Source organism: Prionailurus bengalensis, chromosome E4 (genome assembly GCF_016509475.1).
Source record: "Prionailurus bengalensis isolate Pbe53 chromosome E4, Fcat_Pben_1.1_paternal_pri, whole genome shotgun sequence".
In the NCBI taxonomy this organism is placed as follows: Eukaryota; Metazoa; Chordata; class Mammalia; order Carnivora; family Felidae; genus Prionailurus; species Prionailurus bengalensis.
Genome location: NC_057360.1, coordinates 39,465,354 through 39,745,335, shown reverse-complemented (window position 1 = coordinate 39,745,335; position 279,982 = coordinate 39,465,354). Strand labels below are relative to the sequence as shown.

General features: G+C 53.2%; 5 protein-coding genes and 2 long non-coding RNA genes across 15 annotated transcripts; 4 read left to right on the top strand and 3 right to left on the bottom strand.

Annotated features, from left to right (window-relative positions):
• Positions 1 to 21,040: 21,040 nt before the first annotated feature.
• Positions 21,041 to 53,824, bottom strand: IGFN1 (immunoglobulin like and fibronectin type III domain containing 1). The gene is made up of 25 exons (XM_043567526.1): positions 53,714 to 53,824; positions 51,378 to 51,427; positions 50,777 to 50,899; positions 49,327 to 49,466; positions 48,295 to 48,394; positions 46,859 to 46,903; positions 46,549 to 46,594; positions 45,841 to 46,015; positions 44,858 to 44,971; positions 43,175 to 43,343; positions 41,713 to 41,985; positions 40,924 to 40,973; positions 34,389 to 34,506; positions 33,745 to 33,869; positions 33,473 to 33,614; positions 32,822 to 33,124; positions 32,006 to 32,305; positions 31,357 to 31,530; positions 30,198 to 30,326; positions 27,857 to 28,159; positions 26,784 to 26,872; positions 24,601 to 24,796; positions 23,577 to 23,876; positions 22,485 to 22,811; positions 21,041 to 21,590 (listed from the first exon to the last, which is right to left on the bottom strand). Exons 2-25 carry the CDS (start codon positions 51,382 to 51,384, stop codon positions 21,577 to 21,579), a joined length of 3,762 nt encoding a protein of 1,253 aa, XP_043423461.1. The 5' UTR covers positions 51,385 to 51,427; positions 53,714 to 53,824; the 3' UTR covers positions 21,041 to 21,576.
• A 33,664-nt stretch (positions 53,825 to 87,488) lies between these two features.
• On the top strand, positions 87,489 to 107,368 carry TMEM9 (transmembrane protein 9). 3 transcript variants are annotated; one of them, XM_043569198.1, is made up of 6 exons: positions 87,489 to 87,550; positions 88,048 to 88,158; positions 89,499 to 89,590; positions 95,067 to 95,175; positions 97,488 to 97,619; positions 106,328 to 107,368. In XM_043569198.1, the coding sequence occupies exons 2-6, from the start codon at positions 88,084 to 88,086 to the stop codon at positions 106,478 to 106,480; spliced, it is 561 nt and encodes a 186-aa protein (XP_043425133.1). In that variant the 5' UTR covers positions 87,489 to 87,550; positions 88,048 to 88,083; the 3' UTR covers positions 106,481 to 107,368. The 3 variants fall into 3 exon arrangements, with proteins under 3 accessions (XP_043425133.1, XP_043425135.1, XP_043425134.1); XM_043569200.1 differs by having other exon boundaries at positions 87,491 to 87,550; positions 88,048 to 88,149; XM_043569199.1 differs by lacking the exon at positions 87,489 to 87,550 and adding an exon at positions 87,589 to 87,634.
• Positions 107,369 to 125,482: 18,114 nt separating this feature from the next.
• On the top strand, positions 125,483 to 127,619 carry ASCL5 (achaete-scute family bHLH transcription factor 5). Its single transcript, XM_043567679.1, has one exon. It carries the CDS (start codon positions 126,379 to 126,381, stop codon positions 126,949 to 126,951), a length of 573 nt encoding a protein of 190 aa, XP_043423614.1. The 5' UTR covers positions 125,483 to 126,378; the 3' UTR covers positions 126,952 to 127,619.
• An 829-nt stretch (positions 127,620 to 128,448) lies between these two features.
• Positions 128,449 to 194,845, top strand: CACNA1S (calcium voltage-gated channel subunit alpha1 S). 3 transcript variants are annotated; one of them, XM_043569401.1, is made up of 44 exons: positions 128,449 to 128,716; positions 130,467 to 130,572; positions 144,696 to 144,835; positions 147,545 to 147,687; positions 147,859 to 148,011; positions 150,261 to 150,466; positions 152,054 to 152,157; positions 154,036 to 154,181; positions 154,605 to 154,686; positions 156,878 to 157,038; positions 158,608 to 158,833; positions 158,932 to 159,139; positions 159,913 to 160,033; positions 160,881 to 160,995; positions 161,984 to 162,077; positions 162,736 to 162,805; positions 165,592 to 165,724; positions 166,308 to 166,437; positions 166,748 to 166,807; positions 168,373 to 168,479; positions 168,928 to 169,015; positions 169,252 to 169,359; positions 171,710 to 171,762; positions 172,020 to 172,166; positions 172,640 to 172,841; positions 173,321 to 173,479; positions 174,822 to 174,932; positions 175,648 to 175,731; positions 181,651 to 181,707; positions 182,550 to 182,678; positions 182,878 to 182,943; positions 183,540 to 183,631; positions 184,800 to 184,959; positions 185,960 to 186,087; positions 187,097 to 187,193; positions 187,547 to 187,649; positions 188,585 to 188,686; positions 188,984 to 189,108; positions 190,296 to 190,424; positions 191,214 to 191,464; positions 192,850 to 192,935; positions 193,682 to 193,773; positions 193,979 to 194,116; positions 194,264 to 194,845. In XM_043569401.1, exons 1-44 carry the CDS (start codon positions 128,565 to 128,567, stop codon positions 194,513 to 194,515), a joined length of 5,616 nt encoding a protein of 1,871 aa, XP_043425336.1. In that variant the 5' UTR covers positions 128,449 to 128,564; the 3' UTR covers positions 194,516 to 194,845. The 3 variants fall into 3 exon arrangements, with proteins under 3 accessions (XP_043425336.1, XP_043425338.1, XP_043425337.1); XM_043569402.1 differs by lacking the exon at positions 181,651 to 181,707 and having other exon boundaries at positions 128,469 to 128,716; XM_043569403.1 differs by lacking the exons at positions 188,585 to 188,686; positions 188,984 to 189,108; positions 190,296 to 190,424; ... (3 more) ...; positions 193,979 to 194,116; positions 194,264 to 194,845 and having other exon boundaries at positions 128,468 to 128,716; positions 187,474 to 187,568.
• Positions 194,846 to 207,548: 12,703 nt separating this feature from the next.
• Positions 207,549 to 257,714, top strand: KIF21B (kinesin family member 21B). Of its 4 annotated transcripts, XM_043569112.1 has the most exons (37): positions 207,629 to 207,938; positions 221,223 to 221,445; positions 221,774 to 221,956; positions 224,292 to 224,441; positions 224,525 to 224,659; positions 225,058 to 225,225; positions 225,565 to 225,680; positions 226,196 to 226,391; positions 227,521 to 227,710; positions 228,720 to 228,783; positions 228,890 to 229,108; positions 229,446 to 229,527; positions 229,978 to 230,095; positions 230,946 to 231,137; positions 232,910 to 233,109; positions 236,273 to 236,380; positions 236,846 to 236,914; positions 237,315 to 237,547; positions 237,917 to 238,064; positions 238,310 to 238,504; positions 238,608 to 238,709; positions 239,948 to 240,113; positions 240,323 to 240,374; positions 240,560 to 240,617; positions 241,384 to 241,589; positions 241,668 to 241,742; positions 243,507 to 243,620; positions 245,353 to 245,391; positions 247,362 to 247,498; positions 248,437 to 248,617; positions 249,804 to 249,968; positions 250,304 to 250,421; positions 251,508 to 251,678; positions 252,219 to 252,418; positions 252,941 to 253,124; positions 253,560 to 256,004; positions 256,268 to 257,714. In XM_043569112.1, exons 1-35 carry the CDS (start codon positions 207,898 to 207,900, stop codon positions 253,038 to 253,040), a joined length of 4,914 nt encoding a protein of 1,637 aa, XP_043425047.1. In that variant the 5' UTR covers positions 207,629 to 207,897; the 3' UTR covers positions 253,041 to 253,124; positions 253,560 to 256,004; positions 256,268 to 257,714. The 4 variants fall into 4 exon arrangements, with proteins under 4 accessions (XP_043425049.1, XP_043425047.1, XP_043425048.1 ...); XM_043569114.1 differs by lacking the exon at positions 252,941 to 253,124 and having other exon boundaries at positions 207,549 to 207,938; XM_043569113.1 differs by lacking the exon at positions 245,353 to 245,391.
• On the bottom strand, positions 215,126 to 217,863 carry LOC122476455. 2 transcript variants are annotated; one of them, XR_006295495.1, is made up of 2 exons: positions 217,424 to 217,863; positions 215,126 to 215,687 (listed from the first exon to the last, which is right to left on the bottom strand). It is a non-coding gene; the product is annotated as an uncharacterized LOC122476455 (long non-coding RNA). The 2 variants fall into 2 exon arrangements; XR_006295496.1 differs by lacking the exon at positions 217,424 to 217,863 and adding an exon at positions 216,296 to 216,620.
• A 3,586-nt stretch (positions 257,715 to 261,300) lies between the features above and the next one.
• On the bottom strand, positions 261,301 to 263,047 carry LOC122476454. Its single transcript, XR_006295494.1, has 2 exons — positions 262,932 to 263,047; positions 261,301 to 261,584 (listed from the first exon to the last, which is right to left on the bottom strand). It is a non-coding gene; the product is annotated as an uncharacterized LOC122476454 (long non-coding RNA).
• Positions 263,048 to 279,982: the final 16,935 nt, after the last annotated feature.

Below are 279,982 nucleotides of genomic sequence, written 5' to 3'. Positions count from 1 at the left end.
CAGAGTGGAGAGGGGGCTGGCCACCCCGAGCAGTATTGGAACTCGAGCCTAAGCTGTCCAGACTCCCAGAATGGGCAGGCCCTTCAGCTCCCCCAGTCCCCACCTCCCCAGATGCTGTGAGCCCAGGCAGGCACCACACCAGGAGTGAGGGGCCCCTCGAGCTATGGACAGAGCTCAGAGGCAGGGAGCAAAGACACCACGGTATGTGGATTGAGCCTAGACCCTGTGAGCTCAGTGGGGCTGTCTCAAGCTGGTCTGGACACAACCAGGAGACCCAGAGACCTCCTTTTCTAAGGAGAGAGTGTGAGTGGTCCCGGTGTCCAGGGGAGAGGAGTCAGTGTAGAAAAAGCTTTCCACGTACGAACCAGTAGCTGGTGCCAGGTACAGGAGGGACGCAAAGATGGTCACGACACAGGCTCCGCCCACAGGCTACTGTTCAGTGAGAAACTCTCAGGGGGGCTGGAGATGTGCTATATCTGGAATGTATACATTTGTCAAAACTCATCAAAATGTACACTCGAGGCCCGTGCATTTGACTGTGTCTGAAACATTATCTCCATGGCTAAAAAAAGGCTTGGAAAGAGACAGACTCAGAGGGAGGGAAGTAACGAATCGGGGCTAGCAGACGGGCACATGCCTCCTTTATTTAGGGATTCTGAGACAGGACAGCATGGGAAGATGGGTGTGGTTCCCTGCTGGAGCAAAGGCCCTGGGAGTGATGAGAAGGAGTCTCTGTCCAGAAGGCAAGGCCAGACACACCCATCTCTGTGTGCACATTTTTCCCAGAATCTGCTCTGCTCAGGCCCCACTCTAGTTCGGAGGCCACACCAAGACCTACACCCCAGCCTGGTCCAGCCTAACTCACTCGTGGTCCCTTTCCGGTCCCTGGCCCAACCCTCAAGGCTTGGTTGGGGGAATTAGTGGGAGCTATAAAAGGGGGATCCAGCTCCATTTCCCTATAGTCCATGGCTGGTCTCCCTCCCCCAGAGGGCCAGGGTCCCAGGTCTACCGCCCAGGGAGAGGGGCTGTGGGAGCACTCGGGGATTCGCGGCCTCCCCAGACCACAGGGTGCGAGCTGCCAGAAGCTTGGGGAGGCAGGCTGGGAGCCATGTCTCATCGCTTGGGAAGCCGGGTGCAAGCGCGGACACCTCCCCTGACGCAGGCGGCGGGTAGGGGTGGGAGTGGGGGGGGCGGGCAGGTGCTGCTGCCAGGGGAGCAGCCGGCTTTCCCCAGGGCTGCTGGGCCAGCCCCCACCCTGGCGAGCTTCCCCAGACCTGGGGCGGGGGAAGGCCCCCAGTGAGCGTTTCATGTGCCCAGTGCACGTTAGCAGGGGTTCCAGAGCCTACACCCGGGCCTGGACTCCTAGCGGGGCAGGGGTAGCCCTTCCTGGCTCTGGGGTAGGAGGGCGGGCTCCTGAGTGACAGCTCCTGGGCGAGGCCAGGTCTGGGGGGAGGGGGTGTCTACTAGCTGCAGCCTCCAGGAAACAACAAAGTCACGCCTCTCTCACCTGCAGCAGGTGGGAGTCCCCCCACCTCTTCCCCGGGCCAAGCCCCTCCCTTGCCCTCTTCTCTGACCTCTTGTAACTGCCATTATGTGGCCTGACCAGCACCTGCCATCTGGTAATGTAGCAAGGCCAGCGGCCCCAGTTCAAGGAGGGAGACCAGCTTGGTCCCATCGGAGAAGGAACGGAGGGGCCCCAGGCAGCCCCCAGCTCCAGGGGCTCCTTAGAGAGCTTGGCAGTGCCTGTGGTGCTGCCAGGATGAGCCAGTGCGGGCCAACTCCCTGATCATTAAAAAACAAAACACCTCTCAGGAAGGAGTTTGAAAACGGTGAGCTCAGCAGAACCGGGGGCCTTTGCTCTCCCCAGCAAGCTAAGAGGCGGAGGGAGGGGCTCGCCGGGGCCTCCAGGAGCCATCTTAGTGCGGCCCCCCCCACCCTACCTGCGGCGGCCCGGTCTTCATCCAGTTCTGCCAAAGCCTCCTCTGCTCGGGGCGTGCTGCTTCTAGGCCGAGCACACTCATTTAGTCCAGCTTTTGGACCCAGAATGGGTTGTCCTGTCGCCAGTGGGGATGGGATAGGACAGCAGAGTGGTGGTGGGCATGGAGGGCCAGCTGGAGGCTCCCCGAGCCCACTGTCCTGTGGATGTGAGAACAGCTTCTCGGCCAGGATCCCAGTCGGCTCTCAGAGCGAGGCACAGCTAGAGGCGGGGTGGCCCCTGCCTTAACAGACTCTGATGCAACTCTTCCGTGGTCCAGCCATGAGCTGAGAGCGGGCCCATGAGCCCCCGAGCCTGGAGAATGGGCCTCTGGGTGTGAGCACTGTTCATGGGGTTGGGGAGAGGAGGTGAGGGAGACAGAGGGACAGGGCCGGGTTTCCTGGGGTGGGGTGGTCCATGCAAGGAGTAGAGCTCCAGAGAGAACTGTGAAGGGTGATGGACAGGCTGGCGGGGCTTCCAGCTGGTTGTGGGGTCTGGGGGAGGTTGGAGCCTGCAGCGTCGCCCAAGGTGGGCGGGAAGCTCACTTTGCACTGGGAAGACCCCGCCCCGCGCCCCAGCTAAATGCCAGGCCAGCCAGGCTGTTCCTACAGCATCGACTGCAGCAAAGGGCTGAGGACGAGCACCTGTCACTTTACCCTTGGGAACCCCACCCTCCCTGGGCCTGTGCCCAGACTATGCCCCACATCCTAGGCACCTCACCCAGGACACCATGTCCTCGGAGTGCAACAGAGCTGTCAGCAGCAAAGGCCGCGCCCTTGAGGTGCCTCCCTCCTGGGCTGCCAAGCACCTCCCAGCCGAAGTGGGCAAGGGTGGAGGGAAAGGGCCCCCCTCCATCGTCCAGGGAGGACACGTTGCCAGGCAGCAAGTGTCAGCTCTGGGTCTGAGCCCCTGGTTAGGCCCGGCATCACTTTCCTCTGCCACCAGCCCCATCCACCCTTTCTTGGCCGTGGCCATGCCCTGTCTTTGGCGGGACACTCTGCGGTCCCATCTGGGCCATCTGAGCCTGGGCCCCAGAGCTCTACTCTGGCCTTGCCCCCAGCACTGCTCTTTGACCCTCAGGGAGACCCCAGCTTTGGACGCAGGAAGAAAAGACGAGGGTCTGCTATGTGGGCCTAGCCTGTCTTCTCCGGGGTCCTGCAGGGGGGAGGGGGGAGGCAGTCTAGAATCCTACCCAGGATCCAGGAGGGAAAGTGCTAAAGAGAAGTGCACCTGGGGAGAGGTAAGAAGGCCAAGCAGGCCCAGGTGGCAGCGGGAGAGGGAGAATGGTGGCAGGCTGGGTCCCCACCCAGGATCCAGGCAGCCTCTTCTCACCTATAGGCCATCCAGGACATCCTGACCTCCAAGGGTCCTGCCTCCTGCCCTGAACTCGGAAGCTCTTCTCAGTGACACCCAGGGCCCTATCCCTGACCCCTAGAAGACCCCAGGCCGAGGGTCTGCTCAAGCTGAAGTTCTGGCCAGTTTGAGGACCATGGAGGGTGGCTAGGGGTGGGGGCTGGGGAAGGAGACATCTCTCACCCAGGCTCTGTACAGGGGTCTCGGGTCCAGCATGTTCTAGAGAGACCTGGGAGAGAACAGAGGGGGAGGGAGAACCTGCTGGTGCCCACTACCCCACCCCTGCTCCAGCTTCCCTTCCATCCTCCTCCCCTGCTCCCTTGCCTCAAGGCTGTCTCCGGATTTCTCAAAGGGCCCTTTCTCTTGGCCCCACCTGCTACCTCTCCAGTACTGCTGCAAAGCCTGTGGTGCCACCTGGTGGTCAAATGTGGGATGGCAGGCCATGTGACACCCAGGACTCTGAGGAACTGGCTGAGACCTCTCTGGTCCTCTCCCCACAACCTGTGATCTCCCAGAGCTCCAGGCCCTTCCGCTGCTGGACCCCACTGCTCTGGCTGCCTTCCGCCTGCTCCAGGCACTCGGTGTTGGAGAGCTGGGCCTGCACCCGAGGTGTGAGAGATTTAGAAATAACAGCACCCAGGGTGCGGGAGGGTCATCTGGGTGGCTCAGTCCTTAAGTGTCCGACTCTGATTTTGGCTCAGGTCATGATCTCGTGTAAGTTAGAGCCCTGCATGGAGCTCTGCTCTGGCAACGTGTAGCCTGCTTGGGATTCTCTCTCTCTCCCTCTCTCTCTCTCTGACCCTCCTCTTCCCCAAATAAATAAATAAACATTTTTTAAAAAGGAAAAACAGCACGGAATATGGAGTAACACTGGATTCTCGCAACGGCGTGCTGGAGGAGGTTCTGGGATGATCTCCATTGTACATACGAGGACCTGGGCTCAAGGGTATGAAATATGAAATGACCGGCCCAAGACCACACAACAAGTAAGTGATGGGGCTGGAACTGAACCCCCTGCCAGGACAGCCAGAGCCTCTCCGCTTTGCAGACAGCCTGTGAAATCTGCAGCCTCAGTCCCAGGACAAACTCAAGCCCTGAGGGAGAGAGTGTGGAAAGAACACTCAACCAGGAGTTTGATCTTAATCCCAGCCCTGCCACTAACTTGCTGTGTTACTCTGGGCGAGGCACTTTCCCTCTCTGGGTCTTATGCATCCCTTGAGGGAGTCAGATCAGACAATCCTCCAGGGGCTGGGGGAATCCGGGCTGCCCATCCAGGGCTGGGCTGGGGGTGGGGGTGGGCTGCAGTGCCCCTGGCTTTCACAGGTCACCAGATACCCAAAGGTGTTGAATGAGGTTCTGGGGTTCTGACGTGTGGTGTTTGAAGTAGGCCTCAAAGACCATAGGTCGAGTGTTCAGTATCACTGAACCTTCTTCCTGGCCCCCACTCTCCCCCTTCTGCCAAGCACTTGTGGCAAGTCTCAAAATCCTCAACTTCCCCTCATAATGTGCCCCTCAGAGCCCCTCTTTCACTCCCACAGACCATGGGCTCCAGCCACTGTGGGGTTTTATCTGGTGATCGGAAGGCACTTTCCCTGGCCTTCAAGAATACGCAGGCTCCTCTCCCCGCCAGAATGCTCTCCCTCACATCTTTGCCAAAAACATTCTGCCCTCCTGTCCTCACCCAGGTCAGCACGGGTCCCTGAGCCGTGTGGCCCCATAGCGCCCAGCACCACATGGAATATGGAACTGTTTGGCTGTGGGACCTCCAGTAAGCCTCAGGGAGCGGGAGCCTGATCGTAACTGTATTCGCAGGCATGCAGCAGACTCTTAAAAACCTTCAGAATGTCTGTACATGGCCTGACATGACTACTGCCCCCTACCATTGTTTACTCAGTAACGCAGCACCTGGCTGGCTATTTGCTTCTACCCATTTCCTGTCGCCAGCCCCTCCTGTCCATCTAAGGACAGGGACTATGCCTCCCCTCCTCACACAGGGCTTGAAGAGAGGCTGATGTTGGGTGTCTTCGAGTCTGACTCCAGCCTGACCTGCTGGCTCCCAAGAGTCCCTGTCACAGGTATCCTGGGGAAGGTGCCTGGAACGCTGTCTACACCCCTGGCCACCTAAGGCACGTTCTTCTCCCCTGGCAGGAGAGCACACACCTGGGGAGATGTACTCGGAAATGTGGGAGGGAGGGAGGCGCAGCCCCAGCACGGCGCCCCCCCCCCCCCCCCCCCCCCCCCCCCCCCCCCCCCCCCCCCCCCCCCCCGGCCCGAGAATATCAGAAATGCAGACAGAACAGGAAGGAACCCTGGGGGCACAGATAGGGGATGGGGCTTGCTCAAAGTCGCTCAGAGCTCGGTCAGTGGCCAGGTGCCCTGGCCCAGGGCTCTTCCACTGTCTGTGGTCTTGGGTGCTGCAAGAGGGATCTCCCGGGAAGTGGGAGGGTCCCTGACCCCCTTCCCAGCATGGTTGGGGCAGGGAGGCCAGAGGAGCAATCGGAGGGCTCCTGGAGGAGGAGACAGGAGCCGAGCCCCCTTCCCTGCTCTCGGGGCGATTTAGATTCCCAGCAACCTGGCAATGAAGCCTCTTATTATTGCCATGATGAATATTCATTGTGATGTATTCTAACATCAACTGAGCCCTTCCGCACACATTTCCTCATTTCATTCTAACGACCCTAAAACACAGGTATTATTACCCGCATTTGGCAGCTGGGGAACATGAGGTTTGCAGAGATGAAGCGGCGGGAGGTCAGATGCTGGCTGCTGTACCCTTCTCTGTGCTTCTCAGGCCTTTCCTGGCCTGGCTTCTGCCGCCCTCCCCTGGGCATCCAAGCAGTGCCCCCTCCCCAGGCCAGGAAGCCACAGTGAGCAGAGAGGTCTGCACGCCCTGTTGCCCTGGCCCTGTCGGGGCTGGTGATCCTCAGGCCACTGGCTTCTCAGCCCGCAGCTGCTGTCACAGGGACCTGGAGGCCGGGGGGTGGGCGGTGAGTGGGCCTCTCCCCTCTTGCCGGATGTCAGTCTGAAAACTGGGGACCTCGGGTTGGTCATCTGGGCTCCACTGTGCCTGTTCCAGAACCGCTTGCCTCATCCTGCCTGGGGCTGCTGGACTCACCCCCAAAGGGCCCCACCCCCTTCCCACCGGGCAGGTGTGGTCCCCCTGGTGCGATCTGAGGGGGTCCGGGAGGGGCTTCTCTCTGCTTCCTCTCCAAGTATCTCTTCTAAGAGGATGACGTTCCCCCTTAGGGTGCAGCTTAGGGAGAGTGGCGGGGGAGGACCGTCCCCTAGACAGTGCCAACTGCCCGTGGCCATCGTGACTTGGTCTGAACCTCCTGGCCTTGCTTATGTCATCTCATTCGTCCTCCCAAGGGTGAAGCAGGAGGGGGCATCCTGAGCTGTTCTACTGATTCCGACAGAGCAAGTGGCCAAGCCAGAACAGGAACCAGGTCGCTTCGGGTGAAAACATTTGGCTGGCTACCCAAAAGACAAACTGACCAAAGGACGTATGGCTGATCCCTTAGGGTGGCCCTCAAGGCCTCCTCCTCCTGCTGCCACCCAAGATTCATCCCCAGTGCTCCAAGGAAGCTGGGTCATCCTCTTCCATGCCCTGGTCCACGTTCTTCCTCCTCTGACCTCCACACATCCATTGAACTCCAGCTGAGATGTCACCTCCTCCATGAAGCCACCCCAGATATATCCCCAGTGCCCCAAGGATGCTGAGTCATGTTCTTCCTCCTCTGACCTCTCACTCATCCATTGAGCTCCAGCTAAAATATCACCTCCTCCATGAAGCCACCCCAGCACAAGTTGCTGTCCAGGCCATGCCCCTACTTAAGGTCATCCTTGCCAACATCTTTAACACTGTGACCAACAAGCTCTTGGCCAAACCTCGCCGTGGGTTTGGGGCGGCTGTCCTCATGCCTTCCTGCTCACCTCCTGCTCACCAGACAGTGCTTGCTGGGCCCCTCACCCCACAGGGGCTCCGTGAGGAAAGTCCAGAACCCCCTGCCCCCCCCCCCCCCCGCCAGCCCGTCTATAGCCCCCAGGCCCCACAAGGAGATGCCGGCCCTGGAAGGGCCTGTTCTCTGGAGCCCAGCCACGCCCCCAGGAGCCTTCTCAGGCTTGACCCTACTTGACCTCCCAGAGCATCTAGTCTCACAGATCCTCTCTCCTTAAGATCTACTGGCTTCCCTCCTACCTCCTTGGCTACTTCTGAGCCCTCGGTCTACCTCGGGGTCCACCCTGGCACCCTACCCCGGAGCTGCCGCATCCCCTCCCACATCCTCCTAACCAAAGGGACAGACACCTCTCAAATGCACATCTCCAACTCCGATCCCTTACCCGACTCCCTGCCAGCCTCACCACTGGGATGCACCACTCAACGTGTTGTGTGGCTTCTCAGGAAGTGGCTTCTCAGCCTCTCAGCTGACAGCTGAGATCCAGTCTTGAAGATTCCGCTGTAAAGACCCAAACTTAACTTCTTTTGCTCCCCAATGTGCCCACTGTTCACTGGCACCCCTGTCTCTGGAAACTCCTCCTTATGGCTCGGTCATTGCTAATTTGTCCTTTGGGACTCTGATCGGGCACCACTCTCTCCAGGAAATCTTCCTCGATTTCCCTAAGCCAGGTTAGGTGCCCAGCTAGGCACTCCCATGGCACCCGTGCTCACCTGTAAGCTCACCCTAACCCCACAGTAATGCAACTGCCTGGTCACTGGCGAGTGCATTCCTAGGCTAGGGGCCCCTGTAGGGAACAGACCATGTTTTATTCTCTTAGCATCCAGCTGGGGCCTGGTACATAATAAGCGGTCGGTTACAATTGGATGAGGGAATTGATAACTTAATGAGACTAATGCTTGGGAAACCCTGAGGCTTTGGATCTAGAGGAAAAACCCACAAGGGAAGAGGTGAGCCAGCCCACGCGGTCTTCTCTGCCCCAATAGTACTGCCACCAGGGGCCTGCCGCCATCAACTGTCATCGGCAGGGCGATGAAGGACACCCACTGGGGAACTAGTCAGAACATCACTGGGCATTATCAGTGCTGCTCAAAGTGCGTCCTTCCTCATGGCCGTGGGAAGCAGGCAGGACTGCAGTATCAGCCCCTTTGAGGAAAGTCTAAGACCCAAGGTGGTTCAGTGAGGTCCCCAAGGTCCCCAAGGAGGCAGTGGTAGCCTTCCGACTCTCAGCGCAATTTGTCTGGCCCACCCTGCTCTTACCAGCTGCTGGACCCTGGGGTGCCACTTAGCTCTGTCACACTCTCCTTCACCTTCTCCAGTTCCCACCGGCTCCTGTTCAGCTGCGGCTACAGAGCCTGAGAGAGCCAGGCCACCTGGCCCACGGCCCTCTCCTCCCCCCCAGCCTCCTCCCCAGTCTCTCTAGAGGGACATTGGCCGGTACCTGCTCAGCCAGCCCTGTGGCTTCTGGGAACTTCAGCCCCAGCTTGGCCTGCGCTCTCCAAAGCTTGGTAAGCTCTTAGCTCCAGGAACCTCAGGCTGTGGCTCTATAACCCAACACAGCAGTTATTCATTTTTTTTCTAAGCTTTATTACATTTCATTTTCTTTTTCTGCCGATTCCAGATGGATATTGGGTTGTTTCCAGTGTGTGGCTATCGTAGGAGCCACAGTCCTGCCATGAATGTTCTTCTACATGGGGCATGTATATAAAAGTTTCTCGTCTATACTATATACATAGGAGTGGGATTGCTGGGTCAAAAGGTGTAACTCCTATAATGGTTAATTTTATGTGCCAGCTTGGCTGGGATAAGGGATGCTCAGCTAGCTGGTAAAACACGGTTTCTGGGTGTGTCTGTGGGGGGGTTTCCAGGAGAGATCAGCATTTGACTCTGTAGACCGAGTACAGAAGGCGGTCCTCACCAATGCAGGTGGGTACCACATAATCCATTGAAAGCCTGAATAGAACAGAGAGGCAGAGACGGGCAGATTTGCACTCAGCGTAAAGCTTGACATCCGTCCGTCGTCTGCTTGTGGATACTGATGCTCCTGCAGACTCAGCCCAGGACTTATACCACTGTCTCCTCCAGTCCTCAGTTCTTGGGCCCTCAGTTTTGGACTAGAACTTCAGTACCAGCTTTCCTGGGCCTCCAGCTTGCAGACAGCAGACTGTGGGATGTATCAGCCTCCATGATCCCTCATGATAAATCTCTGGTTCTGTTTCTCCGGAGAGCCCTCACCAACACAATTGCCAAGGTCAACTTGATCGGGTAATGGCAGATTTTCCCTAATTTACAGCCTTCCCAGCAGGGGGTGAGAGTCCCCATGCTTCACAGTCTTACCAACATCTGAACAGACCGCTGACTTTTGCCAGTCTGATAGAGGTGAAGGGTTATACAGTTGTGTGTTTGACGTTACTATGTGTTTAATTGTGTGTTTATTTTTTAACTTAAAAAAATTTTTTTAATGTTTATTTATTCTTGAGAGAGAGAGAAAGAGAGAAAGGGAGAGAGACAGAGACAGAGCATGAGCAGGGAAGGGGCAGAGAGCGAGGGAGACACAGAATCCAAAGATCCAAAGCAGGCTCCAGGCTCTGAGCGGTCAGCACAGAGCCCGACTTGGGGCTCAAACTCATAAACAGTGAGATCATGACCTGAGCCGAAGTCGGACGCTTAACCGACCGAGCCACCCAGGTGCCCCTTTAATTGTGCGTTTAAATGTCATAAATTAGGGCCAAGAGTTTAGGGTTACAAACGAAACTGAACATTTTCCCTGTGTATTTATGAGCCAGTATTCATGCTACTTTTTTGAAGGGTCTAGTAGTTTCTTTTGCTCATTTTTCTCTTGAGATGTTTATCTTTTTCTCATCGATTTCAAGACACTGACACTAATTACGGGCAATAATTCTCTGACAGATATTTGTGCAGCAAATCTTTCTCCAGCTCTGTGGCTTATTCTTTCACACACTTTGTTGTCTTTGGGTGAAAACACGGCTCTAATTTTAATGTAGTCAAAATTTTTACTCTTTTCCTTTACGGCTTTGCTTTTGGCATCTTGTTTAAGAAACCCTTCCCTACCTCAAAGTAATATAGACATTTTCCTACCGTATCTTCTAAGATTTATAGTTTCACCACCCAGAATTCGTTTTTATGTGTAGGAGAAAGTAGCAATTTAACTTCACTTGGATAACCAGTTGTCCTGGAATAACGTATTAAAGAGTTGACTCTTTCCTGTTGATTTATAATGTCCACTGTGTCATAAATCAAGTTTCCAAATAGGCATGTGTCTGCTTGTTCTGTTATTTCTAGAAGTCTATTGATAACACAAAAAACACGCTGTTTTAATGTCTGTAGAGGTAATAAATCTTGATAACTGACAGGGCAAGTGTCTTTCTTTCTTTTTTTTATTCTTCCTCAGGAATGTTTTGACTTTTTTTTTTATTCTGTTCATCCACATAAATTTTAGAGTTGCTTTATTAGTTTGTATGAAAAAACCTGCTGGGATTTTTTATTGAAAATGCATTGAATCTATCGATGAATCTGGGAAAAACTGACATCTGGGTAATATTATCTTCTTATCCAGAAATTTAGTATGTCCATCTACCTATGCCTTTAACATTTTTTCGATAAAGTTTTATAATTTCTCCATCTGTGTTTTGCACATCTTCTCTTGGATCTATTCCCGGCTATTTCATATTTCCTATTCTAAAATGATATCTTTTTAAAGGTACATTTTCTAATTGTGTGTAAATGTTTTATGAAAATACAAATTATTTTTGTATATTATTTCTTTTATCCAGAGTTCTTGTTAAATTCTTTTCTTGATCTGTATGATTTGTAGATCATTTTGCATTTTGTATGTAGGCATTCCTGTTGTCTATAAGTAAATGCTAGCTTTGGTTCTTCCTCTCGAATTCTTGTACATTTATTTGTGGTTTTTTTGTTTGTTTGTTTTGTTTTTTGCACTGGCTAGGAGTCCCAGTGTAATGTTAAGTGTAAACAATGACAGTAAGCATTATGTCTTTCTTCAGCTTTAAAGAGAATGCTTTCAACATTTCAGCCGCAATTATGATATTTGCTGCAGGCTTTTGTAGGTGCCCTTTATGGACATTATGGATGTTTACTTCTTTTCCTAGTTTGCTAAGAGTTTTTAAAAATCACTAATATAACAGTAGCAAACGTGTATTACCACGTGCAAGGATTGTTCTAACTGCTTTACATATATAAATTATTTTAATCCTCACAACAAACCTATGAGGAAACTACTATTATTATCTTTATAGATAACAAGGAAATGGAAGCTCGGAGAGATTAAATAACTTGCCGAAGGTCACAAAGCTTCTTAATGATATAGTCAGCATTCAAAAGTAGGCAGCCTGGCTCCAGACTCCGTGTTTGTAACACTCTCTAGTACCTGTCATTAGATGTGGAATTTCACTGAACGTTTCTTGTACATCTCTTGAAATGCTTGCATGGCTTCCCTTTTATCTCATCAATGTGGTGAATTACGTTAATTGTTTTTCTAATATGAATCCAACATTGCAACTCTGATAGAAATCTATCTTGTTCATGGGATGTAAACATTTTTCCTCCTTACTGGATTCAGTTTGTGAATATTTGTTAAGGATTTTGCATCTAGGTTAATGAGTTAGGTTGGCCAATAGTGTTCCTCCTTTGCGCTGTCCTTGTGGGTCTGGCACCAGGGTTAGGCTAATCTCATTTACTAAGCTGGAGAGTACCCCGTCTTTTTCTATTCTCTGGAGAAGTGTTTAAAAATTGTAAATGTTCCTCAAACACATGGAAGAACATTTCACCCAATCAGACGACTGGGCTATGTTTTCTTTGTGGGAAAAGTGCTTAGCTACCAAATGAATTTCTTCAATGATATAGGACTATTTAGGTTTTCCATCTCTTCTTTGAGTCTGTTTTGATGAATGGCTTTTTTCTACAAATTCACACATTTCATTAAAATTTTTGAATGTATTAACATATAGTTTTAAATAATGTTCCTTTTTCTGCTGAACCTGTAGTGCATCCATTTTCACTCTTAGTGTTTATTTTTGCCATTTCCTTTCCCCCATGATCAATCATAACAAAAGTTTGTCAATTTTATTAACCATTGCAAAAAGATAACCTTCGAATTTAATTATCCCCTCTATGAAGTGTTTTATTTCATTAATTTTTGCACTTCATTATTTTCCTCTAAATTTTTAAGTACCATTCTGTGGTTTTTTTTTTTTTCAGTTTTAAAAAGTTATTTGCTGTATTAGTGAGGATGGGCTGCCATAACAAACTCCAAACCTCAGTAGCCTAATATGATACAGTTAAGTGGAGAGGCATGGATGAACTTGCTCTATCTGAAGTCGTTTAGGAGGTTAAGTTCCTTTCATCGGTTGGCTGCACCGTATTGTAGAGCTAGGGAGTCCCACAAAGGATTCTTTGCATCTAGAAAGTGGATGCTTGCAAAGGAAGTTTTAAGGGTTAGACCTGGGAGCTACTCACATTATGTCTGGGCATCCGCCATTGGCCCATTGATATGGGCACACATGATCATGTCAATGGTGGGAGGCTGGATGACTGTCTCTGATATGAATCCTTCTCTCATTGATTTTGAGCCTTTTTTCTTTTTTTAGAGTTATCATATAAGCTATAAATTTCCTTCTACATTTGATTTTCACTGAAGTCTATAAGGTTTTACACATAGTTTTATTAATTTTTATTATTTATTTCTAAATATTTTTTTCTTTTCCATTGTGCTCTTTGTGGCTGTTGTTTGAATCATTAATTGTTTAAAGTGTATTTTTAAATTTCCAATTGTGTGAGATTCCTTTCTATCTGTCTTTCATTATTGATTTCCAACTTAACTGCATTGTGGTCGATGTGGTCTACATGATACCAATCATTTAAAGTTTGTTCAAGCTAGCTTCATGACCTAGTACATAGCAACTTTCATAAACTTTTTATGCGTGCTTTAAAAGAATGCTGTTCTCCATTTGTTGGTCACAATGGTCTATGTGTATCTATTACAACAAGCTCATTAATAGAGTTGTTCACATCTTCTATATCCTTATTACTTTTTGTCTGTTTGATACATTAACTGCTGACAGAAGCGTGGTACAATAGCATGATGATTAGTTATTTTTTCTTGTAGTTCTATCAATTTCTGCTTTAGAATTTTTGACACTATATTCAAAATATATCTGGGGGTTCTATGTTTAGGTGCATACCAGTTCAGAATTATCTTTGTAAATAACGCTAATTATTCCAGTTTTTATTTGTTCAAATAAAGTCTTTCTCCCCATCCCCATGGAATTAGCTACATGGCCTCAGTCCAGTATGACTGGAGGTTGCATTTAAATCAAGCCTTTACCTCCATTTCTGTACGTCTGCCTCATTGCCCCTCTTCTTTCATTTTTATCAGTTGAGTCAGGAGAGGAGAAGATATGTGTGTGGTTGAGTCTTTGTATGTGGGTCTATTGAGAAATTGGAAGAGACATTAACATGTTGAAGAATAATCAATAGATATCCATCATCAAGAGGAATAATCAATAGATATTTGAGCTCACTATATACCAGGAACTAAGCAAGAAGAGGAGGGTCCAAGAATGAATAAGGGCCAGTCCCCACTTTCACGGAGTCAATATCCTAGTTGGAGAGGAAACAGACACATACCTGCGCAGGAACAAAGATAAGAATGATGGCAGACTTCTCAACACAACTGAAAGTCAAAAGATAATGGAGTGACATCTTTGGAGAATGGAAATGAAAACAAAGAATGACTTAGGATTCTAAACTCCCCCAATTTTTTTTTCCAAAACTAAGGACTGGGATAATGCAATGTTGGCTTAAGCTGAATCTCCTATGGCACGTGTGGAAAACAGGGTCATTTCTAGATGCACCCCGGCTCCATGGTGAAATCTATACTCTTATTTTTTATTAAGGTTTATTTTTGACACACACACACACACACACACACACACACAAGAAACAACAAAAAAAGTCAGTGGAATCTTCAAGATTTCTGAAGTAAAATAGTTACATTTTAGATTTTTTCCTTTTTGAAATGTAATGGGAGCTGTTATATTACATAGTCATTTTGAGTCTTATTACATTCAAAACTAGAATTATTGTTTTAATTTTGATAAGTAATAACATTAAATGTATGAATATTGCATTTGGAATTAAGCACTTGAATTTACTCATTACTTCAGTAACTATTTATTGAGCCTTAGTACGTGCCTGGATTCTATCTACATCCTGGGGATAAGTAATAAACTAAGTTCCTGCTCTCATGCAGAGTTATAATCAACAAATTAACATTTAATTCATTTTATCGGCTCATTTCCCTGAATATAACACCCTGACTTCATCAAGTTTTCTGAGATTCTGATCTAATGAATTGCTATCCTAAATAGCACAAATCATTTGAAAGAAAGAGTGGTCAGTGACGTATTTTGTCTTTTTACAAAATTTTTTTAACTTTATTTATTTTGAGAGAGAGAGAGTGTGTGTGTGTGTGTGTGAGAGAGAGAGAGAGAGAGAGAGAGTGCAGGGCAGGGGCAGAGAGAGTATAGAAAGACAATCCCAAGTAGCCCCCTTGCTGTCAGTGTGGATCCCCAGGGTGGGGCTTGAACTCACTGACTGTGAGATCATGACCTGAGCTGAGACTACGAGTTGGAAGCTTAATCAACTGAGCCACCAGGTGTCCCCGTATTTTCTCTTTTATAGCTAAAATAACTGTAAAAAAAGAGGAGGGCAGTTCTGAGGGTAAAGATAACAGGTGTTCCAACCTTCTTGCTAGATTGCAGATGGAGTCTCTCCTTTTCTTTTTTTAAACTTCGTTTTGAGAAAGAGAGAGAGAGCATGAGCAGGGAAGGGGCAGAGAGAGAGGAAGAGAGAGAGGGAGGAAAAGAATCCCAAGCAAGGTCCATACTGTCGGCACATAGCCCGATGTGTGGTTCAATGCGGGGCTTGATGCAAGGGCTCGGTGCAGGGCTCGATGCCATCAACTGTGAAATCATGGCCTGAGCGGAAATCAAGAGTCAGACGCTTAACCAACTGAGCCGCCCAGGCGTCCCTGGCGTCTCCTTCTAAATGATGCCGTTTACACCTTGTGAAACTTCTCTAGACATTCCCCAGAACAGGACCCTTTGGGACTGTAGATTTAGTTACCGTCTCATGCTTTTGATGGCACTTGGCAGCCCCCTCGTGGCCAAATACTATAACTAAAAAAATCTTTTGCTATGCTGAGATGCTCAGATGTGAAGTGTACTCATGTTTGAAACTCGCTTTGAGATGTGTAAAAAAATAATAGGATGGATTAATGGATGAATAGAGAGACGCACAGATGGTTAGGTACGTGATGCAGCAGATACAGCAATGCTAATTGTAGAATCCAGGTGATGGGCATATGGATCACAGTATAATTCAGCTTTTCTGTGAACATTTATATGCTAATATATTGAATAAAAGCCTCTTTGGTAGGCTCTGGAAAAAACAAAGGATAAATAAAGACTTTTTTGGATGACTAGTAGCTGAAAAACTACATTGTCAAGAGACCTGCAATACGAGACACATTCAAACAAGTTCTTTCGGCAGAAGCAAAATGATACCACATGGAAACCTGAACTACACAAAGGAGTGAAGAACACTGAAAATAGTAAATATAAATGGTTTTTCCTCATTAAAAATATCTTTAAAAGACAATTAAGGTTTTTTTTTTTAAAAAGTTTATTTATTTATTGTGAGGGGGAAGAGGTAGAGACAGAGAGAGAGGAAGAGAGAATCTCAACTAGGTTCTGCACTGTCAGCACAGAGCCCAATGGGGGTCTCGATCTCATGAACTGTGAGATGATGACCTGAGCCAAAATCACGAGTTGGGTGCTTAACTGACTGAGCCACCCAGGTGCCCTGACAATTGAGTTTTTAAAGCAGAAATAATAATGTATTTGGTGGGAATGCAAACTGGTGCAGCTGCTCTGGAAAGCAGTGTGGAGGTTCCTCAAAAAATTAAAAGTAGAACCACCCTATGACCCAGCAATAGCACTGCTAGGAATTTACCCAAGGGATACAGGAGTGCTGATGCATAGGGGCACGTGCACCCCAATGTTTATAGCAGCACTTTCAACAATAGCCAAATTATGGAAAGAGCCTAACTGTCCATCAACTGACGAATGGACAAAGAAGATGTGGTTTATATATGCAATGAGACACTACTTGGCAATGAGAAAGAATGAAATCATGCCATTTGCAGCAACATGGATGGAACTGGAGGGTATTATGTTAAGTGAAATAAGTCAGTCAGAGACAGGCAGATATCATATGTTTTCACTCATATGTGGACCTTGAGAAACTTAACAGAAGACCATGGGGGAAGGGAAGGGGAAAAAAATAGTTACAGACAGAGAGGGAGGGAGGCAAACCATAAGAGACTCTTAAATACAGAGAAAAAAACCGAGGGTTGATTGGGGGGTGGGGGAGAGGGGTAAGTGGGTGATGGGCATCGAGGAGACCACTTGTTGGGATGAGCACTGGGTGTTGCACGGAAGCCAATTTGACAATAAATTATATAAAAAATAATTAAAAAATAAAAATTCACTGAAAAAAAATAACGTATTTGGGGTTTGTAACTTATGTAGAAGTAAAAAGCCATGACAAAACAGCCCAGAAGATGGAAAGAGGAGAAGAGAGTAAGCACGCTATGGTGAGGTTCTTACTCTGTATTTGAAGAGGCATATTCTTTGAATGTAAACTGTGATAAATTAAAGATACGTATTATACCCTAGACAAGTCCAGAATTTTGTTGGCTATGTCAACACTCCTTTCTCAGGAACTGAGAGAGAAAATGGCAAGAAAATCAATAAGAATATGGCAGATTTATAACACCATCAACCAACTTCACCTAATCGATATTTGCATAACACTCCCTGAAACAAAGGCAGAATGCATCTCCTTTCAAGTGCACAGGGAATATTTAACAAGATGGGCCATGAAACAAGTTTCATTAGGTTTTTTAAAAATGTTTATTTATTTTTGAGAGACAGAGCACGAGCAGGGGAGGGGCAGAGAGAAAAGGGGACAGAGGATCTGAAGCAGGCTCTGTGCTGACAGCAGAGAGCCCTATGTGGAGCTCAAGTTCATGAACCGTGAGACCATGACCTGAGCCGAAGTTGGATAGTCAACCAACTGAGCCATTCAGGTGTCCCCCATTAGGTTTTGAACACGTTGAATGACAGGGTACCTGGGTGGCTCAGTTGGTTAAGTATCCGACTTCTCGATTTCTTCTCAGGTCATAATCTCACTGTCGTGGGATCAAGCCCCGTGGCAGTCTCTGCCCTGGGCATGGAGGCTGCTCAGGAGTATCTCTCTCTCCCTCTCCCTCTGGCCCTTCCCTTAGCACACACACTCTCTCTCTCTCTCTCAAAAAAAGAATGAAGTAAACAATAAATAAATAAATAGGTAGGTAGGTAGAATCATAAAAGTGTACTATCTAATTGAAATGGAATTAAGATAGAGATCAAGAAGGGATAGGTCGAAAATCTCACCTATTTCAAAATCAAACAACACACTTGTAAATAATCCACGGGTAAATAAAAAAGTCATAAGGTAAATTAGAAAATATCTTGAACTGAAAGAACATGAATACGCATATCAAAACGCGTGGTTTTATAAACCACATAGCTCAAACAGCATTTCAAAGAAAAGAGCACGTTAAATCCAAAGTGAGCCAAAGAAAGGAAATAACAAAGATAAGGGCAGAAATCAATGAAATTGAAAACAGAAAAATAACAGAAAATCAATGAAACCAAAAACTGGCTCTTTGTAAGGATCAATAAAATGAATAAACCTACAGCCAAACTGATTAAGAACAAAAAGGAGAAGACACATATTATCAATATTAAGAATGAAAGAGGGGGCGCCTCTGTGGCTCAGTTGAGAGTCTGACTTCAGCTCAGGTCATGATCTCACAGTTCGTGGGTTCGACCCCACATTAGGCTCTGTGCTGACAGCTCAGAGCCTGGAGCCTGCTTCGCATTCTATGTCTCTGTCTCTCTCTGCCCCTCCCCCACTCATGCTCTGTCTCTCAAAAATAAATAAAACATTAAAAAATTAAAAAAAGAAGAATGAAAGAGAAGATATCACTAGAGATCTTACAGTAAGTGAATATTACAGACAACTTTATGCTGATAAATTCAATAATCTGGATGAAACGGATAAGTTCTTTGAAAGTCATAAATTACCAAACATTCAAGATGACACTGATAGCCTGGATAGCCCTATACGCCTATTAAAGAAATTAAATTTGTGGTTAAATCCTTCCCCTAGAGAGAACTCTAGGTCCGGTGGCTTCATTGGTAAGTTCTGCCAAAAACTTAAAGAAGATACTGTATCAATTCTATACAAACTTTCCCAGAAAACAGAAAAGAAGTAGGTAAGACAGATTCCAAAAACAGACCTACACATATACGGTCAATTGATTTTCAGTGAAGGTTCCGGCTAATTCAATGGGGGGAAAGGATAATCTCTTTTTAAAAATGGTGCTGGGCCAACTGGATAATGAAAAAAGAAAGCAAGCAAGTTTTGGCTATTACCTCACACCACATAGAAAACTCAACTCAAAAGGGATAGATCTAAAAGTGAGAATTAAAACCCTAAAACTTCGAGAAGAAAACAGGAGAAAATCCTTGGGGCCTTGGGTTAGGAATTATTGTTCTTCATTTACAAGTGAGGAAGCGGGCAAAGACAGGATAAGGAACTGCTGAGGCCACATAACTAGTTAGGTGGGAGAACTAGTCTTCAAACCCTAACATTCATGCTCACATGGAATGTACTTGACTGGCAAGGGCTTGGGGGCTTTGTGCGGAAATGAATGAAAATGTCCATGATCTTTCCCTTCTCCTTCACGTTCTGTCCTGGTCACAGAAGTGTGCAACTCCCTCCCAGGCACACGTGGCGTCACTTGCCCTGGACGTGAGCACTGGTGTCCACCGTCAAAACAGACCCCTGCTTTCCACGGTCCTGGGCTGAGTTGTTCACACTGAACCGCCTGCAGTCCTTGAACCCAGCCTGTGCTTTCCCACCTCCAAGCCTGCGCTAATCACGTTCTCATCTCTGCAAGCCCACTTCCTGCTTATCTGCCGAGAAGGTTTCCACCTCCTTCAGGAAGCCCTCCTTGATGCTCTCAGCCTGCAGCTCTCCCCTCCTCTGAGCTCCTCAGGACTTTCTTGGTGCCTTTGTTAGTCTTCTCTCCCTTCCAGAAGGTAGGTGTCTTGAGGGCGGGTCCCATGTCTGAGTCACCTTTGTACCTCCCCGCACAGCACCTGCTCTGGGCCGTCAAATGGATGAATGTATCTTGAGAAGATATCACAAGTTGGGGTCTTTTGTTTTTGTATCTCCTTGGAAGGTCAGGCCCCAGCTCCACCCTTAGGAATGCGGAAAGGGCTCTTCTTCCATCCTTGCTTCCATCCTTTGTTCAGAGCCAGGCAGGCCGCGGGCACTGGGTCATCCCTTCTGTGGGAACCCCCCTCTTCTCCCTATTGCTGACACTGCGGTCTGAGCTGAAGCCCTGCCCTCCCCACACTGCAGCCTAAAAAGCACTCAGGCGAACAGTTCATACAGGCTGAAGTGTTCAGCCACTGCCTCGTAGTTTCCAAGAACTTCTTTCTTTGCCCGTGGCCCCAGGTTGGCCTGCCGTGGTAGCAAGGCAAAGACGGCAAGAGAAAACCCAAGGAAAACGGCTCTTGTGGGTTTCCCTGGTGGGGGCAGGAGTGAACCACGGCTTATACAAAGTCATCTAGTCCATCCCCCTGCTTCTGGGGGCCTCTATTGGGCTATTTGGGGTGGACAATTATTTCTCGAATCCAGAAAGCTTTCCCCGGGTCACATATTCCCACATCTCGGAAAGGAGTTTTTGACATCCACCCTCTCTCATCCCTCCGTGGGGCTTGTGCGCCTTCCTTCCTGCATCTGACTGCAGTTGGGTGTGAGGGGAGGCCAGGAAGATGGAAGCCTGGAACCGGGCAGAGGGAGTGAAGAGCAGACTATGTCAGGCCACTGGCCGGGCCTCGGAGCTGGCACCCTGGGACAGAGTGGGGCTCAGCCTTCCCGGGGCCCCCTCCTTCCTTCTCGTCCCTGGGAACCCTGGAGTATTTCATGGAAGCCCAGGAGGCGCAGAGGCCACGCCTTGGGGACGGAGGGGCACCTTCCGGTGGGAGGTCACATAGAGGTCCTTCCCTGGAAAGGGAGGCGTCCCAGCCTGTCTGTGACACAGGGACTGTGGAGAAGGCGAGGAGGGGCCCACACAGCCCTGGATGAGAGCCAAATCCCCATGCACTTGACGGTCTCTCTCAGCACCTTCTCACGGGGCCCACAGGTCACAACCTGGCGTAGAATTTTCCCCAACCCTGACTCTTTCCGGTGCCGGGGAGGGACAGGCAAAGGGCAGTCCTGGGTAACACTGGCTCCGTGACCCCTACACTATAACACCCAGGAAAGCCCTTGCTCTGCCGCTCACAGGAGTTTTGCCAAACAGAGGAGCGTGGGAGGTCTCTCTACTATGCAGACCCAACAAGTCTTCTCCGCTTTCCTGCCCCGGGAAGCCACTGCTCACAGGCCTGGGCTGCAGAAGGAGGCCAGTCCTCACCCAGTTTTTCCCTTGAGCCAGAACCCACCCGTCCTCCCAGCTGGAGCCTGGAATGAAGGCTCTGCATTGGGAACCTTTCCTCCACCACACCACCCCCAAGTTAACTTGCAAATGATAGGCTTGTATTAGCTTAATGTTTTAATGATGAAAGGCACAGAAGGCACTCCCTCCACACATGCCCTGGACGCCCTGGCCCTCACCCAGGTCCTCTGACCTCCTCATTCTTCCCTCTGGTGTCCACAGCAGGCCCAGCTCTTCCTGCTCTCCCTCTAGGAACCCAGCTCGGGAAAACAAGGACTTGGCCTCCATGTTGCAGACAGGTTCTCTCTGGATTCCCCCAAAGTAGAAAAGAAAGAAGCCCACGTAATGAGGGCGGAGGAGGTTCCCTGTCATCTGTTCAGGCACTTGGCTTGGGGTTGAGAGGCTGGATGCCCCCGCTTCTTCTCTTTCTTCCCCAAGGACTCCATGCCCTTCTGGTGGAACATCCCCAGGAAGCCCCTCACTCTGTCTCCCTGGGGCTCTGGGCACTACCAGTGTGCTCCATCCTTTAGGACTGGCTCTCTGGGCCAGTGTGGGCGTCAAGAGGGAAGTTTCAGGAATCTGTCACCATCCGATGGCTGTGGGGCCAGACAGGGCCATCCCAGGGCGAGGTGGGGCTAGGAGCTAGATTCTGCAAGACAAAGCACACCAGAATATTCTGGCTGGTCCCGAAGGAGTAGCTGCCACTTCCCCTCCCACCCCTCTTACATGGTGAAGGTCACACAGAACAGGGTCAGGCCCAGGGGCTCCGCCGTCAGGGGCCATGGGTTCAAATGCAGAGACACCGCATGCTCTCTGAGCTTGGGCAAACTCCCTCCCTGGCAACCATCTCCAAACACCTTTTTGAAAACAGTCGTCAGGACTAGGTGTGTGCACACGCTGGGGTGCTTTGAGAGTGGTTTCCCAAGGGCCTTGGCATAAATGCCACAGAGACAAAAGACACGTTGGTTCGGGGCTGAAAGGGGCATTTTTGCCCAAAGGTTGATTCTGAAGAGTGAAAAATGTGTAGGAGTTACTTCCCACCCCCCCCTTCTTCAAAATAGAAGATGTTTAAGTACTATTAAGGAAAAATGGTTTCTTATTAACATATATTATTTGCTTTACTGAAAAGGAGACTACTGATAAGGAAATCAGTGGGGCTTTTTGGACTTAACGTCTGTATCTGGGCAAATTTATGAAGGTGCAACACAGAAGGCAGAAGAAGCCTCTTTAGCTCTCAGCTTGAGATGTGTTGCAAGGCCATACTGGGAAGCTTGGGTGGGTGGCACATAGTCCCCTAAGCCAAGAGTTGGTTGTCAAGGATCTAAGTCAATACCTCATTTTGCAGATGGGCAAATCAAGGCCCTGGATGGCAAGAGATGGCCAGCTTAGGTAACAGAGATCCTGGAGAGCCAAGGCGGTTGGAAGAACCTGGTATCCTGACCTGCAGCCCACTCACTCTTGAGGCGACAGGGTGGGCTCCCTGCTCTGACTCTCCTTCCCTTCCCCTTGCCAGCTTGGCCTTCTGCCAGGGCGGGACGTTTACCTATGACAATGAGGGTGGCGGTGCTGACAGCCTGGCCCAGCGTGTTCTCAGCCACTGCCTTGTACTGGCCGCTGTCCTTGGGGGAGACACTGGGGATGATGAGGGAGCACACGCCCAGCACATCAGTGCTATATACTTCCGGGTTTCCTGCCAGGCTCTGGTCGTCCTTGAACCAGGTGACGCTGGGCCGGGGCCAGCCCTGCACGGCACAGCTCATGCAGCACTCACAGCCCTCAGGCAGCAGGTGGGTCCGCAGGCCCACCAGGAACCGGGGCTTCTGGCTCAGGTCAGGCTCCCGGTAGCTGGGAGCCTTCACCGTGAACCTGTCTGTGGCAGAAACCAGGGAGAGAGAGAGAGAGAGAGAGAGAGAGAGAGAGAGAGAGAGAGAAAGGTCAGCAAGCAAGGAAGGGCTGGCTGAGGCGTGAGTCACATGGAATGCAGGCATTTCCTCGGTCCTTCCGCCACATCTTACCTGCAAATTTGGCCCCCACGGCTTGACTCACTTTTTTATCTTTTTCTTAAAATACCTTTTGGATTTTTTTTTTCAACTACAAGCTAATACACATTCACTGTGGACAAACTAGAATGTATAGAAAGTCAAAAAGGGAAAGAATAAAAACCATGCATAATTTCACTGCCTATCAACGACCAGGGCTAACATTTTGGTGTGGAATCTTCCAGACATTTTTTGTGTGTGTGTGTTTTAGAAATATGGAATCATGCATTCGATTTCATAATCTGCTTTTTCTAGTAACTACTTTGAAGGCCCACATTTCGTTAACTCTAAAACATACTTGGTTTTCAGAGAAACATTAACCTCTCTTTGCTGTATTGCCTGCAGCTGATTTGTGACCCCGCCCAAAGGCTTCCTGGACACGTGGACACCCACGGCCCTCTGTTGTCTCTGGACCCACCCTGAGTCAAGGACACAGAGGCCCGTAGGCTGAGCGAGGTTCGGAGGTGGTGAGGCGGGGAGTGGGGGAGGCAGGGAGGCGGGGATGAGGGCGGGGCGGCCAGAGATACACTGAGCGGAGCTCGGCCACCACTGCCCGGGTTGCCCCCCAGTGGCAGCCCGCATCCCCAAGAGCTCACCTCGCTGCCGCTGGATGCACCAGGGCTGACTGGTGTCTGAGGGCTGGCTGGCCCCCAGCTCGTTCTTGGCCACCACCCGGAAGTGGTACTCGTGGCCGGGGAGCACACCCAGGAGGGTGAAGTGGTTGGTGTGCACGTGGTCGGCCACCTGGCGCCAGGGCCCGTGCGCCGAGGAGCGTGTCAGCACCTCGTAGTGCAGGGGGACATCCCCGGCCTCATCTGGAGAAGGTTCCCACTCAGCCGTCACTGTCCCAGGCACGTTCTCCTGCAGGCGGATGGGCCCGGGAGCCTTCGGGCATGCTGCTCAAGAAAGCAAAGGGAGCTGAGTTCCGGGGGTACTGAGCAGGGGTCCCCAGGGCTTCTGCACGGCCCTCCCGGAGGTCCCCAAGTCTTCCGAGGTCCTGGGAGTGCAGTCTTGCCATGCAGGCAGCTAGAGCCAGAGAGAGAGCTCAGCTGGGGGTCTGCAGCTATCCCTAGAGAGTAGAAAACCTTTCCAACAAGAATTATTTGAATTCACTCTGGTTTATAAGTCAAATGACACAGGACAGCGGAGGGGCTTCCACAAGACCAAGTTGCAGAGCCCCCATCATTAGCTGTAGGTCACTTCTGTGTTCTAGAAGCTTCTCCAGGGTGGGTGGGGGCTATGTGGGAGTCCCAGTGGGGAGGGCCACATTTATCGTGTACAAGGACCACAGACAATCCTTCCAAGGCTCATTCAGTTGAGGTAATGATGATGGCTATCTTTGCTCACTGACCCCAAATGAAGAATAACAAGTCCAGTGAAGGGCTGTGGCTTGACTGTCCCTAAGTTCCTGGGGCAGGACAACGGACCCGCACCCCGCACCCCACTCCAGACTCTCCTTCTGCCTTTTCTCCTTTCTTCAAGCTCTTAGGAATGGCTGGTGGTGTGGTCACCTTGGATTCCCTGGCATGGTAGACGAGCTGAGACTAGGCTAGATGGAGAGCTCCGTGCCTTGGGGAGTGGCAAGCCAGTGTCGGCAGACCCTGCCTAGGCCTGCCTCACCTGCCACCCTGAGGGGGAAGCTGTAGGTAGCCTCCTTGCCCTCCAAGCTCCTCAGCACCACAGTGTAGAGGCCACTGTCTGAGAGGCTGGCCACAGGAATCAGGAGCTGGGTGAGGCCATCCTTGGTGAAGGTCACATTTCTTTTAGGCAAGGGCAAGCCATCCTTCAGCCAGGTCACCTCAGGCATGGGGGCAGCCTGGGAAATGAGAGGAAAGAAAAGTAAGCAGGGGAGGTTTTGTGGGGGTGATGGTATTTAAGCTGGGCCTAAGGGGAGAAGAGCATTCTCGGAGGGGAAATGTCTGGGCAGAATCACAGAGGTGGGAAGTGCCTCTTTAGGGAGGGGCTGGTCGAGAGGGAATGATACAGGATGGCATGGTAGGGGGCGGTGGGATAGTGAGGAAGCAGGACAGGGAGAGTAAGGCAAACCCCCAGCTCCTCGCGAGATCCTCTGGTATTGTACTCACTGGGCATCAGAGTCAAATGGGCATTCCAACAGTAATGAACCTCACGGGATTGTTCTGAGGATTGGAGAAGTTAGTAACACGTGGAAAGCATAGAGAAGAGGGCCAAGGAACACTCAGTGTTAAACACTCAGTGTGTGTTAGGTATTTTTGTCACCACCGTTGTCCTTATTATGGTCTAATTGTTAAGGACATGTAATTAAAATTTTTTTTTAATGTTTTGTTTATTTTTGAGACAGAGAGAGACAGAGCATGAGCAGGGGAGGGGCAGAGAGAGAGGGAGACACAGAATCCGAAGCAGGCTCCAGGCTCCGAGCGGTCAGCACAGAGCCTGACACGGGGCTCGAACTCACGAATCGTGAGATCATGACCTGAGCCGAAGTCGGACGCTTAACTGACTGAGCCACCCAGGTGCCCCAAGGACATGTAATTTAGAGTTATGTCTGGGTTTGAGTCTGGCTCTGCCGCCTATGAGTTCCCGCACAGATGATGTTGGTGACAATGATGATTCTTTCTGAAGGTTTTTAAAATTTATTTATTTTTTTTTTAATTTTTTTTTTCAACGTTTATTTATTTTTGGGACAGAGAGAGACAGAGCATGAATGGGGGAGGGGCAGAGAGAGAGGGAGACACAGAATCGGAAACAGGCTCCAGGCTCCGAGCCATCAGCCTAGAGCCCGACATGGGGCTCGAACTCACGGACGGTGAGATCGTGACCTGGCTGAAGTCGGACGCTTAACCGACTGCGCCACCCAGGCGCCCCTGAAGGTTTTTAAAATTTAATTAGAGAGAGAGAGAGAGTGCAAGTGGGAGAGGGAGAGAGAAGGGGGGAGGGGCCAGGGGAGAGAGAGAGAGAGAGAGAGAGAGAGAGAGAGAGAGAGAGAATCCCAAGTAGGCTCCACACTAACAGTGTGGAGCCCAACGCAGGGCTAGAACGCATGAACCAAAAGATCATGACCTGAGTCGATATTGGATGCTTAACCGACTGAGCCACCCAGGCGCCCCGACAATGATGATCTTAATAGTAATCATCATCATCATCGTAATTACTGATGGATAACAAACACTGGGCACTTGCTATATGCCAGGTACTGCACATGCTTTCCATGTATTAATTCCTTGAATCCTCAGAAAAATCCTTTGAGATAAGTTACTATTTATCCCCATTTGACAGATGAGGAATTTGGAACACAGAGAGGGTAAGATATTTGTCCAAAGTCAAACGGCTAGTGAGTAATGATGCTAGAACCTGACCCCAGGCAATCTGGGCTTCCAGCCCCCACACATTACTGCTACATTACACATACAGAGACAGGTGGAGTTGGTTGGGGATCATCCCGAGTCAAATGCAGGTCATGTGCTTGTGCAATACTCATTCTAAGGTCAAAAGGGATTATCCATCCTGCAGGCCCCTGAATTCCCAGGCTAAGTAAGGAGAGGTGGAGGAAAGTGGGCACCATAGCTTAGAGGTGCAGTGACAGAAGCTACCACTAGAGGGACTTGTAGACAAGAGCAGAGTGGCCACCCAGTGGCCAGGTGAGGGGCTCTGCCTTCAGGGAGGACCCTCTTCTTTCCTCACTTCTGGCCTGATTTCCAGCACAAGCCCTAACCACTGGCTGGGGACCAAAAAGGAGGGCGGTGGGGAAGAACCACAGGGCTGAATCCGGCTCTCTTGGCTGCTCTGGGCTCCCTTCTTCCCCACTCCCCATTAGATATACTCACTTCAAAGGAAACAGGCACACGAATGGTGTCCCCAGCTCTGACCATCAGCAGGTCCTCTGTGCTGGAATCCATGAGGAACTTGGGACAGACTGGAACACACAATATGGCTCGTCACCTCCCTCCACACTTGGGCCCCAGCTCCAGGTCTCCAACAAGGCGGAGCTGGAGGGGGAAGTCTGGGCCCGACTAATTGGTGCAGAGATCCATGGTGGCAGGGGAGGCTCTGGAGGAAATGGATAGGGAGCTGGGAGGAGGATCCTGGGGGCAGGGGGAGCCGCAGGAGGTGGTGGGGAGCTGAGAAAGGGAAGCCATCGGGGAGAGGGTGAGGGTTAGGCCGGAACAGAGGGGGACAGTGAAAAGTAATCCAACTCTTATTTTGCAGAGGAGATAGATGAACACTGATCTGAGCTAGGAAGTGATAGGCTTGGGACCACACCAAGCCGGAGGCGGAACCAGGACAAGGTTCCAGGATTCTGGACTCCGGGTACATGTGCTATTCATTGTACTTGTCTTCCTTATGGTTACTATGACAACTAGGGCCTGCTGGGATGGCCCAGGTCAGCTTGGGTCAAAGACAAGTCAGCTGTTTCCAGGGGTTAAATCCAAAGGAAAAGATCCACATTTGGGTAACAGGGAGCTGTGTGTCTTCTACTCTGAGCACGAACTGGGGGTGCTTAGTAGCACTTGAGTAGCACTTATGCCTTCTTAGGTCATGCTTGGGAAGCAGCAAAGAATCCTGGAGAGAGCCTGGACTTTGGAGTCAGAGTCACCTGGTTTAAATCCTGGCCATGCCACATACCAGTGGTATGACCCAGGGCCAAGGGCCTCTGACCTCAGGTTCCCTATCTGTAAATTGGGGGCAAAAATACGAACCCTATAGGATTTTTATGAGTTGTAATGAGAAAACATTTCTGGACGGGCCTGCCTGGTCCAGTGCCGGGCTCATAATAGGTGCTTGATAAATGGCCCTTCACGAAACTGGGGAAGGGGATCTTGGCTCGGCAAGTGCACGGACGCTGCTCAGAGGCCCTCTCAGGAAGGGGGCACAGGAAGAGCAAGGAGGTGGCACTCACCGGTAACAGGCATGGCTTGCACTAATGCATCCAGGGCAGTGGGCTGGCCGTGGCCCCCGTCGTTAACTGCTGTCACCCTCATGAAGTAGCCCTCTTGGGGCCGAAGCCCTTTGACTGTGAAGGTGGTGACCAGCACGGTGCCCGTATGGCATGGGCTCCATTGCAGACTGTCTGAGCCACGCAGCTCCACCACATATCCCTGGGCTTCGTCCCCATCCTGAGCATCCGGCTGGGCCCAGCTCAAGGTGATGCTGGTGTTCGACGTATCTGTGACTTGGAGGTCCCTCACGGGCCCTGGGGGTCCTGGCCAGGTACCACGGGAATGTCAGGAACGGCATCACCCTCTCTTGAGGGAGGCCACTCAGTGTGGATATTCATTAGTTTTCATGGGGGAGGGTGGGTATCTCTTTCACTTAAGGATTCTGCCCCTAGACTTCCCTAGAGCAGGTACCTGGAACCACACCCTTACTCTATCCTATACTCTGCCTCAGCTACGCACCACAGATCCCAGGTCACCTGATCCAGAAAGCTTTCCCCACCTCAGTCCACTCATTCAGCCACCTGCCAACCCACTTCCCCTAACTGCCCTTCTGTATTTCCTGGAATGGGGTATTTTCATTGATGACCTCTTGGGCTCCAAGATCCCCGAAGGCTAGAATTCTATCTTTTGGTTCTGAGCTCTAAGTTAGTCAAGACCGCCTTTTGGGCACTCAGTCCATACTTACTCTTCACCTGTTAAATGGGAAGGATAATAACAGGCCCTATGCACCCACAGGGGTTGTGAAGTGTGTAAAGAAAGAGCTCTGAATTGCACAGCAGTCTCTCAGGCCTGGTTGCCCACTGGAATCATGTAGGGGGAGCCTTACAAACACTGATGCCTAGATCCCACCCCCAGAAACGTGCATTTCATTAGTCTGGGGTGCAGCCCAGGCAGCAGGATTTTTAAGAGCTGTCCACGTGTTTCTAAATCTGGGCTAGGGCAGTGCTTCTCAAACTTGAATTTGTTTACAAACTGCCTGGGGATTTGGTTAAGACGACAGATCCTAATTCGGCAGCCTGGGTGAGGGCTGAGATTCTGCATTCCTAGCAAGTCCCCAGGTAATGCTGCTGGTCCATGGACCATGCTTAGTAGCAAGGGTCTAGGACAGGTAGGGACTGGGGTGGCTAATGTGGGGCGCTGCTTACGCTGCTTGCTGTCTCCATTCCCTATTAGCGATGAGAGAGGGAGAGAGATTGATAAACTAGGACGGGGTTGGTCCACTTGCAAGGGATAAAATCTTCCCCCTCTCATCCCCTCCACTCCACACTCTGCCCTTTCTAGGACTAAAACTTAGATGCCACTGGGTCCATTCAACTTGTACAACGTTCTGTTCCTGCTGGGTTCGTTTCAACAGACCTGACACCTACCGTGTGTGCCCTGTGGGGATACAAAAGGACTCTCAAGGTGTGGACCACCTGGCCGACCCAGGAGGTGCCAGAAATGTGCCGCTCCCTCCATGGCTTGTCATTAGCAGACTCATAAGGGGATAAGAGGCTCATAAGAGGTATACAGAGGAGCATCTTCCAAGTTGTATGTCTTGGGGTGAGGTTTTGGATAGGTGTTTTGTGGAAAAGGTATTCTCTCCTCAAATTTGGGAAATCTGGCTCAAACTAGAACAGGACCCTTTCCTGTAGGACTTGGAAATATCAGAGGCTAGATGTTATAAATATCTGTTGTTGTTGTTGTTGTTATGCACATCTTTGATCACAGAACTTTTTGGCTGTCTGTGTTGTTCTCAACATCATGATGCTCTGACATCTCTCTGTGCATGGAGGTCTGAAATCACAGACAGGGAAATGCTGTTCGAGGCTGAATGTTTCTCAAGGGCAGAGACCAGGATTTATTTACCTAGTTGCGGGCACAGTGTTAGCCACCTTGAAGGGCAAATATCTGCTGTTTGGAGAGTCAATGGTGAGGTTCCACTGTGACCTCCCACCTGCCCCACAGAGATGATGACCCTTCACTGGGGTGGGTGGACAGTTATAGGACTGGAATGAGTCCTTGAGAGCTGACCTGCTCAGAACCTGAAGAGTGAGCAAAGTGATCTTAGGAAGGGCTTCTTCTAATCCCCACTGCCTGGCCCCTGGGCCTGTCTGATCTCAACTTGGGGGCTTATGTCTCCCCCAGGCCCCTAAAATATGCCTCACCCCAGAGGCCTTCCGACCTTTGTCTTCCAGCCTTCCTGACCATTTCCTTCAGGACTGGCCCTGACCTACGGTCCCAGTCCTGTCCCACGGGCTTCAGAGCTGTCCCCTGCGCCTCACCACCACCACCCCCAACCTGGGTTGGTGTTCTACTTACTCATGGGGTCCCGAGCAAAGACAGCATCTGATGGGGGTCCAGGCTCTCCGGGGCCAGAGGGAGCCACAGCCGTGACCCGGAACTGATATTGACAGCCCTGCCGCATGTCCACCACGGTCCACTTCCTGCCTGTGAGAAGCCAACCCCACATTAGTCCCACCATGACAGGACCAGGTGATGGGGACACAGATGGCGCCACCAAGCTCTGGAAAAGACCAAACCTAGGGTGCTAACACCTTCCTCCTCTCCAGGCAGCCAGCTACCGGTGACTCGGTTCTCTCCAAGGTGAAAACAACACTGCTCAGGATGTCAGAGGCCCTAATCCTTGTCTGGTTCTGTCACTAACCTGCTGGTGGTCTCGGACAAGTGCCTTAATCTCTCTGGTTCTCTCTGCTTTACAGAGTTATAAGAGTTGTTATAAATATATATATTTATAAATAAGACAGAATGACTAAATAGGGAAGTTGGAAGAATGCCCTTAGTTCCAAACCCTTTTTCCAGAGATGAGGAAACTAAGGCCCTGAGAGGCCTCTGCTCCTAAGTGGCACAGCCCTGGCTAGAAACCTGGTCTCCGGACAACCCGCCTCGAACCTGGTCTTTCTCCTGCAAACTTGGCTTGGACTTTTCTGAGTTCTTTCCGATCTCAGAAAGCAGTTTCTTGGAAACCGCAGGGAAGTTAATGGGATAGGGGACACTTCTCCCCATCTTATGGATGAGGAAGGTAATATCTAGAGAAAAGAGTGCATTGCCCAAGGTCCAGGCCCGAAGGAAAGGGGTTAATGCTAGCAGCTCCATCTCTGGCTTCCATCCTGAAACTTCTGGAACCCTCTCCAGGGTTTCCTAACCTTGGCACTATTGGCATTTGTAGCCAAATAGTTCTTTGGGGGCGTGGGGATGGGGACAGGGGCGTGGCCCTGTGTATCGTAGGATGTTTAGCAGCGTCTCTGGCCTCTACCCCCCACCTTCCCATGCTTCAGTTATGACAACCCCAAATTGCCAGACAATTGCCAAATGCCCGCAGGGGGCGAGACCACCCCAAGTGAGACCCACTGTACTAACGGGATCGGGCACCATGGTGCCACAGGACCCTGGAGCCCGGAGGTCACGTAGGGAAGCTTTGGGCCAGGATAACTCAGAGCGCCCATTCTGGCCCACTCACCAGGCACGGGCTGCGCATTTACTGCTGTCCAGGTGTTACTCCCCTTCTTGCGCTTCTCGATCAGGTAGCCCAGGATGTGGGCACTGCCGGGGCCCCTAGGTGCCGTCCATGTCAGTGTGATGCCCTGGCTGGAGGCCGACTGGATGGCTGGGGTGGAAGGGGGCCCGGGGAGAGCTGGGGGCAGAGAAGGTGCCGATCAGCCCAGCGGCTGAGGAAAGGTGCCAGCTCACAGTGAGGTCCTGGGGGCCACACTCTGCTCTTTCCTAGGGAGCATCAGGGGGCTGAGCCAGCCTGCCCTAGGACACTGTTCTGGCTGTGGCCTGGGAGCCTAGAGGCTGCCCTGAGGCCCCTCAGCTTCCAGTTCCCTCCAGATGGAGGGCATCTGCTGGAGAATGGCGCTTGCCCCACCCACGCTCCTGAGAACGCAGGCTCTGCTTGTCTACCCCTACTCCCAGAGAGCCAGGGCCACGAGAAGACCCCATAAATCTTGCTTCCTGATCGCCCGCCAGATCCCCAAGGAAGCTGACGTAAGGAGTCTCCACAGGGCTCTAGAAGGGCCCCAAGACCCCCGGTGTCCCTCAGTGTCTGGGGCAGCCCCGCCTACTCTCTGGGCACAGCGGAGAGCCCGGGAGTGTTAGAGCCCTCTTACCCTCGGGAGCCACCAGCACCTCTGTGGACTCCAGGGCCTCCCCGGGCCCCTCAGAGGTCACAGCCCGCACTCGGAAGGTGTATTTCTTGCCCTGCTCCACGTGGGTATCGGTGAAGGTGGTGGTGCCTGCGGGGGGCTCGCCCACCTTCAGCCAAGTGCTTCTGCCAGCCTGCCGCCTCTCCACCACGTAGTGCTCCAAGGCCCGGCCCCCGTCGTCCTGGGGGGGCCGCCAGTGGAGGCAGACACCAGCCCCCTGGCAGTCCTGTGCCTCCAGGGGACCTTGTGGGGGCTGGGGCTTGTCTGGGGTCCCACCGAGGGGAGCAGAAGAGAAGGGGGGGTCAAAGAAGCTGGAGGGGAGTGGCGCTAGACTGCCCCCCTCATCAGCGGATAAGCCTGCAGTGGGGTAGAATGTCCAGAGGGCCTTGGGCATTACCTGGAGGTGTCCCCGGCCTCCACCCCCAACACACACACACAGACCCACAGGGGTGACGTGGAACGTGCCACCATGGCTGCCCCTGCTCCGCGCTAACTTGCTGCCACCACTCAAGGCCGGGTGCATTAGCTCCCGGGGCCGGGTGCATTCTCCCGGAGAAGCACAACCAGAGGGAGCCCAGCCCTGTATTTATCTAAACTGCTTCTTCCTGACCAGTCTGAGAGGGGGAGAAAGGACAAGGTGGAGAAGGTCTGGATCTTAAACAGCATGCAAATGAGGATCTGAGCCCGGGGACCGCACTCTGGGCATGCTCCTCCTGGCAGGGAGGTTCCAGAAGCCCAGGACCCTCAGGCCTTGGCTGGGGAGAAGGCTGGGGCTGGCACCTATAACTTGCAGGGTGAGCTCGGCCTGGACGGAGCCTCCCTCGCTCCTCAGCGTCACGCTGTACTGGCCACGGTCCTTCCTGCCGGCGCTAGGGAGGCACAGCCGAGTGAAGCCGTCCCCCAGGGCCACCTGGACCCCCCGGCTGCTGCCGCTGCCCACCAGCTCAGCTCCGTCCTTCTTCCAGGCAGCCTGAACTGGGAGGTGGCTCTGGAAGGGGATCTTCACTGTCACCGGCTTCCCAGCCTTGACCACCAGGGGCTCTCTCAGTTTCTCTGTCACATCTGGAGCGATGACGGGGCGATCTAGAGACACAACGGGGCAAGGGCGTCAAACGGCAGCCTGGGCACCGCGCACCTGGGGGGTGGGGACACAAGGACCCGGAGAAGGAAATGTGGCCGAGAGTAAAGACCCCTCCCCAAGAGGACTAACAAGGGGATGAATGGGCTTCATCTGCTTCAGGAGGGACTAGGATTAGACCTCTCTTCCTGACAGAGGGTAGGGAGAGTGTGGGTCGGCTTTTTAAAATCACCTTCTCAGACTGAGGATGACATTCGTCACTGGCTACAGACTAGCACACAGTCAGGTGTCTAAAGGGGGAGCATACCACCTGGTGCAAAGGGGCTGCTGAGCAGGGCAGGGCGGAGCCTCACCATGGACACTCAGGGTGGCCTCGCTCCGCTGGTTGCCGGCTACAAAGGTGTACCTCCCAGCCTGGCGCCCCTGCACGTGGGCAATGAGGAGCCTGTGCACGAGACCATCTTGCTCAAAAGTGACTCCATCCTGGGCGCTGAGCTGGAAACAAGGGCCACAGAAGAGCCTGTCATCCCCACCCCTGCCCAGCTCCTCCAGCCCCCCCCGCCGCCCGGGGTAAGCAGAGGCCCCTCCCACAAACTGGCTGGAAAAGCACGGGGGCAGGCCGTACCTCGACTCCATCTTTAAACCAGGCACCGGGGCCCAAGTCACGGGTGAGGGTACAGGAGAGGACAGCGGCCTCTCCCTGCTGTACTTCCAGGTCAGCCAGGCTCTTGGAGAAGTAGCTCATGGGGCCTGGAGATACACAGAGGGAGTTGGGGGGGGGGGGGGCTAGCCACCCAAGGATTCCCCCCAAGGCCCAGCCTCCCAGACCACGGCCTACACTGTGCCCTGGGAGGCCACCACATCCTGCCAGCTGGGCTCAGCAAAGCCAAACCTTCCATTTCTTCTCAGCAGGACCTAGGCTTGTATGGGAGACCTGGGATGCAAGGTAGATGAAGGGGCCCCTTGAGTCACATGGGTGGGAAGTCTGAGGTCTGAGTGGCTCACACAGAGCATTTCAACAGCTCTAGTTCTTTGGACATAGGATGTTAAGACAGAGACCCAGAGACCTCTGGGCCCCACGCAGCCTGGATCCCACCTGCACAAGGAAGAAGAGGCTGCTTCCTAGATGGGAAGAGATCCCTAAAAATGGGGGGAGGGGCGCCAGCAGGGACAAACTCCTGGGGCTGGAGACAGAATTGAGACCGACCCAGTCATTCCAGTTGCCCTTGGCTCTACCCCACTGGAGCCATTCCCCTGAGAAATACTTACCTTGGGCCTCCTTGGAGAAAGCGTCAGTGCCACGCTTGGATCTGGATCTGGTACTCGGGGTGGCATCCCTCCCCTGGCCATAGATGTCTGACCTGCCGTCCTTGCCACCTCTCCTGCTGCCAAGATGACTTGGGGGCTCCTGGCTCCAGTCTTCGTGTAGAGTCACCCCTCCGCTCCCTCTGCTGTCTCCTCCCAGTGGCTGCCCCAAGCCTCTGCCCTCCTCTGCTCCCCTTCTCTTTGCTGTTCCAGCCTCCACCCCTGACTGTCTCAGGGACCTGCTTCTGAGCTGGCCAGGCCTTCTGTCTGAGCCGCCGCACTCTTCTGCTCCCCATCCCTCATATTCCTTTTGGGCACCTGGACCCTGGGCCTTGTCATTCTCAGCCTCCAGGGACCCTCTTTCTCCTCTATGTCCTTTGTCTAGCTGAAAGCCCATGCCCTGGATGCCCCCTGATCTGTCCACAGAGTCTTTTCTGCCAAAGGGCCCATCTAGGCTATTCCAGGCTCCCTGAGGCCCTAAATCCCCAGGTTTTTGGGTGAAGCCATTCTCCCTATAAGTGGAATTCTCTTCCTCCAGGACACCTGAGTCCCCTGGGCCAATAGACCTGCCCCTTCCAGGACCTGACCCTTTGCTATCCAGGAACCATGGGCCTTGACGCCCACCAGCTCCTTCTTGGCCTGGAGCACCCTTCCTGCTCCTGGAGCCATCATGGGTCCCACTGAAAGTGGGATCTTTCTCCTGCAGAGATCTGGAAGCTCTGGAACCTGGGGACTGATTCCCAGCACCTGTGCTACCTTGGCCAAATCCCTGGTCTTCCCTGTCTAGGGCCCCAGTGTGGCTTACACCTTGTCCATCAGCAGAACCTGATGCTGATTTATTCCTTTCCCCAGGCATCCGGTTGCTGTCCAGAACCTGGCCTGTACCCACTGAACTCCTCCATGTAGCTCCCATCCTTCTGCCTTCCACCTGTGAGTCCCCACCTCCCCGAGGTGCAAATCCCCCAAGGCCAGCTGCTCTACCCCTGTCTGATGTTCCTGGGCCTGCTTTCCAGAAGTCCTGCTCATGTCCACATTCCAGAGCAGCCACATCTGCCCACGTCTCACCCTCCATTGCGCCCTGACCATCAGGAAACCCAGAAGCCCCCATACCCCCTGCTTGATCTGCAGACCCACCCTCCCTACTGGGAGGTTCTCTGCCCCCAGGAGACCCTGGGATCCCAGCAGCATCTTGCCACTCTCTGACACCTGATTTTCCCATAGAGCCAACAGCCCCCGGTGCCTCAGGGACCCCTGAGGTTCCAGGGCCCCTGAGACCCTTCTTGGAGTCCTGCCCATCTGAAAGACTCTGTGACCCTCCTTGAATCCCCAACACCCCTGCGCCCGAAGGGTCGTCCCTGCATGCTGCACCATCTGTAGTTGCTGGCACCCCAGTCGTCCTAGAGCCCAGTCCTGGACGTGCCCCTTTCAAAAGCCTCCTTCCTCTGCCCCTCTCCGAGCCATCTTTGGAGTTTGTGCCACCATCAGCCCCTTCTGATGCTGTCCAGTATCTTGACCCTTGCCCTATGGCTTCTTGGTCTCTGGGTGCACCCTCATATCCCACTCCAGCCTGTGTGCCTGTTACTCTGAAACTCCCTGAACCATCTCTGTAGCCCACCTCACCTTCTGACCCCATTTTTTCAGATACCCCTGAGCCTCTCCTATAATCTGCCTCATTTCCTGACCCCAGTCCCTCAGTACCCCCCAAATCACCCCTATGGCCTGCTTCACCCCCTGACCAGATTCTGCCAGAACCTCCCAAGACATCCTTATAACCTGCCTCATCTCCTAACCCGATTCTCCCAGAACCCCCCAGACCATCCCTATAATCTGCCTCACCCCCTGATTTGATTCTCCCAGAAACCCCCAAACCATCCTTATAACCGGTCTCATCTCCTGACCCCATTCTCCCAGGACCCCCCAAGACATCCCCATAGCCTGCCTTACCCCCTGACCCCATTCTCCCAGAATCCTCCAAGCCATCCCCATAGCCTGCCTTACCCCCTGACCCCATTCTCCCAGAACCCTCCAAGCCATCCCCATAGCCTGCCTTACCCCCTGACCCTATTCTCCCAGAACCCTCCAAGCCATCCCCATAGCCTGCCTTACCCCCTGACCCCGTTCTCCCAGAACCCTCCAAGCCATCCCCATAGCCTGCCTTACCCCCTGACCCTATTCTCCCAGAACCCTCCAAGCCATCCCCATAGCCTGCCTTACCCCCTGACCCCATTCTCCCAGAACCCCCCAAGCCATCCCCATAGCCTGCCTTACCCCCTGACCCCATTCTCCCAGAACCCTCCAAGCCATCCCCATAGCCTGCCTTACCCCCTGAACCCATTCTCCCAGAATCCTCCAAGCCATCCCCATCCCCATAGCCTGCCTTACCCCCTGACCCCATTCTCCCAGAACCCTCCAAGCCATCCCCATAGCCTGCCTTACCCCCTGACCCCATTCTCCCAGAACCCTCCAAGCCATCCCCATAGCCTGCCTTACCCCCTGACCCCATTCTCCCAGAACCCTCCAAGCCATCCCCATAGCCTGCCTTACCCCCTGACCCCATTCTCCCAGAACCCTCCAAGCCATCCCCATAGCCTGCCTTACCCCCTGACCCCATTCTCCCAGAACCCTCCAAGCCATCCCCATAGCCTGCCTTACCCCCTGACCCCATTCTCCCAGAACCCTCCAAGCCATCCCCATAGCCTGCCTTACCCCCTGACCCCATTCTCCCAGAACCCCCCAAGCCATCCCCATAGCCTGCCTTACCCCCTGACCCCATTCTCCCAGAACCCTCCAAGCCATCCCCATAGCCTGCCTTACCCCCTGACCCCATTCTCCCAGAACCCTCCAAGCCATCCCCATAGCCTGCCTTACCCCCTGACCCTATTATCCCAGAACCCTCCAAGCCATCCCCATAGCCTGCCTTACCCCTTGACCCCATTCCCCCAGAATCCTCCAAGCCATCATCATAACCTGACCCGATTCTCCCAGAACCCTCCAAGCCACCCTTATAACCTGCCCCACCCCCCATCCTCATTCTCCCAGAACCCCCCAAGCCATCCCCATAACTTGCCTCACCCCCTGACCCCATTTTCCCAGAGCCCCCCAGACCATCCCTATAACCTATCTCACCCCCTGACCCCATTCTCCCAGAACCCCCCAGACCATCCCTATAACCTATCTCACCCCCTGACCCCATTCTCCCAGAACCCCCTAAGCCATCCCCATAACCTGCCTCACCCCCTGACCCCATTTTCCCAGAACCCCCCAGACCATCCCTATAACCTATTTCACCCTCTGACCCAATTCTCCCAGAACCCCCCAAACCATCCTTATAACCTTCCCCACCCCCCATTCCCATTCTCCCAGAACCCTCCAAGCCATCCCCATAACCTGTATCACCCTGTGACCCCATTCTCCCAGAACTCCCCAAACCATCCTTATAACCTGCCTCACCCCCCATCCTCATTCTCCCAGGATCCCTGAAGCCATCCCCATAACCTGCCTCACCCCCTGACCCCATTTTCCCAGAACCTCCCAGACCATCTCTATAACCTATCTCACCCCCTGATCTGATTTTCCCAGAACCCCCTAAACCATCCTTATAACCTGCCCCACCCTCCATCCCCATTCTCTCAGAACTCCCCAAGCCATCCCCATAACCTGCCTCACCTCCTGACCCCATTTTCCCAGAACCCCCCAGACCATCCCTATAACCTATCTCACCCCCTGACCCCATTCTCCCAGAACCCCCTAAGCCATCCCCATAACCTGCCTCACCCCCTGACCCCATTTTCCCAGAACCCCCCAGACCATCCCTATAACCTATCTCACCCCCTGACCCCATTCTCCCAGAACCCTCCAAACCATCCCTATGATCTGCCTTACCCACTGAACCCATTCCCTCAGGAGCTCCCAAATCTTTCCTATAGCCTACCTCATCTACAAGCCCTATTCCCCCAGAGGACCCAATACCATCCTTATAACCTTCCTCACCTCCTGGCCCGATCCCGCCAGGCCCAAGACCCCCTGACCTTTCTCCATAAGCTGTTCTCCTTCCAATTTGCTGAGGCCCTCGAATTCCTGATCCACCCCCATAACCCGGCACATCACCAGAGCCATAAGCCCCCTGGCTCTTGGAACTGGCCCCAGTATGAGGAGCTAGTGCCTCAGGGAACCTGGTATCATCCCAATGACCAGCTCCAGCTCCAGAGGCCCTAGCACCAAGGTCCCTGATCCTACCCCCGTCATTCACTTTACCTCCTGCCTTCAGATACCCTGGCTCCATGGCTCCTGCTCCCCCAGAGCCATCTTCATGGCCTCCTTCTCCAAAGGCCCCCAGAGACCCTGAGGCTCTGAAGTCCCCATAGTCTCCAGTCTGACCCCAGGGTCTTATTCTTCCAGAGACCCCTGGTTCTGCTTCCGCATGTCCCTCCCCAACAGACTCCACTGTTGTAGAGGCCCCGTGGCCACCTCTACCTACAGACCCCACTGTCCCAGGACTCCCTAGGCCACCATGAGAATGATGCCTTCCCCCAGGGCCAGTATCCCCTTGGCCTCTGGATGCATCCCTGGCCTCTGGATGAATCCTGGCTTCATCCATGGGCCCTCTTTCAGGGCTACCTGAGCCACTCTTGAGACTAGCAAGTTTCCCAGACCCCCTTATTGTAGGACCAGAACCATCTTTGTTTCCAGACCACATTTCCCCAGGTACCCCTGAGCCATGCCTATAACCACCCCCTTCCTCAGACTCTGTTCCCCCAGGTGTCCCAGAGGCAACTCTACAACCAGTGCCATAACCAGATCCCATTTCTCCTGACGTCACTGAGCCATCACTATAACCAGCCGCATTTTCAAGACCTAGTTCCCTGGCATACCCTGAGCCACCACCATACCTACATCCTATTCTCCTTGCACTTCCTAAGCCATCCTCATGGCCTGTCTCACCTCTGGGTCTTTGTCCTCTGGAGTCCCCTGACCCATTCCAGAAGTCTGGTTCAGAACCTGTTGTCCCTGGACCTCTTAACCCATCAGGGTCTCCTAGTGTCCTCCCAGACCCCTGAGCACCCAGGCTTAGAGACCCAATTAGCCTGTGGCTTCTGGTATCCACCCCCTGACCAGATCTCATCAGTCCAGCCCCTTGGGCACCACCCACACCACCATCCCCTACACTAGACCCCAACATTCCAGGCCCACGGTGAGCCCCAGTTTTGCTGAGGCTGGACCCTGTGTCATCCCAAGGACCTGTGCTCTCAGACTCTATTCTGCCACTACCTTCTGCTCCCCACTGCCCTGCTGTCCAGCTTTGTGAATACTGGAGGCTTCCGGAGTCATGCCCTGCCTCACCCAAGCCCCCTGCTGTCTCCTGGCCCTCCCTTCCCCGGAGTCCCTGTAGGCCCTTTTCCCAGCCCCCAGGACCTCCTGGGCCTCCAGGGCTAGTTTTGTAGCCCTTTCCCCCACCCACAGACTTCCCTGGGCCATGATCATCTGCCTGTAGTGAACCCTCAGCTTTGTCCTCAGGCCCCTCTCGTCCCAGGAGGAATTTTCTGCTACCAGATATTGATGATTCCTGGAAGTTCTTTCCTAGAGATTCCTTTGGCCCCCAGAAACCCCTTGCTTCCCCATTATGAGCATCTCTACCTCCCTGAGAGCCCCAGGACTCAGGGCCTATGCCTGCCTTGGAGCTAGAAGCTCTTTCTCCAGAGTACTCCTGGGCCCCAGGACCACCTGCCCTATGACTGTCTCTGGCTTCCCCCAGGTCAGTCCCACTACCCCACACTGCCCTTGTTGCTCCTTTCTGCCTTTCCCTGCTCCGATCACCCCCTCCCTCCACCTCACCCAGGCTTCCCTCCTGCAAAATCTCCATCATTTCCTCTTCTGACCAAGAGCCCACAGGACCAGACTGGGATCCCCTCAGAGCTGTCTTTCCCCTCCCAGGTCCCAGATGAGCACTGCAGAGTTGTTCCTGGCTACTCCTGTCCAGGGGACTCTGATGATCTTCTCTGTATTCCTTTCCTTCCCCACCGCTTCCCAGGCCTCCCACCTGAGAGTGCCTGGACTTAGCCTCCCAGCCTCCTGCTGTCCTACCACATCTGTCCCCATCACTGTCCCTGCCATGATCTTGCTGTTGACCTTCCGTGAGGCCCAAACCTGATTCCAGGCCTTCTCCCTGTGGATAGGGGCTCCCTGGAAGGCTTCTGTCCCAGCCTCCCTCCCTGTGCAGCTGATTTTCCCCAGGGGGAGTGACTGTGTATCCCTCTGCTTCCCCAAAGCCCTTTCTTGCCTGTCCAGGGCCCCAGGCTGAGCCAGCTGCCCCATCACCCTCCATCAAGGAATAGCCATGCCCACCAAGGCCACCTGTCTCTGAGCCAGCTGTGAGCTGTAGCTCAGAAGCAGGCCTGGCCCCATTAAGGGAGCCCTCCAGGGGGCCCTGTTCTCTGGGTTTCCCTCCCTTGCCACCGACGCTCCTGGAATCTTCTGCTTCTGAAGTCTGGGCTCCTTGTGCTTGCAGCTGGTGGTAATCACTCGTGGTCATAAGGCCTTTATCCTTCCCAGCTTTGGTGAGAGGTCAATGGCCCCACAGAGAGACGAAAGAAAAGACCCGTTAAATCAGGCCAAGGCACCTGTCTGACCCCAACTGCTTTGACTGACCTTCAGGTTCCCCAGTAGAGAAAAAGCTGACCATCTCAGAAGCCAGGGTGTGCCAGCTCACTGATAGATGAATCCTATCACCACCTCCCCCAGCCCTCAAGCCACAGACCATCCCGCTGCTGCTATGTGTTTCATGAGGATTTTTGGAGAAAACACATAACCCCAAACTCATCTCCTTATCAAACTGCCACGAGCAGTTGCATGGTTTTTAAAAGATCTATTTGCCCCACCATCTGCCTTACAAATGCCCAGTTTAGTTTCCTGAGATCACCTTGAGCCCACATCCCTAGGGGGATTTAAGGGTGTTCTTTGGCCTAACCCAGGGACTTCTCACCCATACTGAACTTGGGCCAAGCGCTGGCCAGGACCCTCAGGCCATCTTGGATCTGCACCCCCAGAGTAATTCCAGAGGCCTCGTGGAGGAGATATAGCTGAGGTCGACCCGGCTGGCAGTGAAGGGCCTACATCACAACAGCTCAGGAATAGATCTCGGGAGCCTTCCTCATTCTCTGACAGGGAAGGAATCCTCAAAAGCAAATGACTGACCAAAGGGAGCCCCTACTCCTGACCTTCTTCATGCCCTCCTCGGCCCTGAGGCTTGCCTTGGTAGAGGCAGGGAAAGACAGAGGTGTGAACCACTCACCTTCAACCACCAGCCAGGCGCTAGAGCTGTGGAACCCAGTGCCAAGCGAGTAGAGGCCCATGTCTGAGAAATGGGCCCCCCTTACCACCAGACGGTGGGTCAGCCCATCAGGAGACACAGACACTTCATATTTGTTGCTGAGTTGGAGTGGCCGGTGCCGGAAATTCCAGGTGGCATTGGGGCAGGGGTTGGAGAGAACACATTCGAAGACGGCGTCACCCTGCTCTTCACAGTGGGCCTCAGCCAGCGGGACCACCACTCTGGCAGGGATGGCTGTCCGGGGGGTAGGAATGGGGGTGTCAGCTTGGCAACATGACACAGTGTGACCTGACACAGTGGGGCTGCTTGGTCAGAAGCCCAGGTTCAGACCAGCTCAGCCACAAACCCCCTGTGTCATCTTGGGCAGGTCACCTCCTTACCCCAGGTGACGGTCCCCCCCCCTATAAAATGAGGGATTATAATTAGGTTATGAATAGTAAGACTGTTTTCAGCTCTGGAATTCTGTAATTCTAAATCCGGAAATTGTATCTCGGGGTAAGATGGGTACATGAAGAAAACCTATATGCTGACTGCCAGTGCTTTATATATGTTATCTTATGTATTCTTGTGACCACTTCCAAGGTAGGTATTATTATTTCCTTTTTATAGGAAAGGAAACAGAGGCTTCAGAAGTTCAACGATTTGCCCCAGTTTCACCCAACCAAGAGGCAACCCGGTCAGAATTCACACCCAGGTCTGGCTGATTCCAAAGCCCCTGCCCCTCTCCCCTATACCAGGCATATGCCCAGGCATACCAGAGATCTCATGCCCTCTTTTTTCTCAACCTTGATTTAGAACCATGTTCTTTACACTCTATCTGCCCAAAGCTTTCTTCTCCAGTCTCTCCTCCTCCCAGGAAGCCTCTGGAACTGTCAAGTGCTTCGGTGGAAGGGGGCGGGGGGGGGGTGTGGAGACTGCATACACAGCTACTTGTGGGATGGGGCAGAGTTTGATGAGGGAGGAAGGGACGGTTCCCAGGTGAGGTGTGGGCACTAGAGGCAGGGAAGGAAGAGGTCTGTATGGGGCACAAGTGTGCCTAACCTGGGTAGAGCTTCTTGCTGGGGGGGGGGGGTCTGGGAAGTGAGAGTCTGCATCAGAAAGGAGTGACGAGGAGGAGTGGTATTAATTTGGACCTAATCTGGAAATAATTGGTTGCTGCAGAAGGTCTGTGAGCAGGGGTATGGCATGGATGTTGTATGTCTGTGGCTGGAACTCAGCACCAAGAGAACATAGACCTTGGACCAAGACTTTTGGAAAGCAGAGATCACTTCAATTTAACATCTGGGTGTATCTTCCTCTTCTGAACAGTCTTTGCAAGGCAGGGGTAGGGGGCACATCACATTTCTCTTCCCCCCAACCATGGCATGAGCCCCCCTCCTTACGGATCTCCCCCATTCGAACTTCTGAGGGGAAGAGCACCCACCGCTAGCATCCAGTTCCGTGGAGAAGATTTCCACATCCTCCACCTTGACCTGGTAAATGCCAGCATCCTCAGGATGCAGGTCCCGGATCTGAAAGTGGTAGCGTTTCCCCAGCTGCCGCAGACAGTGCTTGATCTGGTTGTCGAAGCCGTAGGGGATCATCTCACCATCCTGAGGCAAAGAAAGGAAGAGGAGGGTTCAGGGCCTCAGCGGGTCCCCAGGACCTCCTGCCCCAACCCCATTCTGACAGCTTTCTCCCACTGGCCCAGGCAGCAGACAACATATTGTTGGAACCACACGGGGGATGGGAGGGGGACAGGGGCAGGGGGTGGAGAGCGGGGCTCAGAGGCCTTGAGAACAGGGAATGCGAGGTGAAGGGGAATAAATGTCCTAGGAGTGTCCTTGACTCTCACCGTGGAGTAAGTAATCTGTAAGTGTTACCCAAGAGGCACCTGAGAGTGAGAGATCTCAGCTGAGATTGAGTAGAGCAACTACCAAGCAGCCTAAGGGGGTTAGCAGGGGGCAGGGAGGCACCACCAGGAGCCCAGGGAGGGGAGGGGGGGGGAGATGCAGCACATTCATTCCCAGAGGGGCGCGAGAGAGTTCTATCAGATACTCTCAGGGCTCTACAAAACCTAGTACTCTATACCCACGCCCACTTTAGCTAAAGCCTGGATAGATTTGCTATGTGCCAGATACTAATAATAGCTCATCTTCGGTTGTCTACTGTGTGCCAGGCACTGTTTTAGGTACTTGGGGCGCATCAGTGAATACAACAAAGATTCCTGCCCCCAGGGAGCTAAAATTCTGCGAGGGACGCAGACACACAACCAATATCATAAGCAGGCAATATAACGTATATTAGAAAGAGATAGAACTAGGGAAAAAAAGAAAAGAGAGAGGAGGGTACAGATTCAGGAAGGCAGGATGGGGTTGGGGGGGCACAACAGTGTCACACAAGGTGGCCAGGGGAAGCCTGGCTGCGGGGAAGACCATAGACGTGACAGGCAGCAGGACCAGTTGGAGCAGGGAAACCGAGGCGAGCCCAGGGGAGGGGGGAGGGGGCAGGAGGAGAACAGAGCTAAGAAAAGTGGTAAATCATATATAATCTCATTCATCTTCTAATTGTGCCATGAGATAGGTCCTACATGACCCTCACTTTACATGTGAGGACCCCGAGGCACAGGGACGGTAAGCATCTTGCCTGGGGTCCCACAGCCAGTAAGTGGTGGAGCCAGGATGAGTCTGACCATAGAACTAGAATTGCTGTGCTCTGTTTCCTCCCCCAACACACACATCTGCCCCAGTTCCCACTTTGTTGACAGGCAGTTACTATTGGAGCCCATGCAAGGATGTGTCAGATCTCTGGAGAGAGAGCTAGATGGATGGGGGTGCAGAACTGGATGGGGGATTTCTCAGAATTCTCTTTTAACCCCCGCCGCCGCCTGTCCCCGTGCCCTGGCTGGAGAACCTGGCTGCGTAATGAGAGGTAAGAACACTCTGCGAACTGTCCACACCGAAGTTTGACCTCACCCGAACCAGGAATTCCATACGATGCAGGACTCACCATCTGTGGACCTGAATTGCTCCCAGAGGAGAACCCGCGGGCCCCTATTTCCTCCCCGCCCAGGACCTGCAGCATCCCTGCCAGATCCCTCCCCCTTCAATGGCTCCTCCAGCCTCACCTTATACAGGTAAATCTTGCTCCCAGAATACTTGAGGTCCAGCTCCAGGTCAAACGTTGCGACCCCCTCCTTGCTGACCTTGATGTGTCTCAGGTTGGAGATGGCGTTGACATACTAGGGAAGACAAACCCGCCCGGGGAGCTGTCTGAGCTCTCTAATCAGGGCACTCCAAACCCGCAGACCCCAGCCCCCCAGGGCCCCACTGGAGCATGCATTTGCCCATTTTACAGGTGGGAAGAAATTTTCCAAGGTGAGACATCAGGTCAGCAAGGAAAGCGAGAAAGGACCCCAGGTGTCCAAGTGCTCTGAGAACCTGGGAGGGCTTTTCTGTTCATCTGTTATTCCGTCCAATAAAAATTTAGTTGAGCTCCCACTGTGTGCAAAGCCCTGTGATAAGGTCAGTGAGAAAGCCTGGAGGACAGAAACTGAGTCCCAGGATGTTTGATGAACCACCTTCAAAAATGATAAAATACTATTTTCAGGATGATGGAAACTAGTTGTTTTGCATTTCCAGAAGACAAAATCAGACTGATGCTATAGTTAGGTTAAACCCAGGGCAGAAGTTCCTGCAGTTTATAGGACACTGTGGAATTCCCTCCACTGGAAGCGTTTAGAAATAAGACAGGTATCCAAGGTCTGGGGAGGCTGACAGCTGACCGGAAGCCCTTGCAGCACCCGGCTGGGTGCCTTAAGGACCTTCCCTCGTTGATCCTCTCACTAAGCCTAAGAGGCAGGTATGTCTAGAACACCCATTTTACAAATAAGGAAACCAAGACACGGAGGCCCTAACTTTCCCAAAGCCCCAGATTTTAGTAAGTATCAGAGCCAGATTTTAAAGCCAAGTCGTGGACTTTGAGGCCTGGGTCCTCGGCCAGACACCGGGGTTGGGCAGGGACGGTGCGGACGAGGGCGGGTCCTCCACCAAGCCCAGCTCCAGGAGGGGGCGCCCGCGAGGCACCGGGCTGCGGCCCAGGAGAGGGTACCTGGGCCATCTTGTCCTCGTGTTCCTTGCGCATCTCCCGCAGCTTGCGCAGCATGCCGCGGTAGTCCACGATGCCGTACTTCAGGCAGATCCGCTCGTAGTCCTTGCGGTCGGCCGTCATCAGCAGCTGCCACACCTGCTCCAGGTTCGGCTTTTTCTTGGTGGGAGGCGGGGCCCTGGGGAGCAGGGTGGGCGGGTCAGAGGCCGGAGGAGCCCTGGGGGAGCCCCAGGAGCTGGTCTCCCGGGCCTGGCCCCCCCCGAGGGGCCCATGGGGAGCTGCCCTCTCTGCCCTGGAAGAAAGGGACAGGGAAGCTGGGCTCTGGGACTGACCACTGTCAGGACACGATGGACCCAGAGATGGGTGCGTCCGCCTTCTCCCCACAGTGCAAACTCGCTCGCAGGAGAAACACCACTCCTGACAACTTTTTTTCTGTATTTCTAGGAAAGATGCGCAGGGCGGGGGGAAGGGGGAGAGTGCAGATTATTCTGTTACTTTAACACTTAAAGGAGTAAATCAGGACCCAGACAGGAGAGATGATTAAGGACATAGAGCTTAAAGGCGGCGGAGCTCCCAGGTCAGTCCTCCACCTCCTCCCATTGGCCACCTGCAGTCTAGCTTCCTAGCCGGTGGAGTGGAGAGCTGAGCCTGGCTTGCCCATGGAAGTAGCAGGGAGCCTTCACCTCTGCCCCTGGAAGGGCCCAGACCCACCTCTTTTTCAGGAGATTTCGGTAGTCCATCAACTCCTTCCTGAGGTCTAGAAAAGGAGCAGGAATGAGGCCCCAAGCCCAGGATGGGATGCCCAGGGGCTAACACGGGGCTATTCCGTAGCAATGGGGGTAGGGTGGGGTGGGCAGTCTGAGGACCTGTGGTCCATGGCTGACAGCCAAGCTTTTGAACAGGCTCTCCTGGGGACTGGTTATGCTCCATAAGGTAAGGGTTTGGCCAGGTAGGGAGCACCGGACAAGGAGTAGCCCATTCCCCCAATCCCAAGGAGATTTCTGGCCACCCTTCCACCTACCCTCCTGGGGTTCCTTGTGCCTCTTCCGATTCTTCCGAAAGCCAACTGGACCATCAGGAGGAGAGGAGGGAGTTAATGTGGACAGATGGGGAGAGAAACAAGACACATTGGTGGTCTTCCTGAGAGCCAGCTGAGTGCCAGGGCCCTGCCCTCTCCACTGACCTCCAAGTCACAGCAAGGGCTCAGCAAGAGGGCTCAATAGGGCGGATGGTCTGTCTGTCATAAGCTTTGGTACCCCAGAGCCTTAGCATGATGGAGGTGGAACTCACCTGATTATCATCGCATGCAGGGGAGGCCCACTGACATGGCTGCAGGGACAGGGAGGTGGCAGAAGTGAGTGAGGTGACCGTGGGTGACGGCACACTGAACTGTCTCTGGAGGGGCTCTTCCGGCACCTGGGAGCTGCCGTTTCGGGGTATAGGCCAATGTTGCCAAAGAAGTCAGACACTGCCTTTTGGCTGACCCTGCAGCCATTCCCAATCCTCGTCCTCATCACCTATCCACTCCCACCAGTAGGAAGGAGGCCGGAAAAGCTAAATACTGGCTTCCCTTGCAACTAAGAGTGGCCGTGTGAGTGACACGGTTCTGGCCAATGAGATATAAACAGAAGTCTCCGAGGACTTTCTGAGAATGCTTTGGCTTTCTTGATAAGAGGGCCAGATGTACCCGGTACATCTGTCTGTGGATTCAGTGTGGGTCTGCAGCAGTTGTCTTATGACTCTGAGGAGATAAACCAGCCTCTTCGGGTAGCAGAGCAGCGAGACAGGAAGAGTCCGGCTGTCCCGTGACAGCCCTGAGCTGTGGTTTGATCCCTGGACTCTGACCTCAGGACTTCTTATCATGTGACATGCTCAAGTGTCTTTATTTCTTGGGCTATTCGTAGTAGGGTTTTCTGTTACTTGTATACAGTATAGCCAATTGAAAGACTATATCTGCTTTCTCAAGAGACATGTACCTTCCCATTGTTACCCGTGGACAAGTAACTTAAAATTTGGAAACATTGTGCAAGCCAAAGCAAACAAACCGACCCCACATATCTGACTGTCACCTCGGACATAAGCCTGTACAAAGGATCCTTTGTACAGTGGAGAACTGAGGCCCAGAGAAGAAAATGAAGCCCATTGAAGGAGTGAGCAGAAGGTTCAGGACCAGACACCAACCTCCAGCTCCTGCCCTCATTCCAAGGGTTTAAGAGAATATCATCCAGAGCCTCTGCCATGGGGCATCTGCTGAGTGTGCGCCTTTTAAACCAGATGCAGAGTTAGCGCGGAAGTGGGTAAAGCCAAGGGCTCTGGCACCAGATGGGGCAGCAGCCTTGGTGCCCCTCTCTCCTTTTACCCCACCAGCTGCACAGCCTCTGAGGTCTCTGAGGGGAAAAGCAGGGCCAACATCCAAGCACTGACGAGACAGGAAGAGGGGGAGGGGGACAGGCCCACCTTCGATGACCATGAGCCTGGTGGAGCACGTGGCTTCTCCGTACATGTTCACTGCTGTGCACCGGTACATGTCTGTGTCCTCACCCGTCAGCTTGTTGATCTGCAGAGAGGCCAAGGCCAGGGGAACAGGGCTAGCACCTCCCTTTCCTCCACTTACTGGACATGGCTATAAGTGTATAAAGATGAACAAGACACAGCCCTTTCCTTGCGGAGCCCCCAGCCTTCATCAAGAAAGTCAGACCCCAAAACAAAGAGCTGGGTCATGACAGAGAGCAGATGTACCAACTCTCTGCCATTAGAGGCAACGTGGCATAGCAGAAAAAGCGCGCGTGTTTTTTTGTTTTTTGTTTTTTGGATCGGATGGATCTGGGACTGAATATCATCTCTGTCATATATTATGGGCTATGGCACCTTGGGTATATTGCTTCACCTCTTTGAACCTTTGTTTCTTAGAAGGTGAGGATACCATCTCAAAAAGTAGTGAATGGTCAGGATTGAGTTATATAATCTATGTCAAATGTGTAGCCCAAGGCCCAGCGCATAGTAGGTGTTCCATGACTGGTAGCTGTAATTATTACTCATATTGGCCGGCACGGACAGAGCGCTCCCTGGAGGCCAGGACTGAGTAGACACTTTACATCAACCTTTTGTATTCATAACAACACCATAAAGTAAGTACCGTTATCACCCCCATGTTACAGGTGAGGAAACAGGTACAGAAACAGAGAACTAAGTAACTTTCCAAGGCCAAGGTGGTGGGCCTGGGATTGGAAGCCGGGCTGTCACACTCCAGAGCTGGAATTCTTAAGCTCCAGCCTCCGCCATCTGCCAGGTTATCAGCAGAGGTACCCGCAAGGCAGCCAGATCCACATCTGGCTCAGGCGACCTGGAGCCACAGGATGGAGCTGATTGGACTCATCCCCAACTGGGACCATCTCCTACTCCTCTGGGGATTGGAGGCCACCAGGGAGACCTTCGAGGGGACAGGAAGAAATGAGTAGACCTGGGTCAGGGGGAGAACTCAGATCTTACCTGTAGCACGTGCTCCTTGCTGCCAGGGGCAGAGGAGATCTCGTACTTGCTGGAGTTACTGAGGTTACCTTTGGTGCACTGCCAATGCACTTTGGGTCTGGGCTCCCCACAGACCACGGCCCGAAAGATGGCATTTTTCCCTGGGGCAGGAAAAGTGGTCAAAAGATTGGCAGGTTAGGGGAGGGGTGACAGTGTACTTTTATTGAGATTTTCATTTATGTTACTTTCACTGCTTTAGGCATTTCAACTGCCCAATCCAAAAAGGGTGTCAGGCCTTGGTGCCCTTGACTCCAAGGCTCTTATGATGCCAGGCGGAGAGCAGGAATTTCCAGACAATGCCTGCTTGGCTTCTGTATCACAGAGTGTGGCTAGACTGTCCATGTGGAAGGGGAAGCAAGCAGGCTTGGGGCAGAAGGGGGTATTTCTTTGCAAGTGGTTAAGGAAAGGAGTCTGAAGGATTCTCCCAAGACTGGGAAGGGGATGAGTCTTTTGTAGGTTCCATGTCCACTCTCGAGGTGGGATGGTCCCGAGACACAGGGTTCCAGCCTCAGAAAAGCGCCCGAGTTCCATGTTTGGCCTGAAAGGCTGGGCGCTGCGTACCCTCAAGGAATCCCTTGGGCTCCTGCCAGGAACATCTCAGTAGAGATCAGTGAGGAGTGAAGACCCAAGGGCCCTCCCCAGTGATGAAAGACAATTTCTCATGACTTCGTTGAGTGTGACTTAAAGTCAGATTTAGAAAAATAAAGTGCCATTCTTTTTCTTATACTGGAATGTTGTAAACTCAAGGTATTGCAGGAAGCTGTGTTGGGAAAAGAACACCAATTCTCATCCCTTCCCCTTAAAGCCTTTGCTGCCATCACTTTCCTGGGCACTTTTCTCACACGGCTCAAATTAACTTATTTTATTTTATTTTATTTTATTTTATTTTATTTTATTAAGAGAGAGAGTGCAAGCGGGAGACGGGCAGGAGAGAGGGAGAGAGAGAATCCCAAGCAGGCTCTGTGCTTGGCTCAGAGCCCAACATGGGGCTTGATTTCACCACCATATCACAGCCTGAGCTGAAGTCAAGAGCCAGGTGCTAACCAACTGAACCACCCAGGAGCCCCTTAACTCCTTTTTATAGTGTCTACAGTAGCTGCTCGGAGGCAGGGAGAGGGGAGGGCACTAAGAAACACCACCACCGTTCCCGCTCCACGGTTAGCATCCCCCAATCTTATTCCCAAATATTTCTTGTTTCAGCATACCGTAGTATGTCTTCACTCCCTTTCTTCGTTCGGCTCCTCAGGTCCCTTGCCTTTCGGGGGACCCAGGCAGGCAGGCATCGCACAAGTATAAGGAAACACGGCGTGGCCTGGTGCTGGACTTGGGGGCTGGGAGGCAGGCTGGGAAGGACAGCGCCCAAGCCCCCTCCACTGCACACACCCTCAGCAGCTCCCCTCCCAGGTCTCACCTTCCTGCAGCGCCATGGGGACGGGCTTCTGCTGGAAGTCTGGGGTGCTGAAGCCTTCGGGGATATCCTCCACCAGCTGCCGGATGCTCACCCCATGAAGGCGGGATTTCTTGAGGGGCTTCCCTGGGAAAGGTGGGGGAAAGGGAGATGAGCCCTTCCTACTCTTCCTCGTGGGTGGCCCTTCGACACAATGGAGCACCCACCCAGGCACCCAAGGACCATGAACCCCTCCTCACTATCCTACCAGGGGCAGGACTATCTCCCAGAGCTCCTGCCTGTGAGCAGGGCATTTGAATTTTCTAGTGGAATCTGACAGTCCTCCAGCAGTGTGAATGGAGCCCCTGGGAAGTGGGCAGGGAGCACCCAGGGAAGACCCTGGGAGCGTCATGGGGGTAAAGCTGGAGAAGGGAGAATGCGAAGGGGTTCCCCATGGGGGGCTTTATTCAGGAAAACAAGTTAAAACCCAAAGCCGAGACTAAAAAGAGCCAAGAGACAGGTGAAGTCCCAAAGACCTCTGAGCCCTATCCTTCCCTCCTCTTCACCCAGTGAGAAGCCCAGATGAGGGGCAGGGCAGGGGAGGGGAGGTCAGCTTTTCTCTCACCTGCCATAGTTTGGGTGCCTCTTTGGTTACCGAGGGTGGCAGCTGATCTCCTGAGAACAGAAGACAGAATTGTTTATGAGAGGTGCAGGCTGGTCTTACCCCATCTCTCCCACACCATCGGGGCATCAGTCGCTCTCTGGCATGGGAGCTGGGTAGAGTTGTTGTCCCTGAGAGCTTCTCTAACCCCACCTAATGACACTGATTTGTGTCCTGCAATTCCCTGCCCAGAGACGGGGAGAGGGCAGGTTGGTGCTTGGTTGTACCTTTCCCAGGTAATGGAGACCACAGGGCTGAGCCTGTAACTGGTGAGCTTGTAACAGCCTGAGCTGGTGGCTTGGCCTTTGAGTGCGTCCCCAGGCCTGATGGCCACTCAGAGGGTGAGACATAACCTCCTCGATGCTCAGGGAAAACAAATTCCTGGCGTTTGGGATTCCTTTAGCTATTTAGTGGACCGCCCCCTCTTGATTTTGGAATGTCAGTTTTCCAGGGATATTCTCTGGGACTCCTGGCTCCTCCCCTAACTCTGAGATTTTCTAGCAAGACGCAGCAGCCTTCTGCCTCCCACCCTCAACCAATCTGGAATCCTACTGATGACCAGATCTGCAGGGGGGAATCCCTTAGTTGTCTGTTCTTCAGCTCTTTTTGACCCAGGCTGACAGGATCCTCATAAATCCATCTGGCCCCCCTCTGAAGCCAGTGAGTTATAGTGTCAGGTGACCAAAATGTTCTCCAGCCTTTCGCAACCACCATTACCACTATCTCCCCCTGATTTCTTCACAATTGCCCCCTTCCATTATGGCTGATGGGGAGTGCCACCCAGGAGAGAGAGGGGACTTGGCCCTGGGCTGGGATGAGAGCCTTGATGAGAGCCATGAATTGAAGGGCAGTGGTGGGGGGATGTCTTGAAAGAATTCTCCAGCAGTCCCACCCCCTGTGCGCTTGGCCCGTGGCTGAGGGGTTCCATTTTGAAGATGCCGTTCCCTTCCCCAAGAGCTTTGTGTTCAGGATAGAATCACACATGACAGAGCAAATTCTTCCCTCCAACTGACACTTCCATTTCACAACTGTCCACTTCTGGCCTCAAGGTGTCCCCTCTACAGCCCAGCGGCTGCCCCCCAGCGCGCTGGAATGCCATGGCGCGCCAACTGCGTTCTGGAGCGGTCACAGGGCCACAGCCGCTGCGCAGCAGGGAGTCATGAGGGAGGGCGAGGGATGATGGAGAGCAGCCGCCAATGGAGGAGGACGCAGCCGACCATGAGTGGCGGGAGCTGCAGGGGCCTGTGTCCCACCCGTTCCCCGGTCCCATGCCCTGGCACCTGTCTACGACCCCCACCCTGGAGTAGTCAGCGTTCAACAGGGACACCTTCGTTGTCATCTTCATTTTCATCACCCCCCGCCCCCATCACCCTCGCCACCAGCTCTCAGTCCCTTACTCCGCTGTTTGTCACACATGAAGTGTAATGCTAACCGCTGCTCTCCCTCTGGCCTCCTGCCTTCAGGTCCCAGCTGAGAAGGGAGAGAGAAGCAGAACCCCTACAGGAACTTAAGGGTCCGAGATTCAGCCACCTTGCCCTCTGCACCCCCATTCTCTCCAGGAAGCCAGATTTGGGACAAGGTTAGTGATAAACGGGCAAGAGATCTGCTTGGTTGGAGACTAGAGGGGTATGGTCTCAATCAGAGGGGAGGAGGAAGGAAATGAATTCTCTTCCCATGAATTCTCTTTGCCCTTTTGAGAAGAAATCCCAATTTTTCTCAGCACCAAAGAGCAGCCGTGTCATGCCCAGCCCATCATGACTCTCAGCCCTGGAGCCCAGGGCAGTGTCTCCTGGTCTGTCCCGGAACAATAGCCCTCAACACTGCTCACCCCTGCCCCTACCTGCCTTCATCTTGCGTCTCTAGGTAGCTGCTGCCTCTACCTTCCAAACTGGTAGAATTGAGGCAGGAAGAGTCAAATGGGGTTTGTCTCAACTGCTTTGACCATGTTGTTAATCAAGATGTAACAAGCCCCAGACCTGAAGTCGTTATTCTAGACAGCTAGTCAGATTTTTAACCTGATCATCATTTCACACTCTAAGCCAAACAGTGCCTGGAAAATCAGAGCCAGGACAGAACTGCTCAGACAAGACTCACTGAGATTCTCTCTTCCAAATATCCTGGAGTCCTCTAGAAGGGATTGTACAGGCACCCCAGGGTGGAATCAGCCAGCCAGCAAACGTGCCCCAGGCTGATCCCATGCCCACTGCCTGCCCCTTCCTGAGTAGAAAAGTTAGAGAGCATTCCAGCATCCCCATCTCTGCCCTGCTCTGCCATGGGTGGGCATCCAGGTACCCACTTACCTGGGCGCACCGCTGACCTCCAGCCTCCTGTCTGCTCCCTCCTCCCTGTTTCCAGCTGCTGCACACTGCTAAAGGCTCTGAATGGACTGCTGGTGGACAGACAGTGCCGGGAGCAGATGTAGGTCACTGCGGACGCCCCAGGCTCTCTCTGCCCCTCCCACTCACCCCGCCTCCCTCCTCCGGCTCCAGCTCAGGCTTGGCAGGGCAGCCCCCCTCCCCCAGGGTTAATGCCCTAGCCTCTGAGGAGGTCAGAGATGGAAGGGTCCTGTGACATCAGTTCATCCACCTCCTCGGTTTGCAGACCTGTAAACTCTTAACCAGATTGGCTTGGTTAAGTTTGTTCCATTTGCCTCATTCAGATAACCCCTTTTGGCGGGGTGGGGTGCCTCATCCAAAGCCCTAATTTTTCAGCTAGGCTGATCCCTTGAGACCCTTGACACCATAAGTCACACTAATACATAAAGCCACTGCCCTCTTGGGAATCACAACCCAAAGTGGCACCAAATAGACAACAGACTTCGGGAACTAGACAAAAGGGCATGATCCCAAATGCTGCACCGTGGAGGTGCACTTCAGTGACAGTGTGGGGCGGGGGGAGACCCTGGGAGTCCTACAGCCAGGAGGCTTGCTGGGAGAAGGTAAGTTTTCTTGGGATAGAAGGCGTGACCCAGCCAGCTGGGCTGGGGGCTGAAGGTGGCAGGCAGATGGTTGGGTTTTTGAGGATGTGTGGACAGAAAATGGGAATTGGGGCTAGGATGGCTGGTAACATTTTCTTTACAAAAGTTTTTTTTTAACGTTTATTTATTTTTGAGGGAGAGAGAGAGAGAGACAGAGCATGAGCAGGAGAGGGGCAGAGAGAGAGGGAGACACACAACCCGAAGCAGGCTCCAGGCTCCAAGCTGTCAGCACAGAGCCCAGCGCAGGGCTGGAACTCACAAGCTGTGAGATCATGACCTGAGCCGAAGTCGGACGCTCAACCGACTGAGCCACCCAGGTGCCCCTAACGTATTTTCTTAAGGAGAGTGGAGGGGAAGCGAGGCCCAGAAGGAGATAAGATGAGAAGCCCACCTGGTCTGCTTTGGAAGAGCCACCTGCTGTCTCCTTGAGGACAGAGAACTGGTTTGCTGCCACCAATAAGCAATGATTGATCAAGAATTCAAGTGAGGTAGAAGGGAAATGGGGCTAATGTGTCCTTCGAGGGGAGGGCATTGGATATTTACATGTACTCATTAACACACTGCCAAGTCTATAGGAGCTACCTCTGCATATGTTCTTAGAAGGGAGATGTTTGACTTCTTCCACTCCAGTGTGTGTGCGTGTGGACACGCGCACATGCAGATGTATTTGTCGCTCTCTGTGTTCCTAACGCTAGGTGTCAGAGGCTGGTGTTTCATTTATTCAAGAAGTATGTGTTGAACACCTGCCCTATGTCAGGTCCCAGGTCTGGCCCTGTGTGAGGCATTGGGAATACAAAAGTAAGCAAATGACAGGGCCTTTCCCTCGTGGGGCTTACAGTCTAACGGGGCAGACACATGATAAATAGCCAATTACGAACTGCAGCGTGTGCTCTGAAGGAACTGATAGAGGGCCGGGGGAGCTGGAGCTCAGAGACCTGGGGCAAGAGCCACACGAGCTGAGCTTGGACAGGTGGGCTTGAGGAACCAATGAAGAATTGATCTCTGTCCTAAGGGCTGTTGAGGCTTATTTAAGCTGGAAGGGTGACAGGACCCAGTTTGCATTTATTATTTTATTTTTTTATTTTTTAATGTTTATTCTTGAGAGAGAGAGAGAGAACAAATGGGGGAGGAGGGGCAGAGAGAGAGAGGGAGACACAGAATCCGAAGCTGGCTCCAGACTCTGAGCTGTGAGCACAGAGCTCAATGTGGGGCTCGAACCCACAAACCACAGGATCATGACTGGAGCCGGAGTTGGATGCTTAACCAACTGAGCCACCCAGGCGCCCTTCCAGTTTGCATTTTTAGAAACTCACTCTGGTGCAGAGCGGAAAAGGAACTGAGGAGGGTAGAAGTGAGAGGGAGGAGTCCAGGTCCCAGGAGGGTGGTCCAATAAACCCAAGATGTTCTTTCTGAAAGTGGAGCCCTGGGCTCCAGGGGACCTTCTGCACTGCAATGCTTCATTGTCCCAGGAGGGGAAGAAGGAGGCCCAATACAGAGCCCTTCAGCATTGTAGGTGCCTCCATTGGCCCCCAAGTAGCTGGTAGGCTCTTCCCTGAGGCCTGGGAATGGCCCAAATACTACCATAGGCATGCCTCTCTGCTCTACACTGTCCCATACTTGGATCCTTCTCATTGCAGTAAGATGGAAATTTCAGGACTCCATGGAACTAAAATGGGTCAAATACTTTTCACCCATCCCTCAACTTCTGTTTTTATCCTTTATCCTTTATCAAATGGAATGCCCAGTAATATTTAGCTATGCTATGTCTAGTATGTTCAGCCATCTGCCTGAAGGTGAGACTCTTCAATGGTATGAAAGCTCCTGGGCCAGAAGCTCATGTTGTTCCTTGTAACTGGCAGTAGATAACAAAGGGGGGGTGAAATGGGGGTTCTCAGCCCCTTTAAGGGATTTCCTGGCTGTCTACCACCCAGGCCAATGATTGGGTGTTCTGACAATTCCCCAATGAACATTCCCAGTGCCCAGATTTTATCCAGTGGTGAAATTTTCACACCGCCTCTCTCCATAACATAACCTCATTACACCTCCTGATAGATTTTTTTTTTCCTTTGGGAGATAAAGGAATAATTTTGGCCTACATTATTAGGGGAATGTCCATGTCAGAAGAGCTCTAGGCAGGATTTGTGTGTATTCATTCTTTCACAGTGTCTTATGGGAAGGGCTCAGTGACTTTGGGTAGTGAAATGATCATAATTTATTATTGTTCCCCTGTCCCCACAACAGGGAAGGGCATTATTATATGGCAGGTGCCAAAAGGCTCAGGCCCCCTACAAGCCTCCCTCTGGGAACCATTTTAATCCTCATGGCATGGGTTGGGTGGGATGATCTCTGAGATCCTGGCCAACCTGAATCTTCTAGAGTCCTGTGATTTGCTGAGTGGGTTCCATGGGCAAGGCCTTGTGGATTTGGAAAGCAGGGCTATTTCATGTGACTCAGGAGAGAATTTGAATTCATTTGCGGGCTGCTACTGCCTCTATGTCTTAGTGTGAAAAATGGCTCTGCTGTAGCTGGGCAAAGCCCTGAAGACATTTTCCATGAGTCCTCTTGTTCCCATTGAGGTCCAGGTAGATGGGATGGGAGGGCATCGTTCTAATCAAAGACATGTATGTACCTGTGCACATATGTGCGCGTATGCACACACACACACACACACACACACACACACACATGTCACCAACTGGACTTTCCAGAAAGATAGAAGGCCGCATGCTGTCCTGTGGGGATGGCTTCAGGGATTTGGGCCCATTTCTGGGCTTAGGGCTAGGGAACAGGACTCTATTCCCACCAGTTCTTACCCAGGAAGACGGGGTGGGGGCAGACAGCACCCTTCCTGGTGCTTCACCAGCCTCCCTGGGACACTGTCAGGGCTGTCCTTCCGTCGGCCATTCTCAAACCATCCACACCCCCCTCCACAGCTGCCCACCTGGCAGTATGCCTTCCCATCTCCAGCCCAGCCCACGGGTCAGCCTTAGTTCATGTCTTTCTCACCCACCTGCAAGTAATGAATGTAGCCTTTTGTAAATGAAGATCTTGGAGACCCCAAGGGCAATTTCATGCTTGCAAAGCCAGCTTTCATCATCAGAAAGATGTGTGTCAGGAGCTCATGCTTTCATCTGAAAGGGTCTAGCCCTGTAGGTCCTGCTGACCTGAGGGCCACAGAAAGGGATCTTTGGACCCCCCCCCCCCCCCAGGGAGCAGAGGGCGAGAGGATTCCTTGCTCCAGTTTCTAGGAGGGGTTAGGCCACAATGGGCATCAGTCCACTGGGTCAGTACAGAACGTTCCAGAAGATCAGAGCTGGACAGAACCTTTGTTAGCATTAACAATATCAACACAATGACAATAATAATACTTAACTCTTACAGAGCTCTTGCTACATGTCAAACATTCTTCTAAGTCTTTAGATACATTAACTGTTAAATCTGACTCTCAACAACTGGTAATCTGTGGATCTAATCTGACTCCTTCCTTTCTAGAGATGGGCTCTGTTCAAGCCTCAGCGCCCCTCTCTGCAAAGGAAAGAGGCAGAGTAGATCCACGGATCACTGGTCATTAATGGAGACGAGAGTGACCTGTCAAAAGGCCGTGGGCTGGGGCGAAGCACCAATTGGTAAGTCATCCCAGAAAGCCGCTCCCTTGAGGTGTCAGTCAGATGGTAAGGAAGTGAGGAAGTAACTCTCGCTCAAGGATGCGAGCCTGCTCTGCTCTCTAAGGTTGCGTTTTCGTATGGCTGGCTATCTCATGAGATCCCTGTTTGTTCTCATCTAATCACAGTAAAGTTCAGCACTTCCTGGGTCCAGAGAGGCTGCGTGACGTCGTTACATGAGCTGTTCTGTTTAGCCGTGTAACAACCTAATGAAGTAGACACTTACTATGGTCCACTTTACAGAGAAAAAAGCTGAAGCTGAGAATGGTTAAATACCCACCTCCTGCTTACACAACTAGTAAAAGACTGAGTAGGAACGCTGGGGCATCTGGGTGGTTCAGTTGGTTAAGCGTTCGATTCTCGGTTTGGGTTCGGGTTGTGATCGCCTGGTTTGTGGGTTCAAGCCCTGTGTCAGGCTCCACGCTGTCTTCGTGGGGTCTTCTTGGGATTCTCTCTCTCTCCCTCTCTACCCCTCTCCCTCTCTATCTCTCTTTGTCAAAAAAAAAAAAAAAAGACTGAGTAGGAATGTCAAGCAGGCACTCTAACTCCATTACACTTGCCTCCTGGCCCGGCTCTTCAGAACTTTAAGAATTAGATATAGGGGCGCCTGGGTGGCGCAGTCGGTTAAGCGTCCGACTTCAGCCAGGTCACGATCTCGCGGTCCGTGAGTTCGAGCCCCGCGTCAGGCTCTGGGCTGATGGCTCAGAGCCTGGAGCCTGTTTCCGATTCTGTGTCTCCCTCTCTCTCTGCCCCTCCCCCGTTCATGCTCTGTCTCTCTCTGTCCCAAAAAATAAATAAACGTTGAAAAAAAAAAAAAAAAATTTAAAAAAAAAAAAAAAAAAAAAAAGAATTAGATATAATCTAACATTTTGCAGCCTTCATGGCTGGATTCTTTTGACCATAAGCCTTATCCTCAAAAGATCTACCAAGGCCTATCAGAAGTTGAGAAGGGTCCAGCCACTTGCAATTTTTGAGCCTTCTGGCATTTTTTAAGGAAAAAATAATAAAAAGGGTTAAAATATGAGTAGTGTACTTTAAATATTTGCATTTAGCCACTTTACACTTTTAACACCTAGACACAAAGTACCGTGCTATGTAATCATGCACTTTACAGTTATTACAGGGCTGATAAAATGGCTAATTCTTGGTGTTCTGCCAGTAGCACGATCTGGGAATGAACAGTTTGTGCTTAAAAAAATTAAAAGGACTGTCCCTTTCTTTCATTCCTGTGGGTGTTTCTCCTATGACCGTGTGGAAAGATCATTGGGCGATAATGTTGAACTCTTCAAGAAACACCCTGCCGTCACTGGTTACAGGCTCTGCTGGGGCAGGAGCCGGAAGGGGAGGGAAATCCATGGGGTTCAGAGAACACTCTTTGTCACCCCTTCTCCAGTCCCCCCACCTCTCGGAAAGTTGTCCCAGCTCAATGTCCTTAGCAGCCCCACCCGATGACGGGCAATGCAGGACGGGTTTGCAGGTGGCAAACCGATTGGGGAGAAGACGCCCTCCTGGCATCTCTCCAGAGAACTCTCATGGCATCCAGGCCATGTGCCCCTGACAACCACAGGCCTCACAGCAAGAGGCTTTATGCTGGCAGAAGAGGGGACACGGAGGGCAGGAGACCCCACCTGGGCACTCCTCTGGAGTCCTGACCTAGCTGTCTGTCAGATTGCTACCCTGAGCAGAACTCAACTCCCCTTTCTCAGGTAGAGAAACTGAGTCCAGAAGGCAGTGGGGAGCTGGGAAAGCAGCAGCGAAGCAGTCTGGAAGAGGAGCCAGCCACCTTGAGCTGGGACAGGAGGCAGACTGGGGTAGGGGGAGCTGGGAGCCTCAAGTCCTGGAACTGCCCATGGAAGCCCCACAGGGCAACCTGACTCAGACTCTTGTATTAGAAGCAGGCTCCATCAGGGGTAGGCCCTAGTGGAACCTCCATGCTGTGCAAGGATTCTGCTTGTACCAAATCTAAGCTGCTCGTGGCGTTCAAGGCTTTTCCACCAACCAACGCCCTTCCCAGCTGACCTCCTGGCTTATTCTCTCCAACTCAGACACGCTGGCCCTTGTCCTTCAATTCATTCTCCCCCACACCCCAACCTCATCTAGAATGATGACTTTCTTGCCCTCCTGTGACACCCATATTAAGTGACATGTCCGTGTGACCACATTAATTCACCTCAGCTTTTATGTCTCAGGCCTGTCCTGGGGATACGTTCTGTCTCCGAGTCCCTGGAATTTCCTAAATGCCAGTGTGTCTTTCCTTTCCCCACACCCACTGTGTCCCAGGATGGGGCTCTGCTCCCGGCAGCTTTATCACAGGGCAGTGTCTCCTGAACCTGTAGCCTCAGGGGTTAGGAGACGGTCAGAAGCTCTCTCTTCATGGTCCCCGTCTCACCCTGCAAAGAAACATTCCCTTTAAGCAGAAAAGAGTTCTGGCTAAACCTGAGTTTAGCACACCCTTGAAGGAGCCTTTAGGCAGGTCAAATTCCTTGACAGGGCAGGAAAGAGCCCTTCAGTAAAACTCCCACCTACCCTGAAGGCTTCATACCCAGGGAGGTTGTAAAGTGCTTTTTGTGCCTTGCAGTGGAGTTTGGTCTTTATTTGGGAGTGGATGAGGAGCCATGAGGTTTTTAGGCAGAGAAATAATAGATTTGTCTTTTCGAAAGAGCTTTTGGGTATTGTTTATTGGTTAGATTGGAGTGGGAAAAAATTCAAAGCCAGAACCTATCTACCCCCTCCCCCCTTAGACTGATATTTTTGAGAGTAGGGCTGTGTCTCCAACATCAGACCAGGGGCTTCCAAGGTCAGGGACAGGGACTTCCAATCCCTGCACCTAAGCCTGGATACATACCCAGGGAAAGCTCAGTCTTGTGGACTGGTTTGCAAAAGGTGGAAATCGAGGCCCAGATGAGGTATGACTTGTCCCTAGGAACCTCCACTCCCCTAGCCAGCTGAGATGAGTACCATGGGGATGAGACCCTATGACACACCCCCCCGGCCTCAGGTTCCAAGGGTAGTATGGCTCCTTCCCTGACATCAGCTGGCCTTTCTCTGGCATCAACTTTCTGAGTTCCCAGCAGCCTGACCACATGCAGCTGGTGGTAAAGTTCAGGCTGAAACCCCATCCCTGACCAGTGGCTTGGCCCTGGGGTACCATGCCAAAACACCACTGCCAGGGGCCTGGCCGAGGGCTGGGCAGGGAGCGAGGCTGGGGCCTGCGGGGCACTTCAAGTCCTTGTGAGATCCAGCCATGGGGAAGGAAGGTACCTGTCAGTCTCCTGCTTAAGAAAACCTGAGGTCAGGACCTCCCCTGGGGACTGGAGAGGAAACCAGTCCTGCCCTCAGGGGGCTTGCTCTCTGATGGGGAGACAGCCCCTGCCTTCTACACATGGTGGCAGAGGAACAGCCCCAATCCTCAGAGACTCTCGTCTGATTGGGAAGACGTAATCTCCACCATCAGGGTCACCAATAAATGGTGTCTGTCATTGTGGTTGGCTCTGACAGTTCTCCATGACAGAGATGGAAACTAGCGCGTTTGAAGCATCCACAATGGGCGACTGGGCTAGGCACTTGGAATCATTATGTCGTTTAATTGTCTCATTTCCTCTTACAGTTTCCACTGTGGCTTGCAGGGAGGTGTTTGTGCACGCTGTTGCCTCTGCCTGGCTGGCTCTTGTCACTGGTTGGAACTCCTTCTCTGATGATCCAATGCAAAGTAGCTAGAATTTATTGATACAGAACTGATCCAATCCATGCCTTTGTTTGTTGGCTGTGTCCCCAGTTTGAAATAGAAACCCCATGAGAGAGATTCTGTTTTGTTTACTGAGTTGAGAACAGTGCTTGGCATTCATTTGTTGAATGAAGGGCTCCCAGCCAGAAAATCTACAAATTATTTACCTGACTCTAACTGGGGGGAGTGACAAGCAAGCCCCCACCACTATTTGATTTTAGGTGGGCCCGTTTGGAGACCCCAGTGTAACTGAGATGATTAAAAGACAGGAAGAAGATACCTCTCACGGCTCTGTGTAATGGAACCGGAAGATGGGGAAGGGAGAGGTCCCAACAAAAGGCAACAATGAGACTCAAAACAGGGATGGGACTCATTGGGAATTACACAGCCATTTAGGTGCAGGTTGTGAGAAGCATGGTTGATCATAGCCTCAAAGTTAGGGGCTGACAGATGAGGGTCAGGATGTAGGATTAACAGAGTGACAGGCCCTTGACTCAACCCTAACCACAGCATTACCAAACTCTTACAGTCATCCAAGCCATCCTCCTGAGCAATTCTGGACAGAGATGGAGAATCGGTTAATGTTTGAAGACACAAAGGAGCCACAGTCAACAGTCAAAACTAACTCCTCTTTATTGGCTTTGGTTCAGAAAGATCAGGGGCTCACCTGCCCAATCAGAATTTGAGATGCGAAGTGTTAAAACTCAAATAATTAAATATTCTCAACGAGTAGAACAGCAACAGGAAATAACCATTGAGTAGAGGAGGACTTTAACCCCTATAAAGTAAGATCGAGAATCCATAGCTTATGTGTCTCCATGCAGTGTGGCAAAGCCAACCCTGTGAGATCTTATTGTTTGAGATAAACATCAACTCTTTGACCTCCTCCAAATGTTTTCCCCACAATTGATCCCCACCCATTTAATTTCTCAAACACGGCTCCAAATGAAAGTTTTATTTCTTTTTCCAAAGACTAAATTCAATGTTCCAGGAGGTATGAGCTGCTGTCAGAGGCCAGTGAATGATGGAGTAACCAGGTGGACTTGAAGACCTTCACCAAGGGCCTTGACTTAGTGGCAGACCCCATCCTTGGCTCTTACACCTATGGACACCTTTAATTCCACAATTAAATTATCCTCATTTTACAGAGAGGGGACCTGAGACATTGAGAGGTGAAGTAAGTTTAGGTCACAGAGTGAGCCTTAACTGAGAGCTGGGAATAGAGCTGGGAATAGAGCCAGGCAGACAAACCTCTGTGTCCCTCGAAACTTGGGCTTCTCCATTTATAAAACAAGAGAGGTTCAGGTCTGCATGACTGCAACCCTGTCCGATACCACTCTGGAAGTTCCTCCTCGAGAACCGGAAAAGACAAAAAGAAAGAAAGAGAGGGCAGGAGAGAGGGAGGGAGGAAGACAGAGAAGACAGAGAAAGAAAGCACTCCCATCCCCCTCAAAAAAGAAACATAGAAAAAGAGAATTCCGCCACAGGAATTCTATTAGTTCCAGTCACAAGGAAAGGTGACAAACCCCTTTGGTTTGTTTAGCTCAGTGACACATTTTCGTGCTGTTCCTTCCAAAAGCCCAGCCTGCATCAAGAGACTGCGGGACCCCCACCTATGTTCCCACTTTCCTTTTCCTAAAGCTCTCATGCCTCCCACCCTCCCTGCAGTTAATTCTGGGAAATGCCCTGGACAGTTCCTGGGCTCCCTTATAGACTATATCCCAGGGGGCCACCTGTCAGCCTAGGTTGTTAGATGTTTGCTCTTGGGAGATTGACAGGAGGCGGCTGGATCTCATTAATGCCCAGGACAGAAGAGGGATTTACTGCCTGGTGGCTGACTTGTGCCCCTGGAGGAACTCAATCAGGAACCACTTGACAGAGTGCCAGCATGATGGCTACATAGAACCAGGAACCTGCAGATCCCGGGTCCCTACTTGGTCTAGTCTTGTGTCCATGCTGGAGACGGTAACACCAGTGTTCATCTCTATTCTGGAGAAAGTTCTCCAGGACCCTCTTGCCCATTTCATCTCTTTGCCTGGTTCTGATCTAACCCACATGAAGGAGATAATGGTGCCCTGAGCCTCTTGGTTCTCTCCAGGGTTACAATGTCTGATGGGCTTTCCTCTGTTCCCCCACAATGATTCCACTGACTCTACAGTGAAGGATTTCACTGGCTTCTCCTGAAGCCAGCTTCTCCTCTCTGAAGGAGGCTCTGAAGCAGAAGATGTGATTTCAGACTTCCTGGATGCCACTCTCAGCTTTATTTACAAAAATCATGGGGATCGGGGTGCCTGGGTGGCTCAGTCGGTTAAGCGGCCGACTTCGGCTCAGGTCACGATCTCGCGGTCCGTGAGTTCGAGCCCCGCGTCGGGCTCTGTGCTGACAGCTCAGATCCTGAAGCCTGTTTCAGATTCTGTGTCTCCCTCTCTCTCTGACCCTCCCCTGTTCATGCTCTGTCTCTCTCTGTCTCAAAAATAAATAAAACATTTAAAAAAAATCATGGGGATAAAAAATTACCTTTACATTGAGGGTAGCATGAGAATTTAAGGAAGAAAACTTTTCATTTCCTGGCTGACTTTCTGAGATCAGTTTGAAATGACCTTAGGCTTAAAGGATCAAGATCACAGCTCCCTAGAAATGAAAATCAAGGGAAATTTTGTATGGTGGAAGTCACTTGAGTTGCCAATGATATTATTTCCTGGTCTACACTGGTGGACACTTATGATCTTCTAGAAGAAGTGGTAGGGGGTCTATCCTGGATTTGCAATTATGCAGGTAACTGCAGATATAATTTGCAAAGATAGTCACATTTCTTAATCATGTGACTCTAGCCTCATCTTAAACTTATTGACCATCTGTCTCCTTGTTTGTAGAAAGGGGATGATAATATTCTTAGTGGAGGGGGCATGGACTCTTGAATCAGACAAACCCAGGTTTAAATACCACTTTTGCTATCCGGAGGCTTTCAGCCTGGAGGGCTTGAGCAGAGGAAAAGTGGGAGGAAATATGTCACAGAGGCAAGCGGTCAGCAATCACACTGGGCCACTGGCCGTGATAATGACTTGCCTTTTACTCTAAGATGGCTGTTCTCAGCAGAGGGATCACAAGATTTGGCTTATGTGATGAAAGGACCACTCTGGCTGCAGGGTTGGAAATAGACTGCAGGGAAACAAGAGTGGAAGAGGGAGAGCAGACAAGCAGCACCTGCAATAATCTAGTGATAGATGAAGATGCCTTGGGGCATCTTATAGCAGTGGGGCTATGGGCAGTGGTCAGATTCTAAATGCATCTGCAGGTAGAAACAGCAGGATCTGCTGACTTGTCATTATTTATCATTATATATTTGAGCAAGTGTTTTTAAGCATTTGTTCCACTAGACTGAAAGCTCTATGGAGCACGAATCACACGTGTATTTTATTCCTTGATGGATTTCCCATGTTGAGCCCAGTTCAGCAGTATTTGAGGGAGGAATGGAGGAAACCCGGGCATCTTCTTGATAACCTGTGCCTGTTGTGCCCCTGAGCAGGTGACCTCTTGCCCAAGCTCCCTTCTCTTGCCATAAGTTCTCTGGTGCCACAGCGAAAGGGCAGGGTGGGCTGGGACGGAGGCTGGAGTTGCACCAGTGGAGGAGATGATGCGGGCAGCGGGAAGGGACGGTGGGGGGGGGGGGGGGGGGGAGAAGGATGCACTCATCCAGAAGCCTGAAGAATCACATGGCCAAAGAGAGGGAACTGCGATGGGAGAATGAGTCAGGGGGAAGGAGGAGAGAGACGGACCTTTCTAGTAGAGTTGCATGGCCACACACGTGCTCCCCTGAGATCAGTCCACCGGCGCATGGGGTCACGGGCATGGTGGGGATGGACTTCACAGCAGGAACCCCGCAGCCGTGGAACTGGGGGTTGTGCTCCTCCCTGGGCACCAAGGTCAAAGGTCTGCCCCTTCGGTAGCCCGGTGGCTCTGGGGCAGGGTAGAGGTGGTTGCAGGTGGATGGAGATTCCGAGGGGCAAAGGTGAGGGAGGAGGAAGGGGCATGCGGAGGCGCAAGGAGAACCACGGAGGGAGCCAAGGCGGGAATCTGAAGGAGAAAGCAGGAAAGAGGGGTTCACTGGGAAGGGGACCCAGAGGAACAGCACTGCCCCTCTTCTGCCTGACATCCCATACTGTCTTAAATTAGCGATCCTTCCGCATGGTGTCAGGGTCATTACTTCTGATCGCTGTCCTCCGGGGCCGTTCACACGAGCTCACGGGCTCACTCTCACCTCAGTGTTCACACGCAGCTCGCCCTGGTACCTGCAGCACACACATGCCACGTGACTTGCTTCTTCCACCGCCCAAACCACAGAAGAACCTATACATCGGAGTGTCCAAAGTGCGCGCATGCGTGCGCGTGCACACCCACCCACAGACACACCCACACCCACACCCACACAAGTACCAGGACAACAGGCGCCAGGCAACATAGTCTTACTATCTCTATGTCTGTCCCTGAGATACAAAGCCTTTCTGGCCCCCTCATTTTTCTCTAGGTCTGATCTAGAGAGGGAAAAATTTCATGGTACTGTAATTTTATCCTAAAGCCTCTGCCTCCAAGGACTTTATTCTAGTCCTTCCATTCAAAGGTCCCCTCCGCTGCCTCTGAGCCTTGTTTCTAGGTCACTTAATCTGCCCTGAACCTGGATCTCTGCCTTTCTGTCAAGCATTGTTCAAAGCTTGTTGAAGGCCGTTCTCTGCCAGAAACCTTCCCTGCCCTCCTTTCTCTCCTGCCCTCCCCTGCCGTCTGCTGCCATTCCAGCATCACACAGATGCAAGGAAGTTTGCCAAGGACGGAGCCCGTGTGTCTTTTTTACACCCCCTTCTCTCCCTCCGCATATCTGCACACAATCTCTGTGAACTCCCCAAGGAGAGGATGATGTCTCCTTCTCCCTCTGTTTATCCTTGTACCACCCGATCCTGGGTTCTGCCCAGGAATTACTCAGCCTTGGGTGTTCTGCCAGGAGATGGGATCCTTAAAGCAGAGACCTGAGCAGGCTAAGCATATCACGTGTTCGCAAGTGACTGCATGGGGCATGGGGGCGGGGGTGCAGGGTAGAGGGGGCAGGATGCTAAAAGGGTGGCTCCTTCAGGACTGTAGGTGCTGGGGTTAAGCTCCCCACCCAGCAAGGCCAATCTCAGCACTTGAAACAGATCTTTCCTATTGAACGACCTACAGGCGGTTGCCCTTGACTGGTTGGAGAAAATTTAGCACCTCTCAGCTCTAGTATTTAATGAGCTGCCCAGGCTGTTAATTGCTTTGTCAGCTTTCCTGCCAGAGGCGCTCTCTGGTGAGGAGAGAAGGTGAGAAGAACCTGGGACAACCTGGAATAGGGAGGGCAGGTGTCCTGTGGCAAGGAGCTGGGGACGCAAAGGGAATCTGGGCAAATCAAATCTAACGCCCCCCCCCCCCCAGGTATGAGAGCAGAGGCAAAGGGCCAAAATAGAAAGAGAATGAGATATTGGTTTGCAATCTATTTTTAATATCCCGTCAACATGCCTTGCTTGTAAGCAAGTCCTGGCTAAGCTGCCAGGCAGGCTCATTCCAGTTGGCCCCCCAAGAATACCTCAGAAGTTATCCCATCAAAGGCACAAAACCCTGAAACGAAGAGACGTAGCAGCTCCCGAGGCACAGGCCTGGCAGGGCCCAAGGGCTGGGACTGTGGCCATTCACAGCTAGCTCTAAAGCAAAGGGTGAAAGATCAGAACAGGTTTTCCAAAAAGTTGGGGGGAGATGAGCATCGGGATGAGAAAACCATCAGGTTGGAAACCGCCCTCTCTGCCTCCTCTCCCCAGTGCTCCTGTCTGACTCCCCCACCACATGGAGCTGCAGCGAAGTGAGTCTGGCTGGGCACCCACCGGCCCGGCGCCTGCACCACCCTGCACAGCCACAAACCCTCCACAGCCACAACGGGAGGAGTGGGGGCGGTGGGAAGGAAGGGTGGGCTGCAATTTGGATTCAAATTCTCATTGACTTTCTGACCTGATTTCCTTTAGCCTGTGTCCCGGTTTCCCTGGCTTTCCAACACCCATCTCTGTCTCTTCCCTCCCTTTGGGGGGAAATTGGGAAGGCTGGAATGGTGATATCTGGCAAGTTCTTGCTCTTTGGGAGACAGTGGCTGGGCCCCAGGGGTATTATCAGAACCCTAGACTGCAAGCCTGGCCCATGTTGCCCCAGCTGGTCGGGAGGGGAGGGGTCGCGGTTAATTTTCAGCGGTGTGACTGTCCGGATCGCTGTTATAATTGGAGTTTTCTGAAGACAGTGTGAGCTCAGAAACTCGCCTTTCAAAAGAAAACCCCTCAAACTGCTCCAGAGGTAAATATTCACTCTCTCAAGGGTTCCTTCACTCATTCACCCCTCCCCCCCACGAACATGGCACCTGCCTATTGGAAGTCCCCCTTCCAGACAGAGTCCAGGAAAATATTCCTCCTATCAACTTCCCTCCCCAAACAAAGGTCTCTTAAGACAAGATATCTGCCTCTGTTCAAACAACTCTTGGAACATGTGATGCACATGTGTTTGGCCTTAATTAACAGAAACAGGCGCTGAAGGGCAATGGCTGGTTCTATGACCACGGGAAAGGACCTTTGCTCCCTGAAACCTCGGGAAGTTTATAGAGAACGTGACACATGTATTCATGGACACATGTATTCATTCCCACAAGAGTTAAGGGAGAGCTCTGCCCAGTGACAGGTGAGATAAATTCATCCTTTTGATACATATTTAATTGATCAGCTACTGTATAAACATTTATTGAGCAGCAGATCGTATGCCAAGTGCTGGGGTCCCTGCCTTCACAGAGTTTTCGGTCTAACCCCCTCCTAGCAGAGGATTCAGGCAAGCAAGCGGTTACAACGAAGCACAATAAAGCTACAGTAGGGGACTGCTGGGGTTTAACAGGAGCACATGTGGCAGGCCCAGCCCAGACGCGGGAGACAGGAGCAATCTGAGGAGGCTTCCTGAGGAAGCGGACAGGATGGGCAAGGTAAGTGAAGAAGATGGAGGAAGAGTGTTCCGGGTAGAGAGAACAGCACATGTAGTGGCATATAGAGGTGGAAAAGAGAGGGGTGCCCGGGAGGAAGTGAAATGATTCTGTCACATCTGGGATGATTCCTCGCAAGGCTCGTCCCCATCAAGGTCGTCCCAAAGGCCCCGGACAGGAAGCATGTCACCAGCTGTACTCAGCTCAATGAGGATGTGCTTTGGGTGTTCTCCTAAGTGCATCGGCCTTGGGCTGCTATGGCTCCAGCAGCAGAATACATGGGTGTTAGTCAGTGACAAGGCCTGTGGAGACTGCCCCCTTAGGAAGAAAGCTGTCTCTGCACAGGTGCTAGAGAAGGCTGAATACAGTGGTCAAAAAGCCTGGGGAACTCCTCACTCTTAAGACAGCATCCCAGTGCCCCATTCTAGGCTGCTTCGAAGACAGCAATCCTGACCCTCAGTCAGTGCTCTCCCTGGGCCTCTGTCCACTCATGACCTCTGGGGGGGTGGGAGAGGTAGGCATCCCTGCTTGTGTAGGTCCAGGGTGGGAAGTATGACATAGAACCTGCCCGCTGCTGCCTTTTATCAGGGATCAGCAAACTACGGCCGATGGCCTGTTTTTGTAAATAAAGTTTTATTGGAAACAGCCAGACTTACTACTCATTTACTTGTCCTCTCGAGGTACTTTGGCGTGACGACAGCACAATCGAGTAGCTGCAACGGAACTTGTGCGTCCTGAATAAAATATTCACTGCCTGGCCCTTTGCAGACCCCTAGCCTAGATGAATGGAATACTTTAAATCTGTGTGTGTACCTGCAACATTTCTGGAGGCCTGCCCCCAGAAATTCCATCTCAGCAAATGCCCTGGCCTCAGGGCAGTACAAAGAACATGAAGAATTTCCTCCCATGGAGATTTTTGAGACGAGCTCTCAGGTGGGCATGGAGGAGGGAATATCCTGCAGAGAAGCAGGAAGTACACTTCTTAACCTTCTAGCCCTTTCTGCGAGCTGAGGCTGGATGACAGAGGGATAGCTTTGAGGGTCTGACAAAAAATTAATGAAAACCGCAGCTGCGAGAGAAGGGGGGATGGCAGCCAGAAGGGCTGGGTCACAGGGAGGCCAGGGCAGCCAGAGGGGCAGGAAGAGGGCTCCACACTCAGCCCTTGTGACTAGTGAAATAGAGAGGCCTGTCAAGTGATGCTGTTTTCTGATGGCTGCCTCATCAGCATCCCTAATCCTGCAGGGGTTTGCACACTCCTCTCCTGGTCCCACAGCGACAGCTGAACTCAATCAGGAGCCCCAGATCAGCCTGTTGGACCGGACAGAAAGAGAAGCAAGTGAAGTCCAGAAGGGAAGAATTCTCCAGGGAGAGTTTGAGTCTCCTTGTCTGCAAGGGCCTTCAGAGGTCATCTCGCTCTCCCCGCTTCTCCAGAGCGGGCTGCACACACCAGGCTGGAGGGGCAGTCTTGCAGGTGGGTGACATCTGAGTCTGACAACCACACTCCTAGAAGGTTCTTCCCAGGCCCATCCTTTCTAGGTGGTTAAGAGCATAGGCCCTGGAGCCCAATAGCCTGGGTGTGAAAGCCAGCTTGGCCACTCCCTTGCTCTGTGACATTGGTTACATAATTTAATCTCTCAGCACCTCTGTTTCCACACTTGCAAAATGGGCATAAAATAATATCTGCTTCACGGGGTTGTTGGGAGTTCTAAGTGAGGTAATATTTGAATAATATGTAAAAGAGTGCCTGGCATAGGGTAAGTTCAAAATACACAGCAGCTCCTAGACTCAATCAAGTTATTAAATCTTTTCCCTCACTTATATTCACTTGCTCTTGTAGGCTCAAGCATTAAAAAAAGTAGTTGGCAAAAGACAACAGATACTTCCTCTGATTCAGACCTCAAGGGGCCTAATAGTATGTTGGGTCCTGTTGATTCAGTGTTTGGCTCCAGGGCACAATCTAAAACTGGGATAGAACATTCCAGAATGTGATAGCTGGCCTTCCTACCTCCTCAGCGCTGAGCACCTAGAACTCTGTTAGGAAGCCTGCCAAGAAGGCTAGTCTACCAGAATTCTGGCCCTGAGTAAATCCAAAAGAGTCTCCAGTTAGAGATGTTATGGATGTGAAGACTCAGAGCAGTGTGGGCCCCACGAGAGGCCACAGAAAGAGAAGCAAGCTCTGCGACATGAAGCTAACATCTTGAGCCCACTGCCCCCTTGCAAGGAAAACGCTGTCCCTGAGCTACCTACCCAGTGGCAGCTTCTATCACCCTGGAGACGAATCACAGCAGGTTTCTGCCACCCAGATGACAGTTGAAACCACCATAACTTCTCCCTCCCTCTCTCCTGATGCTTTGGGGCCAGTCCTCCCAAACACCAGACTCTTTAAAAGTACTCAGTAAGTACCTGATGTGTGCCAGACACTGTGTTAGGCATTTTACTCAAGTTCAGACATTTGGGGAACTTGCTGGAAAGAGTGAGTCACCAATCATATGTGCCCATGGCGCCATGTTGGGAGCACTTACTCCACTGCCTCCTTCTTGGGACTGATTTCTGGGTCTTGGGGGTAACTGAAGGAGGCCCTTCCCGGTGTACTCCTGCCTGCCCCGCCCAAGGATGGTGAGCCATCCCTGTCCCAGGCGGAGCCAGCTGCAGTTGGCTGTGATTAATGGCCTCTATTAACAGCAAGCTGTAAACTGATCGAGTGCACGGTGTCTGTGAACATCTCACCCCTGCTGAATTCCACACCAGAGACTACTCTTTAACCCCTGGAACCTCCTGCCTCCCCCAGTTTGAGAGACATAGGATCAGAAAATGGCTCGGGGGGGAGGGGGGGGCAGTTCAAAATGCTTCGGAATCAGGAAGCAACCCTAGGAAATGCTTTGGAATCAGGAAGCTAACCCTTTGGGGGAAAGGTCCAAACCCTAAAACCTGAAGGTAGGGGGAGGCAAGACTGATGTCTGGGTCAGGGGAGCCAGTTTCAACAAGCCGCAAAGAAATTCCAGAGCTGACTCTGGCCAACACCTGGGTGACCGTGGGCAAGCCACTTCCCCTTGTCTGGACCTCAGTTTCTTTATCTGTAAAATGAGGGGGCCACCTGCTCTCAATCAGCCAACTCAACAACACCGGCTGTGATCACAGGAACGGTTACAGAAGTCACAGGTCAGGCTTTCCCCTCATTCCTTTATTCCCTGAGAGAATTCCTGCACATAAGCAGTCCCTCCCACACCATTGCCCCCCACCCACCTCTGACCCTCATCTGACCTAGCCATGAGGTTGATTTCCTTCAAGTCAATTACACTTTTTAAAAGAAAACAAAAGATCAAATTGGCTTTCCTTGGTGAGCAAACACACGTGCCAGAGAGGCCAGTGAAATTCATTGACTTCCATCCCATTTTAACTTTCAAACACTCTTTGGATTCTCTTTTTTGTTCTTAAAAGGAGGTAAGATGTGCCAGGTTTAGTTTAACCCATTGACCAGGTACGAAAACTGAGGTCCGGGGAGATGCTGTGGTTCAGAGTGAGTGGCAACTCAGGGATCAGAGTCAGGGCCCCTGGTCCCTCCCTGGGAAGCTCTGCCCCCAAAGGCCCCTGAGAACACGAGCTGAAAGCCTCTAAAACCACCAGTCCTTCCAGCTATGAGTGCAATTTGAGGTACAGGTACTTAATCTCTGCCGTCTGAAGTGATTACGTGTAAAAACTGCGGATTAGTGTCTCCCGTGCTGCTGTGCCTCCTGGGATCCGCTGGATCGAGCCTCCCCACCCGCCGCCACCCGCGTCCCCCGCCCCAGGAGGCTGGCGAGGACGCAGAGCGGTCACCTCGGGGCTGCTGGCACCGTGAGCCCAGTAGCCAGCACACCCCCTGCTGTGGTCCAGGCTCACTTTCTCTGACCTTAGCCTCGTGCTTCTAGCTCGCCGCCTGGTCGCGGCACCCGAGTCTGGAGCCCCAGACGTCCCCCACGGGATTTGTGTCAAGTCCTCCCACCCGCACCTCCTCGAGAAAGGGAGGGGACGCCCCCACCACTTGATTTCTTCCTGAAACCTTCTAGGCTCAGGCCCTGTCTGGGAAAGGCCCGAGCGGAGCGAGTGAGCGGCAGGCTGGAGGGCGGTTGCCCCAGGGATTTGTCACATTTTTTTCCCCGGGGTTAATTACCTAGCGGAGGGAATCTGAGCTGTGCCTGTCTCGGGTACAACAAGCCTTGTCGCCGGTGGGGGGATCTTAATCTTTCTCAGGTGACAGCTGCTGGCCGGGATAGAAATGTCCTCATCCTGGGGGCGTCACCTCCTCCAGAGGGCTGCAAAGGCCCAAGACCGGCTAGACCTGGGTGGGGTGATCAGCGGTTGGACAGCTGGAGCGTGAGGTCACTTGTGGGTGGGGCTAGGGCGGCCACATTAGGGCCGGAAGGCCCTGGCCTGTAAGGTAACCCTGCTTGGCCAGCCCCAGGCTGTTTAGCTCCAATGCATTGCACTTGCCCTTTGCATCTACGGGGCAAATATTTAACCTTTCCATTTTTGCACTGGCTTAATGAGTCTTGGTGTCTAGTATAGGGCTTGACACATAGAACGCATCTGATACCTGTTTGTTGATGTACACGCCTATCAGCTTGTCTGTCTCCCCGGGGGGTGTCGTGGTCTCAGGCCTGCTGGCTTGTCACCACACAGTGAAGGCATGTGTCACATGTGCTACTAGTAAAAATGTAAGCCTCCAGAGGGATGCATTTTTCCCTTTCAATGATAAATTAGAATCGGTTGAAGATTGTTTTTATCATAATAGATCAAATGCTCTCTAGAGCTCTGTTGTGCTGTCCTGAGTAGGAGAGAAAAGGGTGAAGTATGCAAACACTTGTTTGCCCTTTCTGACAATAGTTTCTGATTTCATCTTGGGAGATGACCTTGGGCTGACAATCAACGTGTCCTGAATTTTCTTGCCAGGGGGCAACTGTAAGACCCAGTTAGGTCCATGGCACCACTCCCTCTTCTGGACTTTGAAGACTGAGTAGCAAGCTCAGGATGGGAGTGGAGGCATCATCTACCGCCATTTCACCCCAGTGGCAAAGATGTGAGAGGATGCACTAATTTTTCCCCTCTTCATGCCTTATTTTTCAGCCATCTCTTAGATTATATAATATTATATGGATTTTCCTCTTCTTTCCAACAAGCTCCCCTTTTCCTTAGGCAAGTCAGTCAGTTTCTGTTGCTTACAACCAAAGCACCCTAACAGCTGGAGTTGCTGTGGGACTCCACATAACTCACCACCTGGCCCCTGTGGGAAGCCGCTCACAATGAACTGGCTTTGGTGTTGAAGAATCCTTAACTCACCCTCTGTTTTACAGATAAAGAATGGAGGTTCCAGGAAATCCAAAGTCACACAGCCAGACTCGGGGGATCTCAGAGTTAAAAGGGAACCTAGAGTCATTTGTCAAACTTGTCATCGTTGTGAGGGATGAAGTTCCCTCTGAGGTAGCTTCAGGAAGTAGCTGACCTAAAGATATGTGAACACTCCCGGTAATAGCAAAACGGGCTCTCTGGGCAATATATTTCTTCTTTGGACATCCTTGGTAAACATCCTTCCTGACACCAAACTGAAAGTTTTCTCTGTTAGTGTTGACCTTTTGGAGTCATGCACTATAAATTCTATTCCTCTTCCACATGACTTTCCCTCAGATGGCCAAAGACAGCTATCATACCGCTGAGGTGTCTCTTTCCCAGAACAATGTCCCATTTCCTCCAGCTGTTCCTCGTGTGGTGGGGTTTCAAAGCCTCCAGCCTGCTGGCCACTGTGTGCTCTGAATGCATTGTGTCTGTGCTCCTCATAGCATATATCTCTAAAACGGAAGAGCCCAGAAGTGGGCTTCTGGTACAGAGCAGAGCAAACATAAAATGTTCTGTTCTGATAAGAAGGACTCCTTTGGTCTTAACTTCTGCTAATTCAGCCTGAGTCAAATGAGTTTGTCAGTCACTTCACACTGTATTAGTGTAAAGCACTAACATATCTTGTGTTACATTACGTATCTCTCTCATCCTGTATTTGTGTAAGCGGGGAAACAGATCCAGCCTTCATTACAGTGTTACAAGATATTTTGGACCCTGACTCTATCCTCCAAAACATTGCCTTTTCTGGGACCGTCCTCCCCACTCCAGCTCTACACACACACACACACACACACACACACACACAGAGCTTTGTGGTCTCTGCAATTTGCTCAGGATGTGGTCTCTCTTCATCCAAATTCTTTACCCAAATGTGTCCCTACTAAAATCCTCCCTCTAAGGGCGTGTTTACCAGGACACTAAAAACTCCCTTTTGAGTCAGAAAATCCCTGCAAGAATCTGAAAAGGTTTGAGATCATCTTTATCTACCCCACCACCAATGCACCTTCTTATATTCATACAAGATTTGACATAATAACACTGAGTGTTGGCAACAGTGTGGGTCACCTAAAATCCTCATACACTGATGGAATGGACATTGGTACATCCAGTTTGGAAAACTGGTAGTATATACAAAAGCTGAACATATGAGTACTCTATTACTCAGCAATTCCGCTCCCGGGAACATACCCAAGAGAGATGAGTGCATATATCCCCCCAAAGACATTTATGGTATAGCAGCTTTGTTCACAATAGCCCCAAACTGGAAATAATCCAAATGCCCGCCTTCAGTGGAACAGATACATAAGCTGTGGTACATTCGTGCAATGGAATACTGTTTGGCAATGCACGTGAATGACCTTCCACTACCTGCAGCAACGGGGGTCATTTTCACAAACATAGTGATGAGAAAAACAGCCAGGCAGAGATGAAAAGTAGATGCTGTGTGATTTAACTACATGAAGTTCAAGAACACCCAAAACCAGTTCATATTGATGGATCTCAGAGAGCTGGATGCGTCGGAGGCAAGGAAATGCATACTAACTGGGCTGGTGCACAAAGAACTTTCTGAATAACTAAAAATGGTTTCTATGTATTGTATGTTGTATACCTAGATAAACATTCATTGAACTGTTCAATTAAAATTTGTGCATTTTATTGTATGCGAAGTATAGCTCTATATGGAAGTTTAAAAAAAGAAACTACATACCTATCAAAGCAAAAAACTACTCTAGAATCATCTTGCATATACACAGCACACTTTGTGGAATAATAATCTAGTTTAATACTCTTGCCTTATAGTTGGGGCAACTGAAATTCAAGGGGAGAGACGTGCCCCTTCAGTCATGCAGAGATTTAACGGCAGAGCTGAGGACAGAACCAGGACTCCTGACTCCCAGGCCTGAGTCTTGCATACGAAAAAAAAATTGACTGAGCTGTACACTTTATGTACTTTCCTATAGATTTGTTACGTCTCCATTAAAAGAAAGTTATAGAAAAAAACAAAACCTTTGGCGGGACGAGGTTTTTCTTTTCTCCCTTTGGACTGCTAGTGGAAGGAGAGTCCCTAATAAGAGAGTAGAGTCAGAGACCTTATTACGACATAATAAACCGAAAAATTATTCTTCTTCTGACAATACAAATTGTACTTTTACAACTTGTGCTATCATCCCACGGTTGTCTAAACAAACAAATAACTTTCTACTATGCTGATCATTCACCACGAGCATTAGACCCTGGGACCCAAACAGCAGGCCCATCCCTTCCTCCACCTCTAAGTCACAAACATAGCTTTGTAAAAGAGCCCTTTTGAGTATTCTTAGAATTTTTGGCAGACTTCATCCTAGACTTTACTTTTTTGTAAATATCACGCTGGGAGTAATGAATATATACATTTTCTCCCCAAAAGTGATACCATGTGACCCATGCTCATTAAAGAAAAGTGAACAGGGAAATTTACTTTTGAAGTAAAATAAATTACTCATAGTCCTTCCCTTACCCCCCTATGAGAAACAAACAATAAAGAGAATTGTGTATATTTGTTATTTCTTTCCCGTCCATCCATCCATCCACCCATCCACTTAGGTAGAAGAGTAGACATCTGTCATTTTGCCTTCTTGGTATTCTCCTGGTCCTGATAGGAGTTAATCACAGGGCTTCCCCTTCCCACAGAGGTGGGCATCTGAACCAGGCTGGACAGAGTCACTCACCACTGTGGCCCAAATGATTGGTTGATGGATCAACTTGTGACCCAAGCAAATCCAATTAGAATCTTCCCTAAAATCTGCCACATTTATGCTGTGAAGAGAGGGTCACTTTTGCTTTGATGTCTACAGTCATGAAGATGTAGGCCTAGGGTCATTAGCAGCATCTTTCCAACCGTGTGCAGTGATCCTGAGAATAAAGCCAATTCACAGAGGAAAGCAGAGTCAGAGACGAAGAGAGTGACAGAGCTGTAAGGATGTCATTTGATTTATTGAATCCAACTGTGCCTGAGCTGGTTCAACACATGACCTTCCCACTTACGTGAACTAATACATTCCTGTTGTAGTCAGTTGACTGATATGAAATCGTCATTTATAAGTCAAAACCAGTCAAATATTAGCAATATAACATAGTTTAGCTTATAATTCAAGCAAATTCAAGTTAGATTTCCTTAAAGTTTGTTTTATTTATTTTGAGAGAGAGAGTGCACACATGAGTGGGGGAGGAGCAGAGAGAGGCGATCCCAAGCAGGCTCTGTGCTGTCAGCACAGAGCCTGATGCAGGGCTCAATCCCATGAATTGCAAGATCAGGACCTGAGCCAAAATCCAGAGTCGGACGCTTAACTGACAGAGCCACACAGGTGCCCCTTGAGTTAGATTTCTAACAGAGTTAGCATCTTGACTAATTCAGATAATTAAAAAAAAATTAAACTTTCTACTTAGAGATAATTGTAGATTCACAGGTAGTTAAAGAAGTAATACACAAAGATCACCTATACTCATTACCCAGTTCCCCCCCTTGGTAGCATCTTACCAAACAATAGTGCAATATCACAATCAGGATATTAACATTGATACAGTCAAGACACAGAACATTTCCATCACCACAGGGATCCCTCATGTTGCCTTTATGGAGTCATATTCACCTGCCTCCCAACAACACTCTCTCCTTAATATCCAGAAACCACTAATTCTCCATTTCTATAATTTTGCCATTTCAAGGATGTTATATAAATGGACTTATAAAGTATGTAACCTTTTGGGATTGGCTTTCTTTTTTAATTTTTTTTTTTTTTTTTGAGACAGAGACAGACAGATTGCAAGCTGAGGAGGAGCAGAGAGAGAGGGAGACATAGAATCCAAAGCAGGCTCCAGGCTCTGAGCTGTCAGCACAGAGCCCAACGCGGGGCTCGAACTCAGACTGTGAGATCATGACCTGAGCTGAAGTCGGACGCTCAACCGACTGAGCCACCCAGGCGCCCCTGGCTTTCTAAATTCAACATAATTCTCTGAGATTCATCCAGGTTGTTCCAGGAATCAATAGTTCATTCCTTTTTATTGCTGAGTAGTAGTCCATGGTATGGATGCACCAACTAGGTTAACAATTCACCCATTGAAAAACATCTGGGCTGCTCCCAATTTAGGGCTATTTTTAATAAACCTTCTGTAAACATCTACATAGGTTTTTGTGAACATAAGTCTTCATTTCTCTAGGTTAAATGTCCGAGAGTATAGTTGTCTAGAGTTGCACTGGAGATCCATATTTAGTTTTATTTTTTAATTTTTTTTTAACGTTTATTTTTATTTTTGAGACAGAGAGAGACAGAGCATGAAGGGGGGAGGGGCAGAGAGAGAAGGAGACACAGAATCGGAAGCAGGCTCCAGGCTCTGAGCCATCAGCCCAGAGCCTGACGCGGGGCTCGAACTCAGGGACCGCGAGATCGTGACCTGAGCTGAAGTCGGACGCTTAACCGACTGCGCCACCCAGGCGCCCCCATATTTAGTTTTAAAAGAAACCACCAGACTGTTTCCCAGGGACCTGTACCATTTTACCTATACCATTCTCACCAGCACCCAATTTATTCACATCCTCACCAGCATTTGGTGTTGTCACTGTTTTTTCCTTAACTTAGTCATTCTTACAGGTATATAGAGATACTGCATTGTGGTTTTAATTTGCATTTCCCAAATGGCTAGTGATGCCGAAAATTTTTTTATGTTTTTATTTGCCTTCTGTATGTTGCTTTCAGTTGAAAGGTCTATCCGTGTCTTTTGCCCACTTTCTAATACTGAGTTTTGAAAGTTCTTTATGTACTCTAAATCCTAATCCTTTGTCAGATAAGTGATTTCCAAATATTTTCTCTTCATCCTCTTAACAGAGTCTTTAGCAGAGCCAATGTTTTCTAATTTTTATGAAGTCAGACTTATCATTTTTTTCCTTGTATGGATTGTGCTTTCTGTCCAAGTGTAAAAATGCTTTTCTAGCCCTACATTTTAATAATTCTCTCTTATGACTTTTTTCTAAAAATTTTATAGTTTTAGGTTTTACATTTAAGTCCATGATTCATTTTTTTTAAGTCGTTTCTATACCCAGCGTGGGGCTCAAACTCATGACCCCAAGATCAAGAGTCAGATGCTCTACTGACTGAACCAGCCAGGCACCCCAATTTGTGATTCATTTCGAGTAGTTTTTTAATAAGGTGTGAGACTTTAGTCCAGATTCATTGTTGTGCTGCTGGGTGTCCAACTGTTTCAGCATCACTTGTTGAACGTTATCTTTCTTCCACTGAATTGCTTTTGAACTTCTGACAAAAATCAGTTGGGAATATTTGTGTGGGTCTATTCCTGGGTTCTCTGTTCTGTTCTATTGATCTGTGTGTCTATCCCCTCCGCCAATACCACACAGTCTTGATTATTGTGTTTTTAAACAGGTTGCTGGTCAGGGTGCCTGGGTGGCTTAGTCTGTTAAGCATCAGACTCTTGATCTCAGCTCAGGTTTTGATCTCAGGGTCGTGAGTTCAAGCCCCATGCTGGGCTCTGGAACCTACTTAAAAAAAAAAAACAAAGATTGCTGGCATGTAATAGATGTTCAAGAAATGTTATTAGTCATCCACTCAATAAATATATATATATGTGTATATATATGTATATATATGTAATGTATATGTATATGTATATGTATATATATATGTGTATATATATATATGTAATGCTAATATTCTTCCTATTTAATTTTCAGCAATTTGTCTAAAGGCAAAATATTTAGCAACCTGAGGTTCTCTTAGTCCTAGAAATGACTACCATAAAATCTCTGCATTAAAAGAACTAAAAAGTATACATGCAGAATTTTATGTAGAGAAAAATGCATTCCAAATGATAGAATCGGATCTGTTAATACTCAGGAAAAGTACCCAGGAGTCACTAAAGCAGCATTTCCCAAACAATGTTCCTTGTTACAATGGTCTTTAAAGAGTCTTCTCAAAAAAAGAGTTTCTGGCTAAAATTATGAGGAAACCTTATCCACGGTAGTATTTTTTAAAGAGATTCGTTTTGGGATGAGCACTGGGTGTTGTATGGAAACTAATTTGACAATAAATTTCATATAATAAAAAATAAAAAAATAAGCCGTTAGAAAATAAATAAAAATAAAAAAATTAAAGAGATTCATAACATGTATTATCACATCAAAGCTTCTAAAAAGTTCTGCAGTAGATACATCTACATAATTTAAACTAGGGCTTCTCAAACTAATTTATTCATAGAAACTGCATTTCCCCATGTTCAGTAACATCCCATGAAATTATTCCCGGGAGTGTAAATTCTGAAACATTTCGAAAAACACTACCATGGAGTATTCTCAGAAAGACCACAGAATGTCAGATCTGGTAGAAATGTTTTGGCCTTCTCAGCCAGCGGTTTTCAAAGCGTGGTCTGGGGACCGTGTGGGTCTCCAAAACCCTTTTAGCGCAATCATAAGGTCTGCTGATTTTCCTAGCGATGCTAAGATGTTATTCGCCTTTTCAATCTCATTTTCCTCCAGGCATACAGGGGGGTTTTCGGGAAGCAGATGACACATGATAACACGTAATTCACAAGGAACTGAATGCAGAAGCAGATGTGAGGATCCAGCTGTCTTCTATTAAACCAGACATTAGGGAGATTTAGCAGAAAAACAGGTAAAATGATACCACCTTTCTCGCTCCATTTTTTCTTTTGGAAAATACAGGTTGTTTTTCACCAAAAGATGTTTATGCACACAACGTGTTTGTTATTGCTATTTTAAAACAAATTTTTTAAAGCTTCCTAGCTTTAATTTTAATACTGTAAGTATTGATGGATAGGATCACCTAAAGCTCTTTGGGGTCCTCAGTAATTGTTGGGTGTAAAGGGGACATGAAAATAGGGAAAAACTGCTCCCCCTTCTCCGCTCACACTCACATATCAACACCTCTGACGTCAGATGCGTAGGTTTTCCCCACGTCAAGCAATTCTGTGACATCAGCTGGGTGTCCTACAGTTCCATCTCATTCTGACACTAATCAAATGCATGCAGACCTCACAGGTTGGGGATTCAGTCCCACAAGCCTGCTCCCTTTCCCCTACTTCAGATGCCCATTGTGAGTCACCTGCTTTCGCCTATGCGTCTGACCGGCCAGCTGTAAATCGAGGATCCCACGACCCTCTCCTCAGGTTCAATAATTTGCTTCCAGAACTCAGGAAAGCGCTTTCATTATGAGAGTACCAGTTTATTTTAAAAGGACACAACCCGGGAACAGCCAGATGGAAGAGACGCAGCGGGCAAGGTACGTTTCCAGGCCTTTCCAGGCACACCGCCCTCCCAGTACCTCTATGTGTTCGGGAATTCAGAAGCTCTCGGAACCTCATACTTTGAGATTTTTATGGAAGCTTCATCACGCAGGCATGATCGATTGTTAGCTCATTTTCCAGCCCGTCTTCCCTCTGCAGAGGATTGGGGATGAGGCTGAAAGTTTCAAGCTTCTAATCCTGGCTTGTTCTTTCTAGGTGACCAGCCTCCACCCAGGAGCCCACCGAGAGTCACTTCATTAGAACAAAAGATGCTCCTATCAGCCAAGAATTCCCAAGGGTTTAAGAGTACGTGCCAGCTGTGGCTGTCATGCAGGAAAGAAAAGATTTTAGGAGTTTTGTGTCAGGACCCATGGCAGAGACAAACATATAGATTTCTTATTATTTCACAGGACGTGAGACCAAAAAGATTTAGAGCTGCTCTTTCGAACAAATCCTTTGAGGGAGAAACTGAGGCCCCAGTGGGCTAGTTTCAAAATAAAACCCAGATCTTGTGATTTCTGAGCCCGGGGACTCACCCAGCCCCCATCCTGCCTCATGTACTTTTGTGAGCTGAGCTAACAGAATCCAAGATACTTGATGTGGTTAAGACAATTGAAACCCCAAAGTGAACTGTTGTTCTATACTTCTGCAGTGCCCTCAAGCCTGCACCAAAGAGGATGTGCAGCAAAAGAAGCTGAGCCAAGAAAGATAGGAGAGGAGCCACTCAGTGTAAGATCACACACGTAATTGTGCCCAATTAATAATTGCTGGTAGAATGACTGGAATAAAGTGGGTCCAGAACTTAAATTTAAATGTGTGTGTGTGTGTGTGTGTGTGGACTACATATGTATGTATATATGTGTGTGTATGTGCGTGTGTGTATGTATGTGTATGTATATGTCTACGTATATTAGATTGGGTGCAGTTTATGTCATGTAATACACTTTAGATAGAATAATGCTTTCATTCAGAGTTCTTCTCAGTTAAATATAATTGTTCTTTGACTAAGTGCTGTCTTAGCTGGTTTTGGGGAGCGCAGCGTGTGTGTGAAAAGGCAACTTTGGGGGCCCAGGCAAAAAAAAAGAGTACACATATTCAGGCGGATGTCAAGCCAGGGGAGTATGCTCTCAGCTCTGTGCCCCCTGATGCCTGAGAAATCCTGCTGTGGTCAGAGAGAGCAGACACCCTCAGGGCATCTGGCGATGGTGTTCACTCTGTCTCAAGGACGTCCCTGGGCCCCTGACCTGCCATCTATGGGTGGAGTGATGACTTCCTATTAGAGGTGGATCAAGGGCTTCTCTGTACTCCAAACTACTGCCCCCTTAGAGCCTGTTACAAGCTTCCGAATTCTAGCCCTTGAACTTCATTCTCTCTTTGGCTTGGATGACACTTTATTCTCTGTTTAGGTTGGATGATGCTTCAGTGTAGCTATTCCCTGGTGGGGCTAAAGCGTGGGCGCTGTTGTACAGATTAGGAAGTTAATCATCTTATAGGAGCTTGAGGGTCCAAGGCACTGGACAGATAGATAAGCTTTGCTGGGAGTAGAGGAAGAGCAGGGGCACATAGCTGATGCCGGGGAGAGTAGGCACCGTTTGGAGGTGATGACAGCAGTCCAGTCCCTCTCCAGGAGAACCAAGAGTGGGGACAAGGAGTGAGGACGAACCCAGACTTTCAGCTCTGGCACAGATGCCAAGATCTGGTCTTTTCAGGCCAACGGATATTAGGGTTGTCGGGGTAAAAGCAGGTCCCCGAGAGGGACCTGTGGTCTAAGTCCCAGAGCTCCAAATCTGGGAGTAGGGAGCAAGGTGCAGGATGAAGACCAGTAGTCCCACGAGGAAGCAGCAGGAAGCTCACGGCTTCCTTCAGCCTCCTCTGCTGGAGGCAGCACATTCCCGAAGTTGCCTGGTCCTAACCCTGCCCTTGAACCCTGAGCCAGGGGCCCGGGCTCATTCGCTGGCTCACATCGACTCTCTGCTGTCATGAAGTTCTGGCCTTGGCTTACCCTCTGCCCTCCCTTCCCATTCACCTGCCCTGGGTTTGGGCCAAACCGAATTGTTTGCTCTTGCCCTATGTGCATGTTCCCAGGGCCATCTCTTTGCTCTTCCTACACCCCCTCTATGTGGATGTCCTTCCCCATAATCACCCTGTTCCTGAATTCTGTTCCAAATTTTGCCCACCCTCCTGGCTATATTAGGTTTCTATTGCTGCTGTAATGAATTACCACGAATTTAGTGGCTTAAAACATCACAAATTTATTATCTTACAGTTCTGTAGGTCAGAAGTCTGACACAGGTGTCACCGAATTAAAATGAAGGTGTCAGCAGGGCTGTGTTCCTTCTGGAGACTCTAGGGGAGAATCTGATCCTCGCCCTTCTCAGCTTCGAGAGGTTATACCCTCATTCCTTGGCTCATGGCCCCTTCCATCTTCAATCTCTCTCACCCTGCTTCCATTGTCACATCTCTTTCTCTGATCGCAGCCAGGAAAGGTTTCCCTTTTTTAAGGACTCACCTGATTAGATTTGGCTTGTCTCGATAATCCAGGCTACTCTCCCCATCCCAATGACCTTCATTTAACTACAGCTGCAAAATCCCTCTTGCCATGGAAGGTCACATAATCACAGATTCCAGGGATTATGATGTGGGGGGCTACTCTTCTGCCTATCACACTGGCCCAACTCAAGTAGCCCCCCACTACCTTCAAAGCCTCCTCTCTACCATTCTGGGCTCCTCTGGCCTTTGGTCTCGGTTTCTCACCAGCCTCTGTAGGTCTTCCCCACCATAGCTCTTACCACCCAAAATTGTGATTACTTGTTGATCTGTCATTTTCCTGCAATAAACTTCAAGGTCCACGAGAGCAGGGACAGGGTAGGTTTTGTTTATTGATATATCCCCAGCAACTAGCATGCTGCCTGGAACATAGTGCTCAAAAATATTTTCAGGGAGAAAACTCTTCTATGACATATCACTTGATTTTTTAAAAAATTTATGTTAATTTTTGAGAGAGACAGAGACAGAGAGAGACATACACACACATAGAGACAGAGCATGAGTGGGGGAGGGGAAGAGAGAGAGGGAGACACAGAATCTGAAACAGGCTGCAGGCTCTGAGCTGTCAGCACAGAGCCCGACATGGGGCTCGAACTCATGAACCGCGAGATCATGACCTGAGCCAAGTCAGACGCTTAACTAACTGAGCCACCCAGACGCCCCAGATCACTTTCTATTTTAAGTTACTTCCCGGCCATATGATTACTCCCGTACAAGACTACACACTTCTTGAAAGCAGGGTTCCCATGTGGCTTGTCTGTGGTACCTGCTGGGATGTCTTGACAGTGCTTAGTCAATGTTTGTGGGATTGAATTGAATAAATAAGTTCAGACTCATCTCAATGGCCTGGCACTTAAACTCAGGGCACATGGAGGATGTGTGGGAATGAGGGGCCCTGGGTCAGCTAGGGTGACCGGGGAAGAGTTCCTGGAAGAGAAGTGCTTGGGGTAGAGGTTTGAAAGAGACGCAGGATAAGGATTGGCAGGGCTGAGGGGCTGAGAACATCCTATGGAAGGACTGGTGTGAACAAAGTCAAATATAGGAGATAACTGGTGGGTTGTAACCAGAGATGAGATATGGTGGGTAAGGGCAGAAATGGTGGCCAGGGCTTGGATGCCAGGTGGAACTGTCTGAACTTGATGTGATAGGATCCTACCAGGGATTACTGAGCAATGAGCGATGTACTGAAAGCAGGGTTGGAGGACAGAGGAAGGGAGTGTATTTCAGGAAGCAGAGTGCTGGCTGCAGGGTTTGCAGACAGGGGGATGATAGCCCCTCCACAGAGACACGTAGATAGACTAGATGGAGACAGGAGATAGCAGAGACAAGGATAATTTTTTTTTAACGTTTATTTATTTTTGGGACAGGGGCGCCTGGGTGGCGCAGTCGGTTAAGTGTCCGACTTCAGCCAGGTCACGATCTCGCGGTCCGGGAGTTCGAGCCCCGCGTCGGGCTCTGTGCTGACAGCTCAGAGCCTGGAGCCTGTTTCAGATTCTGTGTCTCCCTCTCTCTCTGCCCCTCCCCCGTTCATGCTCTGTCTCTCTCTGTCCCAAAAATAAATAAACGTTGAAAAAAAATTTTTTTAATTTATTTTTGGGACAGAGAGAGACAGAGCATGAACGGGGGAGGGTCAGAGAGAGGGAGACACAGAATCTGAAACAGGCTCCAGGCTCTGAGCTGTCAGCACAGAGCCCGACGCGGGGCTCGAACTCTCGGACCGCGAGATCATGACCAGAGCCGAAGTCGGCCCCTTAACTGACTGAGCCACCCAGGCGCCCTGAGACAAGGATAATTTGACACCACAGTCTGGGGCCTGAGAAAAGCAGCAGGATGGAGGCCTGGCTTCCATCAGATGAACAAGATGGTGAATTCAGCATTGGGCACCTTTAGTGTTGGGTGTCAGAGGGGCATGCCTTGGAGGTGACTGGGACTCAGCCCAATTGCTTTTGTCCCTGTGAAGTTCCCCACCTCCATATAAGAGATGAATTGGGAGAAGAGGGTATTTTTCCCGTGCCTGAACTGTCCCTTCTGCCCCCATGTGGCAGGCATGCTTTCTCTGCCTCAGCTTACTCACCCAAGCAGCCATTCTGACCCCCAGAATGAGCTAACATCTCCATTTATAGATCCCTTCCCTGCTTTGTGCTAGCCTGCCCCTGGTGCTTTGCACATAAGGATCCATTATACTCTCACAATAACCCTGAAAAGTAGGTAATATTAGCCCCATTTTATGGATGTGGAAATCAAAGCTCTCCTAAAGGGTAAGCCAACCACCCAAACCCTCACATCTAGGACAGGAGGAACCAGGATTCCTTCCCTAGTCCCTGAACTATGATTTTGTGTCACACCATTGCGCCTCCTGCCTGCTGTCCAATGAGGTTTAATTGAATACTACCCAGTTCAGTTTAGCAAACCTTTCCTGAGCACCCACCAAGGGTAGGATAGTCTACAAGGTGGTGAGGACTTAAAAAGGCATAAGACATGAGTCCGGTAAAGAAACATAAACCCAACTACCTCCACACAAGGCCTCTAGTGTGCCTGTGAGGGGCTTAATTGTGCCCACACCCAGCCCATATGCTGATTCCAGCCACCAACATCAAGAGCGGGCCACATCAAGCCACTCCCTGAAATCCCCAAAATTTCAAAGCTGAAAGGGACCTTAGTATCCAACCAAATAAGTTTGCAGATAAAGACACTGAGGCTCGGAGAGAGGAGGTGGTTTTTCCCAGGGTAACATAGCTGCTTAGTGGCAAAGCCAGGGCCAGAGCCTTGGTGTCCTCACTCTGGGTCTGGTACCCCAGGCTCAGATGGCTTCTCTTTCCTTCACAGCTGGCAAGAAGTTCACTTCTGCCCCCCAGCAGCCCAGACTTCCCTCTCTCTTCCCCAACCCTCCACTCCCCACTCCCCATGCTGGCCTTGCACATCTTGCCCCAGTCTGCCAGGTCCAGAACCGGTACTCGGGGCAGTGAGACCAGGTAACCGGTGGCCAGGCACACGCCTCACAGGCCCAGTCCTCCACTTCATTGCCACCCCTGGTTTCCTCCTCCTCAGGGAGGAGGGTGGAGGGAAGAGTAGAGCCGGGGTCTGGCAAAGTCTTATGCAGCAAAGACATGGATCCCTAAATAACATTTCCAGATTGTGAGCGAGGACAAAGCCCTTTATTGGATTTTTAAGGTTATTGTTGTTACTAGCTTATTGTGTATAAAATGCTTTCCCTTCAAAACAACAAGGTGAAACAAGCTTAGTCCCTCTCCGATCCAACGCCTTTTATAATACAAGGAGGGGCCAAGCACTACAGTGGTAGTGTTACAGGCCCCACAAAGGCAAGACCCTTCCACGTTTCGGCCTGGAAGACTGACTGACGCTCCCTTTTCTTGTTCGGTGGGGTTTGAGAAATGCCTTCCTCTCCCTTGCGCCGGAGCCACTAAGCCCAGGCGAAGGTGGGTCTTGTTACCTTGGCGATAGCGAGGTTGGGCTGAGAGACTGCTCCGGCAGCCAATAGCGGCCGGGAGGGGGCGGGACCGGCTGGGTCTTCTGCAGCAGCGGCGGGGCTCGCAGGTTAGCGGACGGCGCGTTGGGGGAGGGGACAGGGGTCGTGGGGGCACCTGGGGATTCGGAGACCGCCCAAGACCCCTAGATTAGGTGGGCACTGGCCTTTGCGGTCGGATCAGGTTTTCCAGCCTCTGCACCCAAAGTTTTCGTCTGGCCTTGAGCGGGGAGGAGCTGCCGGGCGGGCGGAGGCAGAGATGGCGGAGGGCGGTGGAACGCAATGCGAGGGTCAGAGCACGGAGCGTGGCCTGCTCCTCGGGACTCGAGGCCCCCTGCGGCCGTGTCCCCGAGAGGCCTCTCTTCTGGGCGCTCCGGGTGGGCAGTCGAGAGCCGGAGACTTGGGGGAGAGGGAAGGCAGCATTTGGCTACAGGGTTTTAGGAGGCCCTGGAATGCTGAGCCCAACCCCCAACCCCATTCCCACGTCCCGGCTAGACGGCCAAGGGGCCGAGAGTGCTGACGGTGGTGTGGTCACCTTTCCTTGCCCGACTTCATATCTCTTATGCAGGTGTCCGGTCTGGTTGGCACCCCCAGCCTGCCAAGCATGAAGCTCCTATGTTTGGTGGCCGTGGTCGGGTGCTTGCTGGTGCCCCCAGCTCAAGCCAACAAGGTGAGGGAGGTGAGACAGCAGCACCTCTTGCACGACCACCCCCTCCCTGCGGACAGGGCTTCCCCAGGGGTAGCTGCTGTTCAGCCCTGCCCCTCTCGCTCGTTTATGGGCCATACTTTTGGGACTCGCAGGCGCAGAACTGCAGGCGTCGGGAAGGGTGGAGTGAGAGGAGTGGGGTGGTGCACAGAACATAGGTTCTGGACCAGATGGAAACCGAGGTAGGATTCCAGCAAGGGAGTTTGTGTTTGAAGGAATTATCTAAGTTCCCCATACCTTCCTTTGCTCCTGGGTTAAAATAACTATGGTTATAATATCCACTACTCTGCTGAAGGAGAATCAAGTAATACAGTGAGTAGAAATGCTCTTTAAGTGTGAAGTCCTACATAGTTGGGAGTTTCTGTTGCCAAGGGTGACCAGCCTAACCCACCCTAAGCACTGGGACTCTGGAGAAATTGCCATTTTTTTTTTTTAGGGGCATATTACCCGGAGCTGGGCAGCTCTGTGGTATTTGAAAATGTGAAGATCCCCAAGGCTTTTTTTTTTTTTAATTTTTTTTTTTTAATGTTTATTTACTTTTGAGACAGAGAGAGACAGAGCATGAAGCGGGGAGGGTCAGAGAGAGAGGGAGACACAGAATCTGAGACAGGCTCCAGGCTCCAAGCTGTCAGCACAGAGCCCGACGCGGGGCTCGAACTCATGGACTGCGAGATCATGACCTGAGCCGAAGTCGGATGCTTAACCGACTGAGCCACCCAGGCGCCCCAAAAGATCCCCAAGGCTTTAAGTAAGGTGGAGTCGGAGGTTTTTTGCTTGCAGACTCCCTGGGGAATTCCTGATTGGAATGAAAATATTTGTGGTGTTGTTTCTTACCCATTTCAGAGAGGAAGAACTTTCTGAGGGGTTGCTTGGGTATTCCCACAGAAATGACCCTCTTTCTCTTGTTTACTTCTGCCCTCATCCTAACCTGGGAAGTTGGAGATGGGATGATGGAGGGGTGGGGAGAAAGGATCTCACCATCAAGATTGCTGAACAGAGGTGCACACAGCGGATGTGGGATCCAGAGTAGAGGACTGTCACTTTGCTTGCCACACACATCCCTACTCCAAAGCACCCTACTAGGGAATGACAGCCCTAGGCAGCTCTCTGGGGGTCTCGTTTGCCACCTGGACAGTTGACGTCTTGAGGATCCTGTGATACTAGCATCCTTCCTGCAGAAGCCATTCCTTGCTGAACTTGGGGATGGGAAAGGTCAAGAGCATTCATATATAGAACAGGGAAATGAAAGCTGAAAGTCTTTGCTAGAACCTGAACCCATGGGCCCTGTCTACCTGATACGCTTTTTCTTCCAGAGCTCTGAAGATATCCGTTGCAAATGCATCTGTCCACCATATAGAAACATCAGTGGGCACATTTACAACCAGAATGTGTCACAGAAGGACTGGTAAGGCACTGTACAGGCTGGCTCATGGCTGCTTCAACTAGTTGAAGTTACAAGTGTTTCCTGGGATTCTTGGACCCCTGGAGGATAAGCTTGCTCTCTCATTCCTATGGACAGTGTACAAAGCACTGTTTTGTCCATGGTCACACAGCCAATTGGGAACAGGGCCTAGGTGCCTTGAATTCTAGCTGAGGGGTTCCTGGTCAGAGAAGTGGATGTTGTTATTTTGCTTTGGTTTGGGTGTTTATTCATATATGCAAAATGGTGGCAGAGAAATTGGGAGAGGTTGTTAGTATGCCCGCATACTGTGGGATCTTTTGTGTACTTTTGCAAAGCTCTGTTACGTGTGTTATTCTGTACCAGTGTCATTAACACCTTGTGAGGTAGGCGAGATAGGTAGTGTTCCCTTTTTATAACTGCAGAGTCTAAAATCCAAAGGGGAATTTTAAATTATACTCCTGGAGTCCTGAATTCATTTCTAGATGCTTCACGTTAAAAAAGAAATGAAGAAGCACAAATTCAGAGAGAGGAGACCAGCTTGACTAAAGGAAGTTTCAACACGTTGTCCTAGAAGGAGTGATTTAAGGGAGGCTCAACGAGGGGAGGGTTTGGGGACATCTGGTGACTGACAAAGACCAGGAGCAGGGCTGGCATGCTATGGGAGGTGGGGCGCCTGGGAATGGAATCCGTTATGTTCCATGTGGTTTTTTGGTGTAGAATTGGAGCCAATAGAAACAACTTTAAGGACAGCTTCAGGGAAACAGATTTAAGTGTGAGCTGAGGAAACATTTCTAATCCAGACTGTTTTAGGAGCTGGGAAGCCCCATCCTTGGAGGGATCTGAGCACAGATGGGGTGATTCTTTGCTAAGGGCACTGTTAGAAGGGATTCACTTCATGGGGAGGGGATGTCCAGGTCAGTGCGCCTGCTTGGTTGTACGGCAATATCATCAGGTGGGCTTTGAGAAAATACAGATTGCCAGCACCTTCTGCCCCCCAAGATTGTGGATTTTGTTGTTTTTTTTCTCCCCAGCTTTATTGAGATACGTTAGACGTAGAACTTTGTGTAAGTTTAAGGTGTATATCCTGATGATTTGATATACATATTATGAAATGATTGCCACAATAAGGTAAATTAACACCTCCGTCTCCTCACATAATTACCTTTTGTGTCTGTGGTCAGGACATTTAAGATCTACTCTCTCCACAGTTCCAAGTGTATAATACAGTATCGTTAACGATAGTCACCATGCCCTACATTAGATCTCCTCCCCCCTAAGATTTCGATTCCGTAAGTATTGGGAACAGGAAGGCAGGGGTAACATTTTCTTAAAGTTCTGTAGTTGATCGTGAGGCAGTTTGTTCGGAGAAGCATTTGGGAATTTTGAATTTACCCAGTTCTGAGATAGTCTGAGTGATTTTCTGAGAGGCTGTCTAGTTAGATGCACAGGCTGGGGATCTGGCTTGCCTTGCCCTCACTCTAGGTCTGCCATTTGCTCATTCTGTGACAAGTTACTTCCTCTCCAATGTACTTCAGTTTCCTCATCTGTAAGATGGGCGGCAGTACTTTGAGTATTAAATGTGTGTGTGTGTGTGGGCGTGTGTGTGTGGTATATGTGCTTGTACGTACCTGTGTAAGTAAAGCACTTAGACAATGCCTGGCACATAGTAAGTGCTGTGTAAATGTTAGCTAATATTAATATATATTATCATGCATTATTAGAGGCCACATAGATAATCGTCAGACTTATACCAAGCCCCAGAAAACTTGAGCTCCTCCCACAACATAGGTAGACTGTTTCCCTCTGGTTTTGCCTGTCCTGATGGAGTCACAAAGCCCTGAGACATGAAGTCCTGGGAGGAGCCCCTGTGACCTCCTTGTATGTTGGGGTTATAGCTCAAATAACATCAGGAAATGATCTGATAGACTGTCAGAGCCCCACAGCAGGTAATAAGACTACATCCCACAGGCAACAGCAGATTTTATTAGCAATGTCTCCGCCCTGGGGTTATACTATGGTCTGAAAACCCAAGTGTGGATGCCCACAGAGAAACGAGTCTTGTCTGGACCTCTCAGGCTATAGTTTATCTTCTCCTTAGAAATCAGAATTAAGGGACTGCCTAATGAACAATCTGAATGGAGAACTTCGAGACAGTTCCATTAGGGTGGTAGGTGGAAACTGAGGCTGGACAGATTCTAGGACCCAGCGACACTGGTGACACTCCCTTAGTAATGGGATGGGGCTTGACATGTGGCCTTAGGGTCTCCGTGCTAGGACCAGAGGAGTCCAGTTGTGTCTTCAAGTCTCTGCCACCTTGTCACTGTGCTGTCACATTGGTCCACAGCCGGGGCAATACTTGCACCCTCCTTTGTGGTGCAGAGTGAAGCCAGAACTGCCTGAGCCGCGGTCCTCACATTGAATGGCATTTATGTTCCTGCGGTGCCGGTATCCTGCCATCTAGTGCTGGTAGTTCATAACCACATGCCTGTAGAAGTGCAGAAACCCTAACAATGTTGCCCTGTTGGTGGGCCTGCCGAGGAGATAATGTATTAGAGGCCATCCCAGAGTAGGAAGGAACCAAACAGGTTGGCTAGTTCAGTGTCTTTCAGACTTATACAAACTGAACCTTTCTATCGACAGAATCTGTTTTGGAAACAATGTACAAAACAAAATCAGAACCGGTGCCGAGAGGGACCCATCCCTCAGCCCCTCCCTCAGCCCACCTCCTTGCACAGTGGTTCTTGAGTGGTTCTAAGAAAGCACAGCTTGAAAGACACCGAAGGAGTTCAGCCTCCACTTATAAATGAGGAAACCGAGACCCAGAAAGGGTAAATAAATTACCTGCCATCACAGAACACATAGAAGAGCAGAGAATTAAACCCAGCTTATCTTTGTAGACCTCTCCCCTTAATGTCCTCTGGCCAATCCTTGGAGTCTTTTGATAGCACTGATCCCCAAAAAGGTAAAGGAAAGCCTTAGAGAGCAGGATCATGTTTAGGGTTTCACTGACTCTCAGGAGGGCCAGAGCCAGCAGAAAGATTACAGCTTTTCGTTTACTGTTGCCCTAACCCTTCTAGAAACAGCCTGTTCCTGTAATAGCATTCTAATTTGAAGAACCTGGGTTGGCCCCTCCCAGCTCCCCCTGACACTCCACCTTGGCCTTGGGGGTAGTCCACATATCCTCCTGCAACACTGGCGTGACCTTCTAAACCACGACCCCGTGTGGCTCGGAAAGGAGGCATCTGGTCCTCAGGAGGCTTGTGGGGACTTCCTGGAAAAGAGAAGGTCCCAGCAGAGATGACCAAGTGTTGTGCGTGAACCTGGCCTTGTCCATCAGCCCCCAGAACTGGCAGTGTGCAGGGTCTGGAAATGATGCATTTAGTTACAGTAGAAGAGGACCCCTTCGTGCAGCTAGGAATGATGTGGTGAAGTTGCTACCCAGTGGTGAAACTGGAATCGTCAGAGGTTTAGATGAAATCACATATGCTGCGGGCCAGATTTTTAAGGGGATCAGAGGATTTTAGAGGACATCTCATTTTTATGTCAACACTTGATCTTCACGTCACACGTCTTTGATGCCTCTGCCAAAAACCCAGCCTGAGTCTAAAAGGACCCTGGATAGCTCAGAACAGGCCTGGTTGTTTTCAGAGAGCTATGCGTGACTCTTGCCGGCTTCCTGTTAGACCAGGAAGGGCCTTAAAGGTCATCTGGTACAACCCCTGCATCTCAGAGAGGAGAAAATAGGCCCAGGGCCCCAGACACTTAGTGGCGCAGCCAGGACAGCCCAGACCTGGCGATCCATGGCAGTGTGATGCCTGGCTCGCCTCCGTGAACCTCTGAGGGTGTGTTTGACCTTTCCTGGTGGTAGTGATAAAGGCGCATCCTCCAGGTCATTGGCTTACTGTGGTCTGTGAACCATACTTGTTGAAAACCTGCCGATCTGAAGGGCTGGGGCTGATCAAGAGACCCAGATAGAGCTGAGCACAGGCCCCACTGAAGCTGAGCGTCAGATGTAAAGATGAGCCAAGGATCAGGGTTTGGGTCCTGACCTCATCGTGGTGGAGATGCCACTTTGCCTTCCTGAACCCGCCGCCTTTTCAAATGGGCCTGTGATCTTTGGCTCACCTTCTGCGGGAGCCCTGTTAGGGAAAGGTGGGCTATGTGGGCATACTGTTAGAACATGGGATTCATTTGGCAGTCACTTGTTCACTGAGCGCAGCTCTGCCAGGGTGCTGGAGATGGCCTCTGTCCTCAAGGAACTCAACATCTCCTGGGGGCGACTGTACAAATAAAGGTGAGATCACAGTACAGTGTGGTCAGTGCTGTGATAGAAATGAGCAGAGGGAGAGGTCAGGTCTTTGAGCTGGATCTTCAAGGATGTGTAGGATTCAGAGCATGGAAAGGGAAGGTGGCAAAGCCATGTATTCCTGGCAGAGGGCGGGAGATGTATCAAGGAAGGGAGCGTGGCTCATTCAGAGAAGAGTCCAGAAGATCAGCATAGCTGGAGGAGGATGGAGAGCAGGTTGAGGGGAGGCGGGGGATGGAACTGGACAGGTAGGCGGCCCTGGAATCAGGTGGATCAGTAGGAAGCCGAGGGGCGACAGCTCAGTTCGTCCTCACCCTAGAGGCTGGGTGGAGACATTGCACCAGCTTTAGGCTTTAAGCTGGGGGTGACATGACCAGAATTTCATTTTGGTAACACCACTCGGCTGCCAGGTGCAGGTAGTATTGGCACAGGGCCAACAAGAGCAGGAGAGCAGTGGGGAGGCTGGGTCATTTGCCCGAAGCAAAAATGATGAGAACTTCATCTGAGACACAGCAGCGGGAGACAATAGAGAAGGTGGGTCTTAGAAATGTTTAAGGGGGTAAAATCACTGGCTTTTGGTGGATTCATAGGTGAGAGGAAAAGGCAGTGTCAAGGTGATTGCCAGGTTTTGACTTGGTCAGTGGAGTGGACAGTAGGGGTGCTTTCTGCCGTTTGTAACACAGACTCCGGGACTGGGGGGTTGGGGCAGAGGGGTGGAGGGGTGGACGTAGAGTTTGCGGACCCTGTGGGGTGCTCCTATGGTGAATCCAGTGGGCAGCTGCACGTAGGAGGGCCCCAGGGCGGTCCTGACTAAGAGATTCTAGCCTAAGATACCAGTCCAGGCCTCACCAGCTCGGAGTTGAAAATCTTTGGAATGGATAAGCCCCAGCAGGGGAACCATAGCAGGAGACACGAGGGCAGCTAAGGGTAGAAGTTTGGGGAATGTTAGCGTTTTTCGTGCCGGCCCTGTAGGCACACTTTGGAGAGCTGGTTCGGATGGCCAGTGGCCAGGTGCTGTGAGGCTCTGAGTTGGGGAAGGGGGCTGGCGCCAGCCTGACCCTTTATAAACTCCATACTCCCTGGGAACACCCTCACCTTTGCCCAGCCCCTCCCCTCCCAGGCTGCCCGCTTCCTGTGGCCCTGCTCCCACCGCCCTGTCTGTCTCCGTTGCAGCAACTGCCTGCACGTGGTGGAGCCCATGCCAGTGCCCGGCCACGACGTGGAGGCCTACTGTCTGCTGTGCGAGTGCAAGTATGAGGAACGCAGCACCACCACCATCAAGGTAGCCCGGCTCTCGGGGGCTCCCCTCCAATCCCCGGCTGCCCGGCACTCACTGGCTCTGGCTGTATTCTGAGCATCCCAAGCGGCTGTGGGACCGGCTTCTGGGTTAGCCTGGTCACAGATGCAGGGGCCCGCTCCCCACACCTTCTTGGAGCCAGCTTTCTCCTCTGACCTCTGTCCAGTGGTTCCCAATACACGGGGGCGCCGGGAACCTGGGAGAGGTGTTCAGTGTCACTCTTTTCTTTCCAGTCTTTCCCTTCCTCTCTCTCCCATTCCTTCAGGGAGCCTCCTTCAGGTGCCTTTTATGTTCCGGGCACCGTGTAGGATGCTGCTAATAGAGCAATAAGCCCGCCCTCCTGGAACATCCAGTCTACCGAACTCCTCAGAGTCCTGAAAAACTCCCAAGAGCTGTGGACAAGGGTGAGGTGTCTGCATGGGGCAGCTGGGCAGGAGGGGCTTCAGCCCTGACCCTTGTTCTCCTAGGCTGTTGGGTGAATTCAGGAGAGAAGTGGTAGACACGACCACTCCCTTAGCGAGTGAGGACGGGGGCCTTGTTCTTTCCTCTGCCTGAGGCGGATGCAACAGGACCACGGCTCACGCTAGCAGGGTCTCGTCCACCCACAGCCCCCCTGGGACTCCTAGTCTGTGTTCCAACACCTGAGCCAGACCCCGTCTACCGATTTCTAACTTAAGCCCTTCCTGGCCAGGTTCTGTGGAGAACCTGGTTCTGTGGAGAGTCTAGAAATAGCCTTGAGAAAGGAATTTGGGAATTTAACGACACTGCCTCGTCCAGGTTTCTCCTTTTGAGGCTCAGGAGGGGAGGCGATGCTCACTGCTGTCCTCCCAGACCAGGGAGCTGGCAGCACCTTCCCTGCCCTGCAGTCCTCTGTGTTCTCGCCTTTCTCATGGAAAGCAGCTGCCTATCCCCCACGCCCGGGACTCCTTTTATCCTCCCACCTGAACCAGCCACTCCTGGAGCATCTTTCTCCTGCTCTGAATGTGCTCTGGGGCCCCACCCTCTGGGGACCAAGTGGCTGAGACTGAATTCTGAGCCAAGTGTCCCCTGTCCCTGTTTGGCAGAAAGGGACTTCCCGATATGGGGACCTCATCAGACACACTTCCTAATCCCTCAAATTTCCCTCCAGTCCTCCTCCCAAGGAGCCTCCCCCTCCCCCCAGCTTTAGCCTATTAGAGACTCAGTCTCCACTCCCCTTCCCCTTCCTGGGGTACAGGCAAGAGGTCTGATCATTTGCCCTGTTTAAAGAGGCATGAACGCTGATGCCCCAGTCAGGGAGGAAGTTGGTCCAGTTGAACTTGACCTTTGAGCTGAGCTTTGACTTGAAAGTCCCAAGGTTTCTTTCTTCCTTTTATCCCTCCTCACAGTCCATTTCGGGTCAAGGCCGGGTTCAGAGGCCAGTGATGGCCAGGCATTGTGGAAGTAGGAAAGCATTTGAGACAGTCAGTAAATCTGAGTTCAAGTTACATCTCTCCCACTTGCTAGCCTTGGCACCTAGGCTGAGCGGTTTAGCCTCACAGTTCTCAGGTGATGGCAGCCGCCCAGGGGGCATTTGGACACAAGCAAAGGTGCTTCTGTAGTCCCAGTAACTGAGGTGTATTAGTAATGCCATTACAGGGACTGAAGCTGCTAAGTGTCTTGGAGAATCCTGTCTTAAATGCCCAGAGTATCACACTGGAAACCTTGAATTGGCCTCACTGAATCTATCTTCTGTAAAACAGAAATTACAGAAATTACTCCCGGGGTAACCGCCGGGAGGGGGAGATGTAGCCTCCAGCCTCCAGTGCACACCTTGCCGGTCTGTCCCCCTCCACCTGTTGGCGTGCCCTCTCAGGACCGCAGCTTCGCACCTGTCCATCCCGTTGGCGGGGGGAGTGAGCCCTCGTGCCCAGGTGCTCGGCCTCTGCCTTCAGGCCTCTTCACTAGCCGGTTCTTCCTTGCTCTTAGTGTCCAATTGCTTTCCACCCTTTCTTAGAGATATCCCGGTAGCCCTGTTTCCCCGATCCCCACCCCTGGGAGCATCTTGGGGTGTCAGAATCCAGATGTCTTCCTTCATTATCTGTTGTTTTTATGTCCGCCATTCTTGGGGGGTCCCCTCAGTTTTAGGGCAGAGCTGGTACACATGTGGAATAGGGCACATTCCCTTCCCTCTTGCCCTCCAAGCCCCCAGTGTCCTCGCCCTTCCCCAGTGCGGAAGTTGAGGCAGCTGCGCCATCAGATATGCACAGCACGGGAATGGACACGATTTGCCCTCCTGGCCCAGGATGCTCACAGGACAAGCTGGCTCTTTCCCTCAGGTTACCATTGTCATCTACCTGTCAGTGGTGGGGGCCCTCTTGCTCTACATGGCCTTCCTGATGCTGGTGGATCCTCTCATTCGAAAGCCGGATGCATACACCGAGCAGCTGCACAATGAGGAGGAGAACGAGGTAACTGGGGTTCTGGGCGCCAGGGCCCTGCCAGTACCTCTGCCCACACGTGGGGTCCCGGGCCCCTGGCATGCGAGTCCCCGGGGCAGAACCAGAATAGTATTACAGAGGCCTCGTTGAGGATCCGTGTCCCCCACCCCCCGTACTCCAGTTCGCTCTTCTGTTCAGTGTCCCACATGTCACCCAGACTCTAGAGTTTTCCTTGGCAGGGGACTGCCCTTTGCACTTCCAGGTGAAGCGGGAGGTGGCCCTACACTTCTCCCGATGTCTGGCATCAGGCAGCCTCAGGGCATCGGCGGGGGGAGCCATATGTTCCTGTTACCCTGCCTTTCTAGGCCGAGGGGGAGTGGGCCAGCCAGGGCCGGTCACACGTGAACACAACACGTGACACCGGTTGCTCAGACACTGGTGTCAAGCTGTTGGCAGACTTGGAGGTAGCAGGTTTGTCCTTTAGTCATTCTGTAGTCCTCTGCGGAGCACCTGCTCGATGCAAAACACAACCTGGGCGCCTCGAGAGGAAAGTAGGATTTTGAGAGCCAGTGAGGAGTAAAGTAGGTAGCGGTGCTGAGGTGGGAAATCCCTGTGTGTGCTTGAGGAATTTGGAGCGTCCCGAGGGTAAGGTAGGCAGGAGGAATAGTGGCAAATAGAGCTGGCCAGTAGGTTTAGGCCAGAGTATTGTTGGCCTCAAATATCAGGCTCAGGAGTTTCAACGTCATTAGATAAAGGAGTTGGGGGACCACTGGCACCAGGCAGCCTGCAGACCCCTCAGGTCAGGCCCGGCATAGCTAGCAGCCACTCTTGCCCTCCTGTATCTGTCCCCATGCTGAGGGGTTAGGGGCGCCCTGCAGAGGAAGCCCTGTGCAGGGCAGAGGACGGCTGCAGGAAAAAAAAAAAGGTGAGAAGTGGTGCATGTGTAGGCGGCCTGGGCAGGGGTGTGATGAGCCGGCACGCCGCCCGAGGGAGGCTCCTCGCCCCCCACGCCCGGAGCTCCCCCTCTATGGGATCACACAGCCACCACAACAGCCTCAGGGCAGTGGCATCCAAAGGCAGGGCAGGTCTCACTGCCACTCTCTACCCTGAGGGACGCGCTCTGAGAAGTTGTGGGAAGCACAGACCGGTCCTTTAGCTCTGTCCTTGGTGGCTCCGGCTGCTGGAAGATACTGTTTATCCCCAGAGTGAGAGAAGGAGTGAGTGAACCAGCGCATGCACAAAGGGGCTTCTAGGGGTGAAGCATCTCAGCCATGTCCTGGGAGGGTAAGTTGAAGAAACCGGGAGATGTTTAGCTTAAAAAAAAAACCAAACAAGCCAAACTCAAGGAGATACGTGACAGCGGCCTTCGGATAGCACGTCTTCAGAAGAGGGCTTTGCTTCGCCCAGGTAAAGCCAGGGGTACGAGGACCCACAGTTGGGAGTCACGAGAGGGAGATTTCACGAGATCTAAGAAGGAATCTTCTTGCAGATGACACCGCTGATAATGTGTCGGGTGGGCTGCCTTGTAAGCGAGTGCGTTTGGAGTCACGAGAAATCACCAGGCATCGGCTAAACTGCCACCAGGCAGTCAGAATTTAGAACATTTCAGGCACTGGATCGGAGGTGGGCAAGGGCGGGTCCCCCACCAAGAGGGTCCAGGGCTCAGACCTCAGTGTGCAGCCATTGTGGGTCTGAGCCAGCACGAGCAGGAAGACGAGGCCAGGAAAGGAGGGAGGCCTGGCCATCCCATGGGCCCTGTTGCTTCTCTTGGGTGTGTGCCTGGACCATCCCCAGTGTGCCCCCAGCCTCCTGCCGACATGCGTTTGGCCAAAGGGGGAACAGAGAGGCTGAGCCTCACCCCTTGAAGCTGGGGCCTGGGAGCTGGTGGCACTGGCGGCTGGGTGGTCTGTGTTCAAGAGGAAACCTTGTGTGCCTACCCGGTTATTAATGTGCAGTAATAGCAGCTCTGATGGGGAGGAGCGTTGCTAATAAACACTCGGTGATTAGGGGTAATGTGGTAATTGCAGTCCTGGCTGGGGGAGTAATTGAGAGATGCAGCCCCGTGATTACCCAGTCCGCACCGCGATTTCTCTGGAATGTGTGGCTCTCGGGCATGGCCTTGTTGTGTCTCCTGCCATCCTGGATGTGGTGCCAGAGGGGAGGGCAGCCTGCCATCCCTGGGTCTGGGCGCAGGCCCCTCTCCCCCAGGAGACCTGGGACGCTCCCCACTTGGAGTCTTAAGTCACAGCTGCCTCTGTTTGTATGAGGGGGCTTTAGGGAGAGTGGAGGGGTTAGATTTGGTCATCCAGTTCCTGAGAGCAGATCCTGAATCCACTGGAGCAGATCCAGAATCCAAGGGAAGACGTCCCCTGGGTGCAGATTTTGGCTGAGTAGGAAGGAGGATTGGCCTGCGAGGGGGTGCTGTCCAGCCATGTATCGTGGGTGCCTGCAAGGGCAGTGGGGTGCCTTAGGCAGCCCTCAAGCGGAAGCCGGTGAGCCCAGACTCCACACCATGGAGGGGATTTCTGCCTTGGTAGAGAGAGGTGGGATGACACCCTCACCTCCTACCCCAAGGTTCTAGAAGGTAATAAAAGGTGTTCAGTCTCTGATACCGTGACCCAGCCAGCTCTGCACAGATGTGGAGGGTGGGGCAGGGTGCAGCTCCTGGGTGCAGCTCCGGAGGGTGGTTAAAGGAACACCTTCAGGCAGCCGTGAGTGGGGTCTGTCCCCCCGTTGTAGCACTCTTAGCATGGATTGTCCCCTAGTCCCAGTACTCGGCCTGGCTCCCCATCCCCTCACCTTGTGATGCTGTATGGTGTCCCCAACTTAAGTGTTCCTAGGTCATCCCTCCTGGGGGTTCAGCAGCACCATTTTTCTCCCATGGACATGGCGTCTCTTCTTTCCTCTGGACTCAAGAATCCTGCAGGTGGCGCTGTGTAGATTTGTAGACCTCATGTCTGCCCTCAGGGGTTTATGTCTCAAGACCGAGCCCCAACCACAGGAATGAGCAGGGACCACGAAGGCAGTTGGTGAGATCAGGTTTTAGGAGATGGGTAGTCAGAAAGGTGGGTGCTCTGGGAAGCCCTTTATTAGACTGGGGGCTGGGCAGTTACCCTTTTTTTCCTGTTGGTCTGGGAAGGATGGCTTCCTGGCAGGGGGCTCTTCAGAGCCAGCTCAGAGGATGGATGGGACACTGATAGCTCAGCTGCTGTAGGGACACTGCTGTAGGGACACTGTAGTGCCCAAAGGTTTCATCTCTCCAGAGACCCAGTGCCCCTAGTCTCAGATGTTGAGGGATACTGTGCTGACCCACCTCTCTCAGTGCACTTGGGGAAAGGGGGGTGAGGTGGGGTTGGGGGCAAGGAGAGCAGGCCCCAAGGCCACCTGGCTGAGCAGCAGCAGAGCCAGGGCTGAGGCTGTGTCTCTGGGTTCATTGATGGTCTGGAGAATGTTCCCCTTAAGGAAGCGAGAAGGACGGGGTCTCCCCTGGGGTAAAGGATTTAGCTTTCACCCTGTAAGGAAGAAAGTTGGAATAGGACCTCTCAGTTCTTTGAAAGTTCTCCTGGGCCCGTACAACTCAGTGACCTTGAGGAGGAAACTGTCCAGGCTCTGGTGCCCCCACCCCACCTCCCACCTTGAGTCTGGGACCCAGTCAGAGATGGGTCTAGGGATTGGATCACTTCCCAGGTTTGGGGGCCCTTGTCCCCATTCCCCCAACTCCTGTGGCCAGGAGCTCTCCTGCCCTGGGGCGAGAGGTCTGTAGGGGAGAAGGGAAGCCTCCCCCACAGCCGCAGCCCCAGCGCCTGAGGAGGGAGATGAAAGCCTGGCGTGTTCCCTTTGAAAGTGCTGGCAGGCCTCGGTGGGCCCTGATTGCTTAGCGCTGCCTCCCCTGGGATTCCGGCAGCATTAGGCTTAATCCCCAGGCTCAGACACCCTTTGAAAGGAGGAAGCAAGCATGTTTGCTGGGACAGAAACAGCAAACAGAGCTGTTTTAGATGTACAGGTTTGGCCCTCTTTGAAGAGAGAAATAAGGGTTTCCATGAGGCTCTGGGTGTCTCTGCTTCTTGTAGCATGGGCCCCTGAGCTCTGCGGGGTCCTCAGAGATCTCACCCCACTGGGGCTGGGTGCAGCTCCAGGCCCCCCGTGTGAGAGGGGTGTGTGGGGAAGCAAAGAATGGTGGTGACGACGAGGGCAGCAGCTGGGGGCACGAAGGAACCGGGGTGGCGAGAAGGCTCAGGGCCACTGGGATGGCCTCTCTTTCTGTCCACGGATAGGCGGGCCACATGTGTGCTCAGGGCTCTCCCTCCAGGGAAGCTGACAGACTTGGAGATACACGCTGATGGGGACAGTCCTCCCACCTCCTCTGGGGACAGACAGAAAAGTATGTGATTCTAGAGCATCCGTTAGAGGACTCCCAGCACTGTCGTTGGGAGCAGGGCTTTGGAGCCACAGCTCGGGGTTAGAGTCGGACTCTGCCACTTAGTAGCCACGACACCGGAACTCTTAGTGTGGTTTCCTCAGTCTGGATTGGGTGCGATGTAATCAGGATCATGTGTGTTCCAGTTTGACAAATGTTTGTGCATCCTTAAGAATGAGGGGCCGCTGCCTACACCGGTGTGGCTGCAGGGCTGGGGGACACAGGGGAGGTGAGGCCGGGAGTATGCGCCTCAGCCAGCTCAGGGGCCTTGAATGCCGTACCCACGAGTGTTTCATCTGTGAGGAGTCGAGTCAGCAGGCAGGGTTTTTGGGTGGGGGAATGGCATCATGCCATGTCCTAGGAAGGTGACTGGGAGCATGTGGGAGTCAGGGAGAGCTTTGCAGCAGAGAAGCAGTGGGATTAGGTGACAGCAGGAAGGATTTGGGCTAAACTGGGAAAACAGAGGGAGGCTGTGTGGTCACTTTTCTGAAGGGCTTTGCACCAGGGCCATTCTTAGCTGTGTGACTGGGTAAGTGACAAGAGTGCCGGTCCTGCCCCCACTCCCAGGGCTGGGGACAACGGTGGAGGGGCCGCAGCTCCAGGTGGGGGTTCTTTTTTCCTCCATCTTCTTGTCATCAGAGAGGCTTCGGCTCAGCCCAGTGTTGACTCAGAACCAGTGCTCCTGTGTGGGCTGGAGGGGCTTCATCTAGGCCACTTTGATGGTGGTCGTCAGCTCTGGCCTGTGTGCACCAGTATCTGGGGCCTGCCAGGCCTGGATGGGAGGGTGGCTTGAAGTGCCTGATTCTGGGTGCCTTTACAGGTGCTTTGTTCTTCCTCCAGTGTAGCGGAAAGATAGCAGCTTGTTTCTTTGGGTTTCCACATTGGCTCCCTCTTAGGAGAAACCAGCCAAAGAAGGACCCAGCAGAGTGCTGGGATAAGAGAATCGCAGACATGGTTCAAACCCCAACTCAGCCACCAAAATGGCTGTGTGACCTTGGGTAGCAAAATGATTCATCTCCCATAGCCTCAGTTTCCTCATCTGCAGATGGGAGTGATGTTTCCCATGTGCCAGTCTTGTAAGCCTGGGGAGAATCTACATAAAGTACTTAGCAGAACCCACGGCACTTAGTGATACTTGTCATCGTCGTGCTGGTCTGGTCCCACCGGGCATCTCCTGGTGTCCTATCAGTATCCAGTGCCTTCCTCCTCTCCTAGCTGCCCTCTGGCCTCCCTTAGTTCCCGGATACTCAGCCCCAGAGGAAAGGAGCTAGATCGGAGGAAAGGGGCTAGAAATGGTGCTGTTCTCCTCCTCCAGCTGCCATTCTGCCTGCAGAACGGGCAAGGGTAAGGCCCCGCTCTGGGCCGTCTCTAGAACAGATGTGGAGTCTTTAATACCTTTTAATCAGACTATTAGCAATGGAAACACGGAGGCTCTCAGCAGCAGCTTTCCCCCACTTAGGAGCTGTTTGTTAAGACTTTACATGAAGGGAAAACAAATGATACTGTGGTAATGCGGTGAATTTCAGCATGTTCCCTTAATGCTCTGCTCTTGGCTTCCTCTGGCTTCCTCTCCTCAAGACGTCCTCCCGAGATGCAGAGCAGTCGAGGAGAAGCAGGGCTGGAGCTGCCCCGTCCCTCCAAGCCTGCCTGGGTATCCCAGCCCACACCTTGGAGCTCGCACCTGGGCACTCCTTGTGGGACCCAGAAGGGACATGATTAGAGGTGGGGGCCTGAGGGGGGAGGGGAGAGAAGCCCCTGTGGCCCCTGAAGCCAGAACAGCGAGGTCCTGGTGGGCCAACAGCTTCCTCAGTGGGGCTTCAGTGCCCACGTCACCTATACTGCCACATGGAGCCCTGTCCTTGGCCCCCCGTAGCCCTCAGCTGGCACAGCTGAACGGGGAAGGAACAGCATTGAAAGGTGGTACAGGGCCATGGGGGTTTTTCAAAGGCAGCTCCCTCCGGCAGCAGGCTGCCAGCTTTCTCCTCCTCTCTCCCACCTAGTAGAGCAAGGGTCTGCCATGAGTAATTGGAGCGTTTGCTATCTGCCAGGCGCTGCTAAAGGCCTTACTTTCTTTGCCTCATCAAGAAGCCGCTCTTGCAGTCCTCACCTTATGGATGGGGAAATGGGTTCAGAGAATGAGCTGACTGGCCCAGGGTCATATTCCGATAGGTGTCAGAGCCAAGACTCACAGCCAAGTTGGTTTGATTCCGGAGTATTCTTAACCACTGAGCTGCGCAGTCCAGGAAGAAGGAAACTAAACATTTCCTGAGCTCCTACTCCGTGGTGGCCAGTACACTAAGAACTCTGGACATACTGTTTTCCTTAACCTTGCCATACCTGTCTCCTCATCCTAAACCGTGTTTTTCAAAGTATGGATCCCAACTGTTAGGCCACAAAATCAACGTACTGAGTCATGACCCGCATCTTAAAAAATGAAGCGGAGCAGAGCAGAGAGTATCCGAATGCCTCATACTAAGTGTCTTGTAAAAGTTTTAAATGTAATTCCTGCTGACAGTACAGTCAGAAAAGTCTGAAAAGACTGGCTTCGTTAAATTGAAGCTTGGAGAGGTAGTCACTTGTCCAGGGGCACAGAGCTGCTAGGTGGCTGAGGCCACCCCTCTGTCCCAGCTCCCACTGGGAGGCCTGTGAGATGGGCCCTAGGGGTCTGAGGCGGGGAGAAGGTGGCCCCTCGGAGCCCCGGCCTAGAACCCAGGAGTCCTGACTCCAGGCTCAATGCGCCCCCCCGCCTCATGCTGACAGCACCTGCGTCCTTGATGTCACCGTGATCCTCAGCTAACCAGGCTGAGGAGGCCTTCCTCAGGACTGTGGACTGGGGCTCCCAGAGGGCAGTGTTCCTCATGAGACAGCGACTCAGAGCTCTGCGGCGACGGCGAATTACCTCCCAGCCTCACCCCTGGCCAGCCACCTCTCTGCAACTGCCAGCTCTCTGTGCCTCCCCTACCCTTGCCTAACCACCCCTCCCTTCTCCCCAGCCTGGCAGCTGTGGAGCGACAGAAGCCGTGCCAGCTCGGGGCATTAGAAGCAAAGTTGCATTTACTGGGCGGCTCTGGGCTTAGAGAGGTGTGCTAATCCCTTAAGAGATGTGTGGCAGCAGATGAGAGGCAGGGAGAGCGAGGGAGGAAATCCCCACAGGGGTGTGGGCCTGGCCCTCGGCTCTAATTCCCCCCAAAGATCAGGTTGGGGTCCTGCAGGAAATGCATGGGCTCCGGAGCTTCAGAGGCAGAGGTGGTAATTAGGGGAGCCACTGCCTTTGACAACAGAGCAGTTCCGAGAGCAGAGGGGAAGGGGATCAGTAGGGCACCCAGGGGAGCTGAGCCGTCCTGACCTGACCTGTCAAAGGGGAGTGGGCCAGAGCAGGCTCTGGAATGGGAGTGCTGGGGTCCAACTCCAAATCCCCATCCCTGCCAGACTCCCTGAGTGAGGGGCAACCCCTCTTTCCCAGGGGGAGTAAGCTGGGTGTCCGGCGCCTGGCAGAGCAGCTCCCGTGCAGATGCCTCGGTGGGCCCGTCCTCCCCACTGGAGCACACATGCTGCCATGTCAAGGCAGCTAGGCCCTAAGCCCTGGGCCTTCCCGCTGTCCCTGGGCCGTGGCTGGCAGGGCGGAGGAGTCCTGTAGCCTTGTACCCGCCACGGGGCACACCGATACATATCCACAAACAGCAGACGGCATCAGGGCCTCTGCTGACCAAATGAGGTGAACAGTCCAGGAAGAAGTATTCCTCTTGAAGGTTAGAAATAGGCCAGTGTGGGGGCGCTTGGTGGCTCCGTTGGTTGAGCAGCCAACTCATGATTTCTGCTCAGGTCATGCTCCCAGGATTGTGGGATCGAGCCCCTCATCAGGCTCCACGCTACACATGGAGCCTGCTTGAGATGCTGTCTCCCTCTACCCCTCTCCCTGCCCCCCCCCTCTGAAAAATAAACAAGTAAATAAAATAAAGTAAAAGAAATAGGCCAGTGGGATGCAGCCGAGGACTCAAGCTATAGCTGTGTGGTGACTGGGGCCTCAGATCATTTTCCTCCTGGAGTGCCCCCTTTCCCAGGCCCTACCTTACACATTCTACAAACACCAAGCCTGCAGCTGGGCTGTGGTGCTGTGCTAGGCCCCATGGACCACCAGGCAAGGCCCTCAAGCCACCCCCAGCCATTGGGGAGGTCCAGCCTCCCGGTCTGCGGGGAGCTCAACCTTTGGAATTGCTCTAAGGGCATTTTTTTTCTGTGTCAGGCTTTCGAAACCACCCCCCCCCCCCAACCCCTGCCACCAGCTCACAGTGCCAAATCTCTCCCTTTTCTTCCACTACAGGATGCTCGCTCTGTGGCAGCCGCCACTGCCTCCCTTGGGGGCCCTCGAGCAAACACAGTCCTAGAGCGTGTGGAAGGCGCCCAGCAGCGGTGGAAGCTGCAGGTGCAGGAGCAGCGGAAGACCGTCTTCGATCGGCACAAGATGCTCAGCTAGATGGGCTGACGAGGTTGGGTCAAGGACCAGAGGCCACGGCCACCAGCTTCTGGGGCTGGATGGAGCCAGATGCCCCCTCCCCCCACTCGGTGCCACCCTTCCCAGGTTTTCTCTTTAGAAGCCCGTGGCCATTTTCCCTCTCCTCTCTCTTTTTAGGAAAGTCCTAGTCAGCTGATTGAATCTGGGAAGAGTGATGGGGTCCCTGATCTCTGGTTTGCCTGCTCACATCTTGGGCTTAAGGGGAGGGGGTGGTGGCCAGAGCAGAGCAGAGACACCTCAGGTGGCCTCAGGATTGGAACGGTCTGTACCTCCTTACTTCACCCTGGCCACCCTTCCAGCCCCAGATCTCGGAATGTTCTTACCCTTTGCAGGATGGAGCTGGGCCATCGAGGACTCAGTGTGTGGGAGGAAGGCAGTCAGCATGTTCTCCTTTCTGCTGTGGTTCTTATGGCCACCTTCCTCCCAGCTCCAATACCTCAGTCCCGCTCAGCCTGGTTCCAGCCCTCAGGATGGTTCTGATGGGGCAGCTGATGCCACTGAGCCGCACTGTGTCTTCAGGGCACACCTACCCGCTTGCCCCCGCCCCCACTCTCCCGCACTCTTTCCCCAAGGCACGGTGGTGCTGATGCACCTTGCTCACTCTGCCACCTGGGCCCTCGCCCCCACCTCAGGAGGCCGGGCTGTCCCCCCATCTCCCCATGTCTGCACTGAGCCAGTTGGTGGGACCACGTGACCATGGGCTGAGCAGCGGCTCTAAATGCTATAGCTCCTGTCCCTGGATTTCCACTCGTCTCTGAATTTCATTGTACCAGTGCATGGAGAGAAACGTTTGTCCTTCTGTTGTCTGTACATCAAGGAAGCCATCATTAAATTGTCTTCTTTCTCTCACTTCCTGGATTTCAAGAGATCTAGAGAGCTAAGAGTGTTTCACAAGTGATGTGATAAGCACTGTGTCCCAGAGAAGGGACAGAGAACATTGTCCTTTAATAGGTCCAGGGAGAGAAGCAGAGCCTGGAAAGTCCTGGTCGGTGTGGCAGGGTCCACGGGGTCCGGGCAGAGCCCCAGGGCTCGCCAGGAGTGCCGCTCACTTGATGGGTTGGAGACAGGCTCCTCACGAGCTCTATCACCTGGCCGTTGGGAATTACCTCGAAATTCTGTGTTTCCTCTTTGGGGGAGATTCCCCCTTCAACTCTGAACAGTCCTGACGTCAGTCAGTATCTTACAGACCAGTAAAAAGTGCTCCCTTCGAAACTCGTGTGTTTTCCCTAGTGAAAACCCACAGCTCTTCAGAGAGGTGTGGGGCAGCAAGGAAAACAGAGCTGCCTGGGGGAAACAAATCTGAGCACCATCCAGGGGCCATCCCGCAGAGCCTGGCCCGGTGCCCTCCGTCCCATCCCAGAACATGCAGTGCGGGGTGTGTCCTAGACCCAGACAGAAACGGTCCACCTAGAGGGACCAGCTGGATCTGATTAAAGTTTCTGTCCTTGGGTTGGGCCAGCAAACTTGTATTGAGGAGCTTTGTGTGGAGCCCCCTGCTGGGTCCTTGGTGAAGTGCGAGCTAAGAGAACAATGAGGCGCGGATTTCAGTTTGCAAAGATTTGCCCAAGTTCAGAGTCCAATACTAGTATAAAGGGGATGGGGGGGGGTGGGGAGCGGTGACATACCGATTGGGCTTCTAGGAAGAGCAGAGACTTTGGAGTTGGCCTTGAAGCAAGCAAGGGATGCAGCGGAGAAGGGGCTGGAGTGATTGCGGGATCCTGAGCAAATGTGCTCAGCCAGCATGAAAGTTTGTGATGGCGTTGACAGGAGACACGCATGCCACGGGGAGGAAGGAGCATGGGTCCCAGTTCTGCCTTCTTCCTTTTCCTGGCACATACTTGGCACCTGCTGGGGCCACCGCTACTTTGGAAGGCTGGGGAATGGGGGCATTGTAACTCTTCCACAATGAGGATGCTCTTATTTCAAGAGGCAGGCAAAACTGGGTCTTTTCAAAGGTGGGCAGGTGCATGTGTTAACTTATCTAGAATAACCAATCCAGCAATTGGTGTCTAACGTTGCTGGGTCCCCACCAAACCACACCGCCTGGGAGAAACTTCGAGTACCATGTTTCTCGGAGTCTTGGTTAAATCCTACAGATGATCCAGCTAGTTGTTGGTAATTTTAAGTATTTAAAATGAAGCAAGCCACTATCACTAACTGTAAATAAGCCAAGTGTGTAAAAACAAATTAGTATAAAAAATTAGGATGACTGTTCACTTTACATAAGGATTCAGCCAGTAGCCAAACATCTAGATATGCTTCACCTTACACACACACAAAATTGATTCTTAGGCAACTCTTCCAGAGTGTACCTCCTCTTTCTATGAACGATGAAAGAACGGGGAGCCCAGCAGAGGGAGAGTTTACTGCTCTGCAAGTCATCTGGAACAGGATTATGATCCCTACAGTTAATTACAGAAAAGATCAGAAGTGACACTCTATCCCATCTCATGTAGTACGGCATGAATTTTAGTGTCGTGCTCGGGAATCCTGTGTCTCCTATCAAACCCACGAGATCCGCTGTTCAGCAAGGCTCAGGCCCACCGGGAAGACAAGGGTTTGGCCCTGGGGACTAGGGTCTTAGAATTGGTCCCCACGGTGTGAGGCCGGAACACTTCCTGGTGGTCTCTCTGCATTTCTCACTCAGACCCACTCTGCCTTGTCCCCTTGCATCTACCGTACTCCACCAGCAAAATTCCAAGTGTGGATCTACAACCCAGCCTGTCTTCTCTGTTCCTCCCTGGGCAGTTCAGCTCTGCCTATGAGAGACTGAGTGGGGCCCCTGAGGGCTGGTGGTTACCACCCCCCCCCCACCTGCTCTCTGCCTTTGTGGGGGCCATTAATCCCTTGGCATTAGTCCTGTCTTGTGGCTCACTCTTTGTGGAGGTCACTAGGCAACTTTCCTAGTGGAGAAAAGTTTTTTTTTTATTTCCCTTTCTCCCTACCCTAGAAAATCTTACCTTGTTACTTCAAGAAAATCAAGGCCAGTAGGTATGATCTCTCAACTTCCTTACTCCCATCTGAAACTTTTTCTTCGTACTTACCTTACTGCCTTTGCTGTGGTCTTGGGGGTAGCATGTCGCTCCTGTTCAAAGCCAACCCACCCATCCCCTTCTCCCAAGGACCTCTACCTCACCCTATTTCCTGGTCCTTCTCAGCCTATTAACATGTCCAGTCCTCCTGCCCTCCGAAGAAATTTCCACAGGCCCCATGTCCACCTCTGACTACCATGGAGTCTACTACCTGAGCCCATGCCCTCCACCTTCCCTTTCAGTCCTTCACCCCGAGCCCTCTGTAGGCAAGGTCGTTGATGACCGTAATTGTCAGACCCAGAGGATAGCCTTGGTTCTTATCTTTCTGCCCGACCCCCCCCCCCCCCCCAATACATTTGATGCCCTGATCCTTCTTCCTTCATGAAATTCTTCACTTGGCTTCAGGGACCTTGCATCTTCGGTCCTCCTTGCCCTTTCTCACCATCCCTTCACTTCTTCCTAAAGATTGACATTTCTCAGGCTTCCATTTCCAGCCTCCATGGCTCAATCTAAAGTTTAATGTCCAAGTACTCTTCCTGAAAGTCTATTCTCCTTTGTGATTTTCTGATATTAACTCTAGAATCTCTCTCTCTAGCCCAGACCCGACCCTTGAGCTTCAGGGTTGTCTACCCAGCTCTCAGATGGACTCTCCCACAGGGTGCCTCAAGCCTGTCAAAATACACACGTCCAAGATTAAGCTCTTTAACTGACATTTATATCCGTTATCGTTCAAGCCAGAAACCTGGAGGTCACTCAATTCTTGATATTTCCTTTGTCCGCAGTTCCTGTGCCCAATCACTCAAAAGTCCCACCAACTTGACCGCCAAGCAGAGCTGACTCTTGAATAAGTTTGAACTGCACAGGTTCACCTATATGTGGATTTTTTTTACAGCACAGTATTGTAAATGTGTTTTCTCTGTCTTATGATTTTCTTAATAGCAGTTTCTTTTCTCTAGCTTACTTGATTGTAAGAATACAGTATATACTACATATAACATGCTAAATATGTGTTAATCGACTGTTCATGTTATCGGTAAGGCTTCAAATCAACAGTAGGCTATTGGTAGTTAAGTTTTGGGGGAGTCAAAAGTTATATGTGGATTTTCAACTGCGCAGGGTGTGGGCCCCCATAACCCCCCCACACACACACCTATTGTTCAAGGGTCAACTGTTCAGGAATCTGTCCCCTTCCTCCACCCCTACCACCGCTCCCCATTTCATGCTTTCATTTCTCTTGGGATCTTGTTGCTTCCCTCCCTCAGAACCATAAAGGGCTCCCCATTTCCTAAGTCTTGAGTTCTTTATTGAGGCCTATTAGGCCTTGAGGTCATGTTTTACCTGTATCACAGCATTGAGCCCCAGAACAAATTGGCAGAGTTACTGGGTGGGGCCCTTGCTAGGGAGGAATTGATGGGCCCTCCACCCAGGCCATCCCCTAGGTGGGCGCAGGCGTAGCTACCACGGACTTGGCTCTTCCCAAGCTGCCTCTGAGGCTCCGCCGTCTGGGGCAGAAGGCACTGTCAGAAGCTGACTCGGGCTTCTCACCAGCTTCCACTGTCCACCCACTTGCCCTAGGGGGCTGAGGAGGAAGCAGGGCTTTAAGACATGACCGCAGGTGTGGAGGAGAAGGCCGAGTCTTTCCCTCCTAGCTCCTCCTGAGCCTCCGCTTTCCAAGTGCAGGCAACTTCCACAGGTTCCAGGCAGCCAGCAGGGTGGGTGGCTGGGTGGAGCTCAGAGCCTAGAAGCTGGGATGAATAGACCCGGCGTCTTCGGACAGCCCTTCCACCCCTCTGAGCCAATCCCCTCATCTGTAGTGATACCTTGGCCTGGGGTCTAGCCCGTGGTTAAGTGCTTATCTGGTGATGGCTGTCATTAGGAGGGGCTGGACCGAAATCTCCCCATAAGATCAGCCCTCCATTTAGTAAAGCAAGTGGGGCACTGAAAAGCGTGAACCCTGAGCCAGTAGCCTGGGTACAAATGCGAACTCTGCCCCTTACTGTCTTGGCAACTTTGAGTAGATCTTGAAGCCATGCCTGTTTCCTCACTGTGGAAGGGGAGTAATTACCTACCTCATTGGGTTGCTGTAAGGAATAAATTATTAACGTGTATAAAACACCTAGAACAATCCTAGCACCTAAATAAGCACTTAGTGCTGGTTATTCTTACTTCACTGTTATTACTGTTACAGCATAAACTCCTACCCATCAGGTCAAGGTTGCATAGATTGAACAGAGAATTCCTACTTAGTGCGATCGGGGGCCCTAGGGCCCCAGGAAACCCTGACCCCTCAGCTAAATCCCTTTGTTGTTGAAGTTCTTCTCAGAGCCCCCTGGGGGTGATTAGTTGGTGGCCCCTAGCCCTTAGCTACTCCCTTAGCCCCCGATCTCCCTGCTCCCCAGCCATGGACTTGAGCTCAGAGCCAAGGCTGGAGGCAGGCAGGCCCTGAGAGCACTGGGCTTCTCTGATTACTGCGTCAGGGTGGACACAGAGGGTGAGGCTCCAGGCTGGGAGTCGGGAGCCCTGGTCCTGTCCTGGCTCTGTCACTCGCTGCCTGACCTCAAACAGCAGGCCTCCTGACTGAGCCTGAAGTTCTCGAGGTAGAGAGTGAGGACGTTACACCAGCCCATTGTTTCCCGAAGTGTGGTTCACCTGAGCGTGATTTTAGGGGGGGTACCCCGAAGAATACTTTTTATTCTAGTAGTTCTATGATTATTTTAATGAGTATTAGAAAAAAAAAAAACCCACCATCAGCACATAAACTTGGTGATTTCAAGGGAAATGAGTGCTAAGGACGAGAAAAAAGCGGGGAAGTGAGTACATACCAAGGAAATCGTAGCAAAACCGTTCAAACGGTGCTCGGAAATGGCAGAAATTTTGCAAGAAGCTGGGTGCTACTGCCGCTGGTTGGGGACCCCGGAGGTGGTTGACATCTAAGGTACCTTCGGAACTGACATCTGTAAACTACTTAATCTCTCTGGATGCCAGTGTCCCACTGGCCGAACGGGGGTAAACGAGTACCGAGAGAGGGTCTTCTCTAGCTTCTGCTGGTGTGACGGAGCCGGGGGAGCCCAGAGCAGGCACCAAGTGGATCCACGCCCGGAAACCCCGGACCTGGCCCAGACCAAAGGACACTGTAGCGAAGAGGCCAGGTGGGTAGGCCCCAGAGCCAGTCTGCCTGGGTCCTAATCCCAGCGCTGACTCTTCTGAGCTGGGTGGATCTGGGCAAATTAATCCGTCTTCCTTTCCTCGGCAGAGAAGCGGGAATAGTGACTTATCTCATAGGGTGTCGGAAGGGGTCGATGGGCGTGTGTGAGTGTAACAGAGCCTGGCAGGTAGTAAGTGCTCAGTGGTGCAGTTTGTAACCATGTGAGGGAAAGGAGTGTCTCCCCCTCCTGCTGAGAGGGGTACCTTGGCCCCCCCCTCCAGGCTCTTTCTGAAAGGAAACAGTATTCAACGCAAAGGGGAGGGTGACAAGGCAGAGGCCAGCACGCAGGTCTCCTTGCTTCCACCTTGTCTAGGTCAGTAAGCTTTGCCAGAGCGGAGGTCTTGCTTTGCAGAAGGCTAAACTAGCTGGTTGCGTGTCTTGAACAAACCCTGCCCTCTCTGGGGGGGCAGTTTCTGTGGCCCGGGTGGCCTCCAAGGGCCCCTCCAGCTCTGGCATCAGGCAGTTTTGTGGAATAGCCCTCTGCTGCCCCGTAGTCCCCAGCGGGCACACGGCAGCCCCCAGCCCAACTGTGCGAGTACGTGTCCTGCCCCACCCTGGAACTGTGTCCTAGAGAGCCACCACAGCCCTCTTAGTCCCCCATCCTTCCCCAGGAGGGTCCAGGGACCACATCAGCTCCAAGCACCCAGACTGGTACCATAAAGTCACTCCAGAGACAGGGCTATCTTCCCCTAGCCAGAAGGACTGGCCCCATGAGAAGAGACCCCTTGTGTCCTCCCAGGTTTTGCACCAGCCACAGTCAAGAGGCATTTCCTAAGCTCGAGAGTCCCTCCTGCCGCACACACTTCCATCTTGGAGGCTCTCTGAGCTTCCCTGCCAGCTGGGCCGGTGTGCTGGCCCTCCGCTGGCCCTCAGGTGGGCAGCACCCTGGGGGGACAGCATCCCGGCTCACCCTTGGCTCCAGCCGGAGCCGCATTTGTCTTGCTTGGACTTGGGGCAGCCAATCACAGGAGGCCGAGAGTGGCCCTCTCTCCTCCTTGGGAGTGGATCCCAGATCAGAGGAGCCCCCCCGCCCCCCACCGCCCTCCTCCCTCCCCTTCTGGGTGTGTCGCCGCCGTTTGAAGCTTAATCAGGAAAGTGTACCTGGCTCCTGGTGCTGTGGCAGGGAAGCCGGGCCAGAGGCTGCCGAAGGCGCCGCAGGACAGACGGGCAGCACCGAGGTCCCTCTGTCCCCCTGAAGGCCCACGAGACACAGATCGCTGTGAGCGGCAGCCGCGGTGCTGGAGGAGCGATCCCCGCCCGAGGAGGTAACTGTGCAGAGGTGGGGGCTGAGGGATGTGTCTGAGTTTTGTCCTGAAATAGTGACGGCCCCACCCGGCTCGGAGGAGTGAGGTTGGGAACAGTTTACTCAGGGCTTAGTCACCCCCGATGGCTCTCCTACCCAAAGGAAAGGAAAGCGGAGCCGAGCCACCTGCTGGCTGGGGTTATGGCACCCATCTCTGAGGGGAGCAGGCGAGATTAGCTGTGCTGCCGAAGGCTTTGCCACCAACTGGGAATTTTCCCGTGGACTTGATCTTGGGACAGTCCACTGCCACTGCGTTTGGCCCAATGCCTGATGCCTGCCAGTGTCCGGAGACTAAAGCAGGGCTTTTCTGGGTGGAAATCAGCCGGGGTTAGCCCTCCTGGAAAGCAGCTACAATGTGAAGGGGTGTGCACGGGAGAGCTTGGTCCTGTGTTTGAATGTGGGAGCAGGCTTGAGGTGGCTCCGGGTGTGACCTCCGGAGCAGGCTGTCTGGATCAAGTCCCAGCTCTGTCACTTGGTGGCTGTGAGACCACAGGCCATTTGCTTATCTGCCCCTCAGTCCCATCACCTGGGAAGTGGGCCAGTAATACCTACCCCGTAGGACTGCTGTGAGGGTCATACGGTGGAAACGCGTAGACCAGCGCCTAGCACCGAGGAAGTTCTACAGAAATCTCCCTGTGGGGTTTGTAATCCTGCTATCTCCCAGAAACACGATCTCACTGAAGCTCACTGAAGCTCTCTGAGCCTCAGTTTCTCCATCTGCAGCACAGGGAAGAGAAGTTACCATGAGGGGATTAAATATGTTGCCAGCACATGGTAGGTGCCCGCTAGGTTGCAGCCCCCGTCCCCATGAAGTGAGCCGAGATTCCGTCCCTGTTAAAACCGTATTTCCTCCCGTTCGGCGCCTATGCTTTTTTATTCTGCTGCCACAGGAAGCAGGTTGGATGGAAAAGTTTTGTCTTCTCGGGCCCGGAATGTCGGCATCGCTGCGTCACCGCAGACACGAGAAACTAGATGCGGCTCGTGAGCTCCTGTGTCACCGCAGCGTTCTGTGGACCGGGTGGGTCACCCTCATGTGTGACCGCGTGTGCTTGGCCGCTGAATCGCCCCTGCACCTTTAGGGCACCTGAGGGACCCACCAGGGGCACCTCCTGGGCATCAGGAGCAGCGCCAGCCCTGCGGGATGCTGAGGCGCACGAGGCACGGCCCCGCCTTTCTCCGTGAGAGAGCAAGACGCAAACATGTGGCCAGGTCATCGGCCGGGCGAGAGGACAGCCCGAGAGAGAGCGTCCCCAAACCGATGATGGCTGATGAGGGACAACAACGCAAAGGCTCTAGGATTCAGGGGAGAGAGAAAAAGAATAGAACAGGAGGGGGCAGGGTGGTCTCCATGGCCATGGACAGACTCCATCTGGCTCCAGAGGACTTGAATTTGGACGGGTGGAAAGGCAGGGGCTGACACTCCAGGAGGGGAGTGACCGAGGCGTCGTGGGGAGAAGGCCGAGGCCGGTGTGGAGAAATGGGTCACAGTGGAGGCGAGGGCTGACTCGGCCAAGCGCCGAGAGGGAAGGTCGGAGAAGGAGGAGGTCGGCATGCCGCTGAGGGCCTTTGGTGCCAGGCAAGAGGGGATACGCTTTAAAGAGCTGTAAGTCGCCTATGGAGGAGGGGGCAACATAATCAAAATAAGGTTTTAGAGGATGAGTCTGGCTCTGCGCCTCTAGAGGGTCTGTGTGGGGCGGGATGGGAGCCCGACACCAGCTGCCGTCCCCAGTGGCAGCAGCTGCAGAGATGTGGACTGAGCGCTTGCACAAAAGAAGCTCGCGCCCGCGACCTCCTGCAACTACACGGTAACCCTAGGGAGGGAGTGTCACAGCCGTCCCCCACCACAGAAGAGAAAATCCAACAGGGTGGCTCACGCCACTGTAGCTGGGAAGTGTCAAAGCCAGGATCCCAAGCCACGGTTGGCCAGCCCCAGAGTCTCTGGTTGGATGCCAAGTCTTGACAAGATGCAGAGAGCACGAACTCTGTCTGAAACGTGGCTAAGTGCGTGAATGAGAGAGACAGATCGGAGAAGCCTGGGGATTGGACGTGGAGGGAGCCGTGAGGACCTCAGCCACCAGGAGAGGGACCTGGGGTGAGGAGGTGAGGAGACAGGGCCACTGTCTGATCTGGCCACACGGGCCCTGGCTTCCTCCTTGTGGAGTGGGACACTTCCTCACAGGGACACTCTGACGGCAGTGAGGTCCAACACCTGAAGCATCGGCAATGCAAACAACATTACCTCTCTTCCCCTCCGTCATCGCAGACCAAGGAGATGCCATGTTCCCGGGGCCCTGAAGCAGGGTCACTTCCCACCTACAAACTCTCTGATTCCGTGATTGGGAGGGGCCTCAGGAAACCTCAGACTTTTGCTCTGCGGCCCTCAGGGATTTTTTACCCAGGAAAATACCCATCGCCCCCAAGGGTGACTTTCTTTGTGGTGAAGGGGGTGAGAATCTCTTTTTCCTCTGTTCCCCTAGTCAGCAATGATACGGGCTCCAAAGACCAGTTCTCTGCCTGAGGTTGGTGCTAGGCCCACGGCAGGAGGCCCAGAGAGGAGACAGCCACACTAACGGCTGAGGGGGTGACTCGGGAGAGCCCTGGGGGGCGTCCTCGGTGGCGCCCCCTCAGCCCACATACCCAGCCTGTAGCCGACTGTTCCCCATCAAGGGAAGCTGGGCTCGGTTCGCAGTCTCCCGGTCAGAGCTCTTCTGCGCAATCGCCTGGTTTGCGCTCACCATGCCTCCACAGGGTGATTTTCCTTCCCCGGTTCTTGTCTCTGAAATTAGCATGGCTTCAGAAACACCCTTGAGCACTTAGTCTGTGCTGGCCACGATCGGAACAGGAATCAGAGTAACTTGCATTTGGAAGCAGTCAGTATTCTGTTAACCGAGAATCGGGTTATATACTGGGCTCCCAACAGAATTTTGGCGAGCGTCCCTTCCCTTGGCCTTTCATTCCCCAGCTGCCCTCCTGCGACCCTAACACCACCCTCCCCACCGACCCTCACCCCCACCATGAGGTTGTTGGACTCCTCTGAGCTGTTTCCCTGAAGGCTAGGGAAGGAGCAGCTTTATCTCTTGGTAAGATTTGCCCACTGAATCACATTAGCACTTACTGGTAGCTTTGGATCCAGATGAGTCTTAGATGTCCTGGCTTCTAGGCTGTGGCTTCTTTCCTCCCTGTTTTGGGTGTAACTGACAGCAGGGGGCAGGGAGAGGTGAGAGTGTGGGTAGAAAGAGAAATGACTAGAACAGTCTTTCTCTCTCTTGAATTTTAGTTTTTCCTCATTCTCTTAGACTGTTAAAAAAGACTCCTCCTTGGACAGAATGATGATGGCTAACCAGTCCCAAGGCGTATGCCAGTTTCTCTCAAATGCCAAGTTTAACATTTAATCAGCTGTGTGCCCTTAGGAAAGTTACTTGACCTCTCTGTGCTTCAGTTTCCTATCTGCAAAATAAGGATAATAACAGTTCCTGCCTTGTAGTGAGGATTCAGTCACTGGCCATATGTATGTGTGTGTGCATGTGTGTGTGCAAGCAAGCACACGTATCTGTGTCATTTACAACAGTGGCTGACCTGGAGGAAATCTCATGGACAAGTTAGCTGTTGTTCTCTGGTCCAGCCGTGCTCGGAATTCTAAGCTCTCAATGGCTCCTGAGGAGCAGTCACTGTTTCTGAAGGTCAATCTAGTGGGTCCCTTGGTGATGAATGCAAGAATGGGTTTTTCCCAAAGTTCATTGCAGGCTTGAAAGCATATTTGAGAAATCTTTCTGACCCCTTAGCTCTCACCCTTCCACCGTATACAGAGAGGTGGTACCTGATTGGTGGCTGCGTCTTTTATTTTTATTTATTTTTTTAAAAAATATGTATTTGGGGGGGGGGTGAGGGGTGGAGAGACAGAGAGAGAGGGAGAGAAAGAGAAAATCCCAAGCAGACTCCTCACTTTCAGCACACAGCCCAGCTTTAGACTCTCTCCCTCAACGCTGGCATCATGACCTGAGCCGAAATCAAGAGTCGGACGCTTAACTGACTGAGCCACCCAGGCGCCCCGGCGGCCACTTCTTTTAAAATGGCAGTCGCAAACCTAATGATTACAATCCTTTTACACTTGTCTGGAACTTTACAGTTTACAAAGTGATTTTACAAACTTACCCATTTGATCACCAAACAGACCAGGCAGACATTACTGTCCACACATCCCAGTTCCGGGAAGTCCGGAGCAAACCTGAGATGGTCTCATGGTGCGTTTTCCTTAACCTCATGCCGTGAGTCTTTATCTTCAACTCGCAACTCCTTTTGCTTTTCCCTTTCTGGTGGTATTTCTCCTTATGAGCACAACAGTGAGCGGGGCTTACTCAGGAGCCCAGATCCCTGGATGTGAGTCTCAACTCTGTCCTGTACCAGCTGTGTTACTTTGGGCAAGTGGCTTAACCTCTCTGAGCCTTGTCGTCCTCACCTGTAACCCAGGCTACTGTCAGTGCTGCCCTCCCAGGGCTGTATGAGAGCGCACCTAGAGACGGGTCCGGCACATAGGAAAGTGCTAGGTGTGCGATGGGCACTGTTGCTCACACGCAGTCCTTTTCCCCTGCCGCACTGGGGACAGCCGTTGTGGCTGTCCTGTGCTGAGCCCCAGCCCAGAGCAGGCTTCCTGGAAGGAGCTCAGAAGACGTTTGGTGGGTGAATTGACAGGCAGTAGGACACGCGCTAACTACATCCAGCTTCTGTAGAGAGTTATGTGAAGTCGGTTACCCTGTTCCTCCAAAGACTTGAGAAACAAAATCAAGCCCTGGGTACAGACTTTTCCTTCTGGGCTTCTATCAGGACAGATGCGACTGTGGGAAGCTGTTTGAGGTGGGCATCAGCGCTGTGTCCAGTCACGATGTTGGAGAACGGCACACGCTGTTTTGGGCCTTTTGCAGACGTATCCAGGGACCTTAGAGCTTCTAGAAGCTCTTCCCAAGGTCGCCCTGCCTTACTGACGATACCAGCTTCCGGTAATGCCATTCCTATTGGGTGCCACGTGACTAAGGCACATTACCTTTATCTCTACAGTAACCCCCGAGATAGATATTATTGCCCCCTTTCTCCAGATGCGGAAGCTGAGGCTTCTAGAAATCACTATCTGGCCTGAGGCTGCTCAACCGGTGAGTGTAGAGCCAGGATTCAGTCCAGGGTGAAAGTCTGTGCTCTCCCACGTGTCTGGCCACCTCTCTCGGGAACTCCTGGAGTTGGGGTGCTCTGGGGTTTTCCTCCCAGCAGGAGGCTGGGAGCCTGATACTCCTAGGAAGTCGAAGCAGGTGCCTCCAACAGCATCTTCCTGTGACCCCCCCAAGCAAATACCGGGTCACAGTCCAGGGAAGTAGGAAGGACCAAGCCCCTCACTTGACTCTGGCCCCCAGGAGATCCCATAATGATCGTCCTCCTCCAACAAAGTTGGGGACCCCTGCCTAGCCAAGAAGGTCCTCATGCATCAACCTGACCAGACCCCGGTAAGTTGCACGCAAGCTGTGCGCCACTGAGGCGCTCTCTTAGCCTCTCTGAGCCTCAGTTTCCTCTTCTGTAAATGGAAACAATAATACCTACCTCTTCTCTGGCATGAGGGTCACCCAAGACAGGGAGAGCAGACCAGCAGGCAAAGTATCAGACATCAGAAGGCACCTACCCCACATTAGGCTTCCCTTCTCCACTCCTTTCCTCTTCTTTGAGATTCTCAGCAGAGTGATGCCATGCTGGAGCACGGGGCTCCGTCAGCCCATGCCAAAGCTCTGCAGTGCTGTTCTATTTGCTGAAAGTGGTGCAGACAGTTTGCTCAGGGGCAAACAGAGCTTTCCAAAACGGGAGGCAGGAAGGATGGCATGGCGGGCAGTGTGAGGCTAGGCAGCTCTGGGGCTGAGGCCACCGTGGCCCTGCCTTGTCCAGTGCAGGCCGAGGGGCCAGAGGGGCTGAAATCAGCCTGCACGCACCCTGTATCTGCTTAGAGCATAAGGCACCAGAGTGTCTAACCCTCCGAAGGCACCATGTGGGCATGTGGTCACCGGCCTGGCTGTCCCCCTCCTCTTTGGTCAGACCCAGTGTGACAGCAGTGAGATACTGAAATGATTATGTATGTTACACATGTATTTGGGGGGTGTTGCATATGCATATGGTGGGAGTGGTGAGGTTATCTTTCTAGAATGAGTTACAGGCCAAGGGCACCTGGGTGGCTCAGTCGGTTAAGCGTCCGACTTCGGCTCAAGTCATGAACTCACAGTTCGAGCCCCACGTCAGGTTCTGTGCTGACAGCTCAGAGCCTGGAGCCTGCTTCAGATTCTGTGTCTCCCTCTCTCTCTGCGCCTCCCCCACTACTTCTCTCTCTCTCTCCCTCAAAAATAAATTAAAAAAAAAGAGTTACAGTCTATAAGACAGACTCCCAAGGGATATTATGAAATTTCTTATCCAAAAAGAAAAAAGTACATATTTATTCTGGAGATTTTATCGTTGAATTCCCTGAAATGAGGGAAAAAGTTCTCTGAGGTCATTTGGGAATTTCTGCGTTAACCAAAAATGGCTTTCTTTGCTGTAGGGCTTTCTCTGGGATGTCAATGCATCTTGAGAATCTCCAAGAAAGGGAATAAAGGGGGCTGCATTTCTGAAAGTATTTGACCACGGAGCCCTTTGGGGAAAAGTTTTAGTGACCACCTTGCTGACGGCCAGGAGATGTGCAAGATGACAGCACAAGGCCAAACAGTTCCGTCACTTAAAATGTGTTGTTGTTTTTTTTTAATTAACTAATCTCTATGCCCGACGTGGGGCTCGAACTCGCGACCCTGAGATTGAGAGTCACATGTTCCACCGACTGAGTCAGCCAGGTCCTCCCTCTGTCATTTTAAGTGCTTGGTTTCCTTATAAATTCTCCCAGGTTTTGGCCGCAGAGGGTGGCAGGCTCTGGAAGAAGTCTTGGCTCAGGGGCTCAAAGGCACCATGGTGGGTTTATCAACTGTAGGAATCTCTGAGAGTGGTAGAAGAAGCCGGGGACCGTGAACTCCCTGTCCCCAAAGCTGCCGCTGCAGCCATGGGTTCTACGCTCAGCCAATTTCTGACCTCCGACTCCCACCTCCGGCTCCACTCCCAGTGAAGACAGTGAGAGAAGCTGTTCTTTAACCGGTCTAAAAACTTCCAAAAGGAAGTTCACATCTCCCCTTGTTTGATAAATGATGGCTCGGCCCTCCCCGGGGATTCCCAGTGTCGATCAACAAACATTTGTTGAGCATATGCTATTGTCTTAAAAATGAAGTATAGGGGCGCCTGGGTGGCGCAGTCGGTTGAGCATCTGACTTCAGCTCAGGGCATGATCTCACAGTTCGTGAGTTCAAGCCCCGCATCGGGATCTCTGCTGTCAGCGCGGAGCCTGCATCGGGTCCTCTGTCCTCCTCGCTCTCTGCCCCTCCCCCACTCACACTCTCTCTCAAAAATAAACTTTTTTTTTTTTTTTAATGAAGTATAAGACAGGAGTTCCTCCACTTATAGTTTACAACCTGGTCAGGAGGTGGCGTCGGGATGTGCTCCAGGGAGAGAGCCCGCTGGCTGTCCGTGGGCCACCGAGAGTCCAGCATGAGGGAAAGTGGGAGAATGAGTAGCCACTAGACTCAGTGGCTTGGGAGGGGGCTGGGACAGGGGTCGGCAGGCGATGCTCATGAAGCCATCAGCAAGATGCTGTAACAATGTGTCATCCCTGGGACTTGTGACATTAGAGCCTCTGGAAGCACGTGACAACAAGGAGGTGCTACCGGAGGGGCAAACGCTGCACGCTGCACAATTGGAACAGCAAGACTTTGGGAGGGAAGCCCAGGACACCCCCACTGGCAACTTCTTCTACTGCAAGTTGGATTTGAGGGTTTGGAGTCCTGCTGGCCCTTAACAAAGCAGCCATGCAGGGTACAATGTGAACGTATCGTGGTCCTAAAGGGGGAAGCTCGGTATGCTCACGTCATGAGGTAAGCTTCATGGAAAAATATCAGGTACCTCTTGCCCTGCACATCTGCCCCGCTGTGCCGGGGTGAAAATAAACCAGAGTGGGGCAGAACTGTGAGGAGTGGGGGTGCCAGGGGCGAGGAGTGCCCTCAGTCCCAGACAGGAGCCAGCACCCCTTTGGAAAGTGGACAGCGTTGCCCACGGGTGCTGTTTTGTGGCTGCTTAAAGCAATCTATGGGTTGGTTGAAATTAACCCATCCAGTAGTCACCACTACAGCTAACATGGGGGGAGGGGCAGTGCCTCTACTGACTTCAGAACCACACTTCTATCTAGCGAGTTGTCTAATACTGACACAATGTGCAAGTTTCTGTTCAAAACAAATAACAAAATGTGTTTAATTAAAAAATTTTTTTAATGTTTTTATTTATTTTTGACACAGAGAGAGACAGAGAATGAGCAGGGGAGGGGCAGGGAAAGAGGAAGACACAGAATCCGAAGCGGGCTCCAGGCTCTGAGCTGTAAGCACAGAGCCCGATGCGGGGCTCGATATACATATTGTACATAACAGAAGTTTAAGTAATGTGAATTGATCCACAAACTCAGGAAGAGAATTTAGTATATCTTAACAGAAAACTGAGTGAGTCTTCATGGGGGTGGGGGTGGGGGGGTCTTCCCTCCTCCTTAAATTTCCCAAAGACCTGGAAACACAGTTCCCAGCGGAGACTTAGAGCAGGCAGTTAGTTAAAACGCTCAGGAGGTCCTGACCTGGAATTTCATCAATCAACCACTGCCATTGCTTCTCCTCGCCACACGGGGGCACTGTTAACACACGGTTCTGCCCCGCCGAGTGAACTCCGCGGAAGGGTTAGTTTCCTCCCCGCTGCTGACCGCATCCTGCCCAGGCTGCAGACCTTTGAGTGAGGACCATCCCACTATCCAGGTTGTCTAAGCTCAGGCAAGGGTCTTTATCAGGTTTCCTGGAGTACAGCTCCTGATGCTTGACTCAGCCTGATTACATCCCAATTCTTGCCTTCCCAACAGAGCTTCATGGCTACCCTTGGAGAATATCCTCAAGGGGGAGTTACCTTCCCAAGGTGACCTGCGGAACCTCTGTCACCAGAGCAGAAGTTCAGTCACAGCAGGATTATTCAAATCTGCAGTGGGACATCTCCTCCAACAGGAATCATAATTTAATAAGATACTCCGGATTGCCTGGATGGCTCAGTCGGTTCAGCGTCTGACTCTTGATCTCAGCTCAGGTCTTGGTCTCAGGGTCATGAGTTCAAGCCCCACGCTGGGCTCTGCACGGGGCGTGAAACCTACTTAAAAAAAAAAAAAAGACACTAGTGTTAGGTTAGAGCAAGCCCCTCTGAGATCTTTTGGTTCAAATGTGAAGCCACTGGGGGAAATCCTGGGGGAAGGAGTGAGGGAAGAAGCATGAAGAAGGGTATGGTCATTTAGCACTTGTTAGTTTATGAAATTACTCACTGTGGAAACTCGGGCAGTACCTTAACGTTTATGAGCCTCCATCCCCCCTCCCCCCCCCCCCCAATACTGGTCGATTCTAGCACCGACCTCATGAGAATGGTGTAGGAGTTAAAGGGGATGATTCATGGAAAGCGCCTAGCATGGTGCCTTGCACATCATAAATAATAAATACCAGGTAGAACTATCATTACCATTACGTCACTGCCGTGTTCACGTGTTCGCCGCCCTATCCCAGCGCCTAGAGCGGCCCCTAGCGTACACGAGGCCCTGGGTAAAGCGGCGCTGCCCGCATGAAGGTCTTGCCTCTCAGTGATACTTCTGTGTCCCAGTTTGCGGCGGGGGGGGGGGGGGGGGGGGGGGGGGGGGAGGGCGGAGTCCGATGGCAGAAGGGGTGGAGCACAGCGCACGTGCAGGCAGGCGTGTTCTCGCCCAGGCTCCCTCCCAGGCTCTCCGCTCTTTCCTCACGGTAAAGACAGAACTGGCTCCAGAACATCAAGCCGGGAGGTTTCTTGTTTGAGTCACTTCTCTGCAGAGTTTTACGAAGAACGTAAACAGTGTGTGAGGAAAGTAAGTTATCGGATATCGAGTCAACACAAATAGATACGAAGTTCTATTTACGGAAATTGTCATTCGAGGTACAGAAACTGACCTCTATCAAAATGAAACTTGAATGAATTAAATCAAATACGAAGAGACGGGGGTCACGTGGGAGAGTCTAGCCTGGATCCCATGGTTTTACCAAAAAAGGGCACCGCTAGCAACTGATTGTCAGCTCCGTTATGTACCCAACACTGGGCAAGAAGCTGTTGTATACGCTTTCATTATGTAAGAATGAAAGGCCAAGCCCTTGCCCTCTGCTGGCTTACAGTCTGCTTGAAGACTCAGAAGGCACAGCCCCGAAAGTCCGCGCTGGGGGCTGCTAAGCTCCGGCCGTCAGCAGGGGCAGGAGCTCCCTCAAAAGTACGGCGGGGATGGGGAAAATCAAGAAAGGTGTGAGATGGGTCCCAAGATCAGTCAGTAGAAGCCAAGGAGTGAGGTCAGGAATGAGCAGAGAGTGGTCCTGATAAAGCTGGGAGTCTGTTTGAGAGAGGTTTTCTAGAACAAAGGAGGGGGAAGCCCTGAAAGGCTGGTGGGCAGGGAAGGAATATGTGAATCTGTCCTGATGTCTGACACAGTTGCTTCCGCTTTTGAGAGCAGATGCAAGTCTCCATGGCGCTTGGAATCGCTGTTGAGTTTTCCTGGTTTTCATTCAGCATGGAGGGCAGAACTCACTGGGGACAGAGTTGGGACCTAATGAAGGACAAAGATGAGCAAGTGTGGGCCACCTGGGTGGCTCAGTCGGTTAAGCATCCGACTTCGGCTCAGGTCGTGATCTCACAGTCTGTGGGTTTAAGCCCCGTGTCGGGCTCTGTGCTGACAGCTCAGAGCCTGGAACCTGCTTTGGATTCTGTGTCTCCCTCTCTCTGCCCCTCCCCAGCTCATTCTCTGTCTCTCTCTCTCAAAAATAAATAAAAACATTAAAAATAAACAAATAAAAAAGTTTCTATTTAAATTCCAGTGAGTTAACATACTACACCCGGTGCTCATCACAAGTGCCCTCCTTAATCCCCATCACCTATTTCACCCATCCCCCAACCACCCCCCTGTGGTAACTGTCAGTTTTGTCTCTATAGCTAAGAGTCTCTTTCTTACTTTGCTCTTCTCTCTCTCTGTCCCTTTGTTTGTTTTGTTTCTTAAATTCCATACATGAGTGAAACCATATGGCATCTGTCTTTCTCTGACTGATCTCATGTAGCATTATACTCCCTAGATCCATCCATGTTGTTGCAAATGGCAAGATGTCGTTCTTTTTTGTGCCCGAGTAATATTCCAGTGTGTGTGTGTGTGTGTGTGTGTGTGTGTGTGTGTGTGTATCTTCTTTATCCATGCATCTATCAATGGACACTTGGGCTTTCCCCATAATTTGACTATTGTAGATAATACTGATATATATATCTGGTGCACCTATCCCTCTGAATTGTATTTTTGTGTTCTTTAGGTAAATACCTACTAGTGTGATTGCTGGATTGTAGGGTCATTGGACACTTTTTATAAGCCAGGCCCAGGGTTGTTTGTTTTGTGGGGTTTTTTGGTATATTTTTTCTCATTTGATTCCCCCATATTATTAACCTCCAGTGAGGGATATTTAAATTTCCACATGTGGAAACCATGACCCAGAGAGGCCCCCCCAACCATGAAGGGATGAACGCAGGGCTGAACCCTGCTCTCCGTATATCGTCTTCAGCAGCCACACTGCCTCCCCTCATAGTGCTTACATCCCCTTTGAGGATGGGGGTAACACAAAGAAGCCCATCATAGAAAGCCTTTCCTAACTGATGTGTTCACTCTCCTCTTCTTTAGAAACATGTCCCTGAGCTGAGCGGGCACACTCCTAACAGCAGCCGGCGGTTTGCAGCCCAGGCAGCCGGGGGATCCCCAAGGCCGTGAGGAACAAGAACCAGAATGGAGCCCCAGGGTTAGTGCCCGCGGGAGGTGCGCATGCTGGGCTCAGGAGGGGGCGGGGTGCAGAGGTCTGCCGTCCTGCCCTCATGGGCGCCCCGGAAGAGGGCAGGGGTCCCCAGAGTTGTGCAGCGCCACTACTGGACTGGAGAGGGTGCCTGCTGAGTCCCTGCGAGGAGCCCCGCTAGGCCGCAACGATGACTGGTGTTTGGGACACCTCGGAGGCCATCCCACAGGGCAAAGAGAAGCCCTAACCAATCCTCGTACCCCAGGGCCGTGGCTGGCGATGTGACTCGTCCCCGTGGTCAGGACGGTGCAGACCCCAGGCGGGGGCGATTCCCGGGGAGGGTCTCACTCTGGGTCCAGCTCCACGCGGGCACCATGAACAATAACTTCTGCCGGACCCTGGTGGACCGGCGGTCCCTGGCGCCCCCCAGCTGCATGCAGTTGGGCGTCGTGCCCCCTCCGCGCCGGGCGCCCCTGCCCCCCGCCGAGCCCCTGGGCAACGTGCCCTTGCTGCTGTACCCAGGCCCGGCCGAGCCGCAGTATTACGACGCCTACGCGGGCGTGTTCCCCTACGTGCCCTTCCCCGGTGCTTTCGGGGTGTACGATTACCCCTTCGAGCCCGCCTTCATCCAGAAGCGCAACGAGCGCGAGCGGCAGCGGGTCAAGTGCGTCAACGAGGGCTACGCGCGCCTCCGCGGCCACCTCCCGGGCGCCCTGGCGGAGAAGCGGCTCAGCAAGGTGGAGACCCTGCGCGCCGCCATCCGCTACATCAAGTACCTGCAGGAGCTGCTGAGCGCGGCCCCCGACGGCGCGCAGCCCGCGGGCTCCCCGTCCGACTGCCCGGGCGACGGCGAGGCCCGGGGGCCCGCCTCCCTGGTGCCCGAGTCGTCCGAGTCTTCCTGCTTCTCCTCCTCGCCTTTCTTTGAGTCGGAGGAATCCAGCCACTGATCTGGGATAGAGCGGGCACCACAGAGACCGGAGGAGCCCCGTCGGAGCAGTGAGGGCGCCGGGCCCAGGGAAGTTGCGGGTGCGCGCCGCGCCCGCTCCAGGCCTCAGGAGGGCAGCCCGGGACGGCCGTCCCTGGATGGGTCTCCGTCTCTGCTTCAGCCCGCGGCGGGGTGGTGCATAACCCGCCGTGGTGGCCCTGCCCCGTCCTCTGTCGCCACAGGCGCAACCCTGTGTCTACGACTCCCTAGGAGGCCAGCCGGTCTTTGGTTTGGATGAGCCGTGCCCTTGCCGTCCACGAGATGGCCTCAAACACTAGCGTCCACTTTGGGAGCTGGCTTGCCACCCCCGCCTCCCACCCCACCCCGAGAGGAACCCAGAGGCCACGGCGGAGGCCAGACTACTGCTTGCCGTCGGCCGAGATCGAGATCAGACTTGGGAAGAAGCCCAGAGGGGGCCTTGGTGGTGCCCTCTGGCTTCCCTGATGGAGGGCTAGGATCCACCCCCAGCCCTAACCTCCTGGTGTAGCCTTTTCATACTTCCCACCCCCCCCCCCCCTCCAGGTTGTGTGAGGACTGTGTTTTTTCCCTTCAGCCTGTATCCCTCTGTGGGCAGGGGGACCATATGGCACAGTGTTTGTACCAAGAGGCTAAATAAAAGATTTGTTGGGTTTTGTGATTCCAGCTCATTGTCTACCCCCACGTGCTTTGGTGCCCCTCTCGCATTCCCATTGGCAGCTCGGAGCACTTCCTGTGGGCGGTGTGGGGTGTTCTGTTAGCTCGTGCATTCAACTAACATTGACAGAGCTTTGTGTATACCAGGGACGGTATCTGGGCCGGGCCAGAGTCCCAGGCATGAGACACAACCCTTGTGCAGTTAGGCGCTGAGGGCTTGGGGGAGAAGCGGACGAGGTGCACAGTCTCTGCACAGTGCCGCAGGGGCTGTGCCTGAAGCGTTCATGTTCAAGGTTCTTCCGGGGAGCCTTCCACCCCAGTGTGGAGGCGTTAGCTTTCCCTGACATGGGGTGTGCATGGGGTGGGGGGGACTGACCTCTAGCTGCAGGGACTGAGATGGGAGGGGGTGCGGTGTAGTCGTGCCGAACTAGGCCACCCAGCACCTTTTCTGGACGGTGTCAAGGGGCTAGGGAGCGAGGTGGGGGGTGGGGTACTAATCTTGGCAGCAGGGAGCCAGTCTGAAGTTCGGGGCTCCCCATCATAGGCCATCCCCTTCTTGAACCCTCGATTGCCCCAGCCTCGAAGCCCTCCATCCTGTCGCCCGCCACCCCCATCCCAGGCCCGTGTGAAAGTTCCTTCCGCCACCCCCCTACCAACCTCCTCAGGGACGTATTGGGATGTCACTGGCTGGGCTGGGAAGGAATGACAGCTGCCTGGCCTCAGGAGCTCAGGCCAGGCAGCGGGGAGCCGAGCGGAGGCTAATTTTACTTGCTGGGAGCAGGGGGAGTAATCCTCCTGCCCACGCCCACGGCTGGCTCAGCAGGGCACGCTTGGCCCAGCAGGCTCAGCCGGTCCAGTCCCCAAGGCTGGGGCGCTGGGGACACAGGGAGGAGCGGGCAGCGGGGTGGGGGAACTGGAGACGGCGAGACTGCCAGGGGAGCCATGGAGCCATCCTCACCCCAGGATGAGGGCCTGAGGAAGAAACAGCCCAAGAAGCCCGTTCCTGAGATTCTGCCAAGGCCACCCCGGGCCTTGTTCTGCTTGACCCTCCAGAACCCCCTGAGGAAGGCCTGCATCAACATCGTGGAATGGAAGTATCCTTTAGGGTCCCCAGGGTATCAGGGAGAGCGTGTGTAATGTGGGAGAGGGAGACCGGGTATGGGCACAGATCACGAGATTGGGGGCCGGGGAGACTGGGGGCTTGGAGATGGGGCGGACTCCACAGAATGACATAAGGAGCCTTTGGGAAGGAAGCCTTCAGTTGAGGGGGAAGGGAGCGGCAGGGGGAAGGGAGGGGGAAGGGAGTGCACCACCCAAGGCCCAGTGACAGCCCTAGGACCATCTACAACAGGAGCCAGGGTTGGGGGAGGGGCGGTTCACAGGTGTGCCCAAGTCACATTGTCATGGGGCTCCCCTGCGGGGTTTGAAGCAACAGTCTCATTTTGATACAGGCTAGGAGAGAAAAAAGTGGCGGCCTCTGTAAGAAAATTCTCCCCCTTGGTGGGAGAGTGTGAAAGCAAAGAGATTGCTGGGTGAGGGGAGGCTGGTTGGGGCTGGAGTTGGGGGAGAAATGGCCTTGAACAAAGGGCTGCTGTGAGGGGCTCCCGGCAGTGGCTAAGAGGCCTGGCAGTTTTAGCTCAGACATACCAGCCTGGGGCCAGGGACTTGCGATCCCTTTCTATGTTTGCAGTAGCTCTGAGGGGAAGACCGGTGAAAATATCTGGGTTATTTGGGGAAGGGAGGAAGGTTGGGGGGAGGGGCTATGTCAAGTGCCTTCTCAGAGAGAGGTCAGGAATATTTGAAATATTTCTGTAGGGTTCTGGAAGACTAGGCTCCCACCAGCTGTTCCCTAGAAGAAAGGAGAATAAGGGATAATTGGAAAGATAAGAACAACATGGGGCCGGTTGGAATAGTTGGGGTCGGCGTCAGCTCTGCTCCCCACAGCTGCACCTGGTGACGCGGAACCTCTCGCTGCTTCTCCCTGTGGCCCGTCTCCCGTGAGATCGGGTTTCCCCGGGTGGGTTCTCTCTCCTCCAACCTCCGCTCCTCCACGCCTCCTCCTCTGCTGGCCTCTGCCCCTGTGGCCAGCCTCTTCTCAAACACTGGAGGGAAGAGAGTGGGGTTATCAGTCCAGACCTTCTCCACAAGCGTGCCTCCCACCCCGCAACCTGTCCCCGCCTCCACCACTGACCACGCCCCTCCTTCCCTTTCCCTCCTCTCCTTCCACACCCGCTTTCCAACGGCTCAGCCTATCCGGTTGGCTGTACGGCTCACCCCCAAGGAATGGGCGTGGGGTGCCCCCCGGAAAACGGCCCTGAGAAGCGGTGGGTGAGCCTGGAAGGGAGGGGTGAGTGAATGCGAGTATGAGCACGGCTGCCCAGGGGTGGGCTGCTGACTCAGTTGGGTTATCTAGTCCTTCCTCTGGCTGCAAGGCTCGGGTGCTATCTCGGCAGCCTCCCCTTTCCCTGTCCTGCCCTGTGGATACTCAGCCCCCAGCCTCCCTTGCCAGTTCTCCGAGTGGGCCCCCCAGGTTGTCTGGCCGGAATCTCAGAAGGTCATGGCTCCTCAGGAGCAGGGCAGGTAGGGTTGGGGGATGGGCAGGCGCTTACAGCAGAGCATTAAGACCCCAGCCAGGAACCAGAGCTTCGAGGTCCCAACAGGTCTAAATGGAAGTCACCTGTTCCGGAGGAGAACGTACAACCTGCAGGAGAGCAGGGAAGGAGCAACATGGGCCCGTCAGCCTGGCTTTACATTCCTAGTCCAGACGGACCTTCAGGGCTCTCGTCCCCTTGACTGCACCAATCCCACGCCTCACTCGAGGGCTCTCCTTAACCCTGGCACCAGACCCTTCGAGACAATCATCTTGCTCACCATCTTTGCCAACTGTGTGGCCCTGGCTGTGTACCTGCCCATGCCAGAAGATGACAACAACACTCTCAACCTTGGTCTGGTAAGACAGGTCTTCCCACCCCCCTCCTGTGGGCCTGCAGCCCCAGGCTCAGGGAGGCCCCCCTGGTGGACGGCATGCTGGTGGGTGATGCCAGAGCCTCAGTCTAGCTCCCAGCCACCTGCAGGGCTGGCTGAGTGACTCAAGAGCTTTGCAGGGTACACCTGCTAATTCTGGATTCTGTAATATTACCATCCAGCCCTGAGCAAGGGCCCAGGCACTGTGCTGGGCATCTGATGAGAGTAAGCCTCTAAAATCCTCCCGGCAACCCCATAAAGTAGTCCCATTTGACAGATGTGGAAACTGAGGCTTAGTAAGGTCAGCTCCTGAGCAATGGAGGCAGAAGACTAGTTTCCCTTTCCCGAATATAAGCCAGAAGAAACTTGCTTCCTGGGAGAGTGGGGTCTAGGAATCCCAAGAGACCACGTTTTAGACCTCTATACCACTTTTCTCCTCACCCCTTCACCAGTAACACGAACACAGAACCATAAAATGCCAGATCTAGGAGGGATTTGTCCTATCTTCTCCCTGCCTCACTGGTTTATGGATGAGAAAATGGAGCCCTAGGGAGTAAAAGGGCTGATTTTACTCAACAGCTAGATAATAGTAAGCATGGTTACCATTTGTCATGTGCTTACTGGATGCCAGGTTCTATGCTAAATATTTTACATTATTGTCTTACTAATCTGCAGAAGTATCCCTGTGAGGTCACAACATCAAAGCCATGTAAAAGACAAGGCAACTGAGGCAGAGAGTTTGGGTACCTTGCTCGGGACCACCCCACATGCAGGTCCTGCCCATAGGGTCTCAAACTCAGGCCTCTCTGACTTGAGGGCCTGCCTTTGTGACAGCTGTGTCGCTAATGTGGTAACAGCATGAAGACTTCTAGGGGAATCCCTCACAGAAACAGTGCTCTCAGGCCCACGAGGGGACAGGACAATGGACCCGCCATTTCAACAGGTTTTTTTCCTGCATTTATACCACGGGGGAGGTGGGGGGAGGGCAATTAACATGCATCCAGGGCCTGAAACAAAGGTATTTCTCTTTGCCTCTCCTTTATGCCGGTTTCCATGGGAATCTATCTTGAGCTGGCGAGAAGCTGGGATTTTAAGTGTGGGCTTGGCTATAAACAGAAAAAACTCTGAGCTCCTGCGTGTGGAAGGAAAGTGAGACAAAATGTGGGCAGGACTGCAACTGAGGCTGGGAGGGGCCTTCCACAAGGCAGGCCCAGTATTCAGTGTTCCTGAATCTAGGAGGGCTCTGGGTCCACCCCACTCTTCAGGACTTCATATCTGGGGGCCTTAGTTTTATTTCAACTCCTTAAGAAGTTGGTTACTTTCAAAAGAAATTGCCCTCTGGAGGTTATTAAATTACGCCTCACCGGGTCTGTCCTCTTCCATCTTGAAACAAAATGGCTGTCCTAAAAATTTCACGCAGTCCTGTGTGCTTTCCCTTTAGCTTGTGGGCTGGAGTGACAACGCCTCGGGTAAGGTCTAGAGTGCATAAACACAGGATGATAAATTACCTGGAAGAGGAAGAACTAACCAGAAACCTTTCCAAAGCAGTGAATACCCCTCAACTGTCAAAGTTGGACAGGCTATTAATAGTCAGTGAGGGATCCTGATCTGATCCCTTTGGGGTAAAGCCCAGAGAGGGTAGGTGATACTCAAAGTCACACAGCCAGCTTCTAGCGGTGGATTCCTCACTCCTACTTGTCAATTATATGTTCATCTCCACACAATCCAGCAGGAGGGAAATGAGAGGAGTTAGACCAGAAGGAAGGGAAATCAGACATTTATCTCTCTCTTACCCTATTGGCTGCTTTTGTAGGTATCTGAGAAAGGTTAGGGACTTCCCAGTCATCCAAAATAACCCATAGTTGTTTTTCTTTTTAATTTTTTCAACGTTTATTTATTTTTGGGACAGAGAGAGACAGAGCATGAACGGGGGAGGGGCAGACAGAGAGGGAGACACAGAATCCGAAACAGGCTCCAGGCTCTGAGCCATCAACCCAGAGCCCGACACGGGACTCGAACTCACGGACCGCGAGATCGTGACCTGGCTGAAGTCGGACGCTTAACCGACTGCGCCACCCAGGCACTCCTAACCCATAGTTTTTAAGAAGGGAGTCCCAAGGACCAATTCTTCATTAGCATTCTCACTCATTTTACAAATATTTATTTAGTGCCCATTATATCCCTGGTACATACTGGGGATAAGATTGGGAACCAAGTAGACCTAGTTTCTGTCTTCACAGGCCTTAATTAATTCAACCAATTAAAATGATGATACTTAAACCAGTTACACAAGTGTCTGAATTGAAAAGGGAAATCTATAAGGTTTGGGACACTATGATATTGCCCCGGAGGAAGACCTATTCCCTCCCAGAGGATGGGATGTTTTCCCTGAGATGTGAAGGTCGAGGACAGGGCCAACTTTCATGTGCATGTGACCTGTGCAGTCCCTCCGGGGCCTGCATTCAGAAGGGCCCCATGGTTGGGGTTTAATGATCCGTGGGTATAGCACTGAAAATGTAAATAATTTCATCTCTAAATCCATATTTTGTGAGCGAAGACCAGTGAGATCATGGTACGTGCACAAGTAGCTTGGAGCCACGTCTCACTCACATTTCGCCCTCTGCCACCTCCTATCACCTTCCCACCTCAAAAGACAGACACCGCTCATTCTCTCCCTGCTGGTGCCCTGGGCCAGGGTCAGGGTTGGATACATGCGGTCTGTCTTTGGTGTCTCAAGACAGGGCATGGCAATGGCTGTCCCCACCCTGGGCGGACGTTTCCACGGCCCATTCAGTGAATGATCGCCGGGTGGAGCCTGTGGCTGATCCCTCAACCACATCAACCACACAGACATCCCCTGTGTCTCTTGGAGCAGAGGTGGCCACATCCACCCTTGTGTGCTTCCTTCCTGTCCACCTTGGGTGGAGGCAGCAAGCCCGTGGGAAGGGAGATGCCTGTCTCCACTTCCCCACCTCTGGCCGAGACGCAGGATGTCTGGCTGCTGGATGGTGTGTGTGGGGGGGAACCTGGCGGCTGGTGGGCGGAGCCTGGAGGAGGTCATGGAGGAGGACGGGAGTGCCTGTGAGGGTTTGCCCTTGTGCCTTACAACATTAAATAGGCAATAAAAAACCAAAAACCAAAACCCACCATGACAGATTGAAAAAGAAACCATGGACGGAAGGAAAAAGCTTTGCATTTTGATACCTTCAATGGCATTTATTTCCGACTTTTTGGACAAAGGGCCCTACAGTTTTTCATTTCGTACACTGGGCCTGTCGATCACGTAGCTGGTCCTGGAGGAGAGGTCGGGGCAGCGGGGAGAGGTTATAGAAGCCTCAGCAGGGAAGCCCCATGAGCAAAGGGCTGGAGGCAAGAGATTGAGAGAGGAGTTTGGGACTTAGAAGAATCTCTCAAGCTACCGTGTAGAGGGTAGACTGGAGCGCGGTGCGATGCGGAAAGCAGGGAGAGGGAGGAAGAGGCCATGAAGTTGTCCAGGCAGGAAACAGGGGAGACTAGAATTGAGGCATGATGCATAAGAGGGTGACGTTGAGAGACAGGAGACGGCTCAGTGGGACCTGGTGACTGCTGGATGTAGGGCCGGACGCATGGGGGAGGGGAAGAAGACAAGGATGACACTTGGGTTTCAGAGTGGGTGCCAGAGCAGATGGCGATATCACTTACCAAGACAGGCAACACCGGGGGAGGAGCAGGCTGAGGTGGGAGGGAGGGCCACAGTGATTTTAATTTCCGACACGTGGAGATACAGGTGCCCACGTTCACCGGGCAATGGGCTTTGCAGGTCTGAGCATTTGATGGGTGAGAGGTGGGGGGCAGGGCTGGTCAGGGGGCAAGAAGGGCTTCCCATGGTTGACTTGGGTGCAAACAGAGTCGGGGGGCAGCTGGCACCCCCGATTGTGGGAAAGAAATCCTGACTCTTGTCTGTGAAGCAGGCTCCCGTGGAAGGTCTGGGTGCTTCTCCAGGAGCTTTCTCCTACTCTCCATCTCCTTCCCCCCTGCTTTCGCTGCAGGTGATGGACTGGTGCTGAGGTACCCCCCCCCCCCGGCTCTGCCTGTTCTGTGTCAGTGGGGAAACCTGGGTCCTCCCTGAACAGAAGGGGAAACTGAGGCCCTTGCCCAGAGAGGGCAGGGGAGTTCTGGGGAGACACAGTGGGTCAGAGGATGGCAAGAAGAAGATCCAGGATGCTCATGTCTTAGCCAGCTATGTAGCATCATGGCGGAGGGGGAAATGGTCTCTGAAATCAGCCAGGTTGGGGAAGCAGCGTGGTGGTTAAGAATGGGTCCTAGGGCTACAATGAATGTTTTCTTTTTTTTATAAAAAATTTTTTTTAATGTTTTTATTTATTTTTGAGACAGAGAGAGAGACAGAGCATGAGCAGGGGAGGGTCAGAGAGAGGGAGACACAGAATCCGAAGCAGGCTCCAGGCTCTGAGCTGTCAGCACAGAGCCCGACGCGGGGCTCTAACCCACGAACTGAGAGATCATGAGCTGAGCCGAAGTCGGACGCTTAACCGACTGAGCCACCCAGGAACCCCTACAATGTATGTTTTCTAGTCCAGAACCATTGATATACTAGCTGTGTGATCTTGGACATGTTATTTAACTTCTTTGCACCCTCGGTCCCCTCATTCGTAAGATGGGGATGACATCATACACTTCAGAGAAGTTACTAGATGAGGCACCACTGTGCCTCAGAGTGGGCTCCCCAGTCACCAAGCCCCGATCCCAGAGACCCTTGGGTTGTTCTAGGGTATGACCAAAGGAATATTTCAGATAAAAAAAAATTCCCCTTTCCTCCACCCACTGTCTGTCCCTGATGTCTCTTTAATGCTTCATTTTCACTCCTTGAAACATCCAGCTTATCTGAATGGCTTTCCTGGCCACCCCCAGGAAATCCTGCAGCAAACTGTCCTCCTCTTCCTCCTCCTCCTCTTCCTAGACAGCAGCATCTGGTATTTGTCGAACATTTGCATCGTACAGGTTCTGTTCTAATGCTTTATATGCATTATCTCATGTATTGCCCACAACAGCCCCACAAGGCAGGTAGTGTTACTTTTCTCCTTTATACAGAAGAATAAACTGAGGCACAGAGACTGGGTGCACATACCCACCCGGCTATCTGGGCGGGCCCGTACCCTTTGTGGGGCATCTTGATGTGGCCTTCTGGACAGCAGAGGACAGAGGACGATGACCATCCCTGCTCCCCTGGGGACTGGTACAGGAAGGCATCCCACGAGAGCAGCCCCCAGCCCCTCACTGTAAGTCTGCTTTCTCCTGATTGTGAAGCTGTTGCCTGCCCAGGCCAGAATGGACACACAGAGCATCCAGCCCGAGGCTCTACCTGGGCTGAACTCCTCTTGCCCAAGAGAGAAGCCTGCCTTAGGCTTGGGAAGCCTGTGTCTAACACAGCCCTGTCCCGGAATTCTCCCTGGAGAGTAAAAGCCTGGGGATGCGGGTCACAGAGGGGCACTGCTTGTCAGCGAAGCGGGAGGAGAGAAGAGACACAGAGTCACCACTGGGGCCAGCAAAAGGGCAGTGAGATGTCCAAGGGAAGTTGGAAGCCAAGACCAGAGTGCAGGACCCTAGACCCTGAACCCAAACCAAGACCTTCCAAAGCCAGCTCTGCCCCTTGAAGCCCCACTTGCTCCCTGAGGTCTGAAGGAACGCTGATCCTAGGAGGTCCCCCTGCCTGAGTTAAAGGGGACTTTGGGAGGGTCACCATTGACCGGCCTGAGGGGACCCACATGGAAAAGCAACAAGAGTCACAGTTACTAATTACTGGGCACAGACTGGAAACTGATTGCTCTCGCTACATTATCCCACTTCGTCCACAGAGCAATCCTGAGTCCAAGGAGACTTTTCAAACAGTGCAAACATGACTGATTACGATAAAGAAGGAACACACGTTAAAGATTAGTTCCCCTCAGAACAAACAGGAGGGTAAAGCTGATTCAAAGAGAGTTAGCGGAACAGAAGTATATGATAGTGGAGAAAGAAATGATGGAGTGAAATTGCCAGGTTGGTTATCAAACTAGCTGACGTCCACCAGGCAGTAAAATAGTAACCTACTGGGGTTATCTTTTCTAGCAGGCAGAAATCATTTGCAGCTCTACAGGACAGAACAGTGAGAGGGGAACCAGGTCAATGGTTTCCAAGGGCGAGGGAAAGGAGGGACAGTTTGGTGGGGACCGTGCCCACACTACTGGCATCTACTGGTGGAGGCCAGGGATGCTGCTAAGCATCCTGCAAAGCACAGGAGGGCCCCCTCCCACCAAAAAAGAGTTATCCAGCTTGAAATATGAATAAGGCTGGGGCTGATAAACTTTGTCCTAGATAATTAAATAATCCTTGGCCAGGCCTGTTATGAAATGCTCCAACATGGCGTTACAAGGACGCGGTGACCTCCCTTTGCCTGATTTCTAAGTTCTGGATGATTTTTGGTAGCACCAGTCGGGTAGGCCTTGGTGCTGCCCAGCACAGGGCCAGGCCAGCGGGATTCGGCCTTTCAGCCTGTCCCTGGCGTCGGCACCCCCGGCCTCCCTGTCCCTGGACCTTTGAGAGCACTGCGCCCACCCCGGCCACCCCTCCCGTGTCAGCAGACTCGGCCAGGCCCCTGGTACATTCCTGGGGTTCCGGTTGCCGTGCGGTCTTATGCACAAGGCTGCAGCCTAAGCCTCTGGCAAGCAGGGCAGTTGTTTTTTTATAGGGTTTGGAATGTGCCCGCCAACTCCCGCGGCCAACAGCCCACTCTACGCACCATCTGGGGAGGCTCCGGCCTCAGATGGACCCCGGCTCTGGCCTTGCCCTTCAGAGATCCGGGACCTGTTGGGCACCGGTGACCGAGCCTGGGTCACCGTACGAGGGTCTGGCAAAATACAATCAAAGCCTGCCTTTCAGCCTGACCTCGGAGCCTGCCCTGTCCCACTGCAGGGACTCTGCTTCCCTTCCGGGGCGTTAGCACTCCCCACCCCTCGTCTGCGCCCCTCACAGGAGGGCAGGGCTGAGGACGGGGAGGTAGTAGTGAACAACGGAAGCTTTGAAGGAAACGTGGGCACCCTATGGGGGAGTCATGGGGAACGTGAGGTTTCAAGTCAGACAGACCTGCCTCCACCCTGGACTTTGGCTGGCAGCTTCCTAAGCTCTCTGAGCCTCAGTCACCTCACCAGGGACCACGATGGGTCCTTTCAGAACTCTAACATTGATGAGGGCAAGGGCATCATGTCCCACACAACATGGGAGTTGCTCAGTTGTCATTCTTTTCCTTCCCTGCCTGACCAGCACTCCCAGACCACAGCCAAGGGGCAAGGGCAGACCTGGGCCGGGGCGGGGGAGGCAGGGGCAGGCAGGATCTGACAGACCAGCATGGCCTAGTGGTTGGGACCACTGACCCTGGAATTAACCTGTCTGGGTTCGCATTATGGCTCTGCCGCATAGCAGCTGTGTGACCCCAGAGAAACACATGACCTCTCTGTGCTTCAGTTTCCTTATCTGTAACATGAGGGTAGGAGTACCTCCCTTGCACGGTTCCCGTGAGATTGAAATGTATGTATGTGGCTAGGATATAGCCTGGCACATACATGGGTACTTAATAAACCTCAGCGAATAGCTAATATTATCGTGATTACCCGAGACAGTACTGGTCTCCCACCCTCTCGCATGGTGGGCTTTCCCTCGTCCCCCCTCCGTCACCTCCACTACAAGCGTGCGGCTCCTCCTGCTACCCTCAGCTCCACGGTCTTGCCAGGGTAGAAAGCCCTGGCATGTCTGACCCCCCTAGACCGGGGGGAGCCCGGTTCTCCCCTGTGGGAAGGGAGGGGGGAAGCATGGCAGGAGAGACCCACTCAGATCACATCTAGTTGGGTAAGACTCCATCGGCCTAAATATAGCCACGTTCCTCACTCCTCAATGGGTCATTTTCCAAACCTGGAGGCTGAGGTGGTCATGGAGACACATGCCAGGACCCTGGATACCCCTTGAATGGTGTGGCCACCGGACACCAGGCTGGCTTAGCAGAAAAGCCGTTGACTCAGTCCCAGCAGGTGGGACTAGCCCTTTGGGCCTCGGGCACCCGGCTTCCCTCTCTGAGCCCAACTCTCTTCATCTGGGAAGTAGGAAAAACAGCGTAGCAGGACTGAACCTTCGTCCACAACTAAGGTGCTCAGGAAATGTCATCCTTTTTCCTAGAAATCGACTGTAATCTGGATTCTGAGCCCGTGTCCCTCTGGATGGGGAGAGCTTCACCTGCAGTTATTCTTGGGTTAGGGTTAGTCGGCCTGCCTGCCCTGGCCTGGAGCCAGGCCTGTGTCTCAGGCAGTGCTAAGGGCCTGGGGTCACCAGTGCTCTGTCCGCCCTGGAGGAGACCTATTGTTCCAGTCCCACGTTCCCCTCAGGTCCACCCTCCACTGTCTCCATGCAAAGTTTAAGGGGCAGGAATCCTTGGCAAGGTGAGACCCTGCTTTCCTGGGGCTCCCTGGGGCCTCTTCCCAGACCCTGCCACACCTTTAGGGCACTACGAGGACGCAGACCCCAGACCAGATCTACCATTGGGGCCTCTCGGCCCTGGGGTGAGTCTCTGTTTCACTTGTGAGTCAGCCCTCTCTCTTCAACCCCTTTTTCCACATGGTGGGTTCAGGCTTAGAAAACAAAGGCCTGGGGCCCTGGCCCAAACGTCTCCTGGGGCAGGAGGCCCAGCACTGCTGTCTGCTTCAGGGAGCGAGAAAGGGGATGAGCCCAGGAGGAAAACAATCATTAATGTCATGAAAGTAACTCATAACCGCAGCACCCACCAGCCTGCTGGGAACACTTACTGTGAGGCCCCCGGGCATGAAGGCATGTGCGAGGATGCCCGCACGGAGCCCCGCCTCACCCACGCCTCACCCGCTCTCTACACACACACCGGGTTCCCTCTCCCTCCACCAAACCCACTTTGGCTCCTTGAAGCAAGGGTACCTTAAAGAGTTAACAACAACTATGAATGAATGGCCTCCCACCAGGAGGATTTGTGTCCTAAGGGATCACCATGGGTTGAGCCTCAGGAACCAGACTCAGGCACAGGAGATGAGGCCCGGCAGTGGCAGGAGGCCTCTGGCTCTTTTGTCAGCCCTGCTCTAGGCTATGGTTCTTTCTGAGCCCTCCAAGGGGGGGGCGGGCGCAGGGGGCCTGGGAGACTGGAGTCCAGTCCAGCCTTCCTGCAGGCTACAGTGTTGGGGCAGGGATGTGGAGGGAGACGGTATGCTAACAGCTGCTTCTGTGGTCCCAGACAGGGTCCGGCCAGCTCCCACCCTCTTCCGTCAACGCCTAGCACATGCCAGTGGGGGGAGCAGTTCCGTGGCAGGACTGGCTGCCCCTCATAGATGGAGGATAGCCTGGAAATAGAGGCAGTAGGAGGGCGAGGGGACTGCAGTCTAACCCCTGCCTTTTCCAGCCCAGGACTTTGGGAGTGACCAGCTCCAACGCCCCCAGGAACAGGTGCAAGGGCTGTGGTCGGGGCCATACTCTGGGGAAGCCCAGTTAGAGGTCTGTCTGTGGAGAGACGAGAATTCTCTTGAAGGGGATTGTGGCAGTGAAGGCACTTGTAGGAAGCTGGCAACAAAGTTCGTCTCGCAAAGTCAGACTGGTTCACGGTCCTCCCGTGAGGTCAGGAGGGTCAGGGGATCAGCGCTGTCTCCCCTACTCTGGTCTCAGAGCCTGGGGTGTAGCGTCCCTCCTCAGGAATAGAGATCCCGAGGCTGCACCCGTATTGATTCGGCACCCATTTCCAGTGTGTACGTGGGGGGTTTTTCCCACACCACCGGGCAACACTCTGACGCCAGCCGGGTGAACCTACAATTCAAAAAAATTCTCACACCGTCTACCTGGATAGAACATCAGATCTCACAGATGAAGGGCTCGGTCCTACAAGATTGCCACCACCATCCCCAACTTCAGGTACCCATAGCAAGTTCGGGTTGTTATCTGTGCTTCTGACGGGCGGGCTGTGGATGGCAGGTTCCAACGACCTTCCCCTTGGGTCTGATTAATTTGCTAGCGTGGCTCACGCAGAGAAACATTCTACTTACTAGATGGCTGACTGGTTCATTGTAAAAGAATATAACTCAGGTACAGCCAGATGGAAGAGGTGCACACCTTGACCTCAAGGTATGGGGGAAAAGGGCATGAAACTTCCATGCTTTCTGAATGCACCACTCTCCTTCCCTGCGTCTCCATTGTTCACCAACCCAGAAACTCTCTGAACCTGTCCTTCTGGGTTTTCATGGGGCTTTTTAGATAGGCACAGTTGATTACATCACTGGCCGTTGGTGATTGATTCAGCCTTTATCTCCTTTCCCCTCCCGGGAGGTTAAGGGGGTTGGACTGAAAGTTCCAACCTTTTAATGATAGGGTTGGTTCCTCTGGTGATGCGTCCCCAACCTTAGGTGAGTTCCTCAAGTCGTTGCTCCGTTAACATAACAAAGACATCTTTGTCAACTCTCATCGCTTACGAAATTCCAAATGTTTTAGGAGCTCTGTGTCAAAGACCTTGAAGAAGAAATATACGTTTCATGTTATAAATGCAATATCACAACCTCCCTTTAAGTTACGTCGTAGGAGAGATGATGATTGTTGACTGCTTTTTAATTCATTCAACAAACAGTTCTTGGGCACTTGCCATGTGTCAGGAAGTACGATGTGCTCCAGAGCAGAGGCTCGGAGACAACTATGTGGGGAAAAAAATCCGCTTGTCGCTTCTTTCAATTTGCAATCCACTGCGGACTGGTAGGTGGTCCTGCTTCGTGGGATCACGTGACAGCTGTGCCCTCTGAGACTCGTCAAGCCCCACCTGAGGCTATGGTCCACCCATGTGCTCGGAAGTTGTGGCGAATTGCTGCAACAATTTCCAAATGCTTATTCTCACTGCCTGTGCTTGTCTCGGACTGATAGCAACAGTTTGGGGACAGCACCAGCCTCCAGTCTGTACGTTGAGAAGCAGCGCAGTAAGGACACTGGCTCATTCCTTTGATCACAAGCACTGGTGTGGCGGGCACTGTTCTAGATGCAGGTGACACAGCAGGGAACAGAGTCAAGGCCCCTCGGCCCAGGGAAGAGTGATGGGAAGAGCCAGGAAAGACCCTGGATTCCTGGCTTGGGCCGCTCGGTGTCATTGACTGAGACAGGGACAATCGAGGAAGGGAGCAAGTTCAGGAGTAAGAGGAGGTCAGTTTTAAGCGTGTTGAATTGAAGGTAGGACAGAGCCAAGTCCTTCCTGGTGAGCTACCCGCAGAAGTGACCTGAGGCAACTGCTCTGTGGAAACTGGTAGAACACGGTGCAAGCAGAAATCAGAGCCTCACAACTGGGCCCAGGCATCTAATAAGAAAAGCTGTGGCTTTCTGAGCATTCAGAATGTGCCAGGAAGCTGTGGGCGCTTCCCTACAGGAGGCCATTTATTCCTCAGAATGACTCTTCCAGGTAGGTAGTGGTCGTTACCTCAGCTTTACAAATGAAGAAACGGAGGGTCACAGAGGTCAGGAACTTGTCCAAAGAAACAGAGCTGACGGGAACCTTTATGCCACACACCTACTGCCTCCCACCTGCTGATGGCAGCCTCTGAAGGGGGTGCTGAGGGGAACTGGGATGTTTGGGGGAAAGTTGATAACTTCGATCTCGGGGAGAGATAGCAGGGTCTTGCCTGCTGCCTGCAGTCCAACATTGAATAAATATCTGTGGAATGGATGTCCCTTGTTCCTCTGTCAAAGACTGAGCCCAGGCTGGAGGGGCCATGGGGCAACCCAATGTGGCATTGACAACACTGTCCCAAAACTCAAGAAGGGACACATCCTGTTCCCATGTCCTCCTGGGCGAGGGCCCGTGTCACGTGCACACACGGGACTCCTATGGCAGATCCGTGGAGTTCCAGGTGCTCCGCGATCGGGTCAGGGGAGTGTGGTGGGGAGAGCTGGGCCTGGGAGCCAACAGGCTGTGGAACCTGAGTGACCCCATCTGAGGCCTACGGGCCTCGACAAGCTCACTCAGGGTCTGGCGGCCATAGGACAGGCAGTGGCAGGTGTGGGCAGCGCTCCCGTGGACGTGGCTGACCGCCCAGCCTCTGAGCACCACAACTATTTTGGGCCCTGTTTTCCCTCCACTCACTCCCACTTCAACTGTCTTGCCCCTGGGGTTGCAGCAACTTAAAACTTTAAATGCTGACTTGACTTCACTCTCCCCTATCTATGCTTTTCCCTTACTGGTGAGCCTGACTCCCCGGAAGCCAGCCCTGCCCAGGAACGAAAGCACCCAGCCCATTCCAAGGAGGCCCTCCATGGCTGCCCCCCACTCCACCTCAGCGGGGAGGTGCCCCGACTGCCCTGTGCATCTCCCCATGGAGCCAGGTGCCCCACGATTCCCGTTTCACCTTCAGTTAGGCACAATCCCTGTAAATAGGCCCATTAGTAGAACGGTATGTTTTGCATTTTAACCATACGTTATCTGGAAGAAAAAGCAAGCTTTGGGATTACAACTGGTGGGAGGGACTAGGGGTGAGGTTAAGGAAAGTAGTGTCAGTCCATATGTGCCTTGTTTTCCCCCTCCATATAGAAGGGAAAACTATGCTCTCGGGAATGTTCTCTGAATGACGAGCTGGGAGGTTTCTCGGACCGCATCCATGTGGACGGGCCATTTGGCAACCTCTTCCCTTGCTTCCCACAGCTACTACTTGGAAGTAAACACAAATTCTCTTCCAAATCATTAATGGGGTGGCCCGTTTCCTGAGCTGGCTCCATCCAGAATAAAGAATTCATATTATGAATTCATAATCTGAGTTATGCCTCCGGAGTGTGCTGATGGAGAGGCCCTGGCCGGGGGAGGGCTTTCCTGGGGGTGTTGGTGACTAATGGTAAGGGAGGGCGCTGGTTGGGGCACAGACCCCCTCGTTGGTCAGCTCCAGAGGGCAGTCAACCCCTCCCAGAGTTGTGTAGTGCTGTAGCTCCGTCCTGCCTGCAGGCTGAGCGACACCCTCTCGGGAGACCGGGCTTGTCCGCGAAGGTTGGTGGGGGTGGGGTGGGGTGCAGGGCTCTTGGAAGCCACCAACCAGGGTTCAGATGGCTGCAAGGAGAGCAGTTTCAGCCTGGAGTCCTGGCACAGGGGATGCTGCCTTCTCAGTCAGAAATAGCTCTCCTGGGCCCAGAGGTGGGGGAAGGGTGACTGGGTCCAGGACGGGGTAACTGAGAGAATCAGAGAATCGGGCTGCAGGGCCAGAACGTGGAAGGGTCAGCAAGGCCTCCTGCAGCGCAGAGGCTGAGCTGAAACCCCCACCCCCCCCTACCTGGTACCTGCGGGCCCTCCTCCAGACACAGTGTGCCCGATTCCCCTCCCCCTGAATCATCCTGTTTGTGGGCTCCAGAGGGCTCCCCGAAGGCAGCTGGTGTGGGCGGGCTGGTAGGACGAGCAGGGGGAGGTTACAGAAAGATGGGTTAAAGGTGAGACCCCGACCAGCCAGAGAGGGCCATCTGGGGTCCTGCGAAATGCACCCCCTCTCTGCAGTCATGCCCCACTGTCGGTCCTCAGGACGGCGCGAGAAGAAAGATGCCCAAACCAGAAACCACCTGGGGACCTTCACCTTGGGGGCTGCCCAGACCATTCATTTATTCATCCAATTCTAGGCCACGGAAGTAGAGCGATAAAAGAAATGAACAAAAATCCACATACTTCATGGAGTTTACATTCAAGTGGGTGAGACAGAAAACGAACAAGATAAAAATATATATGGTATTTTTAGCTAGGGATAAGTGCTAAGAAGATAAACTAAAGCAGAGAAGAGGAACAGAAAAAGTCAGAGGTCACTCCAGTTGTACTGGTGGGGCCAGGGAAGGCCTGGGTGAGGGATGACTTTTGAGTAAAGACCTGTAGGAAAGGAGGGAGCTGGCAATGTGGGGATGTGTGGTGGTGAGGTGGGGGTGGGGGTGGAGGGTGGGAATTCCAGGCGGAGGGAACAGCCAGTGCAAATGTCCTGGGGCAGGCACGTCTGAGGAACAGTGTGCCTGGGGGAGAAGAGAAAGGGAGGATCAAGGGCACACCCGGAATACACAGAGGAGTGGTGTGACTGTTTGCCTCCACAGGAGAAACTGGAGTATTTCTTCCTCATCGTCTTCTCAATCGAAGCCGCCATGAAGATCATTGCCTATGGCTTCCTGTTCCACCAGGATGCCTACCTGCGCAGCGGCTGGAATGTGCTAGACTTCATCATCGTCTTCCTGGGGTGAGGCCCACATGTGGGGAGTGGGGTTTGAGGTCAGAGGGGCTCTCTGAGGACGCTGTGCCCACCGCCGCCACCAGCATCCCAGAGGCAGGCGGGGCCCCCAGCACCATGCACGCCCTGCCTGGAGCAGCCTCTGTTAGGGGCTGGCCCCTGCCTGTCGAGAGTGACACACTGCCCTGGCAGGTCCCGCCCCCCCAGCGAGGCACCACGGGCTCCTTTCTTCTTTTCACCTCACACGAAATGGGAAATGATGGGTGTGGTTTCAATGGCCAGCAGTTTCTGGACATTTATAAATGTCTCCGCCTTTATTCCCTGGACCTACATGGGGTATATGGGGAACCTGTTATTTGGGCTCACAGAGATGGATGTTTAGAAACCTGTATTTGTCTGCCCGGGGGGACCATAACCAAATCCCAAAGACTGGGGGGCTTAAACAACAGAAACTCATTTCCTCGCAGCTCTGGAGGCTGGAAAGCCAAGGTCAAGGTGTTCCCAGGTTTGGTTTTTCCTGCAGCCTCTCTCCTGGGATTGTGGGTGGCCACCTCCTCCCTGCGACCACGTGGTCCTTCCTCTGTGGACACCCGGGTGCCTCTTCGTGTGTCCGAATTTCCTCCTCTTCTAACGACACCAGCCAGATTGGATTAGGGTCGACCCTAACAGCCTCACTTAACTTAACTCTTTAAAAAGAACTTGTGGGGCGCCTGGGTGGCACAGTCGGTTGAGCGTCCGACTTCAGCCAGGTCACCATCTCGCGGTCCGTGAGTTCGAGCCCCGCGTCAGGCTCTGGGCTGATGGCTCGGAGCCTGGAGCCTGTTTCCGATTCTGTGTCTCCCTCTCTCTCTGCCCCTCCCCCGTTCATGCTCTGTCTCTCTCTGTCCCAAAAAGTAAATAAACGTTGAAAAAAAAAATAAAAAGAACTTGTCAGGGGCGCCTGGGTGGCTCAGTCGGTTAAGCACCCAACTTCACCTCAGGTCTTGATCTTGTGGCTTGTGGGTTCGAGCCCCACGTCGGGCTCTGTGCTAACAGCTCAGAGTCTGGAGCCTGTTTGGGATTCTGTGTCTCCTCCTCTCTCTGCCCCTCCCCTGCTCATGCTCTGTCTCTCTCTGCCTCTCAATAATAAATAAACATTAAAAAAAAATTTTTTTTAAAAGGCCTTGTCAGGGCACCTGAGTGGCTCAGCCAGTTAAGCATCTGACTTCGGCTCAGGTCATGATCTCATGGGTTCGTGGGTTCAAGCCCTGAGTCGGGCTTTGTGCTGACAGCCCAGAGCCTGGAGCCTACTTCAGACTCTGTGTCTCCCTTTTTCTCTGCCCCTTCCCTGCTTGTGCTCTGTCTCTCAAAAATAAATAAATGTTAAAAAATGTAAAAAATAAAGTAAAAAGGTCCTGTCTCCAAATACAGCCACTGTCTGGGGTACTGAGGGTTGGGGCTTCAACATCTGAATTTGAGGGGTACACAATTCAGTCCATAATATAACTTTTAATAACCACCCCCTAATTATAACAGCAGCATTTATCAAGCACTTACTATGTGTTTTACATGTAACATCTCATTTAGCTTTTTCAACAATCTCATTTTTTCCACTTAAGGAGGCTAAGGCTCAGAGAGGTCAAGCAACTTGCCCGAGGTCGCATAGCTAGCCAGTGGCTGTGCCAGGATTCGCACCAAGGCGATCTTGGCTCCAGAACCTGGTATTTAACCACTAGGCTGCCCCTCGACTCAAAAAACATGATGTTGATGATTTACTAATTATCCCATGCGGCTTTAGGCACACTGGGGAAGGCAGAATTCTGTGAATCGGCCTCTACTCTTGATGAACCAGCCTGGGGGGGAGGCCAAGACAAATGATGACAGAATAATAGAGTGTGGGAAAACAATAGCACACAGCGCACCATTGTTGGACTCAGCGACTTGTCCCAGGGGTTCCTTGTCAAAGGCAGGATTCATAAAGAAGGGTTTGAGATGGTCTTCAGAGGATAATGGGAATTCGAGTGAATTGAGAGGAGGAGCAAATGAGCAGGAAAGGAAATAAGAGGGCATTGTCAGAAAGTGCTGCACAGGGAGACACAGCTCTGGGCTTTCTCCTCTGGGTCCCCACTGAGTGCAGCGACACTGGTGACCTTCAGCCCCCCCCCCACGGGGTACACTCAGCTCCCAGGCCACGGCCTGTGAGTGCCTGTGGCACGTGTCCCTCAACACCCCCCTTCGGTGCCCAGATTGGACATCTCAGATGGGTCCAATCCTCTTTGTACAGAGTCTGAACTTGGCCTCAGAATCTTCTTTTTTTTTTTTTTTTTTTTTTTTTTCAACGTTTATTTATTTTTGGGACAGAGAGAGACAGAGCATGAACGGGGGAGGGGCAGAGAGAGAGGGAGACACAGAATCGGAAACAGGCTCCAGGCTCCGAGCCATCAGCCCAGAGCCTGACTCGGGGCTCGAACTCACGGACCGCGAGATCGTGACCTGGCTGAAGTCGGACACTTAACTAACTGCGCCACCCAGGCGCCCCAATAAGGCCTCAGAATCTTCTAATAAAATTTTCCAGACCGGCACGACCAAACCCGAGTTAGTGATTGATAAGACTTGCTTCCTGTCCCCTAGGCCTGTCCACGAGCCCCTTGAGCACAGATGAGACACAGGGTCCCGGACCACTGGACCAGTTGCTTGTCTGACCACTGGACCCTCTTCTCTGCCTCTTCTCCCCTCTAGGGTTTTCACCGTGATTCTGGAACAGGTTAACGTCATCCAAAGCAACACTGCCCCGATGAGCAGCAAAGGGGCTGGCCTGGACGTCAAGGCCCTGAGAGCCTTCCGTGTGCTCAGACCCCTCCGGCTTGTGTCGGGGGTGCCGAGTGGGTGCCGGTGCTCCTGCAGATGCCCTTCCTCCTTCCCCAACCCGTTCCCCGGCCCAGTTCTGGGTCCCCTTCCAACCCAGAGGCTTCCCAGGACATAGAGAGTGGGAGGGCCAGGAGACCAAGAGGGGAAGTGACTCCTCCTTTCTCCTCCCTGCTCGCCCTCTGCAGGCCTGCAGGTGGTCCTCAACTCCATCTTCAAGGCCATGCTTCCCCTGTTCCACATCGCCCTGCTCGTCCTCTTTATGGTCATCATCTATGCCATCATCGGGCTGGAGCTCTTCAAGGGCAAAATGCACAAGACCTGCTACTTCATTGGGACAGGTGAGCTCCCAGGGCACTGGGGCGGGGTTGGGGTGGTGGTGGCAGTGGTGGCCATAGTCCTAAGACAACTCAAAAGGGACAGCCACCTCAGCCGTGGAGAAGGTCATTGCTTCCCACACCTATTGACCCGAGGAATGGTTCTCTCTTGGACAAAGTCTCCCTTGAAGGAAGCACAGGTCTGCCAGGGTCAGTGATGGAGGCACGTGGACAGGGGCCCAGGCCACAGCTTGCTCTGAATGGAGCACTCCCACCCCAAATAAATAAATGTGGTATCTTTGGGCTTTCTGAGCCTGCTGTGGCTTGAGCTGCAGGTCAGGACAAGCCCAAATTTCCACTTGTACTTTTCTTTACAGCCGTCATTTTAGCTTTAGTCTGAGCAGGCCCTCAGAGCCGGGACCCACAGAGCAGTGTTTGAAAGGGGGTCTCAAGAAAGCACCCAGGAGCCGAAGGGTTACTTGTAGTTCTCAGAGATAATACGTCTTGAGGCCCAGCCGGGCCTGACCCCAGCCTTCTAAGCCAGTAGTTCTCAAACTGTTTGCCTCAGGACTCTTGGCACTCTTAAAAATTATTAAGGACCCCAAAGAGCTTTTGTTGGTGTGGATTTTATTCATTGATGTTTATGGCATTAGATACGAAAACTGAGAAAAAAATGTCACAGTATTAACTTATTAATTCATTTTAAAAGGACACTAATAAGGCCATTGTGAACATAAATAATTTATTTTATTAAAAAATTACTGTATTTTCCCAAACCCAAAACATTTAACGCAAGAATGGTACTGTCTTACTTTTTGTCTAAATCTCTTTAATGCCTGGCTTAATAGAATCTGCTGGATACCCACAGCTACCTCTGTGCTCAGTCTGTTGTGAAATCACACGTCATGTAGTCTCTAGAAAACTCCACCCTGCGTTTGTTGAAGGATCGGGAGATGAAATAATGTCTTGGCGTTATTATAAGGGTAATTGTGACCAAGTGGGTGCCCTGAAAGGGTGTGGGTCCCACCCTGCACTCTGAGACTCATTGCTGCCGAGATGGCAGGTATCGATCTGTCTCGGTTGGAGGGTTGATTCTACCAGGGTCGACAGGAATTGGTGATGGCATGAGGAAGAGGTGACTTCTGTTAGGAGAACCCCTCCCACCGAAAGCCCAGAACCTAACTCACCAGAGTAACCCAGGATGGCCAAGACTACAATACCTGCAGTGTCTTGGGAGACGCCTTACTTCCCCAGGCCCACTGACAAGGGGACGGGCAACGCAAGGTCCAAGCCCAACCCAAAACAGTGAGCTCTCATAGAGCTTTCAGTGGTTTCATTCCTAGTCCCCTCCTAGTTAAGCTTCGTCCTGTTCCTGTAACAGTCTATGTCCTATGAAACACGTTATCCAGACAGAGAGGAGGAGACTTTCTATCACAACCTTCAGACCAAATTTGGTGGTCTCATCCAGTGTTCTCATGCGTTCTTGACCAGTGCTGGCCAGCCGTGCTCAAAAACCTTTCTGGGATGGGCCCGCCTTGCCTTGAGGGGTCAGGGACCCACTCAGAGCCCAGAACTATCGATGTTCTCCTCTCCCTTCTCCAGAAGATGGAGGCAACATGGTAAATACGGGTAAGGTAGGGCATTCCAACTCTGATGAGCTAATTTTAATCTCTGAACACAATAGAGGACTAAAACATCCCCCGATAAGAAGGGATCCAGGATGGAATCCAAACTGAAGGATTTTAGAGATAATAAGAGCACCATCCAGGGACACAGCGGGGACTGCTGGGAACGGCTGTAGACCCGCACCCCTGAAGCGTCGCGTCTTGTGCAGCTCATCTCAGTACCAGAGGGGTATCTCCACGTAATCTCCCAGAAGGAACTCTTGAGTCAGAACACGTGTGACCTTGCCCCTCACCTCCGCCCCAGTGGGATAGCTGCCTCCTGTTTTAAAGCTCTGTGGATATACCTGACATTCACATTACACCTGCTACGTAGGTTACGTCCTCATAGGAAAGTCATCCTCGAAGCGGGCCCTCTCATGAGGCCCTGGGGCCTAAGATATGACCGCTGCTGCCTGTAGACATCCATGGCTGGGCCCCCCGTCCCAAGCAGCCCTCCTCCTCCATCGCCATATGCTCCAGGGGGCGCAGTCCTTTGTGTTTTCAGCTGAGTGTGTTTTAGACCTATTGTTCAACGATTGCAAACTACCTTCTCTCATTCCTGTCCACCTGCTCCTCTCATCTGATGCTCATGCTGCCTTTTGCCCCCAGATATCGTGGCCACGGTAGAGAACGAGAAGCCCTCACCCTGCGCCAGGACGGGCTCGGGACGCCCGTGCACCATCAACGGCAGCGAGTGTCGGGGCGGCTGGCCAGGGCCCAATCACGGCATCACGCACTTTGACAACTTTGGCTTCTCCATGCTCACCGTGTACCAGTGCATCACCATGGAGGGGTGGACCGATGTCCTCTACTGGGTGGGTCTGGTCCTGTGCCTGCAGAACCTTCTGCCTTCATCCGCAGGCTCGTCGGGGAGGGGGAGGGGCTCGACAGTCACTGACTCCAGTGTCCGCGGCTGCTTCTCACCCCTCCCTGGGAAACCTACACGGGGTGCATGGCCCCCTTCCTGTCCCCAGGTGTGTGTCCCACCATCCTTTGGACAATCCCCAAGGCACAACCTGTCTGGGCAGAACCTAAGAGGTGGGAGAGGAATGGAAACCAGGAGCTCCATGGGTTCTGGTCTCAACTTCTAACTTTTCCCTAAGCCTGGCTGTGAGCGACTCATTCCTGTGACCTAGAATCTCAGATTTCTTGAGGGATAAAGGACCCTTTGAGTCTTTTTTTTTTTTTGCCCCAGGGCAAGACTGCTTTCCCATATAAATATTTTTAGATATGAGTTTCCTTGTCTATAAAATAAAAATACTGCCTACATCATAGGGTAGTTCTGATGGTTACTACCAGGAAGATTAACTGAATTACAACAGTAATGTGGTCAATGCTATATAAGTTTTCTTGTTGGAGTATATTATTTATTTGGTGTTATCAGGAGCTAGGTTGCGTTTCTTAATTAATCTTCCAACAATGGAAGGCATGGTTCCCACTTTACAGATGAGGAAACCGAGGCTCAGAGAGGTCCAGTAACTTGCCCATAGTTATGGCACTGGTGAGCAAACTCTAATCCCTCGGGCTCTGATCCCAGGACGCGTAACCACAACATGATACTGCCTGTTGAGGAAAAGATTGTCAAACAGTCAGATGCTTTGCAAACATAAAGGATTAGTATGGGTAGTTCTCGTCAGCTCATATTTTGGGAGCGAGTTATCAAACATGTCAAAGGACTGTCACGTGTTATTTCACCTCTATTACGGGTCTGTGAGGGGCAAGCGTATATCATTATCCCCATGGACAGATGGGATAATGCTCAGAGATGTTAGGTGACTTGTCTAGGGTCACAGAGCTTGTTTATGAAGGAGCTGGCCAAGCTCACGCCGAGACTTTTTAGTGTTTCTTCTACTTTGAAAAATCTTGGCTGTAAGGAAATCAACTGGAGAGAGAGTATATGAGAGAGTTGAGCCCAGGGGTGCCTGGGTGGCTCCGATGGTTAAGCATCTGACTTCAGCTTTGGTCATGATCTCACGATTTGTGAGTTCGAGCCCTGCATCGGGCTCTGTGCTGACAGCTGGGAGCCTGAAGCCTGATTCAGATTCTGTGTCTCCCTTTCTCTCTGCTCCTCCCCTGCTCACACTGTCTCTCTCTCTCTTCCAAAAATAAACACTCAAAAACAATTAAAAAAAAAAAAAAGTAAATGAAAGAGTTGAGCCAGGGAGGTGAATGGCTGGGGGAAGAAATGTGTCGGACTTGTCTGGCCAAGTGGACAGCCAGCAAGGCTACTTTTGAGATGTCCTTCTAATTCCAGGTCCTAGATCTTTGGGCGAGGACAGTCCTCTCACTGGGCCTAGATGGCCTCTCTCCTTGTCCCCAGGGTCAGGTGGAGCACTGAGTCCAGAAGGGGACCTAAGCCCTCTCAGGTCAGTGTATGGGACTCATGCTTTTGTCTGGACCAGGTCAACGATGCCATCGGGAACGAGTGGCCCTGGATCTATTTTGTCACCCTCATTCTGCTGGGATCCTTCTTCATTCTCAACCTGGTGCTGGGTGTCCTGAGCGGGTAAGGAAGTTCACAAGCAGCTGCGGGGAGAGGGAAGAAAAGGAGAGGAGAAGGGTGGAGGGTGGAAGGGAGAAGGGGCAGAGAGGTTGGGGGCGGGATGGGGAGAGCAGGAAAAGAGCAAGAGGGAGAAAGAGAGTAGGCAGTAAAGGAGGAAGAGGTGTGGGAGGAGGAGGAGGAGGAGGAGGAGGAGGAGGAGGAGGAGGAGGAAGGGGAGAAGCAGGGCAGGGAGATGTGGATTAGAACCTCCGCTTACCCCTGGCTCCCCTTTTGCCAAGAGCACACTCCCAGGTTAGCAAGGGAGGTGTAGAAGATGCAGATAGGAGCCCCTCGATTTTTAATTTTTCTCCCTTCTCCCCAAGCCTTCTCTCATCCTTTCTTCTTCTGTCCCTCTACACCCGCACTCCCTCTGGGTGAAGCCCCCGAGGTCCCAGCCTCCTGCCCCTGGATGTGCAGGAGCTGATGCTTCATGTTAGGAGTCTGTGGGGCCTTCAGTGAGGCACACAGACTGGGGCTAGACTGTCCAAGTTTAAATCTTTACACTACTGCTTGGTGGCTGTGTGACCTTTGCCTCGTCACCTAACCTCTCTGTGCCTCATCTGTCAAATGGGAATAATCCCATAGGGGTGCTGGGAGCATTAAATGAGTTAATACGTAGAAAGTCCTTAGAACAGAGTCCAGCACATAACAAGCACTAACTACTAATGGTCATTATTAATGAGAGCTGTTCTCTCTGCGACGGCTCCAAGGCAGCCACAGTGGAGCATCTAGAAGTGACCATCAGCCCCCTTCCCCATGGCCATCACCCCACCCCAGAAGCTTCCCTCCAAGCACTCTGTAGAAAGAACTCAGGGGGTCTGTGAACTTGAATGAGAAAAACTTGTCTTTCTTTTCTGCTAGCTCTGATTGAAATCTAGCGTCTCCTTTCACTAGGCATGGAGACAGTGCGCCACAGTGGTATTTAGCGCTCCCTGTGACTTGTCCCAATAGAACCCACACAACACGCATTATTACTTTGAAACTATGAGAGTTGTTAGATCTGCAACTCGGCTTTGCTAGGGAATGAGCTAACAAAGAAGCATATACGTACTTACCACAATTTCTTTATATGTCCATAACTATATTGCGATACAATCGACTCCTTTGTAATGAGATGGTTTTATTTTGTGCATTTTGCAACATTATCCTGAGGAGATAGCCTCAGTTTTCTTGGGACTACCAAAGGATCCACAGCAGGAAAGGGTCAGAGCCCCCCTGCCCGGGCCCTGTCCCTGGGGATGGTGCTGAGGGCTGAGGCGCTAATGTGACAAGCCAATGACTGTGCCTGCGTCTCCCTCTCTCCTCCCTCTCTCTCCACCCTGCTTAGTGGGTTGTCTCTGCTGGTCTGAAGATCCTTTGCTGACCCTCCGGTCCTTTCCTTCCAGTGTGGCCACCTGGTTTCTTCTAGACTCAGGGGAATTTCCTCCAGACCTTAAGTCTGTAAGCAGAACTAAATTCCTAAGGTAGCTTCAAGGGTCAGGGAAGCCTGGAAAATTTGAGGATCCGTGGCTGATTCTGTTAGGGAAATGGTCATGTCATTAACCCCTAGTGTCCAAGGCGACCCCAAGACGAGGGAGGATAAAATACCAGACGAGATGAGAAGGCAATGAGAAAGGCAGGCTGGGTGCTCCAAGGTGCTCCTGAGGGTGTGGATGGCGAGGGGGCACGAGAGGAGCTGCCCCTCTGTCACCTGGAAGGGCACCTGGACCCCGGGCGATACCCTGGGCCCGAAGGCAGGGGCGCATCCAGCCACAGAACGTGCTCTCTCTGTCCTTGGGAAGCCCAATCCTTCTCCACACCCTCTCTTTTTCTCCGCCCTTCCCCATCTCTCTGTTCCTTCAGGGAATTCACTAAGGAGCGGGAGAAGGCCAAGTCCAGGGGAACCTTCCAAAAGCTCCGAGAGAAGCAGCAGCTGGAAGAGGACCTCCGGGGCTACATGAGCTGGATCACGCAGGGCGAGGTCATGGACGTTGAGGACTTGAGAGAAGGTTCGGGCCCAAAGGCATAGTCAGCATGCCCTCCCCACCCCTGAGCGGCCCCTCGCGGTCGGCTCCCAGAGACGGCACTGCGTCACGTCGCCCTTCCGGCAGGTAGACTGTTGCCATTTTGCAGGTGAGAAAACTCAGGCCCTTAGAGGGTGAGTGACCCACCTTAAGCCTTACGGCTCGAAATGATGGCATCCGGGTGTGCCCGGGGCTCCTCCTGAAGTACAGAGTGCCATGCTGCCTGCCCACAGCCGCCCCTCCCCTGCAAGTGTGGGCTCTTCCTCGGGCGGCTCAGGAAAACACAGAGCCATCCAGGCCCACTAGGTGCCTCCAGCCAATGGCCCCTTTTCCAGGTGTGCCCGGCCTAGGTGTGTCCAGCCCAGAGGGGCCCCAAAGACTGGCCCACCTTTCCTCTCTCGTTCCCAGGGAAGCTGTCTCTGGATGAAGGAGGCTCCGACACAGAGAGCCTGTATGAAATCGAGGGCTTGAACAAAATCATCCAGTTTGTGTAAGTATCTGCCCTTCGCCCCAGGGTCTTCCCAGACTCAGAACTCCCCGAGACATGGAGTTAGAACCCATGTGCTGTTCCCCATGTACTGTTAGAACCCACTTACTAGCTTTAGAGTCACATGCCCTATCCCTCAGCGCCATCAGAGGGCACTCAGCAGATCACCTGCTTATACAGCACACAGGGAAGGGGCTGGGAGCCTGCCAGGAGGCAAGGAGAGGATTTTGCTGCTGCCCTCTGATGAGAGGGGAGTCGGCGGGCTAATTAGTCCCGGAAACCTCTGCTCGGGAAGAGGGAAGGTGTGCGTTGCAAAGAGGTGGCATGGAGAGCTTTGCAGGCAGGAGGCTGCCCAGCCAGGGGTCTGGAGACACTCCAGGCTCAAGTGCCTTTGTCTCAAGAGGAAGATGCATTTGTTTGGTTGGCTGCTTCCTTTTACAAATCCATACATAACCGTGATTTTGAAAGCCCAGTGGTAGAGAAATACATCAAAGAAAAGATGAAGGTCCCACTGCCCTGCAAAGAGGTAACCATGGTAACAGATGGCTATCCCTCCAAGACCTTTGCTATGCTTCTCTCTCTCTTACACACACACACACACACACACACACACACACACACCAGGTTTTTTGTTTTGCTTGCCTTTTTACATGACAGGGGTCTTTGCGTTAACTACTGTCCCAACAGAACCCAGAACAGTGCCCAACATAGACTATGTACTGCCAAATATTTGATAAATAAATGAATATGATACACATAGCATCTATGAACACTTTTAACTTAAGATCGTCTATTTAGGGCAGCCTCATACATACACACCCATCTTGGTGTTTTTAAGACTTTAATTTTTTTAAGGTTCACGGCAAATTGAGCAGAAGGCACAGAGTTGTCTCATATACCCCGCCACCACACGGGCCCAGCTCACTCATCACCAGCCCCCACCAGAATGGGACAGTTGGTACACCTGATGCACCTGGTTTACGCTAGGGCTCACTCTTGGTGCCGTGCCTTCATCCCGTGGGCTTGGGCAAATATGAAATGACAGGGACCCATCCATCATTATAAATTCATACACGGTGTCTTCACTGCCCTAAAAGTCCTCTGTACTCATCATTCCCCCACCGACCCCCCCCCACCCCAGCCACTAACCACTGATCTTTTTACTGTCTCCATAGCTCTGCCTTTTCCAGAACGTCACATAGTTAGAATCGTACAGTACGTAGGACTTTCAGACTGGCTTCTTTCACTTAGCGATGGGCAATTAAGTTTCCTCTGTGTCTTTGTGGCTTGATGGTCCACACACCTTCATTTGGTATGTCTTTGCATGTGAAGTATTTCACAGTATGAATATACCCTAAGATATTTAACCTTTGCAATTTTTTTTTTATTTTTTTTTCAACGTTTATTTATTTTTGGGACAGAGAGAGACAGAGCATGAATGGGGGAGGGGCAGACAGAGAGGGAGACACAGAACCGGAAACAGGCTCCAGGCTCTGAGCCATCAGCCCAGAGCCTGACGCGGGGCTCCAACTCCCGGACGGCGAGATCGTGACCTGGCTGAAGTCGGACGCTTAACCGACTGCGCCACCCAGGCGCCCCTTAACCTTTGCAATTTTTGACAACACAAACGCGCCACGGGAACAGTTGTCCCTCAGTATGAACATTTCTGCTGGGCCGATTCCTAGAAACGGAATTGCTGGGTCGAAGAGTATGTAGATTTGAAAAGCTTGGTCGGCGCTGCCAAATGGTTCTCCGAAGCGGTTGCCGTGGCTGTGACAGTGCCCTTTCCACACCCTCACCAACACCAGATATGATTCATCTGTTACAGAATTTCCTTTTATAATGAGCAAAGTGAGGCCTCCCAGTGTGCTCTAGCTGAAATTAACGTATGTGGAGCCCCTATAGGATACTGGGCACAGTGCCAACTAAGCATTGTACTCGCATAATCTCTAATCCCCTCTGAGGCTGGCATCGTCATTATTCTCCTTTGAAAAGAGGAAGAGCTTCGCTAGTAAGAGGCAAGATTTTAAATCAGTCTGGCTCTGCAGTTCTTGCCCTGAGTGTCTCCCGTGTGGCCAGAGAGTGGGCGATCAGGCTAAGTACGGCTGCGGTCTGGCCCAAAGCAACCGCAGGAAGGAGGGAGCTTGGAGTCAAGCAGCTCTTTGACTCCGTCCTCCTCTTTCTCCTCTCCCAGCCGCCACTGGAGGCAGTGGAACCGCATCTTTCGCTGGAAGTGCCACGATGTGATCAAGTCCAGAGTCTTCTATTGGCTGGTGATCCTGGTCGTTGCCCTCAACACCCTGTCTATCGCCTCAGAGCACCACAACCAGCCTCTCTGGTTGACCCATTTGCAAGGTGAGACAGAACAGAGTGAAGCCAGGAAGGGGACAGATGTGGCCGATGGCCAAAGCCAGCCGGTAGCACCTCAGGTTTTGCAGAAGACGTCAAGCAGATATTGACATTGTTTTCTGGAAATTATAGGCTGGTAGTATTTTTCCTCCTGGCATTACTGGGGGCAGTAACAGCAGCTCACTGGAAAGCCTCCAACCGCGCACCCAGGTGTCTGGTTAAATTATTACAATTTCAGACACCAAACATGAGGATTACCGGCAATCTGAAACTGCAAACATCCGGGTTCGAATTCTACTCCCCAAACAGCAATCTTTCACCAACTATTTATTGCGTGCATACTACATAGGTAAGGCACAGAGAAAGAACCCAGGATGCAGAGAGAATCAATATGCTGTTCTTGCCTTCCAGGAAACTTACTTGGCCAGAGGAGAGGACAGATGCTAATGAGTAATGCCAAGTCCATATAGGGAGGGCAACAGTAGAAGCAACTGTAAGATAGCAAGAGGAGGATTACAGGGGAGGAGATGCTGGCGCATCTCCCACAGGATGTAGGGATCCTAAGCTAAGAGTGCAAGAATTAAAATCTGGGCGTCACTGGCAGGGATGGCAATAGAAGCTATGGCCTTAGAAGACATCACCAGCTCACCAGAGGATGGTATACACTAAATGTAGAGCTCAAGGTCAGCATTCAGTGATTAGGTAAAGAATGGCATCTGCAGAGGAGGCTTGGGAGAAGCAGGCGAAGTAGAAGAAATCCAGAAGGATATGGTGTCACAGAAGCTAAGGAAAGAGAATATTTGAAAAAAAAGCCAGGCTGGTCAACCGTGCCCCGTGCTCCCAGGAGCTCAGGAAAATTGCAGGTTAAACCACCATTGGATTTGGTGACCTGAAAGTCGTGCCCCTGAGAGAGTTTGTTGGTGGAGCGACCAGGTGGACCCAGTTAGGTATGAGTTAAAGGGTAAACGGGGCAGGGCAGGGTGTGAAGAGGTGAAGAGATCCAAGAAGATAACCTTTTGCTGTGTGTGGCCGTGATAGGGAGGAGAGAGCCAGAGCAGGAGCTGCTTGGGGGGTGGGGTGGGTGGAAATGGGAGAGACTTCTGCATTTTTTAAAACGGGGATGGGAGAATCCACTTGAAAGGAGAAGTGAAGCACATGGAGAGAAAAGAGATGGTTGAGGGTGGGTTTCGCCAGGTGGGGGTCAGGGGGCAAAGCCTAGGTGGACGGGCCGGCTCTGGCAAGGTGGGGGGACCCCTCCTCCCGCAGGAGAAGGGATGTGTACGGTAAGCAGAGTGGGGGCAGAGCCCCATTAACTTGAGTGAAATCAAAAGCAACAGGATTCGGTTTTGTGAAAACACGGACCGGTGGCGCTTCTCGGGCGTCTGCCTCGGCGTTCCTCCGATGGGCAAACATTCCCCGGGTTCTCCTGGGCTGGAGGGGGGGTTGGGGAGCAGAACAGGGACGGTGCTTTGGAAGCGCGTGAGGGGGTCCCGGGTGGGGGGCGTGGCCAAGGCAAAGTCCCCGCGGCAGGGGGCGGGCAAGAGGGGCGCTGAGGCCCGGCCGCCCACCCCGCAGACGTTGCCAACCGCGTGCTGCTGGCCCTCTTCGCCGTCGAGATGCTGCTGAAGATGTGCGGGCTGGGCCTGCGCCAGTACTTCATGTCCATCTTCAACCGCTTCGACTGCTTCGTGGTGTGCAGCGGCATCCTGGAGCTGCTGCTGGTGGAGTCAGGTGCCATGACGCCCCTGGGCATCTCCGTGCTGCGCTGCATCCGCCTCCTGCGGATCTTCAAGATCACCAAGTGAGCGCGGGGCTGGCGGGGGCGCCTCCGGGGGGACGGGGCGCGGGGGTGGGGGTGGGGGCCGCCGCTCGTCTCCACCGGTGACCGTCTGCCTTCAGGTACTGGACGTCGCTGAGCAACCTGGTGGCATCCCTGCTCAACTCCATCCGCTCCATCGCCTCCCTGCTGCTGCTGCTTTTCCTCTTCATCATCATCTTCGCCCTGCTGGGCATGCAGCTCTTCGGGGGCAGGTACGACTTCGAGGACACGGAGGTGCGGCGCAGCAACTTTGACAACTTCCCGCAGGCCCTCATCAGCGTCTTCCAGGTAGGCGGCGCCGCAGGTGCTGAATCCCACTTCTTGTCCTTGGGGATCCGCGTGGGCATCACCTCCTCCAGGAAGCCTTCTGCGATCTGCTGGTTTGAGTTCAAGGTCCCTCTGCGGGCCCCCTCACCCCCTGTCTTCTCTCTACTGTGAGCCTCCCTCACCCTCCCGAGGCTAGGAGCTGTGCCCAGCTTGTCCTATTTGCCTGTGTCCCCCGTGCCAAGCAGAGCGCTGGCCCATCGTAGGATCACTGATACCAAACGAATGGAGTCCCAGGGTCTGCTTTCTCTCTCACGCACTGCCCACATCACTCCCCTGTGTCGGAGCCAGCACTCATGAGGAACATCACCTTGTTGGTACCAGTGGGGAGGTCGGTGTGTGGCAATCAGTTGCTCTTAAAGATGACGTCACCCTCTCTGTCTTCCATTCACCCGAGGGCTGGTCTGGTATCATGCCTTAGAAGACACTTGACATTTCACACTGTTTCGGGAGGCTGGAATGCCAGGAGGCATGGGTGGGCGTAGTACAGGTAGGCCTGGGCAGTAGGGACAGAGCACAGGGATGTGGCGACCCGATGGTCAAACTCCTTGGCCCACTTTTGACTACTGGGAGAGAGGCCAGAAGAGCAGGGACCTTTCGTCCTGGCCGTGAATGAAGAGAGGAAAGGTTTAGGGGAACTGACAGAGTTGGAGGGGGCCTTTTGGGCAGTGTGGTCCCGACAGAAGACTCTCAAGTCCATCCGCGTCCCTCTACCCCAGTGCTCCCTGTCCCTCTAGGTCCTAACAGGTGAAGACTGGAATTCTGTGATGTACAACGGGATCATGGCCTACGGCGGGCCGTCCTACCCTGGGGTGCTCGTGTGCATTTATTTCATCATCCTTTTTGTCTGTGGCAATTGTATCCCCTTGGGAGCAGGGCACAGAAAAGAGCGGAGGGAGGGGGTTGGGACGGGCGGGGGCTTACAATGCGGGTCAAGGGTACCCACTTGCCAGGCACCGGGCCCTCTGGCTGGAGGGGAGCTCCCAGGCTCATGGAGGGGGCAGGGGGATGGGACGTAGCATATGGCAAGTGCAGGTCGAACTGTAGGATAATTCCTTCCACCAGGAAAGGGGAAGGACCACAGAGGTGACTGGTTACAGGTGGGAGGATTTCATCCCAAAGAGGCTGGTGAGCCTGGAACAAGGCAGGAGCAAGAACAGGTCTGGTGGAGGGGCCGTGACGTTGGTGGGCAGCCTCCTCCACAGGTTCGGAGGCAGGCAGGGAGGAACCAGGGAGCAGGCAGACCGAGAATGAGATGGGCAGTGGGGAGGGCGAGGTGGACGGGGCAGACAGAGCCGGCAGTGCCCGGGGTTCTGGTGCCGGCACCGTGGAATTTGATATTATGAGTAGTGGGGAGGGAGGGAACCAGTGGTCCTTGAGCTTATGTGCACTGAGCACACGACTCTCAGTTACAGCGCCTCACGGGTGCCCCACAAAGGCCCCCGAGAGAGCTGGGATCAGTCCTGGGCAGGAAATGGACGGTACTCAAGGCCCATCATGGGCACCCTCTGCAGTCAGGCTCCCCTGGGGATGCTTGTCCGTGCCCTTGGGCCCATGCCATCCCATGGGGTTACTGGCAAGAAGAATTCCAACACCCCATCAAGGAAGCAGGGTTGTCATGCCAACCCACGGTCAGGGTGAGACTCCGGCCCCCCAGGTTTCCCTTTCATCCACAACCCAAGACTCCTTAGCCGGACACCCTCAGATATCCTGCTCAATGTCTTCCTGGCCATCGCTGTGGACAACCTGGCTGAGGCAGAGAGCCTGACTTCTGCCCAGAAGGCCAAAGCTGAGGAGAAAAAACGCAGGAAGATGTCCAAGTGAGTGCTGCATCCTCAGAAGGGAGGGACCTGGCATGCCTGATGGTGACCTCCTAGCTCTGGGCAGGTGGCTCCTTGGAGCCTGATGAGCAGAGGCTGTGCCACAGTGACACCTGCCCCAGTGGGCAGGCTTCTGCAACCAGCGTGCATAGGGATGGCTGAAGTCCTATGAGGTGTCCCTGGGCGCAGAATTGGAGGCAGTTGGTCTCTAGACAGGCCTCAGGAAATGTGATGGCAGAGCCAGGCAGGTGGGACCAGGAAACGCTGGTGGAGAGTTCTAGAAATTCAACCAGTCCTGCCACGGAGTCCCTGCACTTCTTGAAGGGAGACATTTCCCTTTGCTGCCCCCTGGCCTTGTTGTATGTGAAGTGGTGGTTGGCTTCTCAGGTCTTTTACACCTTTCTCCATCTGCTGGTTGGAGAACCATACTTAATGGTTCTAGACAAAAGTCCTGCTTCCTCCAGTGCCCATGCCTGCGGGAATGGTATGCATATTCTGGGGAGAGGCAGGATAGGAAGAGAAAGAGAGCAATGTAATCCAGACACTTCCAAAGAGTTGAGCCCCATCTTGAACCAAATCATGCTCCCACACTGTGAATTCTTTATGAACTAGGCACAAAACCATTTTTCACCCATTTACCCTTCAATGAACATTGAGCGTAGCTGACCAGCGAGCCGTATGTAGTCATGGCCCCAAGCTGGGCATCATATCCTTTCATCACAGGGAAAGGGCTTGCCCAGGGCTATAGTCCCTCCCATTTGGCAGTCTACACTGCTCCATCCTCCACAGAGTCCCCTGAGTCCTTGGTGTGGGATCCCCTTGAAGATGCCATTAGACTAAGCAGATCCCTGAGGACTTTCTAGTTGGGCTTCCACTGTGGGATCTTTCTTTCTTTCTTTCTTTCTTTCTTTCTTTCTTTCTTTCTTTCTTTCTTTCTTTCTTTCTTTCTTTCTTTCTTTCTTTCTTTCTTTCTTTCTTTCTTTCTTAGGGGTCTTCCAGATAAGTCAGAGGAAGAGAAGTCAGTGATGGCCAAGAAGCTGGAACAGAAACCCAAGGGTGAAGGCATCCCTACCACCGCCAAGGTGAGCATCGTGTGGGGTATCTTCAGAGGCAGGATGGGGAGGGACTCTACAAGTCCTCTGGTTTCACCTACATGACTTAGGGTGCTGGTGGGTGGGTAGGAATGTGGAAAGGGGCTATCTGCCTGGTTATCAGCCAGGTGAGGACATCTGTCTCCACTCTACTGGGGGGAGAGTAAATCGCTACCCTCCCGCAAGGAATCCTTTATACTGAGAGGCATAGATGCCCCACTCTGGGAACCAGACTTCCTCAGAGTCCCGGCTTCCCATCCCAGTCAAGGCGTCCCCCTCCGACTTGACACCCCTGTTCCATTGAGAGACCCAGACTGGCTTCCCATCACTTCCTGCTTGTTCCAGCCTGGCTCTGCTCAAACTTTCTGGAAATGGTGGAAGCAGAGGTGCAAGAGTTGGAGAATTGGGCCCCAGGGAACGAAACAGGGGATGCCGTGCACGGGCTCAGACAGTCTGAGGTCTTGGCAACTTGTGTGACCTTTCTAGGCTTGGCTTCTCATTCATAAAAAAGGAATGATCCTATACGACCTATCCCCCAGGCTGTAAGGAGGACTGAGTGGGCACCTACACTGACCCTCCAGTAAATACTCAGTAAGCAGAAACTGCAGCTTTGCTTTTATCCTCATCTTTGTTGTGTTCCTTCCTACAGCTGAAAATCGATGAATTTGAATCTAATGTCAATGAAGTGAAGGATCCCTACCCCTCAGCTGACTTCCCAGGTGAGCATCCTGGGACTGCTGGAGGTGTATGCTGGTGTTGATTTCTCCCCGGGGATGATCTCTTGGGTGTCCCCTTCCTGGATCCTTCCATGAGGGGATCGCAAGACAGAGACCTCCCTTCTGACCTAGTCATGCAAATAAGCCGTCTGCCCCGCCTGCCTTGTGTCCAGTGCACACAATGGAAAAAATCCACACATTCTATTTTCATTCAATTCAGCTAGTATTTATTGAGTGCCAGTCATATACTTCGGTACTGAGGACTCCCGTTTTCAAGTTTTCCGCTCTGGCCACACAGAGTAGACCATAGATGAGGACCTGTCTGTCTGTGGTGTCGGAGATGGGCAGGTTACTCCCCACCCAGCATCCAGCAGGGCTGGGGCTGGACTGGTACAGGAATAAACAGAACCATGACTTGCGCTGTGGGGAGAATTGAAATGAAGGAGGCAAGCGTAGGGTGGGCAGGAGGGTAATGCACAGCCACAGACAAACTATAAATGTCTCACAAATGTAAGTAACAAGTGGCTGCTGCAGGCGGGAACACATAGGTTCACAGAGGCTGCCTGGCAGAGCCCTGGAGGCCCAAAGCTCTGAGGTCCTCTCTCAGCTCGCCCACAGGTCCTTGGAGCACTGAGTCACTGGTGCAGTTTCAGGAAATTGTGGAATCAGCTGATTAGCGTCTGTTTGCCCCAGTGACTCTGAGCTCCGGGGGGGGGGGGGGGCTTTTTGTGCTCCAAATGGCACAGAGTAGGCACTCAATAAATAGAGTAAGTGAACACATGAAAGAATTTTGCAAAGTGATGTGTGGGGAGAATGGAGCTGATCAAGACAGGGCTAATCATATCTCTTCAAATGTCTGCCAGAAGTGAATAGTTGGGTTTTAAAATAATTCATCTTGAGCCGTTTCATCTAACAACCATCACCTAGCAGGTGGGAGTGGCTGGTGTGCAGGCGAGATGACTGACTCAGGAAATCAGAGGTTAAGGAAAGGGAACAGGGTTGGAAAGAAGGGGGGAGGGTAGACGGTAGAGGGGAGGTGGGGTGAGCATTTGGAAGAGAGTTCTTATCAAAGAAGTTGAATACATTTATTCTGCTTCTTTCCAAAGACGATTTGAAAGGGCTTAGGACAGGGTGCCTGGGTGGCGCAGTCGGTTAAGCGTCCGACTTCAGCTCAGGTCACGATCTCGCGGTCCGTGAGTTCGAGCCCCGCGTCGGGCTCTGGGCTGATGGCTCAGAGCCTGGAGCCTGTTTCCAATTCTGTGTCTCCCTCTCTCTCTGCCCATTCATGCTCTGTCTCTCTCTGTCTCAAAAATAAATAAACGTTAAAAAAAAAATTAAAAAAAAAGGGCTTAGGACAAAATGAAGTTAACAAAATGGGCATAGACAAAGGAAAAAAGAAAGCAAATATATTAGTTCTAAGAATTAACACTTTCTCATTATAAGAAGGGAGAAAGGGGGGTTTCTGGTGGAGCTGCGAGCTTGTGCAGGCTGCCACAGTGGAGAGAGAAGAATCTAGTGGTTCTTTCTTGGCTTCCCCAAGGGGGTCTGCCAGGGGCCAGCAGGGGTAAGGATGAGGTGGCGATGGGGTGAGGGAAACAAGAGACTGGGAAAGACCTGCATATCGAGGGACACCCCAATTTAAAAAAAAAATTTTTTTAATGTTTATTTATTTTTGAGAGAGAGACAGAGACAGAGCACGAGCAGGGGAGGGGCAGAGAGCGAGGGAGACACAGAATCGGAAGCAGCCTCCAGGCTCCGAGCTGTCAGCACAGAGCCCAACGCAGGGCTCAAACTCACGAATTGTAAGATCATGACCTGAGCTTAAGTGGGATGCTTAACCAACTGAGCCACCCAGGTCCCCCCCCCCCCCATTTTTTTAAATGTTTTTAAGTATTTATTTTTGAGAGACAGAGACAGACCACAAGTGGGGGAGGGGCAGAGAGCGAGGGAGACACAGAACCTGAAACCGGCTCCAGGCTCTGAGCTGTCAGCACAGAACCCAACAGAGGGACAGGCCATCTTTGGACAGTGCCCCCAGTCTGATCACTGGAACCTTGGCTCCCCCTGCTAAGCCCAGCTGAGGACCTCAGGTAGTCAGCTGTCTCATGAAGCCATGGGACCTAGCAAGTGAACCTAGAGGGCCTATGTCTTCCTCTTCGATCCCTCCCACCCCGGTATCTGCCTCGGTGCTGAGGACTGGCCGAGGCTCAAGGAATATTGACTTTTTTCCCATGCTGGCAGTTTCTCTCTGAAATGATCATTTTTAGAATTCTAACCCAGGAGAGGAGCTCAGAGCCTGTTTATTTCAACAAGCCTCCTTCCCCTAATCGATTTCACAAATTGGGGACCTGAAGCCCGGGAAGGACAGAAACGTAACTAGCATGCACAGCAAGTCAGGGGCAGAGCCTGGACCACAGCTCAGGTCTCATCAGAAGTAGAGACCACCCCCCCCCAACCCCCCAGTCTCCCAGCTGTGAGCACTTGGGATGGTGTGAGTCCAGCCCTGAGACAGCAGATGAGACAGCAAGGCTCCTTGACTTTGCTCCTGGCCCCACTTCTGGAAGGTTCTGGGACTGCCATTTTCCCCTGACGGTTCAAATCTGTTCCCTGAGGGGAAAGGGAGGTATGAAGACAGGCCTCTGCTGACATCCTCGTGCCCTGCCTTGGCCTGATACCACCTTCACTTGCTGGTTGCTGGGGGTTCGTGGTTGGATTCGGAGCACAGAGACCTGGGGGAGCAGTCAGGTTTGTAAAGACGCCCCCGATGTCTCTCTCTCCCTCCCCGACAGGAGATGATGAGGAAGATGAGCCCGAGATCCCAGTGAGCCCCCGACCACGCCCGCTGGCTGAGCTGCAGCTCAAAGAGAAGGCAGTGCCCATCCCAGAAGCCAGCTCCTTCTTCATTTTCAGCCCCACCAACAAGTGGGTGGTCTCTTGGCTGCTGTGCAGGGTGGTTGATGGGGCTCTTGAAGAGAGATGGCTTCTGCTCTAAAAAGGCCCCTTTTCCTGATTCTTTGGGCCTACGGTTACACTATGAGAAAATGACTCTCATACAGTCCCCCGAGGAGGGACTGTATATTTTCGTTCCCTTCTGAGGGCAATTTTAGCCAGGACGAGGGGATGAGAACCGGGTGAGGCCATATTTCTTCCTGGCTTCACACTTTTATACCTTTAAAATCTACATCGCCTGCAGTCTTCAGGGAGTTTCATCTGTCTGCTTTGTGGATGGAGATCGGCCGGGTCCATTCTTTTTGGGGGAAACCAGAGGGTGGTGGAGGAGTACTGGGGGAGGGGACGGGTGGTGGGAGAGGGGGCTAGGGCCGCGCTGAGAGAATGAGGGGCAGGGCCCCTGCGTGTCCAGCCAGAGGACAGTTGAGGTGCGGGCTAGCCTTCTCCGCCGAGCCGGGAGGGAGCGTTCCACCGTCTGTGTGTGGGACTGAGGCTGGTGAGGCCCGAGTGCCCAGGGGCTCACAGCTCCCCTGGCCCCCCGGCCATCTTCCCCCAGGATCCGTGTCTTGTGTCATCGCATTGTCAACGCTACCTGGTTCACCAACTTCATCCTTCTTTTCATCCTGCTCAGCAGTGCCGCACTGGCCGCGGAGGACCCCATCCGGGCCGAGTCCGTGAGGAATCAGGTGATGGCAGGCCTGTGCCTTCTGCCAGCTCAGCACCCCTCCCTGCCCCAGGCCTCAGCCACCCGGACACCTCACTCTGGGGCTCAGAGCTCAGCTGTAGGCTCTGTGTGGCCATAGGCATCAGAGTTTCTTAGAGTTTAAATCCCTGGAGGGGTAAGACTGCCCGGTCCGGTCCTGAACTGTCTCAGCGTGTGACGTGACAGGCTCTTGTTGCCTAGTTTTAATGATGATAGTGATGGTGGTGACAACGATGATGTCATTGTTCGGTTCTTCCTCTCACCGACTTCTCTCTCCCCTGCCCTGTCACCAGATCCTTGGGTATTTCGACATTGCGTTCACCTCTGTCTTCACTGTGGAGATTGTCCTCAAGGTGAGTGAAGGCTTGTGGGGCAGCCTGGGTGAGTGGTGTCTCCAGGCCAGGATAGCAGACCTCACGTGGCTCCAACTTACACGCCCGGCACTCGCTCACAGGCTGGGTGGCGGGGGTGAGGGAAAAGCAAGAAGAAAGTGGAGAACAGCAGGGAGGGACTCGCGGGACCCAGGAGCAGATGGGGTTTCTGCTCGTAAGCTGGGGCAAGGAGGTGAGCAGGTGCATGGGTGGGGACATGAAGTACGACCAACCTGCAGCTGAGCACGTCTCAGCACAGCTCAGTGAGCACGTCCGCGTCTATAAAGCCTCGGGCATTCCTCCTCCATAGTGAAGGCACAATTAGCCTTAGACCCAGGGAGCCGTGATTTGTTCCGAGACCTTTGTTACCGATGACTAAAAGGCGTCTCCCAGGAATCCCCAGAGAAGTGACCTTTGCCCTAGATGGGTTTCTGGCAGCTCTGTCCCATCGTAGCTCCCCCTTCCTTACCCACAGCACATCACTGTTCTCTCATTCTCGAGGCAGGTACACTGGGTTCACACCATCACCGTGGAGGGTCTCAGAGGCAGAGGGAGGGCCCATCTGGGGCCCAGTAGCCCCAGCCTTCACCTTCATGAATGAAGAAGGGAGAGGCGAGCTTTGCAGAAGGAATAGCCCAGAGCAGGCTGCAACCTGAAATCAGGACAGTTCTTTATTTCGAGGCCTTTGACTACTAAAGCAGTTGAGCAGAGGGATGGTGGCTTCCCTGAGGTCCAAGACGGCTTCCTGGAGGTGGTGGCATTAGAGGTGGCCAGGACTTCATTAGGGAGGGATAGCAGGGGCAGTCCAGGAGGACAGAAAATGGCAAACACGTTTTGAGAAGGTGGTTCAGACGTGCTCAGAGAGGAGAAAGTGGTCCTTTTGGGCTGGGGTATAGCACAGAAAACAGAGCCTGGGAAGGCGAGTTGAGAAGAAATCACCTTGAATGCCAGGAAAGGCTTCAGGCTCATCAGACTTCAAGGGCATAGCGTGTTTGCACAGAGGGCCTGGGAGATCATCACAGAGTACACGAAAGAAGCTGAAGGCACAGCGAGAAGGTGGGACAATGGGGAAGGGAGAGGGGTCCGGGCCTGGTGAAGGTCTTCCAGTCTTAAGGGGCTGTTCAGCCTCACTCAGCAATCCTCAGGGCAGAGGTTACTTCTGAAGAAGCTTCCCAGAGAGGAGGAAGAGGAATGTTATCATGTTCCAGAGGGGAGAGAAGGGCCAGGGCTTCCCCACTCTGTGGCCCCGTGGGGAAGGAGACTGGGGCGCCCTATGGCATCTGACCAAAGAGACAAGCTCAGAGAGCAAAGTCTGGTGGAGCTGCCCATGAGAAGTCCTCATGTTTCCAGAACTGGGAGCAGAGAATGGGAGAAAAAGCACTTCGGACACAGCAAGGAGTGGAGTGAAGGGTAGAGACCTCCTGGCAGCCATCTGCCTCTGCAGACTGAGGCACATCTTCCCTCGGGAAGCCCTTCTTTGTGGGGACACGCCCGTCCCCAAGCTCCCCACCGCCCCCACCCACCCAGGATGCTGGCTTTCCCCACAGATGACGACCTACGGTGCCTTCCTGCACAAGGGCTCCTTCTGCCGCAACTACTTCAACATCCTGGACCTGCTGGTGGTGGCCGTGTCCCTCATCTCCATGGGACTCGAGTGAGCAGTGGCAGGGGCCAGCCCCGGGCGAGGACCCCTCCTCAGAGCAGAGTCCCACCCACCGTTCGTTGGTGGGCACCAAGTTGCAAGGAGAGGGATTCTCAGGGCCATTGAGGGGGGTCCAGGGTCCCCTAGGGTGTCACCAACGGGACTGAAGTGACAGTGCTTAGCAGGAGGGGCTGCAGTCCCTACCTCTGGGTCGCCCCCAGTCTGATGAGAGAGACAGAGCCTGTAGCCACCCATGGAGGAATCCCTTACTGTGCTGCACCACCGGGCAGGCGGCGGCTTTATCCGGGGGTGGGGTCCTCGCACAGCCTAAGGGAAGGGTGGGGAACGAGGCGAGTGTGCTCAGACAGAAAGATGGCAGATGTGGAGGACTAGAGGCCGGGGGCAGGTGGAGGGCTGGAGCAGGCTGCCCTCACCCCCCACCCCCCGCCGCCTCCCCCAGGTCCAGCGCCATCTCCGTGGTGAAAATCCTGAGGGTGCTGAGGGTGCTCCGGCCCCTGCGGGCCATCAACAGAGCCAAGGGGCTGAAGGTGAGAGGGCCTGGGTGGGACCCCAGGAGCAGGAAAAGAGAGGCTGCAAGGGCCTGATCCTGGAAACCTCCGCCCAACCGTTGCTGGGGCGCGTGTTGCACCCCCTTTGCCAAACGGGGGTAGGGGTGAGGCTGGGCGGCCATGCTTCCCCACGAAACTCCCTCTGCCCCCACCTAGCTGGGAGGCAGCAGGGGATAGCAAGGGCGGGATGTTGCCGACCTGGTGTCCCTCCCCAGCACGTGGTGCAGTGTGTGTTTGTGGCCATCCGCACAATCGGGAACATCGTCCTCGTCACCACCCTCCTGCAGTTCATGTTTGCCTGCATCGGCGTCCAGCTTTTCAAGGTGAGCCCCACCTGCCCGGGCAGCTTTGCCCCCCCTTCCACAGCTCTGGTGCCAGCTCTGAGGCCAAGGCAAGAGCCAACCCGTTCCCCACCCTCTAAGCAAAGGGAGCCCCAGACTGTGAAAGCAGATGTCCTCGAGTGCACAGAGTTGTGAGGCTAAGCTACCTGGAGTCTGGATGAGGTTTCCTAGGCGATGCCCCTTCGTGGCCCCAGTGGCTCTGCTGGCCACCATGACCGTTGCACCTGCTGTCTTCCTGGCTCTCCGTGGCTTCTCCTTGAGGACCAAGCCCCCTCCCCTACCTGCCGGACCCTGTCAGCACCCCTCCCCGTTATCAACCTCCCCCACCCCTCCCATCCTGCCAGGCCTGTCTAAAACATGCCTCCCAGCTCTAGCCCCCATCCACTCCACCTTCTTCCGTCAGCTGGACTTCAGCACCCCATGCTTCTGGCCGGTGTGGCTGGCATCATTCATATCTACCAGGAGCTTCTGAGGGAGGGAGGCCATCATTCCATCCTGGGAGCCGCCTCGTTCTGTCCTCACTTTCCTGGGAGGTCACAGCTATGCAGTTCCTCTCTAGGAATCAGCCCCGCAAGGCTCCCCTTCCACCGAGCTGGTTTCTGGATGCCTCTGCCTTTCATGCCATCTGCAGGACACAGAAATTGGTATCCGAGTGCTCCAACACCCTGACATTTCCTTTCATGACCCAAACCGCTCCTGTCCCCCGAAGCATGAGAACCACGATGACGTAACTTCAGTCAGACTTGGGCAATGATATCATCGTACCGTCATTCATTCATTCGACAGCATTTGTGGAGCATTTTTCTCAGGGCCGGCGTCTCGGTGAAGGCCGAGAGGGGGTCATGAAGCAAACCCCACAAGTCCCTCCCTGTGGGCAGGGAGCAGGTTTGGGGGGAGAGCAGTCAAGGTGGGGTTCCCTGATGACCTTAAGGGAGATGGGTCCTGTTGGTTACTGTCCTGGAGGGGTGGAGGCATCCCCTTGGAAACCGCATCCAGACTGAGACAGCTTAGCCTTCAAACCTCAGTTACCACGATTGGCATGTGACCTTCCCCTCCTAGTTCCAGCAGAGGGCTGCCCCTCCCCTCGAGCCCTGCCCCCTCCTCTACCAGGGGCGCTGGGTGTATGTCTCACTCCTCCCTGACCCTGGCACCCAGCCTGGGCCTGGCATATAGGCGGCCCACGAGACACGTTCCCTGGAGGAACGAATGAGCGGCCCCCTCCTCTGGCTCCTGTGTGCCTTCCAGGCAAGAGCAGCTGTCCCTCAACCCCCCGACCCCTGCCCCGAGCCCTGTGCTGTAATCTCTCATCAAACGACCCCCAGCTCCTGCCCACTCAGATAATGCCCAGACATCAGTTACAAGTGGCATCTTACCCCACGTTTTACCCTGTGGAAACTTCGCATACATTCCACATTACATCAAGAGTTTGCTTCCTATATTAAATTGGGTGTTTTGTTTCAAGTGCCCAGAAACCTGCCCAGTGACAGCTGTGTCCTCTCCCTGCTTCTCCCCCAATGTCACCTGCCTCCCCTTCACCCCTCTGCTCTGGCAACCGTAAAGGGGGATGTGGCTGGAACAGCAAAACCCTGCAGCGGGCAGGGCCTCTGTGCCGTCAGCCAGTCCCGTATCCTTGGCTGAGGCAGCTCTTTCTCTGGGCCTCTGAGGGGACTCGACCAGATGCCGTGAACTTCAGGCTTCATGTAGCTCCATTCAGGCCTGGCGATCACTCCTTTTCTTCACACAGACTCTTCTGTGGGTGCCCAGTCTGTGATGCAGACAAAAAGGGAAACTGCTCTGACTGTAATCAGCACAGGGGGGCACAGTGCCCGCCTCTTCAGGCCTCCGAGTGGGGGTGCAGGACCCCCGTTCCACTTTGAGATGATTTGCGCCCTCAAGACCCGGTTGGGCTCCGTCCCTGCAACTCTTACTGTGCCCTGTGTGCCCTGTGTGCCCTGTGGCCGCCCCACTGGCAGGAGAAGGAAGTGGGGGGGGGGGGCAGCCCTTCTTGGTCTGTCATGGGGAGACCTCAAGAGGGCTTCCCGTAGCAATGGGGGGCAGGAGGCTCCCTGAGGGAGGGGCAGGGCCGAGCTGTATCCATATTTCCTTCCCCTCAGGCCCAGCCTGCTCAGGAACTGGCTTCTCAGCCGCGACAGCCTCGGGCCTGGTAGGGAAGCCCGCGGGGCAGCTGAGGGAAGGGATGATGGTGAAGGAGGAAGACAGTGCTGGGGCCCTCTTTCCACATGCCCTGCCGCTATTCACTTCCGTAGCCCAGTTTTCAATCTTGTTTCCGTGACAACGTGTGTCCCTCCCTCCCTCCCTCTTCTTGACACAGGGGAAGTTCTTCAGCTGCAATGACTTATCCAAGATGACACAAAAGGAGTGCAGGTGGGCTGAATTCTGCTGGCTGAGGGCATGAGGTGGGACAGCCACTGCGTGGGGGACCTTGTGCGAGGGGGACCTGGGGAACCTGAGCCCCTAGGCCCAGGAAGCGTGTTCTAAAGGGTCCTTCCTTAGGAAACTGTGGTGAGGGAGTGCCCAGCAGTGTCCCCTCTGGTCCCCAGTCTACAGGGGATCAGAGGATGTGGGTGGGGAGGGGGCAGCCCAGCCATGCACGGTGGAGTGACTGAGCCTCCCCACCCCAGGGGCTATTACTATGTGTACAAGGATGGGGACCCCACGCAGATGGAGCTGCGCCCCCGCCAGTGGATACACAGCGACTTCCATTTCGACAACGTGCTCTCGGCCATGATGTCACTCTTCACGGTCTCCACCTTTGAGGGATGGCCTCAGTGAGTGAGGGCTGGGGCCTGGGTCCAATGCGGGCATGGTGGGGGCAGTGCCAGGGAGCCATCTTGCCCTTCTGCAGCCCTCACCACTCCGTGCCAGGCCCGCGGTAAGCGCTCAACAAACCCACCAGCTGGGAGGGTGTGTGGGACCAGTGTGTTGACCGGCCACCCTAAAGACATCCTGACCTGGGCACTCTGACAGAATGTCCCAGTCCCCCAACAGGTGTAGGCCTCTGTGACCATGTGGGGAGCCCTACTGATTGATTAGGGTAGATGGGGCATCCCACGGAAAGGCAGGCCCTTTCCAGGACCTGTCCCAGTCTTTTCTGGCATGGTCCTAACTTCCCTTCTGGTGCTTGATCATTCAGAAAGCTCCCTCGGGTCCCTGTGGCCAGTGAGAGAAAGCCTGTCCTTCCTGGCCTGGCTCTCTGCCTCATCACCCCTGTCCAACCAGTCTCTTCTCTGTCCACCCCAAGGCTGCTTTACCAGGCCATAGACTCATACAAGGAAGACACAGGCCCCGTCTACAACAACCGAGTGGAGATGGCCATCTTCTTCATCATCTACATCATCCTCATTGCCTTCTTCATGATGAACATCTTTGTGGGCTTCGTTATTGTCACCTTCCAGGAGCAGGGGGAGACTGAGTACAAGAACTGTGAACTGGACAAGAACCAGGTGCCTGGGCTGAGGTGGAGAGCGGACTCAGCAGGCCTCCTGCCAGCCTGAGCCCTAGGCTCTGACCAGTGAAGAGTCCTGGGCCTGGGGTTGACCCCAGAACCTCCATTTCGTGCCCAGACCCAGCCTGCATACACTCTACCCCATTCCCAACCCATCCCCAACATGAAGCAATACAAGTTGGTGCTGTGGGAGTCTTCTCGTGGAACCCTCGTGATGCCCAGAGAAGGCTAGTCCTTCAGAGCCCCTGGGTGGGGCTAGAGCCATGTTAGAAATGGGCGGGGATAACTCAAGGGGAACCCACAGGCCCACTGGGACTCGTCCCCTAAAGAGTCCCGCAGAGCCCGTCAGCCACGAGTTCCTGGCCACAGCTGCTCCTGGCTGACCAGAATGCAGGGTTCCCTCCAGCCCATGCATGTGAGTGTGAGAGCAAGGGAGGGGCCGTCAGTGCTGACCTGCCCTGTGGTGTTGTGTCTCAGCGCCAGTGTGTGCAATATGCCCTGAAGGCCCGCCCGCTGAGGTGCTACATCCCCAAAAACCCATACCAGTACCAGGTGTGGTATGTCGTCACCTCCTCCTACTTTGAGTACCTGATGTTTGCCCTCATCATGCTCAACACCATCTGCCTGGGCATGCAGGTAAGGGCGCCCCCAGGAGATAAGGGCCGGATGGACTGGGGCCAGGGCAGGGCAGGTGGGCGGGGCAAGGTTCCCGGCTCCTTCCCCCAATATACTTTTCCTGGCACCTCCTATGTGCCAGGCACTGTGTGGTGAGGTACTGCGGGGGAGAGAGAAGTTCCCTGGGCCCAGGCCTGGTTGCCAGGCACCCAGTAGTTTATTAAGAAGGCATTCAGACATACAAATAGCTGCACAAATCTGCAAACAGGAGATAGCTGTGCAGAAGCACACGGCAGCGTGGGAAGTAGGAAGTGCCTTCTCAGTTTATCTTCGGCTGTTGCAAATCTGCATGATTGAGTTGGCTGGAATCTTGGCTGCAGTCTCAAGAAAAATGGCTTTGATATTCACAGAACAGGTGTCTCTTAGGAGTTGAGCATACTTTATAGACAATATCACAATCAGCAGCATCGTTAGCAAACCTTAATTAAGCATCAGATCCCTTAAGCCCCGTATAAATAGAATTGCACAGCTAGGCTTCCTGGCCCTAGGCAGACACATCCAACAACAGGACTCCACATTGCCAGGTGATGAGGACATGGAAAGTGAATCACTGGGCCAGCAGGGCCAGGTCATACAGAGGATCGTGAGCAATGGCTTAAGTTTGGGCTGAGCTGGGCAGCAGAATTAGGCAGTCCGGTTCAGACAGGGTGGGGTGGGGGCAGCCCCCAGATCCTTCTGAACTACCTGGTGGGGGGGAGTTATGGAAGAAGCGGGAGTTCATCAACTTTCCAAAAAGACCACGAGGTTCCTGGCAGGTTATATAAGGAAACAGAATTAAGGAGCATCACAGTGCTGGGTCAAGGGGGCTAAGGTTATTGCTCTGACTGCTTCACCATCCCGGGGGACACTGTGCACGAGTGTCAGCCTGGTGAGCTCAGTGGCCCACCTGTACACCTGTAGCTGGTGATAATGCCAGCTCTGGAATCAGCATTCTTCTCTCCTAGTTCTGTGCCCAGATGACTAGATGGAACCTGTCACAGAGTCCTGCTGAGGGGCCTCCCCTCCTGGTCATCCCATAACAGATCTGGAAATAAGCTCTGACCTTGCAGTCCCATGTGTAGACCAGCCTGCTCAGCAGGACCTCTCCTCCTCCTCTTGCTGTCTCTTTGGGGAGAGGGGGATCCATTAGACTTGGTGGGGATTGCCAAAACAGGCACCTGGTTTTTGGAGATTTCAAAGAAGTGGGCAGGAAGCCTGAGGAAGAGGTTTGGGAGCTGCCTGGGAAGAGAATGGGGCTCTGGGATGCAACCTGCGGGTAGGGCCACTGGGCCCTTCCAGCCCCCTCTCCTGTGCCTCTCCACAGCACTACAACCAGTCAGAGGAGATGAACCACATCTCAGACATCCTCAACGTGGCCTTCACCATCATCTTCACCCTGGAGATGGTCCTCAAGCTCATGGCGTTCAAGGCCAGGGTGAGTGCTGGGGCACAGGACAAGATGAGCAGATGGCACCTGACAGGACAGGTCACTTCTCGTGCGCCCCCACCCCAGTGTCATTCTACTGAAAGCCCCTTCATCCAGCACTTCCGGTCCCGCCCTGCTCACCCCTTTGCTTACTTCCACCTTTAGACACAAGGCATAAGGCATGCAAGATATTCAGGCTGCCAGAACTGGCTGATGACCGAATAGATGTTGGCTGCCTCTTCCCCAAGCCCTTTGTTGAACCTGCCTTATGTTCCCTGCCTGACCTTAGGCTTCTGAAGGGGGAGTATCTCGCTGTGTCTTTGGTTCCCCAGTCCCACTCCCACCTGTCCAAGCCCAGCCAAGCCCAGACACACTCTGAAAGGTCTGCACTAGCAAGCTCCAGACAGGGCTTCAAAGCTGGGGAGGATGAAGGAGTTCCCCATCCGGATCAGGATCCCAGATCCTGAGTTCTCAACCATGCTGTCCCTCCTCTCTGACCACCTTATGCTCTGGAGGAAGGGAACTACAGAGCCCAAGGGAGAGGGGTACTGGAGTGGGTGGGCACGCAGGAGCACTAGTGGAAAGTGGGGCCACGTGCACCCCACCTTGGCCTGGCTTGGCCACTCTGCATTACCTTGGACGGGGACCATCACCTTCTGCTGGCCACCAAAACTCCTTCCCCCTAGAGCTCACCCCCTGGTTCTCCCATTGCTGTCCTTCCCAGGGCTATTTTGGAGACCCCTGGAATGTGTTTGACTTCTTGATTGTCATCGGCAGCATCATCGATGTCATTCTCAGTGAAATCGACGTGAGTATCAGGCAAACAGAGCCATCCCCGGGGTGGGGTGCAAGCACTTGTGCAGTCCATAGACATTTGTGGGGTACCTGCTGTGTGTGCAGCATGGCGCCCCGGGGGTCTACAGAGATGGAAATGACAGGAGTCACAGCCTACAGAGCAGACAGATAACTCAGATTCTAGGCAGCCATCGTGAACGCACCAGGCTGTCCAAGCCAAGAGCTGTTATGAAAGGGAAAAGGTCCCCTCTGGGTGGAGCGGTCAGGGAAGGCTTCGCGGAGATGGTACAAGCTGAAAGTGGGTCCTGAAGGAAAGCGAGCTGGTGACCGGAGGTGGAGAGAAGAGCCAACACCACAGGCAGAGCTGCTGTAGGGGAGGCACAGAGTAGGAAATGAATGATAGAAGATTCGGGGCACACCCAGAGGTCCGGTTTAGCAGAAGCACATGACTGTGCAGAAGAGGGACGAGGCGGGGGGTGGGGGGGCGGGTAGGGATGGCTGGAGAGGTAAGCAGTGGCGAGGGGGCCTTGAACTTTATGTAGCAGACAATGGGAAGTTACCAGAGGGTTTGGAACAAAGCAGTAGAAGGGACTAAAGCTGTTATGGAGGAAGTTAGTTATTTAGTCTGCAAATACGTATCGAGCACCTCCTACCCATGCTAGAGACAGAGCAATAAACAAGCACACGGAGGCCAACAGACGATAAAAATTCTCTAACATGGCAGATATGCTCAGTGTGTGTTATAAAGAAAAATAAACCAGGGTAAAAACTTACTGGAAGGGAATGAAGGGTTGGTGCCAAGATGGTATCTGAGTGACAACCTGAACAAAGCAAGGGGGTAAGCCATGCAGGTATTGGCACAGAGTGTTGTAGGGAGAGAAACAAGTGAGTGCAAAGGCCCTGAGGTTGAGGAATAGGAGGAGGCCCTTGTAGCGGGAGTGGAGAATGGTAGAGATGAGGTCAGAGACAGAGGGCAGGTGCCAGATCACTTAGGCCCTCGAAGGCCATGGTTATGATCCTGGGTTTTATTCTAAGAGAGATGAGAGCCCTTTGGAGGGCTTAAACCTGGTCTGACTTTAGTTCTAAAGGATCCCTCTGGCTGCTGTGTTGACAGAAAGCTGTGGGGGACACAGGGCTGGCCCAGGGAGAGCCGCCAGGAGGGTGTTGTGATAACCAGGTGAGAGGTGATGGTGGCTAGGGGGCTACCTGTGGACGTGGTGAGAACTGGACACATCCTATTTATTTGGGAGTTTGAGCTGACAGAATTTGCAGCTGGCCTTGATTTAGAGTGAGAGAGAGAGAGAGAGAGAGAGAGAGAGAGAAACAAATCGAGGGTGACTACCGATTTTTGTCCAAGCAATTGAGCTTCCATTTACTGAGATGCGGAAACTGCTGCAAAGCAGGTGTGGGGCAGAAGCCAAAATTTCTGTTTTAGACACGATAATTTAGGATGCTTACGAGGCATCCGGATGGAGATACCCAGTAGGCTGGGATTTATGAGTCTGGAGCTCAGAGGCTAGGGCGGGTCGGAGGTATAAATTTGAAGATGGTATTTAAAGTTGTGGGGATGGACGAGATCTGCGGAGAAGGGAGAAGCTATTTAGAGAGAAGGGATCCGGAGGCTGAGCCCTGGAATGCTCCCGTGTTTAGTGATTGGAGAGACGAGGAGGAACCAGCAAACGGACTAAGAAAGAATTGGCCTCTGAGGCAAGGGAACCAAAAGAGAGTGATGTCCTGAGATCAAGGAGAACAGAAAAGTCAAGGAAGATAAGAGCTGAGCATTGGCTTGAATTTTGGCAACGGGGACCTTGGCAGGAGCAGTTTCACTAGAATTATGGGGAAGAATGCCTGGTTGCCGTGGGCTGGGAAGGGAGAGCAAAGAATGGAACAATTCCTTTGAGGTGTTTTGCTACAGAGAGAAATAGGAGTTAGAGAAAAATGTGGAGCCAAGGAGAGTTTCCTTGAAAATGGGAGAAGGGGCATCTGGGTGGCTCAGTCTGATGGGCCTCTGACTCTTTTTTTTTTTTTAATTTTTTTTTTCAACATTTTATTTTTTTTGGGACAGAGAGAGACAGAGCATGAACGGGGGAGGGGCAGAGAGAGAGGGAGACACAGAATCGGAAACAGGCTCCAGGCTCTGAGCCATCAGCCCAGAGCCCAACGCGGGGCTCGAACTCACGGACCGCGAGATTGTGACCTGGCTGAAGTCGGACGCTTAACCGACTGCGCCACCCAGGTGCCCCGGGCCTCTGACTCTTGATTTTGGCTCAGGTCACGATCTCATAGTTCATGGGGTTGAGCCCTGCATTGGGCGCTGCGCTGACGACCTGGAGCCTGCTTGGGATTCTCTCTCACCCTCTCTCTCTCTGCCTCTCTCCTGCTCTCTCTCAAAATAAATAAACTGGAAGAAAACAGAAACAAAAACAAGAAAAATGGGAGCATATCCTCAGGCTTTGCAAATATCTGGTAGTAAGGAGGTAACTACCGGAGCAAAGTCTTTGAATAAATGAAAGGGCTTAAGACCCGGTGTCCCAGGGGAGAAGCTGGATTTCAGAAAGCTGTAGTTCGTCCATAGTAGAAAGAGGGTGTGCAAAGCAAACGGGCATAAAGCAATGAGAGTCAGGGCTCGGATGGCAGGAGAGGAACAGAAGAGCTCAGAGCAGCAGGGTTTGGTGAATGTGACCCTGTGGCCATGGGAAGGAAGGAACCCAAGGTGGCTCAGCACCTCCTGAAAAGAAGGACTTTGGGTGATGCACTCACCGTGATTCTGTTCTGGTGCTGTGGGTTTGGATGCTGGGTACACAAGTGAAGATGGGTAGCAAGTCATTGGAAATGCAGGAGAGGAGCCGAGTGTCACTCTGCGTCTGGCACATGGTGGCAGCTCGATCAACATGGGCTGGTCCCAGATGCATGGAGCTGATGGTTCAAGCCTTGGGTGGGATGAGCCAGCTGCGAAGGAGTTGAGATCCTGCAGAATTGAAGCCAGCAAGGCCATAGGGTTTGTGACTGGAAGCCATCCATGAGCAGGGGGACAGATTGGCACACTGTGGGGCTGAAACCAGTTAAAAGGATGGAGCAGTGACCAGAAAGTGATAAGAAAAAAACCCCAAAAAACATCAAGCAGCTGTGAGTACAGGAAACAGTTTCTGCCAGGAGGTTAGTTGAGGTAGTTACTGGAAAGTGGATGTTGATTAATACAGGGAAAGGGAGACCATAGAGCGAGTGCAGAGGAGAAATTCACAGCATGTGAGAGAAGAGATTGTTGAGGAAGCGATTAGAGTTTCGGAGGCGACGGCAAAGGACACGAGTCAGAAGACTGGAAGAGGAAGAGTGTAAGCAGAGGTGGCAAGAATCACGAAGGGTGCAAGGGAGCAGGGGGATGGGGCGGAGGGAAGAGGGCGTTCATCCTGGGCAGTCACAGGCGTGTCCGAAGCAGCAGGCAGAATCCTCTGCTGGAAGTGAGGACAGGACGGCGGGTGTGAGTGCAGGAACTGACCCTTGAGGAATAGCCAATGTGATGAGTCCATCTGCAGGAAGAACGACGGGGTCTCGGGTGGGCCTAGTGAGCTCAGTTTCACCCTGGAGTAATGCTCGAGGAAAGGGACCGGACCCCTGATGTGGTCTTGAGGGCTGGCACATTGGGTAGAGCGTCTCAGCGCAAGCAAGGGCGCTGTAGAAATGGCAGGACAAACGTCCAGGCTGAGTGGGGAGGCAGATGGCTGAGGGTCACTGCAGGGTGAAAGAGGGGAGCAGGGGACAGGGAAGAGGAGATCCAGGAATCAGAGACAGAACTCAAAAGACGGCTTCCCTCTGGGCAGAGTGCCTGTGGAGGAGTATCCTAGGAAGGATGTGGAGAACACTCAGCCTTCTGAGCCACCCTAACCGTGGCCATAGTGCGATTCTGCTCAGAGGTGGCTGGTTTGGCCATGGAGGTGCCCAGCTGGGGACTAGCCCCAAAGCCAGGAGCCTTACCCATGCGTAGGGCTTCTTAACTTTCCGCTGCCTGCTGATAAGCACTTTACGGTCTGCCAGCCCAGGGGTGAATCCTATGGAGAGGTGGGGGAGAGGGCTGGCACTAAAGACACCCGAGAGGGGGCGGGGAGTGGGGGAGCAGCTGAGGAAGAGTCTAGAGCCTGTGAGGAAGGAGCCCTCAGCCTGAGATTCCTTTAGGCTGAAGCCCTGGCAGGAACAGCACTTTCTGGGGACTTGGCTGCCTCGCTGTCTGGGGGAGGGCTTGGCCTGGGAATCCTGTTCACCCCCGCGTGCAGAAAGACAATGACAGAGCTCTACTCAGATCCTGAGGGGGTGGGGCAGACTAAGGGCTGGATAGGTCCTGGGCAAAATCAGTGTGTGTGTGTGTGTGTGTGTGTGTGCGCGCGCGCGCGCGCGTGTGTGTGTGTTTGTGCGCGCGTGCGTGAGGGTGCATGCATAGGTGGGTAGGTGGGTGTTGTAGATTTCCATCCATTTTGGGTTTCCACTGGGAAATAGCATCCCAAAGGTCTCATGGTTTGATTCTCACCAGCAAAATTAGAAGAGAGAACCCCAAACAGCCAAAATAAACAGTCTGAGATCTGTGTAGAGGAAGCCTGGATAAATCAAAACAGTTTCTTTGGTGGTGGAGGGCCCAGAGGGCATCGGTCATTATTTGATTTTTAGGAGCAGATGTACTAATAATGTTTCCCTGAAGTCATGTTAAGACTTCAAATTTGAACGTTGATTTACATTCTTGACCTACAAACCGGGGAGCAGACTAGGGCAACCCTGCCTGTTAGAACTTTCTGTAACGATAGAAATCTTCTGTTCTGTCCAGTCCAGTAGCCACTAGCCATTCGTGTCTGTGCGTCTAGTGGTCACTTGAAATGTGGCTAGTACAACCGAGGAGATGAATTTCTAATTTTATTTCATTTTCACTGTAATTCAGATAGCCACATGTGCTTAGTAGCTACCATATTGGTGGTATGGGTCTAGAACACTGGTTCTCATCCTTGGCTGCATATTAGAATCACCTGGGATGCAGTTTAAACCCCTGGAGCCAGGCCCATCCCCTAGAAGCAGACTTGATTGGCCTGGGGGGGGAACCCAGCAAAGGAATATATTATTTTAAGTTCTCCAGCTTATTCTGATGTGCAGCCAGGATTGAGAACCAGTGGTCCAGGGAAAAGCTGCCCAAGAGAATGTTGCTTGGTGGGGAAACCAGTATACTGGGAACCAGTCCACCCACAAATAATTGCAAGATGAAACAAGGACTTCCCCTGTCCCACAACTGCGGGACAAAGGTTTCTCCTGAAAGGTGGCCTAAGAGAGAAGTTTAGAGTAAACAGGAGAAAATGCGGCTCTCACACATGCAACTCCTGGTCCCTATGATGGAGGCCTCGCCCCGCTCCCAGGTCCGGGGCAGAGAAGCAGCTGTGGTGGGGGTCTCAGACACCCCCAGAGGGCCTTAGCCCCTGGAGGATGGGACTTCCATAAGGGCTTCAGTGGCACAAGGGAGCCTTGCTGGACCCGGGGAGAAAGAGGGGTGTGAGCCCCCTCAGAGTGATGAGCTGGTGTTTCCAGTGTGTCCCCGCAGGGATGGCCCCAGTATCATGTGACCCAGACACACAGGAAGTACCTGAGCCCCCTGTCAGCTGTAGGCACATCCTGGAGATGGGAAGGGACCTGTCCGTGTCTGGTCTTCCCTCCTCTTCTTGCTCCCTTGTCCCCAGCCTGTTGCCTCACTGTTCCCACAGCTTCATCCTCACACCCGCCCACCCCCACCCCTGATTGGCAGCCACTCGGGGTCTTCATCCCCTGCCGCTCTGTCTTTTCTCTCTTTAACTCTTCTGTGTGTCCTTTCTGACAACCTCTCCTCACCTCCCCCCCCCTTCCCACCGTGTCCCTCCTCCTCTCTCTCTCCTCCCCTTCCCCTCCCCCTGGTCTCTTCTCTCCACAGACTTTCCTGGCCTCCAGCGGGGGACTGTATTGCCTGGGTGGAGGCTGCGGGAACGTTGTAATTCCAGGCTGCATGAGCCTGCCCTGCACGCCCGCCGGCTCTCTGCCCTGCAGCTTGCATGCTCGGGCCTGGCAGTGGATTGCATGGGGTGGATCCAGCACTGAGGGCTTCCTTCCCTAGAGCAGGGCGCCCTGGAGGGATCGGGTTGGGGGCGGGGGGGGGGGAGCGGGGGCTCTGCGGTAGACTGTGCATGGATGTAGTGGCTTTCTCGGAGCCCCGGGAAACGGGGCGAAGGGTCTCTCTGGCTCCTTCTGTCCAGATGGGAACATCCCGAGAGGACTGTGACTGCTAGCTGGCACAGGACCTTGGTGACCGTTTGCTGGCACGAGGTCTCTGGGGACACAGGAAGCCTGGCAGGGCTCTCCCCTTCCAGAGTTATCCGGGTGTCTAAGGCTAGGCTTGCCTGGCTTAGGACAGCCATGTGCTGAGTGGGGTGGCAATGTTGATTGATGGTGACAGAGCAGCCAAGCTTTAGGGAAACTGCGCTGAAAGGGTCCTCTGCTCTGTGGCAGCTTGAGGAGAAGGTGAGATAAGGCAGGAGACCCCAGGAGGACAGGCCCGGCCACAGCCTCACCTCCCTGTTGCCCTCTCCCGAGAAGGGGCTTACCACGCTGCTTGGCCCACTCCCTCCTCTCGGCTAAACAAGCCCAAAGCCTTAAGGCTACGGGTGGTCCAGCGGCAGTTCACAGCAGGGGCCGTGAGGTGGGGGTGGAGCTGCCCCCCCCAATCCATGGAAGCCTCCCCAGCACACACACGTTGCCCCTCCCTCCCCCGCCTGCCCCTTACTACCCCTGTGAGGTGCCACCTCCAGACTGACCTCTGGGGCTGCCGGCCCGCAGGACCCAGACGAGAGCGCCCGGATCTCCAGCGCCTTCTTTCGCCTGTTCCGGGTCATGAGGCTGATCAAGCTGCTGAGCCGGGCAGAGGGAGTGCGCACTCTGCTGTGGACGTTCATCAAGTCCTTCCAGGTGCGTGTGCCCAGCCTACCTGGCCAGGGTCCGAGCCAGGTCTGCGTGGGGGCCGTGGTCACTGCACGTACCTGGAGAGGCTGCGAGGGACATCCGTCCAGCCCGGGGGAGAGCCCTGGGGTGACCACAGGGTCCGCAGTGAGCTCGGGGAGGGTAGGGCGTGGAGCTCTGTGCACTGACCCTCCCTCCTCACCCCCAGGCCCTGCCATACGTGGCCCTGCTCATTGTCATGCTCTTCTTCATCTACGCCGTCATCGGCATGCAGGTGAGAGGCAGGTGGGCCCAGGCCAAAGGAGGGATCTTGGCCAAGTGGGAGGGGGCGTCGGTGGACCCCGGAGAGGCCTAATTAGTGTGGAGGTTGGACCCTCTGCCCTCCCTGCATCTTCCATCCTGGCCACCAGGGGCGTAGCTGTGAGTCTGAGAAAGGAGACTGCACCTTCTCCCCGATGCTGCAGTGCTGGTCAGGTGGGAGCAGTCCCGGAGGGGCCTCGGCATGCAGGTCAACAGCAGGGGCCAGGCTGTGTCTCTCCTAGGCCCTGATAGGCGCTTCAAGTGGTCCCAGTCTACCCTCCAGTGTCCCCTCTCCCCCACATTCCCTATACTGAGTCCCCAAGTTGGCTTGCTATTGGAAAAACCAGTCCACTCTTGGACTTTCCTTGGGCTTGATTGGACGAACTTCACCCAACCTTGAAAATAATCTAACTGATTTGGCCTCAGGTGTGCTGTGGCCTAAAATAAAGGGGATTTGCAGGAGGTAGGGGTGGAGGAGGGGAGTAGGTCAGGTGGGAGAGGACAGTGGGGCCTGCACTGAGGGGAAACTGTGACCTAGGTCCCAAGGTTGGAGCCCTTTGTGATTTGCAGATGTTTGGTAAGATCGCCATGGTGGACGGGACCCAAATAAACCGGAACAACAACTTCCAGACCTTCCCACAAGCTGTGTTGCTGCTCTTCAGGTACCAGTCTCCTTCTGTCCCCACCTTGTCCCCACCCTCTGACCTTGGCCTTTGCTTTGCTCTACTCTACATTGCAGGCAGGGCCGGCTTCCTGACCCTGTGGCCTGAGCAGCCACACAACACAGTGCCCTCATTCACAAGAGCTAAGGCTCAGGGTGCCTGGGTGGCTCAGTTGGTTAAGCTCCTGACTCTTGATTTCTGCTCAGGTCATGATCTCAGTTCAGGAGATCAAGCCCCGTGGGACTCTGTGCCGACAGCTTGGGATTCTCTCTGTGCCCCTCCCCTACTCGTGCTCGCTCTATCTCTCTCTCTCTCTCAAAATAAATAAACTTTTAAAAAACTTTTAAAAAAAAAAAAGAAGAGCTAAGTCTCTCCTGTCCCTGTTTTGAAATGTTTGATCACTTTTAGAAGTTAGCTGTGCTCACCATTATGCAACCAATGCCATTTTTAAAATCATTTTTGAACAAATGGCCCCACATCTTCGTTTTGCACTGGGCCCCAAAAATGACATAGCTGGTCTAAGTGGAGTACGGTATATTCCCCTGATCTCATCCCACTGAAACAGGAGACAGAAGTCACATGTCCCTTCAAAAGAGCATGTCACCTTGGTCAGCACAGGGCTCTCCTGTGTGACCCCCCACCAGGGAGTTGAATCATGGATTGATTTTGCCCCTTTTCTTTAGTTCAGCTCCTACCTATAGTGCTCCTTAAGGGATAGAGCAGTGGGGCCACGGCACATAGGGGAAACTGAGGCCTGCCTCACACTGAGCTACTTGGTGAACCCAGGGGTCTGAACTGCTTCCTTTGGGTTGGGGGAGCAACCCTAGTCTGCTTGTCTGTCCATACCCTGCTCCTGCCAGGCTGCTGGCCTCCTGAGGGGCTGCCCAAGAGTGGACATGCCTTCAGGGAGCCTGGGTAGGTTAAGCGTCCAACTTCGGCTCAGGTCATGATCTCGTGGTTCGTGAGTTCGAGCCCCATGTCAGACTGTGTCCTGACAGCTCAGAGCCCGGAGCCCTCTTTGGATTCTGTGTGTGTGTCTCTCTCTGCCCCTCCCCCACTCTTGCTCTGTCTCTCTCTCTCTCTCTCTCTCTCTCTCTCAAAAATAAACATTCAACAAATTAAAAAAAAAAAAAGAGTGAAAAGGCCAACAGAAGCCCTTCTCTTCCAGGTGTGCGACAGGTGAGGCGTGGCAGGAGATCCTCCTGGCCTGCAGCTACGGCAAGTTGTGTGACCCCGAATCGGATTATGCCCCGGGTGAGGAGTACACGTGTGGCACCAACTTTGCCTACTATTACTTCGTCAGCTTCTACATGCTCTGCGCCTTCCTGGTGAGATGGCGAGGAGGGTGATTTCACAAGGGAATCTGCCCCCCCCTTCCCCGTCAGCTTCTGTCTCTTGGGGATTGACCTCAGGGGCACAGGAGGCAGGAGGCTCTGGTTAGATTATTCTGGTTCTGGCCATCCTGTGGGTGGCTTCGTTTTCTGAGGGGTTGCTAAGAGGTTTTTTTTGTTTTTGTTTTTGTTTTTGTTTTTTTACCTTTTTTGGTTACGAATGAATAATCAAAAGAATTTAGTGGGGCTCTGTCCTAAATAAATAGGGGCTCCCAGTAAAGCCATTTGCCCCTCCCTGTTCCTCCAAAGAGAAAGTTGCCCCACTGTGAGGAGGCTGGGGCTCTGGAAATAAGGTCCCAGAGGAGGTCCCGAATGGGGTTAGAAACAGAGCACAGATTGTTCTAAGACACGAGGGCTGCTGTCTGTTCATGTGGAACGCAAAGAGCCAGCAGTATCCATGGGACTGTCGTCTCTTCACTCTATTTTCTTCCCTATATTCGGTCAAAACAGTTGTGTGAGCATCTGTGTGCCCCTGGGCTCAGTGCAGAGGGTAGAAACATGATAAGACCCAGTCTGGCCCTGGAGGAGCTCATTGGGCACCTGGGGAATCCATGTGTGAGCAAGCCTTGCAGTTCAAAGGGACGCCCACTAGACACAGAAAAGGCAAGAGCAGTAATGACGCACGGTCCAGTGAGGGCACAGAGGAGGGGGCTCATCTCTCTGGGGCGAGGGCAAGAGGCTGAGATGGAGGAGCTTGAGCTGGGTTTTAAAGGATTAGCACCAAGAACCCGGGCAGAGGACACTGTCTATGGAGGAGCGCAGAGGTGTGACATAGGTCGCTAGTGTTTGGGACGTAGGTCATTCTGAAGGACTGCAGTGAGGGCCCAGGTAGGAAGGAGCTCCAGCCCCCTTACCCAGTGGACATCTCCCAGCCCCCAGCCCCTCCCCATTGTCACCTGCTTTCCCATGGTAGCAGCCCTTGGTTCTCTTCTTGCAGATCATCAACCTGTTTGTAGCTGTCATCATGGACAACTTTGACTACCTCACCCGGGACTGGTCCATCCTGGGCCCCCATCACCTGGATGAGTTCAAAGCCATTTGGGCAGAGTATGACCCGGAGGCTAAGTGAGTCCAATCTGTAGATTCTGTGCAGACCCCTCCCTTCACTGTCCATCCCCCGCCCCCATCCTAGCCCCTGTCCTCGTGTCCTATAGGGAATCACTCTCCAGTTTAATAAGAATGAATGGACTTTTTCTTCCTTCATTATCTGAGGTCCCAGATCAGAAAATTGGAGTTTCTTAGAGTTAGAAGGGATCCCACAGCCTCTCAGGACAGAAAACCCCTTGACTTTATTGGGAAATGGTCATTCAGCTTCTGCTTGGACACGTCTGAGAGCAGGGAACTCGGTACCTGAGCAGCTCTGGGCTCTGGCTAGCCAAAGTTTTAGTCCACTGACTAACAGCATCCTAGCTTGATTAAAATGCAAAGCCCTGAGCCGTACCCTGGACTGACTGAATCAGAACCTGCATTGCTTATTAACCTGATCCTCAGGGCATTCATACCTATGTTAAATCTTGGGAAGCACTTCTGCTTTACATTCTTTCTTTAAAAAGTAATAAGCTCATATTTGATGAGTATTTCCCAAGTGTCATGCATTGTGCTAACCATTGCATACATTATCTCATTTAATCCTTACAACAACCTATGACACAGGTCTCTACCTCTCTACCAGTCTTGTGGAAGTGAGCTTTCACCTCCAGTGATCCATACCCTCTACTTCTATTAATATAACCCAAGAGCCCCCCAGTCAGCTCAAACAGAACCCAAGGAAGGCTCTGCCGTGGGGAAAATGAGGTCCAGATTCTGGGTCTGGAGATCCCACATCTCAGGGAACTCTGGTCTCAAAAGGATGTCTTCCCAAAAAAAGGACAGCCCATTCCTGGTGGTAGGTAACAGTGAACCCAAACATTGTTTCTTCTTTAAAGCAGGAGCTCAGCTTCAACTTCCTAAACACACTCCGAAAACAGGAAACACTCCCCTGTCACCTGGCTCTCTTCCCCTTGGCCGTTCTCTGAGCAGGGAGGAGGTCCTGGGTGGAGACGCCTGGTGTACAAGTCTCTGTGTCCTCCTGCAGGGGCAGAATCAAACACCTGGATGTGGTGACCCTGCTGAGACGGATCCAACCCCCTCTGGGCTTTGGGAAGTTCTGCCCACACCGGGTAGCATGTAAGGTAACCAGAGTGACCAGGGAGGGGTGCCCCCTGGGAGAGGAAGAGGCTCCGGTACCAAGGGACAGGGAAGCTGATGAGGGCCTGATTGGATGAGTCATTTTAGAGCAGTCATCTCCTGGGTCCCCAAGTCCCTTCCTGAGGACCTAAAGTGTCTCCCAACTCATCAGTGTCTCCCAACAGTCAACAGTGTCTCCCAACTTATCTTTCCATCCCCTCGTGAAGGGCATCCCGAATCACCTGCACCCCCAGCCTTCATGTCCCATCCCCTCCCGGTCCACAGACCAGGCCAGAATGACCTGCCAAGCTTGGCCTGGTCCCAGCTCAGCAGCCAGCCACTGCCCCTCCCCTCACAGCGGCTGGTGGGCATGAACATGCCCTTGAACAGCGACGGCACGGTCACCTTCAACGCCACTCTCTTCGCCCTGGTCCGCACAGCACTCAAGATCAAGACAGAAGGTGAGAACCTTCTGGCGTGCAGCCCCCTCCCTTCTCTCAGAGGATGAGTTTTCTGGTCCAGATTCTGCCAGATTCTCAGAGCTAAGGGTTGGAACCAAGAGCCATGAGGAAAAGCAGAAGGAGGACCCCAGGCTGTGCCTCTCAGGGCTTCGAGAGAGCTCAAAAATTCTCTGCAGGGGAAAGGTCACTAAGGATCTCTTCCCACACAGCTATGTCTGAATGGGGCCCAAAAAATGGCAGTGTTCGTGCAGAGGTGGGGGCTGCCTGTGGTGCGGCTCTGGGGGGAGCAGAGGGGCGCCTCAGGTAACCCTGGGCTTGCAGTCCACACTCAGCTCCACTAACCCCCGCAGATGCCCTGCTGCCAGGAAGCAGACATCATGGGAGCAGGGAAAGGACTTAAGCTGGGGGCTCTTTTGTTCCTGAGCCCTCACTTAGCACTCGGCTGTATCAGAGCGGTCCCTGAAGGCAATCAGGACCACTGCAGGGATCTGAGACCACCACAGGGAAGGTTTTCTTGGGAGGGCAAGGAGAAGAAGACCAAGAGTGAGAGAAACCACGTTAGGGCAACAGGAAAGTTGCCTGAGAGTCCTTGGAATAGACCAGAGGGCCATGGGGATTTAAAGGCTTTTGAGGGGAAAGGGAGAAGACCAGGAGATGACAGACAGACTTCAAAGGGAGCCACTCTGAACACTGGAAGCCAAGGCTTGTGGGGTGTGGAAACATGACTCAAGGGTTGGGCTGCCCCAGGGGGATTGTGATGCTCTCCCCTTCTTGCCAGTGCTCAGCACAGCAGCTGCCAAAACCAAATAGACAAACAAAATCTCGGCCAACATTTGTTGAATGAGGTGTTTGGAGAATTCTAGGTGGCTTTGTCAAGTGCAGTTGACTTGGGCCGTGTGACTTTAGGGCTGCCCCTGCCTGTCCCTTGCTCCCAGGTAACTTTGAGCAGGCCAATGAGGAGCTGAGGGCCATCATCAAGAAGATCTGGAAGAGAACCAGCATGAAGCTCCTGGACCAGGTCATTCCTCCAATAGGAGGTGGGTGCTGCTTTGGGAGACCAGCATCCAGAGGCAGCTGAGGAAAGGGGACAAGGGACTTCTCCAGGAAGCCCTGTGGGAATCTGAGAATGGCCCAGAACCTTCGTAAATACCTTGGAGAGACCCCATGGTGGTAATCAGGGCAGGTACCAACCTTAGGATGGAACTGCCCACTGGCCAAGTCAGCAAGGAGAGGAGTGTCCTGAAGCGCCCGGTCCTGGCTACACCTGGGTCCCACTCTGAACCCAGTTCAGATTCCTACCCACCTTCAGGACATCCCTTTTGACTCTTCTGCAGATGATGAGGTGACTGTAGGGAAGTTCTACGCCACGTTTCTCATCCAGGAGCACTTCCGGAAGTTCATGAAGCGCCAGGAAGAGTATTATGGGTATCGGCCCAAGAAGGACACTGTACAGATCCAGGTAAGCCCAACCTGACCTCCAAGGGACTCCACTGAGCCAGATCTTCAGGCTCCATGTCCTTGAAGGCCAGTGACAGAGGCAGAGAGGGAAGGAGGGCGTCAGGGTGAGTGAGGAGCCAGGCAGGAGCTCCTCCATCTTTGGGTGACAGACCCAAAGGCAATGGCATTGGTTCAGAAGAGGGATTTGAGTGCTTAAACTGGTCCATTGGCATGCAGAGAAATTTAGAACTTTGTTTCATATCATCTGTCTTTTATTTCTATTTTTTGGTGTTAATTATAGTGCATACAATTTACAAATTCAAAAATATGTGTGCCTTTGGGCTGTGTGCTCAAAAACTTATTTCAATTTCAATTTTTACTTTAAAAGAGTGTCATGATTTTAAAAGTTGTGTGTATAATACAAACACCTTTTTTATGAACCATTTTAAGTGTAATTCCCAACATGACGTTCCATCAACCCAGAACATTTTCATATGTATTTCCTGCAAATAAGGGCATTTTCCTACATAACTCTTCTACACAACCACAATGCAACCACCAAAGTCAGGAAATTAACATTGAGACATTATAACCATCAAATCTTCAGGCCCCATGCAAATGTCACCAGCTGTCCCAAGAATGCCTTTATAGTAAAAGGATCCAATCTAGAATCACACATGGCATTTAGTTGTTATATCTCTTTAGACTCTTTCAGCTAGAACAGTTCCTTGGTCTTTCCTTGACAAGACCTTCACGCTTTTGAAGACTACAGGATATCCTTCAGGTTGAGTTCAGGTGATGTTTCTTCATGATAGATTTAGGGATATACATCTTGTACAGCAATGTCACAGAAATGATGCCATGTTCTCACTGCAAGCTATCATATGACACCAATCTTGATTTGTCCCATGGCTTTAATCAACTTAAAAAACTGTATTAATGGCATATTCAGTAAAAGGAGATCATTTGTCTAAAAGACTCTATTGAGTAAAAAGATTTTTCCAGCTGGAAGCTGGAGAGGGTATGAAACCCCATGAGGTTGGACCATCCCAGAAGTCAGAGCAAGACCTAATGGCCTCATGGAGCCCTGGGACATTGAATGTCCAGGAGAGAGTGGAGCTGGAGCTGGAGCTAGAAATGAGCAAGGCCATGGGAAGCAGTCTGGTCTCCCCCACTAGACTGGAGGGGTCACGGAGCTTCTATCCCCAGGCCGGACTGCGGACCATTGAGGAAGAGGCAGCCCCAGAGATCCGGCGCACCATCTCAGGAGACCTGACAGCTGAAGAGGAGCTGGAGAGAGCCATGGTGGAGGCTGCAATGGAGGAAGGGATATTCCGGGTATGTGAAGGCCATGACCACCCTGTGGGTCCCAGGCACAGGGAATAGCAACATCCCATAGAAATGAGGGCGAGAAGCCACATAGGAGGGGAATTTGGAAACTGAAGGCACCCACAGCCCACATCTCTTGGGACTCAAAATCAGTGACTCAACCTAGTCAGTTGTCAAATATAACACATATTTTCTTCCCTTCCTCTACCAGGCCTCACTCCTTTCCTCACGTCCCCACAGCCACTAGTCAACATTCATCTCTTAGAATCCCTTCATTGTCAAATGCCCCACCTGCTTCCAGTTACACTGGCCCTCGATTCTTAGCGCTGTCTAGTGTTTTTTATGATGCTACAGAACTAAAAGGTCCTTAATGACCACCTAGTTAAAACCTTCTGGGTTATTCATGAGGAAGTGGTGACCCAAGGAGATTATATGAGATATCCAGTATCACTTTAGCAAGTTAGTTAGTTTTAGAGGTGGGACTAGAACCAGTTCTCCAGACTCCCAATCCAGTGCTCTTTCCATGACACCATATTTCCCTATCTGGCTATCTGTGTCTCCTATATCGTTCCTTAGATGTGTCCTGTCTACCCCATTGTACTGAGAACTCTCTGAAGGTGGGTGGTTTCTTCTCTGGCCTTACAGCCCAGTCCATTTCCCTTTGGCCTTATAGGATTTGTCTTCTAATACCATCACTTGTTCCCAGCAAATCATCCCAGTATGGCAGTCCCCATGCACTCTCAGCTCTCATTCCCCTGTCACTGCTCTCAGCCCTTATGCTCTCCTTCTTGACCCTAGAGGACTGGGGGCCTGTTTGGCCAGGTGGACAACTTCATGGAAAGGACCAACTCCCTGCCCCCTGTCATGGCCAACCAGCGACCCCTCCAGTTTGCTGAGATAGAGATGGAAGAGCTGGAATCACCCGTCTTCTTGGAGGATTTCCCTCAAGATCCACGCACCAACCCTCTTGCTCATGCCAACACCAATAATGCCAATGCCAATGTTGCCTGTGACAACAGCAGCCATAGCAACAGCCAGCTATTTTCCAGGTAGTGGCAGTCACTGCCAGCTTTGGGTGTAAGGGTACTGGGGTAGGACTGGGAAGACATGGTTAGTGGGTTCCAGGCTTTTCCGGAGAGGGGACACCCTGAAACATATAGGTTGTCCTCCGCTTGCCTTGGTGTCCTTTGGGATCCATCCTCCCCCTTAAGGCAAGAGGCAGGCCCGGACTGCAGAGACTCCTTTGGCCAGCAGAGGGCAGCCTCATGTCAGCGTTGGCACAAATGTTGCGTGGTTCCTTTATTCCATCATCTACGGCAGGTCTAGGAGCTGAGACCTACTGAACGTATTAGATTAGAAAGAGAGCTTACTACAACTGTGGAAAGTTAAAGTTTAATTGCAGGATTTGGGTTCCAGGGAGATCTCACTGCTGTTGGGGCCCCCTCTCTTTCACCCTGAGCTGTCCACCAGATATAATCTGTAATTACATAAGTCTCATGAAAAAACAGCAGGATGAAGTCGGAGAGCTTCTCAGAAATCATAACCTGCAGGCTGAGGTCCAAGCAGACCTTTCCTTATAGATAGGAGGCCGGGTGATTAGAGGTACCTTAGACCTGGAAAGGCTGAGTCGCACACCCTCAGTAATGGGCAGGACAGGGCAGAAGCCCCGTGAGCAGGTGTTTCCCATGGCCAGAGCTGCCTACATGCCCTTGCATTCAGAGACCCTTTGAATTCAGCCCTCAAGCCTTGAGAGGCACCTGCGCCTTGGGTCACCATGGTGTTAGGTGTTCTGGGAATACAGAAGCACCAGACCTGGGCCCTGCCCTGAAAGGATTGTAGTCTTCTTGGGAGATGTGTCACGGGACCTGACAGTGACCGAATAATCACAAAGAGCAGGTGTCCTGAGAATGCAGGCATATTGATCACCATGGGCTGGAAAGGTCTAGATTTGAGCTAAACAACGTTTCTCGGCCTCCACTGAGCATCAGAAACACCAAGGAGCTTTCAAAATTGCAGTTCCTGGGCCTCACCGCAAACTCTGGGGATGGGACACAGCCACTACTAGTTTCTAAAGCTCCCCAGGTGATCCAGTGTACCACCAAGGTTGAGAACCAGTGTCCTGGAGGTTGTGAGGCTGGGCTGAGCCTCAGAAGATGAACAGAATGTGAAAAAGGGTAGAGGGAAGGGCATGTCTGACAGCAGGGACCATTGAACGAAGGAGAGGAGTGGGGAATGTATTTGGCCCATTTCTCTTAGAGAGCCAGGACTGGCTGGGCACAGAGCAGTGGGAGCACCAGCCCTGGAGTCCAAGCTGCACACAATGATGGGTCCAGATCCTGAGGGAAAAGGATGTTTGGGGCCATAGAGGGGCAGGATGGCGGGAGAACCAGAAGCCTGCCTTGCTTCCCTATCACCAGCCTTGCTTCCATTTCAGCATCCGCTATGAAAGAGAGTTCCCTGGAGAGACAGAGACGCCTGCTGCCAGAGGAGGAGCCTTTGGCGAGCCCCGAAGCGTCCTGGGTCAGTCTTTTCTGTGCACCCTAGAAGCTGAGCCTTCTCCCAGAGCGGTCTGGGGAGCCTCGCTCGTTCCTTACACTTGGGGAATCTGGCTGGGAGGGCTGGCTTGGGAGCCTGCTGCGGTGGGATCAGCTGGGCCTGGGACAGAAGAGCAGTCAGGGCCAGCTCCTGATCCAGGCAGAGGTCAAGGGTGTTATGTAGGTCACCGAGTGAGGTGGGAAGGGGGCATGCCTGGAAACTCACACCCACTTGCCCGAAGGGCAGCTCCTGAATGACTGACCCCTTGGCTCTGGGGCCCTTCAGCAGATGGTCTGGCAATCTCCCAGCAGGTCCTAGACTGCTGTGTGTGACAGCAAGAGCCCTGAGGATGCTGGAGTTCAAGGGAGATGAGGGCACTTGCCTTGCTCCGTGGCGTGTAAACACACACACACACACACACACACACACACACTTCTGCATACAAACACACGTGGACACACTGAGAAACAGCTTGACCAGAGCTGGTCAAACTCTGGCCCTGATTCCCCCTCCCAAACCCACAAGCACAAAGACCAGGACAAGTACAAGGGCAACGGGACAACACAGGTTCCTGCCTGGCCTGGAGTTGGTTGGGCCTCAGCCTACGTCCACCCTCTAGGACCCCTTCCACAGCCCCAAGGGTCTCAGAGAGCTCTCAGAGTTTGGATGCCTGGCCAGGCAGAGCTCTGTTGACTCAGGCCCCTCTTGCCTTTGCCCTGTCTTGCCCACAGGAGCCCACAGCAAATCCTGTGTGGAAAAGCTAAAAGGACAGCTGGCCCAGAGAGAAATGCCCGGGGCCCAGGCGTCTCCTACCCCCTGCCAGGTAATAGGGCACAGGCCTGGGAAGAAACTCTATGCATAGGAAGGGTGTGGTGGTAATTTGTCCATTAATAACAGAAAGGACCGGACTCCTGGGTCCTCCCTTTTCTGTGAGTCTTGGCTGAGGCTCCCTAGGGCTAGGGTTTCACTGGATCCCAGCGGGCTCCAGCATCCCTGTTGGGGTCTTTGCTTTTGTGCATTTGGAACAGCGTGCCGGCTCAGAGCCTCCCCTGCCTGGGGAGAGGAGGGACCCCGCCCCGGGGCCTGAGGAAGCATCCCACCACAGTAGGACCAAGGAGAGTAGTTCCAGGTGCCAGACTCCAGCGACAGCCAGGCTGATACAGGAGGTGAGATGGGGGCTGGGACAGAGCAGTGGGCTGCATTCGGGGGTGGCCCTGTGATGTCCTGGGGTAGAGAGAGGGTAGAGCCAACAGAGGCAGACCCCTGAGGCAGCTCCCCAGGAGATCACACCCCGCCTTCTCTCTTCCCTGCAGGCTCTGGTTCGAGGAGGCCTGGACACCTTGGCGGCTGATGCTGACTTTGTCACGGTGACAGGCCGGGCCCTGGCAGATGCCTGCCAGATGGAACCAGAGGATGTGGAGGTGGCAGCAACAGAGCTACTGAAAAGACAAGAGTCCCCAGAGGGCATGGCCAGTGCCCGGGGACGCTTGAGCCTCGGGTCCTCGCTGGGGAGCCTTGACCAGCATCAGGGCTCCCAGGAGACCCTGATCCCCCGCAGGCTGTGAGGTTCCGCACAGCAGCAGCATGGGCTTAGAGCTAGCATGACCAACGGTGAGGGAGGGGTGGCTGGGGCCGAGAAGGGTTAGCCCACCACGGCAGCCCCTCTCTCTCTCAGCAGCTGAATGGATGGGCCGAGGGGGGTGGTCAGGAACCACCGGAAAACACGACCGGAAGAAGTAGATTGACAGGCCCTTCTCCTCACCGGCAAGAGGCATGGTTGGATGGAGCTTCTAATGTCATTCAAATAGGCCCAGTCAGTGCCAGTGTCTGTCTGGCATAAGGCCACTCCCACCAGCAGGACATTAAAGTCTCCAGGCCTATGCCATTGGCCCCTGGCCCCTGCCTGTCTCCTGTTTTGGAAACTTCTACACTCACTCATCCCTCTTCCCCATCCCATTTCCCAGGAACCCCGCACACAGGCTCGGGAGCCTGGGCCCAGGAGAACAGAGGGGCTCTCTGGGCAGCTATCCTGTGTGCAGCAGAGAGGGGCTCATTGTGGAGAACGTGGATTCTCCTAGAAGTGCATGGCCGGTTCCACTGACCCGGGCCGCGTCGCCGCAGGAGGGCCTGGTGGCCTTAGAAGCAACGGCCCCACATCCCAGGCCACACCACAACCCACCTTCTTTGAAGCTAGGACCGTGTCCCTTTGGCCAGAATCCACCACTGGCATAGGCCTCAGGTCCCTCCTGTATTTGTGCCCCTGGATATCAAAGATCTGCAGTTTCCACAGCTCCTCTTACCCACACCAAGCAGTGATGAGTCACAGTGGCTCCTACTTACCAAGTACCTCCTGTGTGCCAGACGCTGTCCCGCGCCGTGGGGTGTTCTACGTTCTAGGTACAAAGCATTTCCACACAGCGTCCATTTCATTCTCGTTGCACCCTCGCAAGGCAGGGTTTTTAAGGGTTGAAAGGGATTTAAGGATGTGGCAGTGGAGGCACAGAGAGGTGATGTGGCGTGCCTGTGGTCACACAGCCAGTGAGAGGCAGAGTTAGGCCCACCAGGTCCCAGCGGTGCCTTTCGCTGGATACTCTTTCCTCTCCTTGCCATCCCTTCACCGAGCTTGCCCAGCGCTGGTGGCTGGGTGGCTGTGGTGACACTGGGCCACCCCGCAGCCTCCTGGCAAACCCCCGGGTGGGCTCCTCGGGCTCCTCGGGCGGGTCCCAGGCTGCAAGGGCAAGGGCAAGGGCAGGGAGACTCGCCCTGGCCGCAGATGTGTGGTCCCGGACCGTTTCAGCTCTCCGCTCCTCAAACCTCGACACCACTGGCTTCCCCCACGCCTTCCCTCGACCGCTGTCTTCCTCCACAGAGAAGCAGAGGCCGCCAGAAGGGCCCCTCCCTCAGCTCCTGTTACCAAACTGATGAGCTTGCCAATGCTTTTGTCTCTTGCTCTCCTTTCCTCCTGACCCAGTGGAAGACTGGCATCTCCTCCAGCCAGCTTTTCGGATTTTACCCCGGCCCGTCTCCCGTCCTCCCCTCTCCCCCTGCTCCCTCCATCCGCAGGGACCACATTCAAGGTGTTTCCATCTTAACAACATGGCCTCACAGCTGCCCTACCTACCTACCTGAGGTCTATCTATTATCTCTCTCTCTCTCATCTATCTATATCTATCATCATCTATCTATCTATCTATCTATCATCTATCCATCTATCTAGTCCATTACTGAAGAGCAAACTTCTAACCTGGGTTGTCACCTCATCCACATTTCCATTTCTAGTTCCCATTTCTCATCCCCATGCAGCCTGCCTTGTGCCCCCATTCACCAATGTCTCCACAACCTTGTTGCAAATCCAGGAGATTCCCTCCCTCCGCCTTTTTTTTTTTCAGGAGACCTCTTTTATCTTTATCTTCCTTGATTTCTAGACAGCATGAGGTACAATAGACTTCTCCCTCCTTCCTGACATGTCTCCACCACTGCCTCTCCTGAATTTCCTCCTACCTTTCAAGTGCTCAACCCAGAGTTTCCCTGTGAGTTCTCCCCTGGCCCATCTACCTCTCAGGTTCTGTGTCCTTGATCCCTCTTCCAACCCGGGAGGTCTTCCTGGTTGCTCTCAGCCGCTCACACATCAGCTGCCTCTGTGTTGAAAATTCCCAATTCCATGTGGCTAGACTAAACCTCTACATCTCTGTATCCTTCTCCCCAACAACTCCTCACGTATGTCCTACCTGTGCCAAAAGTGCATTGTGTCCAAATTCGACCCCACTGTCCTTTCCCCATAGGCTGCTGCTACTCTGGTATACTCTTGGGTGCTACCTACCCCTTGTTGAAACCAGGAGTCTGGGTGTTGTCCTGGGCTCCCAGCTTGCCCCACAGATTCACCCTCCTAAGTACTTCTCCAACCTGTCTTCATGCCCACAGTGACTTTCCTGACCTGTTCAATCAACATTTCATGCCTCTTCCTTTGCAACAGCTTCTGGACTGCCCTCTCAGCAGCTCCTCTCTTCTCTTCCTCCCTGCCTGTCTCTGATCTTTCTAAAAGGAGAAGCCTGTTGTCTCATTCTTTTGCTTAAAACCCTTAAAGGCACCCCCAAACCCTCAGAACAAACCCTTGCCCTCTGCTTAGAAGCCTTCCCTGGATCTGGACCTCACGCATGGCTCCTGCCAGCCCCACCAGGGGGAGCTGCCCTCACTTCTGACTTCCAGAGTGCTGTTGTCTCTGGAAAACTCCATGAACCCTAAACTCCATGGATCCCTCCCTAGTCATCTTTGAAATCTCAGCTTTGCTCTTGCTTCCTGCAGAAAGCTTTCCCCGGACACCCTCCAGACCCTCTGGAGGCTGGCCCAGAAACATGGCGGGCCTTTTCCCTGAGTGCAGTGGGGATCAAAACCGCTTGTTTATTGTTACCCTAGCCAGAGGCTAAGCTTCACAAAATCAGGAGTAGGTCCACTTTGTTCCAAGTACTCTACCTGGAGCTGAACACTTTTCAGCACAGACCAGTGGCTCAATAACTGTTAAATAAATGCAGGAAAATGGTGGGAAGTGTGTGTGGGCCCGGCCCTTCGCTAGCTCACTGCCCAGTGTCACCTGACTCAGTTCTGCAACCTCAGCCACCTTGGCTGTCTGTCTAGGCCCCGGGGAGACAGGGAGGAGGTGCTCTGCCTCCAGGGGCCACACGCTGGACTTCACCTCAGCCCTGCCCACACGTAGCTGCCGGGCCACTCCAATAAAGCCTAAAAGGAACAAGTGTGGAAGGATGAGGACTGAGCCGGGAGTGAAGGGGACCAGACAGGTCTGGGGGGGAGACAAGCCCCTCCTCTCAGCAGGACCATCTGACAGAGACCAGGTACCCATAGGGGCCGGTGGGGCCACCTTCTGTCGCCTGGGGGGCACTGGCCAGAAGCAGGGTCTGCTGGACCCCTATCTTCTGCCGGCGGTTCCCTGCAGACTTGGGGCCCAGCTGCTGGGTGCGGGGTCTGCCAGAAGGGGCGGGGCTGCAGCTGGTGGGAGGGGCTGGTCACAGAGCCTCATGCTGGCTGTGGGGAGAGGAGGCGCCCTGCGCTCTGGAAGGTGTGAGGCTCAGATGGAGGACCCCTGGACACCGTGGAGGGTGGGCTCAGTTCCAGTCTATCTGCAGAGTGGGGAGGAGCTCCCTGGCTCTGGTCCGGGTGTACGTGTAGGCCCTGCTCTAGATGTGGCCGAGTGATTCTTAAAGGAAGCATGTGGTTACTCTCTGCAACGCGTTTCAGAGCACAGTCTTGGAAGCCAGACCCCTTTGGACCTGCCTCCCATTCATTTACCTCCATGCTGTGATCTCAGGCAGTTCCTACAGCCCTCTTAAGCTTCTGCTCCTCCTTCTGTAAAATGGGGGACTCATTCCCACTTCCAGGTTATCGACAGGTATGAAGAGGACCCTGTAAAGCGCAGGCCTTTAGTAAGATGCTGTTGTTTTGATCCTGTCTGATGCTGGCTGGTGAGGGAGCTGGGCTTTTAGATGAGAGGACACTGAGCTCAGAGGGGTCCTGAGGCCACTTATTGAAAGCTGGGCGGGGCACCTGGGTGACTCAGTCTCTTGAGCTTCTGATTTCAGCCCAAGTCACGATCTCACGGTTCGTGAGTTGGAGCCCCATATCGGGCTCACTGCTGTCAGCCTGTCAGCACAGAGCCCTCTTTGAATCCTCTGCCTCTCCCCTGCTTGTGCTCTCCCAAAAATAAATAAATATTAAAAAAAAAAAAAAAGATAAGAAAGCAAGCGGGCAACTTGACTGCCAACCCAGGTAGCTCTGCATCAGACCCCATCCCCCACAGCCCTGCCAGCTCCCAGGACAGTCCAGGGATGGAGAAGCCAGCTCCTGCCTCTGCAGAAGCCACTAGAGAAGGCACTGCCAACCCAGAGCTGATCTTGATCCCCATTTTTCTGGCATCTGATCCCAATGACGTGTCAACTCCTGTCATGAGGCTGACAGCTTATAGTGCCAGGTGACTCTCCCCACCCAGAGAAAGAAAACCAAGACCCAGAGGAGGAAAGAGCCATATACACCCAACTTCCTGAGTGAGTGGGAGGAGCCAGGAGGAGACCTCGGGCTCCCTGGGCCACACCTTAGAGCGTCCAGTGAAATGCGCAGGGGACAACAAGTCCTGGACGTGGAGAAACTTCCAGTTGTGTATGTTCAAAAGCTCTCTGCCGTTGTCTTCCCCCTCTGTAGAACCACAGTAGCCGGTATTTGTCAAGCCCAGGTCCTTAAGTGCCTTGCCTGCAACATCTCGTTTAGTGTTTGCCCTGCCACCTGTAAAATAAGGTCCTTGTGAATCCCGTTCTGTGATGAAAACACAGCCTCAGAGAGATTAAGTTACCCCAGAGTCACTTGGCCAAGAAGTAGTGAAGCCCAGTGTAGGACAGGAGCCGGGACACCATTCTTGAGCTGCTGACTTCTCCTATCTCTGTGAGCATCCCCCAGCAACGCCCCCTGACCCTCCGCCTCCCCCCTCCTCCCCGCATCCCCTTCCCACAACCTGCCAAGCACCACCCACTGCACTAAACTCAGCCCCACAGGCCACGCTCGTGCCCCCACTCGCCGTGCCTTTCCATGCCCAGTAAATGCCTCTGCACTCGGCCTTGGTCATCCCTGATGGCCTGGCTACACTCAGTTGCCTCTTCCGTAGTGTGTGGTAACTTTTATTATGGCATTTATTACCCTGTGATTAGGGTCACCTAGGGTCACCTAGGGTGACCTGTGACTAGTCACCTGTGTGACCAGGAGTTTAAAGTTTTTTTCTACCGTGAGTTCCTCAAGGTCAGCGAGTTTCTTTATTAAGTTTGTATCCCAAGCTAGCAGAAGAGGAAGGAAGGGAGAAAGGAAGGAGGTGGGGAGGGAGGGAGGGAGGGTGAATGCACGAGACCACACCAAGTTCACTGCTAAACGACATGTATTCGATTGAATCATTTGAAATCGCAGATATTTTATCCTTTTTGTCTATGAAACGGCAGTTTGATAATATTTAACCTACTGTGACGAGGGTGGGTTTCCCCACCATCCAGGGCCACCCCAATACCACCACTGCCTCTCTGGGGGGGCAGAGACCCCACCTTTTGCTTTGGGTTAGTGTATACAAATCGGGATGAGGGCTCACTGAGGGCGGGTGTCCTGTGCAGGGCTGTTCTCAGGCATCGTGCAGACTTGAGGGGGGCCTTTTCTGCATTTGCCATAGGTGAGCTGTCCCCTCTGAGAGGGGGGGTGGGGGGTCACTATGGGGACCACAAGGAGTGGTCTACAGGTGGCTCCCAGCGGCCCGAGTGCCAGCCACTATCAGAGGTTGACTATCTCTCCAGATCACCCCACGTCTGGTCTTTGGTCTTGGAGTTTGACCTCCCCCGAGGCCCGGGGCCTCCCATCTCCTGGCTCTCCTTGGCTAGCCCCAGGGGCGCTGGGGCAGTCTGTGGTGGGGGAGGGAGGGATGGGAGACAGATTATGGCCTCTCCCTCTGGGTTCTTTCTAATTCGGGTTATGACTGCAAACTCTTCTTTGGCTCCTCCAACCTAGCTTGGGAGTGAAAGAGGAAGACAAAGTTCTTTTCATCGCTCTTTGCATCCTCCCCAGTCTCGTCTAATTCTCCTCAAGGCAGAGTGTCTTTTCTGTCAACTGGACAAGTGTCAGGAAGTACGGGGGTGGGGGAGAGGACACAGATTCATTTTTCAAGAGATTATGTCACCTCAGGCCAATGCAGGCTGTCGTGGCCAAAGGGGCTTTGAAATTCTCCTAAAATCATCCCAAGAGATTCAGCACATACGCACAGCCAGGGGTGCTGGCATTCATTACGGTCCCATAACATTCCCAGTCTGGTACATTGTTGTAAAGGAAGCGTACTTCAGTGGTTAATCTCGTGTGATCTCTCACCACCACCTCTCCAACACCTCTCCAAGTCTCCAACACTGCCCCCCCTCCCCCATTTTTAAAGTGTTACATGTTCGTTTGCTGACAGTTTGCTCTGCAGGGTCTCGCTGAAGCTAATGTCTATTAAAATCCAAGGAAAGGATGCATCCTTGGGGACTGCAAATCAATAGCTCCTAGGCAGGGTGGGGCTTATTTGTTAATCAGAAGGAAGGGGCTTACTAGGGTGGCCCTAGTAAGAGAGAGGACCTGACTTCCCTGGGGTCCTGGCTAGGACTGCCTCGAAGGCCCCCTCCTCACCACCAGGTTTGAGGGGAGGGGTCTGCCCCCTCCCTTCTTCCTTCCTCGTCATCTCTTTTCTTTCCCCCTCTCTTTGGCTTTTCCAGCTTGACTCCCTGCTTGCTCCTTCTCCTTTTGTGTCTACCTCCCGTCTCTGTGCTAATTCCCCTGCACTGTCCCTTCTGGGGGAGAGGGGACCCCCAATGAGTGCACAGTCCACAGGGGGCGGGGCAGAGGGCTCAGCTGCCTTTTAGGTGGCCAAGACTCCAGTTTGCTGTCCCAGTGATGCAGGAAAAGTCACCAGCTTTTCTGCATCCCTGTTTGACCAAAGAAGTTGGAGCAAGTTACCTTTTTAAAAGAGTTCATAGAGTTATAAGAAACTGCAAATATTCAAAGTGCACAATTTGATTATTTCTGAAAGATGTGTATACAGCCGTGGAGCCAACACCATCATCGAGATAATAGATGTATCCACCACCCCCCAAATTTCTTGGTGCCTAATAGTGATCCCCCTGCCCCCTCTGCCCCTCCAAGTTCTGTTCACTGCCCCTTCCTCCCTTCTCTCGGGCCCCCCACCACCCCCGGTGCCCAGGTCTGGCTTCTTATACTCAACATAATTATTTTGGAGTTCATCCATGCTGTTATCATTGATAGTTCATCCTTCTTATTGCTGATTATATTCTATTATTTGATATATACCAGCTTATGCATTCATCTGTCGATGGAAATTTGGGTTATTTCCATTTTGGGGCTACGATGAATAATGCTGCCGTGAACATTTGCGTACAGGTCATTGTGTGGACCTATGAAGCAGGTGACTTCTCAAGGTGCTCTGCTCTTTCTCAGCTCAGCAGCTGCCAAGGTCTAGATCCATCCCAATTCTTCGCTATGATGTGACACAGGATGAAACAGGAAATCGGCTTGCTTGGGTGGGTTTGACCCTCCCCACCCCCATCACTTGCCGCATGACCTTGGGCAACTCTTGGTGTCCTTTGTTCATATGGGAATGATAATTGTTCCTACCTCTTAGGGTTGTTGTGAGCATTACATGACCGTAGGGATCTGAAGCATTTAAACAACGCCAGACACAATGTCAAAAAAAGGGTAGCTCGTATTACTTTCTATGTGCCTCTGAGAAGATCTGTGGGATCCTCAATTGGCTTCCTCTAGGAGCTCTGGGTTGGGGTTAACACAGTTGTGTCCTGATGCCCAACTTGAGAGCTGTTTCCTAGGCAAGCGACGGGCAGAGGCACTGGAAGTCCCTTGGAACTGTTCTAATTACTTCTCAGCGTGGCCCCTGAAGACCCCTGAGAGCTAGCACAGCTGACCAGAAGACTCGGAGCCCCCAAGGGGGTGACAGGAAACCATGCTCATTGAGGACCCAGCAGTCTGGAAACATGGCAAAATCTTAGTCAAATCATAGGGAGTATAAAGAAGGGAAGGCAAGACAGGCTCCCTGCCCTCTTCTCCTGCTCCAAAAGTTGTCCAGATCAGAAGCCAAAGGGGGCCTCTCTGTCTTAGACAGGCGGGTAGAGTCCTCGAAGGCACTTGGGCCCTTTGGGATCTTTAGAGACCAGGGCTCTGAAACCTGGCTCTGCCCCTTCACTACCTCAACCAGGGTAGGCTAGGCTAGGCCAAGGTAACAAATCCGCCCATAATTTCGGTGGCCTGACACAATAAAAGTTTATTTCTCACGTAAACTCGATCAACAACGTGATGTAATTTGAGGGCGCCAGTAGCTCAGACAGCTTCCACTTAGAAGTGAAATGTGTCTGTCCCGCCCAAACGTCACTGGTCAAAGTCAGTCACGTGGCCACAGCTAACATCAGAGGACACGCAGTCCTGCCTTGTGACGGACAGCGGAGAGCCGGAAATATTTGGTGCACAGCACTAATGACTGCTACACTAGCCGAGTGACCTCTGAGCCCATTTCCTCTTCTGCAAAATGGGGACAATAACCGTGTTTACCTCAGCGATTGTCGTGAGGATGAAATGAGAAATCCTATGTGGCGTCCTTGGCACAGTGTAGCACATGGGGTGAGTGAAATAAAGTTGAGATGCCCTCCAGATAACCCCCAGTGAGGCTGAGACCAGGAGTGTTTGTGCACAGAAGGGATCCAGCATACCCCAGGCCCCTTCCTGCCTCTGTGAACACTCACCCTGCCCACCCCCCCCCACCCTGGTCCCCACCACTGAGTGGCCAGCAGAGGCCTCCGAATAACTCTGCGAATTGGTTTCCTCCCACCTCCCGCATCAACAGGGAGCACTTGGGCCCCGCAAACCTCCTCACCTTGTCCACGCCTCATTCACACTCACCACAGACACTCCCTATCCTGCAGATTTCTTTATGACAGATGTGCCCTTCTGTCCAGTTAGAGGGCAGAGGCCCATCGCAGAAGGGACAGAGAATCCACGGGAAATGTGAAGGAAATTACTATTTTGTGCTGAGCATTATACTGGGTGCTTGGCCCAGGTTACTGCCTTTAACCTCATCCTGGTCCTGTGATGAGGGGAATGTGATTATCCTCTTTCGGAGGTGAGGGAATGGACGCCTGAGGTAGTTACATAACTTGCCCAGGGTTACGTAGCTAGCGCGTGGCAGGGTGGGAATCTCAACCCAGATCTCTGACTTGGAACACCACACTTCAGCTTCCACCTGTCTCTTGTTATCTGGTATAGTCTTCACTTTCATCCAAGCCAGAAACTCACACAGGGCCCAGTCTTGGATGTGTAGCTTCTGGGTCCTTCCATGCTGCTGTGGAAACCGCCCTGCTCTGGACCCATGAGGACCACACTGTTGGTCCCTGCTCACTAGTTTATTGTTCAACTGTCGACGAGTCTCTTTACCTGTCTGGGCTTCCGTGTCTTCACCTGAAAATGAAACTGTAAAACCCGATGATCTGAGCGTTCTTTTCAACTCCACAAAGGTTCTGTGACATTGAGAATTTCCCACACCTGCTCTTCCTGCTTTTGGCCCTGATAGGAAACATGGCAGAGCAGAAAGTGGATGAAGAGCCATGTCTGAGGTTATATGGAGTATTCATTAAATTGTCATTAACATTTGAAACCAAAAATAGTTGGGTTTTTTGTTTTTTTTTTTTTAGGACTGATGGGGTGTTTATAATCCACGGCAGTTCTCTCTCCCTTCTATTTATAACAAATTCTGGTTTCCTCTAAGGCTAAGTCTGTCTCCTTCTGTAACACAGGAAGTCAGGCTGAGCCCGCGCCTGATCTAAGACCTCTGAATCTGCACCCAAGTAGAGCCTTTCAGGGATTCTGAGCTCCTGTTGGCAGGCAGAGCTGGGCTCCATATCCAGGTGGACACGGGAGGGCGTGGCTGGCAGGACGGGCTAATGCCCATTGTCCCATGGAACCAAGCCCAGCTGCTGGGGTGGGGCTGACAGTTAGGCCTGGAGGTCCAGAACTCTATACTTTCCATCCCCGGAACTTTTAGGACAATGCTCAGATCATTTCTTCAAATGCCAATGCCTAGTGCTAACCCTAAAGAAGATAAGAGGGAACAGGTCTCAGGTTCAGACCACCTCTAGAGACATTTCTGGAGCTGAAGGGTATCTCTTAGGTATATTGATTTGTTACCGTAGGGTTGTTATTGAAAGCTAGGCCGTGCCTGAGAGATCTGGGCCAGATGGCTTCCTCAAGTTGCTGCTGGAGTATTTTAACTACAGGAGTGGGAGCTTCCTGCCTCAGAGAGGGTCCTCCACAGCTCCCCCATGTTCCCATCTGCCCAGACGCCCACGGCTCCTGTCAAGAGAAATGATGGAGGCCCCTAGACGCCTGATGGGGAAAGGCCTCAGCTTAGGACAAGAGCTGGGGCTCAAACTCCAGTCCAATTAGCGGAATTAAGGACCAAACAGGAGGTAGTGTATATGTGTTTGCCCATTTCTGTCAGGCTGAGAGGAAAGGGGTGGGGGTTGGGAGGGCTAGGCATATAGGCAGCTTCTTGAGAAACTTCAGGGTTAGGGAAGGAAAGAGCAGCTGGGAGGAGGGAGAAGGGGTGGGAAAGGGTGGGGGTGGGAACAAGCCAGAGAGAGGAAGCAGAGTCTGTGCTGAAGGCACACAGAGACTGAAGAGGGCAGGGATTGTCCTCGGCCTCCTCTGACCCATCTAACCTAAATCTCCCCACGTCTCTTCCTGCCCCTTGGATCTCCCTCTGACCTCTGTGCCCGGTTTCCCTGCTCACCTCTGGGCAGCAGTGCCCAGGAGTCAAGAGTCTGGACATCTAACGGCCCTGGTGATCCAGGAGGGAGCTGCTGAGGTGGCTGGCACAGCTGATGTGGGGCCCTGACCTCTAGGAAGCCAGAGTTTCCAGCGCATGTGCCTCCCTGCTCCTCCTGGCTTGACATCCTTTGGCCTAGAGGGAAGGGGAGGGTGCTTGCAGCGGCTCTGGCGCCATTTCCCAGCAGTAAAGCTGTGAGTCAGAAGGGTCACCTAATCTCGGAAGTCAGAGGGGACCTCCTGGAGGCAGGAAACCAGAGATGAGCCCCAGAGAAGTCCAGGGTCTAGTGGGCGGGAGAGCAGCTTTGCAAAATGCAGCATTATCATCCAGGAGGGCTAAATCTCCAGCAAAAGCCTGGGTCAGGCAGGCTCCCTTCCCTCTGGGCACTTGCTTGGAGGTGATCTGGGGAGTTTGGAACAAGATGCATAAGTTCAAATCCTGGCTCCATTGCTTATATGCTGGGTGAGACTCATTCTCCCCCAACTGCAAAACTGAAAGAGAATAATAAAGCCCAGCTCACAAGGTTATGAGATTCAAATGAGAATATGCATAAAAATACCTGGTTCTCATGGATGGTCCATAATTGTTAGCCACCTCCCCATCTCTTATTTTGGTTGGAAGATGGGGAGAGAATGTCCAGGATCTGACTCAACACTCTGCAGGCCTACTGCTCGGGAAGGGGTGACCTACTGGCCCAGAGAGAGCTTCCTCTAGGTTCAAATGCTAATAAAAGGTGCAGGATCCCACCAGCATCCCCTCTCTCTCCTCCTCCACCGTTGGGCCACTGCTGGTGGTGCCCTGTTTTGAATCAGGTTGGGGGGAGGGGTGTTGATTTGCCCTTGAAATTTGCCCTTGAAATTATCATTGTTTGGGTTTGACTCATTAAAACCAGAGTGATCTGGACTACTGGACGGAGCAGTTATCTGTGGGGGTGAGTGGGGGAGGGAAGGGAGAGAGGATGGTACCAACAGATACATCCTCAGACCCTAACCCACACCCTTGCCAAAATCTCTGGCATAGTTTCATCATCATTGGAGGGTGATGCAAGAGGCTTGGCGTCTGACTCCCCTTCCCCCCTTCCCCCAGAGAGTATCATCCACATCTGGAGCTGCAGCTGGGTCCTCCTCTTGGGCTCTTTCCAGGGCAGGGAGCTGGTTGAAGTGTGGGAAGGGAGGGCAGCTGGGGAGGGCCCTGGGAATGCCCCCCCCCCCCCCGTTGGGAGTTGGGGGGCAGGGAGAGGGTGTCTGGGCTCAATGGGAGGGTAGATAGAGTGGAAAGAGAATTGTGACTTCTCAGGGCATTGCTCTTGTCCATCTCTGCCCTATGTTTAAAGGCTCCGGGGCTCCCCTTGTCCTTTATATCCATGTAAAGGCAGCTGCACTGCTCTGTCTCCTTCTGCACCCACCTCTCCCCTCCAGCCTCTACCCAGGTGCCTGGAGTTGAGTGCCCCCTTTGTTGCCTTCTCTCCCAGTGCAGCCCAGGCCTCCCACGCCAACCCTCTGCCCCCACGGCCACAAAAGAGTGTGAGGCGAGCTCAGCGGGTCATCTGTGGGTCATAAAGGTCAGTGGAACCACTTCGGTCTAGCAGAGGGAGGGGCCCATCTGGGCGAGGAGCCTAGCCAGGAATCAACCAAAAGATGAACTTTAAAATGCTGCAGGATGGAGGTGAAGGGAATTTTGTTAGTCACCAGCAAGAATCTCGTTCAGTAAAGGTTGACACATTCACTGTCATAAATCAGAAGGGAAGCTTTCCTGGTGCTTTCAAAATATAAACCGCTAATCGCTGTGGGATGCTTTGAAGTGAAGCACTCTGCTCCGGAGACCTGGGTTCTTACCCCTTGCTTAGCCACCAAATCTGAGTGACCTTGGGTAGTTCCCCTCTTTGCGTTCCAGTTTCCTCATTTATGAAACCGGGGTCCCATCTAGGCTGAGATTCTGCCACTCAGGCGGCTGGGGGGGGCAGAGGCTCCGGCGTGGTCAGCTTCTGGGCCCTCCTCCTCCCCAGCCCTCCAATCCCGCCCGCCCCCCAGCGCGCGGGTGGACGCGAGCCAAGAGGTCCCTTTAAAGGCTCAAGTCCCGCCCCTGCCGTTGCCCGGGCCTTGGATTGGTGAATGAGGGGCGGGGCGGGGCCCAGTGCGGGCTCGGCGGGGCTCGGGGGCGGGTCCTGGGCCGGGCCGGCCCCCGCCCCCTTTGTTCGCGCTGCGGCGGGAGGTGGCTGCGAGGGTGGGAGGTGTGTGCGCGCGTGTGCCGCGCCGTGGGGAGCGGCGGGTCGCGCCGCGGGCTGTCAGCTAGCTGCGCGCCGTCGCCCGATGGCGCGAGGAGGCGCGCGGGCCCAGCCCCGTGGGGCCACCCCTGGCCGCGGGTGAGCCCCTCTGCTTGCCGCCTGCGAGCATGTCACCTCCAGCCGCCGCGGCAGACTCCGCCAGCAGTGCCCGCGCCCCCGCCTCCCGCAGCCGCAGCCGCAGCCGCAGCCGCTGCCTGGGGCATTGGCCCCCAGACCCCCGCCCCTGATCCACGCCCAGACCCTAGAGCCAGAGGACCATGGCCGGCCAGGGGGACTGCTGCGTCAAGGTGGCCGTCAGGTAGGGACCGGCGGCGGGGTGGGGGGGAGGGGGCGTGCGCGGAGGGGCTCGGGCTTTGTCTCGCGTGGGCGCCACTGGATTCGGAGCCCGCACTGCCGGAGGAGGGGTCGGCCTGAGCCGGGCTGGAGGGCGCGGGGAGCTGGACAGGCTGCCGCAGGGGATCGGCGGCCCGCGGGAGGCTGGAAGGTGGCTTTGTTTGGGTGGTAATTTCGGGCCCCTCTTGGGAGCCCTTAATGATCAGAAAATCGAATAAACAAGGAAATCCGGTATTTCACACCCAGCCCTGGCCCAGGCCGGAGCGTCTGTGTGTTTCCTCTTCGCCTCCCCTTGGGGCTGCTGTCTCATACTGGGATACTGGAGGGGGGAAATTTCCCTTCATCCACCCTAGTAGGCTACTTCTGTGCCCTTGGTCCAGCTGAGAAGGCAGCACACCCGGCCCCGGGAACCGGCTTGCAGACAAAGATCGATTGAGTGCAGGAACGAATGGAAGGGCTGGGATGGTGCCTTGGCCTTCCGTGGGGGGTCAAGGGCTTTTGGACAAAACGTGCTGGCCCTGTCCCCAAGAGCTGATGGGGCTAGGAGAAGGAAGAGGTGTATCTGAGGTTCTACCTCTGAGAGGGCAGGAGGGTGAGACAATGATACCCCATCTTCAGGCACTCAGATAAAATGGAGGTAGGGTGGTGCATGGACTTAATCTGGGACTTGACGAGACATCCTGACAGAACTGAGGTGTGGAGAAGACATGGCTGGGGGTGGGGGGAGCTTCTGTTGGGAGGGGTACACAGAGGTGCAAGGCAGGGAATACTGCAAAGTTGAGCCATCTGTGTCCTTTGTGTTGGGTGGAGATGCTTTGCACCAACACCACTTCTCCCTGTTTTTGTTTTACGTCTTTCTCTTTGAGAGGGGGTCTGTTGGTGGGAGAGTGCCAATCTGGGACTGGTCACCAAGGCAGAGATGATGGAGAAATACACCCATCTCTGCCCCAGCTCTGTGTGATGGGGGTGGGGGTATGGAGGCTAAGTCTCCAGGGTGGGTCTCTGAGACTGATCTCTAGATTCCCTAGGTTGTAGGTGACCCAGATTCCAAGAGCCCATGGAAGTCACTCTAGACAGGGCCAGAGAGGACTATGGAAAAGCTTCCCCCTCCTGCCCCCGGGAAGATGCCCCCCAGGCAATCCGGCCAGTCCTCTGCAGCCCAGAGAGGAGGAGTGGACTGCTGATCACGGCTCTGGGCTCAAGGAAGGGAGATTGAGGTGCCTCCCACCCGTGCATCAGGCAGCCTCAGCATCACTTGAACACAGCCTTGCTGGCCCTGAGCAGCCTGAGAGACAAAGAGGAGCCCTGCAGGTGCCTGGTGGGCTGGCCGGGGCGGGGCCTGGCTGCTGCTGGGGCTGACATTGCAGTAGGATCCTGTGGAGGTCGAGGGAGGGAGGGAGGAAGGTGGGGGGGGGGGAGTGAGAAATGTAAATATGACATCTGCAGCAGACCGGGAGAGTCCGAGTACATCATAAAAGGGAAATGAAGCCCTGACCCCACTCACTGTGAACCAGGGCTGGGAAGGAAGGGACATAGGGTGCTTGCTCCTCCCATGGGGGCTTTCCTTTAGACTTCATCTTATAGGAGAGGGCCAAACAAAGCCCCCTGTACCGCCACCACTGTCAGCCTCCCCGGGCCAGACTGAGGAATGGTGAAGTGTGTGATTGGCACTTTGTGCAGTGGAGAGAGGAAGAGCTGGGGCTGCCTTCTTAGCACAGCCAACGGAAGGTTTCTGAGACCCTTTCCAGAGAAGGGAGTGTGCCTGCCCACTGCACCCAGTTCTTTATTTAGGGTGATGGACATCATCTCTGCTTCCCACTCAGATTGCTCTAGTAGTGTCCAGAGGCCCCCACTCCTTGCCTCGAGTTGCTGATCTCAGATGGAGGGGTGGGGAGATTTGAACATCAGAAGAGCCAGGCTAATTTAGGGGGCTCAGTCCACTTCTCCCCTCCCACTCCAGTGTGAGCGCCCAGCCTGGCACACGCCAGACCTCAATGGGCAGCCGGCCGTGGAAGGCAGACAATGCCTGGACAGAACCCAGTTTCTAATCAGAGAGCTGAGGGGAGGACCAGACTAGGGCTCCGGCCGGGACAGGGAGCAGATGGTAACCACTGAGGAGCTGTAGGGGAGAGTCCCCCACACTTTTGGATCCCCGTCAAGCTCCCATCCCCACCTCTAGAAGCCACTTGTCCCACCTAAAGGACTGGGTGGTGGGCTGGAGTAGAGTATTGGAGGAGGGCATGCTGCGAAAGGCCAAGGCTTTGGAACTGCCGAGGGCCCAGCCTGGTGCTGTGTTCTGCTGTCTTTCTGACTTCCTGGAAGTCCTTTCTTGTAACCAAAGAAAGGACTTTCTAACTAAAGTGCTTTCTGAGTCCCCATGAGAATATTATGGTGAGCCCTGGGTCCAACTCTTGGGACAGGGATGCCAAGAATGAGACAGACTTCGTTTGGTGTGTGTGTGTGTGTGTGTGTGTGTGCATGCACACACACATGCATGTGCGCACGTGTGTGCACACACGTGCGTGGGCAAGGGGGGAGGTTCTGGCGGGGCCTTTTAGACTAGGTGAGAAGTGCCAGGCCCAGGGCTCTTGGCCCTATAATCTCCTTGGCAAGAGGATCAAAGCTGGCTGTCTGCAGATCTCTGTAGGGCAGGCCAGGGCTGGGGAAGGGCTATAGGTAGAAACTTTCAGGACCTGGGGCTGTGAGATAAGGGCAGAAGGTCTAGGTGTGAGCAGACCCTATAAGCCCTACCCCAGGCCTCCCCAGAGTCTGGCCCATCTGTGTGCCCCTGAACCCAGGCTAGTTGCCTTTGCACCAAGGGATTCCCAGACCAGCCCCTCCAGCCTGCCCTGTGATCCTTTTATCCATTAATCCCCTGTAGACAAGGACTCAGCTTCCTGGGGCCTCTCTCTACCTGGGGATGGGTGGGGGTTGGGAGGATGGATGTTTGGGAGAGGTGAGGCTGAGCTGTGCCCTGCCCCAGGCTGCAACCCAGACCTGACTAATGTGGGGAGAAGGGGAAGGGGTGGCTGTTAAGAAATGCAAGTTGACAGAGTTGAAATTGGGGAAGGAAGCCAAGTCACATGGTACGTTTGTTTAAGACCCTTTCAAGCCCCACCATGAGGGGAGCCCTCAGTGCCCCTGTTATCTTTTCCTGGTTTCCTTTAGCTTCCTTCCTTTAGTGACTGGGGAGAGGAGGTGCCTCTATGGGTCCCACATCCATCCATGGAAACTACAGGGTTGAGCAGGGGCTGGAGGCAGATGGGGGAGGGGGGCACGAGCCAGGGACCCAGGGAATAGTGTTAGATTGCACCCCTGTCCTCTCTCATTTGGGTTCTCTACCTGTCGTTATTCCTGTAGCTTCAGGCTACCCTGAAATCTTGGTCAATGTCTGTATAAATGTTGAATCACAAGAATTGATGGCTTGGGACAAAGAGACCGGAGAAGACCGAAAAGACTATGTGAGGGTGCCTTCAGAGTCGCCCTTCTCCACTCTGACAGCCCAAGGCTGTTCAGTGCCAATCAATGCCAGCTGTGTCCCATGCTGCCCAGGTTATAGATCTGGGGAACCCAGGCTCAGACAGGACCTCCTCTGCATGGAGACCTGAGAATCTTAGTGGTGGCCTCCTGCTGCAGAAATAGGGCTTATGTCATCACAAGGAAGTAGAGTGTAGTAACCACAGGCCCCGGAAACCGACCCCCTCCACCACCCAGCCAGCCTGCCTGACTACCTTGAAGCTGATTGGATCTCAGCTTTTGAAAACCTCAGAGCAAAGATGGGGTGGGGCAGGGGCTAAGGAAGTGGCAGAGGTGACATGAGCCTGGCACCCTTACCCTTCCAGTTCTGGGGGCAAAAGGCAGGACTGGGGCCAGTGCAGTTCACCCATTGGCTGGGTCATGGGGCTTTTTTTCTGTTTGTCCTTCTGGGCTTCGGTTTCACCCACTGTAGAACAGGAACAATTTGTTCATTTGTGAAGAGCAGTGGTTTGGATGAAGCAGAAGGCATATAGCCCATAAAGGGTGGACTCCTGGGGAATTTTTTATGTGAATAAAATGTTTTGAAAATAAGTTTTAACTTAAAGCATACTTACGAGGTGTCTGTCTGGTTTGAGCTACAGAGAGTGTTAGGTACAATGAAGAGTTCGCTTCGAACCTCCTCCCCCTCCCTCTCTCTCCCTCCCTCCCCTTCCTCCCTCCCCTTCCTCCCTCCCCTTCCTTCCTTCCTTCCTTCCTTCCTTCCTTCCTCCCTCCCTCCCTCCCTCCCTCCCTCCCTCTCCTTCCTCCTTCCTTCCACTTATTTATAGCAGAAAGCATGCCAAGGTGGAAAGGAGACTGAACTGGAAGGTGGCTCAGCAGTACCTCTTGAACACATGCCCTGTGCCAGGCAGTGTGCCTACATTGTCCCACTCTCCCCACCTGGAGCCCCACCAGCTGACTGATGTTTTTCTCATCTTACAGATGAGCGAACGCTCATAGCCAGTGAATGGAGGAGTCTGGATCTGAACCCAGGGCACCTTCACTTCCAAGCACATACTCCTTAGACTGCTCTAAGCTGCCTCCCAACACAGCTCTAATTAGCTCCTTGCCTCAGTTTCTTCATACGCCATACCGCGCCGATTGCCATAACCACAATGTGAGAAAAGTACCTAGGAAGGCATTTGGTACTATGCAGATGTGCACCAAGGGGACATGGTCTGGATTTCCCTTTCTGGGGTTGCTTAGCCTGGGGCTGCCTGTCCCCTCCATGTCCTAGCTGTTTACTCCCTCCATGTCCATGCTGTTCGTGTGTTTGGGGAGCTTCTCCCTTCCTGCTGGGTATGCGTGCATCCATTCTCTCTTTCCTTAGATCCCTGCAGCGGTCCCTAGAATTTGTTTTCCTGCCTGAGTTCCATCTTGACACTCTCTAGGAAAGGAAGTTCTGGGGGCAGCCAATTGCCTCTTGCTACCCCTATACACCCCCACACCAGTCACAGGGCAGAACCTCAGGTGTCTTGGGTCTCTTCTCTCATTTTGCCTTCTAGACATACGGCCTGTTGAGGAAAGCCAGAGGGACACTGAGAGGCTGCTAGGCTGGGTAGGAGAGGATGCTTCCCTGCCTTGGGAGGGGAGCCAGGCTGGGACTGGTGGACATTGGTCCCAGAGAATTACTGCTCCATCCCTATGGGCGTGGGGGCTGTGGAGCTCTGTGGGAGGGGCTGTGAAGCCCCCACGGCAGGTGACAGCACGGCCGTGTTCTGACCTCTGGAATACTTTCACCTCTGGCTGTTCTGGGCTGTGGAAGGGAGGCAGTGCCATGGTCCCCTGTCCCCAAATATCTGAGTTCCTATCCCTCTACCTTGCTGGGTAGAAGCCCACCATCGGAGCAGGGGTGGAGGCCACCTGTCCTTTCTCTAGGCTGGCTGGTCCTGCCTGAGACTGGAGTTCAGGTGCACTGAGGAGGGCCTGGCAGCAGGGACTGAGGGCTGAGGACTGAGGACCAGGGACAACATGCTGGGGGAGAGGCTCACTGTGCTCCATAGCCAGCTGCTCGGAGGAGGCCAGCCGCCTGTCACTCCGCATTCCTCAGCAGGGGAGGGTCCCCAGGGCCCAGTTCACACTGAGCTGTCCTCCATGTGATGCACATGCCATCACAGCTCTGGGCTCTGGGCACTCCCCACTCAGCCCCACTCTGCAGAGTCTCCTGTCTCCTGGGAGGTCATGGGAAACCCCTGCCAGATGCCCTGAGAAGGGAGTGGACAGGGAGAGCCATGCTGGAGCGCAGAAGAGCAGATGTTCCCTGCGCTGCGCTCACCCCTCTTCCCGGGCCCCTGCAGGGGGTGGGGGCAGACCTGGCCCCTGGCAGGAAGCCCTGGCCACTGCTCATGGCCCAGCCTGTTCATCTTTCCAGCTCAGGACAGGGCCCGGCCCCCTCCCTCAGCTTCTCCTGGCATCTCCGCTCCCCAGCCTCTGACACCTCACCCTGCTTCTGCTGGGGCACGGCTGAGATCGTGATGCCCTGGGGGCCATGAACAAGACTCCCCAGGTTCCCTCCCCTGTCAGACTGCCTGCCCCTGGTTGTTACTCAGAAGCCAGTGGCCAGGACTTGAATCAACTAAAAGAGAAAGGTCAAGGACATGTGAGGAAGGAGTGGAGGCTGAACCCCAGGTGCCCTGAATTGACACCCCAAAGCTTCCTATAGGTTTTCTTGGAGCGTCGGCACCCTCTCCCTGTGCACTTGGGAACATATTTGGGGGCAGAGGTCAAGCACAGAGGGTCGACAGGCCCATTTCACCAGATCTGCTAGGGCCTCATAAACCCATGCTTTCAGACCCCACAGTACAAAGCCTTCTTGTTTAGGGGTTCCGTGTCTTCTCCCTGAGGGCAGTCTCAGGCAGTGCTGGGGGAGGGTCTGAGAGGCCAGGAGAAGGTCCAGTGACAGGGCGACCAGACCCTCTGGCAGTCGCAGGGCTCTGGTGGCCCCCCACTCGGTATCCCTGCAGCTACAAGAGCCAGCACCCTAAATTGGGTCTCACCACCCTATTTTGGAGAGGAGTGGCCTCTAGGGGAAGACGCCTTCTCCGGGCTAAGTCAGCTAAAAGCCCCCGGGTGTCTGGGAGCCAGACTCCCCTGAGAGAGCAGGATTTTGCTTCCAGCCGCCTTCCCCAGAGCTGGCAGGCTGCCACGGGGAGGAGGGGGGAGAGGATGCTCATTAGAGTGGGGGTGTAGACGCCCTGTTTCTGCTGCAGAGGGGAGCTGCCTTCCTCTGGCAGGGAAGCAGCCTCCTGGGCTCTTGTCTCCATGCTTCTCCATGCTCTAGGCTTCGGCTTTCTTAACTACAAAACGGGGAAAAAATGCTTTCCCAACAGACTGCTCGTGGCGCTGCTGGCAGCTGTTGGTAGGATCAGTCCGGAGATTCTCGGAGGGGATCATTTTTCTCCAGTCCGACCTCTCTCCTGCCCTGGTGCCGGGTTGCTCAGTAGATGCAGTGGGATTGGGCAGAGTCAGCTTTGGTTTGAATTTCATTTCCACCATTATGAATTGTGTGACTTTGGGCTTGTGAAATTTCACCTTCTGAGCCTCAGTAAAATGGGGGGGGGGGAATGGCCCTTGCTTCACAGGGCGGTCCTAACACATTACATGTGTTCATGTATGTAAATGAGCTTGACACATAGGTTCTCAAAAAATGTTAGGGTTTGTTTGTCCGTATCAGACACGGCACGGAAGAAGCCACAGTGATACCAGTGACTATGATTTCGGAGCAAAAAGATTCCACAGACTCCCAGGCTCCCCTTTCCAGGGCTTAACAATCTTTGCAGGCAGGAAGTTCTTTTTGCTAGCTTATCTAAATCCCTCCTGCTGTAGCTGAGGTCCCCTTTGATCTGGCTCTGTCACTGCTGAAGAAGAGCTGGTCCCCGGCAGGTCACAGCATGGCTAAGTGACTCGGTGTGCCAGGCAGACTAGGAGTCCCAGTGCTCTTCTCTGTGCTCCCTGCCCCCCACCCACACTTGCACACAACAGCTCAGTTCCAGTTTACCCGTGCTGCCCTGTGGTTGGAGCCAGGCAGACCGCTTGGGGCTGGGCAGAAGGGAGGTCGTGGCATCTGCCCAATCTCAGGCTTGAGGGCAGCACACCTAGAGACCAGGCGATGAACTTCCTCATTTCTGCATTTCTCCCCGGGCTGTTCCACTAGCCTCTGGGGGCTGCTTTTCAGGATTCCAGAACGCCATTAAGGGTCCTATAGAAGATAAAAGCAGATAGACTTATTCCCCCTGGGGTCTCTTCCAGAGGGACTACTTATGCTGGTTATGTCGGCCATCTGAGGGGTGATTCCAGTCCAAGACCCTGGTTCTTCTCCAAGCGTTTGAGGCAGAGCCTGGCAGGAGGGTGTCTCCCAGCCTGGAAGTCCCCAGAGTGCAAATTACTCACAAGCATAGCTGCTAACATACTAGTACTCTCCAGCTCTCCTCCTGGACTGAATCTTTGGGGCTGATGGCTAGTAAAGGTAGTCTTCCTAGAAGAGCTTATACTTTATCAGCTATGTGACCTTGAGCCCAGTTAATTTCCTCTGAAGTCTCATTTGTAAATTAGGGGCATTAGAATGAAGAATGATCTAATGTGCAAAAGCATTGTGGGTACAGTGTCCAGCAAAGAGGCAGTCTTGCCTCATAGTATGGTGGTTGTTACTAACTGGAGGAGTTGAGTAAGCGGCGATGTAAAGGGGTTCCAGGTGCCAGCAAAGAAAGGCGTCAGGAATCACAGACCATACACCACAATTGCAAGAATTTTCTAGCACTCTGGAACAGTTAGTTCTTGATTAGTTATTTTAATATCACAGGCTGTTACCTCTCAGTGACGAGACTCTTCAAATAGAAAGCACCCTTAAGAGCTCCGGGGACTGAGCTCCTAACTGGGGGGCAATTCAAGTTAAGAGCCCAGGGAAGGGCCCTAGCCAGCTGATGGGGTGGGACTAATTTCACCTGAGATGCGGAGCCAACCCTTAGGAGCCCAAGGTCACTGGGCGGAGCCCCTGGGGGTAATTGGCTGGCTCTGTGTGATGTCACTGAGGAAGGGGCGGGGGCGAGGGGAGCTAGCCTCATCCTACCCCTCCTAAGCCAGGGGGCAGGGTGTGGGGGCTCCGGGCAAGTTACCCTTCGCCGAGGGAGCTTTTCTCCTTGGCAGTCTCTCAGCATCCCCCTCCCCCCCCCCCCCCCCCCCCCCCCCCCCCCCCCCCCCGCGCCCGGGGCCTGCCTCCTCCCGGTCTCCTCTGTCCTCCCCTTCCGTCCCGTCCTCCTGGCTTCCCAAAGAGCTGAGGAACCGCTGACCTCAGCTCTTCCCGCAGCGCCGGGCTCGGGTTCGCGGCCTTTGTCCCGCCGCCGCCGCCGCCGTGGGCACCGACGGGTGGGGGGCCGACCCCGAGCCGCCTGCGCGTCCCTCGGCCGGTGCACATCTCTCCGGCGGTGGGGGAAGGATATTAAAATACCCGCCCACATCACACCAGTCCCTGCTCAATTGTGAGCAGAGGAAGCCCAGCGGCCACGCGCCCGTGCCAGATCCTGCCTCTGAAAAGCCCTGGGCCCTTTCTCTTCGCTCTCGCGCCGGCTCCCACCGCCGCTCGGTCTGCGGGTTGCCAAGCGGCGAATAGACCCGGCTCTGTTCCGGGAGGTTCCGGGAGCCTTTCTGCGCGGGGCTGTCCGGCCCGCCCCCTTCCCTCCCTGCCCGGACCTTGAGAAGCGATGGAGCGAGGCTTTGTAGGGGTAGGGCCTGGGGTGAGGGGCTCCCTGGGTGCGATTCTAGTGGTCCCCGGACAGAAATGACATTGGATGTGTGGTCCACAAACGCAGAGCTGGCCCCGCGGGCCATTGTCTGCCGATTGGAGTTTCTCAAAGATTGCATTAAATTATAGTTTATCTTGATTACTGAGTTTTTTCATACCCCCTTAACTTTTGCACTTGTGGCGAATACCTCACTCACCTCATCCTAGTCATGGATCTGGTCCACAGCTCCCGGAGTCTGTAGTTTACTTGGAAGACCCTAGAAATTGGTTTCCATCCCCGATCCCCCCTCCCATGCCCGCCAGAAGGAACAGGGCTGTGCCTGACTCCTATCCCTTCCACCCTGCAGTAACTAGAAAGCCTCCTCCTTCCCTTTATCTGGGGCAGGGCAGGGTGGAGTTGGCTAAGGGCAGCCCATAGAAGTGACCTCACCCATGGTGGGGCCAGGAGGGGAGGCTGCTGGAGGGGAAGGTGATGGAGTTCTTAGAAAGTTAAAACTGGGAAGAGATCTTCTAGGTGACACAGGAGGAAGCAGGGGCTCACGAATAAGGAGAGTGGGGGCCGAGCCTTGTCAAGGACCTCGGACTCTATCTCCCAGCCCTCTGGTCTCCGACCTGTGGGATGTAGGTTTGAATGCTACACTGGGTGGTGAGGAGTGAACCCCCAGACAGCTGAGACACAATGTCTGCCCCTGCTGGATTGCAAGCCCTGAAGGCAGGGCCAGCCTGGTGCCTGGCCAGGGTCATGCATGAGCAGACAGGTGTAGCAGGATTCCTTCCAGAGCGCCTCCCTGGCTCTAATGGTGGTGCTGTGGGAGGAAGCTTATCTATTGATTTGGGGATTGAGAGTTTCCCCGGGCAGGAGGTAGCTGGAGAAGCAGAACAGACTGCAGGCTTCATAGTCAAGCAGAGCAGGAATTGGTACCCAACTTCACTGTATTTACTCTGTGTGTGACCTAACCACTTCAAGCCTCAACTTTCCTCTCTGGAAAATGGGCATTGAAATCCCTAGCTCATTGCATCACTCAAGTGAGCTAGTCTGTGGCGGGTGCCTGGCCCAGCTAGCATATATAAAATCTTAATTCTCTTTTGCTTCCACCTCTAGCTACCCATTCAAGTCCCATTCCTAGGACCAACACTGTCTCCCTCTTCCGGGTCAGTTGCTTTGGGAGTTAGTGACTCTTTCTGAGCCCATGTCCTCTGTCCCCCAGCTTGTACCCTTTTCTCTGAGTAACATTGCTCACCATCTGCACCCTGCAAAGCACCCTGGTGCCTACAGGGAGCCACCCTGGGGCTGGCTGGTGTCTTGGCCTCAGAGGACCCCCACATCAAGATGTGCTGGGCCTCACATCCCAGGATAAAGACCCCAAGGGGAATGCCTGACTGACTCCACATTCCTGGACCCCAAATTCTGGAACCCCTCTTCGACATCCTCTTTCCCAGACTGCTCTTCTGCTAGCTCTCTGGTTCTTGGCAGGTGGGCTCCCCAGTGTTCTGGGGACTGGTCGTTGAAGGAGAAACTGCCCCCCCCTCCCTGATGGGCCCTGACAGGCAGGGCTGCTGCTCCCCCTCCCCTGCTCTCACTGTCTCCAGGGATCCTGATTCGATTTCCTCCAATCATCAGCAGTGCCATCTGCCTGGAGTAATTAAATGGTATTTGAATTGGATCCAGAAATCCTATCACAAGCAACCCACATGGTAGGGAGGGTGTCTTCCGGAGTTAGTGCTCGCCAGCAATGCTAGAAACTCCTCGGAGCCTTCCCAGGCCAGCCCCTGGGCTCACCTGGGAACATCTGGACGCCCTGGGCAGTAAGTGTTTGGCCCTGGGTCCCACGGGCCCAGGGGCAGAGCCAGGTCTGAGGGCCAGAGTCCCAGGTACCTACCCCGTGCCTTGTGAGCAGTGGCACTCCCCTCCTCTGGAGGTGCTGTCTCCCTGTGTACCTGAGCCACTCTTCCCCCACCCCGGCCCGCTGAGCCCTGCCCTTACTGACACCGCAGCACGGAAGTGTTGAAGAGGCCGTGCACACCCATGGTTCGAACCCCCACTCTGCTCCTCGCTGTCTGTGACTAGCCAGGCATCATGTCGTTTCCTCCTCTACAAATGGGGATGGCGGTATTCACCTCGGATGTTCTCTTGACGATCAAGAGGTAGTAAATGTCCATGCTTAGACACCCCCTGGCATAGAGTGAGTGTGAATGTGTGTGTCAAGTGCCACCCTTAGTGGTCGAGGTAGAATCGCTGGCCCAGTCCTCCTCCTGGTGTGGGTCAAGTGCTAGTCTGCACGTCTAGACAGGATGAGCGAGTATCAGCTGCTCCCTTCTCAGTCAGAAAACAGTTCAGTGGGGAGACTGGGAAGCTGAGTTCTAATTTCGACTTGACCTGGAACAGCTGGATAGGGGGGACAAAGGTGGTAACCTCCCATTGCCGGCAGCCTCGGCGAGGGGAGAGCCGCTGGCCTATGAGAACCTGTTGACGCCTAAGGGAAAACACTTCTGAAGAAAACCCAGGCCACCATCTGTGGTGTGGACTGGGCCTGGTGTAGCTAACTTCCCCAAACCCTCCCCCAGGGAGCTACCCCGCCTCCTCCCAGTCCCCTTTGACCCTCTGGCAGCAAAGTGCAGGCAATAGGCTGACGGGAGCATCTCCCCTGGCCTGCAGCTCTGAGTGGGCCTTGGGGCCGGGGCAGCCCTAGAAGGGACAGGATGGCGACTTGGTGGCCCTGGCTCTGTGGCTAGGCGCCCCTGCCTGGGCCCTGGTTGCATGCTGGCCTGGCCCGCTCATTCTTTTCTTCTCTTGGTAAATGTTGGCTTTGGAAAAGGGAGCCTGACAAGCAGCTCATTGTAAGCGCCTGGCTGATAGGGCTGGCTTGTGTGAGCCCATGAGCGACAGCGCCTAACCCACCCCCCTTTTACTTTAGGCATTTGGGAAGTGCTTTTCTGCCAGTCCCTACGGCGCATGCTCACTGACTCACACTTGGTTGCCATGGGGACCTTGCCATGGCAATGGCTGCTTGGAAGAGGGAGAAGAGGTGGCCGGATGGAGATAGCCCTATCTGTGGCTGGCTCCCACCCAGCCCTGGTGCCACTTTTCTTCCTCATTATAAGGGATCCCAGCAGGATCTGGGATTGGGATCCAGGCCTGTGGCAGGCCTAGTATCCCTTCTAGAGGTCTCTGCCCTTCTCAGCGGACTTTTGACTTGGCCTGCTCTGTCAGGGCTGTGTTTGGCCTGTCCCCCTTGGCTCCTGGAGAGGAACCAGAGCTGGTGCCTAAGAATGTTCCGCCAGGCTCTGGCATCCGAGAGGGGGCTCTGCAGCTGGAGGACTGTTGCAGCCCCTGCAGGCCTTGGCAGAGGCTCAGGTTTGCTCTTTAATTCAGTCCTGAGGGGAGCAGCCAGGCCTGTCCCTCCGGTCCCCACCCTGGTGCTGAGCCTTACCTCCCCAGCAGGGGGCAAGCTGTCTTCTCTTCCTGATCTGCGGGACACAAATTCTAGGGCTCTCCGCTCAATCAGGAGTGTGTGCTTTAATGTCGGACGTGGGTTTGGTTCTGTCATATCCCACTGGACAACCTTAGGCAAGTCACTTCAAGTCCCTCGGCCTCAGTTTTCACATCTGTAAAATCAGGCAGATACACACCTCACAGATTTATAGTGAAGAAGACATAAACTCATTTAGGTAAAATACTTTTAACACAGATCCAATATATACAGTGCTCAATAAGTATTAGCAACTGCTCAATAAATGTTTGGGTGATATTTTTACTGATATTGATATCATATTTGATATAATATTGATATTATTATTACTATTGTGGTATTATTACAAAAGTTGCCTCCATCCTCTGGGGAGGCTCCTAAGCTTCCTTCCTTCTCCTCCAGTTTGTGGGGGCTGTGGGGGGGTCTGGGGGAAGGGGAGGCTTGGCAGGCAGGTGAGGGGGAGCGGGGGGCCACAGCACTCCCCTGCTGGCTGGGTCCGACCTGGGGCTCTCCCCGTCCCTGGCAGGATTCGGCCCCAGCTGTCAAAGGAGAAGATTGAGGGCTGTCACATCTGCACTTCTGTCACCCCGGGGGAGCCCCAGGTCCTTCTGGGGAAGGACAAGGCCTTCACCTATGACTTTGTCTTCGACCTGGACACCTGGCAGGAACAGATCTATTCGACCTGTGTGAGCAAGCTCATCGAGGGCTGTTTCGAGGGCTACAATGCCACAGTGCTGGCCTATGGGCAGGTAAGCCGCCTCCACTCCCACCAAGGGCCACTCTGACCCCCTGTCACCCCACCCGGTGGAAGAGAGAGCCCTGCCCCCTCAGAGCAGTGGCAGTGGAGCCATGGTTTTGTCTGTTGTCTGAGGATGCTGCAGCCTGGCTAGCTATGGGAGGGAGGCTGTCAGAGGAGACTTCCACAGGGTGTGGCTGCGGGAGGAGGGAGGGGCCAGGAGGGACAGGTGACCCAGGCTGGGAGGTGAATGGTAAGGAATTCTGCCCGGCCTGGGGTCCAGGGCTTGCTGATGTCCCCCAGAGGGTGCTGTCTAACACCTTCCATCTTTGCGGGTGCAGACAGGGGCCGGGAAGACGTACACTATGGGCACTGGCTTCGACACGGCAACATCGGAGGAGGAGCAAGGCATCATTCCGAGGGCCATCGCACACCTGTTTGGGGGCATTGCTGAGCGGAAACGGCGGGCACAGGAGCAGGGTGTGGCTGGGCCTGAGTTCAAAGTCAGCGCTCAGTTCCTGGAGGTACTGTGGCCTCGTAGGGTTGGCAGGAGGGAGACTTGGGGGACAGCAAGACCATGGAAGCTGGGCTTACCCCCAGGACAGTGGAATGAGCCTAGGAAGCCGTGGCAGCACCTATAGCTGATAAATATCCTGCTGCTGGAAACATCCAAGCAAGAGCTAGAAGACCACTTGGTAGGACACTCTTAAGTGGTTTCCTGTATCAGAAGGGGCTTCAGTCGGGGCATCTGGGTGGCTCAGTCAGTTAAGCATCCGACTTCAGCTCAGGTCATGATGTCACGGTTTGTGGGTTCGAGCCCTGCGTTGGTCTCTGTGCTGACAGCTCAGAGCCTAGAGTCTGCTTCGGTTTCTGTGTCTCCCCTGTCTCTGCCCCTATCCTCTCTCTCTCGCGCGGTCTCTCTCTCTCTCTCTCTCAAAAATAAATGAACACAAAAAAAAGAAGGGGATTGAGTCAATGAGAACCTTTAAGATCTCTTCAAACCCTGACGGATTCTCAGCTCTGACACTTACTAGCTGTGTAACCTGGGGCACATCATGTCACCACTGCACAATGGTGGCTATAATATCTATTTTCCTTACGAGTTTTGTAAGGATGACACGGAAGCATATGCCTGGCACATAGTGAGAACTCCTCGGCTCTACCAGGTTGCTCCCCAGTCTCAGAGCGCCTGCCCTATCCCTTTCTGCTCTAGATCCTTCCTGACCCTCTGAGTCTTGTCTGACCCCAGGCCAGGAAGGTCCAACAGAAGGAGCTTTTCTTTGCAATAGTTCCTGCCTCTCTCTGGGAGAATGTCAGTGTGTCAGGGCCAGGATTTTGGCATCTGGGGGTTTTGGGGATGGAGGGAGGGATCTTCGGCCTATAAAGGGGCCTCTCAGAAGGGTCTCTAAGGAAGCAGGTAGACCTGGGTACTGCTCATAGGTGCCTGACTTGACCAGGCACCTCCTTTAGGACACTTGAACCAGGTGCCTTCAGTTCTCAGCATCTGAAGCTCCAACCCATAGATCCCCACCAACCCCTGGCACTGGGGCATTTGCTGGGTATGGAGCTGCCCTGGGCTCTGACTGTACCCAGGTTGTCCTCTGAGGGAGGGATGTGGCTCCAGCCCTCTGTAGGTCTTCCATGGCCCACCCTGCCCACCACACCACTGCTTCTCCCTCCTGGGCACTCAGAGCGACTGCTTTCCCCTTAGAGGACCCTGTATTTTAGATGTGAGAGTTTTTCTTTGTCCTTCTGGACTTTTTGCTTCTGATAAAGTGACTGCCTCTCTGTGTGTGTGTGTGTGTGTCCTATGGCTGTGTATCTCTATAAGCTTTTCCATCTCTTTGTTTTCTTCTTTCCTCTATCCTATTGCCATGGGAATCCCCAAAGAGTAGGGCAGTTCCTAGAAAACTCATGCCAAAGGGGGAACCACAAGGGGTTAAATGATGGTGCGCCTGTCTCAACAGACAGACAGACACCATGGCACCCACCTCTGCACCAGTCCCTTCCGTTTCCCCTTCCCCTTCCTGTGGAGTATTTCTGTTTCTTTAAGGCATCAAAGCCTCGGATGTCAGAGGGCTGCCGTCTGCCCCTCCCCCACAGGATTCTGTTGGCCGCTGACCAAGCTGCCCTGTCCCTTTTCCCATCCCCCAGCCCCAGCCCCCACCCCCAGCCCCGCCCCGCCTGGAGAATATGCCAACCCTTCAGCAGGTGAAGCTTTCCCTGCAGGGATTCCAAGCACAGGAATCTCCAAGATTGAGAGCATGTAAAATAAGGTGACTGCTCCTGGCCAGGTCACCTCTCCCAGTGGTCTCTGCAGGCCCTCCCCAGGATGCCAGGCCCCAAGGGCATGCTCTCCATGCCCACATTCCTTCCCCATTGGGAGGTAGTCGGCACCTCAACCCCCGGGGACCATCAGTCTCTACTGAGCTCTGCCTTTCCCTCCCTCATCTGAAACCACGTCCCTACCCCTTTCCTAGCCTAGTAACAAACATTATAGGATCTGCCCAAATCTCGGTCATATCTTCCCCATTTACATCTAGGACGTTGAGTCCCCTTGTCCCCTTTAGGTCATTAGTCCCTTGCCAAGACTGAAAGCTGCTGAATGCTGGTTGCTTGGGCAGTGGAAACAAAACCTCAATATAGTTCTTCCCAGGACCCAGCTGCCCCCCCCATACCTATTCAGGAGAAAGATCATGGAATCTAGAACCTAGAGGGCACCAGTGTTGACAGGTTCACCTCCCAGAGCCTCAGTTTCTATATCTGCAAAATGGAGCTGATTTACAAACGTGGGAAAGCCCCTTGGGGCTCCACACTATGTGCCACGTGAACCCAGCAGCTGTTTCTGCCCCTGCCCAGCTCTACAACGAGGAAATCCTTGACCTGTTTGATAGCACCCGTGACCCTGACGCCCGCCACCGCAGGTCCAACATCAAGATCCATGAGGACGGGAACGGTGGCATCTACACCACGGGCGTCACTTCCCGCCTCATCACCTCCCAGGAGGAGGTGAGTGTCCACTAAAGGTCCGGGACAGGCAGGGGCCGACTGCGTAGCTGGTCTCCTGTCCTCACGTATGCCTCCCTCCCCAGCTGATCCAGTGCCTGAAGCAGGGGGCCCTGTCCCGCACCACGGCCAGCACCCAGATGAACGTGCAGAGTTCCCGCTCACACGCCATCTTCACCATCCACGTGTGCCAGATGCGAGTGTGCACCCAGCCCGACCCAGTAAGGAGCCCACAGAGGCCCAGGAGCTGGCGCATTATGGGGGCTTCTCAGGAGGGCAAAATGAGGAAGGAGCTGTGGATCTGAAACTAGCAAATCTGGGTTTGCCTCTGCCACTTGTTGATTTTTCTTTTTTGTTTTCCTTAAGCCTCAGTTACCCACCTGTACAATGGGGTAACCATGCCTCTATGGTTTTGAAGACTGCATGAGAATCGGGCATGTGCAATTACTGTGCACTTTGCCAGATGCTCTGCCTGTGCAAGGGGAGAGGCGCCTGCAGCCTCCCTGGCTCTCGGCCCCACAGCGCCCCAGGCAGCAGTACTGAAGGACAAGGGCTGAGAGCAGAGGAGCAGCAAGGTGGGGCGAGGGCCAGGTGACTCAGACGCCGGCTTCTGCTGCAGGTGAATGAGGCTGTGACTGGGCTTCCTGAGGGCACGGCTCCCACAAGTGAGTATGAGACGCTCACTGCTAAGTTTCACTTTGTGGACCTGGCCGGCTCAGAGCGGCTGAAGCGGACGGGGGCCACTGGCGAGCGGGCCAAGGAGGGCATCTCCATCAACTGCGGCCTGGTAGGCACACGCGGCGGGTCACCAGCCCCAGCAGCTGGCACAGCTCAGTCTCAGCCCCTCTCCAGACCCTATGGCCCCTGGCTGCCCCGTCCTCCTTGGGCCTCTTGTTGGTTGCTGCCCAGAGCACCCATATGTCACTACTGTGAGGCCCTTGGTCCTTCACCCTCACTCTTGCCCCAGTTCCTGATTTCACCGAATGATCACATCTGCCTAGAAACCCTCTGAGGGAGCTTGAGGGCTGCTGGGTCATCAAGGCAGGTACAGATGGCTCGGGGCTGTCTTGTCCCGACTCCCTCTCTCCCTGAGTGCCTCCCAAGTGCCAGGGTCTGTCTCCCGCAGCTGGCCTTGGGCAACGTGATCAGCGCGTTGGGGGACCAGAGCAAGAAGGTGGTACACGTGCCCTACAGGGACTCCAAGCTCACCAGGCTCCTCCAGGACTCGCTGGGAGGCAACAGGTACCCTACAGCCAACATCCAGGGAAGGGGCAGGGTAGGCAGGAACCTCCTGGAGAATATCGATGTGAGGGTTTGATTCATGAGGACCTTGTGGATGAGGAGGCCTTCCCACTGCAGGCTGCGGGCTTGGGAGACAGGAGCCTCAAGATGCCGTATGACCTCTAGCCAACATGGTCAGACTCAGCTTCTTTGTCTGTGCAACCGGGAGAGATGGTCTCAAAGTGACAGAGCCCAAATGGGGTAATGGATGGGAACTACTAGGCAGACACAGAGCTGTGACTGGCGGTGACATATCACAACCTGCCAGCCGCCTTCACTGTGGGTTACCACCGTTGGAAGGAAGCCCTTGGCCAGGTGGTCCGGAGCCCCACATCCCAGGTTCTGCCCTGGTGAATGCCCAGGGCCTTAGGGCCTTAGGGCAGTAGGGGAATGGGTTGGGAGCTGCACCCTGAGGCGATGCTTCTGGGGGCCTGGCTGTGCTCCTCGAACCTCACTCTCCTACTGCACCCTCCCAGCCAGACCATCATGATTGCCTGTGTGAGCCCCTCAGACCGGGACTTCATGGAGACGCTCAACACGCTCAAGTACGCCAATCGGGCCCGCAACATCAAGAACAAGGTGGTGGTGAACCAGGACAAGACGAGCCAGCAGATCAGCGCTCTGCGGGCCGAGATCGCGCGCCTACAGATGGAGCTAATGGAGTACAAGGCGGTGAGCACACTCCTGGGCGCGGCGGGCCCTTGTTCTTCAGCGTCCCTCGCACCCCGCCACCACCTCCCCACCCTGTCCCCACCACGTCCTGAGTATCGGCTCTGTGCATAGGGATTTCCCTGGGTGAAGTGAGCACGGTCAGAGCCCCTAGGGTTTTAGCATACTAAGAGAAAGGAGGGAACTCAGCTTCTGTTGCATAGCTCTTAAGCACAGGATGGACGCCCTGCTGGGTGTTTTCATGTCCGCTGAATAGGCTACGTTGGACCAGATGAGACTCCTAGACTTTGGTACAGAAGAAGAATTGGTGGGGACCACATGAGTAGTCCAGTGTGCCTGGGGGCAGGGCAGGGGAGAGAGGTGGCTCTACTCCCTCAGGTGGTCAGTCAGGGAAGGCCGCATGGAGACGGGGGCCTTTTATATGGATTTTAAAAAGTGAATGAGATATCATCAAAAGCAAGTGGACCAGGCGTTCTAGGATGCAAATGAGCCATGTGCAAAGGAACAGAGATGGAAAAAATGGGTGCTTCTTGGGGAAGTGTCTAATTCCACACGACTGAGGCAAAATCAGTGGCTGCCTAGTAGCCCGTGGCTTGCATCTGGTACACGAATGGGCTTTGGTTTGGCTTGCCCTTTGTTTTAAAAGAATACAGCTTTGTTGTCTGCCTTTCTGAAAATCAGGAAATTTCAGTTTTTCCTGAAAAAGTTGAAGATCTAATAACATAGAGCACTAAGTTGGCTGGGGTAGCATATTGCTGCCCCCTTTTAGACTGAGTCTGTGACTCTGTTAGCTCCAGTCCCCACCACTCCCTGTTGTCTTGTACCCAGACTAATTTACTCATATGTGCCAACTGCCTGGGCCCTTTGAGGTTTTGGCCCTTGGGTTAGCACTTATGGTGGTATGAAGGTAGGTGCTGGAAAGGTAAGTCAAGGTAGGATTAGGGGAGGCTTGGAATGGCTGGCTATAGAATTTGGACTTTCTGGTTGTCAAGGACAGTATTGGGAGACAGGAGCTATGTTTTAGAAAACGTGAGGCAGGGGGAGACCAGCAGCACTGCCATGTGCATCATCAACCCCTCCCCGCACTACGTGCTCTGGCACCTGACCACCCCCTGCCTGCCCCTCCTCCCAGGGCAAGAGGGTGATCGGAGAGGATGGTGCCGAGGGCTACAGTGACCTGTTCCGGGAGAATGCCATGCTGCAGAAGGAGAATGGGGCGCTGCGTCTGCGGGTAAAGGCCATGCAGGAGGCCATCGATGCCATCAACAACCGCGTCACCCATCTCATGAGCCAGGAGGCCAATCTGCTCCTTGCCAAGGCCGGTAAGTTGGGGTGCACCAGGCCAGCTCGGACACCAACAGGCTGGGGCTCCTTCTCCCCATACCCACCCTAGGACATTAGGGAGGCTGGGCTAGCCGACCAATCCACACACAGATCGATGCATTTAAGCATTTTTTTTTCAATTGATTTTATTTATTTTTTTATTTATTACTTAAAAAAAAATGTTTAATGTCTATTTATTTTTGAGAGAGAGACAGAGCATGAGCAGAGAGAGAGGGAGACATAGATTCCGAAGCAGGCTCCAGGCTCTCAGCTGTCAGCACAGATCCCAATGCAGGGCTCAAACCCACTAACCGTGAGATCATGACCTGAGCCGAAGTCGGACGTTTAACCGACTGAGCCACCAAGGAGCCCCTCCAATTGATTTTAAACCTTTTTTTTTACAACACAAGTAATACATGAATACATCTTCCTTGCTTAACATGCATGCATAAAGTAGAGGTTAAAATCCCTTCTCACTGAAGTCTCCATTCCGTGTCTTCTCCACTTCTTAGAGGTAGCTCTGGGCACACTTATTTCTGGGCTTCCCATATTTTCCCATACCTTTGCTCCAAGTGTGGCTATGTATTCATATGGACGTACACACATATGTGTGTGTGAATATATACTGCCTTTTTTCTGTATGTGAGATCGTATGTGTTGTCCTGTGACTTCCCATTTTCACTTAGCCTTATGCTTTGGAGATCTTTTATTAAACATATAAATCTACTTCATTCTTTTAAGCTGTACAGTGTTCCATATGTGCCGATCATCGGCAGCAGCGCCTGCGGATGGCCCTCGGTTGTTTCCGATTTCGTGCTTTTACCAACAGTGCTTGTGTATATCTGTGCACACGTACGCATCTTTCTTTGATGTGGATTCCTTTTTGGGAAAGGTCCGTGTGTGCTGTCCTACCGGACGCACAGGTACAAGACCACCAGCTTTGAGCCGCAAGTCCTTACCCTTCGTTGTCTTCTTTATTGCCCTCTCCTTGCCCCCTTCCCCCTCCAGGTGATGGCAATGAGGCCATTGGTGCTCTGATCCAGAACTACATCCGGGAGATTGAGGAGCTGCGGTGAGTAGGCCCCAGCATATCTGGGAACGGCAGAGGGCCTGGGCTGGGCCAGGGCCCGGGGCGATGTCAGCTCACCTGGCCCCGACCACTTATTCTCCCCACACAGGACGAAGCTCCTGGAGAGTGAGGCCATGAATGAGTCCCTGCGCCGCAGCCTGTCTCGGGCCTCAGCTCGGAGCCCCTACTCGCTGGGTGCATCTCCGGGGGCTCCCGCCTTCGGGGGCAGCCCGGCCAGCTCCATGGAGGATGCTTCTGAGGTGATCCGCAGGGCCAAGCAGGACCTGGAGCGGCTCAAGAAGAAGGAGGTCAGGCAGAGGAGAAAGAGGTGAGTGGGGAGCCCCCACGTCCCGGCGGGCTCTGCAGGAGCCCTGCCACCTGCCTGTGTTTAGCGGGGAGCTGCCCCAGGGCTACTTGGGAAGTCTCTGAGCACTTTTGCTCAGGCTTTTGGGCAGAAGCCACTCTCCTTTCTCTAATGCTGCACCTTCCCCCGGGGAGAGGGAGGGTGGAGATTACCCAGGGTTCATTCTAGATTGGGGGTAGAGAAGAGCAGCCACATTCTCTGCAGAACAGGAACCCAGCCCCATCCTCCTGCCCTATCCTACCCCTACCACCCCCCACCACACGCTCAAAGCTAACCTGGCCCACCCTTCACTCCTGGGCAGTCCAGAGAAGGAGGCCTTCAAAAAGAGGGCAAAACTCCAACAGGAAAACAGTGAGGAGACCGACGAGAATGAAGCTGAGGAGGTGAGGGACCGTCCCTGTCCCCTCCCCTCTATGTGCTCACTCCTGCATCCCTACTGAGCAGAGGGGTCCCCATGGCTACCTTGGCAGGATGGGAGAGGGGCTTAGGTCTGCCCCCAGTTGAGTTGATCCCGGAGCTTCCTTGTATGGCTAACTGGTTGCCCTGGCATTCTGCATCCCTCAGTCCCCACCTCATTCCAAACGGGTGAGGCCGGGTGGGGAGGCTGTCCCCGGGCGGCTCTGCTCAGGCTGCTGGGGGTGTCGGGTGGTACTCTTTCAGGACTGGGGGTGGGTACAAGGGGCCCTGAGCCTGGTCTGCCCCATTCCCCACCGTCTTGACACGCCTGGGGCATTGTCCAGACTCCCTCTGCTTCTGGACTCCCCTCCCCGAGGCCAGGCCCAGCCTGAGTGAGGAGGGTCCGCGGGCCTCCCCTAATGGTGCTTGGTGCCCAGGAGGAGGAAGAGCGAGACGAGAGTGGCTGTGAGGAGGAGGAGGGGCGTGAGGATGAAGACGAGGACTCGGGCAGTGAGGAGAGCCTGGTGGACTCGGACTCAGACCCTGACGAGAAGGGTGCGTGTGCCTGGGCTGGGGCAGGGGGAAGCGACACGCGGAGTAGTAGGTGCGCGGGGTGGGCTGCCCGTCAGCCCTGGGCCCAGAGAAACTGCGCGGACCTTCCAGACTCAAGTCTCTGAGCCAGATGCCCCGAGGAGGGGGGGGGGGGGGCGGGGAGGGGAGGTCAGGCCCTTCTTAAGGGGGTCAGGCCTTAACTGAGTTCTCAAAGAGTGTGGATGTCCAGGGCCCGGAACTCCCAGGCGTGATATCGCCATCACCACCACCACCATCAACAAAGGCAATAGTAGTGATTAAGGATGGCAACGCTCATTATATGCTGGGAACTGCTGACCTTTGGCCTGGGTCGTTCAGTTCTCACTACAACCCCGTGCATAGATGTTAGGAGTTTCCCGCCCCCCCCCCCCCCCCCCCGCCCCAAGGTGGCAGATGCAGAACCAGGCCTTGAATGTAGGTCTGGCCGGTGCCAAAACCCACTCCTCTAAGTGGGGGCACCCACCCTATCAGCTCTGCCCTGCTGCCATTTCCTGACCCACAGCCTTCCTCCTCCACCCCGGCTGGGTCCCATGCCATCTATGACAGGTAGACGTTGGCCTCTGGGGCACAACAGGGATGGTGGGATGCCTAGACCACCCCCCCCCCCTCCGCCCAGTTCCTGGGCCAGCCTCGAATTTCTGAGGCTGGTCTTTAAATGTGTCACCCCATCCGGCAGCCCCTACCCACCACGGGACTTAACATTCCCTCCAGCCTCTGCTCGCTAACTGGGCGCGGCTGACCAAAGGAAAGCCCCAGCGCCCCCATCCGGCCCTAAGCCCCTGGAACTGGATTGAGCCTGTCTCTGCCCCCACAGAGGTGAACTTCCAGGCAGACCTGGCCGACCTGACGTGCGAGATAGAGATCAAGCAGAAACTGATCGACGAGCTGGAGAACAGCCAGCGGCGGCTGCAGACTCTCAAGCACCAGTATGAGGAGAAGCTGATTCTCCTGCAGAACAAGATCCGAGACACGCAGCTGGAGCGAGACCGCGTGCTGCAGAACCTCAGTGAGGCCACCACCCCGCCCTCGCTTTCCCCTGAGGCCCCTCCCTCCACTGTCACAAGCCCCGCCCAGCAGCTGGCACCTGTGGGATTTACCTGGTCTCCTGGGCAAGGGCTTCTGACCCGTGGACTGTGGCCCTTTGACCCACTGTCATCAATGTCTTAGGTCTAACCCTAGTTTCGTGCTACATTTTACATTTATTATTCTTTTATTGGCATCTTTGGTATTAGAATCCTTTATTTCCCTAGGCACATGGACCTGATGCTCCTCAGCTTTTTTTCTGCATTCAGTTCCTGGAGCATTTTCCTTCGAACCTATTTACAAACCTACTTGTCACATTCTGTCTTCTTTAGACTGCTTTTTAGCAGTAATTCATTCAGTTACTGTTTCACTCATTCATCCACTGATTCAGCAAACGTTTGTTGACTCTGTCTTATAGAGCTGACATTGTTCTAGGTCCTAGAGATATTGGGGTGAGCAAAATCCCTGCATCACGAAGTGTACATTCTGATGGGCAGAGACAGACGTAAATACGATAAGTAAACAGAGTGGGTGACATGTCCGATGCTGATAAGTACCAAGAAAAAAATATACAGCAGGGAAGGAGGTCAGGGAGTGTTGGGGAGCGGGTTAGAGTTTTATAAAGGATGGTCATGGAAGGCTTCACGGAGGAGGTGACATCTGAGCAGAACTTGAAGGAGGTGAGAGAGTGCCAGCGCAGAATGAGCACAGGGCTGAGCATTCCAGGCAGAGAACAGAAGATGCCAAGGCCCTGAAGTGGGAGTGTGCCTGGCATGTTGGTGGAATGACAAGGGACAGAGTGAAAGGGGGCAAGTGGCAAGAGATGAGACAGGAAAGACGGGACCAGGTCATGTCCGTCACTGGAAGGACCTTGCTTTATTCTCTGAGGGAGATGGGAGGGTGTGGAGTTTGGAGAGAGCGATGTGATGTAGATTTTAAAAGTGTTTTGAGAAGAACACTCTGGCTGATGTGGAGGGGAATGAAAGTGGTAGCTTGAGACTAATTAGAAACTGTTACAAAAGATTCTGGTGAATCGTTAGCGGCAAAAAAAGACAGCGAAGAAGAAATAAATAACCGTGGTGAAAGAGGATTTAGACAACATGGGCTTGAGGAGCGGTCCAGTTCTGGATCCATTTTTTAGGTAGAGAAAAAAGCTTTTGTTGACTGGGTAGAAGACGTAAGGTGAGCCAAAAGTGTCTCCAGGGTTCAAGCTTCTGGAAGGATGGTGATGGCATCTACTGAGAAGGGGAAGCCTGCTGGGGTGAGGGGGACAGAGATTGCGAGTCTGGTCTTGTGCCTGTTAAGTTTGAAGTATCTGCTGCACATCCCCAAGGGGACGCCTGTGGGCATTCCGGGCAGCAAAGGTCAAGGGTAGAGAAATCAGTTTATTCCTTCTGCTCTGGCCCGCATCACTGTCTTCTTACTAGCTCTTTCCTTCCCACTGGCCTGGTTCTTTCCTCCAGTTATGGGTCAGAGCCAAGCCAGCAGGAGTGGCCCACAGGACCCTCCCAGGAGGCTCAGAGGTCTCGAGATGCAGACACCCCCTCCAGGTCCAGTAGAAAGTCAGAGCAGGAAGGGGACTTGGCATCTTCCAGTCTGATCCCTTCAGTGTTTAAATAAGAAACAGGCGCACAGAGGCGTGTGACTGGCTCAGGGTCCCGCAGTGAGACTAGAACCCGGGCTCCCGCCCCCCACCCCCCACCATCTGAGCCCGAAGCTGACACAGCACTGACAGCCGCCTCTTGCTGCTCTCAGGCACCATGGAGTGCTACACGGAGGAGAAGGCCAACAAGATCAAGGCGGACTATGAGAAGAGGCTGCGGGAGATGAACCGAGACTTGCAGAAGCTGCAGGCCGCACAGAAGGAGCACGCGCGGCTGCTCAAAAACCAGTCCCGCTATGAGAGGGAGCTGAAGAAGCTGCAGGCCGAGGTGGCTGAGATGAAGAAGGCCAAGGTAGGGGCCGAGGGGGTGCGCAGCAGGGCTGAGGGGTGGCCGTGGGACGTCCTCTTAGAATCCACTTACTGTGTTAAAAATAACCATCGCGATCAGTGTGGAAATCTTCCCGACGCACAGCATTGTGTAATTCAAGCCCGTCCTGGCCCTGGACACTGTCATCTGAGCCGGGTTCATGGTCCAGGGTGAAGCCACCTCTCCCAGTAGAGGGGCAGGGGAGGAACTCGCGGGACGCTGCTCAACACTGCCCCCTGTGGTAGGAAACTGCGCCACAGTTGCCCCCAGTCCTCCCAAGTACATGTGAGGGATCGCCCGGGTGCTGGGCCTTGGCCTACAGTGATAATAATCATTACTGTTGTCTGAATGCTTACTGTGGTCAGGCTCTAGGCTAGTGGTCTCACATGCATGAGCATACTAAGTACTCAGGAGAACCTCATGAAGGAGGCCCTATTATTATTCCCATTTCGTGCATGGGAAAGTGAGGCTCAGAGAGCCAGCTATCCAAAGTTAGCGCTGGGATTCAAACTCACTTCTCTGCCTCCTAAGCTAACTCGAGTCCTGTGTGGCATGGTGCCTTTTCCACTTTGCCGTCACCCAGAGTACTTAGTCTCTGGGGCCTGGAGTCTGCCCCTGAAGCTCTGGTTTCTTGGCTCAGGTCTTCTGCCTCCGATGTCTGAGTATGTTCTTGTTCTGGCCTGCGGCCCGGCACCTCCACGCTCCCTTCGTGTCCTCCCTCCCCCTGGCCTTCCTGGCCCTGCTGTCCTACCCTGGCCCTTAGCCCCTCATGCATTCCAGCTCTCCCCAGCCCTGGGCCAGGCCCTGAAGCTAGACCCCCTCGCAAAACCTGGCATTGGCAGCCGTCCCAGCAAGCTGTGGAGGGCTGGCCTCAGAAATGGGGGCACCAAAGGTGCTTCAGGCTGATGGGACAGCAGTATGGACTTGGGGAGCCGTTAGTAACTGTGGCCTCACCGCTGACTCATGTGTTGACCTGCGTGCAGAGGAAGGAGGCCATGCGCTAGTGATGCATTCTGAGAGGAGGTGGGCTCTGAGCCATCGGGTAGTCCTGGCCACCTCTCCCGGGCACGCTCTGTCTCCAGCCTCAGCTGGGCCACAGATCCAGGGGCTCCATCAGCCTGGCCAGGCTGCTGCTTTACTCAGGTTGGCTGGCCTGACCTGGTCCCAAGGAGTGCCCTCTGGTGGTGTAGAAGGGAGTGACCAGGGGGCCTTGGTTTTTCACTGGGGGAAGCAGCGCACCCATCAAGGTTTGTGTTGTGTAGGCGCTCCTGGGCGGTGTATCTGTGTCCTCACTCTGTGTCTCCCTGGAGGCTCACTGGCTAACGCCCCTGCAGCCTGAGCTGGCCAGTGCACATCCTAGCTGGGGTGACCCTAGATAGAGCCTCGTAAGGGAAGCCTGGTGAAATAATATGATGTCCAGGATATCCAAAGGACCGAGGACCCACCAGTCTTCCTGCATTTCAGTCTCAGGATTGCCAGGGCCCTTCAGCCAGCTGCCCATCTAACTGTGCTCTCATGAGCCCTGGCTAGAGGTAGAAAAGAACCTTCCAGGGGTGCCCCAGCAGGGCCCAGGGTTCTGTTAGAAGGACAGATGGTGCAGCAACCTCGGGTTCTAACCTGATGCCATGAGAGCCAGTGTCTAAGAACCCTCCCGCCTCGGTTCAGCTGCAGTGTGATTCACAGAATTGAACCCGTGTGGGGTCCACGGTCCCCAGGGTCTCCTGGGAGATGAGACAATGCCTCCTACTTCAGATGTACAGAGCAATGCTGGTCTCAGGCACTGTGACCCATGTCCGCACTGCTGTGTGCCTGGGATATGCCTGCCCCTTCTGAGACCTTCCCCTCTGTGCAACTTGGCCACACATGTGAAGTTGGGTGGGTGGGCTTCTGTCTAGGGGTACACAGTTCTTCCCCAGGAAGCCTCTGACCCCTGACCCCAGCAGGTGCTATCTCAGGTTTGCACACAGCTTCTAACATGTTCTCAGGTCAGCCCGGGGCTGTCTGCTCAATGCCAGTTCTTTGGGAAAAAACTCATTCTTGACCTTGAAGACCCAGCAGCTGCCAGCCCTCCTCTATAGATTCACCCCTCAGGCCTGCCCTCTGTGGGAGAAGCCAACCTCACCAGCCCCCAGCCCCCTTGGAGCCTCCTTCCCTCCCATGCCATTTCCACTCGAGACTGTCTTCAGGGCACTGCAGGCTGGTGACATTCCTGGAGATGTCTGAGGCCTCAGTGGCAGAGAAGGATCAAGCTCTGTGTGACTTTCATTACCCTGTCACTTGGAAAGTGTCTAAAACCCCGTGTACATTGCCCTGTCCTTCTTTGGCCACCAGCACTTGGCAGGAGGGGGCGGATGCTGTGAGGTCCCAGGCACAAGCTCTCTATCATGTTGGGTCATCTCTGGCCACTATGATGATGCTCTCTGTGCCTTTGCCACAGCTCTGACAACCCCAGGTTCTAGGCTTTCCAAGCTTTGATCACTGGCTTTGCTCTGAACTGGCATGCGGTCCTCCCTGGGGCTAGAGTAACAGCTGGAGTTTGGGGACATAATGACCGGGGCCAAAACTCTGACTGTTTATTACCAGTTTTATGACTCAGTCATTGGTCTCTCTGGGGCTCACTTCCTTATTTATAAAACGAGAACGGTAATGCCTCTCTCATGTGACTGTCACAAGAACGGTGCCTGGCGTATTGCATGTTCTCGATAAATGGTGGTGGCTTTTATTGTTGTCACTGCGAGCCTGGCCCTGATATGTGGCCTTGACCCCCACCTCAGCCCTGTCTGCAGCTCAGTTGTCAGTGGGAGAGAGGAATGTGCCCCACCCAGGTAGGATTACCTGTCTCTAGCAACCTGGGCTGGGTCTCCAGGGGCCAGACCCAGACCCAGGTTTGGGTAAAAGCCACCAAGAGCTGTGACATTTGGAAGTGGGGGGCCAGGATTAGACCTGGCAGAGTCATTGCACCTGCACATCTGGGCTGGCAGCTTGCCCGGGCATGGGGCAGCTTCAACTACCACGGAAGAGGAGGGGCAGACCCCTGAGCCCCGGGCCACCACCCCTGCCCAACATCCCCAGAGCCAGCTGCTCCCCGGAGGGTATGGGCCCCCCACTGCCCAGACCCCCTCACCCCTGCCATGCCTGCCCGTCCCAGGTGGCCCTGATGAAGCAGATGCGTGAAGAGCAGCAGCGGCGGCGGCTGGTGGAGACTAAGAGGAACCGGGAGATTGCTCAGCTCAAGAAGGAACAGCGGCGACAGGAGGTGCGGGGCAGCCCTTGGGGACCCCCAGCCTCCCTGTGTGCCTGGCTGCCCCTCGGTTCCCACAGCAGGGCATGGAAGGGCCAGGGCACGGCAGGCTTCTGGTCCAGCCCCTCTAGTGTCTGGGGGTGGGGGGCGCAGGGCATGGGGGACCCGATCCCCAGATGGCAGGACCCTGCCCGGGGTCACCAGCAATCCAGAGCCGGAACTGTGCAGCATCCAGCCCCAAGCCCCCTAGTCCCGGATCCCTTGCTGTGCGGTGGAGAAGAGGCTCAGGGAATTGCCTGCACAGAGAGAAGGGTCTGCACTGTGACCTCCGGGAAGGGGAACCAGACTCCGCGTCCCCTTTTATCAATAAGTTTTGGCTACACAGGAATCAGCCCGAAAGCCAGGCCGTCACCTACAGAGGTGGGCAGACCAGGCTGCGGGGCCGAAGTGTGGACCCCAACCCCCTTCTCTCACCCACAGTTTCAGATCCGAGCTCTGGAGTCCCAGAAGCGGCAGCAGGAAATGGTCCTGAGGAGGAAAACCCAGGAGGTGAGCGAGACACAGTTCCCCTTCTCCTGAGTTCCTCCAGAGCCGGGAGGGAACAAGTGCCCGCTGGCAGTGGCCCTGGCTCTCCCTTTTCTCTCAGCAAACACGATGGAGCAGAGCCTGTGCGAGGCCTGCTGTAGGGCCTTGCTCAACAAGAGGGCCGAGGCCTGAAGACAGGCTGCAGGCTCTGGTCCCAAAGGCCTGAGACCTTAATTCAAAAGGTGGAAGTCTCTTGTATCTATTTCATATCAAACAGAGAGCCCTTGGCTCTTTCTCAGTCCCAAGCTCACCCTGGATGGAGCAGCTCCTGTAGTCTCCCCTTCCGGCCCCTCCCCCCCAATGTGGGCCTTTTCACAGGTCCCCGGGTGCCCTGCTCACTGGGTTCCTCTTTTCTTGGCCACAGGTTTCTGCACTGAGGCGCCTGGCCAAGCCCATGTCTGAGAGGGTGGCGGGGCGTGCAGGACCGAAGCCACCCATGCTGGACTCGGGGGCTGAGGTGTCAGCCAGTACCACCTCATCTGAGGCCGAATCAGGGGCCCGCTCTGTCTCCAGCATCGTGCGCCAGTGGAACCGCAAAATCAATCACTTCTTGGGGGACCACCCCGCGCCTGCCGTCAACGGCACCCGCCCCGCCAGGTGAGCCGGGCGGGCAGTACCCTGGCTTCCGTGGGCAGAGCGGGCAGAAATACGGGGGCAGGAGCAGAGAGAGGCAAGCTCAGGGGAAGTGTGGTCCTGTGATGGGTCCCCATGGCCGTTGGCTCAGGGCTGAGGGGGACCACGGAGCTACAGAGGCTGAGAGTGCTCCCTTCCAGGTGGTGGGGGGATGGGGATTAAAGAGTACACTTTTCATGATGAAATAAAATGATAAAAAACATGCATTTGCCCTCAAAAGAACATATTATTAACATTGTTTAATTACAAAATACTATAGAGAACCTGGGGGTGGGGGAGGGAAATGTAGAAAGGGAGTGTTCCCAACCAATTCCCTTTGCCTCTGTCTCCCAGAAAGAAGTTCCAGAAGAAGGGGGCCAGCCAGAGCTTTAGTAAGGCTGCCAGGCTCAAGTGGCAGTCCCTGGAGCGGAGGATCATTGACATCGTCATGCAGAGGATGACCATTGTCAACCTGGAGGCAGACATGGAGCGGCTCATCAAGGTGGGCCTGACCACAAGGAGCCTGGGGCTCCCGTCTCCCCTTCCTTCCCGTCTGCACTCCTCCGCCTGTCCTCTGCCACTTCTGACTCCTCCAGCTCATCAGACCTTCTCATCCCCATTCCGCTCGCTCCTTGTGCCTGCTCTGGAATCCGGAGGTGCAGGGGGACCCAGGGACCCCACCTGGGGGGAGCTGTGGGCAGGGCTGGGCAGCAACCTGAGGCTTGTCCTCCATCACCCTCCCTGCAGAAAAGGGAGGAGCTGTTCCTCCTGCAGGAGGCGCTGCGGAGGAAGCGGGAGCGGCTGCAGGCTGAGAGCCCGGAGGAGGAGAAGGGGCTGCAGGAGCTGGCAGAGGAGATCGAGGTGCTGGCAGCCAACATTGACTACATCAACGACAGCATCACCGACTGCCAGGCCACCATCGTGCAGCTGGAGGAGACCAAGGTGCCCACAGGGTCTGGCCTGGCCTGGCCTGGGCGGAGGCAGAAGGGATGAGGGGGGTGGGGGACAGTCTCAGTGACAAGGGATCTCTACCTCCCCATCGTAGGAGGAGCTGGACTCCACGGACACATCGGTGGTCATCAGTTCCTGCTCCCTGGCCGAAGCCCGTCTCTTGCTGGACAATTTCCTCAAGGCGTCCATTGACAAGGTGGGCCAGCAGCTCACCTCCTGGGCGGGGGGCCCAGCAGTCACAGCCGCCTCCGTGATCTACCCTCATGGTGAAGCACACAGGCCTGGCTCCTGAGCTGCGTCACTTACAGGCTAGGGCAAGCCGCCTCACCCCCGAGCCTCTGATTCCGAAGCTGTAAAGCTGGGGTGATGACAATAGCAAGCTCTTAGCTTGCTGCGTGGCTTTAACAAGATGATGCATGCAAAGGGCTTGGCATGATGCCTGGCACATAGCAGGGCCTCCATTAGAAGTGACCCTACGTGTCTGGTCCAGGCCCATCCACAGCAGGGCTCGAGTCTGCTGGGAGAAGCATGTATCTGTATGTCAGGACAGGGGCAGCGGGAAACAGATAGACCACATTCCACTCAGGAAGATTTACACTCGGACATCAGATCAACCTGTCCTGTGCTCCTGTCCTCTCTCCCTGACAGCTGGCCAGGGGATGGGCCTCCTTCCCCCTGGGGCCTGTGGTCTTTGGGGACAGACACCATGTAGAGTGTCTGGCAAGGTGGTGGGGAGACCCGCTCTGCTCGCACTAAGCTCTTAGCTCTACTCTGTGTTTTAGGGGACTGTGTTAGTCTCCTAGTGCTGCCATGACAAAGGGCCGCAGACTGGGTGGCCTAAACAACACAGATTGATTTTCGCAGTTCTGGAGGCTAAAAGTCCAAGATTAAGATGTCGGCAGGATTGGTTGCTTCTGAGGCCTTTCTCTTTGGTTTGTAAGCGAGTGCCTTCTCGCCTCGTGCAGTTTGCCCTCTGTGTGTGCCTGTGTCTTAACGTCTTCTTATTAGAAGGCCTCCAGTGATACTGGATTAGGGCCCACCCTAAGAACCCCATTTTAACCTAATTACCTGTTTAGAGACCCTATCTCCAAATACAGTCACATTCTGAAGTCCTGGGGGTTGGACTGTCAGCATGTGAATTTGGGAGGGTGGGGGCACAACTCAGCGCATAACAGGGGAACGTATCTAAGGCGACCTCTCCTGACATGTGTACACGGGGAAAGTTAGAAGGGTGGGGTTGCATCTCTGGTCTGGGGCAGGTACGAGGGTGATGTCTAGGAGTTAGCCCAGGTCTGGGACAGCAGGTACACGGGTGATGTCTGGGAGGGCCACCCTCCAAGGTGCCTTGGGAGCAGGTTGTCTGAGGGTGGTGATGAAGGTGCCCACAAAGCCAGGCTGGGAATGGTAACCCCTGGCCTGGTTCCTTGCCCATAGGGGCTACAAGTGGCACAGAAGGAGGCCCAGATCCGGCTGCTAGAGGGACGGCTGAGGCAGACAGACATAGCGGGTTCCTCCCAGAACCACCTGCTCCTGGATGCCCTGCGAGAGAAGGCTGAGACACACCCTGAACTGCAGGCCCTCATCTACAACGTGCAGCAGGGTATGGTGGGTGTGGGAAGAGGCCTCGAAGCTCCTAGATTCTTCTAGTGCTCCTAGCTCCATTCCCTGGGGCGAGGGGACCTTCACCTCCCCAGAACTCTCCCAGAAGTCCCAGTCTGATCCCACTGGGTGAGGTGTGGGAGGGAGGCCATCCCTTCTCCCCTCACTCTGGTGGGGCCTCTCATTACTCAACCCTCCTCCCTTCCACAGAGAATGGTTATGCCAGCACAGATGAGGAGATCTCAGAGTTCTCTGAGGGGAGGTGAGTTCCCAAGCCATGAGTGAGAGGACAGCTCATAGCATGAACGTGGGGCTGGGGGTGGGGGTTGCCATAGGGTCCCAGGGCTAAGCCTAGATTTGGGGGCTCTTTGGAATCCACGAGTTTAAGGCTCAGAGAGCCAGAGGACAGGCTCTCAGTATCCTGAACTCCCTCTGCTTCTTCCTTAGCTTCTCCCAGTCATTCACCATGAAGGGTTCCACCAGCCATGATGATTTCAAGTTCAAGGTGAGCCCCATAGGAAGGCAGACAGGCTGCAGCAGGGCCAGTCTCCCTGTAGCCTGGTCTCCTGTCTTTCTGTAGCTCTGCCCCCACCCCCCAGCCCTGACCCAACAATATTGCCTCCAGCTGGGATGGAGATGCCCTGGGTTGGAATTGGGAGGTGCTCGGATATGTAACCCTGGTTACAACCCAACCCTTTTTGAGATAGGTGGAAGGTGGGAGAAATGGCTGGAGTCACAGCCTAATGATGTCACCAGAGCTAGAGGCCCTGCTTTCAAAAATTGCCCCGTTCCCCACCAGACTCTGCCTCATGCTCTGAGTCAAAGACTAACTTGAGACCTCTAGCTATTCTGCATGCAGATTATTGATTCAATAGTATGGGAGTCAACAATGGGGGAGTTCACCTACCAGTGAGGGGTCAGTTATTAATCTGAACCAAGAAAAAGAATTTATTAAAGAGAGAAGGGTAGGGACTGCAGACTGGGAACAGTGAGTTGTGCATAGTTTTTGGATAAACTGATTAGCTGGTGACCAGGAAAGAGGTCAGTCTGGGCATTCTGTGTGTGCAGAGTCCAAATAAGGGCAGTACAACCTTTTCAGTTGCTTTGGATTCTCTACAAGTCTTGAGAGATGGTCTCTGGGTGGTGTTCACCTGGATCTTGCATTAGTGGTTTCACCATCGGCCAAGTGGCACTATTTCCTTCATTAGAATTCTCCCAGCTCTCCTGTTATGTTTGGGCAAGTTGGTTCACCCCAGTCCTTCTGTTCCCAGGGTGAGCCCAAGCTGTCTGCCCAAATGAAGGCTGTGTCGGCCGAGTGCCTGGGTCCCCCACTGGATATCTCCACCAAGAACATCACCAAGTCCCTGGCCTCCCTTGTCGAGATCAAAGAGGATGGAGTGGGCTTCTCCGTACGAGACCCCTACTACCGGGACAAGGTCTCACGCACCATCAGCCTGCCCACCAGAGGCAGTACTTTGTAAGGAGGAGGGCCAGCCATGTGGGTCAGGGTGGGCAGGGAGTTAGGTCTGGGCCTCACTGGACTCTTCTGTTCTAGCCCCCGGCAGTCTCGAGCCACGGAGACATCACCGCTGACCCGAAGGAAGTCGTATGACCGAGGGCAGCCCATTAGGTGAGAGCATGTTCCGGAACCTGCACCAGAGTCACTGCCATCCTTGGATGCATGAATCGCTGTGATGTTCTACTCTGTAGATAATCAGGCATACTTTAATCTGGGCTGGTCTGACTAAGTCATTCAGCTTCCCCCAGTGGCCCCTTTCCCATCCTGGCAGGCATGGGCTCAGGAAATATCATCTCCATAAGCACCTTGAACTGGATGGCTAAGCCTGCTGCCCAAAACTGTTGACTGACACGAGCTCAACATTGGTGGCTTTGTCGTGGCTTCAACGAGTCATTGTACTGATATGCTTCAGCTCCTTTTCATAACCACGGGTACTTGGGAGGTCTCAGCCCTTTCTAAAGTCTTGTCATGTGAGGAGCGTAGAAGTTTAAAGAAAAACCAGGAAATGATTGCAGAATGGTGGCCAAGTCTCTGATTGGTTAGCCATTCATAGCACTATGACCCACAGAACTTCTGCTGGTCACCAGATGCCTCCTGGGGTCATCTGGCATGCACTTAGTTTTCAGAGAGCTTTGATGCTTTCTCCAAGTCATACAGCTTTGTACTAGAAGAGCAGGGGCTCAAGATGACCTCTTGCCACCACGCGACCTGATGGGAGGCAGGAGGATTTGCTCAAGCTCCCAGCCCTCCTTCCAGTCCAAAGCCGGGACAGATGCCCATACCAGTGGCTTGTGGTGGGGGCCTTCAGTGGGGAGGAGTTGCATGGATATCTGTTTACTAGGGGCCTCACAGACCATCATCACTTCACCCGGGAACTGAGAGAACACACTTGAGCTGCGGTCTGAGGGCTTTAGGCTGAACTCATGAAGACCCTTCAAAGGAAGGGAGGGTGTAGGTCAAACCCGATGACAGCTTTCCAAGGAGAGGAAATGTTGGGCTATTGCAATGGGGTGGTACAGTGAAGTCTTGGACCCTTCCCTGACGATACAGTCAATCCTCAGTATTCATGGTACTTAACGTTCTATCTAGTCACTGTGAACATGGAATTAGTTCACTGAACTAATACTGAACCACTGCTTGTGGGGAGATTCAGGGGTAGGTTCCGGAGAGCTTCCGGTCATGACATTTTTGTCAGCCAGTCGATATAGAACCTTGTTTTATGTGTGTTTCTGTTTAAAGACATCCCATTTAATATATATTGTCAATTCATTAACATTGAACTTGCAGCCAACAGCACTGTAACTCACACCTGAATGAAGCTTTTCTAACACATGTATTTTCTCCATAAGACACATTTCAGCCTTCGTGTGCTTAGACACGTGCCAGACAGCCCTTCGGGACTATGCTTTGGGGGTATTTTAAGCAGTGAAATCACTAACAAAAAGCACAAAATTGCAAAAAACATGGCCCTAAATAGACCACAAGAAGGCCACTTGTTTACGGTAGGAGAGCAAGAAGGCAGAGGGACGCCTCATTTGACCTCTGCTGAGAAGGTGTGCATCTGGGGACTTGAATTTTTGGCTGCTCTGCTCCATGTCTGGGAATGACCCCAAAGCACTGTGAGAGTTAATTTGGGATCACAAATACATTTTAATGCGCAAGTAAACTCCCAGATACAGAAGCCATGAATAATGAGGATGGACTGTTTCAGAACGGCATCCAGGAGCTTAACCCGGAGCCGGGATCATTGCACAGCAGGCCCCGCCCTGCAGGCCTTAGAACCAAGACAGAGGTGGTGCGGGAAACAGTGCGCGTGTGAGGCTGTGGGCTGGGGGTGTGGTCACTGACAGATGCTGCTGTGTCCCCACTCGCCAGGTCCACAGATGTGGGATTCACGCCCCCTTCGTCCCCTCCTACTCGGCCCCGCAACGACCGTAACGTCTTCTCTCGTCTCACCAGTAATCAGAGCCAAGGGTCAGCACTGGACAAGTAAGAGCCAGGGCGGGCCAGGGAGGGCGCTGCAGAGGTGGGCTGATCCTTGACGCAGGCAGGGTTGGGGCAGCCGGCAGACCCTGACCACGCTGCTCCAGCCCCTCTGAGAGACGAGGTTCTGAAGCTCTTCTGCTGGTGTCTCTGTTCTTTCTATTCTAACTGTGGACCCTTCCTCCCCCCCCCCCCCCCCCAGAATGCTGGGACCTCAGGAGAGGGCAAGAAGGAAGCCACAGGGACAGGGGGCAGTCAGGTGGGGATGTTCACACAGGTCAGCACCCCCCCCCCCCATAGGGCCTCACCAGAACTGTGTCTTGAATCCTCTGCTGATTCTTCGACTCTTGGATTCTTCTCTGAAGCCCCTTCCTGGCACTTCAGCCACTCCCTCCCTGCCACACATGCTCAGGCGAGGTCCCAGTGGCCCTTGTGCACTGTCCCAGCAGAAAGGGACTCCCTAATTGCCTTCACATGGCAGGATCAGCCCGACTGATGTGTTCAGCTCCCACTGGGCTGCTGTGACTACGGATAGTCGAGTGGGTATTAACAGCAATCCTGTGCGTTCAGAAAGTGCCTTCGCTGTGCACCCTGCTTTCATATATGTGATTCACGTGGACTATAATCAACCATGAGAACTCTCTTCCCTATTTTACAGAAGAGGAAATGAGGTTTAAAGAGGCCCAAGGACATTTACCTAGAAGGTGGCAGACTTGGGCCCAGAACCTGGGGCCTCTGACGTGCTCCAGCATACGTTCCTCCCAGTGGGACTCTGCCTTGGGAAAGGGGGGACCCTGTCCTCCCCGTGCTCCTCTCTGTGCTCCCTACACTCTGGACCTTGCCCCAGCCCTCTGCAACTCTCTGCAGCCTCTGAGAGGGCTCTTCTCTTGGCTCCCTAAAAGCATCTCTACCCTGGCAGGGAGGAAGGCGGCAGCGCTGTTGTTCAGGGCAGCCCAGGCTAGAAAGTGCTAGCTCTTGCACCTGGTACCTGACATCAGCCCTTCTCCACAGAACTGTCTCTTGCCGGGTCAAAATACTGCTCCCTCCCCAAACCCACCTTGGCTCAGTTTCCGTTTCAGAAGGAGCGTACGGAGCCTGGACCAGGTCCACCAGGGTGCCCCCACCCCCACCATAGCTTTACAGTCAGCAGGTCCCTTTTCCGGAAGCATGGAGGTGGGACTCTGGCCATTCCAGCCTGGTTGTCTTGCAGACCTTGGCCCTGTCCAGTGGACCAGATCTTGGGGCCCAGGCATGGTATAGACTCAGCTCCTAGGCCCATCCCAGCGGTCTTGCTGGGGACAGTGGGCTTTGTAAATAAGTCCCTGAGGAATCGCTGGAAGAAGCCAGCTCCCGGGGGTGGGGGGTGGAGGGGGTAGATAGGATCAGGCATGGCTTTTGGCCTCAGGCATGTAGGAACGTTGCTGGGGCAGGGCAGGGTGTTCCCAGCTTGTACGATGGGGCAGCCAGGGGCTTGGAACCAGCAAATGACCCACGAGCTGAACGTCGCCCTGGAGCGTGGCCCTCTCCTCACTCCTACCCTGTTAGCTGAGGGACCCCTGGCGGCCGGCCCCTCCCCACCTCCTCTCCTGCTTCCCTTAGCGCCCTTGCCCTCTGCCTCTCCCCGCTGCCCTTGAAGAGAATAACCTGCCCTCTGACCTTCCACGCTGCTGCTGCCTCTGCCATCCCTTCGTGTGTTTTCCTCTCTCCCCTAATCCAGCTAATTTTCTGCCCTCCCCAGGTCTGATGACAGCGACTCCTCTTTGTCGGAGGTCCTGAGGTACACACAGAATGTCTCCCGTGTTGGCTTCCCAGCTCTCACTCTCTACTGTCCCCTCTCTGCCTCTTGCTCCACCTCCCCTCCCGCCTGCACACCTGAGTCCTCAGCATGCCGCCCTCCCCACTGGCCTGCCTCTTCCTCCCCCATGGTTCCTCCCTCTCAGGGTTGCTGCGTGGCCTCAGACTGGCCAGGCCCGGCTGGAGCTGGGGGCTTGGGGAGGGGTGCACAGTTGCTTGCCACAGGCACTGTTCTCTTCTTATCACCTGGGCAGGGAGGGGGAGAGCATGGGAGCCCGGGGTTGTCTGGGGCTGGGACCGAGCTCTGCTGAGGGGCTAGGGTGAGGGGGCAAGGCTGTGGAAAGCCTGGGGGCCTGTAGGGCCCAGCTGGGCAGGGGTTGGTGGCCGTCCCCAGCATCCTTATGACTTGCTCAGCTTGTGCCAGTGAGGTGCACATTTCAGACCTTGGCTCTGAGAAGAGCAGCAAGGGGGGAGGTGCCTGCTGCCCACATCTCCTGGTACGTGGACCTCGGGTGCTAGGAGACCTCCTTTCCCAGCTTTGGGATGACCAGTGGCCAGTTTCTCCAGCTACCCCAGCATAGCACCCTACTACGAGGAGCATGCCCTAGGACCTGGTGGGCCTGAGCTCCTGCTGGGCGGAGAGCCCCCTCCGGCTCTCCCAGTGCCCACTGCTCACTGCACCTGCTGCCCGGGCTATTGATGTCTTTGCAAACCTGCCTGCAGGGAGCGAGGCTTTACCACCGCGAGAAGCTAGCCAGACTACCAGCCTCTCTCATAACCTTAAAGAGGGTTATCCTTGTGATATACTTTCCACAGCAGTCTTGGGCTTTTTTCCCAGCCACACAGCTGGGCCCAAACCAGTGTCCGAAGCAGGTATCTTTGGGGGCTCGTGTGTGTGACATCCAGCTGGCATCTGGCCCTGTCTGATTGCCATCCTTGCAGGGGGGCTGGCTGAGTCCATGGGGGCTCTGACCAGCACTGTGGGAAGAACACTGGTCACTTCAGTAGCCCACAGGCCACGGCATCACTGTCAGGATCATTGTTCTCTTTGGAAAAGAACTAGAACATATTTTTAGACTTACACATAACTTGGCCAGGGTCTCATTCCAAAAGACCCTCATTGAGAAAAAAAAAAAAAACATCCCCAGAACCTCCAGCAGGCTGGCATAGCAAAATCCTCTTGCTCACTGAGGACAAGCCTTATTCTCCCTCCCAGAATGTTCGTGGGAAATGAGGAGGTGCTTCTCCAGGTGTATGTGGCCTCATTCCCCAGGGGGCCTCGACATCCCTAACCCAGAGCTGAGCTGAGGGCCCCTAAAGGGATTAAATTAGGCCTTTGTAAATGACAGTCACAGGTCTGACCATGCAGGTCCAAAAGGGGCTCATGGGTGGGCGGGAGTGTATGTGTGCACACTTGCACACACGTGTGCATTTATCAGCCCCAGAAGTCACTGACAGATGACACCGAGGTGCTTGGGGGGGTGACAGCCCGAGCATCCTCCCTCTCTGCACCCCTCACCTCACCCTGGGTTAACTGCAGCAGCAGGGAGGAGTCATAGTTGCTGCAGGAGCCAGTGTAGCCCTTGGGCCTCTGCCCTGCCTCGCCGGGGCGTCCGTGCATTTACGTCTCAGGATCTGGTCGGGTGGGCATCAGATGGCAACTCCCCATGGGCAGGGCCCACGTCTCCTTCCTGCTGTGCCTAGCACACGGTTTGCTCCCAGAAGTGCTCAAGATGGTGACTGACAGGCTGTTGTGCAGACAGGCCCTCCCCACCTGCACAGCCTATTCCCAGCTCTCAGGCACTGAGGGCATTTGGCCAGAGTCTCTGGGGTCTCCTTCATTAGGCCTTAGTCCTCTCTCCGTTCTGCCCCCTCTTATCTGTGTACCTCACTCAACCCGGCCTCAGTCTTCCCGGCTGACAGGTGCCCCCTTTCTCCCTCTCTCCTGGGAAGGGGCATCATCACCCCCGTTGGAGGAGCCAAGGGTGCGAGGACAGCCCCACTGCAGTGCGTCTCCATGGCCGAGGGCCACACCAAGCCCATCCTCTGCCTGGACGCCACGGATGAGCTGCTGTTCACAGGATCCAAAGGTGAGTAGAACCCAGACTGGCCTGGTAGGGTTAGGTCTCACACCCATCCCTGCTTCCTTTGCCAGAGTGGGCTGTAAAGATGAAAACACAGAGCCCCCAGGAGTTGAGGACGTGGGGTCGGCTTGCTTGCTACCTTGTCTCATGGCTCTTGCCTTGGCTCAAGGATCCCTGGCTTGGGTGCCCCTGACCAAGTCTCCCCTCATAGCTCATCCTAGTGGCTCCATCCAGCATTTCCTTCTGAAGCTTCCTCAGAAATTCCAGGAAGCTTCTCAGGTGCCCCACCCTGTCTCCTCATCCCAGTCCCCCAACACTACTACCCCCTGACATCTACCCCAGCACTTTCATCTAAGAAATCCCTATGATCTTGGCAGTGGGACCTCACACAGTCACAATTACTTAATCACGGCAACAAAATCAGAAAAGTCTTACCAGCAGAAAGAACAGTTCTGCAGTAGACCTGTCAATAGAAAGACAGTCATATACATATATATTTGCACGGCGAGAAGGGGCCGAGTTGTCAATCCAGGTGTGATCTGTTGATTCCAAGTTTTCTCCGTAAGATTTGCTCGCCGTTTGTTCATTGATCGTGTCAGCTATTAGCAATTGTAGGAATAGACACCAAAAGCTTAAGAATTTTATTTTAGCCCAGGGCACCTTGGCCACACACACAGAACTCTGGTCTTTGTATAGAGTTTGCTTGAGAAACCCTGGCCTAAAGTTCTAACGGACTTCTCGCCGGGGTTTTTCTGGGCGCACACACACCACGTGAGCATGCACGAGCCCATCTTTCTCTCCCTTAGACCTAGGGCTCCTCCCTCTGGATGTTTGTGGACCGTCTCCCCCATCCTCCACAACCCCCGTGCAGGGGGAGCGTGCATGACCGGCTCCTGCTAACGGACATCTGCCCTCCCCCCCGCCTCTCTCCCTGTCCCTTCCAGACCGCAGCTGTAAGATGTGGAACTTGGTCACGGGCCAGGAGATCGCGGCGCTAAAGGGCCACCCCAACAACGTGGTGTCTATCAAGTACTGCAGCCATTCCGGGCTTGTGTTCTCCGTGTCTACCTCCTACATCAAGGTGTGGGACATCCGGGACTCCGCCAAGTGCATTCGGACCCTCACGTAGGTACTCCCCCAGTTGGCTCGTGGTGGTGGGCTGGGTGCCAGCACTCAGCCCTGGTGACCTACTCAGTATAGCCCAGTCCAGCTACTTGGACAGGGAGGCCCTTATAGTCATATGGATTTGACCTGAATCTGGGGGACAAAGTGAGATCCCTGGGCTAGGGGACAGCGTCCAGGGCAGCAACTTGAATGAGCCTTTGCACTGTTTGGCCCCCTCGCTTCATCTCAGCCTCCCGGGCCCTGGTCCTGGGGTGTGCTGGGCGGCCCCCTGTGAGTCTGAAAGGGGAGCCGGGAATCAGGGTGGCCCCAGCAGACGGCAGCAGACTCCAAAGCCGCGCTGGCCACCTAGCTGCCTAAATGAGTCGCCAGAGCTGGTCCTGATCCCCAACCCTGATGGGCTCAGGTGGACAGACGTGCGGGAGACAGAAGTGAGACAAGGGCTCCTGCAAAGTGAAATTGTTTCCTAACAGAAGTCTTGCTCACCCTGTGTTTACGTTATAAGCTGTCATCTGTGATTTAACTTGATCCTTTCAAAAGAGTAAACACAGAGGATTTTTAGGGCAGTGAAACTCTGCTGTGTGAGACTATAATGGGAGATACAGGTCATTACACATTTGTCCAAACCTCACACCATGAGTGAGCCCTCAGGTCAGCTGTGGACGGCGGGGGATTATGATGTGTCCATTTGGGTCCGTCGGTTGTAGCAAACACACCCTTCTGGTGGGGATGTTGGTAAGGGGGGGAGGGCTGTGCATGCGTGGGGGCAGGGGATATGGGAAACCTTTCCCTCAATTTTGCTGTGATCCTGTAATTTCTCTAAGAGTAGTCTTTTTAAAAAACCAAAGAAGCACAGGAAATAGAATGTGTATTATCACCTCTTTTTAAAGAGGAGGAAACTGAGACTCAGAAAGATTAAGCGTTTTCCACCAGACCCCGGTTCAAACCCAGTCCCCTGACTGAGTCTTACCGTCTTTTTCTGCTGGGTGGGGAGTGGCACTATCACCATTGGTCTCCCCCACGTCAGACTAGAAACTTCTAAGAGGAGCTTGGCTCCTCTCCGTCGGTCAGGGAAGACTTCTTGGAAGAACTGGGTTATCAGGCCTGGTCTGAGTGAGGTTTGCTCGGTTTCCTGCCTGTGTGGATGGACCGCTTTGATCTCTGACCTTGCTTTCCTTGCTTGTGGCAGGTCCTCGGGCCAGGTGACCTCAGGTGACGCCTGTGCTGCCACATCCACCCGCGCTATCACCAGCGCTCAGGGGGAGCATCAGATCAACCAGATCGCCCTCAGCCCTTCAGGCACCATGCTGTATGCTGCCTCGGGCAATGCCGTCCGCATCTGGGAGCTCAGCAGGTCAGGGAGATGCGTGGAGGGCAGCAGGGGGCTTGGCGTGGCGGAGGTGGGTACGCTGATCGCGGCTCTGGGTGCCACACTCCAGGGCTGACAGGACCCGGGGGTCCTCTGCTTCCCCGTGCTGTCGGCCTTGTGTCCCTGCTCTGAGATGCAGGTCCTGTGTTCCCCAAGATCCCTGGGACCCAGGACAGCTTATGTCTAGATTGTTCATCTTGTTTTGAGGGAGGGAGAGTACCCTGGCCAGATCTATTCATTCCAGGATGGACCCGGCCACCACAACCCAGGGTTCCCTCTGATCTATCTCCCCCCACTGGCGGGCCTCTCCCCACCCGCAGGTTCCAGCCCGTTGGCAAGCTGACTGGCCACATTGGCCCTGTGATGTGCCTGACGGTCACCCAGACCGCCAGCCAGCATGACCTGGTGGTGACGGGCTCCAAGGACCACTACGTTAAGGTACCTCCCTCTGCGCCTGGGGCAGGGGGTGGGGGGCATTCTCTGCGTTTCTTCTGCCTGCTCCCCCCACCCCGTCGCCTTGGGAATACTCATGAAATATAATGAGACTTCTGGGGATTTATGCTGAAGAAATCACCCCAAAGAAGCAAGCAGGTGTGTGCAGAAAGTAGATGGCATGGGGCGCCTGGGTGGCGCAGTCGGTTAAGCGTCCGACTTCAGCCAGGTCACGATCTCGTGGTCCGTGAGTTCAAGCCCCGCGGCAGGCTCTGGGCTAATGGCTCAGAGCCTGGAGCCTGTTTCCGATTCTGTGTCTCCCTCTCTCTCTGCCCCTCCCCCGTTCATGCTCTGTCTCTCTCTGTCCCAAAAATAAATAAACGTTGAAAAAAAAATTTAAAAAAAAATAAGAAAAAAAGAAAGTAGATGGCAGCGATATTTTGTAAATGGTGAAGAATTTAAAACCACTAAATGTCCAAGGGTCGAATAGCAGTCACATAAATTAGGGAAAACCTGCTGAATGGGCTGCAGCGCACCTACTAAAATGATAAAATGAGAACAAAACACAAAGGATACAAAACAACACTAATTCCGTTTGCTCCCCGATTACATCATTGAAAGCTATATGTACACAGTCAGAAACTGGAAAGCGGTGGAGAAGCAGAGGGTGGTCGGTGCTATGATGAATGTTTCTATTTAAAGTACAAGTAATATTTATTACAAAATAAAAGGAATTTAAAAGGAGGTTCACACCCCAAACCCACCTTTCTCCAGATCGGCTGCATGTTGAGCTGTGTTAATTTCAGCCAGTCTCCCCCTACCCCTTGCCCCAGTCCCCTTAGGAAGGGTCAAGACCCGAGCCTTCAGAGGCCTCTGTCCTTGGAAGAAGAAGTGTTCCTCCGGGACCCCTTTCCTGCTGGGGACACCTCTCTCCCCCAGGACAGTGGCTACTGCCCTGGGCCGGGCAAACTGGGTCTGTGGGTTCCTGGGGACCACAGTGCTGTGTGATAGCAGGGGGGTGGCCCTGGCCCTGGCCCTCCTCCCTCTGTCTCTACTCCCTCGGGCCCTCCCTACCAGCCTCTCCTCCTGCAGATGTTCGAGTTGGGCGAGTATGTGACCGGCACCATTGGCCCCACCCACAACTTTGAGCCCCCGCACTATGATGGCATCGAGTGTCTTGCCATCCAGGGAGACATCCTCTTCAGTGGCTCCCGGGATAATGGCATCAAGAAATGGGACCTGGAACAGCAGGAACTCATCCAGGTATGGAGGGTGGAAGGGAAGGGGGGGGCGCTAGAGTGGGGCTGTTCCCCAGTCCAGGCAGGGCCTTGGGGACCCAGGGTCTTGGGCCAGAGCCTCCTCAGCTTTCCTGTTGTCCACCCTCTTCCCCTTTGTGTCCACTCCCCTGCCTCCCTGCAGCACCACCCCCCCCCCCCCGATTTTCCCCATTACGCAACAGCTTTCAGGAAAGGGGGCTGCTCTCAGCCACTAGGTTTGACTCTAAAGCTGAGTCACCATGTTCCCTTTCCTGAGCATTTAACCCTGGGAGGGCTGAAGAATTCTCCACCAGTGCAGGATCTTGGGTTTGTCCCGGGATGGGGGAGCACCAAAGGACCCATCTCTTGGCCCCTGCACTCCCTACTATGGGCCCGCCTGGCCTGCCTCCTGGACCAGTGATGCCTACCTGGGGACCTCAGAGGCAGAGGGGATCCTGGTAGCTGTCCTTCGTGGCACAGGGTCCTCTGCTGGCTTCTGCCCACTCAGCACTGGCCCCAGCCCTCACTGGCGCTGTTCCTTCCGCAGCAAATCCCCAATGCACACAAGGACTGGGTGTGTGCCCTGGCCTTTGTCCCGGGCCGCCCCATGCTGCTGAGCGCCTGCCGCGCGGGCGTCATCAAGGTCTGGAACGTGGATAACTTCACGCCCATCGGAGAGATCAGGGGTCACGACAGCCCCATCAACGCCATCTGCACCAATGCCAAGCACATCTTCACTGCTTCCAGGTGGGTGCTGGGCAGAGAGGTCTGCTTTTGTTCCCCACCCCGGTCCCCGGTGTGGGCAGGGCAGGCTGGGGAGCCTCGGGCCCTCCTGCAGCTATCCTAACAGGCTCGGTTCTTGGAGCAGACCCCACAGCGCCTGCTAGCCTGTGCTGGCCTTCAAAGAGTGCCCAGCGGGGACAGGGGAGCAGGAAGGTGCTGGGCCTCAGGTCAGGACTCACCCCCTTATCTGCAAGCCTTTCCTGCCCCTCACAGAGCAGCCCCCACCCTGCTGTCTTTACACCCCCCCTCCCCCATCCACGAATCTCAGACCACAGAGCAGGCCTGCCACCCCCTGGACTCGCCTCTCTCCCGCCCCAGCTCTGGTCCCCATCCAGGGGATGGCCAGGCCCTCTGTCCCACAGGGGAGCTCCTCAGAGGGGTCTCTTCTTTTTCCTTCTCGTCCGACCATGTCCCTTCTCTCCCCTCTTTCCCTCCCCATGTCCTCTTGCCTCTCCTCTCTGCCTCCCTGCCTCTCTCCCCCAACAGTGACTGCCGGGTAAAGGTGTGGAATTACGTCCCCGGACTCACCCCCTGCCTTCCTCGCCGGGTCCTGGCCATAAAGGGCCGAGCCACCACCCTGCCTTGACACTCCCCTCCCGTCTCCTCTCTCATTCCCCCCTCTTTCCTTTTCCCTCTCTTTCTCCACTTCGGTCTGAGCTGCTTCTCAACGGTATGAGATTATTTTACTCCTCCTCCCTACTCTCCCTTCACGCCCTGCCTGGCCTGGAGTGAATGCCCTGCCTGCCCCTCTTCCTCCCACCCTCCTCTTCCGAGCATGACCAGTGGGACAGACCCCCAGGAGAGGGGTGCCAGGTGGCAGCAGACAGAGGGGGGAGCAGCCAGGCCTGGACAAAACAAAACAACACAACACCAACGAAAACCCATGATGAGAATTCTGTTGGGGACGTTGAGAGCACAGGCCCTCTCCCTCTGCCCAGCAGCCACCCCTCCACCCCTGCAGTCTGCCCTCATCCTAAACAATGCTTGCCCTTTGGCCCCAGCCACATTTGGGGAGTTTGGGGAATCTGGCTCATCCTTTGCTTTGGGGGTAGCCAGCCAGGCCCCCTTCGATCGCTGACCAGTCCCTCTCTGTCCTCCACCCCAGTGACCTGACGGTGAAGTTCTGGAGTGTTCGGCGGTTACCCGGTGGCCCACCCTAGGAGCACACAACAGTCCTCACCCTGGCTGTCTTTCAGAGGATGGCCCCCAGACCCTCGGCCCCCGGCAGCCTGGACAGCACAGAAGGGAAGCTGTGGCCTGACGGGGCCAACTGCCCTAGGGACAGAGGGTGTGGGCATCGGGTGTTGCCCCTCTCCTGTTATCCTTCCCCTCCCTTGACCTTCCTATGGGATACTATTCCCCCAGCCCCTGCCTCTTGGGGAGAGAGGGAGGTTGGGGGGGAATTTAAGCTGTGAAGCCAAAGGGCATTTTCCCTCTCATTTCTCTCCCTGCAGCCCCTCAGGCTCCCCTTGCCCTCCCTCTGGCCACATTTTCTCCTGCTGAGCTGGCCATGCCCTTCCTCAAGCCTCTGGCCCAGTGGTGGGGCCCCGTAGGGGAGGTGAAGCGTCTCCAGCCCCTGCTGCGCCCCCTCCGATGAACAGGCCTCCCCCTACCTCCCCTAATGCAGCCTCTGGAGCCACCGCACCTGCCTCTGAGCCCAAAATGATAGTCCTCAGGTAACCATGGAAACCAGGTGGAGGCAGCTGGGCCCTGCGGCTGACCCTTAGCCCCTTGGCCACCAACAGCCATTCCCAGATGACCCCAGCGATTCCTTGGGGTTCCTTTCCAACGGGGCCAAGGTTAGAGCTGCTAGAAAAAATTCCTTTGGGGAGATAGTCAGAAATACTTCAGCTATTTAATTTATTTTATTTTTATTTTTATTTTTTGCTGTTGCCTCCTGGAAACTGACTTGAAGTTTCTCCCCACATGTTCTTTCCCTCTGCTCTTGGGGGTCGGGACTCCCAAAGGGAATCCGCCCTACCAGCCCCTCCAGGACCACCTCCTCTGTTTGCTTTGCAGCTCGGGCCTGTCCCCAACATTGCCCCCAGGGACCATTCTAGTGCACCCCTGACCTCTAGGCCGCCTGATGCTTCAGTGCCTTCCTCCACCCCGGGGCCTGGCACCCATGCTGGGCAGCCTTACACCAGCCATGCCCGCGGCACCACATGTGTCTTTTCACTCGCGGGGTCTCATGCCCGCTGCCCCCCAAAGGCGGGGGAGCTCCGCCCCACAGCCCAGGGCCAGGGGTCCCCCGTTCCCAATGTCCCGTGTAGGCCACGTAGGAAGCAGCTCAGAGGATTGTGTCTACCAGGAAGTGGCTTGGATGGTGAGGATGGCCCAGCCCCTTCCCCAGCTCACCTGTATTTTCACCCCAACTGGGCAGGGAGTCCTTCCAGCCTCTTTCTCTCTGGCTATTCAAGAGGGACATTTTCAAGCCTTAAAGCTGGCATGGGGCAAGAGGTCCTCCCCTTTAGATTAGCAGCGAAGAGGGGAATTCCTAGTTTCTTTTTGCCTTGGGGCTGTGGAGTCAAGGCTCCAAGGATGTGGTTAAATCCGTGTTCCCGCGCCCCCTGTTGGGGCAGTTCTGAATTTACAGGACTGGGCCTTGGAAGGAGTTGCAGGACATCCCTCCATTCCTGGGCCCCAACCCGTCCACAGTGTTTTTCCAGTGCTTAACTGGTCTTGTGCTTCCTGTCCTCAGTGAGGGGGCCAGGAGCCCCCACTCTGTTCTGAGATATGCAGTGACTTTTAGACTTCCCAGAGGTAGCTCTGTGTTTGTCCTCTGTGCCTCTCCCTATTTGCCCAGGGGATCGGAGCCCTCTCTGTGTGGTCCCCGGCGTGGGAGTGTGCCGGTGCACTGGGCAGAGGAGGCGGTCTTAGCTGTGAAAGGGAAAAACACCTGTGGGGGCCTGAGTCCCCAGCCCAGCCTCTGCCCTGTTCAGAGCTGCCCCCAGGACTAAGAAGGCTGTCCTGCTGTTAGTGGCCCCTGCTGGACACGCTGGTGGAGTCTGGGTCAGCTGAAGCACATACCCTTGAGTACTGGCCTCCCGGAGGAGCCGGGGACAGTCTGTCTTCAATGGCCGGAAATCCCTCCTCCTCCAGTCGTCACAGGGGTGCCCGGCAGCTCCCTCAGCCACTTGGAAGTAAGCACCTCTCCCCCTCCCCAGCCCTCTCTCCACCCGATCCGAAAGCTTCAACCTTGCAACCTGTAAGAAAGAATCTGTCTGCATGACTGTTTACAAACTGTAGAAACACAAAAGACTGCACTGTCCCCATGGGCCAGGGAGGCCCCAGCCTGGGGCGACTGTACTGTAGCTGCAAGGCCCGTTCTTGCGCCAGATACGACCTTACGGCCTGCGAGAGGTGCTCAGCGTCGTTGCCCGTTTCCTGCTGTTTCTGATGGCTCAGCTACCTCATGGCGGGCTGGCTCTGCTGTCCTGGCGAGTATCACTGATTCGAAACTTGAAGTCCCCCGGGAGCCCTGAGCCCTTCCAAAAGCTGTGCTCCAAGAGCATTGGAGTCTCTGCCTACTCCTTCAGGGATGTCCAAGGTACATAGTCAGGGGGCAGGCCCCCAACATCCTAAAGGTTGGAAGCACAAAACGGTTGTGATTTGAGCACAATAGCAAGGCTTGTGGCAGGTGGCCTGGGCAGACCCGAGTCCGGGAGGCTCACCCCAGCTTGGTTCTGTCCAAAGGTAGACTGGGTATGTCTGTGTCTGGAGGGGCCTGCTCTCAGACCAGGCCTCGGCCCATGGCTTGTCCTGACTCTGGGCTCATCATACTGCTTCTTACTTTTCTTTGCCCATCTGCAGCCCTGAGTCTGGGCCAACGCCAGCCCAGCCACATCAGAATGCGTAGCTCCCTCACTCGACCCCACACCCCAGATCTTTAAACGTCTGAGCCCGGACTGGGTGCCAACCCTATTGAGCCTAAGGAGCCCAGAGCCACAGTGCCTGTCATGTAGGCCGAGCCCCCTCGAATGCTTTTGAAGCTGACCGCCTTGTGGGCCTTCTCCGCACAGTCCTGCGCCGGGCTCTGTTCTCAGTATTAACCAGTTCGGTGTTTGCTTTCGTCTGAGTGGCCGATTCGTCCACGACAGCCAGAATTCCCCAGGGGAGCCCCTGCAGCTGCCCTTGGAGATTGCCAAGGAAGAGGAAAGGCGCACCCAAACCTTTGACGTGGTCACGGCGCCACCTTCAGCCCCTTGGGAGGGGACACGTGTGGATCTGGGAGTGGTCTCCGTGCCCACCCACCATCACTACAGCATCAACCGAGGACAACCCTTGGTTGTCTGGCCCTGCTGCCCGCCTGGGGCGGTGTCGCTTGGGCAGAGGGCAGCTTTAAAGCACAAAACCACCGTAGGGAAGACTGTTGCTGGGACTTTCTCACGCCACCCAGTGTGGTGGAGACGCAGGCAGGCCGCTGCTGTGAAGTCAGAAACGCCCTGCTCTCTTCCATCACGTGGACAATGCCGACTCTTGGGGGCATCCTCGGACGCAGCCTGGGCTGGGTGCAGGCACAGCCCCTGGCCTCTTCAGCACCTGCCTGTGCCCGATGTGTTCACCATCGTGTTTGTCTGGACAGGGCCTGCCCTGCAAGAGCAGTGAGTCTCTTCCCGCCAAGTGGCCCAAATCTGTGGCATCTGTCCGCTTGCCATCCCAAACAGGAAACTGCTTACTGCTCTCTTAGCTTAGCACAGCCTCCTGGCCCGGCCTCAGGAGCCAGGGCTTGGCCACTGGCCCCACAGGCCTCCCTGGGCCTGGCCTTCCTCTCCTGGCTCCCAGATCCCTCACTGCCCTCTTATGTGCGAGGACAGAGTCTACAAGGAAAGTTCTGTTTTCTGTGGCATATTTGTTCTATCCCCCACCCCCTACCCATCCCCGGCACTCAGATGAGCTCCCAACACTTACCGTACCCCAGTCCAATTTTTTGAACCCTTGTCCCGAGAGCTTTGCAGGGAAGTGGGAACGACTCCAAGAAGAGCCAAGGGTCAGAGAAGACCCCTGAAGTGAATCAGGGCCCTGCCCTGCCCACCAGCTCTTTTCTAGTGATCACCCCCTGCCCAGGCTGCAGGGTTTCATTTGGCTCCGGCCCTCCTCGCTATGTGGCTAGCACAAGATGTATATATGTTTTGTACCTCTGCAGACGACTGTACATAGTGTATGAAAGTTATTTAAGCCTCATGCTGTACATTTCTGTTCCCAGACTGGATGTGTGTGTTCAAAGAAGTTGTCCTCAATAAAACCCAAATGACCATCATCTGTCGTGATGTGGCCGCCCGCTTTTAGCTGGCGGCCCTTCTCTGGGGTGGGAGGTTGGTGCTAGGCAGGTGGGGCAGGCCTCTGGGTGAGAATTCCTGGGCTGTGAGTGTGGGGCTTAATTAAAAAACGGTGTTGAGAGTGTTGCATTGCCTGCAGACTCCGTATGTTGTCTCCTGGGATGGGCACATTAGCTGCAAAGGGGGCACCAGCATTTAATGAGCACCCGCTGTACTCCAGGCACTATTTCGGGCATTTTTCCTTAGATCTTCGCTCCCCTGGGTGACAGGTAGTGTTCTCATTTTCTGAAATGGGAAAGTTTCCGAGAGGAAGTGACTTGTCCAGGATCTGAGCTAGGAAAGACAGCGCCGGGATTGGAACCCAGACCTTCCCGACCACAGCACCCGTTTTCCTTTCACGCACGCATCGAGTGCCTTTCCTAGAGCCTGGAGGCTGCCGTGTGTGACACATACAAGACATCTTTCCTTCCCTTGCCCCTTACGAAGGGAAGACAAACATTCAAAGCTCGTATAAGAAAACAGCTCCACGGTGGTCTTGATTTTTGTTTCTAGATCAGTGCTTTTCAATTTTTAAAAACTAATATTCCCTTTTTTTCCTAAGGCCCTAAAATCCTGCCTCTGCCTGTTAGCCTCATTACTTTCAACATAAAAAGAAGTGTGAGACGATGCCAAGCAAACCTGTGATGGGCTCTTCCCCCCGGGAGATGCAGGGTCGCTGCTGTGCACCCGAGATACTCGCGTGCTTATAACTCCATGTATTCGCCCGTTACCACTGATTTTCAGGAGCCCAGGGCCCTCATATAATTTTAGATTGCGCTTCACTTGCTAAAATTATATGGCACCGGTGGCCCTATGTTCGCTGTGTGTGCAATTATCCAGTTTGCCAGGCTCAGTTCTCAAGAAAATATTTTTAATGCAAGTTTTATTGAGATATAGTTCCCACACCATAAAACTCACCCTCTTTTCTGTTTGAGGCTAATGATTTTATTCTGGTTACTTCCATATTCCCTGTCAGTGCCTCGCGGCGACAGGTGCCAAACAGGCCTTGAACGAGTGGGTGAGCCAGTGAACGAAGGAAGGGCAGAAGTGGCATATTTGGGAGCGCTGAGTTATGGAGTGTCATGAAATACCTTCCCCGAAGTTTTCCTTTGCTTAACGGTCACCTTCCCTTTCGATAACCACAGATCATGCCACCAACTCCTGGAGATTCTGGCCCATCCCCTGGGCATGGTGGCCTCTGGGGGACGATCTGCATCTTCGTCACCAGCCAAGACTATTCTGAAAGCTTTACTTTCTGAGTCTTGCATTGTGAAGACAATAGGGTCTCTCTCTGCTGTGTTTTCCAAATATAAAACCGAGTTTGTCCTGTCAACCTACACAGTCCGTGCTGCTTATCTAGACCTATGGCTGTTGACAGGTGATCCAGCCGGTGAGTTCTGTGGGTCCGTGGGAGGCAGAAGTTATCGTGGGTTGGAGGTGGGAGGCTCCCTGAGGGGGGGGGGGGAGATCCACCCAAGAGGCTCCTGGTCCTCAGAAGGGTCTTGGCAAGCAAAAGGGGACCCCGAACCACAGAGGGGGACCCAGGTGGGCAGAGTTGCCCCGATTTCCCAAGGCCGTCCAGAAGGCACAGGAGCCTGGCCACCCTGGGAAGCAAGGGTAGCTTCTAAGGATGGTTGTTTTTGGCCGGCTGACCAAGCCTTCCCCATGCCACCCTCCCTGCCCCACCCTCCCACCTGGTCTTGTCCCACCCTTGCTCCCCACAGGCCCTTCTTTTACAGAAGATCCCACCCTATGGGACAGAGCCCACTGTTGACTGTGGGAGGTGACGATTGGGTGTGGCCAGCTGCAAGCCTGGGGGGTGTGGGTGAAACCAGAAAATGGAGGCCCAGGAGCTGCTCAACTTGTCAGGAGCAGGGCCCCGGAACAGACTCCAACTGGTTCTACCTTGTGACTGTGCCGCTCCCCTCACCCTGCAGAGGCTTTGCCTCCAAAGGTGGTTTTTTCAAACTCAGGTCACCCTGTGTCTTGAAGATGCCAAAGCACTTAGGGGTAGGGAGGCAGGAACACCAGGTGAAGGGACATTGTTCTTTTATTCTTTTAATGTGGGATTTGGTTCCCTCCCCCGCCAAACTGTAACAGTAATATCTGCTTATTATAGAAAATTTGGAAAGGAGAGTGTGAAGCAGAGAAATACTATTTAGGATGTAATAGCACTTCTCAGAATTTGATAGGAGCCATTCATTGTCAGGCCTGGTGGCATCATCAAAGAGGGTTTTTTCCAACGCTCTCGATTTACAGATGAGAGGGACGGAGGCCCAGAGAAGCCAACAGAGTTGGCCCCAATGCTACCAGGACAGAGATGGCCTGATGGACTTCCATTACTTACCCCATGTGGTCTCTTCCCATCGTGCCTGTTAACTTGGCTTGACCAACGTGAGGGGGTGACTTGGGGAGGCGGGGGCATCAGAACAGTCCCTGAAGTGGGTCCCATACAGACACACTTGACCCGATTGTGCTTCGGAGGTCAGGGAAGGGAACGTGAGTGTACCACTGTCTTGTGCTATTCTCTGCTCACCTCCGTCTATAAAAGGTGCAGCTGATAAGGCCCCCAGCATCAGCCGGCGGCTGCTGATGTGAGAACCAGAGACCAGGCCAAGGGTAGTACGTGACTTTCCTGGGGGCTTGGGTGCAGGTGACAGTAGCTGAGCACTGCAGGACGAGAGCATAGGAATCTGCTTCACTGTGGCCCGAGCTCCTTTCGAGTCAGAGCAGGTATGGCCAAGGGGGAGCCCACATTTTAGGACATTGGGTTACTGTCCTTGTGCCCAGAGCTTTGGGACCCGGCTGACTGAAGGTCAGGCGCAACAGGTGACGCCTGGCTCAGAGGTGGGAGTGGGCAATGGGGGGTTGGAGGTGGCATGGGAGCATCCAATGACCCTGTGTAAACCTAAAGATAAACTCCAGGGACTGTGAGACGGCGCTGGGTTAAGACGGACTCTAACAGGAGCCCCGGGAGATCGCGCTCACCCAGTTCAGCCCTGGGAGCCGGAGGAGGAGACATCCGGCTCTTTGCACAAATGGTGGCGGAGCTTCTGAGAGCCGGTCCTGAGTGTTGTCACCTGGGCTGTGGTTTGGGCTGCGCAAGGGGGCAGCCCCACTGGTGTTTTTATAGAGCCGCCCTGTTCCTGATGGGTAGTCTCCAAACTCTCTGATCTCCGGGGATATTTTATGAGCTGACTAATGCCCTTTAATAAATCACTGCCCTGCTTAAACCTGCCAGAGTGGACCCTGTGGCCTGCCGCCGGGAACCCTGCCCGGTGCAGCCGGAGCCTAGAATACCTCACGTGTCCCAGTATCACTTTCCTCCCACTTTGTAGTTCAGGCTGATGTTACAGGAACATCCCACGCTCCGGCCTCCGATCGCCGGGCTACGTGGGAGAGGGGCAGGAGGGGTGGGGCTGGGAGAGGCCAGCCTGCACCAGGTGTTCAGGCCGAGGAGACAGCTCACAATGAAGGGCTCTGCCCCCAGAGAACCAACTGGAAAGGCCAGGAAACACTCCACAGAAATTCATGCGTCTTCCTTTTATTACAGAGGTCCTGCAGGGACACACACCCACTTCTAGGACAGGGCTCAGGAGCCTGGCTCCACTGTCACCGTTGTTACAGTCTCGATTGCCCTGGCCGGGACCCTAGGACGCAGGCTCAGGAGTAGGTCTTTCGTGGCCTCCTGCTGCAGAAGCAAGAGGTAGGGGGGTTGACCAGCAGCTTCTCCTTGGCTTCCAGGATGTAGAGGGTCTGAGCGGCGAGGCAGCTGACCATGGAGTCGGGGTCTTCCCGCATGTACTTTAGGGCTGTAACACGGAGACCGCGAAGGTGCTTGGAAAAAGTAATGCCGTGGGGCTGGACACAAGGTCTGGGCCCGGCCAGTGGGCTCACCAGGACGGCCGTGCAGAGAGGGGCAGCACAGGGGGATGGGAACCGGCAGGTTTTAAAATCCGAGAATTCCTGCTGGGAGGGAGTCCACACTGCTCAGTCACAAGCAGGATGCCATGCCCGCCCCGGGCTCAGGGAGCCGACCGCTTCTTGTCCTGCATCCACAACCAACCTATTTGGCCCCCTCCGCCACCCCCTCCTGCCCAGCTGTGCTGTTCTCTTTTCCAGAGAGTACCTCTGAGTGAAGTCCTCTGACTTCAAAGGACTTCGGGCAGTACCAGGGAACCCAGCGGTGGATGAGATATGGGACTCGAGAGAAACAAGGCAGAGGAAAAGAGAAGAGCATGGGGTGGGGGGGGGGGGTCATGTCTCAGAGGGATGGGTGGAGAATACGTGGACCATAACTGGAGCGGTCCTGGGGGCTCCACAAGGGAGGGGCTGGAAACCCCTACATCCCCCAAGTGAGAAAATCATCATCATCCAATGATGGCTGTTTTTATCAAGAGTTGAAGGACCTGGGGCACCTGGGTGGCTCAGTGGGTCAAGCGTCCAGCTCTTGATTTCAGTTCAGGCCATGATCGGGCCCCGAGTTAGCTTCTGCACTGACAGCATGGAGCCTGCTTGGGATTCTCTCTCTCCCCCTCTCTCTGCCCTTCTGCCCTGCTTGCCTGTCTCTCTCTCTCAAAATAAATAAACATAAAGAAGGAGAAGGAGAAGGAGAAGGAGAAGGAGAAGGAGAAGGAGAAGAAGAAGAAATGAAAGAGTTCAAGGAACTGTCCTGGCTGATGAATGGCCTGGAGTTCAATGCAGGTGCGGGTCAGTGAGTGGACATGAAGAGGAGGACGACTCTGGCCAATGCCCCAAAGCTAAACGCCGTTAAGATGAACCTACCTCGGGGGCGCCTGGGTGGTTTCAGTTGGTTAAGCGTCTGGCTTCAGCTCAGGTCATGATCTCATGGTTTGTGGGTTCGTGAGTTCGAGCCCCACATCGGGCTCTGTGCTGACAGCTCAGAGCCTGGAGCCTGCTTTGGATTCTGTGTCTCCCTCTCTCTCTGCCCCTCCCCCTCTCAGGCTCTGTCTCCTTCTCTCTCTCAAAAATGAATGAGCATCTAAAAAAAATTTTTTTTAAAGATGAGCCTACCTCTTCATTCTTTCCAGTGATACTTTTCATGAACTATCTGCCCATTCTACCTCATTTCTGAGACTTCCCCACCAACACCACTACCCTTAAAAGATTCAAGAAATAGCAAGCGGATTGCTACTCACCTGTATATACTTCCTCAATTTCATTGGCCTCTTCCGCACCCAGGGTTTGGATGATCTGGCCTACAGGGGCACACACAGCACCTCAGGGGCCCCACAAAGACCCACAGGACCCTGGCTGCACCTGCTCTTTTGTCCCTTCCCAAAACGCACACTTCCTTTGGTCTATATTTCCCTCCCCCTAACTGGCCTTGCCTGGACTTTTTCCGCAAGTAGAAATTACTTCCCCTTCTTCTGTCATCAGCGAACTGAGCTGGGGCAGGGGGAGGGTATCCCTCTGCACTGAAGACGCCTGTCCTTGGGGTGACACGAAGCAGTCCTCACCAGTCTCTGAGTTTGGTAACAGAGCAGCACCCACACCCTGACGTCCCGCCCCTTGGGAGCTTTGCTGGCCTGGCCTGGCCTGCCAGGACCTGGCCTGTTTCACTGGGAAAGGTCCTCAGGCTGTTTGAAGGAACTAGGACAAGGACACGGGAAGTGGTACCTGCAAATCGTACAGCTGTCTGGCGAATGGGGGCCTGCGGGCTCTTGAAGAGAGCCAAGCACTGCTTCAGAAACCAGAGGGCTCTGTTTCCCTCCTGCTTCAGCTGTAAGAACAGGAACTGCGGTAAGTAAGGAACTCATGGCCAGGTCTTCTGCCTGCCCCTCCCCCGCCCCGCCAATCTGGAGACATCTTCTCCGCGCCAAAGCCCATCACGGCATTCTAGCGGTGCCTGGATGGTTCAGAGCGTGCAACTCTTGATCTTGGGGTCATGAGTTTGAGCCTCCCGTTGGGTATAGAGATTACTTTCAAAACATAAATAAATTATATTTTAAAAAATTCTACATCTCCGTCCCCTCCCACCCCAGCTCCTGAAGTCTCGTTTCTTCTCTGAAGCCTTCCTGGATTGATACGGGGATCACTTTCCCTGTGGGAGGCGTGAAACCTGAATAGATTTACCCCAGTCTTTTGCTTGCGCATTTTTTTTTTCTCCTACTCCCAACCATAGAGGATTGAACTCAGTTGTTGCAATATTGTTTATTTACGGCTTGGCTTAAAATCTGCAATCTCACCCTCTTCCACGTTAAGCTGCAACAGAAACAATCATGTAACAAAAACCTTTCTGTTTAAACACAGCCTAGCAGGGCCACATATAATTAAGTGTTTTAAGACCTTCCCCTGCCTAGGCATGCAGCTACTTCTGCCTGCATCCAGACTCTCTCCCTTGAAGGTTCTGGGGGATGGACGTGTCCTGTCTTTTGCAAAGGCCACCAACGGTAACCCCATCCCCTGTGTGTCCTTCCTAGCGACTCTTCTCCTCCCCGTTTGCACTGGAGCCCCAGTTCTTAAATGGGAGGCTCTATCCATGGTGTGTGAGACTTTTTTGGTAAAAAAACAAAAACAAAAACAAAAAAACTTTTCTTCAAATAAAAATCCTAACTGGAAACCTAATATTCCGACCCAGCAGAAGAGGGCCTGTTCTGGTCCAAGGTGGTGTGGGCGGAGCCCCACCCACTTCTCGTCTTCCCCGGGTTCGAAGTTACCCTGAGAAACCCTTGGGTTCTCTGTGTGCTGGTCTCCGTCTACCCTCCCACTGATCGAGGTCTGGCTCCCATGGTCCCAATCCAACAGGCACATCCAGTCTCTATCTCCCTGGACTTGTGCTATTTGTCACTACACTGTTAACCACTCACTGCTTCCTGAAACTATCTCCTTCCTAAGTGACCACCACCCTCCTCTCCTAGCCTGGTTTCCTTTCCTAGTCTCCTGCATGGGATCCTTGGAATTGATGCTTCCTGGGATCCCACTATTGAACCATATGCTTCTCCCTCTATGCTATTTCCCTAGATGGGTGCAGCCAGGCTCGTGGTTGCAGCTCCCATCTACAATTCAGCTGTGTGCTCAGTGTCCCCAAATCTGTATCTTTAGCACAGCTCTGTTCTCCAAGCCTCCGCGGTTCAGTGAGCGCATCTACTTCCAGTGGGACAGATCTCACAAGCTCTACAAACTCAACACGTGCCAAATCAAGCGACTCTCATCTTCGCCTCCACACCTGCTCTTCCCTCTGTATTCCTGACCTCAGTCCATGACACCAGCATCTGCTCGAGTCAGAAACCCAAGAGGTGACCTTTACCTTCACACACTCCACATCAGATAGCTCTCCAGCACCGGCCACTCACTCCATGTCTTTCTCTTCATGACCTCATCTTCTCTCCCTGGACCCTCTCAACTACAGACCCCAATCCTGTCCCTTGTGAACTTATCCTCCAATCTGCAACCAGGTGGTCTGTCTAAAACACGCAGCTATCTAACCATGTTATCCCCTTGCTTAGAGCAGTTCAGTGGCTCCCCATTGCCTACAGCACCAAATCCTGTTCCTTATTGTGCCCAAACCCTCACTACATGGTACAGCCCCGACTCCTGCTTCCTGCTTCCCATACCAAGCCCGCACACTGCCAGTTCATGAGCTAAATCCAGCTTGCAGATTTTTTCTGTCTTTTGCTCCACACAATGTTTTAAACATTGCAAATTATTTGCCAATAAAATGTAGTAAATATCACCTAAAGTCAGGACTTTCTGCTTGTCTTAAGAAAGTGGAAAATCTAGCAACACTCAACTCACTCTATGTCATAGAATCAATTAGTTGGTTCTCAACCCTCTCAAATGGGGACTGTACTATCCCCAGGGGAATTCAGAACTTGGGGGGGGTGTTTTTGGTTGTCAAAATGATGAAAGGGGGTACACTAATTTCCAATTCCCCACTGCTTATTTGTATCAAAGATCTGTTTCTAATTATCTGTGCCTAAAACCCAACCCTGTCTTTTATATAAACGCAATATTTTTTCACAGTTCAGATACACACCGGATTTCCCAGGGATGCACCTACAATATGAAGCAAAGAAAGACTATACTTCATTGCATGTAGATCTTCACCAAACATTGTCCCTCTCTTTGAAAGTCATGTCACCAATGACAGCACTTCTTATGGCATTCGAGTCCCCAGCACAACAGTCCGGTACCATTCTGCATTTGTAATAGGTCAAGTCACAGAGGTTCCACACGGAGGGACAAGGAGGCAACTCTTCATCGTGTCTTCCGGGGGAGTGAGGCCCAGACACTTACATATACTATTTATGTTCCATTCCATTGCTCGACCTTATGTTGTGTTATATCCTATCATGTCATGTAGTCACATCATTTATGTTATATTGTGTTCCATATGTACACATTATTTCATTTAAAATTACTTTCTCCATTGGAGTTAGGGCGTTATATTGATTTTGGAAATCCATATAGGTAGACGGTATCACCTATGAACTTCGTTTTAGGATAGCAAGGGAGGCGTTACTGAGTACGTACTAGAACAAGGCTGTGCGGTGTCTGACCATTCTACAAGGCACTGCCTTTGCTGGACCCCAGGACCTTCGATTCTCCTCCAGGCCCACCCAGTCGGCTTCCCTCATTAATGTTCCCTGCACAGCCTTGTCGGCCTTTGAGTTTTCTGCCCCTGCTCTCATTATTCCAAGTCCCTGATAGCCGCCCCACAGACCAGGCTCCTCTAACCTTATTTCCCAGGATCAAATTATATAAGGTGACATATGCAAACTCCCTGGAACAGAGTGAGTGCTTTGCTCCACATCCCTGTGTATGGCAGCACTTTGGCCCGCACTACTGATTGCTTCTCTTTGCCTAAGTGAGATCCTGCTTTCCATTTCCCCCTCTTCCCAGATGACACCTCCTCCAGGAAGCCTTCAACTCCCAGACTGGGCCGGGCACCCCTCCTTTGTACTGTGAAGTACCTTCCTCTCTTTTAGCCCTCACCACTGAAATCGTCCAGTGGTGTGCCTAGCTCCCCAACTTCGATAAGGAGCAATGGGAGGAGGGCAGGAACCAGGTTTAGGTGCTGGGCTCAACTAGATGCTCCGTGGGCATCTCGTTGTTGAACTACAGCTGCTGCAAATCCCAGACGCCTCAGGGAACAGCGCAGACTCGCTGGCCACCCCGCAGCCGCAGAAGGGTGAGTAAGCTGCCGCCTTACCAGGGCTCTGAGGATAGTCCACACGTCTTTCTCTGCAAATACCGCTTTGAGTCTCGACCAGCCCAGTATGGTGGCCGTGTGGCAGAGGGCAGGCCGGCAGATCTGGAGGGACAGGAAGGCGCCGCGTGAGGAGTTACGGGGGTGGGGCTGGGAGGGGACACGGAGGGACACAAAGTGGGGAGACAAACAGCAGTGAGCCCAGCCCTGGAGGGATGGAAGTCTCCAGTGAACCCAGAGGGACCCAGGGGTGAGGAGGAAGGCCGGGTCTTCTAGAAAGTTTGGCTTTGCTTACACCTGTTTCCCACTAACGAGCAGGTCAAAACATGTGGTTGCAATGATTCTCCCAGTTGCTATGGTGCTGCCCCGAGAGCCGGCACAATGAACCTATCCACCTCCTAGCCTCATGCACCCACCACACGGCTTCCCACCCCCCCAAAATAGTCTCTCTGAAACAGATCTCCCCAAGTGTTGATCCCTCCACTGGCGTGGTCGCTCCTCTGAGTCAGGGTGGGTGCTGTCAGAACTGGGTTCCCTGGGAGGGGTTCCACCCCACAAAGGTAATATCCCAACGTCATCGCTGGTTCCAGCAGCTTCCTCACATGTGCCCATCAGGGGCCTCGCCCTGGCAAAGTAGCCCCATCTGGAAACTCAGCGTCCTGTTACCAACCGCATCGGCCACTTTGCAGCTTTCCCCAGCGGCAGCCCACAGCCCTGGCCCCCCAGAACACGGGCCAGTTCCGGGCTCGCTCTGTCCCGCCCACCATGCTACCTCACGGGAGCCTCTCTGCTCAGGGAAGCCCCTCTCAGTTCAGCGCGAAGGAGTGTGCGGGGAACAGTGTGGAGGGAAGGCTGCTGACGCCAAGGGCAGAGAACCAGGGGAGGCCCTGTGCCTGACGGTAGGATTTTCCTCCCTGGAGCCTTTACACCCACTTCACATCCCACTGTGTGCTGCGGGCCAGCTGGAGAGAGCCAGGAGCTGGAGAAAACCCCAGCACAAGCATCTGGTCACATCGGGCCTCTCACTGCAACTCTCCAAGGTCAGAAACAAAGCAACTCCTTCAGCAGCACCTTCCAATCTTGCTACAGCCCCTTCCTTAGCATCTAACACCTGTTAGCATTTACCTCCTGTGACAACTGGGGATGGAAGACCAGGCTCCGTGGCCTGGCCCTCTCACCTGAGCCACGTTGACATTCGCATCCTCCAGGTGGAGCACAAGGAGGACTATCAAGTTGAGGACCTGGTGCTTCAAGGGGAAGACAAGCACTGTCCCCTTGACCTTAGCCAAGAGAGCCCCGTAGATCTCAAAGGCCATCAAGCGCAGATACTCTGACTCCTGGGTGAGAAGACACACACGTTCACCCACCTCTGTTCACCCACCACCTCTGTTCACCCAGGAGGGACAGGTGGCCCCCAAGCTCGCCCCTCCCACCACATGCCCCTATGCACCCTCCTGTCTCCCCAGGGATCTGCTTTGACTGTGCAGCATCCTGATCCTCCCCTGTCACTGCCGTCTGCTCTCGCTGCCGTTCACCCCTTTTACAGCCATTACCCAAGAGGACGTACACGATCAGACCATTACAGAATGGCCTCGCAGAAAGGCCAGAAGGGCCTTTCAAGATAATTCTGCCCAACTCCCTTGGACGCCCAGAGATGGGAAATGGCCCCCCAAAGGGCTTCACCTCCTCAAAGAGGGGCCCCAGCCTGAAGGTGAGCTGAGTAAGGAATGAGGAGGAATGCTTCCAGGTGAGGTGCTCGACGAGACACTTGAGCACCGTGAAAGTCTCCATCACAATGTCATCGTCCAGCGAGTAGCAGCAGGCCAGCACGTAGGGCTCCAGGATGCGGAACTGTTGCACCTGCCGAGGGAGAGCTGCTCAGGAAACGAGGAGTCAGAACAATTCCTGCTACATCAAGGGACTCGCATTTCCACTCAGGCTGACCCACAAGAGCCAGTGCTGACGCGCTCTGGGACTGGGACCGGGCCGGTAAAGGGGTGGCAGTCCTTTGTCCTCATGGAAAAAGGGGAGAAGGCAGAGGAGACCCTTCTTCCCACTAGGCCCATAAGCACCCATCTCCATGGCCTTTATCATCCCTGGTGATGACATCTCCAGGACACCAGGATGGTCTGGGATCTTGGAATTGGCTTGGTCTCTACCCAAAAACGACCCATGGAAAACCCTTCTCTTTCCTTTCCTGGGAGAGAGAGAGCACGAATGGCTCAGGTCCTTGACCCCTGTATTCGGTGGCCTGGCTTCATGAGGGTTCTCTCTGTCTGACCCTGAGAGTTTGGTCCACCCTCGATGTAATGACACACCGGACCTCTGGACCTCTCTATTGCTTCCCCGGGTGCCATCTCTTGAGAGCATGCCCTTGGCCTCTGCCTCATCTCACCATGTTCCCGTGCTTTGCGAAGGTCTCCACCACCCGCAGCAATAGCTTTACTATGGCCGGCTCCTCACACTGGAACCAGTTTGCCAGGATGTGCACAGTGACTTCATCCACGGTGGCTGCCACATCTGGGCACTGAAGCAGCTGCAAAAGGAAACCAAGAAAGACTGGAATGGTGGTCAAGGAGAACAAAAATCTCCAGTGATTTTTTTGAATCTGGGTTCCTATTATTCATAAAGAAATGTTCTTAAGGATTTGGAAAGACAGGTAAAGAAGCCAAAGCTTAGTTGAAAGGTAACGTCGCACTCCATGTGAGAAGGCATTCACCCATTCTGCAGGTTTTCCCTTAGGCATCTTTGATGAGGGGAGCTGTTGGGGATAAAGTAAGAAGTGTACCCGTGTGTGTGTGTGTGTGTGTGTGTGTGTGTGTGCATGCTCATGTGTGTGTGATTATTTGAGCACGGAGAAAAATATGGAAGGATACATATTTGGTTGCTTGCATATGAAATACTCAGGAAACGAAGAGGCGGCATGTAAAACTGATATAGCAGAAGGAAGGAGGCAAGATGGGAAAGAACAGGGGCACCTCGGTGGCTCAGTCGGTTAAGCATCCGCCCTTGGCTCAGATCATGATCTCATGGTTTGTGAGTTCAAGCCCTGCGTCAGGCTCTGTGCTGAGAGCTTAGAACCTGGAGCCTGCTTCGGATTCTGTGTGTCTCTCTCTCTGCCCCTCCCCTGCTCATGCTCTGTGTCCCTCTGTCTCTCAATAATGAATAAACATTTAAAAGTTGGGAAAGAACAAAAAGGCTACAATAAAAAAATAGCATGCATGACTTCCTTTGTATATTTATGTAAAATTATATGGGTCTATACGTTATTCGAAATAGAATTTTCAAAGACAAAAGCCAATCAGATACATTTAAACGAGAGGAACTTGCTTTTGTGTGTATGCACGCATGCACAAATGTATGTGTATCTATGTTCACAGTGTGATCCTACTGGCAAAAAAAGTTGTCATGGACAGCGCAGTCTTTGGCCGGCTGCCAGGCAGACCCACCTAATTTACTTACTACCTGAGCAAGTTTCTTAAATTCTCTGAGTTTCAGTTTCATCCTCTACAAAATAGAGATAATAACACCTTTTTCACAGACTTACAATGAAATCAAAATAACTGAGGTCTCCCCTGTTCCCTAAGTACCCTGAAGACAAGTACACAGCCCTGTCTGTTTTCAATGTTTCTATTTAACGATCCTCCCAGGGAAATGGCTGAGGGTAACAAAACAAACAAGGGCGTTGCAAAAGGCTGTGAAATATTAGAAAGCTTTCACAGCTGTGGTCTCTTGTTTATAGACTTTGATCAGCTTTTTTAGCCGGTACATCAAATCCTGTTGGTTCTCCACTTTTTTTTTTTTTTTTTTTTTTTTAGTTTATTTATTTAGAGAAAGACACAGCAGGAGTGGGGGAGGGGCAGAGATCCAGGGAGACAGGATCCCAAGCAGGCTCCCTGCTGTCAGCATAGAGCCTGATGCAGGGCTCGAACTCACGAAACTGTGAGATCATGACCTGAGCCAAAACCAAGAGTCGGATTCTTAACCGACTGAGCGCCACCAGGTGCCCCGGTTCCCCACTTTAAAACTGGGTCTCTGTTTAAATGCCCAAGAGTGAGTTTCACCTAGCTCCTTACTCAGGGGCAGTTGGGAGCCTTCTCCCCAGCCTACTCCCTCCCCTCTTCTCAGCCCGAAATTCCAGTAAGGGTGGCAGGTGAATAAATGCCATTCACGTGTCTGCTTGTTTAGTTGGGTGTTATATATTTGGGGGAATTTCTCGAGTGGTTCTCAATACTGTATTTCTAGAATAGAGCTTTAAATTCGGGAACTTCTAAAATAAACCAATGCCTGGACTTCATCCCAGAGCAATTCAAGCAGAATATCAAGGCAGGGAGTAAGACGAGGGAGTGGAGTTGTGGTTTGGCATTAGCCTTTTTAAAGCTCTCCAGAGGATTCTAACATGCAGCCGGAGGTCAGAACGACTGCTCTTCAGAGAGTGCCGTCCACCTTCCGGTGTCCCACCCAGGCTTGCACCTTGTACTGTTCCTCAAAGCTGGGGCCAAGGACCACCTGTACTGCATCAACCCCGGGAGTGTTGACAGAAAACTAAGACTTCCAGGCCTTACTCCAGAGCCACTGAACCCAGGTCTCTTGGGGATGCGGCCCAGGAATCTGCATTTAAACAGCTTCCCTAGTGACATGAGGTCCACTAATGTTGGACACCCACTGAGCTAAGGCATTCTCTTCCGTGCAGAGTTCTGCACCTTGCATGCACATTCCCACATCCCCACATCCCTAGCAAGAGTTCTGCCAACATGACATACATCCTTGAATGCATATATCAGCACTCCTGCCACTGTGCACATATCAGCTCATGGCAGTGGGCACCTTCCAGCAGGACAATGTCCCCCAACCTAAGTAAGGACACATTATGACACACTAGGAGAACATCTGCTTATATTCCAGTATTAGCACTGTAGTATCTTCAGTTATGTTGAAATGTAATCCTGCTCCTGTAAAAAAAAAAAGTCAGGTGGCTTGAATTTTAAAAGGAGCCTATTTAAAAATATTGTGAGCCAGAAATCCCAAAACCTTCCCCAAACACTGCTGGCGGAAGTGTGATTTGGCCCAACTTTACTGGAAAGTAATTTGGCATTCATGCCAAAATCATAGAAGACATTCGTATTTTCTGAGCCAACACTTGTACTTATATTCAATATTTAAAGAAGTAATCTAGAATATGGGCAGAATCTTTTGCACAGAGATGTCCATTACAGTAATACTTATAATAGTATAAAATTAGAAACAACATGTCCAATAAATTATAGAACAGCTTTGTGATGAAATATTACATCACCATTAAATTCTGGTTTGAGGAATGCCTGGGTGGCTCAGTCGGTTAAGCGTCCGGGTCTTGATCTTGACTCAGGTCATGACCTTGGGGTCGGTGAGATGGAGCCCTGAGTCAGGATTCTCTCTCTCCCTCTCTCTCTGCCCCTCCCCTGCTCACATGCATGCACATTCTCTCTCTCTCTCAAAAATAAAATAAAATATGTTTGAAGATGCTTGAAGAGAGCAGGATACAGAATATTAATAGGAAATAATGTCAACCCTGATAAAGAAACACACACATGGGAACACACACACATGCCCCCCTCCATTCAGGCCAAAACCTGAAAGTGCTTTCCCCTGGGTATTGTGATTAGTAAGGGCTTTATAATTTTTTGACTTAGTTTTCATATTTTCTAAATTTTCTACACCTTTTTTCTATCAAATGGCTGGAACATACTGACTCAATCAGCGGTGCTTAGCAAAAATTAGGCTTTTTTCTTAATGTTTATGTATTTTTTTCATTTTTAAATATTTATTTATTATTTTGAGAGACACAAAGAGGCAGAGCTCAAGCAGGGGAGGGGCAGAGTGAGAGGGAGACACAGAATCTGAAGCAGGCTCCAGGCTCCGAGCTGTCAGCACAGAGCCCGACACAGGGCTCGAACTCACAAACCGTGAGATCATGACCTGAGTCGAAGTCGGATGCTTAACCGACTGAGCCACCCAGGCGCCCCTTTATTTATTTTTGAGGGATGGGGGCAGAGAGAGCAATAATCCCAAGCAGGCTCCGCACTGTCAGCATAGAGCCCGACGCGGGGCTCAAGCCCACGAACTGTGAGATCAAGACCTGAACTGAAACCAAGAGTCGGACGCTTAACGGATTGAGCCACCCTGGCACCCCACAAAATTTTAGAAGACTGATGAGAGCTGAGGTGGCTGAAGGAAAGAGCTATGTTTTCCCATGAAGTTGGGACAGAGTTGAGTTGCCTTAAGATTCAAGGAGGAATCACACCACATACATTCAAAGCCTGTGACTCAAGGTAACCTCACCGTCGTTAACAATGTCCCTCAACCCTTCTGTGAGGCGGGGAGCCACAGGAAATTAGGCCTCCTCCTCCTCCACTGGCCATCCCTGGAGGTGTCCCCTGGGACACCTCTGCTTTCCAGAGGAACTACCCTCACCTGCCCGCCTCCCACCAAGAACTGCTCACTTCAGTCAAGAACACGAAGGCCGTTAAGCGATTTTTGTGGTCTCGTTCTTGGAGAATCCTGATGAGGAAGCTGAAGATGGGGCGGTTGTGCCAACAGTTCTTGATGACCATGGCCCTGCCGAGGAGAGCAGAATGCTCAGGATCGGGCCCGGGCCCCAAGAGAGAGCCAACAGGATGGCACAGACCTACCTGGCCAGTAGAGTGACACCCTCGTAGTGTCCTTCAGGACTGGTGAGCAGCTCCCAGCCTCCAAGTTTCTGAATGTAAGACACATAGTCCCCATACCCGGTACTTCGCATCAGCGTCTTCAGGGCCTCCACGGAGGAACTGGGCGGGGGGGGGGGGGGGGGGGGGGGGGGGCAGAAAGCAGACAGGAAGCCATCCCCCACCATCTGGGCTCCTCTCCCATCTACGGGAGCCTCCCTTAGAACAGTGAACTGATAGAGGTGGGGCAGCCTGTAGAGACAGACCCAGGCTAACATTTTACAAATGAGAACCCAGGCCGAGAGAGATGCAGGTTTCCCGCGGTGCTACAGGAAGCCAGCAGAAGGGTAGAGAGTGGAGCGCAGGTGTACTTCTTATCCATTATACTGATTTTACTTTGGAACAGAATCTCTGTGTCAGGCCAGTGAGTCAGAAGGAGAGAGTCCTCTCTAAAAAGTCCAGTAAGACTTGTGGAAATGATGTGTGGGGAGCACATGCAGTAACCTGCCCAGGAGGTGCAAGAAGGCTGTCCAGAACCAGCAGCCTGGGACCAGGCCAGGCAAGTGGCAGGGCGATACCTGGACACACATGGGAGCTGAGCAGATGGGCCCTGGGGCACAGTGGCCAGGAACTCTGGCCCAGAGGCTAAGGATACCTGACAGGGTCCATCCGTTCGGTTGCATGCTGCTGATCCTGAAAGTCAGTGTCCCCTTCAACCACGAGAAAGGAGATCTGGAACAACAGGGCCATACACAGGGAGGGGAAGAAGGTCTGCACCTCTGTCCGCCGACTCGGTTCCAGAAGGAGCTCCTGGATGGCCCTGGTGGCCTGCGGGTGGGGAGGAGAGCAGGGGCATTATCATTTTATATTCCAACTCTTGCGTCCTGTCATCATGAAATCCCTGCCCATAACCTATCACCATGAAGGGCTGGCCCCGAAAAGCCCATACTGCCAGGGTAGGTCAAGACTAAATTAGTGTGATCCAAGAAAATAAAGGGCAATTTCCAGAATGTTACTACTTTAAAGTGCTCTCATCATCGTGGTGGCTGTTTCATTCTCTTACCATCCTTGAGAGTTAAGGAGGGGTTGGGGGGGTGTGTCTTACCTAAGCTCACCGGGGGAGAACGAGAAGCTAGTTTTTCTATCTCTCTACAAGGCAGAGGCAACTAGAAAACCCTCCCTCCAAGCACCCCCAAGACTCTGCCATTAAAATGTTCAACCAAACACGGATATGTAAAAGGGAGAGGCTCCAAGAGCTCAGGACAGCCTGGGACAGAGCACTGGGATGTCCCCCACCCAGCCCCCAGCCCCCTCTGGGGGCCCCTCCATACAATCAACGGAGAGATCTCTGTACTGTGGCTGGGCTCCTGGCCCTTTGATTTCTGGTATGGAGTCAGCTTCTGCAGCAGAAATTCCATGATGACTTCATAGCCTTTGGGGAACGATGCCAGGATTTCCCAGGGCTTGCAAACCCCTCTGTAGAGGCAGAACCCCACCAACGTGGTCACTCTCCACAGATTCCCCCTGGAAGGGACTCTAGGCTCCTTTGCCCAGTGTTTCTAGCCCCCCCTCTTTCTCCCTTCTTCTTCCTTTCCTCTGTCTTCATTTTCTTTTTCTCCTTTCACTCCTAATTTTCCTTCTTCTTCACCTCCACACCTCCCTGTTCTCTATCGTCTCACACATAGGTATATCTGAAGATGTTCACTTGGCCTAGGAGCCTACAATGAGAAAGCATCTCAGGCCACACTTCGATGTTGCAGATCAGTCAGAAGAGCCCCCTGTGGTGTCCTCTCTATTGCCTTGTCCAAGCTTTTGTTACCTACTCAGTACTCATTAGACTTTAACAGGCAATCTTAATTTCCCAAAGATTATGAGTCTCTCAATTTCCTTAATTTCTTTGCAAAGAAATTATGTCCTTTCAGGGCTGCGCTCGCCAAGACAGAGCAAGCACATTGCATTTGATCTCTTCCTCCGATTAATGCTAAAAGTGCTGGTCAAGTCCGAAAGCAACTACTTGAAGATTTTGAAAATGATTCATAGCAAGGGGACTGGGTGATGAAAGCCACAATTTGAAAAGGAACCCTTACTGGATGAGTGTCCCAGATTTTTTTCTTTCTCTTTTATCTCCCAACTTTGACCAGAAGCTGGCTGCAGTGTTAAACTTTGCAGCAGGCACATGAAACAAAATCTCTGAGTAAAACCCTGTCATTCTGCAGAAGATCTGGTAAAATGGGAACCTAGGAGTTGTGACTCTATGAGAGGATGGGTGGAATCTTTCTTTCTTTGTCCCTGTCCTGGGGATGGTTCCAGATGCAGAGCTGTGTAGTGGAAATGGAGGTGGCCGCAGCAACAAAGGGGACTAATGACCTAAAGAGTATGTGTGTATGGCAGGGGATCCATATTTGCTCTCTCTCTTTTCTCATTTTACTGCCCTAAAGTGGACCCAGCTGTGCAGTTGTAGTTTTTTAAATGTTAATTTTTGAGAGAGAGAGAGACAGAGTGCAAGCAGAGTAGGGGCAAAGAGAGAGAGGGAGACACAGAATCCAAAGCAGGCTCCAGGCTCTGGGCTGTCAGCACAGAGCCTGATGTGGGGCTTGAGCTCACGAACCACGACATCATGATTTGAGCCAAAGTCGGATGCTTAACCGACTGAGCCACTCAGGTGCCCCTATGCAGTTGTAGTAACACAAGCGGTAAAATTCTAAGAGAAAGCCCAACTTTCTAGACAGAGGACCTGGAAAATGCATTTCTGAAAGCCAGAAAATAGGAGAAGTCTCCAAGAGAAGAGAGAGAGAGAGAAATTCCTGTAAGTCCTGGGATCATTCCAGAGCTGCACGTATGGGACAGACCCAACAACCCCTGAGAAGCACATGCATAAGACAGACCCAAAGCAGTATAGCAAAGACTTAAAAAATATAACAGACACTGAAACTACGTCCAACAGAAGGTGAGACAGAACTTGCCGTCTAAACCATACACCAGACTGACTGCTTAAAAAAGAATCAACGTTCTCCAGGAAAATTTAACAAGACTAAGAGCCTCACAACATCATATTAAAAATGTCCAGACTACAATCCAAATTTACTTGACACACAAAGAAGCAGGATAATGTAATCAATTCTCAAGGAAAAAAAAAAAATCAGCAGAGGCCAATCCTGAGATCACCCAGATGCTGAAATTAGCAGTTGATAAAGACACTGTGTAAATTTCAGGTGTATAACATAATGGTTTGACCTACACATATTGTGAAATGATCACTGCAATAATTGTGGTTAGCATCCAGCACCTCACATAGATAAAATAAAAAGAGAAAGAAAAGAAAAAAAATTCCCCTTGTGATGAGAACTCAGGATTTACTCTTTTAATGACTTTCACCTATATTATATGGCAGTATTAGCTACAGTCATCATGTATATTGTTACATCCCTAGTATTTTTTTATCTTGTCACTGGAAGTGTCTACCTTTTGGCCACCTTTCTCCAATCCCACCCTCACCCCACCGCCTCTGACAACCATCAATGTGATCTTTTTTTCTATGAGTTTGTTTGTTGTTGTTTTTTAAGAGTCCACATATAAGTGAGTTCATACACTATTTGTCTTTCTTTGTCTGACTTATTTCACTTAGCATAGTGCCCTCAGAGTCCACTCTGCTGTCACAAATGACAGGATTTTCTCATTTTTTATGGCAAAAGAATATTCCATTGTATATAGATAGATAGATAGGTATGGTTGGATTTAAATCTACCATTTAATGATCTGTTTTCTGTTTGTCTCCTCTGTTTTTGTTCCAATGTTTTAGGATTTCAGTGGGTCTTAGGATTCTTTACATACCTAACTTTTCATAGTCTACATAGAGTTGATATTTTACAAAGCTGTTTAAGTTTAGAAAAGGAAATTATAGGGCACTTGGATGGCTCAGTCAGTTAAGCACCCAACTCTTGGTTTCAGTTCAGGTCATGATCTCACAGTTCATAAGTTCAAGCCCCACATTGGGCTTCATGCTGACAGTGCGGAGCCTGCTTGGGATTCTCTCTCTGCCTCTCTCTCTGCCCCTCCCCTGCTTGCGCTCTCTGTCTCTCTCTCAAAATAAATAAACTTTTTAAAAAAATTATAAAGGAAATTATAGTGTAGTAGATTCATACCATATAATATTATCCACTAAAAGTATGTTTACAAAAAGGTTTTAACTTAGGAAAATTCTATGATTAAGATGTTAAATGAAAAATATGCAAATTGCATGTACAATATGGGCTTGATAATCCGTTTTTAAAAACCATTTTTAAAATTTTTTTATTGAGAGGACAGGGAGAGAGAGAGGGCGAGGGAGAGAGAAAGAGAGTCCCACAAGGGGCAGAGAGGAGAGAGAGAGAGAAGTGAGGCTCACCGGAAGAGGGCCTCAAGTTCACCTGAAGCAGAGCCTGAGCTCACCTGAGGAGGGACTCGAACTCACGAACCGTGAGATCAGGACCTGAGCCGAAGTCAGACACTTAACCAACTGAGTCACCCAGGCGCCCTCTATAAACCATTTTTAAAAGGTAGACCAATTATAAATTATACTTAGGTGATAAAAGATGTATTTATTTTTTTTTCTTTTTCAAAAAATTTTACAGGCTTTCAAATATGCCGCAAGAAGTCCATATGACTTTTACAATCACCCTGCTCCCAAATAAAATATATAAGGAACTGACTTGTATTGAAAACTGGGTACATTTTAAGAATAAGCAAATTAAAAGAGTGTTGGGAGCTTGTCCGGGCAATTGATAGGGTCACCTACCTCTGTGACCCGTCTTCCATGTTGAATAGTGTCAGGATAACCTCTTCTGTGTAGGTCTGAGCCAGCAGGTAGAGGATCTTCTTTATGGTCTCTTGGGCTGTGGTTTCAGTAATTCTGTTCATATTGTGGTAAATGTACTGGATGATTTCTGGCACCTGAAGTTGGAGGGGGCCAAGGAAGAGCAAGGTTCTTTCTGGACACTCAATGCCAGCTCATCGGGAGGCATGTAACTAAGCGCCCACGTAAAGTCTGTGGATGCACACAGATCTGAACCTGTCCCCAGCAGTCACTGTCCCGTTCTGGTTAGGCCACACCTGTGTGGCTGGGGGCTGTCCTGTCCCCATATGTTAAGAGGGGCAAAATGGAGAGCATCAGGCAAGGGTGACTCAAGTCATGTCTGGAAAGCATGTCATGAAGAATGAAGCAAGTGTCTGGGATGAGCAGCTCGGAGAAGGGAGGACGGGAGATATAAGGCCTATTGTAGCGGGAAGGGGAGGGCTCAGGTCTCACCAGGTCTCAGGTCTCAGGACTCAGCAGTGTGCCTAGTGGTGAACAGCATGGGCCCTGGAGTCACACTGCCTGAATTTGAGCCTCACTTCCTTACCTACCAGTTGCGTGACCTTGGGCAAGTTTTCATCCTCTCAATGCATTATTTCCTCATATAGAAAATGAGAACAACTTTACCCACCTCCATGGTTCTGAGCTAATACATCTACATTGGCTGGAACAGGTCTGTCACATAATAAGTGCTCAAGAAACTTCAGCAACTAAGGCTCATAGCCTTCTTGAGCCTTTTCCCCATTTCTAAAAAGAAAACCATTACTTCCTCGCAGACCTGTTGTAAGAATTCAACAAAATAACATGTGGATGAGGCTAGGACCACACATGGCACCTGGTTTTAGTAAAGTGTGAATATTAATTGATTTCCACATAACTCCAAAAAGTAAGCTAGGGCCAGAGTCTGGAAACTATGGGGATGCAGATTTCAATCCACAAGGTGGAACTTTCTTATAATGAAAGATTCACAAATTAGAATGAGCTATGGTTTAAGGTAGTGAGCTTCCCAAAAGTGCTTTCAGCAGAGGCTGGCTGCTCAGGGGTGTTCTGGAAGGGGTTACAGGCATCGAGTGGGACGTTGCAGTGGCTGACCTCTGGGGTGGCATTCAGCTCGAAGAGCGTATTCCTAGTCTACTCTGAGGCATTCGGATGAGTGTTCAGACCAGAGAGAGTGGCAAGGGTAAGACTCAGGTTGCTAATCGGACCTATCATGGAGGTGTCATTAGCATCATAGAGGAGTGGGTTAGGCCATTAAAATGAGAGTGAATCTATCAATCCATGAGACCTTTAAAAATGGCATAACAAAAAGACAAAGATAAACTATGCTGTCTTAATTTTACTAAGAAACAATCCCACCTCTGACAAAAGAGTCTCTGTATTCCATTTCTGATTCAGGTCAGTGTCTCATAAATTCATATACATATAATATAGATATATGAGATCGATCGATCGATCAACAGACCTCTGTCTTCACCTTGTATTCTCCCACCTGAATGAAGATGAAGGCGCCCACAGACCTAA

Excerpts from the sequence above, each read along its gene's own strand:
- IGFN1 (XM_043567526.1), bottom strand. Across the intron at positions 26,873-27,856 it reads GCAAGCCATGCCTGTTACCG|TCTGTCCCAAGTTCCTCATG; the intron begins GTGAGTGCCACC and ends TGTGTGTTCCAG. Across the intron at positions 22,812-23,576 it reads GTGCATCCAGCGGCAGCGAG|ACAGGTTCACGGTGAAGGCT; the intron begins GTGAGCTCTTGG and ends TTTCTGCCACAG.
- TMEM9 (XM_043569198.1), top strand. The coding sequence starts at position 88,084 with ATGAAGCTCCTATGTTTGGTGGCCGTGGTCGGGTGCTTGCTGGTGCCC. Across the intron at positions 88,159-89,498 it reads AAGCCAACAAGGTGAGGGAG|AGCTCTGAAGATATCCGTTG; the intron begins GTGAGACAGCAG and ends TTTTTCTTCCAG. Across the intron at positions 95,176-97,487 it reads GCAGCACCACCACCATCAAG|GTTACCATTGTCATCTACCT; the intron begins GTAGCCCGGCTC and ends TCTTTCCCTCAG.
- ASCL5 (XM_043567679.1), top strand. The coding sequence starts at position 126,379 with ATGAACAATAACTTCTGCCGGACCCTGGTGGACCGGCGGTCCCTGGCG.
- CACNA1S (XM_043569401.1), top strand. The coding sequence starts at position 128,565 with ATGGAGCCATCCTCACCCCAGGATGAGGGCCTGAGGAAGAAACAGCCC. Across the intron at positions 160,034-160,880 it reads CCTTTTTGTCTGTGGCAATT|ATATCCTGCTCAATGTCTTC; the intron begins GTATCCCCTTGG and ends GGACACCCTCAG. Across the intron at positions 192,936-193,681 it reads CGAGCCCCGAAGCGTCCTGG|GAGCCCACAGCAAATCCTGT; the intron begins GTCAGTCTTTTC and ends TCTTGCCCACAG.
- KIF21B (XM_043569112.1), top strand. The coding sequence starts at position 207,898 with ATGGCCGGCCAGGGGGACTGCTGCGTCAAGGTGGCCGTCAG. Across the intron at positions 236,381-236,845 it reads AGGAACAGCGGCGACAGGAG|TTTCAGATCCGAGCTCTGGA; the intron begins GTGCGGGGCAGC and ends TCTCACCCACAG. Across the intron at positions 238,065-238,309 it reads ACATGGAGCGGCTCATCAAG|AAAAGGGAGGAGCTGTTCCT; the intron begins GTGGGCCTGACC and ends CCCTCCCTGCAG.